This window comes from Erythranthe guttata, chromosome 11 (assembly GCF_056151865.1).
Source record: "Erythranthe guttata isolate IM_541 chromosome 11, IM_541, whole genome shotgun sequence".
NCBI classification, from domain to species: Eukaryota; Viridiplantae; Streptophyta; class Magnoliopsida; order Lamiales; family Phrymaceae; genus Erythranthe; species Erythranthe guttata.
The window spans coordinates 1169385-1441309 of NC_142543.1; the positions used below are offsets into that span (position 1 = coordinate 1169385).

A 271925-nucleotide genomic window follows, 5' to 3' on the forward strand; every position below is an offset into this window, starting at 1 on the left:
ATCACAAGGACCACGACGGGCCAAGAGCGAGAGGGCCCGAAGAATCACAAGGACCATGACGGGCCAAGAGCGAGAGGGCCCAAAGAATCACAAGGACCACGACGGGCCAAGAGCTCGCTCGGTAAAGACAGAAAGCCCACCTAGCGGGATGCCCCGTGATACGAGCGTCGTCGAGCTGATCTCAAGACCGTTGGAGGCTTGATTCCGGGATTTTCCCAATAATAAATAGACAATCTAATCAAGATCAAAAAACTTAAAAACAAATAAATAATTTCATAAAGGAAATTGAAGATCCCCAACTTTAATAATCATAATTCATAAAACTCTCCAACAAACCAAAATCTTTGCAAATTTGCAAGCAGCTACAAAGAGTATAAACTATACCAATCCCTTTTAAACACACATAAATATGTAATATCTCTCACCACTGAAAATTTTCAGACAACCTAATAACAACACATGTGGTCCTTTTGTTAAAATTAAAGAAAAAGAAAAAAAAAAGGAGGGGTGGGGCGGGTGGGGGTCGGGGGAGGGGGAGGGGGGGTGTGGGGGGTGGTGGTGGTGGTTAAGTTCTAGCCAATTACGGCCTGCCTCCACGATCATCGGATATTGTCTCTTCAGACGAGGCATCACTTGTAATAACTATCAATTCTTTCTTCTTACTAGCATTACCTATAACCAACGGTGCATTCGTAGTAGTAGCTCTTTTATTCGGATATTCGGTGGACTGAAAATTAGGTTGGTTTTGCCACCTCATCCCAGAGCTCGGTACTTGCACAGCTTCTTTCAGCCAGTGTGGCAAGTTCCCCTTCACCTGACCTGCATTACTAGACGAGCCGACGTTTGTACTTTGCTTTTCAAGTTTCTTGTTATTCGTCATAGGAGGGTGATGCAGTAACGGTCTATGGTGGGACCCGCCTGCGTAGGATTGCCGTGCATCTCCAGGCGGATTGGTGAAATGGCTTGACCAATGATCTTGTGGTGGGCCCGCGTAGTGTACCTGAGGAGCGGGATTATTGTAAGAAAAAATCCGAGCTTGCTCGTACAGCCACCTTTCAGCCAAGTCGTGGGCCGTTTTCCAAGGCGAAAAAATCAGTCTTCGGTCCATTCGTATGGAGTCCCAGTTGCCTTTGCCGTGCCTTCTTACACCAATCCAAAGACAATCCAGTTCCTCTTCCGACCAGATAGTCGGGGGTTCGAATCTATCCAAGAAGCTGCTTCGGTTTGACCCTCTAACAGCTCTTGCTCTGGTCAACGCATTATCGAGCATGGTCATCTTTTGCCTTGAAAACGACGACTCTGCTCGATTCAGATTGGGATGTTGTAAGAACTCGTGAAAGGCTTCTCGAGGTTGTTGTTGTTGCAGTTGAATATTCGGCCATGCGTATGATGAAGAATAAGCTGCGTGGCCCGAGTTGAAGTACGAGGAGTGCTGTGAGGTTGGTGGTGGACGGAGCGGGCCCATTTTTTGCGCCACGTCATCGGTTCTATTCTCCGGGAATAACTGAAACTCGTACCGCAATTTATTTTACAATCAAGTGATTTGAGATGGACGAGAAAATTTGAAAAATCGGTTTTTTTTGTTCTTACCTGAAAATAACTGTTTTTGTACGAGGTGGGCCCCGCCGATGTTGGTGGAGATTCTATTACAAGCTTTCCCTTGTCTCTAAGAGCTGTCGGTATAGTATGATTTTCGTCAGAACCGCAGTCGAGTGGTCGATTGCAGTCGATATCAAGAGCAGCTGCATTTCGTAATTACACATTTAAAAATAGAAAAAAATTGGAGCAATTCATGTGCTTCGTTAGAATCAATACCGTTACGAGAAATGGACAAATCGAGTGACAATAAGGAATCTTTCTTCCCCGAGGTGTCACTACGCACTCTTACAGTGGCCACGTCATCATTCAAAATGTTCTCCGGTTTCTTATCATTTATGTGGTGGTTATTATTTTGGGCATCCATGGAAACATTTCCTTGTAATGAAGACAAAATCTCCACCTGTGCCACGTCAGCAGGGGTGTCTGTAGCCGTTTCTTGTGGAAGAAGCGGCGATTTATCCACGTGTGCGATCCTGTGAGAATTAATTTTGTATCAAATATAGTAATTTGAAAAAAGCAACATAAAGACAAAAAAAGATAATGATCGAACGTACACTGCTGTTTCTGGAGCTGGAGCGGAAAACGAGCACGAATTAGCAATATCCACGTCAGATTGTTTCTGTCGTATAAATTAATTAAAATTTCAATTAGTGAACAAGTAACCATAGCTTGAGAAATACACGTAGAAAATATTCAATTATCGATATCGAATCACGGTGTCAATTTTTTTATATTTCAGTAATCGGACGTGATAACAAATATGGAGTAAAAAAACAACCAAAATGCCATTTGCCGATTTGCGATACGCGTATTTATTTATAAAAGACTGAAATTAAATATCAATTCCAAAAGATGACATATTTCTTTATTACCAATAAGAGGGAAATCTCAGAACTAACCTTCTCTGCATCTTTAGAGTCAATGCCGCGTGTAGCAACATTATTGCTCCGTTTGACTCGTCTACGGAATGTTATTAAATTCGAGTCTAATCTCCGCTTTGTGACTAAGTTACTGCACGAGCTGCTTCGTTGATCTTTACTAATTTTGTCCGTTTCCTCCAAATTAAGTGTTCCTAAAATAGGAGGTGACGAAATCGATTTTTTCTCCTCGCTCTTATCTCCATATTCCGAGCTCGGCTTCACAAATAGCAATTTCGACTGAGGCTCGGCTGATTTTTCTTCAGCTGCGTTATTTCCCTCCGAAAGTAAATTTGGCTGAACTGTAATTTGTTCCACATCAGAAGTTGGGGAAAATTTCATTTTCTTCGCATCTTTTTCATTTTCATCGGAAACTGAAGAATCTTGCTGTTTCGTACAAGCGGATAAAAGCCTATGCAGCTGCTCAAAAGATACGTATATATAGTCAAAGCGTAAAGATATGTATATAATCAAAAAAGATATGTATATAATCGAAGAGAGAAGGAGTGCATACCTCAGAACATTCACCATGAGAATCACAAAATTCACATTGCACCACATCTTCCACAAGATTCCCTTCGGAATATTCTTGGTGTATCTATAAATAAGTCCGGAAAGTGCATATATAAGAAAACGACAAAAAATACATAATACGGAATAAGGCCATAAATTGCTTAGTTATTACAACGAGGTCAATGTTCCGATAGTAGTACTTCTCTGGTCAACACGTATATGCCGACCCCACCTGATTAAAAAGATCGATCTTATATAGGTATGTCATTTAATATTTTCAACGTGGATAGACTCGTACACATTGATTCCACGAATTCTTGATTTCTATCGACTATTAATAGTTTATCATGCAGTCCAAAATCGAACTAGTCTTCTTTGTTTTACTTTTAAAGCATCATTTAAAATGCAATGCTCAACTTTACGCTATCAAGAAAATGTTTCGTACATCAAATAATCCATGCAAAACTACTTGCACTAAATCTCTGCTGATATTTAAGAAATATTCAAATGAATTTATAACATCTCACCCCGAATTCTGTGTCCTTCCGCAGTACATATTCAGCAGTTGTTGACTCCTCGCGATTGTTGACTTTTTTTAGGGTTTTCGACTCTGAAGTCTCGGAAGGAGCATCGGGATTCAAATCTGTACAGTCATTGTATCTTCTTGAAAATAGCCTCTTCCTCTTGTATGTCACAACTAGTTTACTGTCCATTATTTATGCTCGGTTGAAACAGAATTAAAACATCCGGTAAGTGCCGATAAGCTGTCACAAATCAGAAATAAAATATTAAACGGGGTTCGGGGAGAAAACATGTTTAATTTTAAGACGTGCGTCAAAAGATTAGACAACTTCACACAAGCTATTATTTACAGTTAAGCCTCGTACATGTTTGCAATAAGACAAGGTGCAGTTAAGCTATTACATGTTGCGTGTGTCGCAAGAGAAAGTTATCGGGAATTTAAACCATCGACACTTTCTCATTTGGCAACACCAAATTATTATAGAACTAGGTTTAGGCTTTTAGAACTAAAGATCATGTGATAGAGCCGACAAATCATTCGAATTCAGAACCTTCGTTTCAAAAGAAGGATGCATCAAACGAGGAAAAAGAAACAAGCTTTATCATCTCTCCTGCAAACCGATTTTATTACAACATAATCATTCCAAAAAACACTAAGAATTAAAACAGCCCATAATAACACACCATGACACCATTCATTTCAAACGAAAGACACGAAGAAACTATGAAAAAAGCAGCAACCTTTACCATCGCTACCGCGAACCCCATTTCAGAACAACATAAAAATTGTACAATTAAAAACACGACAACATTCGTTTCAAAAGATCGATGTACCAAACTAGGAAAAGCAACAAGCTTTATCCTCACCCCTACAAACCCATTTCAAGAACAACATAAACATTCCAAAAACAATAAATCAAGAACTCATAAAAAATATAAAAAATAAAAAAAATAAAAATCATTTCAGAAACAAAGTAGAGAATTAAACAACATTCATTCAATTCAAACGGAACGATGCACCAAATCAAGAAAAGCAACAAACTTTATCCTCACCCCACAAAACCCATTTCAGAAAAACACGAAAACAATCCAAACAAAAACCTTAAAGAATTCAAACCCACATCAAAAAATGTTCAAACAACGACAAAAAAAAAAAAAAAAAACACACAAAATCATAAACAAAAAAACCTCCATCAAACACAAACCCACATGCACAAACATATATATACATAGCAAACGATAAACAAAGAAATCAGCAGTAAAAAAAGAAAAAAAAAAAAAAAAAAACCAAGAAAAACATTACCGGCGCCGAGGGTTAAAAAAAGGGAGAGAGTGTATTTTCTGGTTTCTTGTTTCAAAGAGAGCAGACAGAAAAGAAAAAGGTAGACCAAGGGTGGAATTTAATTCACAGCATTAAATGTTCGGATGAAGAGAGAGAAAGTAGAGAGAGAGAGAGAGAGAGAGAGAGAGTAACAAACAAGTGTGACTCTTGACCAGTGATGGGAGAAATTGTGTCACTGTGTGTGTGTGTGTGAGTGTGTAAAAAGCGTGTGGCACATAGTATAATTTCACACTCTACAGGGTCGTCGTAATCCAAGCGGGTAGCGATTTGGGCTGTGTTCGGTGGGTCCCACCTGCACTGCTGTCACTTTCCACTTTTGCTTTTTGTGTTTTTCTTTTTTTTTTTTCTCTTTCTCGATTATCGTACACGTATGGAGCCGTGGAGTGCGCATGTGAATTCAGCAGAAACTATGAAACTGTGATTTTTCTCTGTCATCTCTTCTGCAACAAGAGTCTTCCTTTCTCTTTACTTTTGTCCTTCGTCGCTCGCACACGTTAATCTACTGGGTTTTTTTATTGCCCATTTAATTATGACTGCGTAACTTCAAAACATCTCCCGCCGTTTTTCTTTTTACATAAAAATTTAATCTTTGGGCATAAATCACTTGTTTTAGAGGGGAATTAGCTCACTGTCTTAGCCCTAATTTTATAATTAGCATAAAAAACTAATCTTTGGGCATAAATCACTTCTTTTAGAGGGCAATTAACTCACTGTCTTAGCCCTAATTTTATAATTTGCAAAAAATGTAATCTTTGGGCATAAATCACTTGTTTTAGAGGGCAATTAGCTCACTCTCTTAGCCCTAATTTTATAATTAGCAAAAATTTAATCTTTGGGCATAAATCACTTGTTTAGAGGGCAATTAGCTCACTGTCTTAGCCCTAATTTTATGATTAGCAAAATATTCAATCTTTGGGCATAAATCACTTGTTTTAGAGGGCAATTAGCTCACTCTCTTAGCCCTAATTTTATAATTAGCAATAAAGTTCCTTTTTTTTAAACTCACTCGTGAGTAAATAAATACTCGATTCTTTCACTTTTGATCTATGTAGTATGGATACGAAGACGGCGATACGTGGAAATCGACACGTGGAAACGAATTTATAATTAGCAATAAAGTTTCTTTTTTTTAAACTCCTTCGTGAGTAAATAAATACTCGATTCGTTTCCTTTTGATCTATGTAGTACGGATACGGGAATGGCGATACGTGGAAATTGACAAGGGGAAACGGCATATCCCAAAAATGAGGAAATACAGGAATTTTAGGAGAAACGTGTAAATATTAAAAATATAGGAACACATCTATAAATATGCTATATAAACATATATAGGTTTTTATTTAACTATAAATTAGTTTTTTAATTATTAACTATTAATTTGCAATTGATCATTAAATCGTGTAAATAATTAGGGAATGAACAAAAATATTTAAAAATTTGTTATTCAAACGTGTCTCTAAATTTTTAGAAATTGTAAAAATGACCTACAAGGTGTCCTCGAACGTCATACACGAAACGTGTTCGAAACAGAAAAACGTTAAGAAGTTGAAGTTTTTGGGCTACATAGCTTTTGATTGTTGTTTTTCTAACTAAAATGACGTTGTCGTATAATTTGAAGTTAAACTTCAAATAATTAAACAAAAACATTTTTTAAGGAGGGAAAAAGAAATCATAACGGGCCAAACATGGCCTATGAATTTAATGCAATGGTATGAAAGCCCCAATTGCAGCACTATAATAGTATTTGAATCCATTTGTTAATAGAACTGATTATGAGGCCTGATGCTCGGCCCATGACATGACGTTAAATTAGTTTTTTCCAATAAAAATATGTGAAAATATAAACTTTACTTTATATCAATTAACTCCGTTACACGATACCAATCCTTATTAGGAGAGTTGATACATATAATCTATTAATAGGGTAAAGATCTAGGGTTCGAGTCCCCTACGACAATGAGTTAGTGAGATAGAATAAATAATCAGTCTAACCCATGATCTAATTTAGATTTTAAGAAAGTTAATCGACGAAAATCCCCCGATTCCTAAATCAACCACAAATTTTGGAAGAAACTTAAAAAAGAATCTCTATGTACTTAAAACATGATTAGACATGAATTAATTTTAGATTTTAAGAAAGTTAAACGACGAAAATCCCCAACGAAAAATCCCCCGATTCCTAAATCAACCATAGATTTTGGAAGAAACTTAAAAAAGAATCTCTATGTACTTAAAACATGATTAGACATGAATTAATTTTAGATTTTAAGAAAGTTAAACGACGAAAATCCCCAACGAAAAATCCCCCGATTCCTAAATCAACCATAGATTTTGGAAGAAACTTAAAAAAGAATCTCTATGTACTTAAAACATGATTAGAAATGAATTAATTTTAGATTTTAAGAAAGTTAAACGACGAAAATCCCCAACGAAAATCCCCCCATTCATAAATCAACCACAAATTTTGGAAGAAACTTAAAAAAGAATCTCTATGTACTTAAAACATGATTAGAAATGAATTAACTACCTTTAATGACAATCATATTATCTAAAATACTTTGCTTAGTTCAATTATGGGCCAGGAGGCCCATAAATAAATTAACCACAACCCAAGATTTAATTCTAAATATTGGGTCTTTGCTTGTAATTGAGCCTATGTCTTTAATCCTGTGCAAGCTTGTAATATTTTTAAGACGAGAATATCCCTACTAGTCAAAGTTTCTTGTAATTCCAAAATATAATTATATATATTTTATAAATAATATTATTTGATATTGCATAATCTGCAATTGTAACCAAATTGTTTAAACCTTCCTCAAAAAAAAAAAAAAAACCAAATTGTTTAAACCATTTCATATTTCGCATTAATAAATTGACATGGGCTGTTCTGTTCCCATTATTACAAAGACGTGCGTGCATTTGTTATTTCAATGGGCATTTATATATATCTTTTATTGTAATAAATAAACTTTGATAAAGCAAGCCTATTTTCTTTCCTCTAATTAATAATATTAGTAATAATAATAAAAAATAGAAAAATAATTAGGTGGGACCCACAAACAGCTAAGCAAAGAGAGCATCTTTGCCTTTGCTAATCCGAATTAAGAAAACAAGAATCCTTTTTTCGGCGTTGTGGCCATCCATTTAATCGTGGCCGGTCACCGCCCCCCTACCACCACCACCACCCCCCCTCTCCGGCGGGCCCCACCACCCCCTCGTCCCTTGAATTTGGAAGTCAGCTCGATTTGTCAGATTAAGCCCCTTTTTTAAAATAAAATTAAATAAAATAATAAAAATAAATAAATAAATAGATATATGTATATATATATATATATATATTTTATAATTAATATTTACAATATTGCCATTCTCTTGAATTTAGTCAACAAAGACCACTCCAAAAGGTTGCTGTAATATTTTTACCAACAAAAAAGGGCATTAAAATTAAATTTTAAATATTTTTTTTAATATTTTTGTAATAATAATTTGGTTGATTAATCGTATTAATTAGTTTAAAAATGGTTAAATAAAATCTTTACAGTTCATTTGATTACTGTTAGTGATAGGCACGCCTGTCAGGCAACTCAGCATCATTCCCTCCATCTTCTCTCTCTCTCTCTCTCTCTCTCTCTCTCTCTAGAACATTGGGGATTTTTTCGTCTATTTGAATTATTTTTTTTTCCGGAATTTTTTCATCTCTTTCTCGAGAAACCCACCTTCTGTTTTTTGGATATCTGGGCAGCTGTTTTTTTTGGTTGTTGATTAAGATCAGTTGAGTTATTAGATTGGATCTGTTTGTTTTTTTGGTTTTTTGTTTTTTGAATTTCCAGTGGGGCTTTAAGGATTATTACATCCGACAGATATCAAGAGGTGAGTAATTATTCTCTGTTTGTTGTTCTTCTTCTTAACTTTATTTGTTAATTTATACTGTTGTTACTTTGATTATGTAATTTGGTTTCTGGAATGTGGCTCAATTTGTGTGTTTAATTGTGAAAAATGAACCTCAATGATGATTAGGGAAGCACTCATTTTCATCTAAATGAGTGTAATATGCTTTGGGAACTGTGATTTTCGAGGTTTTGTTATGTCGGAATGTTTGGAAAGAGGTAGTTCAGAAAAAGGCTTTTAAGTTTCGATAAATATTACTAGGCAATTCAGTTGTTCCTACCGATAAAATTTGGATTACGAAAAGTCGATCGAATTGGAGTTTGGTACACAAATGTGCTAGCGTGGACATTGTCGTGTCTTTTAGAAGTTGTAAGATTTGGATTCGACATTGCTTATTCGTGAAAGATATAACCGGTCATTAGTCACGAAGAGAAATTCACAATTTACCGACTTACTCGTTGCAGTATTCCTGGTTTCTTGCAGCGCCTGTATACATGCTCGATATTTTTGCCCCTACTTGTTTGCTTTTTACTGCCCATTCATTTACGGGGAAGGAGTTAGTTCACTTTTATACGAGCGACATCGCACTTTTAGATCACGTTTAAATCATGCTCCAGTTTCTTTGATGGAACAATTTGTAAAGAATTTTACTCGTCCCACAACGTTATCTTATCTTTTAGTTGTTATATACTCAATGACTACAACAGCTTTCGTTTCGTCTTTTCAGAATTTTGTACAAGTTGCGACAACACTATGGCTGTTTCAATGAAGAATTTGGATCCAGCTTTCCAAGGGGCTGGACAGAAGGCGTATCCTCATTTGAAATTATCAATTATATATTATATCATTATAATGTTTTATTTAAGCAATTTGTATCGATCTATGCTCAATCGTCTTGCTAAATGAGTTTTACGAGCATTGAGATTATAATTAATGTTGCACACAAGACGTAAAAATCAAAAGAGTTATTGTTTATGTATGCCCTTTGTTACATTTCTTCTTGCTAATATTAATACCGCAGTTACTGATATATCAGTCATTAGTCTGCATATATTTGATTCCTTGACTTGGTCAAGTGGCACTGAGATATGGCGAATTGAAAATTTCCAGCCTGTCGCAATCTCAAAATCGTCCCATGGAAAATTTTTCGCAGGAGATTCGTACGTAATTTTAAAGGTAATATTTGGTTTATTTCTACACCAGATCCCAATGCATTTTAAATTTCATGTCCTGGTCCCAATGTTTGTATGCATAATTGCATCTGATTTGATTATCATGTATTCGTTGCAATTTTATAAGTCTTGACCCTTAGTCTTCTTTATGCAGACCACTGCCTTGAAAAACGGAGCACTACGCCACGATATTCATTATTGGCTGGGTAAAGATACCAGTCAGGTAATTTTTATATCATATATATATATATATATATTTTTTTTTCGAACAATATCGGTTAATGTGTGAACTTTTCCTAATTCTGTATTTATTACCGTATGTAGGATGAAGCTGGCGCTGCAGCCATCAAATGTGTTGAATTAGACGCAGCGCTGGGTGGGCGCGCTGTTCAATACCGTGAAGTACAAGGTCACGAAACAGAGAAGTTTCTTTCTTATTTTAAGCCATGTATAATACCTCAAGAAGGCGGAATAGCCTCAGGGTTCAAGCATGTCGAGGCCGAAGAGCACCAGATTCGTTTGTTCGTATGTAAAGGAAAACATGTTGTTCATGTGACAGAGGTAATTCTCCTTCATACACCGTAGGGTGATTGTTCTTCTCAGTACAGATTTTATCTAACTGTCTTCTTTTTTTGTATGACCTGACAGGTGGCTTTTGCTCGGTCCTCTCTCAATCACGACGACATCTTTATCCTCGACACGAAGTCTAAAATTTTTCAATTCAATGGCTCCAACTCATGTATTCAAGAGAGGGCTAAAGCTCTGGAAGTTGTTCAGTACATTAAGGATACTTATCATGACGGGAAATGTGAAATAGCCGCTGTTGGTAATTACACCACAAATTGTGTGTCTGTGTGTGTGTTTTTTTTAATAGTTGACTGATGGATGCCTTTTCTTTTGACTGCAGAGGATGGAAGATTAATGGCTGATGCCGAGACTGGAGAATTTTGGGGTTTCTTTGGCGGCTTTGCTCCACTTCCAAAGAAAGCAGCCACCAATGAACAGAAGAGTATCGATCTTCCTTCGAAGCTTTTCTGGTATTTACGTTCCTCCTTTAGCACATTGCTTCCTCGGGTTTCTTTCTTGTCTGTACGTTGTATTAGTTTGTTATGATATATCATAGAGTTTGGATATGTTTGTTCTGACAATTGTTTCTAATCTTTCAAGTGTCGACAAGGGAGAAGCAGTACCAATTGGTGCAGATTCTTGGACGAGGGAGTTATTAGAAACGAACAAATGCTACATTCTTGACTGTGGGAAAGAAGTCTTTGTTTGGATGGGGAGAAGTACTTCTCTGGATGGTAGGAAATCTGCAAGCAACGTTGTTGATGTAAGTCTAGCTGCTCATCGTGTTTTTTTCTTCATCTGATTTTTATAGTCCTAAACTTACTTCCACTTCTAGGAATTACTGCGTGGCCTTGATAGACCTAAATCTCACGTTATCCGTGTAATTGAGGGGTTTGAGACTGTAGCATTTCGCTCAAAGTTTGAATCGTGGCCACAATCAACAAATGTGACCGTGACTGAGGATGGCAGAGGCAAAGTTGCAGGTCAGTTATAATTTATGAGTACGATTTCAAGACGTAGGTTCATTAAAATACAAATTCGCCCCTTCCCGTGTTTGCTGCTCGTTTTCGTGATCAACAAGAGCGTTCGCTTTAATCGATTGTTAAGTTCTTACGGTGCCTTCATTTGATGCTTCCAGCACTTCTAAAGCGGCAAGGGATTAACGTGAAGGGTCTTCTCAAAGCCGAAACTCCCAAGGAAGAACCCCATATATATATAGATTGCACGGGAGATTTACAGGTGGCGTGTTATAGTTCCGAACGTCGTTGTTCTATGTATAGCGTGTCGGATATGCAGCTTCTTATTTGTTTACTACTTCCACTGATTTTTCAGTGTACTGCTTACAATTGGCAGGTATGGCGCGTGGATGGTCAAAAGAAGACTCTTCTTTCGTCTTCTGACCAGTCTAAGTTTTACAGTGGAGATTGCTATATCTTTCAATATTCTTATCCTGGAGACGAAAAAGACGAACATCTAGTCGGAACATGGTTGGGCAAGCAGAGTGTTGAGGTGAAGCCTTCATTTATCTTTTTTGCAATTTTATAAATATTCCCACTGCATTCTGTGTAATATTTGTACCTGAACTTGGAACACAGTTAAAACTTACTAAGAAATTCGTTGAAGAAATTTGTGATAGAGAAACAGATTTATTGACGGAATTATTGATCATGCTAATCATGCTCTATAGGAAGATCGGGTAGCGGCATCTTCACAGGCAAGCAAGATGGTCGAGTCTCTGAAGTTCTTACCCACTCAGGCACGTCACCTTCCTCGATCACTTTACCATGATTTTACTGTGTATTGATGATTTTAATTGCTGCCATTACTAGGCTTGCTTCTACGAAGGAAACGAACCACTCCAGTTCTTTGCAATTTTTCAGAGCTTCATTGTATTTAAGGTGCGCGGTATTACTATGTAAAAATATTATAAATTTCTTGTGTTCGTATTAGTTTATATTCTCTTAGTATGTAATTGGCCATGGAATAATTTTTTCTGTCTGCAGGGCGGTGTTAGTAAGGGCTACAAAAAATACATAGCCGAGAAGGAACTTTCGGACGATACATATTCAGAGGACGGGCTTGCATTATTTCGAGTTCAAGGAAGTGGGCCCGATAATATGCAAGCAATTCAAGTTGAACCAGTAAGTCGTGTGCTCTATTTCTTTTCGTTTCTGTCTTATAGGATTAGTAGCTTGCAATTTGCTCTTAGCATCTTCGGTACGGCTTTTGTTCTCTTGTGATTCATGGTATTTGTGCAGCTGGCGGAACATAATTATTTTCTATTAACTATTTTAGGTGGCTTCATCATTGAATTCCTCGTACTGTTACATACTACACAGTGGTTCCTCTCTCTTTACCTGGTCAGGAAATCTTACATCGTCTGACTCCCAAGAAATTGTTGAAAGGCAGCTGGATCTTATAAAGGTCTCGATCTTGTACATGGATATTTTCCTTTACATTACGACTTCAGCATAAAGTTTTTTTAGTCCATTTTTTGTTTAGTCTACATCACATTTTCTTTACGCGTCACACTTCGTGCTCGCAGCCAAACATGCAGTCGAAACTGCAAAAGGAAGGGGCTGAATCTGAGCAGTTTTGGGATTTGTTAGGTGGAAAATCAGAGTACCCGAGCCTGAAAATTTCAAGAGAAGCAGAAGCCGATCCTCATTTATTCTCGTGCACCTTCACAAAGGGTATGTTATCTTCATTTTTTTTTTACTGATTTTACAATTTGCCAAAGATTATATATGTTGATTTGACTAATTTGTTTCCGTCATTCTTTTGTTGCGTTCGTTACGGCTGACCTTCACACTCGTTACAGGAGATCTCAAGGTGTGTATATCTCTTTACTATGATAAAATGAATGCAGTTTGATTATTACTCTCAACTTTTCGGTTATGTTTATTTCACAATTCCTTCAACGAGGAAAACGACCTGATATTCCTTACAACTATCTCTGTTTTTCCGATCATTTATTTTAAGGGACAGCATGAAATCGAGTAATATAATAATATTAATTACAGGTAACGGAGGTGTACAATTTCAGCCAGGACGATCTAATGACTGAAGATATATTCATTCTCGACTGCCACTCGGACATTTATGTTTGGGTCGGGCAACAGGTGGAATCTAAGAATAAGATGAATGCTTTAACTATTGGACAGGTCAGCTTTCACACCGTTTTTTTGTTATAGTCGTACATATATACCAGCTGCTATAGTGGACTTGTGCTATGGAATCTTTAAGATTCTTTCTGAGTTTTTTTGACATGTGATATAAATGTTATTGTTTTCAAACAGAAATTTCTGGAGCGTGATTTTCTTCACGAAAAATTATCTCTCCAAGCTCCAATATATATTGTCATGGAAGGGAGCGAACCGATTTATTTTACTCGTTTTTTCTCTTGGGACTCGGCAAAGTCGGCAGTAAGTGCTATTGCTATACGTCTGTCGTCCTTATTTTGAACTCGATTGCTTTATATCATACTTAGTAGATTCTATGGTCACAGATGCACGGTAATTCTTTCCAAAGAAAATTGGCTATTCTTAAAGGCGACACTCCCGTGTTAGACGTAAGTTTCTCTTCCCTCTCAATTTATCTTTCCTTCAATTATTTGTTCTTCTAACATACGATTGATTTCTTTATTTTTGTCGATTATCATTTTATGTAATGCCTCTTGACTGAACCCGCCTGTGCAATTTCTGATCGAATTAATCTACTATTTTTAGAATAGTAGATTATTATGAACATAATCGAGTTAATTTAATTTCAGTTTTATATTAAGAAATTAGCCTTCGAAAATCAGTAGAATGTAAAAATCCAGATGAACGAGTTAGTTATTTATTTATGTTTGATTTTCTTTTTCTTAACACATGATAGAAACCCAAAAGGCGAACACCTGTCTCGTATACCGGAAGGTCTGCAGCGCCTGAAAAATCGAATCGTTCTAGAAGCATGTCTTTCAGTCCCGACAGAGTTCGTGTAAGAGGCAGATCTCCAGCATTCAATGCCTTAGCTGCCACTTTCGAGAATTCCAATGCAAGAAACTTGTCAACTCCTCCTCCAATGGTCAGAAAGATCTTCCCTAAATCCGTAACACCCGATTCCGCAAAACTTGCCTCGAGATCCGCAGCTATAGCAGCCCTTACTTCTAGTTTCGAACAACCTCCACCTGCTCGACAATTCATTATACCACGCTCCCCTAAACGTAATTCCTTTTATTACATTCAAAATCAAGAACTCATTTATTTTTTTTAATTTTTTTTGAAATGGTCTCTTTACGCGTTACAGTGGGACCCGAAACATCAAAACCTACACCCGAGACAATATCGAGGCAAAACTCGGTAGAAGAGTCGAAGCCAAAGCCAGAGACTATACAAGAAGATGTGAAGGAGAATGAAGCTGAAGACGACGAAGGACTTCCAGTTCACCCATACGAGCGTCTAAAGACAACCTCGACCGATCCAGCTGAAGATATTGACGTGACAAAACGAGAGGTATGTCCGAGACATTTTAAATGATGTATTCAGACAAACTTATGTCGATGTTTTTCTTGTCTGATATTTATACACACGTGTACTTTTGGCTGCAGACTTATTTGTCGAGGGACGAATTCAAAGAGAAGTTTGGAATAACCAAGGATGTTTTCTACAAGATGCCCAAATGGAAACAGAACAAGCTCAAAATGGCTCTTCAATTATTCTGAATTATTTGGAGAGGCGTCTTAATTTATCTCGTTCATCCTCCGAAAAAAAGGTCCATTTTTAGCTGCTTCTGCTCAGGGGATGCTCTTTTTTTTTTTTCCTTCTTTCCCCGATACCCAGATGAACTAATCGCAGATAAAAACTGCAAGCATCTTCGATACATTTAGATTTTTGGACGCCGTAGGAATTTTCTTTGATTTTTTGTTTTTTTTTCGTTTTTCGTGAGTTAGTTGCTCCGATATTCTTTTTTGGTCCCTGGTTTGCTGTGAGCTTGCATTTTTTTATTTGGTTTTTCTTTTATTGTGGTTTGGTTTGTTTTGGGCAATTGATTTTTTTGCAGAGTGGTTGCAAAATGCAGAGGTTTTCTTTTTTTTGTAGGGTAAATAGACACGTAGTAAACAATTCTTGGGAGTGTATACATGAATGTAAAACTAGTCCACTCATTGTTTGACTAGCAAATAAAAATGTGTGTTTCTTATTTTCTTCTTTCTTGTGTGTATACTTGGGATTAATTTATTAAGGTTTTGTGACATTATGTCTTAATCTTCTTGGACTTGATTTTCCTTTCTACGTAGTTACGCTTGTATTGTATGTGTTACGCATAAAAAATCTACACGTAATCACGCACAAAACATGTGGAAGTGTGCAAAATAGGTAATCGTTTATACACATTGATACGGGCTCAATTGCCGTAAACGTCCGAATATCAACATCTCATGCGAAGCCCAAAGGCCCCATGTGGGTTAGACATAGACGTGACATCTCTCTCTCTTCGATATTTCTAATAAATACATTCTTATTATATTTCTCTAAATACACTTACATTGTTTCTCCACGATTTCGATTAACTTGACCTTCAGAGTGATAACGCCTAAAACCCCTTCTCCGACAATCTTTTTTGCAGGTCTCTCGGAGCGCGCGAGTTTCTTCTTATTTGGGCTTTTTTCTTATATCTATTCCACATCTTCAAATTGAACCATTTACGCTACATTACACATGTATGTGGGATCTTCTTAATCGATTAAGTTCACTCCACCTAACAAACTTATCTGCATAAGTCCCCCATTTGAGAAACCATGATTTCGGAAATTGATATGAAAAAAAAAAAAAAATGTTTGTTTCAAGATCGAAAGCGGCATATTTTGGTAAAAATGTAAGCGCAATTTAAAAAAAAATGTAATTCTTAGGCATATTCTAGGAAATTACAATCAAAATGTAATACTTATTCCAAATCTATTCAAAAAAATTATTATGATCGAAATTGGCGTAATTCGGAAAATTCCGCCGTAACAGGCTAATGCACAACACATACCTCCTAAAAAATAATAATAATAAATAAATAAATAAATAAAAAATTCGAGTAATTTATTAGCAAGATTTAACTAGTTTCCCCAAATCAAAACGATTGATTTTGCTTTGAGAAGCTCTGATAAAATCCATCAATCGGAATATCAAAAAGTTTTGAACTGAATCCAGGCTACAGTAATATTAGTCCATACACGAAAATGGCTGCCGCAATTACAGTCTCATCATTCCGATTCGCCGCCGTAATCGCATTCCTATTTGTCGGCATTTTATTGGCGTCGACCGTCGGTGCGAAGCCCAAGTCGCCGTCTGCGTTCGTGAAGAAGACAATCTCATCTCATTCCATCGTTATTTTCTCCAAATCTTACTGCCCGTACGTACGATCCCCTTTTCGCATTTTCAGTATTTATTTATTTCAGTATTTTCGTTGCCTGTTTGTTTGCTTTTGGTGATTGTTCTTTGGATTGTTGTTTAATCAGCTAGGGTTCTACGATTTCCAAACCCCAATTTTTTTTTTTTTTTTTTTTTTTTTTTAATCCTGGAACTTTGATAAGAGATATGATCAATCTGATTTTAGCATTTAGAGGTTTGGGAAGTAAATCTTGGGCTATTTGATTCTTAAAAATTCAGGTAGAATTTTCTGGATCATATATTAATATGCCATGTCATGCTTGGAGGTAGCAATTTTGTATGAGCAACCATAGGATTTTGTGATACCTGTTTTCCCCAATATTCTTAGGCCTCGTTTGGTTGGGGTGATTAGCCATTATTAACTAAATAATTATACTTTGTTTGATGTTTGGTATCCCTAATAACTTGTCGGGTCGACCCGTAAATACTATGTTATCATGTCTTATCTTGTCATTAGATTGTTTAATTTTATCTTGGCTAATCTTATCTTAACAACCAAACGAGGCCTTACTTTTCTTGGTCAATTGTTCTACTCCTCCTATTGAAAACCCAAGTTTACAAAGAAATGGCTGAATTATCAGCGAACGTTTTTAAGTTTGTTCCTAAAATTAGTTCGTGTAGTAATAATGGCAGAGATGTTTTCTAAATTGTTGCTTTTTGTTGTTGTATTTGATATATGTAGATACTGTAGAAGGGCAAAAGGTGTCTTCAAAGAGCTGAATCAAGTGCCATATGTTGTAGAACTCGACGAGAGAGGTTTGTCTTTCAATAAGCTCTCCGTTTATCCTTGACTTCTTGTTGGAAGTATTGCTCGGATATTGGAGTGTAAGCAAATGAATGTTGTATGGTGATAAATTAGAAGATGAAATAATAATCAAATCTCAAAGCTGCAAACTCAAGAATTACCTATTTATGAGATCTTGATTAAAATAAATATATACAGATATTGATTACCGTTGATGTTTCTTATGTGTTTAGAGGATGGAGGGGAAATTCAAGATGCCCTGAGCAAGATTGTTGGGAGGCGAACTGTACCGCAGGTTTTCATAAACGGAAAGCATCTTGGAGGTTCTGATGGTATGTGGGTATATATATGTTCTATTTATTCAAAATTCTATTTTTACGATATCTCTGAAGTTCAATTTTTTTTCGGCGTTTTCTCGTGTAACGAACGAATTGCTCGGTTTGCAGATACTGTGGAAGCATACGAGAGTGGAGCACTGGCAAAACTTTTAGGTCTTGCTACTGAGGAGGAAGAAGAACTTTGAGCCATTGATCTTTTTTAACTATATTTGCAGTAAAACTTATACAAAAACATTGTTGTACCTTATGCTTTCTTGATTTATTCTAAATTATAGCCCACCATTTTCATGAGACCTCTTGTCCTAATATTTGTTCTCTCGTACTAATTTTTTACATCCCATTGGATTGAATTCTTCACTGAAAATTCAAAGCCGGGCTGAAATTCAACATAATCTTCTATATTTTGTGAAATGTTCTCTAGTTTGTATTTATTTTGTACAAAAGAAGAAGATACATCTTATGATCATCTTGTTTTAAAATATGGAGCTCGAATGGAATGAAATGGATACAAACTAGAGAATTCTAAACGTATTCTAGAAGATTCCACTAAATTTGACACTGCAATGGTGTACATGTAAAAATTCACAGGGTTTCAAATTTGATTTTGTTATGTTAATAAATCGATCTTTTAATGAACGAAATAAAATCGAGTATCGAATGATTTAGTTTAATTTTTAGTCATTTAGCTTGATTTTGGGTCTCAATTTCTACAAAATATATTGGTTAAAATATTAGGGCGTGATTAGATAAATCGAATAAATTTTCAGCAAATAATAATAACGAGAGCAATTGAGGCCCATTTGAGTCTTTTCACATATCTCCTTTTTAGCTGAAAAGGCTGAGGAAGAACTGTAATGGAAGCGCAGCTGCAGAAGATTATGAAGAGGAAACGAAGAAGCATCACGAAGAAGAAGAAGAAGAGAAACACAATCCACCGCGATAACATTTTTCCTTTACTTTTGGCAGCCGTTTGTTCGAAATCAGATGTAGCAATTCCCCTCATCGAAAAATGCTTGAACGATCTGTTTCTGAACCTTCCCCATCTCCAATTGTCGCCAATCCTCTCCTTGCTTCCATCACTTCTCAGATTCAAGTAATTATAATCTCAATTTTCCCTAAATTTTACTTTTTTTTTGTTTTTTTTACGACCTGATTTTTTGTTTAATGTGTTGATTAATGATTATGCCTTTTTTTTTTTTTTTTTTCTGAGATCGTTGATTCTTCTAAATTTATGGGCTGTTTGTATGTTTAATGTTTGTGGAAAGTGATTGCTGTAGAATTTCATGAATTAGGGTTTTGTTTGAGTGTGTAGTTGTTGGCAGTATGTTTTAGTAACTACTGTAATATTTTTTTATTTTATTTAATTCTTTCCATTTGTTTCATCAGTTATGCCGAAATTGCGTGCAAGAGTGCGGAGATTGTAGGTGCTGCGTCTCTATCGTCGTTGGAGATGAATGAAATGATTGCCGAGGAAGATGAAACAGTGAAGGGTTTAATCTCATTGCTAACAAGTCCCAAAAGGGAGATTTCAATGGCAGCTTGCAATGCTGTATTGGACTTAGCCACCACATCTGTTGGACGGCAGCAGCTGCTTGAATTCGCCGCAATCGAGAATATTATGTGAGCATTTTCTTCGAATTTAATTTATGGGAAGAATAGAATATTTAGACGATGCAAAACCTGAAGTCACATGCTGATTGATTGTTCATTTTTAGTTGTTAGTCCATCTTGATATACGGCAAATGCATGGGTAAAGCCCAAAAACTCTTGTAGTTTCTTTAATTGGTTATTGCTTGCGGTAAAAATGGTTGCTGAATTATCACATGACCCTAATAGTACTGGTGGAGTTCTTTTTTCTGCTTCCTAGTTTCGATGTTTTGAAGATACTATGTATAATTATGACACGTAAAGTGTTTAACAATGTACGGCCTGGAAGAAATAAAAATTCGATGAAACTCAATAGTTGTGGCCGTTCTTTTTTAGTTTGTTTAGTACCTTATATGAGTCGACTTTTGGGTGAAAGCATTTTTCTCTGTGACTGAACTATTATTAGTCTTTGCTTCGTAAAGGAATCAGAATCTCCAGCTGCAAAAGTTTGTCTCCTTACTGACATGACGTTGTTGGAAGAAGATGAGTATCCGATATTGCTTCTCCAGTGTGCCATTTCTCTAATAAACTACTGCACGGTTGAGCAGCTGCAGCATATACCAACGGAACTTTCTGGAAAATTTTCGTTGCTCTTAAAAAGACTGTGGGGGCAAGCATATAGAAGGAGGTTATGCAGCTCCTCTTCAAGATTCGATCAGAAAAACGAGTTCTGCATAAGTAACATCAGAACAAATAATTTGGTCGAATGTATATTCAGGTTATCTATTAATGGTGGTCTGCACCAACAAACCCTAGATTCCGAACATGTTAAGAGAAGCATTTTTGACTCAGGGGAAGTTGATATCGAACGATTTTTATTGCATATTTGGGAGACATCTCCCATGCTTATAAGGAATCCACCCAAGGCTTCATTAAAGCATGACGGTATCTTCGGACCTTTCATTCAGTATCTTGGTTCGAAAGAGGCAGTACCTTCCTTTCTTACTTCCATATTAAAAAACACTATTTCTTGCCCATCCATTTCCTCAGACGAAATAGATATTTCTCATGTCATAAACGAGATAAAGAATCATATTGGTCACCCTATAATCTACCATCAGGATATTCGGGTCGTGAAAACACGGGGCATAGAAAGAGAGTTGCACTATTTTCAGGAGCAATGCGATCTCAGCATTGACGAAATCTTGAAATGCGAAGAAGCATTTAACGAGGGCTACTCCATTGCTCTACGTGGTTTGGAATTTCGTTATCAAAGTATTGCTGCTATTGCAGATGGATTAGCTTCTCTCTTTGGGCAGCCTTCAGCTGGTGTTAATATGTACTTAACACCAGCTAATTCACAGGGCTTAGCTCGTCACAGTGATGACCACTGCGTCTTTGTATGCCAAATTATTGGTGTAAAGAGATGGAAAGTATTTCCTCGGCCGGATTTTCAGTTACCTCGTTTATACGAACCTTGTGACAGCTGGCATGATTTGGAGAATAAAAGTAGAAAATCTGATGGTGGTGAATGTCAAGAGTTTCTGCTGGAAGAAGGCGATGTTTTGTACATTCCAAGAGGTTCTCCACACGAGGCAGTAACAGATGTTAATGCTGGATTTGCCTTGCATTTGACTCTGGCTGTTGAGATTGAACCTCCATTTGAGTGAGTACTTTGATTTAATACATCATCAAAGAAAATACTATCCAAGGTAATTTAGACTTGTCATTTGACTATTTATTTCATTTTGATGGTTCATGTGATAGGTGGGAAGGTTTTATGCAAATTGCGCTCTATTGTTGGGGTACTAAACAGAAAGATATACAGGACACATCTGGTGATTCTGTTCTATATAACCTTCGTTTATTATCTGTGAGGCTACTGCATATTGCAATAAAGTTAATCGGCAATACAAATCCCGAATTTCGGAAGGCTTCCTTGGTTGGATCAAAGCTACTGTGTTCAGATGCTGGAGATCGGTTTTACGAAAACCAGAAGACAACTTTTCACTGTTTGTTCAATAAGATCACCAATGAGTCAAAGTTTTCAGATGCAGTTGAATATTTAGAAGCAGCTCTTCAGAAAAACGAAGATCCTCTTGAACATATTAGATGGATGAAGCATCTCAATGTAGAAGAAGAAAAGGAAAGAGAAAAATCATCAAGTTCGAATATTTCGTTAGCAGATCCATTCATTCAGCACAGGGATATAGCAGAAGCTACTTTCATGGAGGTTAAGTCGAAGTTTTGCAGTGAAGTAGAGTTTCAGAATGTGGAACGATATTACCAAGTGATGCTGGAAAAGTACAAGAAGGTGAGAAAGCAGTATACTAACGGTATGCTTTCACTCCATTCTGCTCTTCACAATTAACATGAACTTACTTCTTCCTATAATACATGACTCTTTTTTCACTCGTTCTTACATCTTGGTTTGTGGATTTCTATATGCGTGTGTCTCTCTTTATTTGTTGCTTGATATGGTTATATTAAGTCAATTTTTTTTGTCCTCGATTAGCTTTTTTCATCGCAAGTCATAACAAACACGAAATTCATCGTTGAAGTTAGCAAAAATGTAGATGAAACGAAAAACTGCTTCAAATGATGAAACACACTGTGATCATATCATTTGGTTTTCAAGAAGAAGAAGGGTTTGTCATTAAAGTTCAGTATTGCATGTTTACCGTTAGCTAACTGTCAGTTCAAACTATTTTAGTCAACTTTCTTCCCCTCAATCAATGGTTTAATGCTACTAAATTTATTCTTTAGTCTATTGCCTTCTTTCATGGTTGGGGTTACAAGTTCAATTTACAGTTATTAACCATTTTGACTAACTTCATACTTATTAACTTCACAGTTTCAACTTTCTTGAGTATTAATACATAATAAGGCACAAAATCACGTGTTCTAGAAGAGTAGACACTACAGAGGCAGGCAGGCAAACTCCTATTAATTACCAACTTGTTTTTTTTGGGTGACAAAAGAGTCGAAAAGTTCTTTATTTGTTGTTGTGGAATTTGGTTTCCTCAAAGGAATCATAATCATAACATTGTTTTTTAAATCTTTTGATATTCTAAATTAACTACTCTAGACATAGTAATTAACAATACATCCACTCTCATTCCCACTCTTATCTCTTGATCAACCATGGATGAACATGATGATCAATACTGCAACACTACTCTTGGGCTCGGACTAAATCCGTACGAGCCCAAAAGGGAAGATCAAAAGAAAGTTAAGCCCATGTTGTTTCTCGATCTTTCTATCTCACGTCACCCTGACGATCTTAGAATTATCGATTCGAGCTTGAGCTTGAATTTGTTTGAAAATTACGAGAAAGAAAGCGAAAATAAGGAATATGACAGCAATAGTTACAAGAATTGTAGCAGAAAGAAAATGAGGCTCACTAGAGATCAGACAACCTTGCTTGAAGACAGTTTCAGGCAGCACTCCACCCTTACTACGGTACACACTAAAACATCTTAGTGTATATATAATAAATATATTTTATATATATATATTTGTTTAAATAAACAAGAAAATAGAAGGTATTTTTTTTACAATGGTGGCAGGCTCAGAAACAGGCGCTGGCAGAAAAATTGAATGTCAAAACCAGACAAGTTGAAGTTTGGTTTCAAAACCGGAGAGCATGGTTAATTATTATTTCTTCCTTTTTTTCTTCAATATTTTGATTTGAATTTTCATCTTTTTTTTTTCTTTTCTTTTTTAGTAGTTATTTACTGTATTTTTTTCTTTAATACGATTTAATGTAGGACAAAACTAAAGCAAACGGAGGCTGATTTCCAGTTCTTGAAGAAAACTTGGGAGCGATTAATGGAGGAGAATTGCAGGTTGAAGAAAGAGTTGATAGAGCTAAGATCGTATATCAAGATAGAAACGCCACCACCACCACCACCACCGTGCTTCTTTCGACTTCCATATTGCGAAGGTCCCGAAGCTTGAAACATGATTATTAAGATTGGGGGAGATCGGGCCCACGGTATTTCTTCTTCTAATTTATTATTAAGGAATGTTCTTTTTATGGTTTCCTTTCTTTCTTGACGTGTGGATGTTGATTGAATTGCTAAAATTAATTCGACTGAGCATGGTTAGACTATTTTACAAGAGCCCCCGTTATATGCTCGATTAAAATCCAAGCTCGTTTTTTATCATCACAAGCTCTATATCTAATTAATCTCGAGACCAAATTAATTCTTTGATGCTGAAAAACTGCAGGTATGCTTACGAGGGTTACAAAGGTTTCTCCTTTTCCAAGATACGCTCTCTCTAGAAATTCGTGTAACTAAATAGCAAACAAGTTAATGTACATGTTAAGCAACACTAGAACTATGTAAACAACGAATCTCCAGTCGATCTTGTTCCGTTTTATCTGGTTATCGAATCAAATTGCAAAATATACGCAGACATTTTCTTTTAATTTCAGTGTAAATATTAAAAATAATACAACAATATGTAGCTGCTATCTAAGGTTTAGTGAACTATCTTACCTGATCATAAGCATTTGTCTGAATCATACAATCTCTACTTTGCCTTCTTTAATCTTTGGTTTATCATCTCTCTTATTCTGGATAAATAATAATAAAAACAATAAACAAATAAATAATAATAATAATAATAATAATAATAATAATAAAAAATAATAATCAAAGAAGAAAACCTCACCTTCTCATTGTTTTGGTAGTAATCATCTAATGCCCACTGATATTTTGACTGGTTCAATCCAAACCAATGTGCCACGTGTTCATCCAAATTCTCATGTGCTGAAAAAATTATTTCAAATTTTATTTCCGTCACAAAAATAGAAAATAAACAGATTAACCGAAACGGTACCGTTTTGAAATTTGGCAACGGCGTCCGAGAAGAAAGCATACGAAGAAGGGGTTTCCTTGTAGAATTGAGCCGGAGGAGCCATAACCGGCGGAGGAGTAAGCGGCTGAACCGGTTTCTGTACTGAGGTAAATTCCGGTTTGGGCGTCGCCGGAGGAGTGACAAACACGGTGTACGGCCCGATCTTGCCGATACTCGGCGGCGGTGTGGAAGGTTCACTCTTAATTGGCATTTTTATTTAAATAATTAAATCAAAAATTGAAATTGAAGCAAATATTATCTTCTTCTTCTTCTTCCCCGTTGTTCTGTTTCAGTACAAACTGCAAGTGGGAAGAAAAAAGGTGGTACCTTGCGTGGATTGGAAGTGCACTGTAATTTTGTGTGGTGTATATGTAAATTAATGGGATGAATACGCGTACACCACTTGATTCACTAGGTACAAATCGATTAAGCGTGTCATCCTTTTCCTCCGATCGTACATATAAAGCATTTCACCATCTCCCACACCAACCAATTAGAATTCACTTCTTTCCAATTTTACCATTTTGCCCCTCTGTTTTCCTTCGCTAAGAAAAAAAAAATCAGCCCCAAAAACCGAACACCTCGTCCATTCATTTTCCCACTTCCTTACCTAAACCCAAATTGAATCCCAATTATTATTGATTCTCTTTGTCCGATTTTTTCTGTTGTCGATTCGTTGTTGTATGAGCTGAAGGAAGCTTGGTTTTGTGAGCTGTTGAGGTATGATGGAGTGGGATAGTAATTCGGAGTCTGATCTGAGCAGCGGCGAGGAAGAGGAGGAGGAGGAGGAGGAGATTGGTGGAGGATTAGGGTTTATGTTGAAGAAGAGTGGCGGAGGAGAACTGCCGTTCCCAATCGACAAGCTTCTGCAACCCGCGCCGTGTGGGTTTGTTGTTACGGATGCTTTGGAGCCGGACCATCCCATTATTTATGTCAATTCCGTATTCGAGACGATGACTGGGTATCGAGCAGAGGAAGTTCTTGGACGCAATTGGTTAGTATTTTTTATTTATTTTTGTTGTTTAATTTTAATTTTTTTTTCTTTTTTATAATTATGTTGTGGCATGTGGTGTGTAGATAATGGGATTTCGTGGTTAAAGTTCCTTTTTTGTGGATGATTTTTTGTGTTTATGGCAATTTGATTGGAATAATGTTGTTTCAGCAGTGATTTTTTTCGTGTTTATGGCAATTTTTCCTCTGAGGTTTGTGCTATTTGCCTTCTTCACTTCTGAAAATTTTCCGTTCTCGCTCATTCTGTCTTGTGCAGCTGTCATAGTTTCGGTCCTCGTTTTTCTTTTATCTCATCTACATCTACTACCAATTTTTGCTGCTCTACCTTACCCTGCTGCTCAGCCATTAGTTACTTCTTTACCACCACATTAATGCTCACGCAATAACCGGAATTAATTGGGTTTGGATGTAGTGATTGGGTAGAACTGGTCAACATCTTTCCGGTAGACCCTCAGTGAATGAAGAAAAATCTTCATGTTGATGTAAACTGCAAATACGAGAAGTTTTATGTTATCTCTTTCCCAACAGTAGTTTTATGTAATGATTGGGTAGAACTGGTTAACATCTTTCCGGGTAGACCCTCAGTGAATGAAGAAAAATCTTCATGTTGATGTAAACTGTAAATACGAGAAGTTTTATGTTGTCTCTTTCCCAACAGTAGTTTGTTATAGGCCGACATAAAACTTTGAGTGAGAATTGAAAGTGCGTCTTTCTCTTCAGTTTTCCTACTTTTGTTGTGCACGTCTAAGTTGCTAACTTTATTTGGAGGTAAGTTATAGCTTGTGGACATCTTTAGAAAGTGATGGAGTAATTCAATTGAGAACAAGGGCACTAATCATTTTGTTTCTTCTCTGGGTACAGTATAAACTTTTGCAAGTTCCACATTTTGATGTGTGGAATCACTTAACTAACTGTTATAATTGTTACTTTATTTTCCTTATATGCCACTAAAATGTAAAGAATGATACTAGATAATTAGAAAACTGAATCTTTTTGATGCTGTACTCCTACTGATGTGATAGTGGGGTAGTAGTTTGTGCACCGCGCGTGAATGATAATTCTAGAAGCTCGTCCCTAGTTACGTTGTGATCAAGTTTGGCAGCTCTCTGTGATGAAATTTTTCTGTTAGCAGGTCATTCGGTTTTGGTTACTGCTTATTGGAGATTTTATTGAAACTGAACCTTTCACATGTCAACTTCTAGTTATTGGTGACGGATCATGTGCTATTTTGCCTGATATTATTTTTTACTACATCTTTGGCCTTTTGCAGCTGTCCGAAAAGAATTTCAAATGATGAATTTCGTTCCCTTTTTTGTCTCTTTTACAAGTCATTACCGATTTACCGGACAAATATTTTTGTGCTACTATATCATGTCTTGATTGTTTTGGAAATTGTGCAGCCGCTTTCTGCAGTGCAGAGGCCCATTTGCCAAGCGAAGACACCCTCTTGTCAACCCCATAAAAGTTGCTGAAATAAGAAAATGCATGACTGAAGGCACCGAGTTTCAAGGTGAGTTATTAAATTTCAGAAAAGATGGATTCCCAATGATGAACAGATTGCGCATGACCCCAATATACGGTGACGATGAAACAATAACACACATCATCGGCATACAAGTTTTCACAGAGGCAGCTCTTGATCTTGGCCCACTTCCTAAATCTTCTGCTTCATTCAAGGATTCTTCTAGAGCATCTGATAGGTTTAGATTTAAAATTTCTCCTAGCGAAGCAGTTTCAGGTGGGGTTTGTGGAATACTGGAGTTGAGCGACGAAGTACTTGCTCTCAAGATTCTCTCACGGCTAACTCCAAGAGATATTGCATCTGTCGGATCAGTTTCTAGACGGCTCTACGAGCTAACGAGGAATGAAGATCTCTGGCGAATGGTCTGTCAAAACGCATGGGGAAGCGAAACAACTCGGGTACTCGAGACTGTGCCAGGTGCAAAAAGATTAGGATGGGGCAGATTGGCAAGGGAGCTCACTACTCTCGAAGCAGCAGCATGGAGAAAGCTAACGGTTGGAGGTGCAGTGGAGCCCTCTCGATGCAACTTCAGTGCGTGCGCTGTGGGAAACCGTGTGGTTCTCTTCGGTGGCGAAGGCGTAAATATGCAGCCGATGAACGATACCTTTGTGCTGGACCTGAGCTCATCTAATCCAGAGTGGCAAAATTTCAAAGTGGGGTCACCACCCCCCGGCAGGTGGGGCCACACGCTCTCTTGCGTCAACGGTTCGAATCTTGTCCTGTTCGGAGGTTGCGGTAGACAAGGCTTGCTTAATGACGTATTTGTCCTTGACTTGGACGCCAAGCACCCTACGTGGCGTGAGATTTTCAGCATGACCCCACCTCTTCCTAGGTCTTGGCATAGCTCATGCACTCTAGACGGGTCTAAGCTAGTAGTTTCGGGTGGATGTGCTGATTCTGGAGTGCTTTTAAGTGACACTTTCTTGCTCGATCTGTCTATGGAAAAACCTGTTTGGAGAGAGATACCCGTTTCGTGGACCCCACCTTCGCGTTTAGGGCACACACTATCGGTGTACGGTGGAAGAAAAATCTTGATGTTTGGGGGTCTTGCAAAAAGTGGGCCCCTCAGGTTTCGATCGAGCGATGTTTTTACGATGGATTTGAGCGAGGAGGAGCCCTGTTGGAGATGTGTGACGGGGAGTGAGATGCCGGGGGGTGGGAATCCGGGGGGGGTGTCCCCCCCTCCAAGACTGGACCATGTGGCGGTAAGCTTACCTGGCGGTAGGATACTGGTGTTTGGCGGCTCTGTGGCAGGGCTGCACTCGGCTTCACAGCTGTATATACTCGATCCGACGGAGGAGAAGCCGACGTGGAGGATATTGAATGTGCCGGGGAGACCTCCTAGGTTTGCGTGGGGGCATAGTACGTGTATTGTTGGAGGGACTAGGGCTATTGTTCTTGGAGGGCAAACTGGGGAAGAGTGGATGCTCGGTGAGATTCATGAACTATCTTTGGCAAGTTCGATTATATAATTGCGGAAATGCTTGATCTGCACAGGTGAAGTGGTATTTAATTTTGTTGTAATGCTCTTGTGGGAATTCTGCTAATCTCTCTCTCTCTCTCTCTCTCTCTAGGATGTTAGATTTGGTAGAGGAATTGTAGGGTATTATGATTATTATATATATATACAGTTTAGTTGCATCAGGTTTGTGGTGTGTTTGTGGTTCAGGTTCTGTAAGTTGAAACTTGAGAAACACAGCAGGAAAAAAGAAAAGGAGAGAAAAGTATTGAGATGTGTGTGTGTATGGTTTATCTTTAATTTATTCTGTTTAATAATTGATGCAGTTGCTTGTTGGAATGTTTGTCTCTGTTCTTTATTTCTTACATGTAGTTTTTTATTTATAGAATTTGTGGCAAGTATTTATTAATTAAAAGTTTATTTTTTTGAATACTTAACTTTATATTGGTTTTAAATATTTGGAAGTACGATAATAACAATTGCTGTTATTATCAGCCACCAAATTATTGTACAAGTAATAAATTTGACAAGTCAAAATATCTATAGACAATAACCAATTGCAGAAATTCAAACTTGGATTATTCCAAAAATATCAAATGAATATATATATATATATATATATATATAGAGAGAGAGAGGTATTAAATCAGAAATTATTTTAAACATCTTTTTATTCAAGTTTGGTTAACTTATCGTGTAAATTTACGGCCAACCTCCTGAGGTAAGGTCAAATTATGAAAAAACCACTCATGTTTGGATAATTACAATCACACTTCTTAACTATGAATTTTCTTACACATCCATCCATGCGGTGTCAAATTTAGAGGAATCTTCTAGATAATGTTGAAAATTCTCCAGTTTTATCCCATTCCAGCTCCACGTTTTAAACAAGATAATCATAAGATGTGTCTTTTGACTTGTAAATATCAGATTGTGGTGCAGCTGAATCTGTCTTTTTTGCACATAACAAGTACAAATTAGACAACGTTGCACGGATTCTAAAAGATTCTGTTAATTTGATACTATAAGTGTAAACATTTAACAAAATTCATAGCTAAGGTGGTGGTTGTAATTATCCAAACATGAGTAATTTTTATTTTTATTTTTTTTTATACGTAATTTGACTTTACTCAAGAGAGTGGCCGTAATTTAGCCTAATTTATTTTGTGAATTATTTACTATAAAAAACAAAAACAGAAATATATATATAAAATAAAAACGACTTCAAATTCAGACAAAAATTTTGATATTCCTGAGGCAAAAGCACAAATTGAAAGCTTGTACATTCCACAGTAGAAGTAGTACCTTCAGTGAGACTGGAGAGTAGTCTCTGTGGCACCATGTGATTCGTTGTTTTCACACATAGGTTTAACTCCAGGCAGAGTTGCACACTGTTCACCAACCTGCTCTCTCTCTCTCTCTCTCTCATCCCTCTTTCTTCTCTTAGAGAGAGAAACTTTCATTCATTTGTGAAAAGCATCGGAGTATCCGTACATCTTACTTACTGTTTGATCCAAATGGAGTCTCTTCTAGTTGGATCTTTCCAGAAATCTTCTTCGCCCCTTTCTTTTCCGTTAACCGCTGATTTGTGCTCACTCCCCACTGGTATGTATCTCTCATTACTGGGAAAAAAAAAAAAACAGCTAATTATTATTATTTTTTTAATTCTGGATTTTGGTTCTTCTAATTTGTTCATCTTCAACACAAATAATTCAGTAATCGATTTACATTTTCTATCTCCTGATTTAAAACAGATGCATGTATATGTTTGTTTGTTTGTTTTAATTTTTTTTTTTTTTGATATGGATTGTTGAGTAAATTTGTTCTGAAATTACTAGGGTTTGATGTTGCAGGACATGTTCTAAAATGCAAAGCATTTGGGAATTTAAAAAGGCATTGCGCCGTGCCGACGATATTACGGGTGCAAAAGCTGAATTCGATACACCAGCATTGTAAAAGTATTGGGCAAAGGAGTATTAAATTAAATCAAAGGAAAGATTTGAAGTTCATAGTGAGGTCAGCTTCTGAACATTCTATCGAATCCGAACCTTCTAGAAGCCCTTCGAATGCCCTAGATGCTTTCTACAGGTTTTCTCGGCCTCATACGGTTATAGGAACAGTTAGGTTCATAATTCTTGTTATATCTTTCGATCGTTGCATTTCTGTATAGCTTTTTGTTGCAGTAAAAGAAATCTTACACTCTGTTTCTCTTGAGCAGACATTGAGCATAATCTCGGTTTCTCTGCTTGCGGTTCAGAAATCATCGGATCTTTCTCCGTTATTCTTCACTGGTGTACTAGAGGTATGCCGTAGTTTTTTTTCATCCGTTAGAATCTTGAAATTGGGAAATTCGAATATTTGGTTGATGCTTTAAACTTATGAACTTGTCCTGTTTTTTTTTTTTTTTTTTTTTTTTTTTTTTTTTTTTTTGCAGGCGATTGTTGCTGCTCTATTCATGAACATATACATTGTTGGATTAAATCAAATTTCGGACATCGAAATAGACAAGGTTTGCTTGCAACTGTATTCTCGAGCTAAAACTATGTTATATGAGAACTAGAAATGTTTTGCTTCGTCAAAGGAGCAATCCAAGATTTTGATATCTGTTTTGAATTACATTTTGCTATTTGTAGAATAAAAATGTGACACCGTTTCTTTAATCAGGTAAACAAACCATATCTCCCGTTGGCATCTGGGGAATATTCCGTCACAACAGGTGTAATGATTGTCACATCATTTGCCATCTTGGTGCGTAAAAAGATTTCATTTAATTTGCCTACAAGTCCCAAAATTAGTGTTATCTTAAATGAAACTTCCGGTTTCTTTTTTCCGATTTGTAGAGTTTTTGGCTTGGATGGATTGTTGGTTCGTGGCCGTTATTTTGGGCTCTTTTCATCAGTTTTATACTTGGAACTGCATATTCCATTAATGTAAGTTTATTTTGTTTTTATGCATCAAATTATTTCTCATAATAATTTTCTTTTATATTAAAGCATCAAAATGTTTCTCGATCAACAATATGCAGTTGCCGTTTTTTAGATGGAAGAGATTTGCTGTAGTTGCAGCGATGTGCATTTTTGCTGTTCGAGCAGTCATTGTCCAAGTTGCATTCTATTTGCATGTCCAGGTGTTATTTTCTTACTACAACCATTTCTATCATTGTAATTTTTATTTATATATATATATATATATATATATATATATATATATATATATATATATATATATATTTTTTTACGTTTTTTGCTATTTTCAGATGTATGTATATGGACGGCCAGCTGTCCTCACAAAGCCCGTGATTTTTGCAACTGCATTCATGAGCTTCTTCTCCGTCGTCATTGCATTGTTTAAGGTGAATTATTTAAATTGAAGCATGGCCGTTTAGTTGCATAATTATTTAATTATATATTTAGACCATGCAATAAAATTATTGCAATTTTGAAACAGCATGCAATAAAATTATATTTTCTTGCTTAAAAGAAACCCGAGTTAGTGAGAACTGAAAAATATTTCTTTTAATGAAAAATGTTTTTAGGATATACCTGATATTGTCGGGGACAAGATATACGGGATCCAATCTTTTACTGTCCGGTTGGGCCAAGAGAAGGTTAGTTAGTTGAACGTCGACTCATAACAACAGTTATTTACAATTTTAAACTGTTTAAATTTTCTTGATTTATTTTTATCGAAACTATTGCGACAGGTCTTCTGGATCTGCATTGCACTTCTTGAAATGGCATATGCTGTCGCTTTATTCGTCGGAGCCAAATCTACTTGCACTTGGAGCAAGTGGACAACGGTAAAAACCAAATATTCCTCTAAAACAATTTGAGCTTATTCTTATTAGTCCTCGTTCGAGAATCATGATAAACAATATAATCAAGAATTTTCAAGCCCATGATAAGAAACGGGCCATGGGCCCACACCTTAATTCGTGTTATGGTCGATTCATTGCTTTCGTTTTGCAATAACTTTAGGTCATCGGTCATACATTGTTGGGATTATTGCTATGGAATCGAGCAAAATCAATTGATTTGAAGAACAAAGCTTCGATAACAGCATTTTACATGTTCATATGGAAGGTATTTGCACTATAAATATATATATTTAAAAGAATTACTATGCGTAAAATTCGATGACTTATTTTGATAGTTTGTCGTGCGTGTGCAGCTTTTTTATGCCGAGTACCTGCTCATTCCTCTTGTGAGATAAATATATTACCGCACCGGCAGAAAATAGTATTCATTTTTACAGATGGATAATTGTTTCTCAATCATCGGAACTTTTTCGTTTTTGGTCGAACATATGTATGTAATTTTGCCCTGAACCTATTTCATTTTGTGTATTTGCTTTGTGTATGGTTGGATTGGAAACTAAGATAAACTGGTTAGTCAAACTAGGATGATATCACAGCCTCTTAATAATTTAAAAGGCACGTTTTTAAATATTTTCAACTCAGCCGTTAATTTCTGGTTTTGTGAATTTCACTATATTAGTTTAATATTTTGAAGTCATCGATGATGTAATTGGAAATCTATTACATTTTTTATTAGTATACTTTTTATTCATAACTAATGAAAATAATATTTATATTAAAACATAATAAATATGAAGATAAGTATGAATTTATTTCATGGTACGAACTTGGAAGTCTAAAACTTGAATTACATAGCCACATTGTACACTTGTTCCAAATTGACTTTAATCTAAATTCAAGTGTACACACACACTGTATTAGCACATATATAAAAATAATTGGTAAACTAGGGCCTACCGCCTGAGGTATGGTCAAATTATGAAAAAATCCCTTAAGTTTGAGTAATTACAACAGCTTCATTAACTATGAATCTTCTTGCACGTCTATCATTGTGGTGGAATATTCTTCAGTTTGTATCCGTTTTATCCCATTTGAGCTCCACATTTTGAGACAAGATGATCATAAAATGTATTTCTTTTGCTTGTAAGTATCGAATGCTGGTGCATCATGAACTGCATTTTTGCACAAAACGAGTACGAACTAGAGAACATCCCACAAAATCTAGAAGATTATGTTGAATTTGACACCATAAAGATGTATGTGTAAGAAGATTCATAGTTGAGGGGACCGTTTGTAATTACCCAAACATCAATTTTTTTCGTAATTTGACTTTATCTCAGAGAGTGACCGTAATTTACCCAAAGTTAACAATAAAGTTAACACATGAGACATGATGATTTTTAAATATACAATAATATACATAGGGAATATTCAGAAGAAAAAAGGTTCAAGGTTGCGCAGTTGCACACCCTTAGATCACACTACATTCGCCGTCACATATATAAATATATGTATGTATAGTTATATATATATCCTAAAAAAAATAGAATATCTAGAGACGTAAGCAAAAAGATGAGACTTTCAAATAGAAGCATGGCTGTTTTGTTAGGTGTTTGGACTTTGAACTAAGATAAATACTTACGTACGAATATCGAATACTCAATTTATAGAGTAGACTTAAGCAAAAAAAAAAAAAAAAAAAAAAAGAATTAAAAGTAAACCAAGAAGAAGAGGCAGTTATACATGTAATTGATTAAATTGTGCAATTAATTAGGACAATAATGTAATGTATCCATTTTTTTCTGATTAAAATATGTACAATAATGTAAGCACACGTGTGTGTGCGCGGCTGACTTATGCAACGTTGAAAATTTAGTAAATAGATACACTGTATATATATATATATATATACACACAAATTATTAATTCTCAAATTAAAATGTTGTTCACATATAAATTTGATCAGGATACAACCTGAATAAATTAGGTGTTCATGGCATGTTTTTCGAGGCATTAAATCACCACTTGCTATTTTGGTAATTATTTTAAATGTGAATATAAAAATTAAATTTAGAGTATAAGGACAAATTAGGGATAAGAAAAATTAAAAAATGCAAATTATTGTTGTATCCACCTGTAATTAGATTTGATTTAAGGGGTCAAATTGTTATAAGTGTACCAAACCAAATTGTATTAAATATCCATATTAGTACAGCAGCCAGCATCAGGTCAACTCGTTTGTGATAGAGATGAATTTTTTTAACTTGTGTTATTAATTTAAATTAATCCTGCCATTAATTCGGTTTTTTTTTTCTTTCAAATTAATTTTTGACAGGGTGGAATATGTGTCTATAAATTATTCTCTTCATATGTTTATAGACACTCTTCATACAATATTAACATATACATTTATTGCCTAATTAAAGAAAAAATACACTCAAAACTTTAGTAATTTGTCATCTTGGTATATTATAATTGAATGTTACTTTTTTATAAATAAAAGAAACTGAATTTGTGTCAATCGATTCAAGTTCGAATCTCCTTACCAACTGTAGTTTACTTCTCTCGTATGATATGCAAACTATTATACGAGACTGTAGATTTACTCAATGCATCTATACAGTTGACTATTGATTTCTTGGTTGAAACAAACTATGTCAAAATAACCTAAATTGAGGTAGGAAATTGAAAAACACTATATAAATATTGTCAACTTTTTTGCACCTTTTAATACAAGGGTGGAGACAAAACTGAATTTTTGTATATATAGAAAGGTCCATGCAATTTCTTAAGGTCATAATTAATTAATTAATTAAAAAGATATATTAATTTGTGAAATTGTCAAAGGGGTCCAATTTCATTAAAGGCATTTTGTCTCCCTATTAAGCATCCTTTACCCTATGGTACAATTCAAACATCCTATGTACTTATGTTGGGATTTTTTATTTTCATTTTTTTAATTTTAGATTTTTTTAATAATGCTGTTTTTCACCCTTCAAATGCTCTTTAGATAAATCAATTAATTTATGGAGTGTAGTGAAATAAAAATCAAATTGAATGATGTACAAAAAAAAGTAATAAAAATAAATAAATAGATTAATTAAATGCTAATTACAGAACCTGAATATTCACAATTTTTAGGTTCCAACTTTTGAAGGGCCAATAATAAAATAAAATAAAATAACTAATACATAACTGCCATGAATATCTGCATGTAGTTCCAATAATGGCAGCCATGTTGTCAACAAAAGGGCAAAAAGAACATATATACAGATTTCGATTTTGATTTCCAAAAATTATGTTTTTATAAAAATATACTGTCATAATATCGATATTATTATCTATTTCAATAATTAAAGGTGAATAAAAAAAAGTGATTGTTTTTAATTATGTCGATTTTGATCCGAAAAATTTCAATTCTAGAAGAATTGTTTTAATTCCAATTTCAAAAAATCCGTTTTTTTTTTTTCAAAATTGAAGGAACAAAATTAGAATTAGATGCACTTTTGGAATAATTTGTTTTTTTTTTTCCCCTTCCTAAATTGCTAATTTTAACCAGACCAATCGATTATCACCCCTAATCATCTAAACACAAACTTAAATGCCTGTGAATAATCTATTATGATATTATGATATAGTTGATGTATTTTACCAGGTGTAGTATATAATAAACCCCTAAATAAAAAATAATAATAAATTGTTGGTGGTATGAAGGGAGGTCTCATCTTGTGGAGAGGTATAAAAGAGGGCATATGCAGCCATCTTTTCTCTCACAACAATCTCTCTCTCTCTCTCTCTCTCTCTCTCTCTCTCTCTCTCTCTCTCTCTTCAATATAAAGATTCTTGAAGCTAGAGTGACAGGGCTGTGACCAAACATGGATAAGGCTCTTAGCCTTGAAGGGATCAAGAATGAGACTGTTGATTTGGTATTTCATTTCTTCTCTACTGCTTTTTTTTTTATTTTTTTGCCAATTTTATTTCAATTAAATTAATTAACAAAATTACTATCTTATATTATTGCTTGCACATTATATAGTTATCATGATAATTACAATATGAGAGTTTATTTACCAGAAAATATAATATATGATCAGAATTAGGACAAACAACAGTCCAGAAACACATGCATAAATTAAGTTTGTCTTCACATGGTGGTGTTGTACAAGTTGGTCAATTTTATTTTTCAACTACACATTTATTAATTTAATTTAATTGTATTTAATTTTTAGAATAATTGTCAACTAGTCAATTTATTAATTAAGAAGGGATCAGCCTGATTTCTTACTTCAACAACCCTTTTAATTTTAATTAATTAAATCGACTTATCAAAATTAATTTTTACTCTAGGTGGATAATTATATTTGAGTGGCCCACTGAGCTTGTCGTATAGGATAACTTTTTTCCTTTCTATATTGGGCCTTTGGCCCACGGGATTGGGGTGAGTGGGACCCAGTAACAAATAATTTGAAATTATTAATTATTTTTACATTAATAATTATACTATAAATAATTTTTAATTCAAATCTCATTAAAGAAATTAAACAATTCCGCTTTTACCCCTACCTGCAACACTCCGTTTTCGATCGGAGTTCGGACTTTCCGGTAAGCATCTCGCAGAGTTCCGATTGCTGCCAAACTATTTGCGTTGGAATTATTGTTCATATTTTGTACTATTTTGTTCTGATGCGGATTTCAATTTTTTTTTTTTTTTTTTTTTACGAAAATGTGAATTGAGATACACTGAATATGATCGCAGTTTAGATTGCAAAATATCTGCTAAAATTCTCGAAATTAACAGGAAAAAGTTCCGATCGAGGAAGTGTTCGAGCAGTTGAAATGCAACCGCGAGGGTTTGAGTTCCGACGAAGGAGCCAACAGGCTCGAACTCTTCGGACCCAACAAATTGGAAGAGAAGAAGGTATGTATCTCTTTCTCTTCTTCATAATCAGTTTTTTTCTATTCTTCAATCCATTAGAACAGCAATTAAAAAAAAAAAACAAATTAATGTTTTCGATGATTTGCAGGAAAGCAAAGTACTGAAGTTTCTAGGGTTTATGTGGAATCCTCTGTCATGGGTCATGGAAGCTGCAGCTATAATGGCAATTGCCCTAGCCAACGGAGGGGGAAAGCCACCGGATTGGCAAGATTTTGTCGGTATAGTTTGTTTGCTGGTCATCAACTCCACCATCAGTTTCATCGAAGAAAACAATGCCGGAAATGCCGCCGCCGCCCTTATGGCTGGCCTTGCTCCTAAAACTAAGGTATATATAATATATATACATACTTTTAAACATCGCAATTTGTTAATGCAAAATTGGGTTCTTATCTCCAAACATTTCTTTGAAAAAAAAAAAGGTGCTCAGAGATGGAAAATGGAGTGAGCAAGAAGCTGCAATTTTGGTCCCTGGAGACATTATAAGCATCAAACTCGGTGACATCATCCCAGCCGATGCTCGTCTTCTAGAAGGAGATCCTTTAAAGGTGGATCAGTCCGCCCTCACTGGAGAGTCACTTCCGGTGACAAAACACCCTTACAATGAGGTCTTCTCCGGTTCGACATGCAAGCAAGGCGAGATAGAAGCGGTGGTCATTGCAACTGGGGTCCACACTTTCTTCGGTAAGGCTGCACATCTCGTGGACAGCACTAACCAGGTCGGACACTTCCAGAAAGTTCTAACCGCAATCGGAAACTTCTGCATCTGCTCCATAGCAGTCGGTATGCTGGCCGAGATTATTGTGATGTACCCTATTCAGCGAAGGAAGTACAGGCAAGGGATTGATAATCTCCTTGTACTGTTGATCGGAGGGATTCCAATTGCCATGCCTACTGTTTTATCTGTCACTATGGCTATTGGGTCCCATAGGCTGTCTCAGCAAGGGGCCATCACTAAGAGAATGACTGCCATTGAGGAAATGGCTGGCATGGATGTCTTGTGCAGTGATAAAACGGGCACCCTCACGCTGAATAAGCTGTCGGTTGATAAGAGTTTGATTGAGGTCTTTGCGAGTGGTGTTGACTCGGAGCATGTGCTGCTTCTTGCTGCGAGGGCTTCGAGAGTTGAAAATCAAGATGCGATTGATGGTGCCATTGTTGGTACACTTTCTGATCCAAAGGAGGTATGTTTCGTTTATTGTATCAAGATTATTATATTAGTTGTAAAAAGGGGTGAATAAGTGTTTTAATTGTGCATGCGTTTGGATTCTTAGGCGAGAGCTGGTCTAAGAGAGGTGCATTTCTTGCCATTTAATCCTGTGGATAAGAGGACTGCTTTGACTTACGTTGATTCCGATGGGAAGTGGCACCGAGCTAGCAAGGGTGCCCCTGAACAGGTATTATTTCCAATCCCTCATTTTCCTTTGTGGTTCATATGAATGGTAATTTAGAAATTTTATTATGTACTTGATCCTTTTTCTCTGAATCAGATCTTAACCCTCTGCAACTGCAAAGAAGACTTAAAGAAAAAGGTTCATGCTGTGATTGATAAATTTGCCGAGCGTGGGCTGCGATCATTGGCTGTTGCTAGACAGGTTTTCCCTGAGATAATTTGAATAAATTTTGATACTTCCTAGTTCCTCGTGTAAATTTTAACCGTACCAAAATCTTTTTTTTTTTTTTGCATTTTCAGGAAGTTCCGGAGAAATCCAAGGAAAGCCCTGGTTCTCCATGGCAATTTGTTGGGCTCTTATCACTCTTTGATCCTCCTAGACATGACAGTGCAGAGACCATCCGCAGGGCACTGAATCTTGGCGTCAATGTCAAAATGATCACCGGTGAGTACAACGGTTTATCAATCTGGATATGCAATATACTAAAATTGATGATTTCCCATCCAAACTGAACTCAAATTGTTATTTTTTTTAACTGGATATTTTAGGCGATCAACTTGCCATTGCTAAGGAAACCGGGCGTAGGCTCGGAATGGGAGTAAATATGTACCCTTCCGCCTCTTTACTTGGGCAGCACAAAGACGAATCCATAGCTGGCCTTCCTGTTGAAGAATTGATTGAGAAGGCAGACGGTTTTGCTGGAGTCTTTCCAGGTGAGTTTTTTTTTTCTTCATGTTTTGGCATCCTTATATCATATTTAGCTCTCGACTAATTTTTTTTCAACATTTTTCTTTCCAATTACAGAGCACAAATATGAAATAGTGAAGAAGTTGCAAGAGAGTAAGCACATTGTTGGAATGACTGGAGATGGTGTGAATGATGCCCCTGCTCTAAAGAAGGCTGATATTGGTATTGCCGTTGCTGATGCTACAGATGCCGCAAGAGGTGCCTCTGATATTGTGCTCACTGAACCTGGGCTTAGTGTTATCATTAGTGCAGTGTTGACGAGTAGAGCTATTTTCCAAAGAATGAAGAATTACACCGTTAGTTTCTCTATCTTTCTTTCTTTAATTTTAATCTAATGTCTTTTTTTTTTTGGCTGAAGCAAGTATTAATACTCTTTGAGTTACTATTTGGCAGATATATGCAGTCTCCATCACCATTCGTATTGTGGTAAGTTGATTATGGCATTTGCATAAATTTGATAGTTCTATTCCTCTTTTGTACTTCTTTTTTAGTAAGTTGAAATGCAATTTGTGTTTGCAGTTTGGTTTCATGTTTATTGCATTGATTTGGAAGTTCGATTTCTCTCCCTTCATGGTTTTGATCATTGCAATTCTGAATGACGGTAATTATAACAAATTAACAATACATCTTTGTTCTGCTTTGATTCCTGTAAACTACGATAACATATTAATGAATCCATCGTTCCGATTTATATAGGTACTATTATGACCATTTCTAAGGATAGAGTGAAGCCATCTCCCTTGCCTGATAGCTGGAAGTTGAATGAAATTTTTGCCACTGGTGTAGCACTTGGAAGTTATCTTGCACTAATGACCGTTATATTCTTCTGGCTGATGCATAAAACTGACTTCTTTCCGGTAAGGATACTTTTGCTTCTCGTCTTTAATGCTTTTAAGAGGAAGAAAATCAAGAAACAATTTAAAAATTTACCGTTCTGCTGATAAAAAAAAAACAGGAAAAATTTGGAGTTAGAAACATTAGAGACAGTGAGGAGGAAATGATGGCTGCTCTATACTTGCAAGTGAGTATTGTTAGCCAGGCCCTTATCTTCGTGACCAGATCTCGTAGTTGGTCATACGTCGAACGCCCTGGAGCCCTGCTAATGATTGCCTTTTGCATTGCACAACTGGTAAAAAAAACCTCTGTTCCTTCGTAAAGTTTCCTTAAAAAAACTTGCCTGAACAAAAATATTTAAAACTGATCTAATTTTGTAGATTGCAACTCTTATTGCTGTCTATGCTAACTGGGGATTTGCAAGAATCAGTGGATGTGGATGGGGATGGGCCGGCGTAATCTGGTTATACAGCCTCGTTTTCTACGTGCCACTTGATCTAATGAAGTTCGCCACTCGTTACATCTTAAGTGGAAAGGCGTGGCAGAATTTGTATGACAACAAGGTACTTATTATTCTAAATGTAATTTTCTTTTTCTTTTTTTCATTCGCTTCTTAAGATTCGTTCCTAATTCCACGTCGTCTTTTCCCGGAAAAGATTGCTTTTACCGCAAAGAACGATTACGGAAAAGAGGAGAGAGAAGCTCAGTGGGCTCTTGCTCAGAGGACCTTACATGGGCTCCAAACATCAGAAGCAAGTAACGTCTTCCATGACAAGAGCAGTTACAGAGAACTCTCTGAAATTGCAGAACAGGCAAAGAGAAGAGCTGAAATTGCAAGGTACACCTTTTTTTTTCATTTTATTTATTTTGTTTCGTTTTTTTCTTTTTTTTAATTTATACCTTATGAAGTTTCTTTTTTCATCTTGTTTGTTCGGATCAGGCTGCGTGAGCTGCATACACTAAAGGGTCACGTTGAGTCAGTTATGAAACTCAAGGGCCTTGACATTGAAACGATCCCGCAGCATTACACCGTTTGATTGAAGCGAATCGAATCGAATCCCAAAAAACGAACTTGTCGTAAAAACATGATGTGTAGATTGCAGAAACAATAATGGCTTACTTATCTAGATAAAATACAGCATTACACCATGTAACTTTCTTGTTTTTTTTTTTTTTTTTTTTTTTCTTTTCTGATGTATCTAATTTATCTCCAAGTGTAATGGTTTCTGTATAATATATAATGCACAACAATATTGATAATTTTAATTTCATTTGGAAAAATATAGAACTTCGAGAATTATTTTCTGAAATTATAATCGATTGAAATAATTGTATATGTATGTTCATCCAATATTTTTCTTTGATACGTACTCCGACAATGGTTTATCCATCCAATATTTTTCTTTGTCGTCTTTGGTTAATATTTTCTCACCTGAATTCGTCGAACTTTGATCCTGTGTTCGTTTCTTGACCATAGTGAATGGAAAACCTTGACTACAAACCTTGTGCTGCAAGTTTCTCGATCCAATGTTGGAGGGTTTACGGAGTTTTGACGATGCATGGAGATTTTGATGGATTATTTTCTCCGAGTAGAAAAGAGGTGTTATGGTTTTTGATGGATGATCGGATATATTTTGGATTAACAACCTTAGATTTTTGGATGCAGCCCTAGATTTATGGTTTCTTGGTTTTTATACATGCAATACTTCTGTAAAGGATTAACCGTCACTAGGAGAGTTGGTACCTAGCATTTATAAATAGAGTAAAGGTCTAGGGTTCGAGTCCCCCCTTCCCATACTTCACCTTGTAATGGACTTGAATTTACTCAAAAAAAAAAAAAAAAAAAAACACAGGGGTGATGAAGGCAAATTATCTGACAAGAGGGGGTAAATTGTAATATGGCTAAAGGTTGAGGGAGGTGATGGCAATTTGCCCTAATACAAAAGAAATCAATTTACAATCAGCAAAAAATAAGAACAAAATGGAGAATACGGGGGTATTGTGGTAATTCGGTGCCGGAAAGTGCTGTATCTATCGATTTCAGTTAGAGTGAGAACTAACTACATTCTGTTGCTATAAATTGAAACCGCCAGTACTCCCAGTCAAAAAAGTGTGGAGAAGGCAGCACTTACAGTTAAACACGCACACACACACACACACACACACACACACACACACACACACACACACACACACACACACACATTATGTGTGATTTTGTCGATATGTCATCGTCTTCATCTTCGTCGTCGTCGGAGCCGGCGCCGTTCGGGCCGGCGGATGTGGATAAGCCTTGGGTGGGATTTGGCACCGGATGTAATGGCCTACGCTCTGTCTATCTCCGTCAACCTGGTGGCTACTCCGCCGAGGTATATATATATATATATTTCCAATTTCAGTTCAAGTTTCTCCGTTTTGCTACTGTATTCTGGTTTAATTTTGTTTTCTCTGGTTTAATTTTGTTTTCTATAAGTACGTAATTATGAATTTTTTGATTCGACAGTAGTGTATATTCTTATGGATTGTTTGAATGATTCGTAAACTGGAAACAATAAATTGGATTAGAACATAGAATTAGAGAAGATCTCGGAAGAGAGAGAGCAAGGGAGAAAGAGGTTTTTCTAAATTTCTAATTTTCCTTTCAATTATCTAAAACGGTGTCGTTTATTCAATTTGTAGATTTATGTTTATGGAGGTCAAGTAATGTCATGGAAGAAAGGGGCAGAAGAGTTGCTTTATCTCAGTAGAAAGGTACTACTTCAATTTCGATTCTGATTTACCAATATTTTACTTTCCTAATTGCTTCAACCGTCGATTGCTAATTGTTTAATCAGGCCGTTTTCGAACATCCATTTCCGATTCGTGGAGGCATCCCAATTTGCTTTCCTAGGGTATTTATGTTCTTTTCCTTTAAACTCCATTTCCGATTTTAGTTGTAATAAAATGTTTCTTCTAAAGCGATTTGCATGATCAGTTTTTCAATGATAAAAACATGGAGCATCATGGATTTGCTAGAGTCAGATTATGGAGTATCGACGCTTCCCCAAATGCCGCTACCTCCCCCGATCGGGCTTCTACTGACTTAATTCTCATGCCAAGTAAAACCGACAGGCCTAATAAGTAGGGTATTTAATTAATTACTGCTTCGTAATTCTTGGTTCGTATGATTGTGGTATTAAATTGCAATGTATCGTTCGTTTTGTTGCAGATTTGATTACCGTATACGGATTATCCTGGAAAGTAACGGAGATCTAACGATGATATCTCGTATACAAAATCGCAAGGGTAGTGGGAAGCTTCTCACATTCCACTTTTCCTATCACACCTACTTCTCCGTCTCCGATATCAGGTGTATACTAATTGATGCTCTTGTAATTTACTTTTATTTTAAATTGCAACAATTTAACTTAATAATCTCTTCCCGATGTTCAGTGAAGTTCGGATTGAAGGACTGGAGAATGTCGATTATCTGGACTATCTGCAGAACAAAAACCGATTTACTGAAAAAGCCGAAGCAATCACTTTCGACTCTGAAGTGAGTATAGTATAGTATAGTATATATATGTATGTATAAATTCTCTGCTGATTTTGTATAGCTATAACTTGTTGACCTCGCGTTTTCACTTTTAGGTGGACAAGGTATATCTCAGCACACCGCATATGATCTCCGTTATAGACCGTCAATTAAACCGAACTTTTACCATTCATAAAGATGGTGCTCTTCCCGACATTGGTAAGGTTTGTATATACATACTTAAAACAAGATTATTTAATAAAACGTGTGTTTATCTATTTGTTTATTGGTAGTTGTGTGGAATCCGTGGCGTACGAAGGCGAAGGAAATGTTTGATTTGGGAAATAAAGAGTATAGAAATTTTGTGTGCGTTGAGGCGGCTGCTGTGGAGAATGCAATCACGTTGGATCCCGGTGAGGTGTGGACCGGGACACAGCGTCTTTCTGTTCACCACTGGACCGATTCCAATGTACTTCCAGATCCCGGGAATATTCTTTAGAAAGTATAAGAATCTGATTTGTTACTTACTATACATATACTTAGTGATTGAAAATATTATTCAATCTTGCATTGAAGCTTCTGATTGAACATATATACAAATGTTGATTTTTGCTCTTTGGTTAAGAAATGCTTTGCTAGTTTCTGATTCTTTACTGTTTTTATTTATTTATCCACCTATTATAAGTAATACACAATAATATTGATATTAGGCTATTATCTATTGGACAAATACAAAAAAATTAGATTAATTTTCAGAAATTATAATTGATTGACATGATTTCATACATATATCAAATTCAAGATAAGCTATATTTCCCTCTTTTTTATTTCTAAATAGAAATGATAAATTTGAAGGCCATCACAGTTAACTAAAACAAATAAGAACAAAACAGAGAAGACGGGGGTATTGTGGTAATTTCGGTTCTGGAAAATGCTGTACATGCCTGTATCTATCGATTCTGTTACTATAAATTGACATAAGTTACAATTTGTTACAATTTGCTGAATCATTTTCTGAACCTTGGTTTTTTACTAAATAAAATAAATACAACTAAAAAAGTTATGCCACTGTTACCGAAAAAAGAGGTCCGAAAATATTATAGAATAAATAAATTTACAATTAAATAAAAAAAAATACTAATAAGAACAAATCAGAGAATACGGGGGTATTGTGGTAATTTCGCTCCCAAAAAGTGGTGTGTGTAATGCCTGTAGGCTGTATGTATCGATTTCAGTTAGAGAGCGGAAACTAGATTCTGTTAGTATAAATTGACACAGCTGTGAAGAAGGCGGAAAAAACACCATTTTCAATTTTCTGATCTGCAGCGGTTACATAATCACCCGAGTGCTTCTGCAGCAGTTCAATTAAACACACACACACACGCACGCGCTGTGTGAAATTCTTCGCTGGTAGTAGACATGTCATCATCATCTTCATCGGCGGCGGCGGCGCCGCCTGTGGAGAAGCCTTCTGCGGTATTTTCCATCGGAATCAACGGCCTAACTTCAGTCGTTCTCAGTCAACCTGGTGGCTACTCCGCCGAGGTATATATTATATTTTCAGTCTAGCTCAGTCGTTCAAGTTTCTCCGGTCGATCCAGCCCATCTTCAATCACTGGGCTTTAATTCCCCAATTTTCCAATTTTCTGGCCCAATTCCACATACAAACCTTCAACCTTAATCTAAAACGACGTCGTTGAGAACAGATCCAACGTCTAATTTCCTTTTTTTTCAATTCCAAAGCTGCTAACTAAAACAGAATCCCCAATCCAATTCCGGCGCCGGTGATACTTGCATTGATTCGATTCATTTGTAGGTTCTTCTGTATGGAGGTCAAGTAATATCATGGAAGAATAAGCGTGGAGACGAGTTGCTTTTCATCAGTAAAAAGGTACTTCAATTTCCCTCCGACGAGTTGGTTTAACTTCAATTATATGTAATTTTCCATATAATTTTTTTTTTCAGGCTGTTTTCGAACCTTATAATCCGATTCGTGGAGGCATCCCAATTTGCTTTCCAACGGTATTTTTTTTAATTTCCTTTTTCGCCCCCCTGCAATTGCATGCGTTTTGAGTAATCAGAAGAAAATGTTGTTATAAATCATCATCGATCAGTTTATCAACAATGGAGGCACGGAGCAACATGGATTTGCTAGGCTCAGATACTGGGAAGTCGACACCTCCATTGATTTAACTACCTCCTCTGATAAGGCATCTATTGATTTGATTCTGAGGCCAACTAATGATGACTTGTTAAAATGCCCTAATCAGTGAAGATTTCTTCTCTTTTTCTTCTTTTTTTCTTACTTAATTTAATTTAATTACTGCATAATTCTGGTTTAATTTTGTTGCAGATTTGAGTTCCGTTTACGGGTTATCCTGGAACCAAACGGAGATCTAAAGATGAATTCTCACATAAGTAATCTCAATTCTGATGGCAAGCCTTTCACATTCCTATTTTCCTATCACACCTACTTCTATGTTTCCGAGATCAGGTATATATTAATTAGATAATTGCAACGAAGAACTTTATAATCTCGATCTTCTACGTATGAATGCATATCTTCCCTTGTTCAGGGAAGTTGGGGTTGAAGGATTGGAGAAAGTGGATTATCTAGACTATCTGCAGAACAAAAAGCGATGTACTGAACAAGCCGAAGCAATCACTTTCGACTCTGAAGTGAGTATATATGTATATGTATAAAGAGATCAATTAATGCTGATTTTTACTGGTTTAATTTACTAATTATGTTTGTGTAAATTACCTCATTTTCCGTTTTAGGTGGACAGGGTATATCTGAACACTCCTGATATAATCTCAATTACGGACCGTGAGCTTAAAAGAACTTTTACCATTCGTAAAAGTTCTAGTCTTCCTGACATTGGTAATTAAGGTTTTTTTTTTTTTATGTATGTACTATATAGTATTTTCATATGCAGCAACGAATTAATTTAATAAAACGTGCGTTTTATATATTATTAGTTGTGTGGAATCCATGGGAAGAGAAGGCAAGGGAAATGACTGATTTGGACACTATCGAATATCGGGAGATGGTGTGTGTTGAGGCAGCTGCTGTGGGGAGTGAAATTACTTTGAAGGCCGGGGATGAATGGACCGGGACCCACCATCTTTCCGTTTGCCCGTGGACTTTAATTTAGGGAAGGGCTGCTAAATTTGCTGAATCGCCCGTGTAGTAACTCATCGTAGATACATGTAGTATTCTGCTCACCGGTTTATTCTCTATGATACGAGTAATTAGCACATGTGAAATGTGTGTTCGATGTGTTGTACGTGTATCTATGGTGAGTTACTACACGATATAATTCATCCGGTCGTCAACTCGTCAATTGTAAAATGACTTTTTTTTTTTGGTAAATGTATAATAATTAGGCCTTTTTTTCAGCTATCAATATAGTTACATGATTGAAAAACTTGTTACAAATTAAATTGGAAAATTTGTATCAAAATCGACGGACGCCATTTGTTTATGCAACTATAATACATAACACACGGAAAAAATGATTTTATAAAATACCCAAAAAAAAAAAAAGAACCCGCAAATTTTGAAATTATTTTCAAAAAAATATTATCGATCTAAAATTAGAATTGCACATGTAGTAATATTCCAATTTCAATGATGATAAAAAAAAAAAATCAAAATTGGAATGAAAATTCCAATTAGAATAGAAGGGTATTCTGGTAATTTTGGCGCCGGAAAGTGGTGTATGCCTGTATCTATTGATTTCAGTTAGAGAGCGGGAAACTAGATTCTGTGACCATAAATTGAAACAAACAGTGCTGCTCCCTCCTCCCCCAACAGGAGTAAGAAGTGGGAATAAAGAATAAAATAAAATAATAAAATAGAGAACACGGGGGTATTATAGTAATTTCTCCACCTGCAAGTGGGTGTATGTATCGGATTTCAGTTAGAGAGAGAAAACTAGATTCTGTTGGTATAAGCTGGAACCGCCACTCACTTAACACCATTTTCAATTTTCCTCTTCAGCATTTACATACATATTATCATCAGAGTTCTTCTTCAATTCTGTACGTGATTTAGCAACAGCTGGTACAGTACTGGAAATGGCATCGTCGTCGTCATCTTCGTCGGCGCCGGAGCCGGAGCATGAGCATGAGCTGGCGCCACGTGTGGATTGGGCTTCGAGGGTATTTGTTCACATACACGGAGTCATGCGTTCGATCATTCTCCGTCAACCTTGTGGCTACTCCGCCGAGGTACGTACGTATTTTCAGTCGCCGTCAAGTAGTAGATCTTTTCCCTTCCGTTAATCAGATTTAACGGCGTTCTGTAGGTTCTGTTATATGGAGGCCAAGTAGTATCGTGGGTTAATGAACGCGGAGATCAGTTGCTTTTTCTCAGTGAGAAGGTCTGTACGTACCTGCATGCATTTTATTTATTTTTAATCTGCATGAAACTTTACAAAATCACTTAATCATTAAATTATTTATATATTTATGGCCAATTTGCTTCTGTGGAATCTAGCAATCTTGTGGAAATAATGCATGTTATCGTACGTGTTTCGTGTCGAAAATACAGAGTACTCGTGCATTATGAGTTTTTCTTGTATGCATTTTTAGTTTTATAATTACGAAATTATGTCTCGTACGTTGATCTTCGATTACAGGTTTAACAATAATTCAATCGAAAACTAATTTTTCAGGAATTCGAAGCTAATAAACCGATTTGTGGAGGCATCCCGATTTGCTTCCCGAAGGTAAGGTTAATTAATTTCCTTCCAACTCAATATATTTATTTTATTAGAATTAAAGAAATTCATGCATGGTCAGTTTTCCAACGATGGAAACATAGAGCAACATGGATTTGCCTGTACCCGATTCTGGACTATCGACGCTTCCATAGATTCAGTCAACGAATTCGATAAGGCATCTGTCGATTTGATTCTTACTCCAACCGAAGACGACTTGCTAGTATGGCCTCACAGGTACACATTTTTTTTTTTTTTTTTACTACAGATCGTATATATATAAAATATAACTTCCCGTTTTAATTTGTTGCAGATTCGAGTTCCGTTTAGAGGTTAAATTGGAAGCCAACGGCGAACTAAAGATGAAATCTCGTATAAGAAATGTCAACGACAATGGGATGCCCTTCAAATTCCCATTTTCCTATCACAACTACTTCTCCGTCTCCGATGTCAGGTATATACATACGTATACACGTACATTTTCTTGATTTTATTATTTCAACGTAACATTATATATCTTAATGTATATGTATCTTCGGTTATTCAGTGACGTTCGGATTGAAGGATTGGAGGTACTTGACTACGTGGACTATATGAAGAACAACGAGCGATGTAATCAAGGCTCTGATGTAGTCATTTTCGAATCTCAAGTGAGTATATACATATATATATATATATATATATATATAGCGACATATAAATATAAGTTTAATTTTATTATGTTTGTATAATTAATTAAATTTCCGGTTATAAATAATATATAGGTGAACAGGGCATATTTCAACACTATTGGTATGATTGCTGTTATGGACCATTTAGCACTGCGAACTTATACCATCCGTAAAAGTCGAGGCCTTCCCGATATTGGTACGTAATTAGCTAATATAAAACGTGTCGTGTCGTGTACGTATTGTATGTATGTATGTATGTATATATATATATATATTATATATATATTATTTAATTGAAATTGTTGTTTTTTGTAGTTGTGTGGAATCCATGGGAGAAGGAACTGAGTCAATGGGACTGGAAAATGGAAGATTTGGCAAAGGGAAATTACAGAAAGTTTGTGTGTGTCGAAGCAGCTAACGTCGAGAACGAAATTACGTTAAAGCCCTTCGAGGAGTGGATCGGGATTCAGCATCTTTCTGCTCATCCTGGGAGTTATGATGATCATCTCCCAAACCCTGGGAGTATTCTTTAGGGGCAATCCTGGAAATTATCTTTTTTTTTTTTTTTTTTCTTTTCCCTTTTTGATTAGCATTCTTGAATTGATGAATAAGACCTAATGCAGCTTTCTATTGCACATTGAAATCATGTTGATGAATGTGTGATATTTTACTCTTTTGTTACTGGATTTTGAATGTGTTTTGTGGTGGGACATTTCTTGATTTTAGCACTTTTACTAAATCTCTGCTTTTACTAAGATTAATTTTAGTTCCAACTTTTAATCGAGCATTAGGGGTGGAAATTTGACCGATCGAAACTACCACTTTAGAAATTCCAACTCTTTTTCGGAAGTGAAAACAAAAAATCCAACTCGGATTCCGCTAAAGAATATTTGGAATCGGAATTAATTTTCAATTTCGAGACGCACATGTAGAGAGAGGAATTAGGTAGAGAGAAGAATTGCGCGAAAAAAAAGAAAAAAAAAAAACTTAGGGTTTTCTTTTTTAAATTTTCAATTTTTATATTGGGGCAATTATGTCCGAAAAATCTCATTGCCTTGATTGCTAATAAACTTGTAAGTATTGGAATTTAGCCTATCACAATTTTGGGAAAATTAGAAAATTGTATACTAAATAAAAGAAATAAAAATAAATAAATTTACAATAAACTAAAATAAATAAGAACAAAATAGAGAAGACGGGGGTATTGTGGTAATTTCGGCGCCGGAAAATGCTGTACATGCCGTCACTATAAATTGACACAGCTATGAAGAAGGCGGAAAACACCACCATTTTCAATTTTCTGATCTGCAGAAGTTACGCAATAATCCGAGTGCTTCTGCAGCCGTTCAATTGAACGCGCACACACACACACACTGTGTGTGTGAATTTTGTTTTCACTGGTAGTCGATATGGCGGCGCCTTCAGCGGAATATAACATCCGATTCCTTAAAGGCGGCACTTACTACCATCTCCGTCAACCAGCTGGTGGCTACTCCCCCAAGGTATATATTTTGTTCAATTTTTTTTTTTTTTACAATTACGCAATTATGGAACTGATGCGCTTATGTTTTCACTGTTTTGATCCTCAATTGATGAATAATAACTGTGTGTTCTTTGTTACGGAGGTCAAGTACTATCATGGAAGAATCAACGTGGAGAAGAGTTGCTCTTTATCAGCGAGAAGGTACTTTCTAGATCTCTGACTTAATTACCCCTGCTTTTCTGTTTAATTATGTTCTTAATTTGTGCGTCTTTTCTCTAATCACCTAATTAGAATCTGTGAATCTGTGACGACTGTTAATTAAGTTGGTGAATATAATGGTGTTTTTGAACTGTTCTGTAGTTTGAATAATGAAGTTTTAATTTTCAGGCCATGACCAATTTGCTTCCCAAAGGTTATTTTGCTTCTTTATTCCTTTCGAATTTCGACTCCGTATTTGCCCAACTGCGTTTATTTGGACTCGTGTGTTGATTAAATTAGAAGAAATTAAAATGGTGTTTTACGACTATGGATTCGCTAGAACCGGAATGTGGAATGCCGATAATTTGATGGATGTTACAGATTTCCCCTATCCCACCCCTGATAATGCCTGACGCCTTCCCCAACTGGACTAAGCATAGGTACTTGACAATTAATCTTTAATTAATTTAATTTTCTAATGGTGCTATACTGCTATATATACATAACGATATATTTCGTGTTTTAATTAATGTTGCAGATTTGAGCTCCGTTTACGTGTTATCCTGGGACCCACCGGAGATCTGACTATGAAATCTCGTGTAAAAGACATCCACACTAATGGGAAGCCTTTCCTATCACACCTACTTCTCCCGTCTCAAATATCAGGTCATATATACTAACGAGATTATATTACTGCTTTCTTTCTTTATATAATTGCAATAGTGAACTTAATTAATCCATTTTCCGGTGCAACTCGGATTGATGGATTGGAGAGGATGGAGTATCTGAACTATTGTCGGGGCCACACGCGCGTTACTGAAGGGCCTAATCCAATCACTTTCGAAAAGGAAGTAGAAGTGTATAACTATATATACGTACATAAAGACATAAATTCTGCTGATTGATTTTTTATTAATTATTTTTGTGTAATTGATTAGCTATAATCTGTTGATGACCTCACTTTTTTAATCTCCGTTTTAGGTTGACAGGGCGTATCTGAACACTCCGAATGAGATCTCTGTTACGGATATTGAGCTTCGAAGAACTTTTACCATTCATAAAGATGCTGGTCTTCCTGACATTGCTAAGGCTTATACATATATGCATATGCAACGAAGTATTTAATTAAACGTGTGTTATAATTTATTTATATTTTGCATATTTGTAGTTGTGGTATAATCCATGGAAGGAGTCAAGGAGGCAAGGGATATTGTTAATTTAGGAGACGAAGAGTATAGAAAAATGGTTTGTGTTGAAGCAGCCGCTGTGGGGAGTGAAGTTACGTTGAATCCCGGTGAAGAGTGGACAGCGACACAGCGTCTTTCCGTCAAGGATTTAGTTTGATTATTTGATGAATCATCTTATATCAAATATTAACTGCTGTTCTCTCTGATTCAGTTTCTAAACTCTGTTTCTACCTATTTCATACATGTAATTACTAAATACTTGTGATTGATGTTCTTTAATCTTGCATTGAAGAATAAGACCTAATATACATTATTGTTAATTGACTATTCATTACTAATAATTTGTTACAATTTGCTGAATCATTTTCTGAACATTGGTTTTTTACTGAATAAAATAAATACAACAAAAAAAGTTGGAGGTAAAATAAAATTATGCCACTGTTACCAAAAACAGGTCCGAAAATATTATAGAATAAATAAATTTACAATTAACTAAAGAAATAATAATAAGAAGAAAAAATCAGAGAATACGGGGGTATTGTGGTAATTTCGCTACCGAAAAGTGGTGTATGTAATGCCTGTAGGCTGTATCTATCGATTTCAGTTAGAGAGCGGAAACTAGATTCTGTTACTATAAATTGACACAGCTGTGAAGAAGGCGGAAAACACCATTTTCAATTTTCTGATCTGCAGCAGTTACATAATCTCCCCAGAGCTTCTGCTGCAGTTCAATTAAACACACACACACACACACACACACACACACACGCACACATACACACGCACACGCACACACTCTGTGTGATTTTGCAATTGGCAGTGGAAATGTCAGTGCCACCAGTACTGCGGTGGCCTTATAGGTATTACAACTTACGATACCCCGGCGGCGGCCCTTCCATCCTTCTCCGTCATCCTCGTGGCTACACCGCCGAGGTATATATATATGTTTTCAGTTTTACCGTTTTGCTCTGGCGTAATTAATTAATTAAAGCAGTATATTTTGGGGTTTTTTTAAAAAATAATTACGGAAATGGCGCGCGCTTAGGTTTTCACTGTTCTGATCGTGATTTTGATGAATAAAATGTTTTCGATCCATTTGTAGATTCTGTTTTATGGAGCTCAGGTAATTTCATGGAAGAATCAACACGGAGAAGAGTTGCTTTTTCTCAGTACAGAGGTACTTTAATTTTCTCTGATCTTCTATATTCCGTAATCGCCTAACACGAACAATCTGGTTTTATATTTTTAAATTTGTTTACGACTCCGATAAATATATTTAAGTTACGGAATTTATGGTTTTTTTTAATTATTCTATAGTTTGATGTTAAAGTGTGGCTGAATTTATTTCATTGTTGAATAATCGAAGTAGTTAAATTCGTTAGCAAGAAGTTGTTGTATCGATTCGAAAATACGGTATTTAAAGTCAATTATCTTGAATTGCTAGCAATAAATCGATTTGGTATACTGTCGTAACAGATAACACATTTTAATTTTCAGGCCATTTACGAACGTCCACATCCAATTCGTGGAGGCATCCCAATTTGCTTCCCAAAGGTTTGCTTCTTTCATTCGTTTCGACTCCATTTGGCTAATTGCGTTTATTCGGTCTCGTATTGATTTATTAGAAGTAAAATAAATTGTTGTATAATATAATTAATCATGACCAGTTTTCCAACAATGCAAACATTGAGGATAATGGATTTGCTAGAACCAGATTCTGGAGAACCGAGGGTTTGACGTATGATTACGATCCAAATTTTCCCCCTCCGAGCCGCGATAATGCATTTGTTGATTTCATTCTCGATGATATGCCTGACGACTTCCCAGACTGGCCTAACCATAGGTACTTGACAATTTTTAACTATATATCAAATTCGCACTAATATTTTTCGTGTTTTAAAAATTACAGCTTCGAGCTCCGTTTACGTGTTATCCTGGGTCCCACCGGAGATCTGACTATGATATCTCGTGTAAAAAACATCAACGCTAATGGGGAGCCTTTCTCATTCAAATTTGCCTACCAAACCTACTTCTCCGTCTCAAATATCAGGTTATTAATACTAATAAGATTTTATTACTGATTTTCTTTTTTTTTTTCTTTTATTATTATAATTGCAACACTGAACTTAATTACGAATCCCTTTGCCAGAGCAACTCAGATTGAAGGATTGGAGACGATGAAGTATCGGGACTACTTGCAGGACGGCGGGCGATTTACTGAAGGAGCTAATCCAATCAGTTTCCAAAATGAAGTAGAAATATATATACATACATAAAGAGATAAAAATCTGCTGATATTTAATTAATTAGCTATATAATCTGTTGATGAACTCACTTTTTAATCTCCATTTTAGGTGGACAGGGCGTATCTCGACACTCGTGATGATATCTCTGTTGCGGATCTTGACCGTCTAAGAACTTTTACCATTCATAAAAATGCTAGTCTTACTGACATCGGTAAGGTCTTTATATATATATATACTTCACAGTGTCGTATTTATACGCAACGAAGTATTTATTTTTGTAGGTGTGTGGAATCCATGGGAAGATGGGGCAATCCATGCGGCTGATTTAGGAGATGAAGAGTACAGGCAGATGGTTGTTGTTGGAGCAGCTGCTGTCCGGAAGGAAATTACGTTGATGCCCTCTCGGGAGTGGACCGGGACCCAGCGTCTTTCTGTCGTGGAACTCGATTAAATTTTGATGATCTTATCAAATATTAGCTGCAGCATCATACATACATGTAATATCCATATGCACTACTTCTGATATTGACAATATTCTTGCATTCAAGTGTAAATCATAATATCTAGTAGCTTTTCTATTGAACAATCAAGTGTTGATGAACTGATCAAAAAAAAAAAAAAAAAATCAAGTGTTGATGAAAATAGTTTCTCATTTCTCAATGTTTTTTTTAATTATTACTTTTTAATAATTTGGTGCATTTGTGATTTTAGTGGGATATGTTGAGTTTTACCTAGGGTTAATATTAAGATTAATCATATGAAATATGTGTGGATCTTGATTTAACTTTGTTGATAGTTCAATAGTTTATTTTTAATTAAACTATATTTCATTATTAATTGAGTTGATTACTGTTTCCACTGTTTAAATGTTTCAAATTGTATTTTATAAAATTGTTTTTGAATAAATAAGTTCATATAATAATAATAAGCCCTTAAAAAAAAAGGGTCGAGTCGGGTCTCAATTGTAGATAGTCAAATATTATTTTTTATAAAAAAAAATTAAAAAATTGAATTTACAAAATCATATATAAATAAAGATTTAATATTTGGACAAAACCAAACCCTCATCTTAACTCCGGTGCACCGCAACGCTGATTGGTAAGCCCTAGTCATTCATTAACCCTCAAAAACCCTAAATCGGCCTCTGCCAATTCACATTCTTCGTCTCTCACCGCCACCACCACCACCACCTCCGCCGCAACTACCACCTCCGCCGCAACCTCTCGATGAAGAAGAGAGCACGAGAGCCTAAACCCATACTTCCCGCTCTCGCATCCGCCACGGGACCTGGTTTAATCAAACACTTGGCATCATGTAATACCACAGTCAGATCTCAATCCCTCCGCCTTCTCCAGTCCTGGCTCCTCTCGGAAACTCAGCAGCTCTCCGATTCCGACATCAAAAAGCTTTGGAAAGGTCTTTTCTACTGCCTCTGGCACGCTGACAAGAGCCCCAATCAGCTAGCCCTAATTAATCGGCTCACTTCTCTTTTTTTGTCTCTCCAACCCGCGCTTTCTTTGGAGTTTTTTCGTGGATTTATAGTTACCCTGCGGAGGGAATGGTCTGGGATTGACCGTTTGAGGTTAGATAAGTTCTACTTGCTGATACGCTGTTTTATGAAGTCGCTGTTTGAGCTAATGAGGTTGAAGAAATGGGATGTTGACGTTTTGGGGGAATATTTTGGGGTTTTGGAGAAGGATGCTTTCTTGGCAGAGGATAAACTGCAGGGGAATGGGGTGAACTATCATGTGGTGTCTGTTTTTCTCGATGAGTTGAAGGGGGTCGGTTTTCCCGTGAGGAAGGAGGTGCTCGACGTGATTTTCAAACCATTTTTTAATGTTATGATGAGGGGCACTGATAGGATTTTGTTGGGGAAGGTGAAGAGTTGCTTGTTCGACGAGTTAGTGAAGATGGGGAAGGAAATTTTGGCGAAGAAGAGTTCAGGAGTGGATTGTGATGAGAAGGATGGAGATGTGTTGTTAGGGGTGGTTGCGTTGAAGATGGGGTTAGCGGAGAAATTGTACCAGGTTGGTTCTTCGGAAGAATGTGTTCAAGGGAATAGAAAGGTTTTATTAGGGTTGCACGAGCAGTTTCTGAAGTTGGAAAAGGAAGTGGAAACATCTGGATTTGAAATAGCTATACCCGAATACAGTGATAGTGGTGACTATGACGAGGTGCCTCAGTTGATCCCCATTGATTTCGATGCTCTTAAGGCTAGTGTCGAAATTGGGGCAGAGGATAATGACGTAATCTTGAAGAAGAAGAAGAAGAATAAGAAGGCGAAAACAGAGGTGGATGGAGATGATAAGAAGAAGAGGAAGAAGAAGAAGTTAAAAGGTGACAATGTGCTCCCGGAAATTAACTCTGCGGCCGCAGAAAATGGTGATTTGGTCACGCTTAATGAAACTGAGAATTTAGGGTCCCAGAATGATTCCGAGAGTAATCCAAGTGTTGACCTTGAAAGCGACGGAGCTGCAGTGAATTTGGATGAAAATGTGATATTGAATCTTCAAAAGCAATTTGAGAAAGTTGCTGCTGAAATGGGTTCAGATTGTGATCAAGATTCCGACACTCCTATAATTTCTGTGAAACGTAGTAAGAGAAAGAGATCAAAAATTGCAGAAGGGGAGAAACGTGGGACAATTATAGATGGTGGAGTTGACGGTGCTGCAAGTGTGGAGAAAAGTGGGAAGAAGGTTAGGTTTTCGATGAAGAATAACTTGGTTTGGAAACCACAGACTCCTTTGCCGCCTGAAAGTTTGAGATTGCCACCATCTGTTACCCCGAGAGGTAGTGCGTTGAAGAAGGGAGTACTTCCAGGGCCTATTGTGGAGATGCCATCTCTCCGGAAAAAGGCGAAGCTGAAGAAGAAAGGTCAGAAAAGAGTGCAGACTGCCACACCCATGACCAAACGAAGGAAAAACATGCAAACACGATCTGCGTGATTGTGTTTTCAGGTTGGAGGATTTTATACTCATCTGCGTTAGTTGTTTGTTTGTTTCTTTTATGTTTTTCGTTTTAGACGGTTTGAGTATTCGCATGCATTCAATGGTTTTGTTAGAGGAGTAATCGTCAAAGTTGTACTCTTAAAATTCTTAGTAACGTGTATTTTGTTCTTCTTTTGCTTTACTTTGGTAATGTATTGGTGTTATGCACTAACGTACATTGATCTTATAAGAACTTGAGAGCTTGCCTTACAGCAGTTTTTCGGTAATTCATTTTGTTGGTTCTTTTGTTATGTTGCTAATCTTAGATTTAGTTTGATGATTCTCGTTTTCTTGATTTGCGCTTGCTGAGATCACATGTTTACTCAAATTATTGGAAGCATAATTTGCTCTTTTTACTTGTTTATATTGACTTGTATATATGTATTATCTGAAGCAGTTGCACATTGGTTTATACTCTTGAAAAACGTCGTACAGCATAAGTTTTGCTCGTCTCGCTTAGCGTAACGTATAGTGTTTAGCATTCTTGATATTAGGGCCGTTTGTCTGGGGTTTCGTTATGGCATACCATTGCTTGTTGAATCCAGGCATGAAATATCAGATGCAAATTGCTTCGACGAGATTTGAATTCAATCTCGTCTTATCACACTTTTCAGCTTACCTTCATACAGTGTGCTGTTGAACTATTTAAAACAAAGTTTTCTTTTGTTTTTCTTTTTAAGTTTGTTAATTTATGAATTCCTTGCTTATTAAAAGACTAACAACTTTGAATATTCTGTGGAATATAAATGTATGTATACATGTATGTATTGGAGCATATACAATAGTACAAACTTCTTTTGTCAGGCCAAACGGGGTAACATTGTAATTACACATTTTAGTGGTCAAGTGGGATTATGAGCTGATAAACTATCAACTATTTCGTGGGGGCCATTTATCATTGGTGGGCAAAACTCAATAATAATAATAAATTATCACATAAAATAATAATTTATTAGTGATTGGTCAAGAAAATAAAGGTTTCTCTTCTTTTGATTGGTCAATGATTTACGAAGTCTAATTCCCAACAGGCCCTTCTTCTCAGATCTTCCATTTCTGCAAGAACAATAACAGCTACAACTAATCACCAATTTCCATAACACAAAACAGTGTTCCAATATTACCCATACCCTAACTATCCAACTTTAAACAAATGCTAATTTCAATGAAAAAATAAACCACCAAATTCCTAAAAATTTAAAAAAAAATTGAAAAAAAGAAGAAAAGAAACCCCCTCTCAAATCCTCAAATCTTGAATCAATTTAAATCCCACTACTCAATTTTCCATTTTCCACCACCATCTCAATGCCAAAGCTTCATGCAAAATCCAGCTGGCACCGCCGAACATCTCTTGTCCGAAACAACGACGTCGGAGAAAGCATCCACAAGTTGTCCTGCAAGAGACTCCGAATCTTCAACAAACGTATCGATGAAAACCTTAACAACTCTCACCTCTCGACTATTCGCTCTCAAACCAAACCAAGTCAAGAATTTACGCCTAAAACTCGTCTCTATATGACCCTCACACTCCAACCGTCGAACCATCTTCACATAGTACTCGAAATCCTTATCTCCAATCCCACCATTACTAACGCCACACCCCTCCTCTTCTCCACTCCTCTTCTTCGACGAGCTCCCATCTCTACGCTCTTCTTCTTCTTCCTCGTCTTTACTATTTCCGCCGCACTTCGGTCTATTTTTGCTCTTCCCACAACCGTCCTTGCTTGGAGTGATGATGGGCGACACATAGGGAACGCATTCCAACCCCGTCGGAGAATCCTCGACCGTCCGATCGTTCGATGATTCTTTGATATCGGGATTCAAGAAATCATCACCGTTGGATATGGTCAAAATTGCAGTAGTGGTTTTATCAGCATCACTTAAAGGAAGATAATTATCCGCTCGATTTTCTTCCTCCTTTGTCTCGTCTTCGACCGAAGAAGGATTGGAGAGAGTGCTGCAGTTAGTTGCTGGACTTATATCTTCAAATCTCACAAGTTTCGAAGCCAGTGCAACGCAGTCTGCAGAACATACATATTAATATATGCAAGTTAACAGAGAAAGAGATTATATATATATATATATATATATATATATATATATATATAGATAGAGAGAGAGAGAGAGAGAGAGTGAGAGAGTGAGAGAGAGAGAGAGAGAGAGAGAGAGAGAGAGAGAGAGAGAGAGAGAGAGAGAGAGAGAGAGAGAGAGAGAGAGAGAGAGAGAGAGAGAGAGAGAGAGAGAGAGAGAGAGAGAGAGAGAGAACCAGAAGAAGGCATATCAGAAACTCGATTAGCGAGCATCAAATCGAGAGATTCAACAGCAGAAGCACAAAGCCTCTGGATTTCTGGGCCAGACGAGAGTCGGTTAACAATCCCACGAGCCTTCTTTACAGGTAAACCGGTTAGAGGGCCAAAATCTTGTTCGAGTTTTTTCACTGCTTCATCAATAATTCTGTATAGATTCTGGTAATGCTTAGTGCCCGTAAGAATCTTTTGAGCTAACGAGAGCCTATAGCACAATATGTCAACCCTCCTCGTATCCCTCGCAACTACTAGTTGCTTTCTCCAAAAGCTGCATTATTTCCTTACATCATTAACCATATATATATATATATATATATATATATATATATATATATATATATATATATATACCAAGAAAACCAGGTAAAGAAACAAGAATCAAGAATATTTTACCTGAGCAAATCATTCACTTTTCCACAAGAAACGCAACAGAAGCTTCCATCGAGACCTTTATCTTGCCTATCCTGTGAGATACCAGAATTTTCATGCCTTAAGGCACACTCAAGGTGGCAAGACATACCACACGAAACTCCATGAAACGGAGGGTCCGAATTGCAAATCAACCAAAGACTAGGGTCCTTATTGTCATCATAGTTTCGACAGATACAGCACGAGCACCTCTTGCAGAACAAATCCTGGACGTTCAGTTTCGCCTTGCAAGCCGAATTCTTGCAATAAACGGGATTATCCAAATCTACATCAGGAGCATCATCAACACACTCGGCGGCAATCGGGCGATTTGATTGGTCGGATTTTCTTTGCCTTTTGGGAGTCCTCTCACCGTTCTCCAGTGAGGGCTGCAATTCGGAAACGTCTTCGTTCGACTTCTTTTCGTTCACGATTTTAAGAAGATTCTCTATGATTTTCGACTTTGTTAGCCCGGTGTACTTCCTTTCTTTACCGAGCTCTGCACAGAGAAGCTGCAGTATCTCCGTGCGGGTCCACGCTTGTAGCATTTCAGCGGCACTGTCTGGCCATTTGCACACTTCGTAGACTAGTTCTCTCTTTTGCTCCATACTCAACTTACCGCACTTTGACGGATCAAAACCCGACGCTGGATTCAGAAAAAAAAAAATCAACAATCAAGACACGAATTGATCAAGGACAATGGATTTAGACACTTTGTAATATTATTCAGAAGTAATAAAAATTTGATCTTTGACTTGCACAATGCCACTCCCACGTTGAATTTTCTGCGAGAGTTGACAAACTAAACAATTAAACTTGGGTGTACCAACTTATTACATGTGGGAATTTCTTATGATGTTAGGTGACAATATATCTCTGCTGTATATTTGAGGAGGAGAGGAGAGAATAATAATAATAAAAAAAAAAAAAAAAAAGACAGCTGGAAATTCATTGGCATCTTCCATAATCGATCACAAATTTTCTTAATTAAAGCCATACAGAGTAGGTAACTCATAAACAAGGATACATTATCTGACAATAAAAAATGTAAACTATAAATAATAAAAAAAAGGGCAATAATGGAGTGTGTGTGTGTGAGCATGTATGTATAATGTATCTATATGTGGATTTCATCTACAAAGAGGAAAATCCAATAAAAATCAATTCACGAAACAGTAATTCGGCTGTGTAATCAGACTATCAAACAGATCAACCATAAATTCAAGCACCCATTATCAACAAATTATTTTTTCGAAAAAAAAATCATTTTTTTTTTTTTTGCATAAGAAGTATCGAAAATACTTGATTGAAAGAAACACGAAAATGGAGAGAGAAAGAGAGAGAGAATATTTAGTTTACCAGGCGCATCCATGGGTGGTTGGTGTATCGTAGATTGAAAAGAAGGGAAATAGTGGAGTCACATTACCACCAGAAAGCCCATTTCATTTGTTTCTGAAACTCGAAACACCAAAAAAAATAAAATATATGTCAACCCCACATACAAAAAACATAAAGAAAATAAAACTCATGTGCTTCTGTGATTGTATGAATACGTGCGATAATATATATACATATATGATATATATATACATACACATGTATTGATGATGTATAGTCGTCGTGGGAGAGAGAGAGAGAGAGAAGGAAAATACGATTACCAAGAAGAGGGAGATAAAAACCATGAGAAGGAGAGATGGGTCCTAAAGTGGGCTTTTCAGCACCCCGAGCACCATTTATTGTATATACATATATATCCTTTTCATGCGTCTGTATACAGAGAGAGAGAGAGAGAGAGAGAGAGAGAGAGAGAGTATCACAGAACTGTGTGTGTGTGTGTGTGTGTGTGAGAGAGAGAGATGGGGGTAAAAGAAAACCGGAATAAGCATATGTGGCTAAGCTAAGCAACGGGGAGAAAAAGCGGCTGAATGTATGTGTGTGCCCTTTTTCATAAATTACAATTTCTCAATATTATTATATTTATTTATATATTGACCGGTCAATGTGCTTTGTATATACATATAGATAATTCAATTTTATTTATTTATTTTTGCCACGCGCACATAGAGCAAAAAAAAGATTGTTCGAAATTATTTGATAGAGTCGAAAACTATGTTCCAATTTCCATGCTACAAGAATTTATTTGATTATTTTGAAAAACATCGCTCTTTTTACGTTCTTGTATCAAATACTTGTCGAGACGAGAGATTTTGCCTTTTTAGTACATGATTTAGATGATTAATTTTAATCACTACATTTCATTTTGTAAACAACTATTTTTTATTGGCTAACTAATAGAATATATTTATATATATTTTTCTTTTTTTTTTTTAATAGTTTTGTCTTATTTTGAGTCCCGGTGGAAGAGGATATTTTAATGTAGTCCAGAAATCATTGGCGTTAGTTGTACACATTATTATTATTTAAAATACACTTGCATGATAATTGCCTGACCTCACCCATTAAATCGCTGCACAACATTTTATCAGAAAATATATATATAAAAAAAAAAAAAAAGTGATCCCAGCACAGTATATTTAATATACAATAATTTATAATTTAAACTTAAAGATGCGGCAATTAAATATGATAATAATACAGTTGGCTTAGAAGGATAGCTAGCAACTAACCATGGAGGCTGAATGAAGAAGGGTGAAGAGGGTATAATGGTCTTTTCAACACTCTCAAGGCAAAGAACACCATCATTATGTTATTATATGAATCATCAGAGACAAGTTCATTGATTTACAAACCCTACACCAGGAAAAGAAATAATATGTTAGTAATAGTAAAAGTAGTTTGTGCCATGAAAACAAAACATGCTAAAAGATGCACAACTAACTCAGAGTGTACCTCTGACTGTGACAACATTATCGAATCCCTGTCGGAACTCATATGGCCACTCAATCTCCTACAAAAAAAAGAAAAAGAAAAAAGAAAATCATTCTTCGGTTTTTATATTGGGTGCTTTTTCGATTTTCTGCTATCTCCTTCACTCCATTTCATTATAAGATCAGAAGATGTGTACGTATATTACATGCGTGTATGTATATGCACACTTGCGAATGTGTACATTACCTTGAGGGCCTCTCAGATTTTGCAAGATGTTTCGACATTACCGATGCCTGCATTAAAGGATATTGATTCTTATTTAAAGATGCCAGATAATCGCAAGGTAAATAAATCGGCAAAACTGCTTTGCACAAAATACGATGATACCTGCTCTTGGATTATACTCCTTGCCTCGACAAGCTGAGCTTCGAGCTCAAGTTCTCTCTCCGTCACCTCAGAAGTGAGTTCTGAGCCCTTTTGTGCATCTTGAAGCTGAACCATCCGCTCCTACAAGATCGAGATAACATAATATTAATTGCTATGAACATTATGTAAAACTGTTGTATATCAGTGTCATTTTGCAAGAATTACAATTTTCGATCTACCTTTATAGAAGCCATTTTTGTGCGGAGACTTTCTTCAATTTGATCTCTACCCATATGGAGAGGCAGATCAAACATATCCTACAATGCAATAGTCATTTTATTAATCTATTTACCATTTAAAGAAACAATATAATCGATTTTCCAAGTATTGTGACATACCGTCTTCCCGCCCAATGGGGACTGTGATGGATCTGCGCCTGGCCTATCATTAGTAGGACAAGACATCTTGCCATTTGGAGCATTTAAAAACTCTCGCATATCAAACTGAACCCAAGATTAATTCAGGAAAAAAAACATGTTTACTGAGGTTGAAGCTTCCCGTCAACGAAAACTATGTCGTTAAACTAAAAGAACGAATAAAAATATCTTGGCAACTTGGCCATGGTTCCTTTAAATGTCAAAATGCACTATTTTAGTGATTCAGAAACATTGCATTTTACCCCCTTAACGCAAAAATCTATGAGGATTATGAGGTAACCCATAATTGTAATCATGTCAAATTGCAGAGTTACATGATCTACTACCTATTCAATTTTAGATGTGATTTCTTGAATGTTTTCCTCTAAGGGAGTAAACATAAATGAAACTACGTGGAGAAAATAAAAGTTTGAGAACTTGAGAGAAGCGTAGATATCAGAAGAAAAAGATGAAGGTCAAAAAAAAATTGTTACTCAATATTGATGTAATTCAGTTTATTGTTTATACGAATTGTGAAGGTACCTGCATCGAACGTAGTAATGCCCGCAAATCAGCATTCTCTGCCACAAGTTCTTGATTTTTTGCCTCATAAGCATCCACCTACAAGCAGGATAGGCATGCTAAAGATGAGGGTGAATTGAGATACATAAACAAGACGAGAACATAACATAACATACAATCTTTTTGTGAAAATCATTATCAGTCTTCTTCCCATTCCATGTTCCACGCTGTCTGCCTTCTTTCTGTTGCCACAAGAAAGATCCATTAGACAGAAATCATATGCTGTCACAAAGCTAAAGCAAGATATTCACCTGTAGTAAATTCATAATTTCAATGCCTGATTTAGATTCCTTCTTTTTCTCTATTAATACTTGATTAAGACGCTCCTGCAACAGATACCAAGTTAATTACCCACCATACTTCTTCAAACCTTAGACTGTGTATTTTCAGGCTAATAGGACCAAAAACCACAAATAAAAAAAAATTAAAAAAAAAGGCATAATACCTGCAACTTTATATAGTCCTTTTCTTTTTTCTTCATCTCATGTATCTGCTGGTTTCTCACTTGCTGTTTACCAAGGCATTTTTTATATAATTATTAATACAACAAAAATGAGTGGCTTACTGGAACAAAATAAGAAGGTGAAGTGTAAACCTGATTACCCAGAACCATCTTTTGAAATTCATCTCGTTCCTGCTGCAACTTCTCAATTTGGGCCTTGAAAGCTGCTGTAGCTTTAGCTTCCTATTCACATATTTCTTTGCAAGTTAATGGAAGTACTATTGTTAAGAAAATCTTGGACGATGAAACTATTTTTCTGACCGTTCTAGTCAATGTAGCTATATCTCTATCTTTGCCCGATAACTGTGCTTCTAGCCTCTCCACTTTGGCTTCCAATCGTGAAATGTCCGATAAGAGTCTTTCAAAGAAGTAACAAATCTTCAGTCATTTTCTTCAACGAGGATCAGAAGACTCACCAAACACTTAAACATGAATTGTGTAGCACATCACGGAAGCAGAATTTTGAGAGTTCTCGCATATGTACTTCGGTTAAATGTTGGTAGAAGATCAAACTTGTTGGTTCTTATGATAATGCACCAATTGTGTGATTGCATAATTATATAAGTTCTTAACTCTCTACAGGTATAAGGACATAATAACATGTTACAAGAAAAAGAAACTAGAAAATCATCGACTCAATAATAAGAAGACATGGATATGAATTTACCAAGCTCTACTATAGCAAACATTTAAGAAACACGTTTTCTGCTTGCCCATGCAATTATGAACGATTATAGTGAAACGTATGTTGACTGCAATTACACTCGTTTAAACTAAAGAATACTCTCAATCTTTGTTTAAGATGAAACACCAATTCGAAATACAGGATCAAACTGAAAGATATAACTCAATTATTTTCCAACTATTATCCTTATAACATGATCATTTCCATTTTTTCATCAGAGAAATCGTACCAGTACAGATATGAACAATCACAAAAATCAGGTATATAATTCAGTATAAAATTGAGTAAATAAGTAAACGGATAATACCGCTGCCTCTGCTCATTTGCAGACTCCCTGAATTCAATGTCCCTATGCCTCTGCTGCAACAGTGTGTACATACAGTTGCAAGTTCTAGCCACTGAAACCTATCTCCAACAGTTATTAACATAAACAAGTAAAATAAGACCTCTACAAAAATCTCATCGCACAAAAATTAACTAAAAGAACAAATAGAAAAGAAACTCACATGATCATTAGAAAATAGATCGAGGGAAGCGGGAAAGCCATAGGTAACGAGGGTTTGGTTCAAATACTTGGCGCAGTGATCCAAATTGTTGATATCCGCAAAAGCATTTTCGCTGAAAAATCAAAATTCACAAACCCCACACAGACTTACATTTCTTCTTTCCCATATTTCTTCAGTAACTACGGTACAGTAAAACCGAAAAGATCGACAAAAAAATCCAGAATTGCGTAATGCTTCTTAATTTCTTACCTCATGCCTAGAGTCGCTACATTAGCTGATGATCTCTGTATAAAAAAGAAATTAATAATAAACACGCAACAAAGCCGGCATTGTAAATTGAAAGCATCGTATCAAATTATGAAGTGAATTACAAACTAGTGAGAGAAAAAAATGAGAATTTACCCCGAGATCCGCGTCGATTTCAGTTGGAGGCATCACTGATAGGTCTGCGTGTGTGTGTGAGTGTGTGTGGACTGAGGAAGAAGACGAAGAGCAGATCCAAATGGTGGGGAAATTTGAAATTGAAAATTACGATAACAGAATTGGATAAAGATTTTGGGACTGGGGAATAATTTCGAAAACTTTTTTTCTTTTTTGGAATTAAAAAATAATATTTTTGGCTATATTTCGGTGATTATTTTAATGATTTAATCTTAAGCTATGTCAATTATCAAAAAAAATCTTAAGCTATGTCAAAGTCAACATAATACCATACGCAAAATGAGGATGAACTTAAGTTGAGTGAAGATGATCAAACTTGGACTACATCAATTCTATAAAGGCCCGCAGACCACAAGGTAATGTCAAATTACGAAAAACTCCTTCTTATTGGAGTAATTACGATCATTTCATTGAACTATATATTGTCTTATACGTCCACTCTGACAGTGTCAAATTTACTAACCGAATTGAAGGGTTTCTCGTAAGAAAATGCATAGTTGAAGAGGGTAGTTTGTAATTACCAAAATATTTAAGGGATTTTTGTAATTTGACCTTGCATCAGGAGGTTGGCCGTAATTTGCCCATAACTGAAATGCTATTTACAATGATTTTTTACTGATCTACATTGTGAATTTGTTTTATTTGTAACTTTTCAATAAATAACTTTTCAATTCTCTCAAACAATTCTCAAAACATGGGAATTTCGTGCTACAAGACACGAAATGAGTTAAAGAATTTCGTATAAGAAAGCACGAAATAGTAGGGTTTCAGAGTTTACCAAACGAAGCACGAAATCGTGTGTTTCAATTTTCTATTGAGTTGCATGTAGTTACACACACAAACACAAACTTGTGTTTTTGTGTAGTTGTGTTTCGTGTAAAAGTACACGAAACGTCGAAACCACTAATGTTTTATTTTTTTATTTTTTTGACAAGGCCAAAGCGACGATAAGAAAAGAAAGTCTTGAATAGAGCGCGTCGTTTTGAGAAAATAAAATTTATCTTCACTTAGTGCATAATTGTTCCCAATTATTGTGGTTTTGTAGTCCCAAAATAATAGGTAAAACTATATTCTAGTCCTAAAACCATTCCAAATTATAATACTAGGTAAAGCTACTTCCTTTCTAGTCCTAAAATAATTTTAAATTTCAATTTTAGCCCCTCAAATAGTGTTTTCATTAGATGTGAACGGTCACATGAAGGGGGTTGACAAAATCTATTTAAAATCGAACTTTTGATGTGTATTTTTGTCAACTTTAGAACAATGAGAACCAAAAGTATAATTAGATAAAACATGAGGGGCGAAAAATGTAATTCTTGTATTAAAAGGGATTTAGGAGCTACAACTCCGGTAATTAATTAGGAATTATATATATAGCGTTAGGTGGGGTTAACGAGTCTGGTTTGGTAGGCGTTTTGTGTTACTGCCGCTCTCTCTCTCTCTCTCTCCTCTGTTTCTCTCTCTACTTTCGATTTAAACTCCATTTACCAACTCTCCACCCTGTGAATCTCTCCAAACCTACCTACATTCTCTCTCTCTCTCTCTCTCTCTCATCAAAATTACTTACAATTCACAGCCGATTCCCCGACGTCAAAACTCGGACAGCGTGAGAGACTCGGAATTGGACTCCGATTCGTCGTTCGTTGGTCGATATAGATGTGATCAGTGACCTATTTTTCAGCAGGAGAATTCGGATTTCTTTTGCTATTTAATTGGGAATCTATCGAATTGGACTCAATTCGACTCCAATTCATACAGGCGCGGCACGCATCCCCAGTTCATAGCTCTAATGGAGCCCACTCCGGAAAAGTTATCGGCGCTGGATGTGGTGGCGGCGATCTTCAAGGGCGTGAAACTTGATAGCTCCAACGGGTCGTCGGAGTCGGCTTCGTCGGCTTCGTCGGCGGTGGTTGCGATGCTGATGGAGAATAGGAACCTTGTGATGGTGCTCACTACATCCTTCGCGGTGCTCGTAGGCTGCGCGGTGGTGCTGGCGTGGCGGCGAACCGGCGGATCGGCGAAGAAGAAGCAGGTGGAGCCGTCGAAGCTGCAGGTGGAGAAGGCTGCGGCGGAAGCGGCGGAAATCGATGATGGAAAGAAGAAAGTTTCTGTCTTTTTCGGTACGCAGACTGGTACTGCTGAGGGCTTTGCCAAGGTATAAAGAGTTTTTATATTTTTACTGAACATTAATGGCAAATAAGAAAATTAAAATAAAAAATAAAGTCAGGTATCTCCATTAAAGAAGGATAATCATTGGAATTTTTCAAACAGACGAGGAGAATTTGTTGATGTATAAGATCCATGGTGGTGGTTGTTGAATCTAACATTTGAATAGTGAGTAGAATGGGTTTATAATAACTGGACACAATTTGAAGGGCATGAAATCTTTATTATAATCAGGAATGTAATGTTGTCGTTCTGTTGCATGATGTATTAGTTTTGGTTGTTTGATTTGTTTTCTGAAGTCGATTACTGTATATAGGCATTTGCAGAGGAAGCTAAAGCTAGATATCAGGAGGCTAACTTTAAAGTAATTGACCTGGTAAAATTTTTCCCCTCTCGTTTCTGTTTATTAATTGCTTAAGATTTACTTGTGTGGAGTTTTAACATTGATGTTTTGAATGGTGATAGGATGATTACGCTGAAGACGATGAACAATATGAGGAGAAGTTGAAGAAGGAGACGTTGGCATTCTTCTTCCTAGCCTCGTAAGTATCACATCTTATTTAAACAATCTCTTATTTGTGCCCGTTTAACTTATTGAGGATCATTGGTTGTAGATATGGAGACGGTGAGCCTACTGACAATGCAGCGAGGTTCTACAAATGGTTTACGGAGGTGGGCCATCTTAAAGATTACTTATTTTCTTCAATTTTTCATTATAGGGTGATAATTGGGGTTAATTTTACCAAGTCTTGTGGTGCAGGGTAACGAGAGGGGGGACTGGCTTAAGAATCTTCAGTATGGTATGTTTGGTCTTGGGAACAGGCAGTACGAGCATTTCAACAAGGTATTTATTTACCTTTGTGATACTTACGTGCAGATGCTTGTATGGAGCATTGCTTGTATTTATTCTGATTTTTTCTTTTTTCTTTTGGATAATAGATTGCAAAGGTGGCAGATGACATTGCTGCTGAGCAAGGTATATTGATTTTGAGAATGTTCTTCTGTTTGAATAGTCACAAACATATCATGATACGTTCAATCTTTCATGGGCTTGCTCTCTGTCTTTTCCCATTTCTTACCCTCAATTCATGTATAATTTTAGGAGGAAAACGGCTTGTCCCGGTTGGCCTTGGAGATGATGATCAATGCATCGAAGATGACTTCACTGCATGGTAACTAAATCACAAGACATTGTCAATATGATTGGTTCTTTCATATCATATATGTCTGTATGTGGATCAGATAATAGCTTTATTTCCTTTTCGATACAGGCGTGAGCTAGTGTGGACCGAGTTAGATAAATTGCTTCGTAAAGAGGATGATACAACTGTTGCTACTCCGTACACTGCTGCAGTCTTGGAGTATCGCGTTGTGTTCCATGACCAATCGGATGAATCCATTCTGGAGAATAGCTCAGCCAATGGTCATGCTAATGGCAACACTGTTTATGATGCTCAGCATCCGTGCAGGTATGATTTTGTCTCTCTTTTTCCTTTCAGCTTACTCGTGAATTTAAAAAAAAACCTCTTACATAATATCTTCACATTTCTTCCTTGAAGAGCAAATGTTGCTGTAAAGAAAGAGCTTCACACTCTTGCATCTGATCGTTCTTGCACACATCTTGAGTTCGACATATCTGGCACTGGACTTGCGTAAGTTTATACGACACATAATCTGAACTTAGTGCAGAAGGATGAATCTTAAGTTTATTCTTCTTTGTCCCACAGATACGAAACAGGGGATCATGTTGGTGTTTACTGCGAGAACCTGCTCGAAACTGTGGAGGAAGCAGAAAAATTACTGAATGTGCCTCCACAAACATTTTTCTCGATTCATTCCGACAAAGAGGACGGCACCCCACTAAGTGGAAGCTCCTTACCGCCTATCTTCCCTCCTTGCACTTTGAGAACTGCACTAACACGATATGCAGATCTTTTGAGCGCTCCCAAAAAGGTAATGTTTATTATTCCATTCCCTGTAACACAATATCTTCTGTTGGCTTTTTCTTGAGCATAACTGGGAATTGAAGGTCGGTTTTTTCAGTCTGCTTTAAATGCACTAGCTGCTTATGCTTCTGATCCAAGTGAAGCTGACCGGTTAAGATATCTCGCATCCCCTAGTGGAAAGGTATTGACTAATGATATATTCACTTAGTTTATGGATTTAAGTTTTATGATTTTATCTTCCTTTTTTATTTATAAATGTATAATTATGTATTGTCAGGAGGAATATTCAAAGTATATAGTTGCAAGTCAGAGAAGCCTACTCGAGGTCATGACAGAATTCCCGTCCACAAAGCCTCCAGTAGGTGTTTTCTTTGCAGCAATTGCTCCTCGTCTGCAGCCAAGATTTTATTCTATCTCATCCTCCCCGAAGTGAGTTTTTTTTTTGCTGTTTGTTACGTTTGATGTTTTCTCAAGATAAAATTATTGGAGCTATGATGAAATATTTTGGCCCATCTCATTGTCTTTAAATGATTCTTTTAGGATTGCACCATCTAGAATCCACGTGACATGTGCTTTGGTTTACGAGAAAACACCAACAGGGCGGGTCCACAAGGGCATCTGCTCAACATGGATGAAGGTATTTTCATTCTCCTTTTCAAGTTAAATAAACTACTTGTTGAAGCTGTTTCTTGATTGGCTCAGATGAACGCCGATTAATGTTTTATCGGGTTTTTGTATTGGTTTGCTGTAAAATTAATGAGGGGAGAATCATCCATTTTAAGTAGAGATTAGCACCAATTACTGTAACTTGATCACTCAAATCTTGTGCCTGTTATCAGAATGCTGTCCCCTTGGAGGAAAGCCGGGATTGCAGCTCTGCCCCAGTTTTCGTTAGGACATCTAATTTCAAATTACCTACTGATCCTAAAGTACCAGTATTGATGATTGGCCCTGGTACTGGCTTGGCCCCATTCAGGGGTTTTCTTCAGGTTTGTGTTCAAAGCGATTTGAGTTTAAACTTTAAATCTTATTCTCGTTTCTATAGCTCACAAATTTACTCATTTATATATTTCAGGAAAGATTAGCTCTAAAGGATTCTGGAGCTGAACTTGGTCCTGCCGTTTTATTTTTTGGGTGCAGGAACAGTCAAATGGTTAGTGAATATTCCGACCGAGCATTTATAAATGCCCTGATGGTTGATATTTATCGAATTTTATGTTGATTGTAAAGTTTTTTTTTTATTTAATTTTAATAATCTGCAGGACTTTATTTATCAAGATGAGTTGAACAAGTTTGTCGAGGCTGGAGTAATTTCCGAGCTTGTCCTTGCATTCTCACGTGAGGGTCCCACTAAGGAGTATGTGCAGCACAAGATGGCACAAAAGGTACCCAAAAAGCATCTTTCCTTCGAATTTTTATTTGGCCGGTTTTAGAATCTTCTAGAAAGATCTAAAATAACATTTGTTGAAAAACAGGCTTCAGATGTCTGGAACATGATTTCCGATGGAGGCTATGTGTACGTATGTGGTGATGCTAAGGGAATGGCACGTGATGTACACCGAACTCTCCACACCATTGTGCAAGAGCAGGTTTGTATCTATATATGTATATATATCATTCTTTGTTTTTCTTTCTTTTTTTGGTATATACAGGGCCCACATGCATCGGATTTTTTTAGAACACGTGTATTATTTGAAGGGTTTAGATTAATAATTAGCGGCTAAACTGATAGCTGCTTAAAATTCAGGGATCTCTGAGTAGCTCCGAAGCCGAGGGAATGGTGAAGAATCTGCAAACCACAGGAAGGTATTTACGAGACGTATGGTGATAAAACGAGGGTCGTTTCGGTAATACACCACCAAGGTGATGCATAACATGTTCATACTAATTTACAACAATATTGAAGGGAGACAATGTGAAGAGACCGCCACTCCCTGTCTGATTCGATTGCTGTCCGACAAAGTGTTGTTATAATCTGAGTTCTTTTGTGATTCTTTTTAACGATTTTATCTAGTCATTTTTTGGTTCGTATGATTAATTTATACGTAAGAGGAAATAATTTCTGAGGCGATATTTTAGGAATAGTTACTGCGAGATATTCTTTAATCCGAGCCAGAAAAGATGGTTCTGAATGATCATGTTTTGGATGTAAAATTTTTAATATTTTTGCTTGTCATTAATTATTATTTTTTATGAAGTTTTTTCTTCATTACATGCATGAACTACTGAGTAATGCAAAATTGCAGCAAAAAATAAACATCATATATATATATATATATGAGAGAGAGAGAGAGAGAGAGAGAGAGAGAGAGAGAGTTGTATCTATACTTGTATATACAGCTCTGTAAACAAATTAATTAGCATGCATTTGCCCTTCATGTTTGGGTGAAGAAGGCCCAATATGAATAAATTGAAATCCCCAATAAAAAAATTAGTTGGGGCCCAATTATTATTATTTATTTATTTTAAAACCCTACTAGTATGTGATGGCGCCTATATATATACACAAATGTGTGTTCATATATATAACTTGCTCAATATCTTTATCTATTTATTTATTTATTCTTGAAATGGATAAAAAAATAAAGACGAAATTTGAAGATGAGAAAACACAAAAAGAAGAAGAAGAAGACGAGGCACTCTCACTGTGTGATTTACCTCTGAACTCCGGCGAACCGCCGGCCGACAGAATAGACTCCACCAATTTCAAGACCCAAGATTACAAACGGCGATCTTCCTCCGAGCCATCGGAATTCTTCGAGTTCTTCCACGGTTTCGTCTCCGACGAGATCTCCGATGCAGATGACATCATTTTCCGAGGCAAAATCCTACCCTACTACTGCAAAAGCAAAAACCGACAACCTCGTACCCACAATAACCACCACGGCGGCGGCCATATCCACCGCCACCAAATCCTGATCAAATCCCTGTCTGCAGACGACGCTAATTACACAAACGACGACGATCGTTTACCAAGAAGATACTTCGAGCTGACGACGACGCCAAACACCCACCGCCGCCGTGAAGCGACGTCGGATACCCACCGGAGTTCTTCGAAAATTAGTTCGGCGGCGAAATCGGAGGGGTGGAAGGTAATTTCGAAGAGTAAGTGGATTGGTTTGATGATGTTTGGTCCGGTGAAAATTCAGCAGGAAATGGATCTCCGGGATATGAAAAACCGGCAGATTCGCCGGCCGAATACAGGGAGCATGTTCGCCGGAGGTAAAGTTCCGGCGAGAGGAAACGAACGCCGGAGAAATTCTTGGGGGCATGATCTGATAAGGGTATTGAGTTGCAAAAATCATGCAAGTATCGCTGTCTCTTCATCTATCGCTCACGTGCCTTCGCAAAATTAAAATATTCATATTTTATATTTAATTATTTATTACTATCATGTGATATTTAATTTTGAATGTTAAATAATTTATTTAATTTCTTGTACCAGAATTTAGTTTCGACAATAAAGTTGATGTTACACTAAGCTAATGTTAATTAGATGGTGACAAAAATTATTAAACTTATTTGTTAAATAAAAAGCAATATAATGTATTTTCATGACATTCAACATGTATCAATGGCATATATAAAAAAGTTTTAAAAAAAATATGACAGCTGTTTCGCATAAAATTGGAAGCATAGATGTTAAATGTCAGTTTTAATTTTACTAATACCAATTTTGAAATCGAGACGGTATTATTAAAGCTCGAATAATATTTATCTCATTCGGTCGGAAGCCGAAATGCGTGTTAGACATAATATAGCGTGTAGATGATGAAATTTGACAGTTATAATAAAAAGAAGCGCACGTTAGCTTTGCGTGGAAGATAGCGTAGTGTAGCAATGAGGTTTGAGCACACATTTTTTTTTTTTTTAATTTTTTTTTTGAGTAAGTTTTGGCACAATTTGATGATAACGTTGTTGTGTGTGTATAGTTTGATTATGATGTTGTCTATACATGAGACGTTTTGAATGAGAAAAAAAAAAAGATAATATTAATTTTGTCGCGTGGGCCCACTCACATAATCAAATAAATGTAATTCACAAGCCTCATGTTGCTCACATTAATTACACCAATTTTATGATTTTTTTTTTATTATTTTTTTATTTTTAGTAATAATTAACATTTTCTTTTTTCTTCTGACTTTCAAATTCGATTTAATTCAAACTCATAAAAAAAAGTTCGATACATGTAACTTATATGAAGAAGAAAAAACATTGTGTTTATGATAATATCGAATCATTTAATTTATTTACGGGTCGAATACAAATATCTGCAATTGATTTCAGCCGCACCAATCCTTGTTACACACGATGGACCTCATCGAGTTATATGTGTGATTGTGTGTAAATCAAAAGTGAAAAAAAAATACACTAAAATAATAATTATATATATTATATACATGTTAAAATAAATCATTATCTTAATTGAGTACTCGTAAATAAATATACCAACTCTAATCTTGCTATGAGATCTATGAAGAGAGAACACATTTTACATACATACACATCTCGAATGAGAATGCTAACGATAATGAGTACACAACACCTTTTCTTCTTCTTTTCTTTATAAGTTACTTCTACATTCTACGCAGTCGATATTCTTGAAAATATTTCGATGAATCTAGCTTAATGAATTTGCAAATTTATTTTGATAACGGAAATTAGCTTTACGAGCACGTACAGAGGTCATTCAAATAGAAACAATATATCCACATTTGAATTGAAGAAGCCCCTCCCTTTATACGAGCTTCTGTTACAAAAGCGAACCAACAAAGAGAATAAGTTACCAGCAAATGCTGAATATACATATACATACATATATGTATATATATATATATATATATAGATACACACATACCTGTTTTGAGCTCATAATCAATGGCGCTTTCCACATGGCTCAAGTCGAGTAGACTAAAAAAGGCACTGCAGAAATTCAAGAATGAAACTTAGCACTATTTCCACGGTTATCTTGCTAGGCATACACAAACATTGAACTATTTAAACAAATTCCCGAACGAGACTTTATACTAATTCAGTACAAAACTGTTGATGTAATTTCCAAAGATGCGGATATAATTGAAATAAGATGGTAGAATTACTCTAGGCAAAACGGTAAAAGCTTAATCAAAAGTAGATCACAAAAACACAAATCAACTATTGGCAATTTAAATTTCAAGAAAGGCATATATATGTTAATAACATCCGGAAAAAAAGGCATATATTTCGATTTTCTAAACAGCTAAGAAAGTAATTTGTCTCATGCAAATGTCAATAAAAAGTTATTAGAGAAAGAGAAATACCAACTAAAAAAACGGTTAGCATCAACACTAATATGAAACGTATAGATTTGATCGGCATCACTTGCGACACATGCTGTTGTCTTTGACTTCTATAACCTCCTCCCAAATGCTGCAAACCAGGCACAAAATACATCATTATGCATAATCACAAGAAAGAAATAAAAAATTAACAACTAATTAATTGGTACAAACTATTATTCGCAGTTACCCGATTCATCCAATTTATCAATCTCATATGAGTACAGTTTCCGCCCCTCGACCTCCAAAAGAAAGGTTTGAAACCCTTCTCTTTCGGTGTTACTTCAACCAATGCATTACTCTGTCTATTGTCACTATCAACAACAATTTCGAGAGCAACCCTTTCTTGACAGCTAGTTTCGGGAATTTTTTTCTCTTGTAGCTCTACATAGCAGTTGATCTCCTTACTACTTTCCGACTGATTTTGTGTTTTCACTTTGGAACTATCAGAACCGAAAATGCAAGAGCTAGTTTCTGCTGCTGCTGCTCCTCCCATATTTATATCTTCGTCTTTGATCCTCCTTTGTGGGGCCCCGGAAATAAAAAGAGCCAGGTCATCACATTCTTCTTCATCCAAGTTTACCCACCGAAATGGTTTCTTTCCTTCCACATTCAGTGCTTCCTTCAATGCAATTTCGACATGGGAAATTTGGTCTTCTATAACAGAAAGGAATTGCCTATGCCGGGTGATTGTGATGTCATCACCGCTATTTCTGTAGCTTAGACGAACAGCCTTTTCGAACTCTTCCAACTGTAAAATACAACAATCCAATTTTGGAAAAAAGAAATGAAAAAAAAAACTTCTATAAACAACTAAAGACTATTTCCACTATGACATGATAACATCGTACAAGAGCAGTGATTTTTTAACGTGAAAAATGAATCCCGCATAGTTAAAATGAAAAAATACGAAACATATGATGTAAAATCAAGTATGTGACCTGCCATTTTGCAGTGCCTAAAGCCATTTGAAGCTCTCTGCCAAGTTCATCTAAATGCAGAGGCATCGAACCTTCTTTCCTCGCTCTGAGCCATGTCCTATAAGCCGATTCCATTCTGCCGAAAGCATAGCATATACATAATATCAGGGAAATTAAATCCTATTTCAGCAAAAATATCAGCATTCTATGTCCCAATAATCGTTTCGTTTCTTCTTGATTACCAAATACATACATAAATGAGATACACAGCTCACCAAACTAATCAACAATAATCTCCCAAAAATAAGCAATTAATGGAAAAAAAAATTAAAAAAAAGCCATAAATGTCAAAAGGTGGATAATTAGGTTAAAGAGCAATTGAAGCAAAGAAACTCAGAACCTCCTCAAAACCATCTTAAAACCCCAAAATCAAAACCTAATATATCAAAAAAATTGGACAAGCAGATTAACCGCATATGAATTAAACAGAGAGGATCCATATGAATTTACACGAAATAGAAGAAAATTGAAATAAAATCAAATGAATAAAATTGTAGAGAGAGAGAAGGTAATTTGGGGGTTTACACAGAAAAAAAACTCACATATCGGCGGATTGCTGAACCTCCTCGGCGGCGGGAAAGAAGGTGTCCTTTTGCCATAAATCAAAACTATTTGCCACCAACATATCTTTCCCCCCCTCTAATTTCCTTCTTCTCAACAAATCAAACAACAAACGATTTCAAAATTAAAAAAAATATATATATATACATGTATATAATTGTTGGATTATGTTTGTCTCTTTGTCATGAATGTCAGAGATTGTCTCTTCTCTTCTCTGCTACGGGGAAGCAAAGAAGGGAAGAGGGATTACGAAAGCAGACAACAGAAGGAAAGAGAGAGAGAAAGTAGAGAGAGAGAGAGATAGAAAGGAGAGTTTGCTTTTGTTTTCTTCTTTAATTCCTCTAATAATTCACTCTGCGAATGTTTGGCTAATTGTCTCTTTCTGTCTTTCTAATTACTACTAATTATTATCTAAATATTTACTTCTCTTTTCCCTTTTAAAGTTTTTTCTATTTATATAAATATAAATATATATTTATTTATTATTTTATTTTTCTTTTCTCGTTGTTAATTAATTAGTTTTGTGTAGGCAGGTGCATGGGTCAACCACTAATTTTAAGGAGCCAAATGATTAATGTGAGTAATGTTTTTTTCAAGCATGACATAATTCGTAAAAAAATAATATATTTATATACAAAAAAAGATTATTTTTTTTTTAAATTTGATTAGAATATTTTTAGCTGTGGTTTGATATGTGTCATTAATTAACTGGTTATGTGGAGTCGTGGTGGTGGTGGTGGTGGTGGTGGCTGGTGGCCTACGTTCAATCGTCGGCGGCGATCACCCGATTTTTGTGCGGTGGCCCCCCACCGTAATGCAAGTGGGGATGCTCTTTTTAATATTTTTATATATTATTTATTAAAGAATAATAAATATGCTCCTCTTAGAAAAAAAGGAATCATTATATTCTTTTGTGGTGGTGTGTTCAATAAAATTTAGTCGAAATAAATAATTTAAAAAAAAAATAGTAGCATATTAAACAAATTATAAATGATATGCTGTTTGGATTTCGTGATCATTTTTATCATAGTTTATTATTTTTATGTTGGTGTTGGATGGTGAGTCAACGTCAGTACAATCCGAGTCACAAGTCAATAACAATTAACAATTAATTCATTAATTCATACAAAAAAAAAAAATTCATGTCACATTATTGACATTATTATTATAAATTTCGAACACCCAACAATTAAATTCTATATGTATTGAATATTGAACAAAATCAAGTCAAAAATTGAAGCATATGTCACACATAATAATTTATTACTACAATTCCATGATCAAACTTTAAAAATAAAATTAACATATATATATATATATATATATATATATATATATATATATATATATATATATATATATATATTTCGAATAAAAACTAAAAAAAACTATGGTGCTAGTTTGAGCAATTCAGACTGTAACAACTCACAGCCAGCACTACATGAAGTTAAGATTGATGAAACAATCCTCCTCTGCAAAATTTTGAACTCCATTGCAAGCTTTACATCCCAACTTTCGTTTTCTCTACAAAAAACACGACGTTTCATCAAGATATAATGTTTTTTTTTCACCCTAAAAGTTCGTCTAGTTACGAGTAAACACCCTCAATTTTGAAAAACTACACAAATCATTCTTGATGCTTGATTCCGATCAACACTTGATCTCATACAGTCCTTGACTTTATGAAATTGAGACGATGATGGTCGGAACCAAACACGAAGGGGAGGTTCGTGTAACTTCCAAACTTAGAGGGGTCCAAGTCTAATTAGACATAACTTCAAGGGTCCGAATGCAACATATTAAACATAGACTAAACGATACCTCTCTTCAAGTTCTTCATCACCGAGGGCTTCCATCATTCCTTCGAAAGTAGAACTCAAATCTCCAAGTACATCAAATTCGCTTTCCAAGATTTCCCGTGTCTGAAAAAAAACATTTATAAAAAAAATGACTTGAGTACAATCGAAGATTTTATTAAATAATTCCCGAGTAAGCAAATAGTCAACTAACGAGGTCGTTTGACCGCCAGGCTGGATTTCTAGCTCTTCGAAGATGATCCAACAATGGAGGTGGCAATCCATAATAAAATATCTCGTGGTTTTTCGATAGCCAAGTCCCACGAACCATGTGAGAGCTCCATTCACACGCAGATGCACCGCATTCGGATTCTTCATCTTGAGCAATATCGAAATCTGATATACACAATGATGATTAAAAAAAAAAAAAGAGATTGTAATTCCATATTTATAGAAAATTTACGTATTGAACTCATACTGTTTATTATATGTTGAAATATAAGAACTAAGTTACCGAGTGGAATAACATCAAACGGATTTTCGCCTTTCGGTAAGAAGCCATAGAAAGTCAATAGATGAGAACTGGACAAGTTTCCATAACTAAGAAAGCATTGTTCCCCTAAACCGCATTTTCTTGATAAAGGGAATTTTAACGAATTTGTCTTTGCATCAATTCTGCCATAGTTCATTATGTGTGGGCATATCTGTTTAAGACAAAAAAAAAATGTAAGAAAACGAGGGCAAAAAGGGCTACTTGCAAAACAATACACGTATATTATTACCGAGTGATTGAGAAAGCCAGCAATAGGAATTAAACATGTTCTTAGTTTTCCGTCGGTGAAGATAACTTTCATGCTATTTGAGTACCAAAGTTCACAAGCCCATAAGAATTTTTCCCATGTATACAGCTCCGGTGGAAATATATTAGGATTATGATTTGACAATGCTGGAAATAACTCGTCGTATTGGGTGCGTAGGTGCTGAAAAAAAATGGAAATAGTGAAAACTAACGAAGAGAAAATAGTGGTGATAAATACTAAGAAAAACTAGGGTGGTAAGTAAATTTGGAGTTTTGTATCGAGATTTTTCTTGCATAGTCACTTACCTCTTTGGCTTGCATAATCTCTTCAAATAGCAAAGATCCATCTAAAGCCATGACAGCATTAATCCCAAAGCTCAATCCTGATTTTATAGAAAATAATCGAGCGGCGACGTTTATATGTTTGGACATTCTTAAAAAGATTCATTGGAAATCAACAACAAGAATAACTCGATTTTTACCGGTCTGAAAATCATCGGGCAGAGTGTCGAAATACAATTTGAACTTGGAGTTTTTGTTGTACTTCTCCTTCATGCTCCACAAGAGCAGCATTGTCTCCTCAGAAATCCCGTCAACTTTTTCCAAAATCGGAAACTACCTTCAAGATAATATTATTTATAATATGCAAGTTAGTGAAAAACTGCAAAGCAAACAATTAGTTTAATGATGTCTGAGCAGTGTAAAATTACCATTTCGGACTCATACAAAAGCTCCTCAGATATGATAATAGATACAGGAATCTCCATAGCAATATCTCCAACTTGTAAGTCCTCTTTAGCTATCGCCCCTCTACCCACTCCTTCAACACCTAAATCAAACAAGAATCGAGAAAACGAGAAAAAAAATCATATTAGCCCTTTTCCTTTTTCTCGTCAAAGAATGGCTAAACAGTAAATACAACACATTGTTAAAATGTACTCACAAGCTATATCCAGTTTTGTCTTTACACCATTTTCGACACCCCAATCAAGTAGACCCTTTTCTTTGTCACAGCTGAAGTGTCCAATTATTATGGTCTCCTCCTCAAATTTTTTTCCGACATTATCAATCCTCAAAATAATTTCCTCTCGTAAACACTGCTGTATATTTTTCGTTGCGTAATTTTCAGCGGAGGGCGATTTATCAATGGCTTCAAGAATCGAATGGAGGGCTTCCATTTCATTCCTTGGGCTATTACAATCTTTGAGATTAACTACATCTCCACCGAAATATAGTTCTATCTGAAACATAAGCCATCACGAGGCGTTTCAGCTACTCATTAGAGATAAATAACTTGCATCCTACGAAGATAAACGTTACGGAGAATAATATTACCTCGTTGAAGTTCACGAGTCTTGCCCGTCGAACCAATGCATCTAAGAAATCATTCAGCTGATCGGGAGTAGATGAGATTTTAACGCACGGCGAAATGTTGGGGTCGAAACCCATAGCCACTAGTAATTTCTATTATAAGAAAACATAGCAAATCTTGTAAGGCAACGATTGCATTTTCATTTCATAAAGTAAAAAACAAGACGTAATTAATTGCTCCAAATAAATAAAAAAAATCCCCACACCTGCTTCTTTTCGAAAAAGGGATCAGTTTCAGAAAGCTTGAGAAACAATGTAAATTCATCATCAATCCCATCCTGAATTTGCACAAGGAGTTAGATAAACACGACTCATCTTTGTTGCCTTAATAAGTAATAAATAAGTAAATAAATAAATAAAACCTAGAGAAAATCAGTCCGAACAAAATTGCATTTCCATAACTAAAATTTGCAGAATATGATGATTCATTAGGGGGGAAAACAAATAGCTCAGTTTTGGAAATACGCCGGCATAAAGATACACACAATAAAATGTGTTGGTTCGTGTAAGATTAGGGTTTACCTTAACAATGTCCATGGTAAGAACGAAAGATGTATGCAGTGCAGTCAGTCTGAAGCGGCTGAGAAGCAGAGAACCAAAAGGTTTTTGCTCTGAAGCTATAACTAAAGTTGTTAATTTGGCTCTGATTTTTGTTTAAGCGTTTTTAAAAGCGAAGGGTTTAATTGTAAAGTCGCATTAGGTCTCTATTCTTTCCTTTTCTCTGCACTTCTTCAAGTATCAACTATCACTTATAAAAATTTGCATTTATCCAACTTTATAAATTAACACAGTCGAGACCACCCAAATTTTTATTAATTTAGTGAAATATTAGTTTAACGATATTTTTATTTTCTTTAACACGTTATCCTCAAGTTGGGATCGGGAAAGCATATTAATTAGACAAGATTATTAATTTATCGAGATTATACTATATGAAGGGTTTTATTTATTTATTTTAATCATCATACAATTAATATCAAATTATATATGGCAAATTACGGCCACCCCTGAGGTATGACCAAATTACGAAAAAAAAACCCCCTCTTGTTTGGGTAATTATAGTCATCCCCTTCCTTTTAAATATTTTTACATAAAATTTATGTAATTCAGTTATTTACCGAACCAAATCGTAAATTCAGTTCGGTAAGCGGTATAAAATGTTGGCGTACCAAAATTTCGGTTCGGTTTTACCGATTTAACATACCTAAATTTACCTCTGGAGGGGCAGTTTCGTAAGATAATACATAGTTGAGGGGGGTGTAATTACCCAAACAGGAGGGAGATTTTCGTAATTAAACCATAACTAAAGGGGTGGAGAGGTATTTTCGTAAGATAATACATAGTTGAGGGAGGTGGGTTTAATTACCCAAACAAGAGGGGGTTTTCGTAATTAAACCATAAATCAAGGGGTGGCCGTAATTTGCCCAATTATATAAGAAATGAACAAAAAAATATACCTAATGTGAAAAATGATTGTCAAAAATCACAAGATAATTAATCACAAATCCCAAACACGAGATCCTTACATATTCGGCAGAATGACAAATTCAAGAAGCCACCAATTTCCTTTTCTTTTTAACAAGAAATGTTTACTTACTACATTACATATATATGACATAAACCCCAACAAATCCAAACTGAGAGAGAGAGAAAAAAAAAAGAATATTACAAGCAATTTCTCAGAAAGCCCAAAATCATGGCAAAAATTTATATTGCAATCAAAATGGTCAACTTCCACACAAGTAACTTGATCAGCTAATTAATCAGCCATTGTTATAATAAGCCAACATCTATATATAGTATTATTTTCAGTCGATGGCGATAATGAGGAAACCGACAGATACATACATAAGTAGAACGGGGTAAAGGGCAAGAGCTTTCCTCCTAGGGTTGACAGCTGTACTCATGAACGGATACGCAGCCCACGAGCTCCAAGCCAATGTGAAAGCAACCACAACCACTTTGATTATTACGTTGCCTTTTAACATGCAAATTAAGGCACCGATGTCCAGAGGGAATAGACAGTAACCTAGGAGACTCAGGCTTTGGAAGAAGATAATGTGGCCTCCCTAAGAGATTAGCATAACATAAATCATTAGCATTGAAAAAGGTTTCCACGTCGTTTTTGGAAAAGTTTCACGTTGTAATAGAATGCTGAATCTACATCAGAAAGAGAATTATACATTTCATATGTGTAGGTTTATGAAGATGAGAATAGAAAAAGCCCATCATAAATGTGTGTGTGTGCGTGCGCGTGTCAGAGAGAGAGAGAGATAGATATTACCAGCAGCAAGACATTCAAGGTAAGAATTACAGCTCCTGCTGCAAGAAGTGCAAATGCGACAGCGAAAACTTCAGACTGTAAAACAATTCAAAGGTGTGAAATAAGGGTGTTAGCGAAAAAGTATACAAAATTCTGCAGCAAGCAACATGCAAGAGAAGCAAATATTGATGTGTGTCGTGAGCTTGAAAAGAAAACCACAAACTATGTTTGCAACTGGTTCTAACATTTGATATTTGCATGATTGAACACCTATAACTTTCAAGACTATCCATCAGTTGCTTCCCTTCAAACAGGAAAAAGAAAATGCAGAAAATATTTTTAAGCAATCACAAATTTCTTTTTCTAGGACAAGTGGACACAACTTCTAGCTGGTCATTGACTCTAAAAACTAAACCCGATATCTAATTTTGTTACTCAAAAGAGTGTCAAATAGTAGAATGGCCAACATCGTCAAACATCACCTATAAATGCGTAAGAAAAAACGGAGATTGCAATATAAAGAGCACTTGAGCCTTACCACAATCAGATGGAATATATAGCCAATACACTAACCACAAAAACCGATGATGCCATACAATCCAAAAAAAAAAATTAAATAAAAATGCAGACAAAACAGGTCAAAATAACCTTCATGCTACAATTACAATTCTCCAATTATCACCATGGGGCCAAGCTAGGCTCGGTTTAAAAGTCGGAAGTATTTTGAACTGAGTTCTTGAAATGATTTCCAAATCCCCCCCACCAAGGATTTCAATACATAATAACTACACTCAATCATGCCAAAATGACGAATATAAGAATTCAAGAGATCCAATTGATACTTAACGAGACATATAACCACCTCTACTTCGACACGGCATCAATTTATAAGTCCACTAGTTAATGAAAACGATCCCGAACTAACAAACAGAGCTCACATAATTCTCAGGAAACGATAAGCACAACGCGCACACGATAATTAGAGAATTCCCTCATGCTTACACTCATTAACATGATTCATAGATAAACTGTATGTTGAACACAAAATAAAATTATATCCACGCATACCTTCTTGACGGAGGCAGACCACGAGAGAATGAGGCCGAGAAAAACAATGAAGAAGAAGGGTCCCCATAGATCCCAATCCCTCAACGCCTTCCCCGGGTCCTCCCTAAACGGATTGGGAAAAACAACCAGCTTCAAATTGCTTACGATTCTCGATAAATCACGCTTAACGGTATCCCAAACGGGCTCCGTCAGAGTATTTGGGGCCGACCCGAATCCAGATCCCGCAATTCCGCTGGTGCTGGTGGATCCACGCGGCGGGGGAACAGGCGGCTTGGGAGGGGCGGCGGAGGTGACCGAAGGAGCGGCGGAGAGAAGAGGCGTAGGTTTGGGGATGGAGGAAGGGGGCAGATTGGAGGGGATGAATGAAGGAGGCGGTGGGGGGTTGGAGGAGATGGGGATGAAGGCGCGTGGAGGAGACGGAGGGCGCGCGGGGAGGACGGAGGAGGGGTAGGAGTTGATGAGATTCTCAATTTCGTCGATGTCCGATTGCGAGCTCGGGTGCAGCGGGATCGTGTCGCTGTGGGACATTGTGTATGTATAAGTTGATCGGAAATTGACGATGCGCGTTGAATTTAGGTCAGGGAGCGGCGGTGTATTGGCGGCGGGAAGCGGTGGTGATCAGGTCCGGTGGGGGGAGGGGGAGAGAGAGAATTGCTACGACTGATTTATTGTATACAAAGTTGCTTTTTCCATTTTCTTCTTCGAAATTCAGTTGAAAATTAGTATTATTATTTACTCGGTCTACACTACACTAATTGAGCTCGATTTACTTTATATATTTGAATTAAGCTTATGGGCAAATTACCGGCCACTTTACGGTCAAATTACGAAAAAAACTCCTTTTGTTTCATTTTAAATATTTTTATATAAAATTTATGTAATTCGGTTATTCAGTTCGGTAAACGGTATGAAATGTTGGCGTACCGAAATTTCGGTACGGTTTTACCGATTTAAAATCCTTAATTTACCTCTGGAGGGGTATTTTCGTAAGATAATACATAATTGAGGGGTGGCTGTAATTGCCCAAACATGAGGACGGCTTCCGTAATTTGACCATAACTCGGGGTGGCCGTAATTTGCCCTAAACTTATCTTATATATAAAAGAAAGAAACGCTAGGGCAACCCTAAAAAACCCTAATTTCATATTTGTAATTTTTTTTTTAATTTTTATCACATTTTTATCTCCTTAATATTATTTTAAATATTATTTTCGAATTTTATCATATTTGTATCCCCTAAATATTATTTTAAATATTATTTTTTATTTTTATCAGATTTTTGTCACCTAAATATTATTTTTTATTTTTATCAAATTTTTATCTCCTAAATATTATTATAAATAATACTTTTTAATTTTATCAAATTTATATCTCCTAACTATAATTTTAAATATAATTTTCAGCTTTTAGCAGATTTTTATCTCCTAAATATTATTTTCGAATTTTATCATATTTATATCTCCTAAATAATATTTTAAATATTTTTTTCGAGTTTTATCATGTTTTTATTAGTTTTTTATCTCCTAAATATTATTTTCGTTTTTTATCAGATTATTGTCTCCTAAATATTATTTTCGATTTTTATCAATTTTTTATCTCCTAAATATTATTTTAAATAATAATTTTGATTTTAATCGTATTTTATCTCCTAAATATTATTCTAATTATTATTTTCATATTTTATCAACTTTTATCTCATTAACATTATTTGAAATATTATTTTCGATTTTTTATCAAATTTTTATCTCCTAACTATTATTTTAAATTTTATTTTCGATTTTTATCAGATTTTTATCTCCTAAATATTATTTTTTGATTTTTTATCAAATTTTTATCTCCTAAATATTATTTTAAATATTATAATCGATTTTCATCAAATTCTCCTAGATATTATTTATAAGGCAAATGGCAAAAAGGCCCATCACATGGGACTTAAATGCATTTTGGTCCACAAAAAAAACAGTCTCTCAATTAAGCCCATCCCCATGTCTTTAGTCGAAAATACCCTCAATAATATAATTCTTATTAATTCCACCCATTATACTCTATCTTCCTTAATATTACACATTGACCCCGAATTTAAACAAATATATCACATTAACCCCCAAAACTTTTTTTTTTCAGAAAATAATTTTTTTTCTGAAATGTTTTTTTTCCGGCCAGATTCCGGCGTTGACTTTTTTTATTTTATTTTTTTGAATTGTTTTTCTTAGAAAATAAATATTTTAATTAATATTACTGTCTTGGCTACTAAATTACTGTCTCATACAGTAATATTACTGTTTGGGACAGTAATATTATGAATATTATTTTTCCGAACAGTAATATTATTAATATATATTATTGTCTAAGACAGTTAAAATACTGTTGGAAACAGTAATTTAACATCCAAGGCGGTAATATTAAAATAATTTTTTTAAGGAAAAAAAAAAGTCAATTAACAGTTAAATTACTGTCTCCGACAGTTAAATAACTGCCGGAGACAGTAATTTAGCAACGATACAGTAATATTAATTAAAAATATTATTTTTAAGAATAAAAAAGTCAATTAACAGTTAAATTACTGTCTCCGACAGTTAAATAACTGCTGGAGACAGTAATTTAGCAACGAATACAGTAATATTAATTAAAATATTTTTGAAGAAAAAAAAAAACAAAAGAGTCAGTTAACAGTTAAATTACTGTCTCCGACAGTTAAATAACTGTCGGAGACAGTAATTTAGCAGCCAAGACAGTAATATTAATTAAAATATTTTTTTTAAGAAAAAACAAAATTATAAAAAAAAAAAAAAAAAAGTCAACGCCGGAGACCCGGCGGTCAACGGCAGTTGACCGGCCGGAAAAAAATTTCAGGAAAAAAAAATTTCAAAAAAAAAAAAAAGTCAACGTCGGTAAACGGCGGCGACCGGCGGTCTCCGGTGGTGGCGGGTCAAAATTGAGGTCAAAATTGAAATTATGGTTAAAATTGGTTAATTGGTGAAATTGGGCTAAATTGGGGTGTAAATCATGAAATTGAAGTTAAATTGGGTTTCAATGAATTGGGGGTAATTTTGGTATATATAAAAGAATTTTCCTTATTTGCAAATAAGTTTGAATGGGTTGGATTTATTTGAAAGACAAAAAAGTTGGATGACCCTCTTTTAATTAAGACCCTTGTCATGGGCCTATTTGCCATTACCCCTATTTATAATAATCTGATTTTCGATTTTTACAGAAAAGGGTAAATAAATCTGATTTTCAGCCCTAGCGGATTTTGTAACATCGTTTTGCAGAATGTCTGCAACATTTGAATTTTATTTCTTCCCTACCTAAGGCTTCTTCTTTTGGTAACCTGACTTTAGATTTTGGTTCTTATATTCTTCTTCATCCTATTGACTGTGTGGCAATTAGTTTACATTTTTTTCCATCATGACTTATAGGTAATTTCATTTTATTAAATTATGTGTTTTATTAATTTATACCAAAGTTTTCAAATTTTATGTATAACAATTATTTCATTTTATATGTTATTGGACATGTTATTGAAAGGGATGATTTGAGAAAATTAACCAAAAATGGGCGGAGCCACAAGCTATTGGAAGTCGACTTTCAAGACTTATTGTTTGTATGCGATATTTAATTTATTGTTTATATTTATTTTTGTTTCTTAATTTTCCAATTGTTAATTCCAGTCGCAAAACAGCCTTAAAATGAGGCAGTGGAGAAGGGCTTAGTTCCGATGCAAGATGTATAGATGGCCTTTTACGATGGTATGTTGTCGATAGTTTAGTTTTGATTATGTTAATTTACTTATTAAATCTAATTACTTTTAAGCTCAACATGAAATACATAACTCGGCTTCCGTAATTTGACCATAACTCGGGGTGGCCGTAATTTGCCCTAAACTTATTTATTTAAAAAGATAATTAAACACAAATAAAAAGATGAAAATAATCAGAACTGATTCAAAAAATAATATAGTTTCAACATTAAAGCATTTCTTAAATGTAAAAAAAATAAGCAACATCTTAATTGGTGGAATAATATTGGATTAATAACAATAAGTTTTTGACAGGTTTAATGCCTTCATTAATTTTTTTTTTTTTTATGGAAAAGAGAAACCCCTACAACCATACGAATAAATTACATCCTCGTACGTAAAATTGCAAATACCTTGCAAACCACACGAGATATTTAAAATATTAAAACTAGACGTTGTTTATGTTTATTAGACTTGTAGACCAGGGCGTTAATTAGTACCTCCTCGCAAGTTATATGGGTAGCGTAGCGGTTATAAAACGTTTCATGAAGCTTCGTAAGTAGAGAACTAGAGTGGCGGCGGGGTCGGAGTGTACCAGATTGGGTAATAGCACGGCGAGAAAGACCGATCCTTGTAGCTGAAAATGCCGATGTCATGCCCACCATAATCGAGCTGGTCATTATCAAAGTCATTCCTAAGAACATCAGTGAAGTAAATCGAATCGGGCTTCACAAATCCCTCCGGGTAGTCTTTGGCCGAGATGGCAAAGCTGTGGTTTGTACCTATGAATAAGGCCAGACCGTCGTCGTCCCCCCGCAACGAACAACCATGATCCACGTACATAAATGCTCTGCTCTCCGGATCGTATTTATGAACATCAAAATCGATAGTCTTGTAAGGTAAACTTTCATCATACGACAGGTTCACGGAATCGTAGCAGAGATCGGGCGAGACAAAGGAGCCATTAGAGTCCACGTCATTAGCTACGAACCTAATCACCAGAAAAAGCTGACCGGATTTCTCGTCCACCACGAGGGATCTCACCCTCCTGCACATGTATTTCATGACCAACTCTTCACGGGAACGGTGGGCGACGGGGTACATCTCCGGGTCCGCGGACACGTCGTCCATCGGAATCATCACCGGAGAGTGCGGGTCACGCAGATCCCAAGCCTCGAAATCGCTGTTCTCGGTGACGCAGAAGAACAACTCTCGTGCGGCGGAGTAGACAAAGGACTCGTAGACTCTAACCCCCTCGGAGCCATTAAAGCCGTCGTTGGTAAGACGAGAGCCAATCGGAGTCCACTCGGTGCTGCGGCCGGGGCAGCAAAATGCTAGTTCATATCGGTAAATCATCATTGCGCGGCAGTTTTCTTCTTCTTCGTTGGGAGAGAATGAGGTGATGAGACCGTATACACACCCGAATATGTTGTCAGGGTTGAATGGGCCGGGGACGGTCGGAAGCTTAAGGTGGCGTTGGGAGACGGGATTCGTGAGGAACAGATCGTTGCTGGTCTTATCCAGCAAAGCTAGCCAACCCTTTGAAGATCCCACGAATTTAGTGTCGTAGATGCTAAAACCTAATTTTAAACCGTCGCCGCCTCTGAGGCTCAATACTCTGCTCTCGCCGAGGCTGTAGAAGTTGTGAGTACTTGGCCGCCTTCGACGGCTGGCGGTAGCATCAGCCAAGGTAGCAAGACCTTTGTCGACCGATAAGATCCATCTGAGATGCTCAACGTGCTCATCCGCCGACGGCATATCCAATATGAAACTCCGGCCGCCCCTTTTCGGGAAAACAGAAGAGACACCAAGCTCCTAGGAGCCATTGTCAATCAATACTTTAGACGATGTAATAAACTCGATCAGCGTGCGAACGCCGCCAACCACTTTGAACGTTCCAGGTTTATAAACTAGATCGCCGGCCCTACAACTCACTCACCAACTCACTCACTCTTTCTTTTTCCCCAAGTTTCCCCAAATATCCAAATCACTTTATTTTATTTTATTTATTTATGTTCGAGGGTGAGTCAATGTCAGTATCAACAGAGTCAATAAATAAAATTTCCAATATTTAAAAAAAACAATGACCATTGATTGCCTCGCAGGCAAAATTTACAACAAATATCCATTTTCTTGTAACAAATTCTTTCGACATTATCATCATTATTTCAATACGGTCAAAAAACGGGTATGATTCTCCCGCACGGATCTCAATGAAATATTAAACCCCACCTGGGCAGTTGAAAAAAAATTGTACGAAATTCGAAATAAAACCCTCATGAAATTAGAGCCCCCCAAATAGAGTTGTCAGCAAATTCAGGGCTTGAGAGCAATCGAGAGGCCGAGTTTCGGTGCTACATTGATGGACTTAGTGTCGTACTCTGCTGAAAGTGTTGCAACTGATTTAGGCCTCCATTCACGTTGGCTCAATATAGCAACTTTTCCATTGTCGGAGAATCTGGTCTTGACCAAGGTCAGAGGGTCAACTCTATGGACACTTCCGATGCTGAAACTGTTACCGAAATCCGATAATCTATGGGTCATTTCAGCAGCAACCTCTGTTCCAGTCAATGGGTTGACCAAGTGAGCGTATGACGCCTTCACCGTTTGTCCCTTGTCAGTCCTACAGGAGCAAAAATATATATTCTAAGTTCTTTTTTGCAAAATAAATGCAGAAGGAGCTAAAATTAGCTGAAGATAGTCTTTCAAGATTAAATTTGCAGCTAAATTTGTTCATTTCAGAAGATAATTTGCTCAAAGATTGTTTTGAGCAAATTTCACAAAGATTCACAACTATTTATAATTTCATCGATTCTTTCTATGTAAGTTGAACTTGAACCCACCCCTTGTAAACCAAATTATATAATCTGGTCCCATTTTTCGAAATTAGTGTTCAGGGGATTGTTAATATATATGTGGTGTATATGCATTTATATCTTTATGGTTAAGTATGTTTTAATGTGCAATACATTGAAAGGTAATTAGAGAAACCAAAGAAAAATTAAATGGAAATATGGAGAAATAGAGAGTGTTACATACAGTATAACAGCTGCAGAAAAGTCGGGATTGTTGAAGCTTATTCCAACATTGCACTTTGTAACGGATGAAGATGAGGTGTCGAATCCTACTTCACCACCAATAGCTATATCCTTGGAGCCAATCGCTGCAGCAACTTCCAGAAGAGGACTTGGGTTCAGGCCAATACTGGCATCGATAGCAGCATGGTGATGAAGGTAACGTACATCAAGCTGAAAATAAAAAAACCCATGATATTTATATTGTTTCTAAACCATAATTCAATAAAAACCATGTATACGACACTACATTATCTTTTAACTGATATATCAAGCAGAATCTTTAGAGAGTTTCTGTGTCGAGAAGGAAAATAATTATGATGTCAATGGCAAAATAATCAGGTTCATGCATTGTGGCAGCATCTGCTCCCCGATTGTGGGAACGTATAGAAGGTCAACAAGGCTTTGCAAACAATTTTTTTACCAACATTGCAGGATGTTCAAAGTCAAATCGTTGAAAGTTCTTCATATAATGAATTTCGTAACAAAGAAAGGAACAATTATGCAATTCACTGCAGTCCATATGGAAGACTAACATTGTATAGCACAAGAAATCGTCTCTCACAAAATATTTAACCACTGGGGGTAGAGGGTACACAATCATCACTATATTGAAACGACATGAGAAAGGTTGAGACCCTTTGTACATCACTATGCCACCTATGACCAACTCCAGGAGTTAAAAATTATAAAAAAATGTAATTAGAAAAACAGGCTTAGAAGTCATTCAGCAATGCAATTTAAAAAAGCTCTCTACTCCATAGTAGAGATCATTAAATTACTGAGTGAATGGTGTCAGTTTTCCTTCGTCTCGACCAAAATAAACTTAATACGGAGATTCAAAATTTTCAAAAACACAAAAAAAAAAATAAAAAAAAAAATCGAAACTCATGCACAACAAAAACATCTGTAAGTTTTAAAAGTGCACATTGCAAATTGAGTACCTTCCCGGACTTGTTATCAGGAACATTAAAGCTGATTGCTGCTTTTGTTCCAGGCACCACATCATAAGTCACCTTTGTAGAAACCTGTAAATGGATGACACCATAAGGATAGATAAACAAAAATACGCGGATGGTCTACTGAGAATTAGAGGATAAATCTCTGAATAGAAATTACTCAACCATACAAACAATTCTATATAGCTACTCCAACTCAATCAGCTGTATTTGCAAGGATATTCTTCTTACTTTCGAATAGGTGTCAACTTTAACATCAACAGTAGTTTTTCCACTTCTGTACTGTGTACTTAGGTCGCCAACAAATATTTGATCCTTCTTTATCCCAGTAGCTGTAAGTGCCTATCAAAAGAACAAACTACAGTTAGTATTGTGGAGCAGTTTCATAGAATTTTGCATTTCCAGGTATAGTTTTGTGTGATTGTATATGCAACTAACTAGTTACATTCCAGATTATCAAATTTAAGTAAAGCAGAAAAATGGCCACCTACAACCGAATCTTTTAAAAGTGATGAAACATCTTGGCAAATAGTTTTCCATGTTTATCGTGAAGCGTATGAATGCAATCAAAAAGCAGATCTATCATTCTAGCTTTGAGTCCAGTTGGTTATTACTTTAATTAAAAAAATGGAACAAAATCTTTCGTTTATCCAACTGAGATCAGTGAAAAATACAGCAGAAACTAAAGCTTGATCCATACTCAACTTGTTGTTATATGTCATGTCTAAATAAATTGCTTTGACATCCCATGTAGATCATAATAAGAAAATTAAAGCTTCGACAGGCAAGTTGGATCATAAAGCTAATGCAAGTACAAGATATCGGTGTACCATTCCAGTGGAACTTGGAACTGAGAGGGAGAATTTCTGATCATAATTGTAGTCTTTCGTCAAAAGATCTGCGTACAATATAAGCATATTAAACTAAAGATGTAAGGCACCGATCTTTGACAATGTGTACAGAAAACAAAATAAATAACCACAATAAAAATATTGCAATAATATTACGACAAAATTTCAAATAATGATGAATCAGGAGACGGTGCTTGAGTGAATGAATACGTATGCTACCAGCAGACCATCTACTTAAGCCTTATCCTTTTTATTTGTCAAAAAAGATCTACTATAAATACATAGTTCAGAAATTTTTCCCAAGAAGTTTTCGTCTAGTTTCCTCGTAGGAGGTGAATTTATAAATCAGCTACAACCCCGAAACACTAAAATGATAGAACTTTTCCTCACCATACAACTTATTTCAGATAGGACCTCAGTTGCTTTATCGATGAACTACACTGAAGAATACAAAACAGATGAAGAGAGCTACGCTTGACAACTACCAGCACAGTTCGTGTAGCATGTGATTTCAAATAATACTAAAACAAGAACTTATAATACTCAATACTACAAATTTATAATTAGGCTTTAGCAGCAGAACGATGGAAATTAACCATCATGGAAACTTAGGGAAAATTGGTGAAAGAATAGTACGGGATTAAACTCAGAGTAGTCTGTATGGACTATGGTGTTCAGTTGCACATAAATTAAAGTTAAACAAGTATTAAAAGGAACTGGCACAAAGAAGGTTATACATCTAATGCCTTCAGATATAACTGATAACACAGCATAATACGTGGTGCATATCCGAAATACCATTTCACTGTAATTAGCTCTCTTCCTTATCCAATTACGATTATGCGAATTACGGAAGTGGTACCAGAATTAAACATGTGGAGATTATTGATATCCCAAATAAAATTTCACATACAAATATTCTAGCCACGTATGTTACAATAAAGACATCATATATTCTCGACCTACTAAATACCAAATACGTAACATTACAGAAAATCAGCTAATCAGAGTAATCCACATTAAACATATCGCATTGACAAATGAAGCATCACGAAGATAAACATTTGATACAACATAACACTATATAAACCAAATTTTTGAAATTACCGCTAGAATATGAGTGCATGTGAAACTTTGGGAATTAAAACTAACATATAATACCCTTTCAAAAGTTTACCTCTAGCGCGCTTGCCGATTTCAGAATATGGAGCCGGACCGTTGCCCATTATTGCCTTTTTTCTTCTTTAACGAAAGTTCTGCCAAAAAGAAATCATACAATACTACACAGTTAGTCTCTTCCGAAAACACCCATACACTCATACGCCCAATTTCCCTACTGGAAACAAAAAGCAAAATACTCATACATGAAATCACGTGCTAGCAAAAAAATCGACATAATCAAAAAATCGGCAGCTATACACCTAAAATTGCATTTGATTTACCTAAAAAAAAAGACTAATCTCTAGAAGCAATAAACCATATTAGTCAAACGGAGACAAACGAGGATTAATGTTTCATATAATCATCTTTGTAAATGGGAAAAAACAGAGTGCATTAGCGCCAATTAACATAATAAACAACCAGTATATACCGGGTGCTCACACACGCATATATATATGTGTGTGTAAATGTGTATGTATATATATATATATATATATATATATATATAAAAATTGAGTCTGTGCACAATGTAAGAGAGGCAGAATGAAGAGTTCTTACAGATGAAAGCTATGATCGCCGGCTAGCAGCGACCACCGGAGGCAACGACGCCGTTTGCTGTTGAAATGTAAGCAAAATTTAGAGCGGAGACAAACAGTCAGAAACGAGGGTTTTGAGTTGAAGAAACCAAAGATGAGAGAGCTGAAGGGGAGGGGAGAAATGATACAGTCACGCACCTGTGTGATTTGACGTGGATCAATTCTGCGTGCTCATTGGTCGGTCACGGTGTGGTATATCACAAGCTTGTTTTTACTTGTGGGGAAAAATGTGGGCTGTGTTTGGGCCGTACGTGGGTTCGAATGTGGGCCCATAATTAAGACGTGTTTAGCACCAAGGGCTTAGCGGAAAAATTAGACTCCCCGTTTGGAAATATTATTTAGGGTAAATTACATATACCTCCCCAAAGTTAGATGAAATTACACCTACACTCCTTTAGGTTTGAAAATTACATATACATGCCTTGAAGTTTGGTTAAAGTCAACAATTTACCCCCATCCGACCATGGACTAACTGAAACCTCGGGGAGTTATGTGTAATTTATCCTATCTTTTATACGGAAAAGCGAAATATGTTTTTTTCTCGTGTCGCTCGACTCTAGTGGGCTTTTTAGCGACATTTGTCGGTTTGCTTAAAGTCTCGGAAGATTAATTTATTACATATGCATTCATATGTATGTGTACTATATAATTGTATATAAGTAAAACGTAAGAAGTTATCTGATTTATTTCACCATGTGTATAATACTGTATGAGATATTTCTCTCCCGTCTAAACTTAACTAGTAAGTTTTGATCACGTGTACGTAAAATGACCAATCATGCATAAAAATCATGCAATTAATAAAGTCAAATTAATAGTCAGAAGTCGTAGGTTAATTATAAGATAGAACTTGCATAGCAAGTCATGCTGTCATCACACAAGTAAAATAAAAGTCGTCATTAGTGATGTTGAGCACGCGTTTCTTGATTAGGTTAAATCTTTTACTAAGTCGAAATGTTATTTTAATTTGCTTTTAAGCAAAATTATTCATAATTGCTACGATTGACTATTGTTGTTTATTGACATAATATATAGAGATGACTATACCTCATAATTTAAAATAATTCAATTTTTGTGAACTAATCCAAGATAATTTTTATTATTTAAAATTCAATAGCGAATGTGCTGATTTAGGTGGTGTTTGCAAAGTATTTAGAAAATAAATCCATGCTTTTTTGGTTCATAATCACTTTTTAAATAATTTTTATTATTTAAAATTCCATAGCTACATTGCAGTTATAGGTAGTGTTTGCAAAAACTAATCATTTTTGAAGTGTCTGAAATAATCACTTTTGCTTTTAATTTTCTTAAAATAAGCTGTTTTAAGCTGAAATATAAAAAAATTAACATCCATGAACCAACTTCTCCTAGAATAAGTTGTGGAAATTGATTTTTCGTGAAATCTACTTTTTAAAAGTTTGTTTTGCAAACACCACCTTAATATTAATATTGTTATCTTTATGAATTTTGAGGAAAACAACTAATTAACGGCATTACCTAACCACCTTAATTATGACCTTAATCATAATTAATTAATAATTGATCAAACATTTGAAAATAAAGTCTTCCCTAATGTAGCCCCAGCCTGTTAGCTTTCATCGTTAACTTAACACGGTTCTCCTTTTCTCCACGTTTTCTCCATCAACCTGCCCAGCAATTTCTTGGTCAATCACATACAAAAAAACACACAATATTCTCACACACACACACACACATATATATATATATATATATATATATATATATATACACGTTGTATGTATATAAATATATATACCTAGTAAGACCCCATTTTATCCATCTACATCCAATCAAATAATTATTAATTATATATATATATATATATATATATATATATATATATATATATATATATATATATATATAATTAACATATTTATTAATATATCATTCACCGTTTAATAATTCGTAAACATGGCGACGGAGCGGTGGTTGTTGCTAGGGAAGTTGAGAAGGGCTGTCAACAAGATCAAGCTTTTGCTCGATTTCAATGTTAATAGATGGAAATTCGATCTCGCTTCCCTTGTAGGGGTAATATCGTCAAATAATAGAAGGTTGAGCTTCAACGATAGGCCCGGATTGATGGCGTTTGTTGAAGATTCGGGCCCGGAAAACAGCCCGGGATTGTCTAAAGGGCTTCAAAGAACAACGAGTCATCAATCGGAAAATAATCAAGAAGATTATAATAATATCGACGAAAAAGCGGATGCGTTTATTGCAAACTTTTACAAGCAACTTCAACTTGAGAGGCAAATATCTTTGGAGTTGAGGTACTATAGGGGCAATAGCTTTGATTCATCAAAATTATCTCCTTGATGAGGGGTGTTTTGTTGAGGTAAATTATTTTTTAGGGGGGATAATGATATTTTCAGCATTTTAAGGGGTTGAGTAGACATTATGCTGGAAGTTTTTGGGGGTGGTTTTGAAGTAATTGGTTTATGAAAGGATTTAATTTATCCATCACCGAATTCATTTTATCATTTCTGAAATTATTCATTTGATTCTTTATTTTCTTGGTTAGGTCATTTTGTTGATAATTGTTTTATTGTTCTATTTTTTTTTTTTTGGAATAATGTAATTATTGAGGGCATAAATAATATTCAAAGATTACATAAGTGTAGAATTATGAATAGTGAGCCTTGCAATATATTGTGGTGTAAATAGAAATTAAATAATATTTAGAAATTAAATAATACTCGACATCTTCAATGTGACAAATCAATTTGGGCCCAAAACAATTGTCGGGCTTTAAAGTGGGTCGATTTTTGGGCTCTACTTTTGAACCTTCGGGCTTTGACGACGCGCTGAGTGGTGCGATAACATAGTCTCGTTTGGTTTATAAGATAAGATTAGTCAAAATAAAATTAAATAATTTTATTAAAACTAATTGTATTAGTAGATCATGGAAAGTAAAAAAAATTATCTCTAATATGCAATACAAGGAAAGATAAGTCACGCATGATGAGATAATATTTTCAGATCGATTTGAAAAATTATTTTATTTAACAAACATCTAACGACATGAGTTCGATATCTGATCTTGCCAATATTTTATAGGTGGAGTTCGTCTTAGATGGCTTACCCAATACGCTTTACACCTCTTGTGTTATCGAGGGTGAAGTTTATCGATAGAAACATATAATTATGGGTTCTTTTTGTAAAAGGAAATAAAGAAATGATATAGTAAGTTCATAAATCTTAGCCCCTAGCTATATGTTACTACATCTAGTTTATGCATGTCTTTATCACAAAATATAAGCCAACCTTACCTCACTCAAATGAAAAATCGAATAATATGTCGTCTATGGAATGACTGACGACTAGCGGTTGGAGCAAGTGAATTTGTCTTAATTGATCCAAGTTCAAATTTCTTTACCGATGGCTGTTATATTTCGAGCTTGTCACACATTGTTAACCTAGTGTAATTTACGTCTCTCGTATAACTTGCAAACTATTATACATAAATGCAGGTTTATCCGGTGCACCACGTGCTTTTATTCATTGTCATATTGATAGTTAGATTGTTAGCATTTCCACAAATTCAATAAGATAATAGGCCTATTAAAATTTCGCCCTCCTTGTAAGTATTCCAAGTGGAGACACGTAGGATCCCAATAGGGGTGTCGACGTGTCAATTCACAAGGTCAACCTATATGCTGGTTTTCTTGCCTGCCACCTCCCACAGGATTTATTTCTTTTCAAATATACCCCCATAATCCATATTATATAGTATTAAAATAGCAATAAAGCCTTCGTAATTCAATTAATTTAGTGGAATATTAAATTATTAATCTAATAATTTAGCATATACCGAGTCAGACCAGAAAAAAATTTTATTTAAACAAAATAATTCATTTATGAAATATTAATTTATCGAGGTTCTACCGCACATGTTTTAACACATTATAGTTTGTCCAAATACAACGAGAGACAATATAACATTAGTATGTATAATCTGAAAAATATGATGTTTGTGTCTGTAAATCACAGACATTAGTCACCGCAATTATAGCCGACAGCCAAGATCATTGTGGTTTTCCAAATTAATTATTTAATTTAAATTCCTATTTAATTAGATAGTAGTTAATTATTCCAATAATTAAAAAGAATAATCATTTTTGCTTTCACCAAGACCAAAACCCAAAACCCTAACGGGTGTTTGCAAGTGCTTTTTCAAAGTGATTATGAGTTTTTTTTTTGTTAAAAATCAGTTATTTTAAACATTAAAAAGGTTATAATCACTTTGGAAAATCGTTTGCAAACACCACCTTAGATTTGAGCTTAATTTCAGAAATTGAATTTAATTGGGATCGAATTAAATAAATAATTAATTACATATAAACCCATATTGCAAAACTTATTTTTTTTCAGAAAAACAAATATGCAGTAGAACATCGATAAATTAATAACATCGTTTAAATAATAGCTTCTTCTAATCCCCACTCCCCACTCAGTACAAATGAACTAAATTATTAGTCCCGAATGTACTAATTTATAGAGATTTAACTGAAATCGCTTTTGCTTATATATCATCAATTTTTTTTCTTAATAGTTTAATTAATTGAAAAGGAGTCTATTATTGGTTTACGTAATCGATCAAGTCAAGAAGGCTTATCGTAATTAAATCCATAAATCTTCTACTTTTATTTGGAAACGATTGCAACATTTCCACCCCTACCCCTCTGCCCTAGCTCATAATAATAAAGAACCCCATTAATTAAAAAAACAACCTTTGATTATGACTCCATGATAAGATTACATAATTAAAGGTAATTTCCCCATTCTTGATCATGCATACATACATACATACATACATACATACATACATACATACATACATACATACATACATACAATTTTTCACGGACCGACAAAGTGCTGAACTACAGTGTTGCCGTTACTGGAGGCCCGACACCCCCTTCGATTCTTTACCGATCATACCTGAAAATTCTCTCTCTCTCTCTCTCTCTCTCTCTCTCTCTCTCTCTCTCTCTCTCTCTCTCTCTCTCTCTCTCTCTCTCTCTCTCTCTCTCTCTCTCTCTCTAAGTATAATGACATGAATCTAACTCTCCTTTTAACATAACTCTCAACCGTAGATATGCCTTGCATGGTTAGTTTGTAATATTGTAATAATGTGTGGGTATATATATATACACACACACATTTACACACATATATAAACACACACGAGAGAAGATAAAATTACTAAAAAAGGGTGCTTGAGAAAGACAAAGGTTTGGGCAGACAAACTAATCCCACTTCCCATTTTCGCATAACTAAACTCCCCACTCTTGTTCTTCTTTCTCTTTCATTCTTTTCTTTTATTAATTTAAACACCCACCCACCCCCAATCATCTCATCTCTTTCTCTGTGTGTTTCAATGTGTGTTTTCTACGTGTATGTATATATATATATATATATATATATCTATGCATATGTTGTAAACCTAAGTTGTCTTCTGTAATAAACTTCTTTCGTGCAGAAACCAAATAGTTTTAATTTTCGTCTCGAAAATATATATATTAGCCACGGCCGCCATGAATTACAATTATAATAATAATAATTACGAGCCAAACACTTGTCTGAACCTGAGTTTATCATCACCGAATCACAATATTCATCCTTTTGTTAACCTAACCCTAGTCGAAGGCAGCCCATCGTCGCCACCGCCGTCGAATCAGATGGAGACACGTGTCTTCTCGTGCAACTACTGCAAAAGGAAGTTTTACAGCTCACAAGCACTTGGTGGCCACCAAAACGCTCACAAGCTGGAGCGAACCCTAGCCAAGAAGAGCAGGGAAGCGGGTTCAAATCCGGGTCAGGGTTCTGTTCCGGGTCGGGTCAACGGGCCGGATCACCATGCAGGTAGGTTTGGGAGAAGAGATCACATAGCTGATGTTCATCAAGATGAGCTTGCCAAGCTTGACCTATCTTTAAGGCTTTAATTTTTGTATTTATTAATTAATTATTTATTTTATTATTATTATTATATACGTGTGTCTAATATTAATGGATTTTAAGTGGGATTATTTAAAATTAATGTTGAGATATTTAATTATGAAATTATTTGCCTGTTGTATTTTTCGAATCAATTAATTAATTAAAAGCTAAGGTATTGGATTAATTTGTGTTCACTGTTGATCACTAACTGCAGCTAGCTAATTAAACTAGGGTTCATCACATGGAAAAGATTAGTCAATTAATTAATATTTATTTCATAATATAATAATCCAAGTTCACTAATGATATTAATTAATCATAAAATAAGAATTATATTTTGTAGTTTAACTACCAAGTAATGCGACTTTAATTTCTATTTTAATTTCCGGAGTTCTATCGATATAAATTAATTAAATTTCACTAATCGATATATCACAATTTAATTTAATTAATTTAATTTAATTTTCAGGTTGAAAGTTAGGTTTCATGAGAAAGTGACGATACAAAATAAAACATGTGATTAATAACATGGTCACGGATATATACTAAAGAATATTAATAAAATTAATTAATCTGTATTTTTGTACCAAATTCACATAATTTGAGCAACCATATACTTACAATTCAATAGTCTAAAATTGGATGCTGTAATTAAATAATCAATCAATCAACAACCTTATTTAGGCAAATCATGCCCGTGGCTCTCTTAAGATAATGTCTCACTTACGCACGTTCCATTATATACTAATCACCTTTTTTAAGCATAAAATTACAATCACCCCCCTAAGTTATGTCATAATAACTTTAAGATCCCTATGGTATTCATAATTACGAACACCCTCCTAAAAATCAACGGAATGTTCGAAAGGTTAACTTCTGGCCTGGAGCGGTTGTAATTATGAATACATAGTGGTAATTATAATGACAAAAAATGCTCCAATTTTTACTTCAATTATTGTAGCTTATCTAATTTAGGGTTTTTAATTTTCAGATTTCAAGCTTCCCATTTTTTTACTATTTTTGGGTTTTCAGATTGAGGGATTCTAGTTTTTGCAATATTAAATAAAAATTGGACCAATTTCTTTTGTTCATTCATTACAATTACCCATTGGGCACCAATGTCGACTATAAAAAATGGTCAAAAAATTAGAATTTTTAATTATTTATTATATTCAAAGTATTACATTAACCCAATGGGGTATGATATAGTAACTTTAAAGTCCTTGTAGTATTTGTAATTACAACCAGCCCTTAACATCAGGGTTTATAATGTTAAATTCGTGAGTTTTAGGGGGTTGGTTGTAATTTTCAATTCCACAGGTATCTTAAAATTATTATAGCAAACCTTACGGAATTGGTTGTAATTTATCCTTTTTTATTATTATTATTATTAATACGTAACAAAGGCCTTTTCTTTTATTTATACCCTGATTAAGTCTATTTTGATAATATATTTTAAAATTTAAGAAAAATATATCTTTAATATATGAGGTATACTATGGTTATGTTTCAAATTTGCATCATAATTTTATTTTATTTTGAGCAATTATGTTTTGGTAAAAAAATTATTATTATATTTTGCACTTGATATGCATATGAGATACAAATTAAATGAATTACCAAATCAAATAACTTGATTTAGATCGTGTGTGTGGTGTATTTATAGTAATTATGCATGAGGTCCAAATCACCTGGACTAATAACAGTTAGGTAATCACGATTACATTTCATTTCACACTTTATTTAATTTAAGTACCAAAGAAATATTTTTTATTTTTTATTTAAAAACCTAAATCCTTTTTAATTGTCAATTGATTTAGTACTTAAAGGAGTTTAATTAATTAATTAGTTTGTCAGTCTTATTTTATTTCACATCAGTTCACCATACATTGAAACTGATGATCATGTGATTCAAGTAACGTTAGTTGTCGATGGTGACGTGGCATGTCATTGTTCTCGTTATTGTCCGAACAAGTTTTATCTCGAAATATGTATATATTAAATAATATTTTTTTTTCAATTAATCAATAAGTGCAATTAATATTATATTTCATGTGAGGTGTTTGGTTGATAATGTTTCAAATAATGTTTCTTATTTGGTAGCAAAGATAATTATTAATTACTACTCAAATGGACTTAAGTACGATCAAATAACTTACACATCTATATGGTATTGATAATTACAAATACACCCCTCAACTATTGTTTCGTCTTATCATTACACAACTACGAAATTACGACTAACGTAATCTTGAAGATTTCATAGAATGTTCAATACGAATTTCATATATAACTCATATTGTGTTTGTTTGATTTCATCGTAAGGGTCTATAATGAACTGTTCGTCTTAGGGGTAATTGCAATTACCAATACTATAAGGGCTTATAAGTAATTATTTAGTCTTATTTGAGGGGCTATCCGTAATTTACCAAAAAAAAAAAAAAATCATAGCAATATTTTGTTGGTTACAAAATTGGACACGAAACAACTACAAATGATAGGGCCAACACGAATTGAACCAATAATGAATTCAATGCACAAAATGCAAAGAATTAATTATTCGAATTAATTAATCAAGGTTATTTGTTCTTCGTGTGTTGTCTTGTTCACTTTGGTACGAGTGAAGTTAATTAAGGTTCACAATGAATGTAATTAGTTAAATCAAAGTCTTAATCAGAGATAATCTTTGAAAGACACACTATTATAGCTTTTGACAACTAATTTTATATCATGTCCGTTGTGTTTATGAGTTTTGTGTTTGGGGAAACCATGATTAGATGTGAGCATTATCTTGGTTTTCAATTTTCACATGTCACAATTAATATACATACACACACACTATAGTATTCATGAAAATAAAAGTTGTCGGCATAATAATCTGATTTACGAGATCCTACATCTGGTGAAATACACCATGTTGTCCGTTAATTTCCACATACACGTGAGTCTATGTGTGTGGATCATGGTGTAAAATAATATACTGTATCTCACTAAATGTAGGTTCTATAAAACCGACTTTCGTCGATGCAAATAAAAATAAAATCCCAATAGGCAATAACTAAACTTGACTTGAAAGCGATGGCAATCTTGTAATTTCGTTGAATTCTATATTGGGTCAACTTCTTTTTTGGGCCTTGACCAGTAAAATAGCACTGGACCAACCAATGGTGTGACTCGCAGCTTAGCCCAATTAAGAATAACAACTCAGCCCAGCCTGGAAATTAAAAGTTTTAGGGTAAATTACAGCCAACCCCTAAGATGAAATAAAATTACAAAAAGGTCCTTCATGTTTGGCTAATTACAAACAATTTTTCAACTATGATTCTTCTTACATGTCCAGCCCTACAATGTTAAATTTAGTAGAATCTTGTAAATTATGTAGAATATTCTTCAATTTGTACCCGTTTTACCCCATTCGAGCTCCACATTCTGAAACAAGATGATCGATCATGAGATGTGTCTCATCATGGTGCATCAAAAACTGTATTTTTAACACAAAACGAGTACGAACTAGAAAACATTCCGCATAATCGAAAAGTTTATGTTGAATTCGACACTATAAGAGTGAACGTGTAAAAAAAATCACAATTGAGGGGATAATTGTAATTATCCAAATATGAAAGTTTTTTTTTATATTAATTAAACATTATCTTAGGGAGTGATCGTAATTTACTCAAAATTTTAAACGTCCCACTGTTTTTTTTTTTTTTTACTTTTTTTTTCGGAAAAAAAAAAAATCGAACCAAAACCAAATTTATTTAGTAGTGAACCATATTTGGAAAATGTACATTAAAAAAAACACTAATTATGCAGCGTTGCATTCAGGAGGAAACCCTAGAGGAAATCGCTTAGCATCGGTGCAGTAGTTATAAATCATGTAATTCTTCTGCACCCATTTCAGTTTCTCCTCAGCCGTCGGATCCAGAATCTCCGACATCCACGGCCTGTTTTCGTCGGCGGAAGAAGCACACGACGATCCACCGCCAACTGTACAAGCATTCGCAGTGAAGTTTGTGTAGGTGGCGGTGAACGGAGCTTGGGTCCAGTCGGTCTTGATAAGCCCGCCTCTTGTCGCCCATTGGTCCGCATTCCATATGCTGGAATATAGCTTCATTCCCTGGTTTTTTGGGAATTTCACCATCTTCGTTTCCATGTTCTTGAATTCTCTTATTGGCGTGTTGTCCACCGAAAACCTATTTTAGAGAGAGATACAAACAATAAAATTTACCCCTGAAAAATCACGTGTGATTGGCATACTCGCATGTCCGGTGAAGTTTTGCCCGGAAATGACCGATTTCGTGATCGGTGCTCCAAATAATAGAGTTTGGTGGGCATTGTACAATTTTTTTAGTCTAGGGACAATGTGGAAAACATGTCAAAGTTCGAGGGGCAAAATGCCATTAACTCTAAAATAAAAAATAATGTTCGCCAAAAAACCCCATTTAGTATTCTTGTCGTTTTTCAGCAATGCAGAAGTATTAATTATCATTTTAGAAAAAAAAAACACATTAAAAAGATTTAAATAACCTTGATCATTTAATGATATAATAAGAGAGAGTTCATACTTAGAGTTGAATTAATAAAGTTAAAACTGGAAAAAATGCATTAAATGCGACATTGAAAATCTAAAACGACAGATAAATATAGAACAAAAATATTTTTTAAAAGAAAGTTCTTATATAACATATGGAGTAATGAATAATAATTAAGAAAAATCATGTGTTATTTCGAGCGGATAGAATACTCGATTTAGGACACAAACCCTTAAACGTTGTATTCGGGGTAAATTTACATTTTATTTCGGGATAACGACTATTTTGAGTATGAAAGTATTATTTGCTAAACAATAATATGTAAAGTTGGCTAGCAAATACAATAAACATAAAGATAAGGGTGTTGAATGCAATAAAACCAAAAAGAAAAGGACCCGGAAATAAATTCAGAATGGGGGTTAAGAAGCTATAAAAACAATTATAAGTGGGTTAAAATATAGAACTTACACAATAGTTTGGGGATTCCACAAAATAGAGAAAGTGTGAAAATCAGAAGTTGGATCAAACCACAAGTGAAACTGCTGCTCTCTCCCCCCTTTCCCCTCAGTGTACAAATTCGTATGCACGGTGTACGGCTCTCCGGTCGTATTCCCCAAGAACTCGAAATCGATTTCGTCGTGATTCGCCCCTTGCGACGACAACTATACGCACATTAATTTAACACAAAAAAATTCACTAATTTAATTTCATGCAAGAATTTTATATATAAATGGAAGAAAATATTTAATTTATTACATAATAAGCGGTGACGGTTCCGGCGGAGTTTCCGGGGACGAGCTTGATCTGCATGTCGATTTTGCCGAATAAATATTCGTTCTTGGATTCGAAGCCCGACCCGGAATCTTTGTCGAGGGATAGGGTTAGAAGCTCGCCATTGTTGAGAATCTTTCCTCTTTCTCCGCCCCATGTGATTTCGAAATCTTGGAAGTAGTTGTTGCCGGAAACCGCCATTGATGACGTCATTACAAGATGGAAGGTGATCAAGAAAGGGAATAGTCCGTTTCTTGAATACACAGAGGAGACCATTTTTTGTTTTGTTTTGTTTGTTGTGTAACTGATCAGCTGAGGGTGTAAGAATTATTTAAATACATATTTATGTTTTGCATTTATGTATGCATGAAAAGATGGTAGACACATTATAAAATAAATTAAATATTAAAAAATATATAATAAATAATAAAATGTGGCGTTTTTGTTTGGGGAGAAACTGACATCTGGAAATCATGGGACAATTGGTAGAAGAAGCAAAGTTGCGAACAGCTATATAGCCATATGCATGGAATAGATAAGCATTATATATATATATATATATATATATATATATATATATATATATATATATATATATATATATATATATATATAATGCTATATATATTACACCTGATAGACAAGAATATATAAAGGGCCTCGGAATTGGAAAATGTTGCATGCATGCATGTTTCTGCCGACTGGATTTTTCAATTTGGATCTATATTATATTCACTTCAATTAAAAAAAAATGATGAAATATATATACGGAAAATCCAGCTGTTCGAGCTCAAGTTTGAGCTCGATTTGTGTTCGATTTATTTTAAGTTCATTCGAACTCGACTCTATTATTTATTGGGTAAATTGCGGCCACTCCCTGAAGTGGGGTCAAATTATCAAACCCCCTTCTCATGTTTGGGTAATTGCAACCACCCCTCAACTATAAATTTTATTACATGCCCATCGGCCTTGTGTTGTCAAATTTAGAGAAATCTGCTAAATTATATGAAATATTTTTCAATTTGTACCCGTTTTACCCTATTCGAGATCCATTTTTTAAACAAGATGATTATAAGATGTGCCTCTTGAATTGTAAATATCAGATTGTGGTGAATCAGAAACTGTATTTTTGCACAAAACATGTACAAACTAGAGAACATTTTACGGAATCTAGAAAATTATGCTGAATTTGACACCATTTGAGTGGGAGTGTATATGAAAATTCATTGTTGAGGGGGTTGGCTGTAATTACCCAAACAAGATGGGTTTTTTTTCGCAATTTGACTTTACCTCAAGGGTGGCCCTAATTTACCCTTATTTATTAAACTAAGTTCAAACACATCATTAGAAGTTTGATCACAAATTTAAATGACATAGCAGAAATAATCAAACAACAAATTAAATTTTGCAAAAATAATTCATTCATCTGATTTCAAGCAAATTAAAAACTTACAGAAAATTTCCAACTAAGTAAAAAATATATATATACACAAAAATCAAAATTCAATGACTAATTAATTAATTAATCTTGCATTCAGGACCAGGTCCCTTAGGAAACCTCCATTTGTCCGTACAATAATCATACACCATATGATCCTTCTGCACCTTCTTCATCCTAGCCCTACTCCTCCTATCCAACTCCATTTTCAGCACGTTTTTCGTCGTGAAATCGGAATCACTACAAGACGAACTCCTCGTAAATCTCGACCAAAAACACGCGTCCACCGAATAATTTCTATACGAAGCCACAAAAGGTGCTAACGTCCAATTCGTTTTCACTCTGCCATGCTGAGTAGCCCACGCATCGGCGTTCCACAAACTCGAGAATATTCTCATCGGCTGGTTTTTCGGAAACGGTACGCCTAATCTCTCCGCATTCTTGTATTCCCTTATTGGTACATTGTCCACGTACCAACTAAGTAGTGACGAAAAAAGAAATCGTAACTTTTTTAAAGGGTACTTATTAGGGTTTATTGCAACTAGTAACCCTGTGTTATATCGAATTGTTAAAATACCATCATGTGTTATTTAATTGGCAAAAACCCCTATAAATTATAGGGGAATTTTGACAAGAAAATAGCATGTTGGGTAGTTTTTTTAATAATTCGATATAACAGAGGAGTACTAACTGCAATAAAATGTGTACTTATAAATGTAGAAGAAGTTATATGAATACTTACACAATGGATTTAGGGTTCCAAAGAATGGAGTAAGTATGGAAATCTTGAGTTGGATCAAACCATAGGAAGAATTGTTGCTCTCTATCACCCTTTCCTTGGGCGAAAACATTTGTGTGGACGGTGTACGGATTTCCACTCGAGTTCCCGAGAAACTCGAAATCTACCTCGTCGTGTTGGTCGCCGTGTGACGATAGCTGCCACGTCATCGTACATACATCGAAAGAATTAGCCCTAAATACTACAAAAAAAAACCTTGTATATATATTGGACAAAGTTTAATTGTATTGAGGAATTATTTTTCTTACGTAATAAGTTGTGATTGTGCCTGCGGAGTTTCCAGGAACGAGCTTGATTTGCATGTCGATTTTACCGAAAAGTAATTCTTTTCTGGATTGGAAACCGGATCCGGATATTTTAGAGAGGGAGAGTGTGAGGAGTTCGCCCCGTTCGAGAATACTGGCTTGTGGCTCGCCCCATGCTATTATGAATTGCTTGTAGAATGTTCCGTTTTCGTCCTCTGGTTTTGGGCGGGTGGTTATGTTTGGATTGCTGTTAAGAGTGATTGTCACGCAATTAAATTACAATTTGCAACACTCTATATATATTGAAATGGTTTCTTATGTTTGAAGTTTTGTTGAAATCTCCTATATAGTTTTCATTATTCATATATAATCTTTCTAGCAGTAACGAAGCAAGGATTTTATGTTCGCATAGGCCATAAAATATACAGATTGGTCATAAAATAACAAAAATTATAGATAAAATACTAGAAGTGGAGGGGGGGCCATGGCCCCCGTTACCCCTATGCTGGCTCGTACCTTATTATGGTTTCTTGAGTACGCCGAGCCGTGGAGATTGTTTGTGAAATGAGGACGTCCAACTGCAATATATCATTCAATCAAACACGTGTAGTTGCGAAATATGTATTATCGTACATGTACGAGATATATACGTATGCATGTATTTATACACGTATAGTTGCGAAAGAAGGTAATAGAGAAAAAGGGAGGGAAACCTTGAAGACAAAGATGGCAGAAAAGACGATGAAACCCAAGTAGGGGACGAACTTGCTCGATCGAGGTTGGTGGGAGTTCCGAATTGGTGGCATAATACCGACTGATCTTCGTCCGAAATTAATACGCAGAGCATTATAATTTTCTTTAATTTGTTTCAATCTTCATTACCATGATTTCTTATGTTCGTTAATTTTCTTGTTTGTAAACTCGTATGTTTGTTTCTAATTTTGTTTGTTTGTTTCTTGTCTGAATGGTAACCGGTGGTCATCCACAAGTCTTGGATTGTTCAATGCTTTGTTACAAAATGGATGGCAGTAAAAATATGTGGTTAGATACTTACAAATTTAGGATTAACTCCTTAATTAATTAATTAGTTATTAATCATAAATAGGAAAGTTTTATATGACTTGAACTCAATTACAGAATTACTAAGCTAATAATGTATTGATTGGAAAGCAAGTCTTTAAATTTACTACATAAATCACACTAATTTGATGTCAATGTGCACCGATAAACCTACACTCTTGTATAATATCGAATTTTGATCAATTGATATAAATTCACTTACTCCAACCACCGCTAGGTCATTCCTTGCGGGACTAAACTAACTATATCATAGTGTTAACAATGTAAATGGTATCAAATTTGATTTTTTTTTTTTTTTTTGAAGTATCAAAATTGATTTTCAATAATCTAACAATTATCATAATTTAATATTATAACAAGTTCGTCTCTTTTCTTTTTTTAGTGACTACCTACAAAATATTTAGCCCCCCTTTAGAGAGTGTTGTTCTTTTTTTTCTTTTTTACCTTGAGATAAAATCTCAATTTTTGTATCAATAACCTAAATTATATAAATAAATAAATAAATAATAAAATGAGTGACAGCTTGGAATTATCGAATAAACGCGGTAAGAGAAGAACAAAATTCCCTCCATTTATGAACACTATTAGTTACTTAGTAACAGAAAAAAATTCCTATAATCCAGACAAGAACCTTTCAAAACCGCGTGTACGTTATATATAGTTATATATATATATATATATTTCTCCACCTATAAAAAAGATTATCTCACACACTTCTTACACTCACTCAGTAATCACCATTTTCACTACCAAAGGAAAAGAAAAGAAATTCCAAAATGGCATCAAATAATTATTCCCTAATAATAGCATCACTAATACCAATTCTTATGACCAGTTTCGTTTCCGCCTCGAATAATTTCTACCAAGATTTCGACCTAACATGGGGAGAAGGCCGTTCGAAAATCCTCAACAATGGAGATTCTCTCACACTCTCCCTCGACAAAGCCTCAGGCTCCGGTTTCCAATCCAAGAATCAGTACCTTTTCGGTAAAATCGACATGCAGATCAAATTAGTCCCCGGTAATTCGGCTGGCACAGTCACCGCCTACTACGTAAGTCGACATTTTTCCTGGATTTTTGTTATGAATAATATAAATTAAATTTCTCGACATTTTTCTTTTGGTTGCAGTTATCGTCACAGGGGGTAACGCACGATGAGATAGATTTCGAGTTCTTGGGGAATCTAAGTGGTGACCCTTATATTGTACACACTAATGTTTTCAGCCAAGGGAAGGGTAATCGAGAACAGCAATTTTACCTTTGGTTTGATCCAACGGCAGATTTCCACACCTATTCCATCCTTTGGAATCCCCACAGAATCATGTTAGTACTATTTTTTTTTATGTTTTTTTTTGTATAACAAAATGCACATCGCCCCCTATAAATTCCCAGATTCGCACTTTACACCCCTTTAAAATATTGCTCAGGTTGAAATTTGCCCCGAAATCCAATTTCCGGTGGGCAACGTGCAACTAAATAACATTTTATAGGGGCATCGTCCAACAAAAATAACATTTTATAGGGGCATCGTCCAACGAAAATAACATTTTAAAGGGGCAACATGCAAAAGAAAAAACATTCTAAAGGGGCAACGTGCAATGAAGATAATATTTAGAGGGGCAAAATGAAAAAAAAAACACATTTTAAAGCTCAGTTCCGGTGAATAACTATCAAAATTCACAAAATAGCATTTTGAAGGGGGGCGCTCAGTTGTTTTGATTTTCGAGGGGGGAAAGTGCGAAAATTGAAAATTTATAGGGGGTGAAGTGCAATTTGTCCATTTTCGTATATTATTCGAGAAATTTTCAAGATTTTTTCAGTAGCTGATATATGTATATATATGCAGATTTTCAGTAGATGGAACACCAATAAGAGAATTCAAGAATGCAGAGTCAGTAGGAGTACCGTACCCGAAAAGCCAGCCAATGAGAATATACTCGAGCCTGTGGAATGCCGATGACTGGGCGACGAGAGGTGGACTCATCAAGACAGACTGGGCCCAGGCTCCGTTCACCGCTTCTTACAGAAACTTCGAAGCAGTTGCATGTGTTTGGTCCCCATTCGACGGCTTTTCTACCTGCAATTCTAAGTCTAGTCCAAACAGTATCGATGCATGGCTAAACGAAGAATTAGATTCCACAAATCAAGAAAGATTAAAATGGGTTCAGCATCATTACATGATTTATAATTACTGCACCGATGCGAAGAGGTTTCCGCTAGGTTTCCCTCCAGAATGCGCTGTCAACACTACATAATCATGAACAGATTACAGAAGAAACTAGCAATTCGAGTCAAATAATTCTTAGGCATATTCTTTCATGACGAGTTTATACAATTCATTGATTTATTTCTCTACTTTTTCATGCATTCGTTCGACATATTTAGGTCACGAGTACCAATAATCAAGAAAAATCGAAAGATTTAGACATGATATATAGAATTGTTTCCAAAAACTCTATCAGTTTCTGGAAAATTCCGAAAGCTTAGCAGCAAATCAGAAGAATGAATCTCAGCAAAAAAGTTGAAATAAAAAATAAAAATAAAACAGAGGGGAAAATCATTACAATAGAAGATCAAATTAAGAATACAAGTGTCAGAAGAATTCATTTTCTCCACAAGTCAACATCGATAAATCCTAAACGAATGGAAAAATACTTACCAAACATGTTCAGACATACATACATACACACGGAAGTAAAGCAACAAATCAAGCTGATCACGAGCGTTAATAATAACCAAACAAACTTACTGTACAGGCAGCAACTGTACATAAAATCATCGAATTTCGACAGAATACATAAATATATTCTCGCACAAGCCGAGTTGTTATTCATCGTCGAGCTCCACAATACGAGCCCTCCTTTCAGCAGCTTTCTTCCTGATAAAGATTCCCCACCTCATAGCAGCCTTGATCTTCAGCCAACCAGCCACAGCCTTACCTGAACGAGCTCTATCCTCACCAAAACTGAAACCAGGAGAAGGTGAAGGCATGTACGAAGGAAAGCTAAATCCATCTTCGGGCCCACTAACCGAGGCATTATTGCCTCCCATGCTGAAAAGCCGAAGCAAGTGCTGCATGTCTTCGTTCTCGAGCATTTCGTGACTTCTCATGCGAATCTCGTCTTCAGACAAAAAGTCGTCGATGCCCTTGTTGTTGTGGTTGGTTGACCAGTCTTCGAGGGGACTGAGGGCAAGTCCGACCTTGTTGTCATATGTTGTAGGATCTTGGATTTGGTTGGTATGGTCGATCGGCTGGTTGTTATGGGTGAAAGAGGATAGTTCGAAATGGTTGCGAGAATTGGAGTTTATAAGCTGAGATTGGGTGGAATATCTTGCTGTTAAATCGTCGTTGTAGCCCAAACCTGGTTCAAGAACGAGGTGTAAAGTTATACAGAAGCTGGGAAATAAAGCCATGTTCATGAACATAAAACTAAAACCTCGTTTGGGAATTATGATAGGACTTGATAGACAATATAAGACTAAAAAGAATGAAAAAAAGGGTTCGATTTTAAATAAGCATATGAAGGATATTTAGTCCAAATTTTATCCCAGTTATTACACAATCCTATGAAGGATACTACCCATGCAAGGATTGTCAAATCGCTAATACTAAACATAAGATAATCAATCAGATATTCCATTATCCTGGACAATGTAAGCTAATTCAACCAATCTACTTAATCCCATCAACATTCCCAAACGAGGCATAAGGGGTCGGCAACGGCTACACATTTAACAGCTGAAAGTCCAGTTACTTAGCAGAGTCGTGAAGGAAAAATGAAAAAGAAAAAACTGAAAATAAATTGATACGCGAAAAGGAGAACGAAGAGGAAGAATGCAGGGAACAATTGTTTATAAACAAGACTAAAATTAAAGTGAAACTATACCATTAGATATGCAGATTTTTTTACCCGTTTTTAGGAATAAAAAATGATTATATGATGCTCACCTCCAATTAGCAAGCTCTGATCAACTGGTGAAGGTTCAGAGGGAACTGACAGTGGCAATCTCTGTGGTAGAAGATGGTTATCTACTGAGTGAGGAGAATAATCAACCTGCCCTAAAATAAAATCGCTTCTTGATGTGCTGGAATTCGAAATTTGCTTCAAATTTAAGAGTGATTTTCCGTCGTACTCCACAACTTGACTCCAGTTTTCATATGCTTTCTTCACCCAGCTATCCACATAACCCTACACATATAATTGATTTAATGCATCCATTATGTACTAGCAAGCAAGTCAAACGTTCATCTGAAGAAAATGTGATTTTGTTTTCAGCAATTGACACAGCCTAAAGAGAAATCATTCGCTAATTACGCAAGTAAATTAGATACATATGCAAGGAGATAAATTCCACCACCGGGACTTAAAAAAGTAACAGAGAGGTCAATGCTGATAAGACATGTCTACAAAAAAAAAATCAAGAATTATTTAATACCATCAACAGAGGATTTTTTTAAGCCACAAACAGAACCTGCTTTTGTTGTTTAATTAACGAAAAATCCAACTCAACCCATATTTAACCAATATTAACGAAAATGATGCATATAAAAGCGTATCTAGAAGTCCCTCAAATTGCAACAAAGAACCAAAATTTTTAAACCATGGATAAGTACTGGCCTACCTTCTGGCTGTCAGAAAGTGAATCTGCTGGATAATATTGATCATTAGCTATGAGGCCACTCAGCTCGTATATATTATTAAAAACAACACCCACATTTCGAGCGTCATCGGGGTAATATACATAAAGCTTCCCGCTCAAGACACAAGTCTTCGCATGCTCTATGAGAGCCTCCCACATCTTATTCGACATACCACTTCCGAGAATCTGCCAAAACCAGACATCAAAGTCAGATTATTAAAAAGTCAAAAAGAACTTCAAAAAATAGAAACAATTCGCAAAAACTTACAGTCCTCAATTTCTGAGAGTCCCTGACCACAAGCCGAAGGAAGTCCTCCACACTATATATGCCTGCATTATTAAGCCTCTTATGAAATGATCCATCTTTCCCAATCTTCTCCAATCTCCATACTTCATCATTGAGAGCGGGTGGATAATGTTTCTTGTACACTGTCGGAAGTAAATACACTTCAATAAATAATTCAAGAAGGTAAGGACGTGCAGTGCCGTACACACATTGGACAGACACACGGGCTAGTGTGGCATGAACACACAACGACAGGGTTTAACCAGTATACTTGAAAGATTTGTATTAACAAAAAGTGCATCAAGTTAGCTTCAATTTCATAGTTTGAAATTATTGGTGATTGCCACTTGTAATATATCATATTTTTCACACATATTAATTCATTTACATCAGTTATTCATCTCTGTACTTCATCAGTTTCCAGATTGACATGTTCAAACTTGTTCATCCAAATTTATCCAAATATTTTCTAACGCAATCTCAGTTACCACCATATATAAATTAGTCATGCATTATAGACGAGGACCAAGAAATATAAACATAAGTCATAAAGTTGCATACATTCCCCACGGTGATCTTTCACAACAAACGCTTCCGTCTTCCCTTCACGGATGCGTACACCCTCACAGTATCCCGATGCAACTTTCAGACCAAGTCTGAACTTTCTGCTTCTTATCCAACTCGAATTATCTGTAAAGGTGAGATCTCCAACAGTTCCAACACCTTCCTTGAGGGTGACTATTAAATCCCCAGTCAAAAGAGGTCGCTTTCCCTCACGTTCTTTCACGAGATGGCTATCAAACTCTTCTTGACTCCACCCTTCTTCGTCTTCATTGTTGAAGTCACCTTCCAGAACAACTACATCCAGCTTCACAGAAGATTCTGGTCCAGATGTTACAGCACGGCCTGTGTTTGCATCTATTAATACAACATGAATAGCGGCACCCTGTTCTCCCTCTACTTTCCCTCCGGTGAAAAGTGGAAAGGAGAGCCTTGACTTGAAGTGAAGCTGCAAGTTTCTGCCACCTGGCCCATCGATACGTTTAGGAGATGACCTGGAATTTTAGAGTCTTAGGAACAAGCGCAGATTAAATAAATAAATAAATAAATAAAAGTTGTGCAAACTACTAATATATGTTGTTTGTGGTTTTTTTTTCTAAAATCTATTCAATTTCTAGATATATGGCCAAATCAACCTGTCGAGAGTTCTACACAGCCCTTATAACAATAGAACTAAATGATCCCATCAGAGATTTAAAATATATATCAACTTGAAGGATCAACATAATAAAATGAGCTTTTAAACATTACAAATCCATTCAATTTCAGGTGTTAGTTATGAAATAAAGTATCAAACCTTCCTTCAAGTCTGGCAGGGCCCAACTTAGCCAAAGCTCGTTCAACTTCTTCACTAACCTATTCAAGAAAAAAGTTATAAATAAGACAGTGTTCGCATATAAGTTCATAATTAGTATGTGCATGACAGAACAAGCAAATACTACAACATAATTGACAAGGAATTTATCGTTACCACTCTTCGGAGAATTGGTTCCAAGGATGAGCAAAGCTTTTGGAGGCTATCCACCTTAAGAGCTTCCACAATAACGCTGCATAAAACACAATAATTCATCACATAATCAGAATCTTTAATCCTTTTAGCATCATACAAGTATAAATCTATATCATTGAGGAGTGTGGACGGACAAGACGGAAGTTCAAATTTACACGAAACAGCACATAAGTTTTTATACATCTTGAAAATGAAATCCAATGCCCGTGAAAAACACTAAATACGTAACATCTTGATACAGCCACCGTTTCCTTCTGCATTACTTTTCACTCTTTGCAAATTTCAAAAGAATTCAACTAAGTGACAGAGACCCAACTGCAATAATTCACCGCAAATTAAGCGGACAAATATTCGCTCGTGGCTTGTCATTTCTAAGTACCCAAAACTCAAGCATCTTCTTTTCAAAAAATATACAAATTTCATTCAAACTCAGCAAAGAAAACTGACGAAACTTGGTGATTCAGTTACCTAGCTAGAGCCGGTCTTTTTCTCTCCGACTCCTGCTTCTCTTCATCATCCCCACCTTCCAAACTCCTTTTCCCTCTACCTTTCATTGAGTTTGTCCTTTCCATGTACCTTGTCTGCATTTTATATCTTCCAAAACACCAAAGAAACACAAAAATAAGCCAATAAACCATAAACCCATCAAAACAGAAGAACCCCCATAACAAAAGGACAACAGATATCTAAATTAAGTCAAAACAGATCTCAATCAAAAAAAAAACCCTCTCTTTTTACCTAGATCCTACAAAATACACCAACCAACACAAAACGAAAACCCAAAACCCATCTCCCCCTAATCAAATTACACTTAAAACTAAAATTACCTGATGAGCAGCTGAGCTGCGGCGGAGCAGAAAGTGTACGGCGGCTGCTAACACGATTTTATTTAAGGGTTTCTTTCGTGGGTATGTGCGAGAGATACAAGGAGTTGGTGACTTTGGACGGCGATTGTGACTAAATCGCCGGCGGCAAAGAACTGCGATTTTGCTGTACAGGATAAAGAAGGAGAGTTGCAGATCTTTTTGGGTTTCGGCGATTGCTTTTTTACTGATGAAAACTGAAAAGTATATTTAATAAACAGCGATTGTATTGTTGCTGCTGATTTTTTTATATATAGTTTATCACTCTCTAAATCCTCGGCAGCTATTCGGATGGGGTTTCCACTTTGAGGGGTGGGGTAGGGGGGTGGGGGTGGGGGTGGTGGGGGTGCAGTAGGGAAGACAAGAGCCGTACGATTTGCAGAATGTGACGCCCAATCAGCTTACCTCAATGACGTCAGCTTTTGTCAAAACATGATACGACGTCGTTGTATGCAAACGTCGTCGCTTTTGAATGAAAAAATAAGTCAATTATATTGCTCATGTATTCTTTACTAATTAGGTTGGAATTATTATAATAGGTTAAATTACTACTACACCCCTGAGATATGGTCAAATTACAAAAAAACCCTCATGTTTGGGTAATTACAACCACACAGCTCAACTATAAATCTTCTTACACATCCACATTTGCGGTTTCAAATTTAGTGGAATATTCTAGATTATATGAAATATTCTCAATTTTGTACCCGTTTTATTTCATTCGAACTTCACATTTTGAAGCAAGATGATCATAAGATATATTTTTTAGCTTGTATATATGTGATTGTGGCGCATCAAAAACTATATTTTTGCACAAAACAAAACTAGAGAACATTCCACAAAATCTAGATGATTATGTTGAATTTGACACCATAAGGGTGAAAATGTAAGAAGATTCATAGTTGAGGGATAGATGTAATTATTCAAACATGAGGGATTTTTTCGCAATATTTTGAACATACTTCAGGGAAGTGGTTATAATTTACCCTATCTAACAATTGCAAATAAATTGGAAAATCCGAAGTAATCCAACACTACGTTTACTCGAAAAGCTTTGCTCGAACGACAGGCACAAGTACAAACAAAACAAAAAGGTCAATTTTTTCGAGAAGAAATGCAAAAAACAACCATTTCCGGTTATCGAATGCATCCTTAAACAGCAGCTGTCAAAAATGCTCTCCCTGGTTGTCTCCGTGCCAAAGGTCCATGACATCCGAGAAGCTGTGCAATATTACAATACCGATATTAATATACGTAACCGACATACTGTATTACATACATAATCAACAAGTGATATACAAACCTTTGCATTAACACCATCAGAAAGAATCCTATTCTCACTCTTCCATCTCACGTAATCACTGCGACTGTATTTAGTGAATCCCCTGAAAAATCGAGAAAATTGCATATCAGCCGCTATCGAACTCAATATTAAACTTATGTACGCATTGCCGGATAAAAAATAAAAAATAAATTACCATTTCCTGCTGATAATGATTTTCTGACGACCGGAAAACTTGAACTTTGCACGCCTCAAAGCCTCTTGAGCATGATGGCTATTTCCATCCTTGCATCGAACGGACAACAGAACCTGTCCGATTTGCCACACGAGCACAAACGCCCTGCGGTTTACCAAACGCACCACGCATACCTGTCTGGAGCCTATCGGCACCAGCACAGGACAGCATCTTGTTGATTCGTAGGACGTGGAAAGGGTGCACCCTGACTCTCAAGTGGAATGCGTCTTTGCCGGCAAACTTGGTCATGTACATGTTGCACGCGATATGAGCAGCTTCCAGTGCTTCGCTCGAGACATTCTCCTTCTCCCAACTGACCAAATGCACGCAGAACAGGAATTCGTCGACGCCCTTTTTCTTCATCCCTACATCGTAGATCCTGATTTTGGGGTCTGGTACACCACGGCAGTACCGTGACTTTGGGTACGGCTTGTTCTTGATCTGACGGTAACACCTTGCGGGTCCTGAAAGATGGCAATAGATACATAATCACTATACTTACAACAATATTTAAAAATCTTAAAACCGCGTACATGTACAAAAATACATTTATCAAGGTAAATCACATTCATCACCACACAGAATACTCCTTACAATCACAAGATAGGCTCAAAATCTCTTCAAATCATTGTCAGTGGTTACTCGTTAGCTTTCTGCTTTGCATCATATTTGATTCAACGACTTTCCGGGCAAAAGAACTATTGATAAGAGAAATGAAAACAAATTCTGAGAAACTTAAATTTCACGATTGTTGAATGTAGAGGGGAAAAAATAAGGTGCACAAAGTATGTAACAGCTTCGGAGGCATAGAAAGAAGTGGGTATTAATTTCCAATAACATTATATTTTCCCTTGGAGTTATATTTCCCTTAGCATTAGTCTGAAAACCGAACGTTCAGAATAAGTTTTTCTTCAAATGTAAGATGGGATAAAGTTCATTTGCCTAATTAACTCATAGCTTACAACAGAATCACATCAACAAGTATCGATAAAGTTCATTTGCCTAATTGACTCATAGCTTACGACAGAATCGCATCAACAAGTTTCGATAAAGTTCATTTGCCTAATTGACTCATAGCTTACGACAGAATCACATCAACAAGTTTCGATAAAGTTCATTTGCCTAATTGACTCATAGCTTACGACAGAATCACATCAACAAGTTTCGATAAAGTTCATTTGCCTAATTAACTCATAGCTTATGACAGAATCACATCAACCAGTTTCAATGCAAGGAGAAAATACAGAGCCATAAATTACCATCCGTACTCGTAATCAGACCTACAGACATGTTTTTACCTTTTCTCTAGCATAAGCATTTCTCCTAACTAGTAGATTCATACGATTCAGTTGAATGTTACATATAAATTCAGGAAAAAAGAAAAAAAGTTAAAAACTCACATTTGATTTTGATAACCCCAAACAGTCAAAAAATAGTTTCACTAGTGCATTGCATTTCATTAACACTAAACAATTGCACATAAATTAATACTTATTCGTTCAGAGAACGACCGAATGGAATTTAGAAAAAATTACCCCGTAAGTTTTTTTGACTCTTTTCAACAAACTCAGTTGTTTTCACAGTCATGTTCAAATCCAATAACTCATAATATCGGTTCTTCTGTCTTTATTCAACAAATTTTCACCAAAGTAGATCACTCATGAGAAATGAGATTCAACAAGGCAATTGAACTAATTTCCCTAATTTTTTTCACTCTACATATTATTCATATATACAAAAATATAGTCAGAGATGATTGAAGAGAGAGATAAAGAGGCGGTGGAGAACGTTATGGTTGCCAGAGGTTTCGAAAAGTGAGCTATGCTTTTTATTAAATTATTTTATTATTTTATAATTAAAAAGATGATTTTTCGGTGAGAGATTAGAATTATGTTAAAAATTAATAAAAACATTTATATATTATTGATAATTTTGTTTATGAATAAATATATATTCAACAATATGGGGCTAATACATTAAAATTACACTATTCATATACAATATTATTGATAATTTTGTTTATGAATAAAAATATATATTCAACAATATGGGGCTAGTGTAGTACAATTACATTATTCAGAAACAATAGGTTTTTAGTAATTAGAAAAGCTTAAACGTTCAGCATGAACCATTCAGTTATGTATTAAGCATTAAGTGTTTAATTCTATCAAATGGAGCATTATTTAGAAGGGTTTGTCTAGGGTGAGATACCCCATGTTCTAAACTTTTATGAGATATGCATTAATCACCATTAATTTTTTAAGATTAAATCTGGACCCTAGGAAAATAACATGGCTTATGTTCTAAAAAATGAAGTACTTTACCAAATTATCCTTCGATTATTTTTTTTATTAAATTAATATAAAATTGATTAACATTGAATTGTCTAATTTACCCCCTACTATATTTAAATTAAATAATTAATTTAAATTCATTGTGACCGAGATTTATTTGATAAATAATCGAAAAAATGCATTCATTAGAAATAGAACTTGTGACCTCTTAATACATTTATCACTCCTAACCATCCAAGCACATTAACTTATTATGATATATTTAACAATAATTGTATAAATACTGTTAATTCAAATATTAATTGCAACATTCATTATTATTAAATGATATTAAATAAATTATTAACAAATTTAATAAAATAAAGTTTTAAAAATATAAAGAATTGCAGTTCAATACGCCAAACATCTATCATTAATTATATAATATTAGAAGTATTAATAAACTTCACCATTTAAAAATGTAAAGAATGCTCAATTAAATATAAAAAAATGCATAACTTAATTCAAACTCACTTATGTTATTTAATCGATAGTGTGACAAATCCAAATAAAAAATAAAATAATATGTTTGTTTAGAAGAAGAAAAAATTATAACTCGTTCCAATTAGTAGTTTTCTTACTTTAAAATAAAATTATATACTACAAATACTATATTGTGAATTTCTTTTAATATTTAATTTAATCAACTAGTAAGATTTGAATCGATGAAGTACAAATCCTTTCAATTAGTAAACATTATTCAAATATTTTAATCGGTTGCTTAACTATTGACATAACATGTTACATAATTGATTTAACTATTTATAAGTAATGTCTAATATTTTTTTAATTCAATTTTGTCATAAAGAATAGTAAATTTAATTCCTAACACATGTAAGAACCTAATCGTAAATCATAATATTTTATCAAAGCGTAATATTTGAACCAATTAAGCTCAAGTGCTTTCAATTCGTAAAAATTATTCAAATATTTGAATCGATTCATTAGCGCACTCAACTATTGACAAGAACGTCTTAATCAAATTAACTATTATTAATTAAAGTGTAATACATTTTTAATTCAATTTTATCATAAAAAAATAATTCCTAAATTACGCAAGAATCAAATCATAAGATTAATTAAAGCGTATGATTTGAATCAATTAAGCGCAAATCCTTTTAATTTGTAAATATTATTCAAAAATTTGAATCGATTAAGTTCAACCACTGACAAGAACGTATTAATCGAGTTAACTATTTATAATTAAAGTCTACTATCCTTTTAATTCAATTTTAACAACAAAATAATAATTTAATTCGTAAAATCGTAAAAATCATATCGTAAATCGTAAGATTTAATCTAACCATTAACCGATTAAATCTTACGATTTTTACGAATTAAATTTTATTATTTTTTATGATAAAATTCAATAAAAAAAAAGGTTACTAAACTTTAATTATACACAGATTGATTAATACGCTATTGTAAATTATTGAGTTTAACCGATTCAAATATTTGAATATTGTATACGAATTGAAATGAGTTGAGCTTAATCGATCAAATCTTTGAATATTGTTTTTGAATTAAAAACACATGAGTTTAATTGATTCAAATATTACGATTTAATTAAATCTTCCAACTTACGATTCAATTCAAACTTCAAATTCTTTCGAAACTCATTTTTAAATTACCCGAGTTGAACAACATTTCCTTAGATTTTTAAATTATATTATATAAAGATTTGTTAGTATGGGATATTTTTAATATATAATAATAATAATTATATGAGAATTAATAATTTATTTAACATTATTTATATAAGTTTTATAACCATTATAAATTGTAGCTTTGTGATATATATCCGTATTGTTAGTTTATTGTCAATTATGTGTTGTGTCTTAATGGTAAGTATTCTTGTGTGTTTTCATATGGTCACGAGTTCGAATTCAGGATGATGCAATTTTGGATGGGTGGTTTTTACGAATAATGATATAATTGACATTATAAATTTTAATTCAGCAATAAATATATATTTAAAATTGCATTAAAAATATAGAGGGTAAAATTGACATTACATTAATAATATATAATGGCCGATTTTTTGAAAATATTAATTATACGAAGGGTATTTACGACAATACGTAAATGAGGAAAAAATGGATTTTTTGGCAGGGACACGTGGCGCAATATAAAGGGGGTATCTCATAAAAGTTTAGAACATGGAATCTCACCCTAGAAAGACCCTATTTAGAATACTAAAGAGATGATAAATGGGTGGAGTAGAACTAAAAAAAATGACATGTATTTACTAAAAATCGTCATGTATTTATCATTCTAGTTTTTTTATTATATTTAAGATATTTTTTACTTTATTTATTATAAAATAAATAAAATTTATAGGATGATTTTTTTATTTTTCTTATCAATAATAAAAGAGAAAATATAAAAAATTGGATAATACTTTAATTCTAAAATTGGACTTTATATCTGAATTAATGTTTAGGGCCCAATCTGTGTAAAGTTAACCAGACCTCTACCTAGCCCAAATCAAATTGGAGATATTTTAAATACATTTCTTATATTATATTTAATTTTTTTGGCCTTATTTATTAAAAAATAAATAAATAAAAAAGTTTTTTTTTTCATAGAAACAGAAAAACAAAAAGTAATGGATTAAACAGTGGAGTTAAGAATCATAGCTGCAAAAAGACACAATACTTTTGATTAGATCTTTCCTAGAAAGAAGGAACCGAAATAGCATTGAACTCCCACTTCTCATGGTGCGAGTTGTAGAGAGAGAAAGTGAGAGAGAGAGAGATGGGAGAATATGCCGTTACAGCAGATAAAATGATGCCTATATTCCAATTGAATCAGAAAGCTGACACGTGTCGCGCTACCTGGCAACTCCGCCATTACCCTCTCTCTCTCCTCCACAACATACTTCTTCTCCCAATTCAATCATACATCATGTATATACAACACTGATATATATTTATTATAGATACAAATCATTTTCCCTTTCTATTTGGTTTTTTTGGTTTTTATATCATATATAGATATTATATAGCCCTAATGTTTTAGCTATTATTAGTTTCTTCGATTTGGGGAAAATAAGGGTTATCAGAGATCTATGAGGTTGCGGGATTTTCTGGAATTTTCTTAAATCAGGGCAGTGGTGTTGTCGGAATCCCCTTTTCTCAGGTAATTCGGAATTTTTATTTGATTTATTACTATCGAATCGGATTCCGTTGGACTCGATTTGTTTGTTAGTTAATCTTCATCCCGAAAGTTTTTGGTGAATCTGCGGTCCAAAGTTTTGAATGTTGCTGTTGCATTTCGGATATCGATCCAAATAAGAAGAATTCCAATTTTTTGAAATATTGTTAGCTTAGAATATCCAGTTTCGTTTTTATTAAATTTTGATTCGAAATGTTTTGATCTTTTTGTTTCTAGTGTATAAAGCTGGTGTGCCTTGAAATTTCCGGCTGAGGAATTGGGGAATAGAATTGGGAGCAAGCGATTATTTTTTTACGAAAGCGATGGGAACGTTTAATGTGTGAAAACAGCAAAGCAGAACCATCTTATTGATAGTCGATCGACAACAGCAAACGCTGTACTCCGATGGATAGCCCTAGAGTGACTCCATTGTCTGTCCTGAGCTCAAGCGACGAAAATCTACGTGTCAAATTCCTATGTAGTTTCTCTGGCAGTATACTGCCCCGCCCGCAAGATGGTAAACTCAGATACGTTGGAGGAGAAACTCGTATTGTGAGTGTGCCGCGCGATATTACTTACGAAGACCTAATGGGGAAGATGAGGGAGCTTTACGAAGGTGTAACCGTGTTGAAGTACCAGCAGCCGGATGAGGATCTCGATGCTCTTGTATCTATCGTGAACGATGATGATGTCACTAACATGATGGAGGAGTACGATAAATTGGGATCGGGAGATGGTTTCACTCGGTTAAGGATATTTTTGTTCGCCAATCTTGATCAAGATGGTTCTTTACATTTCGGTGAGGTGGACGAGAGGGACCATGAGAGAAGGTATGTGGATGCTCTTAATAGCCTTAACGAGTCTCCCGACTTTAGAAAGCAGAATAATGGTGAGTCTTTGGTAATGGTGGGTTCGTTGGAAGATGTAAATGCAGCTGAGCAGTACTTTAGCCAGATGAATTTAGAGAGCAGCGTCCATGGACAGAGAAACATGGAATTGCCCATGGCTCAGATGAATTTGAGGAACTTGACAATACCTCATCTTGGTTCGGGGCAGCTTCAACAAGCGGTTACTCAGAGGTACAATGAAATGGAAGCACCGTGGAGCCCAGCTTACTATTCGCCAAGACAACAACAACAACCACCGGATCAGAGACCGGTTTCCGAATTTCCGACTTCGCCTTCTTCTTCTCGGTACCGAACTCCGTACGGTGAATTTCAAGAGAAAGTGTTCGATAGAATGCCTGAGGATTACAATCGACCACAGATTCCCAATCCCTCTTTGTATGAGCAGCAGCTGCAGTTCACAGACAATGTTGTCTTGATTCCAGCAGGGGCTGTAGTGAACGAAAAAGCTGGTTTTCCTGGTAATATACTCCAAAGTTCGTCTAATGCTTATGAAGCGAGCAATGTCTGCGAGCATTGCCGGATGTCGTTTCAGAGAAATCAGGTTTATCCGGAATCTTCTTGGAAGGGTGGTGAACATTCGCATCTCGAGCCGCCGAATATGGGTAATGGATATCTTCAGGTGCCTAATTCATGTGCTGATTGCCCACCAAACAGGGAAGTGTACCCTCCGTACTACTGCAGGGAGCACACTGATCATCGGGCAATGTATTCTGAGACGCATGGTCATGAAAGAGGATGGGTTTCGCCACATCACACGAATCCTTGGGCAGAGGAACCGAGGCCACACTTGTCTTTATCGGGGAGGTTGGGTGATTCTTACATTGTGGAGAATGGTATGACTGTTCCACTTGGACATGGTAATAATGTATGTGATGGGCACCATTTGCAGTCACACTATATACATCATGAAGACCAACGGTATGCTCGTTCTGGGGTTGATTACGGCGGTCAAGTGTTTCAAGAGCAAGTAGTGGCAAACGGATCGCAGGTTCATCTTCCTTCTTTGGAAGAGCGTGGTGGTGTTCATTATGGAACTCCTCCATATAATACGTATGGAGCAGAGAATCTTTATCAGGTGCCTCATGGTCATAATCCTCCTCAACCGACGTGGAGAAATGTTCATGGCCCATTGCAGGGTGGTCACCCCTACGAAACATCTGTTTCTTCTCAGATAGTTAATGGTTCTGTTCCTATGGGCTTCATCCGAGGTACGGTGGAGGGTAGTCCGAGGGTGAGAGCTGGTTTTGAGAATCAAAATCCTTGGGCAGAGTCTTCGCAGAAAGTTATGGGCTTTGAGGGCTCTCTCATGCCAGACTATTTGCATGTTCAGGCTGTAAAACATACTCCGAACACTTACGCTTTTGAAAATCAACATCCGTGTACGCATGAAACCATCCGACCAGCATCTTTGTTGGTTAATCCCATCACTTCTAAAGATAGTTTTATTAAGTCTGATCCGGTGTCACTAATTGATGGTATATCAGTGACTGTTGCTGCTTCTGGATTGGACTCTCGGTATGACTGTGAAACACATAAATCAGACAGGGTGAATGAGAGCAATGTGTATGAAGGGAGCAAAGAGAAAAACAATGGAGGGGAGGTCAAAGATTCTGGTGTTTGTGGTGCAATTGACAATAATTCAGATGTTTTAGCTCCTATTTTCATCAGTTTAGAAGCTCCCAAACCTGTTGTTGAAATAGGCGAAACTAATGCGAGCATTTCCGTGGAGAAACAGGATGACCGATTGGAGTTCTTGCCCGAATTAATGGCCTCCGTGAAGGAGGCAGCTTTGCAGAACTTGATGGATGTGAAAGCTAAAGTTCAAGAAGACATTGACATGGGCAGTGGACATGACATTACTGCAAAAGAGAATACTCAAAATCATAAAGACGGGGTGGTAAGAATTAATCAATGTTAAAAGTACATGTTTTTTTCTTTTCTTCTTTTCTTCTTTTTGCTTTTTTCATTTTGATCTTTCTTAAAGTAGCTCTCTTGTTACATAGGATGGAAATGTGGACCTGGAGGTAGATTCTGATAATGACAATATTAACCACTCCAAGATAGAGCTGACAAAAGCCGAGGCAGAAGCAGTCGATAGAGGATTACAGGTTCTCATCAATATTCTTGAATTTTTATACCTGCCGTTTACACTGTCTCGATATTTCTCATGATCTTTATGCCATGAGAGACGGGTTTTTCAGGAAGAAGTGATCTTTCTCTTCTGCTACCATTTGACTATTCCTATATTTTTCTATCCTTGTAGACAATAAAAAATGAAGATCTGGAGGAGATTCGGGAGTTAGGTTCTGGGACATATGGTTCTGTATTCCATGGCAAGTGGAAGGGGTCAGATGTAGCAATAAAAAGAATAAAAGCTAGCTGCTTTGCTGGAAGACCATCCGAGAGGGAACGTCTGGTATTATGCCTTCATAAACTTAATTGCATTGAATTTTCAACAAGAATTCCTTCACATCTTAACTTTATTTCTAAGCAAATGTCCTTGGAAAATATTTACTTTTCCTATTTTTCTGGATAATTGACTTGTTGTATTTTAACTGCATATTATGTATGTAGATCGCCGATTTCTGGAAGGAGGCTTTGATATTAAGTTCATTGCACCATCCAAACGTTGTCTCCTTTTATGGAGTAGTTCGTGATGGCCCTGATGGATCTTTAGCAACGGTGACAGAGTTCATGGTTAATGGATCCTTGAAACAATTTCTGCAGAAAAAAGACAGGTATTTATTATTATTATTATTATTATTTTTACTTTCTCTGTGATTGTCTGGCATATTCTTAATACTGATTATCGACGTACCATGTTTATCATTTTTAAACAGAACAATCGATAGACGTAAGAGACTGATAATTGCGATGGATGCTGCATTTGGTATGGAGTACTTGCATGGGAAAAACATTGTTCATTTTGACCTAAAATGTGAAAATCTGCTTGTCAATATGAGAGATCCACATCGTCCAGTGTGCAAGGTAGCTTCGTAGTTACAAATTTCAGCTTTCGCATAGTAATTTTAAAAAAACCCAAGAAGTTTAAAGTTCTACTGTCAATCTGTCATTGCAGCTTCGCTCATTTATGCTGATATTTTTTTTTGAGTTTAGATTGGTGATCTAGGATTATCGAAGGTAAAACATCATACTTTAGTTTCGGGAGGTGTTCGTGGGACATTACCGTGGATGGCACCTGAACTTCTAAGTGGCAAGAGTAACATGGTTACAGAAAAGGTCATAATTTGTCAATACCATCCTGCCCCCCCCCCCCCCCCCCCCCCACTCTCTCTCTCTCTCTCTCTCTTGTATATATCTACTATCTATCTCTATCTCTAACAGTGGTGTCTCAATTGCACACCAGATTGATGTTTATTCATTTGGGATTGTCATGTGGGAATTGCTTACTGGTGACGAGCCTTACAAAGATATGCATTGTGCTTCCATAATCGGTAAGTGTAATTTAATCACTTCATTCACTCTCACTGTCTCAAAGAGAAGAAACAGTGAATGGGCTTGTTATTAAATCGTCACATGAAGCTGTCATTTGCTCTTTGAAATATATTCTAAGAACTTCATCAGGGTTTTTTCAAGAGTGCGAAGCTTTTTGAAATCTTGATTTTCCAATCCTTCAATTTTCGAAGTAATTTTTCACAATGACACATGTGTAGGAGGAATAGTGAACAGCACACTGCGGCCACAAATTCCGACATGGTGTGACCCCGAATGGAAATCATTGATGGAAAGTAGTTGGGACTCTGATCCAGCAGTTCGGCCCTCGTTTCCGGAAATTGCACAGAAATTGAGAAATATGGCTGCCGCTATGAATCTGAAATGATTCTTTTTACTAAGACGGGTTTTCGCTTTTGTGTGGGAGTATAATAATAATAATATAATCCATATTAAGAGTTTTATCTTCATCCAGGAGCTCTAAACATATATATTTATTATTTTCTTGATTTCATGGATTACAATAATATATGCCTTCAGAAATGATATTACTATGGCGAAGTTACTCTCTTAACATTATGCGAAGACCAACAAATTTGCATTGCCAAATTGTAAGTTCGACTGATATTTCTCAATCTTGATTTATATATATATGTATATTTCTGATTATTAATCTTTTTTATTATGGTCGAATAACGCAGGCCATTGGCTATTATTACAAGTCCAGGTGGACGTTCTCCCGTTTCTGGTAGGGCCGATATATATATACATATCGAAAAAAGCAGTGATAGGACAAGTGGCGGTGCCATATGCAGTTAAATAATGTCCACGCTTAATTATTCTATATTCTTGTACATTTTTCCGAAGTTATGTGTACTTGACTCTATTTTCATCTCGCACCCTAAACCTTCTCGATTTTTGGGATGTAGAAGGTAATGTGTTGTGGTGGTCCAACGAGGGAGAGACTTTAGATAATATGATTCTGGTTTTAATAAAACATTATAGGAAGTTTTTTCTTCTTCAAAATTCGTCATTTGGTAATCTTGCTTTATTGATTCCTTTTGAACGAAGTCGAATAGATATGAGAATATACTAATGGATCTTTGTCCTTGTGCGAGAAAAAAAAAACCTCCGCGTGTGTGGTTTGTGATGTTGTGATCGGAAAAACTTCGTACTCGTGGTAATTCTTGAAATTGTGACTAATATTTCTGGCGAAAATCGAATGAGTTTGTATACGAAATATTTGTGCCTTGTGTAATGTGAGTACAAAGTAAGCATCATAGTTTTATGCTAATACTACTAATAAATCTCACCAATATTATGTCTCGAAGGGAAGAAAAGAAAAGTGTAAATTACAACCACCTCCCTAATGTAAGGGCTATTTATGAAAAAACTCCTCATGTTCCCCTAATTACATCCAACTCCTGTAATTTGTATATTTCTTACTTTAACACTCTTTTGTAGGGGGTATGGATGTATGGAAGTTGAAACTAAGGGGTTGGATATAATTTCAAAAAAATGAGGGGTTTTCTTGTTAATAAATTTTACGTCAGGGAGGTGGTTGTAATTTAACCAAAAGAAATTTAATTGGTTCAATTTGAAGGGGATAAGGGGCAAGTAAATTTCTTGGATGCCAACAAAGAGATGTGTGGGGGGGGGGGGGGGGGGGGGGGGGGGGGGGATGGGGATTTGTTAAAAGAAAGGGGGTTGACATTAATTGTAGATTAAGGAATTAATTAATTATGAGTCTATTTTGGTCTCAGCTACTGCGTCTGTTTGTAGCGTCTTTTAGTGAATCACTTTACATAAAGTGAGATTCAAGATAACAACAGCAGGATTAAGATATTAATTATTGGATTAATATATTAATTACTTTATTAAGGAAATGAAGAAAAAGTCATTAGCGAAGAATATTGATGTAAACATTTTTCTTAGGACAAATAATTGTCTTGTGGTTATCTTTGTCAACCCTCTCTTCTTACAAGGTCTCCTACCCCTTTTGGGATTTCAATGTTGTGATTACGACATTTTTTAAATATAATTCACCAAGAAATTATAGTCCAAATCAGCATTAGCGGAGCCAAGATTTTAAGTTCGAGTACTAAACAAATTCTGAAGATTTTTAAATATTTTTATATAAATTAATAGAGGAGGGGCCATGGCCCCTCTGCCCTATGCTGGTGCCACTAAATTTCAAGCCTAGATCAATTCACGTCGATGTTTTATAGATATTACTAGGGGTGCAAGTTGGAACGGAAATTCCGATTTCCGCCGGTTCCGATCCGAAAAGTTCCGATTTTGGAACAACTTTTTTCATTCCGATTTCCGAAATTCCGATTTCCGATTTTTTCCGATTTTTTTGGAATGGAATTGGAATTATATAAAAAAAAATTGGAATTTCCGATTTCCGATCCGATTATTTCCGAAATTAATTCCGAAAAAATTCTGATTTTTTTTCGAAAAAATACATCTTTGAGTAATATATATATATATATATATATATATATATATATATATATATATATATATATATATATTATATTATACTTATTTTACATTATTTAGTTGTATTTATTCTTTATGGGCCATGTCACCTAAAAAAACCCTAGTTTATTTTATGTAAAACCCTAGTTTTACGTTTATTATTTCTTGTGCAAAACCGAGGAGTTTATTTAATTTTTTGAATTGAAATTTAGTAGTTATTTTTATCGACGTGGATGTTTTTATTTTTAGCAAATTATGAAATTTTCAGCGAAGTTTCGAAATTTTAATACTTATGTCATTTCCGAAAAATTTCCGAAATTCCGAAATTTCCGGGCCTTTTGGAATTGGAATGAATTTTTAGATTCCGAAAATTTTGGAATTGGAATTGGAATTGATTTTGTACTTCCGAAATTTTTTGGAAATATTCCGAAAAGGCTAATTCCGATCCGATCCTTCCGACTTTCAGCCCTAGATATTACGTACGATGAAATGAAATACACTAAATAGTTTACCACCACAAAAATATATATATATTCACGTACACTACATCCGGGTGTAGTAAAGTGAGAAGTTATCTATATACGTATATGATGAGAATTTTTAATTTTTTTTATGCAAGTATATGACGAGATATTACCCGATAAAATTCACTTATATCTTATATTTTAAGAATGTTATTTATAGTGAATTATATTGCATGAGAGGCCATGTATATGTTCAAATTAATATGTAATTGAGCATTATTTAAAAAAACATCATTTTTTAGCCCTATATTGAGTGACTTTTGGTCTTTACAAAGAAAAAAAATCAACTAATTCTCAATATTAATATAAAGTACTATAAATTTTGGTTTGAAAAGCGCTATTAATTAAGAAAAGAATTAAGTCGCATTTTGCATTTTTTTTCAGTACTTGAAAAGACGTACGGTAAGTCTGAATGTCAAAATGGAGGGCCATAGCTCAACAACTAAGTCAAATTATTTGTGTGTGAATATTATTTGAATTCAGTAGTAATTATTATATTTTTATTTTCCTAATAATGATTAACTGAGTTACAAATTTGGCTTCAATTTGTCAAAAGCTAGTTGAAATTGTTACATGCACTACTACTACTACATGCTATACTTACTACTTACAACGTAAAATTTCAAGATTCTTTTTTTATATATTTATTTTTGTCATAAACATATTGAAAATTGGGTCTATTAGCCATAACCCCCTCTAGTGTTTTTTTAATAAGGAGGGATCCAGCCATATTTTCAATATTAGTAGAAAACCCACTATTTTAATGATTCCCGAAAATAGCCTTCTGAAGACACACATCACAAAATCCGGAAATTTGATTATATCCCAAAAAAAGATCCCTACAATCGTGTGTGATTGATTATATCCCAAAAAAATCGTTTTCCAAATCTTTCCATAAACTGCCATCTGCAAACTATAATTTTTTTTATATAATTTAAATAAATTTAAATTTTCGTTTTTTTTATTATTTTATTTAAAAACTAACAATAATAGCTTTAAAAAAATATTTTTCTTTTAATTTGTTATTTAAAAAATATTTTAATTTTTTTTAATTTTTTTAATTTCAGTTTTTTTGTTAATCAACTATAAAGATTCCTAAACCAACTATAATATTTCCGAAATCGACTATAATTTTGATTTTTTTTCTTTCATTTTTCTTAATTTTAATTTTTAGTTATTTTTGAAATTAGAAAACAACTATTTCTTTTCCATTTTTTAATAAAAAACATATATTAATTGTAAAACAACTATTCGAAAAACTACAAAAACCTATCGAAAACAACTAAAAATAGCAGAATAACGAAAACAACTAAAACAAATAGTCGAATAAGGAAATCAACTATAAAAATAGCAGAATAGCGAAAACAGCTATAAATATAGAAGAATAGCGAAAACAACTATTTTCTGGGAAAGATAATCATCATCAAAAGCATCACAAAAAAATAAAAATTAAAAAAAAAAGACGGCTGCGGGGTGGAAGGGGCAAGATGCGGCGGCGGCTGGGTCACCAGATCCGGTGGCGAAGACGATGGGTAGAGATAGATAGGGATTTATACGTTTTTGTTCTTGTCTTATACCACTGTATCGAAAATTATAGCAACGATGGCAACGACAACAACACCGAGATCTCCAGATCCGGCGGTGAAGACGAGATTTTTTTGAGAATGTTTCGTCATCGGAGTGCTGGGTAGATTGAGTGAATTTTTCACCATCACGGCGTTGAGAAGCGGTTTTTTGCGGCGTCGGTCGGAGATGGCGACAATGAAATTTCTCATCCGCTCATTGCACTTATTTTGGACAGTCTGATTAGTTCCTCGGCGGAGCGGCTCAACGACTTCGTCAGTAAAGAGGCGCCGGCGAGCAGTGGGAGAAGGGAGAACTTGGCGGCATCAGATTTGAGGTGGAAGGGGGAGATCTCGGCGACGGGGCTGAGATGAAAGGGGAGAGAAGACGGCGTAGAGAGAAAAAGGGAGAGAAGAAGAAGAAATAGAATTGAACGTGATAGGGTTTGGCAATTTGAATCACGTGTTTAACACGATGATTGAGAGATGAGGCGGTTATGGAATATGCCGATATATCGTGATCTCAAATATTTTCTTCAAATCACGTGTTTAAAATAAATTAATTACACAAGGGTGAAAATGTAAATGTCAATTATGAAATTATTCATAAAAATTCGAATTTAATACATGGGGGGGTTTTGACTAATTATGAAAAGGGGGTTATATCCATCCTAATATATGTAAATGATATGGGGGGTTTTCACTAATTATCCCTTGAAAATTACCTGCACATTATAAATAATTAAATAAATAAATCAGACTTTAATTTTTAAATTAAGCCAATGGGTGTGACCCGTGCTTATCTTTTTATCAAGAAAAATAATTCTCTTTCACCAGCTCTCCTAATTTAAAAAAAGAAAAAAGAAAAAAGTCATAAGATTGGTCTTCTTTGCTGATGTATGCATATTTAGTGTCAATGGAGAGAGAGAGAGAGAGAGAGAGAGAGAGAGAGAGAGAGAGAGAGAGAGAGAGAGAGAATCTTGGCTAGAGAGAAGGACAAGCAGAAGAATGTTTACTTCTTCCTAAAGATGTGAGTCAATTAATTTGGTCATTAATTTATTACAAACTTTTTGAAAATTTGATGGTTTTCTCCTTGTTAATTTCTATCAAAGTGCGGTTCTTTGCCATCTTTTCTTTTCATATTAAATTAAAATTAAAATATATTCTACTAGCTAGGGAACCAAGGTCAATCAATGGGGCTCCCTCCTTTTTAATTACTTTTGATTTTTTTTAGGGTTTTCTGAATTGTTTATCCATAACTTTTCTTCATTTTTTTTATTTGTTATTTAATTAATTGCAAATTATTGATTAAATATTTAGAACCCTAGCCAATTAAGTTGTTAGCTTTTAGGGTGTCTTCTTAAAGTAGCAACCACAAATTTGTGCCAACATGACTTACTAAATTGTTTTATGCCGTAATCAACGATATTTCAAACAAGTTGGCGAGAAATTTTTACTCGAAGATTAAACGAAATTTCAACACACATATATAATAAGATTCACATGACACTATTTTTTTTTATAAATAAAAGCAACTGTATATCAAGGGGTTATTTAATTAAAATTTTATTATATATGTAATTAATTTTTGTTGTTACTAGAACATGAAGACAGTAAGTTAACATTTTAACTTTTTGCATTTACTTTTTTTCAGATTTTAATTAATTTAATATATTTTTGCTTGTAATTTTAACTTCTTGATCAAATGTGACATCAGAAAACGTGTTTTCTAAGATATTTTTGTTGTCTTTGAGATTAAATAGCTGGCAGCAAGTAATACGAAACCCGAAATTATAATAATCGCGATTTTTTGGCCTAATTATGATTAACAAATGTGTTAATAATTTTTTTTTGCTTAAATTCATGCAGGTTAATCTCCACTTGCATGTGAGCTTTTTACAGTCTTTTTTTTTTGTACATTGTAAATTATAAAGCTGATAGTTAAAAGTGATTGTCTTGCTTAAAAAAAGACGTAAATGCCCCTTCAAAAAATCGAACATTTCGGAGAAGCTGACGACAAAACGAAGGGATGGATTCTTCTTTCTTGATTTTTGCTGTGGCATAATTAAATATTCTTATAACCCTAATAAAAAAAAAAGAAAAAGCTAATAATTATTTTAATATTCCATCAGAGAGAAATTCTGTCAACTTCTTTGTCATGTTATGAAAGTTCAATAATCACAACATTACTCAATTAAAATAACATATATCACTGAACTAATCCAAATGTGTGTGTGTGTGTGTGTGTGTGTGTGTGAGAGAGAGAGAGAGAGAGAGAGAGAGAGAGAGAGAGAGAGAGAGAGAGAGAGAGAGAGAGAGAGAGAGAGAGAGAGAGAGAGAGACCCTAGAAGGGGCCGGGGGGAAGGTAAGACTTTTTTAGTTGTTCAAATAAGTATCACAATCATCATTTTTTCCCTACCTATAAATTGAAGTCTTCCCTTCTGACATTTTTCCTCAGCAAATATAATCATTAATCAAGAAAAATAAAAAATAAAGATTTGGTAACTAATTACAGAAGAAAGAAGAAAAGAAAAGATGGGGAGAGCACCATGCTGTGACAAAGCAAACGTGAAGAAGGGGCCATGGTCAACTGAAGAAGATGCTAAACTCAAATCTTATATTGACACTTATGGAACTGGTGGCAACTGGATTGCTCTTCCCCAGAAAATAGGTATACATACATATATCTGTATATATACATATTTTACATACACATATACGTATGTATATGTTATTGATGATTGAAATGATTAAATGCACAGGGCTGAAGAGATGTGGGAAGAGTTGCAGGCTGAGATGGCTGAATTACTTGAGGCCTAATCTCAAACATGGTGGATTTACTGATGAAGAAGACAACATTATTTGCAGCCTCTACATTAGTATAGGCAGCAGGTCTATTTCCTTCTCTCTCTCTCTCTCTCTCTCTCTCTCTCTCTCTCTCTCTCTCTCTCTCTCTCTCTCTCTCTCTCTCTCTCTCTCTCTCTCTCTCTCTCTCTCTCTCTCTCTCAAAACACAGACAAAAAAACATAAGCACAGAAAACTTCTTGTCCTTTTGCTTTTGTTTGAAAACTGATCATCATGCACATGGAATTTCTGATCAAGGACTAATCAAATTTTATCTTTTTTCTTTTCTTTTTTTTTTTTATAATTATTTTTTCAATTTTGAGGAATTATTCATTCATCAATTTATAACATAAAGACTGATATATATAAAATCAATTTACAGGTGGTCGATAATCGCGGCGCAGCTTCCGGGAAGAACGGACAACGACATCAAGAACTACTGGAACACTAGGCTGAAGAAGAAACTCCTCGGCAGGCGAAAACAATCCAACAACAACAACACAATCAACAATAATCGAGCGTCGAACATTAACAATAACTCGATCCACGACCAGCCGAAAGACAACAACGACCACGCGAATTACAACGATCGTAGTTTGCCAAATTATCTCATGAGCAGCTCAGCAATTGAAAGATTACAGCTCCACATGCACCTCCAAAACGACAACGACCCGTTCTCGTCGTACAATAACCGATCCCTCTGGCCCAAACTCAGTCCCCTCCAACAGCGAATGATCAACGAAACCCTAAATTCCATCAATCACAATCAAAACAACATTCTCATGCAGCAACAAATCAACAGCTTAATCTTTCCTCTGAATAAAGAAACGACTACTATCGGTGTTAATACTCAAGAATCGGGTACCGTGGGCCCCGCGGACGGTGGAATAGTTCATCGGGGTTTCGGTGAAAGTGATCGAGTTGACGATGATTTGATCATCAACAACAACAACAAATCAACTTCTGGATTTTTTCAGACAGGGAATTATTATTATAATAATAATAATAATAATAATAATATCCAGGTGGCGGCTGATCATCAGTTTGATTGTTTTAAGGATGAAATGGATGGGTTGATCAAGGGAGAGAATGCTGTTGCGTGGACGTGGCCGAGTGAGTTTGATGTGAACTCGACATCGTCGAATTCGTGGGAAGATTCGTCGTCTGCGGCAACGATGATTCGTCATCAGTCTGAAGGAATTTATGATCAGGATTTTGGTATGGGATATATATAGCAGTTTATGCTGTACTATCTTTAATTAGGGTTTCAAATGTGTTATTAGTTAATTCATAAAAGAGGGATATATATATTTGTGGAGAAGAGAATAATGGTGTTTGTAAATTGTGTGAATAATGTTTATGTACTTTACTTTTTTAATTATCTTGTAAGAAAATTTTTAGCTGCATGAATTAAATTTTAACTAAATGCTTTTTATTTATTTATTATAAATTGGAGTATGTAATTAATGTTGCAGTTCTGATCAATGAAATTTGGCCATGCATATTGTTTGTTGGGAATCGATGCACGCATACGCAGTGAAAACATTTTTTTGATAACATAGAATTCGATAATTTATGTAATGAACATACGAGCGAGCACATATGAATTAATCGATCGTAATATTGTCTTCTGAAGAGACTCTAAAAAACAACCTGACTAAAGTTAGTGCAAATAAAATTGAAAATTCGTTATAACTTGGTATATGCCATTTAAATTAGAAATTATATACTCCAAGAATATTTAATCTAGAAAACAAATATACTTTTTTTAGTTAATTTCATTCAATAAAAAAAAAAGAAAAAAAAAATGAAAATCCTCTGTTCTTTTCTTCTCTTTACAGCCACGGGCCCATAGGTTATCTAATGGGAGTGTCAGCTTGTCTTAAAGTCCATAAGTTAACGGGCTGGGCTTTTAATTGTCCATCTAAATAATCCAGCCAATTTAATTATTTTTAATATGAATAAATTCTCATTCAAAATTAAATCATCCATATAAACATATCATATTGATTAAAAATTCTCCATATGATTGAAATGTGTGTGACAAATTCATGCAAATTAAAACATCAAATTTTACAATTGAAACTCAATTACACCTATTAATTGAAAATAATAATAGTAATAATGGATTAAATTAAATATACTAATCTTGATCATAAGATGTCACTAGACCAACCAAGGACTTGAAATTTTGAGTTGAAGTTCCATTTTCTTCAATAGCAATGTTAGCACATTCCCTAAGTTTTCCAATATTACCCCTTACTTCTTTCCCCTTTTCTCCAAACATAACAACTTCGAAAGCATTCGCCAAACCCGATGCACTAAAAGAGCCGCTCTCAACACCGACCCCGATCCGCCACACATCCTCCACGAGCCGCCTGTTTATCATCTGATCGCCGAAAAACGGGCGGCAGATCATCGGCACGCCGCCCGTGATGCTCTCCACGACCGAGTTCCACCCGCAGTGCGTCACGAACACCCCCACCGAAGAATGAGCCAGGACTTCCACTTGTGGGGCCCACTCCACTACTTTTCCCACCGAGCTAGTTCTTTCGAAAAATCCTTCCAATAGATGCCTTTTCGAGTTATCCCTAAAGGACCATAGATAAGGAATCTTTTTCTCTTCCAGCACCTCCGCCAGAGCGAAAAGCTCTGGCGGCGGTGGCGTCAGCATTGTGCCGAAGCTAATGTATGCCACGGTGGCGACGGGGTGGCTGCTTAACCACGAGAGACAGTCGCCGCCGCCTCGTTCCTCCTCATTGGGCGGCGGATGGGGTGAGGGGCCCACGTTGAGGATTTTTCGGAGCTTCGATTTGAGATCGTTTTCCACGGCGGCATCGACTATTCCGTCGAAGGAGTTGAGCACTACAGCGGCGGCGCGTGGGAGCGCGAGTGACATGCTGTAAAGAAGGCGGGAAAATGGGGTGTCTAGGTGGAGGATTTCTTGGGGTAAATCAGCCACGTGTACGGCTGACATTCCTGGGATAAAATCAAGTGTCTGGTCCTGATTTTGTTTGTCATCTGTGCAATTATAACAGATAATAATATAAAAAAATATATTAATTAATCAATTTTTGAAATTAAAAGAATTGGAAGTTAATTAGGGAAAAATGAAAATTATTGACTCACCATTTTGACCTAATTTAGCGAGGATGACGTCAGTGTTCAGATGAAGAGATATCGGAGTGGGGCCCGCCGTCCAGAACGCCACCCAAGGTATCCCGATTTCCTCCGCCATCTCCGCCGCGAACCACAAAAACGCATCGGTAAGGAGACACGTGGCCTTCGATCCGGTTTCTTCGACGACCTCTTCCAATCGTTTTTTGAAATTCTGAGGAGTGGCTCCGATGAATAACCCGATGGGCTCGAGTGGGTTGCCGGAGAAGACGTGCCCCTCCGGTACACCATCTTCCACGTCGTATGCTTTTATGTTGTCGTGTCCGGGAAGCAGATTCGCCGCCGGGAAAAGCTTCCGGTTGGACCCGGCGGTGTTGAAGTACGAAAAGCGTACGGCGGGGGAAGCGGCGGCGGCGAGGCGCTGCACGAGGTGGAGGAGCGGCGTTGGGTGGGAGCCGAACGGGAACGCAAAGGCGGCCACGTGGACGTTTTTCTCTGCAGACATTTTTTCTTAGGCGCCGGAGTTTGTGTGAACGGAGTTTGTTACTACCTGTGAAAAATAATATGGTCATCGTTTTGTTTGTTCCTAAGATCCTAAGACCTCGGCAACAGATTCGAGAGTGTTGGAAACTCTGTATCTAAAATTATATTGGAATATATTTTCATGATATTTAAATTTGATCATATTCATATATAATGAGGTGTCAAATTACAAAAAAAAATCTTCTTTTTTTTGGTAATTATGCCACCCCTCATTGTAAATATTTTTACATAAAATTTATGTATTTTGGTTATTACCGAACCAAATCGTATATTCAGTTCGGTAAATGGTATGAAATGTTGGCGTATCAAAATTTCGATTCGATTTTTTACCGATTCAACATTCTTAAATTTACGTGTGCAGGGGTATTTTCGTAATATAATACATAGTTGAGAGAGATGATTGTAATTACCCAAATGAAATGGATGCTTTCGTAATTTTATCGTAACTCAGGGGTGGCCGTAATTTGCCCTATAATAATATAATTCATTAAACTCATACATAGATGGCCCCATTGAGGCATAAAATCAAACACATAACGAGCAACATATTCCGACCGGCGGAGATTAGTACGGCCGTTCGCCAACATAATTCCCCGGCGGATAATAATTACAAGTGATAAACACATCACCGCCGTCGCAAACAACACGAGCGCAGCCGACTTTCCGCGTACTCCTCCACACAATCTGCGTGTAATGGCCACACATCTCCCCATCAACGCAGCTATTACTCCTGTAAGAATAGTACTTCTCCTCGTCCGCCCAAGCACTGACAGCATCCATGGCGGTCCACGTGGATCCGCTGCCCCAGTATATATTCTCACCCAGCTTGAAATCGCCTTCCGGGAACGAGTGTGCCAGCTGGCAGTCCTCCTGCCTCTGCCCGGCCCACCACCGGGCGTAGCTAGCCAGCTGAGAATCCCAGACGAGCGGCAGCTCCATTTTTCTTGCCCGGACCAAGTTGTGGCCGTACAAGAATTGCACCGCCTCTCCCATGCAGTGCCAGCATAGCTGCTTCGATATCTTGTATATCGTTTCGTTGTCCGGCGGTTTCACGGCGGCGGCAGCTGAGCCGTGGTTGAGTTGGATAATTGTGGTGAGTATTATGAAGAAAATAAGCATGGTGGGCTTCATTGTTTTTTTTTTTTTTTCCTATAGACTATATATATTGTTTCTTGTATATATATATATATATATTGCAATTGAAATTTTTGTTAGGCAAAGTAAGATAATATAGTTCAAGAAAGTTGGAATTTCATTTGATAAAATATGAGCTCAACTTGCGTTATTTATAAATTAATAAAATATGTCGAGAAACTCAAGATGCTTGATTTGTATTCGAATCGGTTAAAGCTGCTCGACTCAGTTACTTATCAAAATAAGTTCAATCACAGCCTTAAAGTGGCGACAATCCAAGTGGATAAATTTTCGGACCATGCGTTCGCATGTTACGTGGTGCAGAACAGCCAATCACACGTTCGGTTTCGTTGTTTTGTTGTACGAAAATGGGATTTTCGTAGATGTTATACTCAATGAAATATATCGAATAATTATGCACCGCTGATCTACACATAATAATATACTATCGTGTGTATGTGTGTTTATTCAGTAGTTATTTATGGTGTAAAACCATGCTATGATTTTCACCAGATGTAGCACATCATAGACCGGAAAACGGATGGTATTGGATAAGCAACATAGTTTATTTATTTATGTCAATAATTATTATGGGACAAAAACAAATTATTAGAATTATAAGGTCTCGTGACAAAACCGGGCCCAGTGTGAGAGGCCCGTGAGCTGCTTTCCTTTTCTATATACGGTCGCCACGTGGCAGGCAATGGTTGAAGCCCATATATTTTACAATTTAAGCAAAGCCCATTCAATTAGCAATACTATTATTGGAAAAAAGAATTGATGGGCCTCAAATATACTAAAAGCCCAATAAATGTTCAACCATCCTAATCCTACGAATCTTATTGGTCTATGTCAATTTATTGGAACCTAATTTTTGAATTATGTCAATTTTTCGATTCTAAAACAGCAATTTCCAATTCGAATTTCAAAATAACTAGAATATTGAAAAGCTCGTCTAGATAGGCTCCGTAAGAAGCATTAGTCACCTAGTCGAGCTTGAGACCTTTGATAGTTTCTCAGCAATCGCCTTAAAAAATAACTGCCATCCATCCTTTTGAAACCGAAAATTTCATCGCCGCAAAGACTGCTCGAGCTTTGTACTCTGTCGGTGATGGGACGCCTGGACATTTCTGAAATTTTTTGGCACTTTGCATCCCTGAATTACACCATTTTGACACTTTGCACCCTTAAATTACAAAAGTGGCAGATTGCACCCTTTAAACATAATTTTTTTGGCACTTTGCATCCCAAATCACTTTTGGCTTAGAAAAATTACCTGCAACTTGTTGAAAACCTGAAAGATGGGCAAATTCGCAATTCTCTAATTATCTATCATCTTCCCCCAATTCTTAATCATCGTTCCACCATTTTTATATTCCGTCCTATTAATCAAAAAATCATAAATTCTTCTTACCCATTTCTATTTGCCATGATATGTAAATTCAGTATTAAAACTCAAGAATGGTCGGAATATATAGACAATAGTCCAATAACACACCTTCAAAAAATCAAGTTTTATTCCATGGTAACGCTATTTTTTTTAATAATTTTGCAGATCCAAACTATTCAATGGGAGCACAAAAATCTTTCCATCATGAAATTAATAAGCACCATCTTCCTACCACCAAATAAACTTCTCAGTAGCCTTATTTTGTCATTTGACTATTAAAAAAAGAAAAATTGAGGGCTCGGCCTAAAATTTTCAATTACATTATTTTTCATACTCAAAAGAAAAAAAAAAGTGATTTACTATTATTGTTTAGTGTTTATACCGATTTTACCATTGAAAGAAATGGCTAAAAAGATTTTAGGATATTTTGATTGAAGGGACGAAAGATAAAAATGGTGGAACAGTGATTAAGAATTGAGGGAAGAGGATAGATAATAAGAAAATTATGAATTTGCCCATCTTCCAGGTTTCCAGCAAGTTGCAGGTAAGTTTTCTAAGCCAAAAGTGATTTGGGGTGCAAAGTGCCAAAAAAATTATGTTTAAAGGGTGCAATCTGCCAATTTTACAATTTAAGGGGGCAAAATGCCAAGAGAGTGTAATTTAAGGGTACAAACTGCCAAAAATCCTAAAAACTACTAAAAATTTACCATAAATTACTTACCTTTTTAAAAGGCTTTGATTATCCATCAATCATTTGCAAATTAAATCTACTTTACCTTCTAAAAAATAAAAAATAAAAAATAAAAAATAAAAATCTATTTTACATATAAATATATTATTATAAAATCTACTGTAAAAGTGACCAACTGGCCATCACACATTTTTTTTTATTTCTGTGCACATAAACTAAAATAAAATAAAATGTCACATACATTTGTATCTATCTATTTTTTTTTTAAATATGTATAACTATTATTTGCATATAAAAATATTAAAAATAAAATATAAACTAGTATATTAATAATAAATTGTTTTCAATAAGGCCTCTCTCCGACGAAATTCCCCGGCGGATCATAGTTGCAGGTCATGAAAACTCCGGTGCCGTCGTCGCAGACGACACGAGCGCAGCCGATTCTCCGGGTGTCCCTCCACACGATCTGAGTGTAATGCCCGCACTGCTGTCCGCCGGAGCACGAGTTCGACCGGTAGTTGTACCCCCTCCGCTCCGACACCCACGCCGCCGCCGCCTGCGACGGCGACCACCCGTCGCCGCTCCCCCAGAAAATGTTCTCCCCGTACGGCCCGTTCGAGTGCCGCAGCGCGCAGTCGGCCCGTCTCTGGTTCGCGTAGGCCGACGCGTACTGGGCTAGCTTCTGGTCCCACACCAGCGGCGGCAGCCTCAGCGCCGATCGGGCCCTGTTCTGCATGCGCATGAACTGCTGCACGGCGTCGCCGCCGCCGTTGCCCTGTGCGGCGGCATTGGTTGCCGAGCTAATCAAGAAGACAAGCAAAACGAGGATGAAATTACCATAACGGAGCTTCATAATTACTTACAAGAATTCGCAAAAGTAATATTCAAAAGGAACAATTAATTAAATGGTTTATGTTTTCATTGTGATTGTGTGTATATATATATATATATATATATATATATATATATATATATATATATATATATATATATATATATATATATATATATATATAAGGGGCAATTATGGGTAGTTGAAATAGATAAAGAGTTGATTACAGTTATAAAGTGGAAGCTTGTGTGTGTAAGTGAGTGTGTGGTAGTGTGTGTTTTGATGGGGTGGCAACCATGTTCGATAATGATTGCCACATCTTATGGAGGCTCATGATTCTCTGCAGTCTCATTACACTTTTATTTTATTTTTTATTTAAAATAATAATATTTTTCTAATATATATGACCAAGAAAATTGTACAATTGGCATTATTTGTAATATTAATATAATTACTAGTATGAATTATGATAAAAGTTTATTCTTAGACTAAAGTCAAATACTTTATAACATGAATAACTTGGCCATGTGACTACCAGAACTAGTTGAAGACATTTTTATCTCTTTAATTTCTTCCGTTACACAATATCTCTTTAATTTTTAGAATTTTTTTTACAATGCTGAATTAATTACATATTTTTAATTATACTTTTATTAATTCTCCAATACTTTTTCTGCGTTAATCAGCAAACAAGGGTATTTTAGTCTATCAATAACTATTTTTCTAAAATCGAAAAGAGTATATATATATATATATGACATATAATAATTAATATGTGTGTATATGTTACATTAATTGCATATACAATTAAATTCACAAGAAAATTGTGTAGTTCAAAACATGACCCATAATTTGGCGGTAGATATGTGTATATACAACTGGAGTGAGAAGGAGCTCCACTAAAGTCTCTCTCACTCTTTAGCCCACATCACATGGGACTGCAGGATAACATGCCCAACCAATTACTAGTTCGATTCTCTCTCGTTTGGTTTTCGAGCTATTGTATAAAAATCAAATTTATCATTACATTTCGAATAAATTCTCTTTTATCGATAAAAAAAATCAAGGTAAATCATTGTCATCTTATGAGGTAAGGTTAAATTACGAAAAAAACAATCATGTTTGAGTAATTACAACCAACTCCTTAAAATCTTCTTATACGTTCATTCTTATGGTGTCAAATTCAATAAAATCTTCTAGATTGCGTGGAATATTCTCTAGTTTGTACTCGTTTTGTGCAAAAATACAGTTTCTGATGTACCACAATCTGATGTTTACAAGCCAAGAGACACATCTTATGATCATCTTATTTCAAAATGTGGAGCTCAAATGGGGTAAAACGGGTACAAAATGGAGAATATTCGACATAATTTAGAAGATTTTATTGAATTTGAGATCGCAAGGGTGGACGTGTAAGAAGATTCATAATTGTAGGACGTGGTTGTAATTACCCAAACATAATGGTTATTTTTCTTTTTTTTTTTTTTTTTTTTTTTTACTTTTCACCTTACCTCAAGTTAGCCTTAATTTACTCAAAAAAATTAAGGTTTTTATGTAATTGAATTTTATAATTAAATATCTTAGCTTCGAATTTTATTAGATTTATGTGTATAATACTCTCCTAATTCCTAAATGACAGTCAAATTGAGATTATGCAAAAAAAAAAATTGATTATTTTTTTGCAACGTCAACACTAAAAAAAGGTTTTACTTTCGATTAATCACACACAAAGCTATGATTAACAAACAATAATCGGATCCACTAAGCAACTTTGGCACGTGAGTATCAATCATCACTTAGATGAATCTTTATTTATAACCAATCACTTTGTTTCACTTATCTAAGTCTACACTTTAGAGCATGTTAGCCGAAATCCTCGGACGATTAACCTTAAATAAAAAAAGATTAAAAAAATTGAAAAGATAAAAAATAAAAAATAATTAAAAAATGAGTTTTGAGTGTTTGACCCAGAAATATTTCACCAGCTCTCAAAAACTAACGCCTCAATTAGCGGTTTAAAGCAGTTTGACTAATACCGTTGACTTTTATCATTTTTCATAAAAATGTGATAATTAATAGTAATTGAGTGATTAGCTAATTAATTAGGGTACTAAGTTGTTGGGCTGTCTTTCTTGTTAGGCAAAAAATATGGGCTTCATATTGAGGCTTAATTGGGCTTGGGCCGGCGTCAATTCTATAACCCGTCATACGTGTATATACGTAAAATCGAAATTATATTATGCGTACGGGTTTTAAATACTTACAGTGCGATTTCATTTCATTTTTTTATTTAAGAAAAAAAAAATATCTCAGAAATTCTCTTCGAAAACAAAGACCCTTCACGAACTCTCGAACATTAAACAACTACAATCTGTTGTAAATAATTACTTGTACATTATATTTAACGTCGTATTGTTGTTTATAGTTAACAAATTAAATGGATTATATTTAAGTTTATTGGTTGGATCGGTTGAATTGGTAAAAAACAAAGAAAAAAACTGATTTTTTTTTTCCACAAAATAGAACCTTCTTTTTGCGTTTTGTATTGTGTAAGCATTTCATGTAACCAACACGAAATGAATAAAAAAAGATTAAAATTCAATAAAAAAAAAACGTGTATATTTTTTTAGCTCATAATTGGAATCAATTTCGAGTATTTATTAACAAATTTGGCCTTTTATGTCAACAAATCAAATCAAAGAATTAAATAATTAATCTAAAATAAAAATATTAAACAATTTGATTATTTTATCTTGTGAGAATATCTGATAATAGCATTTTTATAAGTCTCGAGATCCACCATTTTTTCTGCATTTATTAAGTGATTTCATGCTATTCTCGAGCCTTGTTTGAAGTGTAAATTAAATTAAAAATTAAATAAATAATAAATAAATAAAAATAAAATAAAGAACAGATAAAGAAATATTCAAACTCAGGTGTACATATTTTTCTGGACTCTTATTATATATAAAACCAATTTTCTTGGGAGTGTTCTTACATTGAGAAGTGTGTGTGTGTGTGTTCTTTCTGCTGACAGTGCATCTCAAAAATCCAATCTTTATCTGTAAGCTCCCTTCTCACTGTTTTTTTTCTCCTGTTAATCCAATACCTATTTTTCTTGCTATTGTTGGTCTACGATTCAACTGTCAGTGAGTGTTTCTTGATATTTTTTTTTTTTTTTTTTAACTTTTTGCAATATCTATGATTAAAAATTGATAATAAATAAAATAAATCAAAACCCACTCGTATTTGATTGATGCCGGAAATAAAAATTGATTCTTGATTGCCGATTTCACCTAATCTAGGTCAAATGAATGCCACAATTTTAGCAATTTTTTGTATTCTTAAAAAAAGAAGAAGTAAATTGATGGGTTTTATGTGTGTGTGTGTGTGTATTTTGAGGATGATGTAATATTTATCGATTTGTAATTTGAAATGTATCATTTCATATTTATATCTCCAATAGTGTGTGTGTGTGTGTGTGTGTGTGTGATTATTCTGAGGATGATGTGATATGTATTGATTTGTAATTTGAAATGTATCATTTAATATTTATATCTTCAATAGTGTGTGTGTGTGTGTGATTATTCTGAGGATGATGTAATATGTATTGATTTGTAATTTGAAATGTATCATTTAATATTTATATCTTCAATAGTGTGTGTGTGTGTGTGTGTGTGTGTGATTATTCTGAGGATGATGTAATATGTATTGATTTGTAATTTGAAATGTATCATTTAATATTTATATCTCCAATAGAGAGAGTGTGTGTGTGTGTGTGTGTGTGTGTGTGTGTGTGTGTGTGTGTGTGTGTGTGTGTGTGTGTGTGTGTGTGTGTGTGCGTGTGTGTGTGTGTGTGTTTATTTATTCTGAGGACGATGTAATATGTATCAATTTGTAATTTGTGATTGCAGAAATTCTATTTGTATGAGACAGTAGGAAAATGAAGAGTGCCAATTTCGTGATATTGCTTCTCACTCTAAACGTGGTCTACAATACAGTGGTAAATGTGCTATCTTTAGCTCAAATTATTGCAAAAAAAAATCTTACGTAATCCAATTTCTGCAACACTTGTTTTTTTTCCCGGAAATTTCTTACTGTCAAAAAATATTGACAACAAAATCAATATATGTATGCTCATAGTAACATCATATATGCGTAATTCTTGAAATAAATTAAAACGAATGTAGACCGCCGTTGGGCCGCCAACATGTCCCGCCACTGTCGGAAGTGATTGTTCAGCTAGTTCCGGTGAATGGGAAGGAGAGTTTTTCCCGGGTGTTCCAAAGATTAAGTACGAGGTGTGCATTTTCTCCCTCTCTTTTTTCCTCACGATTATTTTGTTTTTTTTAATTCGATAGATACTAGTATTACAGTTACTGTTTGATCTTTTTACAAGCTTTAATTTTGATTGATAATGTAGGGTCCGTCTAGCAAGAATCATCTCGCCTTTAAATGGTACAATGCCGAGGAAGAGATTCTCGGGAAAACAATGAAGGTGAGAACTTTGTTTCGTTTACGAAGTATTTTAGTGGTTAGTAGGAATGTGACCTATATAAATTATATATATATATATTCTCGGTTTTTACGTAGGATTGGATGAGGTTTAGTGTTGCCTTTTGGCACACGTTTCGTGGGACAGGTGGCGACCCTTTCGGTGCACCGACAAAGGTTTGGCCTTGGGAAGACGGCACCAATTCATTGGCAATGGCCAAGAGAAGAAGTTCGTTTTCTCCGTACTTTTTTCGCAATTCTTGTTTTTTATTACAAGGCATTTCGCGATTCTCGTTTCTAAAAATTTTCTTGATTGATGAATTTCAGTGAGGGCGAATTTCGAGTTCATTGAAAAGCTCGGAGTCGATAAGTGGTGCTTCCACGACAGAGACATTGCTCCAGATGGCAAAACAATCGAGGTTAGTAAAGTGCCGTAAATACGATGCTTCTCAAAATTATTAGCCCATAACTTTTCTTATATTAATTATTTATTTTGGTAGGAATCAAATGCTAATTTGGATGAAGTGGTGGCTCTGGCGAAAGAGCTTCAGGTAACTGATTTTTATTTTTATTTTTATTTTTTGCATGAAAAAGACGAAGAAAGTCTTAACTCTGTAAAATGTTTTAATTATATTGTATATATGCGATTAATATGTATTTCTTCGTGTGAATCATTAGGGGACAAAGATTCGTCCTTTATGGGGTACAGCGCAATTATTCCACCACCCTCGATTCATGCATGGAGGTGCAACTAGGTAATAATTTTTTTTTTTTGTTTTTTTTGTGTTAGTCTGAATGTTATATTTCTTGAAATTTAATTCGTTGACTGATAATCTGCACTAATTGTGTAATATACAGCCCCGAACTGGGAGTGTATGCGTATTCTGCAGCACAGGTTAAGAAAACGATGGAGGTTCGTTGCTGACTGTACTTTTCGTATTCACTTTCTAGAAACAAATAAATAAATATATTTTACATTACAGTGTGTGTATGTTACGTATGTGCCTACAGGTTACACATTATCTAGGTGGTGAAAATTACGTTTTTTGGGGTGGTCGAGAGGGTTACCAGACTCTTTTGAACACCGATATGGAACGGGAGCTCAATCACATGGTAACATTTATTAATTCATTTTGATATCGATTTTCTAATTATTATTTTTTTTTTTGAAATATATTATTTTATCTGCTCGTAGGCAAGGTTTTTTGAAGCGGCCGTTGCCTACAAGAAGAAAATTGGTTTCAATGGTATTTGCATTTTATATGTCTATTCCGTTAATTTTTATTTGTTTTTTTATTTTCAATATAATCTCTCGACATTCGTTGATTATTATCTTATTATCCATATAAACGTTGATATTTATTTAAGGTACACTGCTCATTGAGCCGAAGCCACAGGAGCCTACAAAGCATCAGTAAGTATTCCGACTAATTAAAAATTTATTTTCGGAATTATTTTATTATAAATATTCACCCCATAACTCATTTTAATCATGCCAGGTATGATTGGGACGCTGCTACAGCAGCCAACTTTCTTCGTAAATACGGATTGATAGGTAATTGTGGCTTTTATAATTTAATTTCTGAAATTTTATATTAAATTCTTAAATAAATAATTAAGTTGGCTTTTTTCTGTGCAGATGAATTCAAACTGAACATCGAGTGCAACCATGCAACTTTGTCTGGTCACAGGTTAGCTTAATTTGTTTTATTTTTTTTCCGAAAACTAATACATAATTCATTATCACTGCTCACTCACCTCGTTTAGACATTCGTGAATTTATCTGCGAATTTTTTTTTATATATATATATTTTTTTATAATACAGCTGTCATCATGAGCTTGAGACTGCAAGAATTAACGGTTTATTGGGCAACATTGATGCAAACACAGGCGATCCACAAATCGGTATTTTAATTTTAAATTTTAAATTTTAAATAAAACTCTCGAGATTTCATAGGACAGCTGTACATGTACCAACATTTTCATGACTCGAAAGAGCAATTTTATAACACGAGACTGTTTCACGTGTGGCAGGTTGGGATACAGACCAGTTTATGATGGATGTAGGAGAAGCAACCTTAGTTATGCTCACCGTCGTTAAAAACGTAAATATAACCGTTTAACTCCTCATTAATTAATAATGCGAAAAATTAGAGTTAAATTAGCTTAGTTTCGATTTTTTATTTTTTTAATTGCAGGGTGGAATTGCACCGGGAGGTTTCAATTTTGATGCCAAATTGTAAGTTTTTCATATTATTTATATGCTTTTCTTAAATTAGGTAATTTTACCAAATTTTTACTTGGAAAGTCGTGTGACGTGGCGAAAATCTTACAGCACTAATGCGAATTCTTGCAATTTTTGAAATGAAATGTTATAGATTTTGATGCAATTTTGTATCTAACAGGAGGAGAGAGAGTACCGACGTTGAAGATATTTTCATAGCTCATATTGCTGGTATGGATACTCTAGCCCGTGGGCTTCGTAACGCAGCCAAGCTCATTGAGGTTATAAATTTTTTTTGTCTTTTTCTCGTATATCTTTTCCTTCGATAAACAAAAACTCGTGTTTCTTTTTGGGTACTAAAAGTCGGCGTTTTTACAGGATGGTTCATTGAGTGAGCTTGTTCGCAAGAGGTACCAAAGTTTTGATTCGGAATTGGGGGCTCTAATAGAGGTCAAATTTTTCAACCAACTTGTATATATATATATATATATATATATATATATATATATATATATATATATATATATATATATATATATATATATGTATATATATAATTTTTTTTTTTTTTTTTTGTATGTTTTGTTTCGATATTTGACTGTGTAATTGTGCGTGACAGGCTGGAAAGGCTGATTTTGAGATGTTGGAGAAGAAGGCGAAGGAATGGGGAGAGCCTAAAGTTGCTTCCGCTAAGCAGGTAAAAACGACGAACTTCCTAGTTAATCTGTGTTTAGAGTCCTTAATCACGATTATTATTTGGCTATAAAGGTTTGTAGCATCTTTGGCAATGATTTATTTGTTTCAAAACGGTGCAGGAGTTGGCGGAGATGATTTTCCAATCTGCGCTATAGACGAGTGGAGGGGAATGTTTTTTTTTTTTTTTTTTTTTTTCTATTTTCATTTGGAAATAAGGCATTTTGCCGTTTTAGCAAGAACGGGGTTTTTATAAACTAGGGCCTTGAGACGCACGATGTTTTCGGTGTGCCATTTCTAGTTAGGTAGGGTAGTCGAAGGAATAGGGTTTTGTATGAATTGAGTTTGCTGAATCTCTCTGTTTCTCTTGTGTTGTGTGCGCACACGCGTGTTTGCGGGTTGTTTTTTTGGGTTGGCAAATGAATTCGTTCACACAAAAATGCACAGACTAAACCTTGTTCTCGTGCAATAATTTGCAAAACACACGAGTTGGTGTGTTTACGAGTTTTAGTTATAAGACGCATGGTGCACATTCGGTTGAAAAACCAAATGTAATAAAATTGGGAGGGATGATAAGGGGTGACATCTTAATTTTATTCTACTAACGACTTTTATTTAATCTCAAAGGGGCTCAGTTCGGTTAACTATATCAGATTAGGTGGATTAGATGAGATTGAATTAATTTTCTACTAACGAATTAATGATTTAATTAGTAAGATGTTCGATTAGTTAGTTAATTTTTAGTAAGTTTCAATATCAAATGCATCTTTGCCATTGTAAGTACGATGCTCATCACCAATACATACAAATTTTCATGCGGGGCTAGGTATTGAAGAACCAACAAATTAGGATATATAGCTCTACAGTTTTCTGACACAATATCGAGAATCTCTTTCAGAGTCTCATTATTCTTGATTGCAATGTCAAAGAGCTGATGATTTGGGTGACGACAACATTCTAACACATAAGAATTGACCATAAACCGAAGCATATGTATTTTGTGTACATACTTACGAGAAAACGAAAAATTACCTAATTACATTCAGCTGAAATTTGTAAGTTTCTACTCTCAACGGAAAAGACGAAGAAGAGAGAGAGAGAGAGAGAGAGAGAGAGAGAGAGAGAGAGAGAGAGTAGAAGCTTCCAAGAATCTTGAACACTACAATATGGAAAGAAGTCGGTTTCTTCTACGGTAATCTCACTCATAAGTCAAGATTCTCCTAAAATAAGAAATTCACCACCATTACTCCTCATATTCCCAAAATCAGCCCATTGATTCCACCGGTTTCCTCTCAGGCGGGCCGCCCCCTTCACTTTTCCGACGGTAGTCAGTCAATCAACAATTCCCCTAATTTTGCCCTAGTTTTGATGGTAATTTGGGTTTCATTCATCCGCAGGGAAGATAAGAGGGAGTTGCTTCTCTGCTCCGATCCGATCTAGGGTTTTTTGGAATTTGTTCTTTGACGGAGAAAGAAGGGGAGAATGGGAATTGTTTTCACGCGCCTGTTTTCGTCGATGTTTGGGAACAAGGAAGCTCGGATCCTAGTCCTCGGCCTTGACAATGCCGGAAAAACCACCATTCTCTGTGTGAATCTTCCCCTTTCACTTTCCTTCATCTCTCTGATCGTTTAAATCTGTTTTTTCAATTTATTCTTCATTGTTTTCGCAGATCGACTTCAGATGGGTGAAGTAGTATCCACTATTCCAAGTAAGATCGGTGCATTATCCCATTATATATTTGTACATTTGATCATGTTACTTTGTCATATGCTGCCATTGTTAATTAAATAGTTCATGTGTTAGCTGTAACTTTATGATCTCAAACTCACTGGATAATTGTTGTGGTTTCTTGATAAGTTGATGAATTACGATACATGTTATGCGAAAATTTGTTTAAATCTCCACGGAACAGAGAATGAAATTCGTCTTTTTATTGCAGCAATTGGGTTCAATGTGGAAACAGTGCAGTATAACAACATAAAGTTTCAAGTCTGGGATCTAGGTAACTTCTTCTGCACTTAACGGATTGCCTTTTCTTTCGTTACTCGTTTCCATCATGAATTTGTGTTGTTTGACATGGATATGTAAAATTTATAAACAATCATAGGAAACGGTAGTCACTATTCGTATTGAATTTGAAGCTCGTTGGAATAAACCTAACAAGGATTAGGCGGAGACTATTGCTCAATGTTCACTCCTAACAATTCCGTCTATTGCTTAAGTTTATGACGAAAAGCTTTTGTATCATCCTAAGTATCCTTGTTTATGCCGATCGCTTTCATTTGACATCTGATTGAAATTATAGGCATGTCTTGATTAGGATCTCTCCTGATATAGTCTATTTCAAAGAACTTAAGGGAACTGCAGGTTCTAGATAACTTCTTCCGTGAGTTTAATGTATATTCTAAAAAAATCGAGTTTCGAATTTACCATTTCTGGCAGTACTAGCATGCTTCTCTAGTAAATGTTAAATATTACTTTTAGGCCTCGTTTGGTTGGGGAGATTAGCCATGATTAACTAAATAATTGGACTTTGTTTGATGTTTGGTATCCCCAACAACTTGCCGGGTCGACCCGCAAATATTATGTTATCATGGCTTATCTTGCCTTTTAGGAAGTGTTTTTGTTGGATGCTACGGGATCCGATAAATAATTGGGTTTTCATTAGATTATTTAATCTTATCTTAGCCAATTTATCTTGGCAACCGGACGAGGCCTTACTATGGTGGTTTTGATGAGTGTTGAAGTGATTAGGTGTGTGTGTCCTTTCACAAGGGAAACCGACACTTTTTTTTCTCCAACTAATTTTTCAATATGGTAAAAATGTATTAAATCAGTTTAGTTTTTATTATACGTCTGTCGACTGTGGTTGTTCTGCAAGTTAACTTTTTTTGCTTTACCATGATGTCTTATTTACACTGGCACCCATTCCCCACCCCCATCAATGATTCACATCTTAAGTTCATATCTAACTGTGTATTTTTTTGTTTTTTCTTTGTTGCTCATGGCAGGTGGGCAGACTAGTATCAGGTACCTATTTGACTCTTTCCTTTTAGTTGTCTTGATTGTTTTATCTAGTCTGTTTAGGCCATTTGAACTGCTCAAATAGTCAAATATCCAATTAGAGATAAACGTGAGGCAAAAAACAAAGGTGCAGTGGTTTCCTTTTGCCAAATTCACAAAGGAAACAGAAATCTCGAAATTCTATTACGATATTTAGAATCTTTTGAAGCGGTTCTAGTTAGAGAAATAGATTTGCTGCAGGAAATTAATCTTTTAATTTTGATTGATTGGGCCCACTCATGGAATATGCTTTTGTTTATTTTTTGGTGCTATTTTAGGCCATATTGGAGGTGCTACTTTCCTAATACTCAAGCCATAATATATGTTGTCGATTCAAGTGATACGGATAGGCTGATGGTTGCCAAAGAAGAATTTCACGCAATACTTGAGGTGCTCGTTTCTTTCTTACTCTATTAAACCCCATATTTTAATCTTTTTTTTTTCCCGTAAGAGAAATGGTTACAAGCTTCGCTTATATACACTCTATAACATATGATTTTCCATATGCTAACCATTTGTTTGCAATAATATTATGGCCTATTGTCAGGAGGAAGAGCTTAAAGGTGCTGTTGTCCTCTTATATGCAAATAAACAGGTTTGTGTGTCTTTAATATGCTCGTATATACATACATGTATTGGGACACCAAGAAACAAGGACAAAAACCGATTTTCTTTTTCTCTCTCTTTTTTTTTGTGTCGATGAATGTTTTAAAGGATATTCCGGGTGCATTGGATGATGCTGCAATAACGGAGTCATTGGAACTGCACAAGATTAAGAACCGGCAATGGTCTATTTTTAAAACTTCTGCCATTAAAGGCGAAGGCATCTTTGAGGGCTTAGACTGGTAAGCAAAGCAGAGCCCTATTAACTACTTCTAATCTCTTCCCATATCATTTTTTTTGTTAAATTACGCATCTGCCCTTTATAATCCACCTTCTGGAGGAAATAATAAGTCGCTTTTGCTCGATTAAATTTGATGATTTAAATGTCGAATGTTCTTCTCTTCTGCCTCCATCTATGGCAGAAAATCAAGAAGGCTAATTTTCTTCTCTGTGTGTTTGTGTGAATTGAATAGGTTGAGTAATACACTCAAAACTGGAGGTGGCTAATTTTTTTCGACGAGAATGGGATTGATTTGTTTTCATAGAAGAAGATCAAGAAAATTCCGATAACTGCTACGGTTTGCGGTGAGATTTCATTAGGGCTTTGTCTGGGGAGAAACATAGAACTATATTTTCGGTTTTTACCAATATATATATATATATATATATATATGAATGCGTAGATCAAGTTTCTAACCCCTTCGTTTACTTCCTTTCTTGTCTTTTCAAGACTATTATTTCTGAAATATCTAAATATCATTTTTTTTAATGTATTCATTTTTCCATAATAACTAAATTAGGGTTATTTTATTTAATATTATTTAGTTATTTATAAATATAAATAACGAAGTAGTAGTAGCAGCAGGCAGTTGCATGAGAGTTGCTGCATGTCCTATTCAGCTTGTCAGCATTGTTTGCCCAAAAATGTAACCAACCACGTGAACATTATCTCTACTCTGCCTCATATCAAAGATGCATTGTGGGACCCACCTTACCCAAAATGCCCTTTCTATATGTATGGGTCAATTACATATATGGCGTAGAAGCCAATTTGATTTACACAAATGGTATACTTTTTTTCTTGTTTATAAAATTGGAGTAAATCACATTTGATAGAGGCGATTTCTGACTTCTTGGTAATTGTGCAGCAATCGTCAGCCTACCTTATTAGTTATTACTTATCATATGTTTATTTATTCATTTTCTGAAAATGGGGCTACTTTGGTAATTTGGAATAGTTTTTTTCTCTTATTTTTTTTTTCTGAAACACCATTTTTTTTTTTTTTTTTTAATTTGAAAAAAAAAATCAAATGCATAAAATATTTTTAACGAAAATTTTGTTTGAATTAAAATATTTTTTAGTTATTATATTTTAGTTCTTTTAAGTTATTTAAAAATAATTTAAACTGACATATATAATTAGGGGTGGAAATTGCAACGGAATTTTCGAATTCCGCCAATTTTGATCCGAAAATATCCGAATTTGGAACACTTTGTTTTTCTATTCGTGTTTTGCAAGAACTATGTTTGCTTATTGTATTGTTTTTACAAGAGTTTACATTTCATCTTATTGACCTTTGTTTTGGATTCTTGCCTTTTGCCGGAAAAGTACGAAAATATTGAAAAAAAATTCTAAAAATTAAGAATCAATGCAATTTCCAAAAATTCTGAAATTCCGCCGATTACGAGGTATTCCGAAATCGGAATGAATTTTGAAATTCCAATTTTTTTGGAACGAAAATTGGAACCTATTTTTAACTTCCGAAAAAAATTGAAAAATTTCCGAAAAAGGCATTTCCGATCCATTCCGTCCGATTTCCACCCCTTATATAATAGATATAAAATCCAACATACATTTAATTTAACAAAAATATATAATAAAAACTAAACAAGCAGTGTATTGATGATGCTAGAGATGATGCTAGAGTTAGATCACCTTAGAGTGTTTAAGTAGGATGAGTTAGAAGAGCAGAGTTGATCACTGGCTCACGAGCTTGAAGCGTTGCCTCTTGGAGGTGAATGTGGGTGTTGTTGCCCAGTTCGTATTTCTCGGCGATGAGTGATTTGTTGCATTCGGAATTGAGGGTTCGAAGTAGATGCCCATGACACACTCGCTTGGTGGTCGTTACCTTATAGCGGTGGTTGTGCTACAGGTGGAGCCGCAAGAGGGGCGTTGACTCCTGCTTTAGCGATGTATGGTGCTACTGCTTCAGTGGCAGCATGAGTTGAATCTTCCGCGATCATACACTGAAGGTCCTCATCGGTTATCTGAACCGTTCGATGAGCAAGTAGAAGTTGATCTTGTTGAAACTTCTGCGATCATACGCTGAATGTCCTCATCGGTTATCTGAACCGTTCGAGGAGCAAGTAGAAGTTGATCTTGTTGAAACTTCTGCGATCATATGCTGAAGGTCCTCATCGGTTATCTGAACTGTTCGAGGAGCAAGTAGAAGTTGATCTTGTTGAAGCTTCCGCGATCATATGCTGAAGGTCCTCATCGGTTATCTGAACCGTTCGAGGAGCAAGTAGAAGTTGATCTTGTTGAAGTTGCCGCGATTATACGCTGAAGGTCCTCATCGGCTATCTGAACCTTACGAGAGGCGGGAAGAAGTGGACCCTGTTGATGATCTAGTGGGACATCACGAGGAGGGTCTCGTGGTGGATCTCGAGCACGAGGAGGAGGAGGAAGTGGCAAGCCAGAGCCTCAACGAGGTGGGAGGTTGTTAGCAGTGTCACGCTTCTCCTGAGCAAATGTCTCAAGACCATCATGCGCGCTACGTGATTATGTCTGCCTTCCCACAGACGACACCATTATGATGATGCTAGAGTAAGATCACCTTAGAGTGTTGAAGTAGGATGAGTTAGAAGAGTAGAGTGGATCATTGGCTCACGAGCTTGATGACCTTGAGATACCTGCGATCATAGAACACGTAAACTAAGACGGGGGTTGATCCGGCGGAAACTCCTCCGACGCTCAAGTTAGACGTGCGGATAGTGAAAATAGTCCAGAGAATACAGTTGGTAGTATTGCTCAGATAATAGGGCTTACCTTAAGGAATGAGTTCAAACATTTATTTATAACTCATTGATTGGGCTGAAGTTTAATTAGTTGAGAATGTCGGGCCAAAACCTTATTTGAAGGTGATTGGGCTTCGGTGGCAGTGTTGTTCAACATTGAGCTCATGGCCGAGTAGGTAAAAGAATTGTATGCCCATTGGATTGACCCAATTAGGCATATTATGTATTTAAACTAAGTCGGGGGTTGATCTGGCGGAAACTCCTCCGACGCTCAAGTCAGACGTGCGGATAGTGAGAATAGTCCAGAGAATACAGTTAGTAGTATTGCTCAGATAATAGGACGTAGCTTAAGGAACGAGTTCAAACTTTTATTTATAACTCATTGATTGGGCTGAAGTTTAATTAGTTGAGATTGTTGGGCCAAAACCTTATTTGAAGGTGATTGGGCTTCGGTGACAGTGTTCTTCAACATTGAGCTCGTGACTCAGTAGGTAAAAGAATTGTATATCCATTGGGTTGGCCCAATTAGACATATCATGTATTTAACCCTAAAACTAAAAATGTCTCACATAGTCGTCTATTTGTACGAATCAAATTTAGTTGTATGTAATTGAATATTATGAAATTTGTTTATTTTGTGTTTATTTTTTGTTAAATTAAATGTACGTTAAAATTTATATTTATTGTGTAATTTTAATTCGTTATTATATAAATATTATAAATAAATTAAAGCAAAAAACTAAATGGAGTTCTGAAAATTTAAGAAACGAAAAGAAATTACAAACCATGAAATTTTAAAAAAAATAATGAAGTGGGTACCACTAATGTACACTTTATTTAAAAAAATAAGTTGAATTGTTGTACAATTGGAAAATGTATTTAATAAAATCTTGAAATCGCCTCTAGCATAAACGATTTGTGTTGCAGATTACTTTTAAATGTCAGAATTTTGTCAGAAGTCGCCTGTGGTAAATGTGATTTACACCATTCTTGTAAACTATGTAAAAAATACACCATTCATGTAAAACAATTCTACTATTACACCATTTATGTAATTGACCCATATGTATAGTTATTAGGGTTGTGTAGTGGTCATTAACCAGCGGGTTCTAGTAAAATTCATGCTCAATCGAACCACGGTTCTTGATTTTAAAAGAACCGAGCTAGTGAGTTATCAACGAGTTTTGGATGGACGCATTTGTAGTAGGACCCTCAATCCACACACGTCGAAACTCTTGAAAAGGATAATTATATATAATGTAATGAAATATAATATATATATATATATATATATATATATATATATATATATATATATATATATATATATATATATATATATATATATATATATATATTACACAGAAAACATACACACACTATATTGAAAAAACACACTAAAAAAAAAACTGTATATTATAGTTTACACACTACAAAAATCACAAAAAACTGGATACTACACAAATTTTGGATAAATTTGGTGAAACGTTCAAAAAACTATTTCACGATTAAAATCATCAAAAACTGTATACCATAGTACATAGATTTTGGGTAAAATTAGTGGATCGTCGAAAAAAAAAATTCACGATCAAAATCACTAAAACTGTATACTATATAGTACACTTATTTTAGTTAAAATTGGTGCAACGTCCAAAAAACTATTTCACGATCAAATCAAATCACAAAAGCCTGTATACTATAGTACATAAAGTTTAGTTTAAATTGGTGGAACGTCCAAAAAACTATTTCACGATCAAAATCACAAAAAACGATGTACTATAAATAAACATATTTTGGGTAAATTTGGCGGAATGTCCAAAAAACTTTTTCACGACCAAAATCACCAAAAAACTGTATGCTATATAGTACACATATTTTGGGTAAAATTGGTGGATCGTCCCAAAAACTTTTTACGATAAAAATCACCAAAAACTGTACGCTATAGTACACATATTTTGGGTAAAATTGGTGGAACGTCCAATAACTATTTCACGATCAAAATCACAAAAAACTGTATACTATATAGTACACAGATTTTGGGTAAAATTGGTGGAACGTCCCAAAAAAAAATTCACGATCAAAATCACAAAAAACTGTATGCTATATAGTACACAAATTTTTGATAAAATTGGTGGATTGTAAAAAAAAAAATCATGATCAAAATCACCGAAAACTATATATTATGTACACATATTTTGGGTAAAATTGGTGGAACGTCCCAAAAATTTTTTCACGATCAAAATCACAAAAACCTATATACTATATAGTACACATATTTTTGGTAAAATTGGTGGAATGTCCAAAGAACTATTTGACGATCAAAATCACAAAAAACTGTAGTACACAGATTTTGGGTAAAAGTGGTGGAACGTCCAAAAAAAAAATCAAAATCACCAAAAACTGTATACTTTAGTACAAATTTTTTTGATAAAATTGGTGGATTGTCAAAAAAAATTCAAGATCAAAATCACTGAAAACTATATATTATGCACACATATTTTGGGTAAAATTGGTGGAACGTCCCAAAAACTTTTTCACTATCAAAATCACCAAAAATTGTACGCTATAGTACACGGATTTTGGATAAAATTGGTGGAACGTCCAAAAAACTTTTTCACGATCAAAATCACCTAAAACTCTACGCTATAGTACACATATTTTTGATAAAATTGGTGAAGCTTGCAAAAAACGTTTTACCGATGAAAATCACCTAAAACTGTATGCTATAGTACACAAATTTTGGGTAAAATTTGTGGAACGTCCAAATAACCTTTTCACGATCAAAATCACCAAAAAACTGTATACGATATACACAAATTTTGGGTGAAATGGGTGGAACGTCCAAAAAACTATTTCACGATCAAAATCACAAAAAACTGTATACTATTATAGTACATTGATTTTGGGTAAAATTGGTGGAACGTCCAAAAAACTTTTTCACAGTTAAAATCACCAAAAACTAATTCCAATTTTATAAAAAAATTGTGCACTATAGTATACTGTTTTTTTGTGATTTTTGATCATGAAATAGTTTTTTGGACGTTGCATCAATTTTAACTAAAATATGTGTACTATAGTATACAGTTTTTGATGATTTTGATCGTGAAAAAGTTTTTACACACACTACACCGAAAACACACACTAAAAAAATTTACACAAACTATACCGAAAACACACACTAAAACATTTACGCTCAGTACAACGAAAACACACACTAAAAAATATACAGTCACCAAAAACTCATACTAAAAAAAAACGCACACCGAAAACACAGATGAGAAAGTTAGTTCTTTTAGTGGGTGGAAAGTGAATAAGAAGAATGCATTTCTTGTGAATCACAACTTAAAAGGTGTAATCTAGTTGTCTTTGTCTATTAACATTTTGAATAATTGAATTGTTATTACTAAATTTTAGTTTGGTGGAAATATAAAAATATAGCTAGATATTGTAAATTAGAAACCTCATTCAATCTATTTTTCCATACGTACAAACTTGTAGGCAATCGTAAGATATATCGGTAAATCGAAATTTTTAAAATTAGAATGAAAAATTTTGTTCTTCAGAAATTCCGAATTGTATTAATTATTATCACCATAATTTTAAGAAAAAATGCAAAATGGTGGGCCCTAACATAACCACGAAAAATCGTCACTCTGGTTGTCAGCAAGCTATTTTGTGGCTTAAATTTATCCACGTGGCAATGTGCTACTTGCCAGCAACTAGATTGCCTGACAAATCTCTCTCCTCCATGAATTTGATAGACAAAGATATAAAGTTATACTTGATGAAGCCCATACCACTATTTCCGCCAACTCATCAATCAATATTGTTTAGAGAGAGAAAGGTTTTAGAGAGAGAAAGAAGCAAATCTAACGGAATTAGGAATGACGCAATTAGACGGCGGTGGAGGCAAGTGTTTTCCGGCGGGTTGGAACGTGGCGGCGGCGAAGCCTTGCGACTACTGCAACTCCGCGGCGGCGCTGCTCTTCTGCCGCCCCGAGTCCGCTTTCATGTGCATGTCTTGCGATGCCAAGCTGCACGGCGCCGACGACGAGCCGGCGGCGGCGCGTAGGCACGAACGCGTCTGGATGTGCGATGTATGCCAGCAGGCCCCCGCCGCGGTCACCTGCAAGGCGGACGCCGCCGCCCTCTGCGTCGCCTGCGATCGAGACATCCACTCCGCCAACCCCCTCGCCCGCCGCCACGAGCGCGCCGCGGTTGTTCCTTTCTACGACACCGCCGAATCCATGGTACTGATGAAGTCATCAACCCCTTCCACCACCGCCGCCGCCCTCGCAGGCGGCGATTCTCACCGGAAATTAGACACTTCCATCACCCTGAATGACTATTTCCCAGATTCGTGGATTTCCTCCGGTGAACCATTTATTACAACCAAACTTCCGGCGGATTATCCGGCCATGGATTTCTTCTTCTCCGACTCCGACCAGCTCCTGAATTTCGATAACTACCAAATTTTCTCATCAAATCCTTTCAACGACAGCGTCGTACCCGTGCAGACAACCGCCAAACCGCCGGTTCAGGCTCAGCTAATTCACAAACACTCGCCGGAAAATCGATTCGAGATCGACTTCACAAGATCAAACATCACTTCCTACACAAACCAAAAATTCCAGGATACGTCATCGTCAACGGACGTAGGAATCGTGCCTGACGTAAGCAGCGGCGGCGTCTCTGAAACGACGTCGTATCCTTTCACAACAACATCCGCGAAATCGGAAAATTACGATCCGATCAGATCCATTAATCATGTTACAGAGGCTGCCGGAATTGACAGAAAAGCTAGGGTTTTGAGGTACAAGGAGAAGAGGAAGAACCGGAAATTCGAGAAGACGATTCGTTATGCTTCGCGGAAGGCCTACGCCGAAACGCGGCCGAGAATCAAAGGGCGGTTCGCGAAAAGAACGGAATACGATTCAGATGCCGACGAAATATTCAGCTCCGGCGCCGGTAATTTCTATGCCGATGCAGGATACGGCGTCGTTCCGTCGTTCTGAATCTCTTATGTATGAATAGTAACAATAAATTATCTATTAATTAATGCTTTTTTCTAATTTAATTATTTATTATTAATTTTATAAAAGTCAAATGTACATGTGGCAAAGTGGATCAGAAGCTGAACTCTGATTGGTTGAGGGGGTCTTTTCTCTTTCCTAATCACAATTTAGAAGAAATATTAAAAAACCCTTAAAATATTGCTTGATCATGTCGTTATATAATAAATTGGTAAAAGAATCAAAATAGCTTAATTGTTTTCTATGTACATAATGTTGTGATTTATTGGAAAATTTAAAAATACTTTTCATGTAAATTGACTATTTAATTTTTTTTATTTGAGATAAGAAATAGGCAAGCAATAATAACTCCAAGTGGATTTTAATTAAATGAAAAGAAAAATAGTGGGCCTTGTCAAAAGTGGTCCAAACCGCATGAAGTTCACGTGTCTCCTGGGCCCATACGGGTGGTGGGCCGGGCCGTAGGGGCAGCATTGTCTTTGGACCACTTCCACGTAACTTTCACTATAACTCCTCGAAGATTTACGCGTATATATATTAATGAGAAAAACTTTCTTCATGTCTCATCTCACAATTATCTCTGTACGGATACATTGTTGTTCATTTGTATTTTTTATTTGTATATCTCGATTCGTTATTTACATTGTTGTGCATCCCTTGTTTCAACAATTACCAAATTAAAGAGTTAAATTAAATAGGTCATTTTACAACAAATTTTACATTATGAATAATTAATTGCCTGATCATAGCACTGCGAATCCTTTTCTATTTTCGTAATCATCCATAAATCTACGTAACGTAAAATAAAACCAACTTCATCATCTCTATAATGATGAGCTAAAGAAAATTAAAGTATACTCACTCGAAAATCATCATATTTTACCGAAAAATAGTAGTATATATATATGAATAAAAAATAATAAAATTCCTAATTGTACTTGAATCAAAATTCAAATGTCATCCAAAGCAAAATCAGATGGAAGTTGGTACCCAAAAACCATGGAGTAATCATCCATTTCATCGCTTGTAAATTTTGGTATTCTTCTATTCATTCCTCTTCCCCCCTCCGCCGCCGTATCTTCACCGTATGTTACCATCTTTAACACCTAATTAAAATTTAAATAAAAAAAATTAGAAACGAATAATATATTCACATATATTAGGGTAATTACAACTACCCACTCAGCTATGAATTTTCTTACGAAAAAACCCCTCATTTAGTAGATAAATTTGATACAGTAATACTGAATGCGTAAGTAATACTGAACGTGTAAGACAATGCATAATTGAGGAGGTGGTTACATTTATCGAAACAGGAGGGGGTTTTCGTAATTTGATCTTACTGTAGGGGGTTCACCGTAATTTGCATAAAATAATGTTATGTTCTAATTGATTGAGATTATTACCTCAGTCATAGAGGGTCGCCAAATTGAAGACTGCCTCACACAATACGACGCCGTTAGCACCACTCTATACAATTGGTCCACGTCATACCTACCTCCCAATCTTGGATCAACCAATTCACTTAAATTCCCAGATTCCATTAAAGGCCTCGCCTAAATCAATTAATAAAATACGTTACAAATATTTATTTAAAAAAAATAACAATTTAATTACTAGAAAAATATATTTAAAAAAAAATAAAAAATCAAATTGAACAAAATTACGAAATTACCCATAGAAGAAGATTTTGCCTTAAAGGGTCAATAGGCCTTCGTCCAGTTATAATTTCAAGAAGAAGTATTCCAAATGCAAAAACATCTGTTTTCTCATCAACAATTCCATGCATAAAATACTCGGGAGCTAAATACCCGAAAGTACCCTCGATCGAAACCACCGCATGGTGACTCCATTTGCTCGGCAGCCATTTCGCTAGACCGAAATCCGATATCTGTCATAATTTATTTAATTACCACTTACATATAACTATATAGAAACTATTTTTATTTTACCAAAAAAAAAAAAAAAATCACCTGCGGCTCGTAATCCGGACCGAGAAGAACGTTGGACGCTTTAATATCGCGATGAATTATCCGATGTTTGCAGCATTTGTGAAGGTAATGTAGACCCTTAGCAATCCCCAGTATTATTCGGTATCGGATTGGCCAATCTAGTGACTTGTTTGTTTGGCCTTTAATTCACAACACGAATATTCGTGTCATTTTTTATTTTTTTTTATGGCGCGGTAATAGAAATTAAAAAGTTTGGCCAAACAGGACTTTACCATGCAATGCAGAAGAGAGAGTTCCATTAGGGTAGAATTTGAAGATGAGATACAACCCATTCTCGAAGCAACATCCGATCAATTGGGCTGTGTTTGGATGATTCACATGTCCGATTATTCCCAGCTCGATTAGAAACTCTTTTTCCTTGTTTGCGGCACTTTTATTGTCCTTAGCCAAACGCTTCACTGCTACGATTCTTCCGTTACTAAGTTCACCTCTGTAAACCTCTGAATAACCCCCTTTTCCCACCAAATTCTCTGAAAAAATAAACGAAATAAAATCGAGTTTCTTTTTCTTTTTTTCTTTTTTTTTTTTTCGGGATTATTGAAAAAATAGTAATGAAAATCGAAGAATAATGAATAGTTACCGATGTGGAAATTCTTTGTGGCGGTAGCGATTTCTTGGTAGCTAAAGCAACTGAGCAAAGGCTGCTGCTTTTGTTTATTAGCAAACGAGGCATTGTCGTGCTTTCGTGTGCTCCGATTATACGAGAGGCGGAAAATTGACGAAATTGCCCTAAATGAAGACTTTTTTGATTCCCCTGAATTTGAACTTTCTTCGTCAGTATTGCTTTGTGAATCTTTATCTCCCTCGCAAATATCGAGCACAGTTCTTGGTGATGAGAATGCATTTTCGTCGTCGAATTCTAATATTCATCGAAAATCAGCACAAAATTATAAAAGTTACACGCAACGAGTAGCGAAATAATACATTTTAGAATTAAAAAAACAAAAAAAAAAAACCTTAAGGCCTTGATTTCTTCGTCGGACCAGGGCTAACGAGCAACCTTCTGGAGCATTCTGGAAGCAGTAATTCGAGACCGAGGATCGTTTTCTAGTCGATAGAAAAGGGTAAGTTGTGCGATTCTTGAATTTTTCTTCGACAAACTTTTTACGAATGAATTTCTTTCTGACCTGTTTGTTTGGTTCGTTTTGCCACCGATGATAAGATAATCCGCTAACGTGGTTTTCGCTTCCTCAATCAATCCTATACCTGCATTCGAACTTATTCCAACTCTCGCCTCCAAATTCACCTGATAAATTGCAAAAAAATTAAAATTAATTTACTAAAATAATAATATTCCAAAAAAAAATTAACCGCCAAAAATTTCTCGCCTCGTTAGACTGGCAAGTCTTGAAAAGTTCTCCGACGATCGATATAACGAACGATTTCGCATGACGGATTTGCTTTTGATGCTTTGCAGCATCAATTCGTTTCTTTTTCGGCATGGCCCCTGTTACATTAAACAAACATCAAACGAAACACGATTCATTTGTATTTAGTTTCTTATCGAAGAGTAAAAAATGCGATTAAAGAGAATTAAAATTACCAATTACATGCAACGCGACAACCGTGTCGCCCGGACGGCTCAAAACTCCGATCGCCCAAGAAAGAAGCTCGTTACTTTCGTCAGCATCTAAAGGGATTCCTACAAGAATTCTTGCAGGCAATGAAGGAACCATTATATATATATTTATTTATTTATTTTCTAGTAGATATTTTTTTCAATTGGTTTCTAGATATTTGTTTATATTCACAGTGACGAACATGAACCCTACAATATATATACGTATAGGACAACGTTCGAGTAATCGAATTATTCTTATTCGACAAGCAAAACACGAAAAAGCTAATATAAAAGTGCTTTTGGAGTATAATCTAAAAGTGATTTTTGTGTGGGGGGATGATTTGAGAGATAAGCAAAGGTGAGTGACACACATTTGATTTGTCTTGTTACATAAGCTCTTTTGAGTTGAGTTTGGTGGTAAATACGTGAACTTAATATTTGCCTCTCAAAAGGGTCCCCTCATTTTATCATCAAACAAAACTTTGAAAGGACACTATGCCACGTGTCCTTTTTTCCTTTTCTATTTAATTTATTTATTATTAATATCCCTTGGGGACATAATTTTTAGGATAAATTACTGTCACCACATGAGGTAAGGTCACCCTTCAACTATAAATCTTCTTACACGTCCATATTTGCGGTGTCAAATCTAGTGTTATCTTCCAAATTATGTGGAATATTCTCCAGTTCGTACCCGTTTTACCATATTCGAGCTCCGCATTTGGAAACAAGATGATCATAATATGTGTTTCTTGACTTGTAAATATCAGATTGTGCTGCATCATAAACCGCATTTTTCAATCAAAACGAGTACAAACTAGAGAACATTTCACGAAATCTAAAAAATTTAGTTGAATTTGACAATATAAGGGTGGACGTGTAAGAAAATTCATACGTGAGGGGCTGATTGTAATTACTCAAACATGAAGATTTTTTAGTAATTTGGCCTTATCTCAGAAGTGGCCGTGATTTACCCTAATTTTAAAAGGAATCAAAGTGATGATGGGGAGTGATTATGCTTATGAGTCTGAAAAAATCTTTCATAAACCAAACTGCATTCAATCATAATTCAGCCAACATCTAGGGTACAGACCTTATCATCCAATTGTACACCCCTCGAGCTCGAGAAATAATCGGCTACAGTCAAGAACACGTGTTTCCCCGAAACCACATCGACCGAAGGTACACCTTCGATGCAATCGACGTTGATCTCTCATCAATAAATACTTCTCTAATCCACCATTTGCATTGCTGGTCTAGCCAAAGTGATTGTGTAAGATAGATTCCCAATCCCATGCACGAAACTTTCTTGAGCAAGAACCACTGCATGATTCGGAATCAGATCAAACGGAATCAATAAAGATCCTCCGAACGCTTCTCTAATACACACTTCGTTCGATTCCAAAACATCTTGAATCTTGATTTCATCCCCATCCAATAATTTAAAATAAACCCTGCTTTCTTCTGCATTTTCTGAACCCGGTTCACAACCCCACGCGCAATTCCGGCCTCGTACAAAGACTCGTCCGAAGGTAAATCCAACACCACCATCTCCTCTAGCATCCATTTCTTGTGCATTCACGTTGTTACCAATGGGCTTGAATTCTCGAATAATATCGATGTCGCCGATTTTCAAGACATGCATGCATTCCGATTGCGATTTCTCCCACTCTCTCAAAAGTCAAGATTTCTTTCGTCAACACTTTTTTCGCTATATCTCCCATTGACTTTCCGACCCTTTTCCCCAAGACGCTGAAATCGGGCTCCGCAAAGAATATCGTTGCATGTAATCAGAGACTTTACGTTAAGCTCCTCAAGCACATACTCCCTTAGCTTACCAGAAATATCTTCCAAGAAATTCGAATCGGGATGCACAATCACCATCTCTTTGAGAGGCGATTTAAGGGGTTTGTTGTGAATCTCTCGAATTTTGCGTGCAAGGTCAATAACCGTCATCATCCTATCGACACTTTCTTCGATATGAATATTCCCCCCTTCTCCTTCAAGTGTAGGGAAACTGCAGTAATGGATGCTTTCTTCCGATTCATTATTAGTAGCAACTTTCCTCAGATTCTGGTAAAGAACGGTGTGAATTAATGGAGCCATTGATATGCATGCCGTTACAAGCACGCGATAAAGAGTTGAAAAGGCAGTTCTGGCATCCTCTTCACCCTTACGACCCTTCAATCTTTTTCGATTGAACCGAACATATACGTTTGTTAAGTTGTCTAGAAACTTCAATAGACGAGGAACCACCGTATAGAGCCCTATAAGCATCCATTTCTTGCCTGACAAAACGGACTAGACTTCGAGCGGCAGAATTAATTGATTGGTCGAGCACAATTCGAGGACTTTTCAAGAACGGATCGATCGATCGGTGTAAACGGTGAAAGCCCCTCAACTTCGATCCGATTTTCTTAGCGTTTTGCACGAGGGATCGAACCAGCAATCGAACACATCCTCCACCCGTCTAAGAACACCGAATTCGGGACCTCGGCTCGAAGGGATTGTGATGTGATCGATTTTATGACGATGCAAATCAGTCATCTTTTCACATAGTTGTACGCAACAACTCTAAAGGCCACATCGGAAAAGTCTTTAAAGTAGTCAAACAGAGGGACATACTTCTTTCTGAAAAGTGAAGCGCCGCTCCACTTATCCAAAATCTCGTTTTCTTACCCTTTTCGATAGGAAGCTCCGACAGACGTGCTTCGGCAGCCACGTAAACTTTCCCATCGAACTTACTACGGAATTTCACATAAACGACATCAGCATTCACGCAGAGTGCAAGATTACAAGGTAACGTCCAAGGCGTCGCGGTCCACGCAACAAAGCACGCACAATCAGGAAAAGCTACCATGATTTCAGGGTCGGAAACTTCTTTGTAGTTGTCGGTGGCTTCGAAATTCGATAATGGAGTCTTGCACCCTGTGCTATATGGCATAACTTGCAAAAGCAGACATAACAGTGTGATCAGTCTAGTGGCGGAACCAGCATAGGGCCAACGGACGGGGGCCATGGCCCCCTCCCTCATTTCTTAAATCCCTATTAGTTTATATAGAAATACGAAATTTTCGTGTATAACAAATAGCATTAACGGCCCCTCCTCGGAATTTTTTTAATGCATTCGGCCCTCCGGTTATACCTTGAAACTTTTGTAGACAAGGCCCTTTTGACAACGGTCTTCTCCCACTCGCTCACGCGCCTCTGCACGCGTCGTTGTAATTCGGAATCCCCAACTTAAATGGGCCGAGCCCGTTAACCCGATACAGGATACTAATTATTAGGCTTTATTAATATTTAAGTCCCATTCATAACAAAATATTGCAAATCGGGCCTGAATATGCTGTCCCACGTGCATTATTATAATTTGATCCATCATAAGAAAATAAAAAAAATAAAAAGAAAATGGAAGACTTGTTATTTTCAAACATTTTGGAGCAACAATAATGGCAACTTTTCGTATTATCTTTTTTCTAACGATGAATGAATCATTTCATTTCATTTATGACGTCATAAACAATAGTAGGGCTATCGTTAATGCTATTATCTGAGGATCGAATCATCAGTTAATATTTTGCGATGAGCTTTGTAACATATCAAATGAATATATTGAACTTTAATTCAATGATAATTAACATGCATGTATATATACAGACAGATGATATATTTTATGCTACATTGAAAACACTATTAGATGTGTGATAAAATATAATCCGATGAAGTTACCCAAGGCATCATAGAAGAAACCTCATATATAGAGTATAAGATCTCCTTTATTAATTAAAATATGCTCACAAAATTACTAAAAAGAAATGGACAAAATTACGGCTACCCTATGCATTTAAAGTTAATTTACGAAGAAAAAAAAAACACTTATTTTTTAAAATTGCTAAATTTACTTACTGAAAGAGAAAATTTTTTGTAATATAATACACAGTTGATGAGCGGTTACGTTGTAAATTCTAATTACCCAAACAAAATAGATTCCTTCCGTTCGTAATTTAACATTAATTCAGAAGGGTGACTGTAATTTTCCAAAAAAAAATATAACGGAACAATTTCAATATATGTAATCTTCCTCCGACGACGAAAGAGTATTTTCAGTAAGAGCAAAGCTCTTACTACCAAAAGAAGAAGCCCTGCTCGACATCGGAGTTGCCAAGAAAGTTGGCTTTTCTTGACCGGCCATGATCACTAAATACTTCTCTTCAAGTTCCACCGGTGGTGGATTAGCGGCGGCGCCGCCTGCCTCCCCTCCTTCAAGATCCCTTTCGACGGTGGCGTCATCCCTGTTTTCAACTTCTCCGGCGGCGGAGAGCTTCCAGTAGGAGCATGCCAAGACCAGAAGAGCAAAAGCAATGAGACCCAGCATGGCCGACAGTCCTCCGAACAGGTACGGCACCGGCGACTGCCATGGTGACCGCCGCACCAAAGGAGACGGTGGCGCCGCCGCCGCCGCTGATGAGTACTCCCCCGGTGTACCCATTTCTTTATTATCCATTCTAATTCTATATATGAAATATAATTAATAGTCCTTCGATTTTATATATTTATATAGGCGTAACTTTTTTTATTGAGAAATATGAAGTGGAATTGGAGTGGTTGAATAGATGAGCTAAGTGTGGGGCTTTTTATTTTATAGAAGCATAAATAACTTTGTTTTATGTTACACTCGATAAATTAATGGCCGCGGCTATATACAAGACTAAAAACACTAGTGCAAGATCAAATTAAAATTTTCAATGTATAAATACTATAATACCCTTACTTGTTAAAAAAAATAGAAAATTCAAAATGTGCAAGACCAAAAATTCAAAAACACAAAAAACCCTATGACAAGACCACAAAACCACAAGATCAACTCTCATCTTCTCTATCTTCAAAAAACCACAAGACGTTTCTCCTTCCTCCTCCATAAACCCACAAAACCTAAACATTCAAAATCATCAAAACTCAACAAATCTTACAAAAATGGCAAGTATGGTGTCAAAAGACATCAGAATAGAAGATTCTAAGATGGAATAACCCAAGAAGGTAGGCGTAGATGGAGAAGGTGGGCGTAGGTAGGGTTTGAGGAGGGGGGACTGTTTGTTTTTTTAATTCACGCTTCTATTTTTTTTTTTTCTCATTATTTGTATTTGGTCTTGCATGAGAAAAAAAACCAATTTAATTTATGGGTATATTTGTCATTTCATCTTAATAAAATATAATCTTTTGGAATATTTCTTTAACTTGGTCTTGCACAAGTGGAATTAATATTGCATATAGCCGCAACCTAAATTAATTTCACTCGCACGTCAGATTATAATATATATATATATATATATATATATATATATATATATATATATATATATATATATATGATAAATTACAACTAACCCCTGAAGTATGGTAAAATTTCGAAAAAACCCTTCGTATTTGGATAATTATAATCACCTGTCAACTATGAATCTTCTTACACGTTCACTCTAATGGTGTCAAATTCAACATAATCTTCTAGATTTCGTGGAATATTCTTTAGTTTGTACTCGTTTTGTGCAAAAATGTTGTTTCTGATACACCACAATCTGATATATATATACAAGCCAAAAAACACATTTTATGATTATCTTGCTTCGAAATGTAGAGCTCGAATGGGATAAAAGATGTACAAAATTGAGAATATTTCATATGATTTAGAAGATTCCACTAAATTTGACACCGCAATAGTTGACGTGTAAAAAGTTTCATAGCTGATGGGTGATTGTAATTACCCAAACATGAGAATTTTTTTGTAATTTGATCATAAGTAATTGTAATTTACTCTATATATAAATTCCTATATAATACATACACATCTAAATGTCGATTTTTTTAGTATATATTTTATCGGACGAAGCATTTACAAGAGTGAGAAAAAACAAAAATAAAAGTAATAGTGATTAGATATTGTTTTAATTAAAATGTGATGACACCAACCTTTTGATTTAAAATTGTTATATTCAAAAAAGCAAAGTGAAAAAGTATATGCAATTTCGCACATTCACGTAATATGTTTGATAACTTTAGTTGAAAGATAATACGTACGTGTATATAAAATATATAAGCGGTCGAATAATTCACAATAAAAAGCCACAAATAAAAAGGCAAAATTAAAGTTGGATTTTGCATAGCGTAGCACGTAACACTTGGTTGCATAAAAACGACAGCTGCAAATAGCTCGAAAAAGCTTGTATTATTTGATTATATATGCAAAAACTTTTACCAAATTCAATCTCTTCTTTATATTCATATCGTCTCGTCTTTTCATTTCGTTTTCGATTGTCTCTTTCTCTATATCGGTGATACTATTTTGACTGGTCCGGTTATCATCGTTGGGAACTAAGAATTGGGCACGTGGCCCCCCACTGTCACAAATTATAACGCAAACTCGACCACTTTGGCTAACCTTAGGGGCCAAATTATCAAAAAAAAAAAAAAATCCAAATTAGGCCGTTTTATTCGTTGAAACACGAACTCTTGACAATGCAATCTAAGACAAACAAGATAGCTTCCGATTTAAAAAAAAAAAAAAATCGACATAATATACAAGGTTAGTAGACGAAACGAGGAGGATGGATCTGTACAACAATGAGTTGATATCAATCAGCCTTGAGCATCGTTAATTTAGTAAATCAAGAATAAATAATTATCGGAAAGAAGCTCCAGCAAACGGGGTGATCTAGATAAAAATAAAATAAAAAATAAAAAACGGGGTTCGTAGTTATTCGCCCTTGACCATAAGAGAGTGATGTGGCACACGTTTAATTTCGACAAACGTTGAGAACTCTTTGTTCATCGGTTGTTTCCATGGTTCACCGTCGACTTGCATGTATGCCTCTGTCCATTCTCCTCCTCTTAGCTCGAACCGAATCGCTGAAGCCTATATATTATATATACCAAATGAAACAAAGAGAGATAAAATCGTCAGTGATTATTTATTCAGCGGTTTCGTGAAAGCGAAATAGAGCAAATTGGATAAAGTTTTACGGGACCTGAGTTATGTGTTTTGCAGAGATCAATTCGACCATAACCATCGAAGCGTGCCATCCTTGTTTGAATCCAAAAACTTCTAGTAAACCATCGTCTGCATGCGCCTCCACAAATCCTCTCTGTATACACAAATACGTTCAGAGAGAGAGAGAGAGAGAGAGAGAGAGAGAGAGAGAATATTATTACCTTCTCCAAGTAATCGGGCTTCAAATTGCCCCATGGATTTCTACCACTTCCATAGCTAGGAAGATTGAGAGCAACGATAGACCTAACACTGGGAAAATCCATACGTATCAGATCGATACGAATAATCGTATTATAAATTAAGATACTAAAAATATTTATAGCGAATGAATCTATACCTTGAAGGGACGGGTACTTGTTCCCACTCGGAAGAATTGACCTTCTTTGCGTATATCCTCAAAATATTCTTCAAACTCCTGCAATAAAACGAGCGGATATATATTAAGTATGTCTGCCATTGTAAGATTTTCGTTAATGTTAATTACTCCCGAAAAATCCGACCTTAAACCAGGATCACTACTGCATGGTGTAAAGAACCATCCTTGTTTGCAACTGTACCCTGAATAGATTAACTGCACTTGAAAACACGCAATTTAGAGCCCGCACAAATCGAGACAATCATAATAGACGAACACATCAAAATCTATACACACACACACACACACACACTAACGAACTCAATACATAACCCGATCGCAAAATTCCGAAGAAGAAGCTTTTAGAAGGTTCAAGAAAATGAACATTTCTATACATAACTAATGCTAATTAAATCGAGAAAAAGTTTAAGAAGTAATTTTTGATTAGGGGAAGGACGATTCGCACCTTGTTCGAGATAGGACCTTGAGCAAGGTAAGGTTTCTCGTTACGTAAGCTGTGGAAACCGTAAGCAACTTGGGCGTCCATTCCTGCATCCGCGTAGCGTATAAACATTTTTTTTTCAAGGACAATACAACGCACGTAGCCCAAGAGAGAATTAAATATTAAAAATTCGGACCTATGCTGAAATAATTATAGAACACTCCTTGATAGCAGGAAACCTTCTCCGGCAACTCTCCTTCAACTTCCAGTTCCTGCCAGAATGGTGATAAAAATAATTACAAAACCTCGTTGTTAAGAATCGGTCGAACATACTAAATGTCGAACCTCGTCGAGTGGAACTGCTTCTGTTTCCTTGAGGGAATACGGTATCTCCAACTCCTCGCCAGCTGGCGTTGATATCAAAAGATGCCAACTGCGCATTGAAGGTGTTGTTAGGTAAAGCAGACGAGGCATTTCATTGTAAAATAGAAATACGATGACTATCTAGACGAGACGATTTCATGTCAAATAAAATGTTCTCCAGTTACAGTTCTGATCAATGAATATATATATATATACATACACTTATTATATATATATATATAACAAATATCAGTGGAAAAGTTGAAACGAGGTAAAAAAGAGTAGAGAACTAACCTGTCCAGGAGAGTAATAGGGCCACGTGCAACTTTGTCGAGAGTTCTTTTAATGGCTGATTTCCAATTGAAAGGGAACGAACCTCCCTGTAAAAAAAAACACATTTAGGAGATCAAATAAATAAATAAATAAAGGGCTAAAAAGTAAAAACCGAGGGGAGATACAAAGTTGATGCAGATGAAAAAATTACCCAACCAAAACTCCTGGACAAATCGTTTCCTGTACCGAGTGGAATAATTCCAGTCGGTGGAACTGGAAGCCTGTCCTGTCTGTTAAGCTCTCCGAGACAACCTAGGACCCAACCAACTGTACCATCACCTCCTGCCACCTGTCATACACTAGCCTCGTTCAACGTTTCCACGCAAATTATACATACAAGTGGGATTGTGAAGGTTGTAATACATAGGAATTTTACCACGACTCGAAGTTTCTCACGAGTCTCTTTTGCACAGGTGTCTCCAAGACTAGCAAACTTTTCCAGGCAACTCAATCCGTATTGAACAAATTCGTGAGGCTTCACAGCTAAAAGATCGAAAACCTGGCAATTTAAAAGGGATAAGAGGACGACAATTTATAACACCAGTTTTCTTACAACGAACTTCGACTTCGTACACTATGTATTATACACTCAGGGAACTATATGCTAAACAAATAACGCATTTATATTCATTGATCCGAGTACGAAGGCAGACAATCCGACTTCTTACCAATTACTATAATGATTCTTTTAAACCCCGCAAAAGAAAAATCATTAGTCCCTTATGGGGAAATCGAAATTTAGGATCGAAGTTCGAACTTAGTTCTTCGTTAATCGGGAGAAAAAAAAGAGACTGGCATTTGCTTATCCTTTTACAATAGTTCAGAATACAAGTCATTAATGCTGGAGAAAGATTTCATAAATTAAGAGAGGAATTAAACTGAAAGAGTTCATATTTCTGTACCATGTTGTTTTCCCCTGTTCAGACAATAAAAAAACAAAAATTACTACAAACACATACATGTATGTAACCACATTTCCGACACGTGAAAAACACAGTGATGCGCATCAATGGCATAAGGAATATATATATGTTTCTGTAGTTTGAAATACCTGTTCTTCGCCCATGAGGTCCTGGAGGCGGGCCTTGAGTTCTGGGCCGTGGCGGCCACCGCTCTTGGAATTGATGAAAACAATCAACGGAAACTCAGGCGGCTCGGCCGGCTCGGCTCCTTGGGCGTGAGCCGCCTCGTAGAACTGAGCCACGGCGGCGGCGTCGACGTCCTGGGCACGGATCGCCTCCCTCATGGCGAGCCTGATATACTCCGGAAAGGTGATCTTCTTCTTCAGATCCTCCCTCGGGATTCGCACGCCGGAAAGCGTGCACCCGCGTATCGAATCGATCACTGACGATCGCCCCGACGCGGCGGCGGCCCTGGTCGGCGTGCCCGGGGAGTCCATCCGTGAAGAAAATAATTCACGATTGAGCCCTCCTTCGGAGATTGGGGGAAAGTGGATTTCCGGCAGCGGCGGCGGTGGTGGTGGTGGCGGCGACGGAGACCGGAGAACAGTTTCGTGCGGTGAAGAACATACGTTGTTGTGGTTGCGTTTTGGTTGGGGTGGGGTTTGGGTTATAACTTTGGGTTTGGGATTGGGTATAATTACGAAAATGCTTGCGCGTGATCAACTGTTTAACCGGTCGATTCTATTTTCTCTTTATTTTAATTTTCCCCCTTTTCTTTTCCTCTTCATTAATAAATAATAATATTTATTTATTTTTTGCCCTTCTTTTTCTACTTTTTAATACTCTACATTATATTACTAGATTTTTTTTTTTTTTTGCAATGCACGGGACCGTATTTTAAAAGTGAAAGAAAATAATCAATTTAATACAAAATAAAAAAAAATATAATACTTTTAACATAGTAAAATTAAATAAAGTAGTACTATTCATATTTTATATAACATTTGTTTTTTTTACATAGTAAGAATTATAATCCAAACAAATAAGTTAAGATTCTACAAATCGAATTTCTATCTTTATCTCTTAAGATTTGAGCTATTGACGAAAAATAGGAAACTGAAGCCCGGTAGAATTCTTCACGGTTCAGTGTCAATTTTGATAATTGTTGAAAAATATATTTAAAAAATTAGTACATAAAAATTAATAATTACAAAAATACCATTAGGGTTTCTTAGGGTTGCCCTAGCGTTTCTTTCTTTTATGTATAAGATTTTTTGAATAAAATATCAATGTATATCATTATTACAGTTTGGGTAAATTACAATCAACCCCCGAGGTAAGATCTATTTACAAAAAGAATCCCTTATTTTTTCATAACTACATTAACCCCCTCGTAATTTGTAGATTTCTTACACTAACACCCTTTTGTAGGGGGAGGATGTAAGAAATTTATAAATTATAGGGGCTAAATGTAATTTATAAAAAAAGGGGGTTTTCGTAATTAAACTTTATCTAAGGGAGGGAGGTGATTGTAATTTACATATTAAAGTTTAGTGGTCGAATTTATGTTGTATCTTTAATTTCAAATAATATTATATCATTTTCTTTATTAAAATAAATAAATCCTGTGCTGTAATGTAATCTGGCAGGTCTGTTTGTCTGTTTGTTTGTATACGACACCGTTGTACAGACTACAGAGATTCCTTTGACATAATTACAAGAAAGCCCTCTCTTTTTCCCTGATATTCTTTGCCTTTCTTTTATAATTTTTCTTTTTAATAAGTTTATTATAAATTTAAAGAAAATAATTTTATTCAGGTTTTCAGGATAGATGGACCCCACTGGGAAAGGAATAAGACAACGCATGTCAATTGTCACATGCCCTGGATCCTGTCTTTTTATACGTGGCTCCCTTATTTAATTTCAAAAATATTAATACATGTTAAGCACAAATAAAATAATATTAATTAACTATATATTCATGTTGGTTAGTTCTTGATTAAACACTACAAAAGAAATGGAAATGCTAGTGCTAGTAGCCAAATAACTATAAACTAGTATTATTGACTTATTGACATTTTCTTTTTTCTTGGGCTAACAAAGGAACTCGTAGCTAATCATATAGGTATACTCAATAAACATACACTCTCGTATAATAGTTTGCAAATCAGACGAAAGGCTGTTGAAATTTTATGAGTTGATATCAAATGGCACACATTAGAATTAATAAACTCATACCCAATTCATGATATCTTCTACTATATGAAAAAAAATGGAAATAATTTGGAGAATAATTCATGGAAAATGAAATATATATTTATATATTGAGATTGAGAATATACAATTTACATTATACAAGTCAAATCATGCGTACATGTGTTGGATGAAAAGTATTTCATTTTTTATTAAATAAACCGATTCATTGTTTTTTTTTATTTATATATTTATTAATGTAGAGGCCAAGTGATATTTCGAAAAAAAATAAAGCGACAGTAAATAAATTTATTATTTTACAACTATTCTTTTTTTCATTTATGACAAAAATTAGGATTTTAAAAAAAAAAATGGGCCGAAATAAAGCCCATAATCAATCTCAAAATTAGTAAGTTGGGCTAGCCCAAAATTTCCAAAATTCAAAACACAACAAATTACATGAAAACTATTCAACAACTATAGATTTCAAATCGACCCCCCGCCCCCGACCCCGCCTAAAAAAGTGGTGCTAAAAATTTAAAATCCGTTTAATGTAAAACAGAGTCAAAACCATTTAACCGTAACTTGTGAAACTGACAGACGGAAGGGAAACTTTCTCGACAAGAACATCGGCATTGGAATCAATTCTATACGAAACGTCGAGACCTTCCAGAAAAAGGTGGTAAAGAACACTGCTAGTTGGAGAAGAATCACCGCCTCCGTTTTCAATAGCTTCTTCTTCTTCTTCTTCTTCTTGACTATTTTCTGCCGTTAAAGCATCTTCGGTTAAATTTGCAGATCCAGTATAACCTATGGGTTGATGGGGTCGGTTTCGTTGAGCCAGTGATCTAATATCCCACGAGAGCACTTGCTTTATCAAGTCTCGATATTCTTCTGGTGAAGAATAAAGTGACTTCTCTCCCTTAAGTAAATAAAAAAACGTGTTTATCGTCGAGTAAAAAAGAAACTAAGAAATGTGAAATGCGAGAAGAAAAAAAATTGCGTGACAAAGACTTACGACTAATAACCAGCAATCTGCAAGACTGGATGGGAAGTCGTCTGAGAAGTTAACGGAAGCTACACCTAGCAAATTTTCGTCCACCTGTTCGAGAAATTTGGTCGTGAATTTGTAGAAGAAAATCGAATAAATTTGGTCATAAATTGTGATTTACGAAAAATAAAGTACCTTCAACCAGTCGGGAGTTTTTGCTCCTTGAACGCTGTCGCAGTACGGCAAATAAGGCTTGATATCTAGGACAGGCTGTAATAGAATTTCAAGTACTAGGTTGTATTACATATGCCGTCGCATGTAAATCATTAGTATAAACTAGTTACATAATCTAAAAGTGAAATGATTACGGTCTTACCGATCCATCGACCAGATCAACACCAGAGAGATGCACCGTACGCCCATGTACCGCCTCCACCTAAAATTAAATAAAAATTTAATCCTTAGTACTTTGGTTTCCTAAAACTGATCTAAATAGTGTTTCTTCTAACAAAATACGTAAATGTGGCAAGTGAGCCACTACGTATAAATTATCTAAAAGGTGTTTTCGAAAATTCGAAATGTTGAATATTTCCTCCTACATAGTGTTGAACGAATTGCTTTCGTTTATAAAGTAATTACCGTCAACTGGTTGGTCTATAATTAGCTAGCTGCAAATCGTACCTTTGCGACAGTCAATCCAATAGGACATGCACGGTGAGGAGATCTTGTAGCAAAGACTCCGACTTTTTCGCCTTCGAGTCTTGGTACCCTTACCTATTGAACAAATTGTGCTACGAAAATATTAAAAAAATTAAAAAATTAACAAACAAACCAATTTGGATTTTGTAAAGCACGGACCTTTGCTTTGAATGTTGAATGAGATGGGCGCTTTCGTAACTTATCAAGATTCGTATTAAGATGAAAAACGTAGAGTATCCAACAGTGAGAATACCCTTCAAGCCCCTCGAGAGATGCTTGAGGAATCCGGGTCGAATCGAATACCAAAGTCGCCCTTGCAAGAGGTACAAGTAAAGGCTGTCTTGGAGTTCCGTTACTGCACGAGTTAATCCAATACATATATATATTTTCAAATAACTATTGATATGAATTCGTCATCAATTTTCATACATTTAGCCTAATGTTCGACTAGAATAAAAAATACCGTGTGGAAAAGCACGAGTGGACTATTGCAATGGGTGCCATTGGATATGATATAGATTCGAGCTTTTCGGCGTTACTACCGCTCAATGGTTCCCTCAAAGCCTGACAAAAATACATCCAAAATATATATTTTCTCAAAACGTACGAAAGTCGGTACTATCGTATAAATATGGATCGGCGAACTTTCAAAACGTATGAAAGTCGGTACTATTGAATAAATATGGATCGACGAACACTTCGCCAAACGCAACTACACGATTATTCGGGCAACATTTTGAATTCCAAAAATGCATTAATACTATCTCGATTCCAACAATGTAAACAGGGAATTTAGCAATGTATGACAAATATTTCGATTTCTTTTCTCAGCATAAATAAAATAAATTTAAAAAAAAAGGGGGAAAAAGGAACAACCTTTTGAGCCCTAATTCGGCCTTGTCTTTCGGCGGCGCATTTTTTCAGGGCATTCTTTAAAGAGGTTTCAAGCTGTTGTATTTTCTTAGCCGCTTCCTCATTTGATAAATTCGACTTCGATTTCCGAAAGTAAACTGAAAACGCAGCAAATACGAAACATAGTTCAGACAATCGATACAGATTTATTACTGCGTGTTCAATCCAAAATACCGCGTGTAATTATTAGGGAACTTACGAGAGATGGCGGCGGAAGCGGAGAGCGAAGCCACTGCCAAAGCGGCGGCGAGCGCCAGCCACCCTGATTTGGGGCCGCCCATCAATTTTTCACTCCCTCTGTGGAGGCAGAAAACTATTCAATATTTAAATATGTATTTATATTTATACCCCTTTTATTGTAAAAGGCCAAATGTCCGAAATTTCAATTTAGGCCCCAAGCTTTGGGCTTAATAGATTCTAGGCCCCATCATTTGGGCTTAATAGATTTAGGCCCCATAATTTGGGCTTGGAAGTTAGACCCAAATAACAAGATTTAAAATTGCAATTTCCAAGTTCATTTTAACTATCTAAATCCTAGTTACCTAAAATAACCTTAATGTATGTCCAAATTAATCATAACTCAATCCCATTATCTTACTATGTGTTCGAACAATTAAATGATTCGAGCTCGAATGTTCTGTGAACACTTTTTAAGTCGAATTTATCGTACATTGCTTGTATTTATTGTGATTTACATATGTTGTGTGATTTGCAAGCTATTGAATTAGAGTGGAAGTTTACAGAGTCTGATATTTGTTCACTCGAACTTCTTCTTAATTAAAAAAAGAAAAAAGAAAATTAATACAATCAAATAAAATTGAGATTTTTGTCAAACTAGTAGTAGCATTTAAATTTTCATTTATACTTCAAAGAAGCCATAAATCTCATCGACCCACAAACATTGACTAAAAAAGTCAACCGTTGAGTATTTACATCGCATTCATTAGGCAGGCATGATTATACTTTTTGCAATTAATGACACGCGTTTTACGATGATAAACTCAAATTACAAAAAAATCCCTTATTTAGTAGGTAAATTTTACACTGTAAATTAAATGTGTAAGACAATAAACAGTTGAGAAAAATAATTGTAATTTATAATTATCCAAAAACAAGGATTTGTTTCGTAATATGAGCATACTTTAGAAGTTGTCCGTAATTTGCCCATAAAAAAATTTAGGCCGGTGGGTGATGGATCTACATGAATGAATAATGATGATGAATGTACATATATTGTACAATAAGACTGAAATTCGAATAAACTTGATTATTTTTTGAATTATTATAATTATTTCAATTCTTGAAATTTTGATTTTACAGAACTAACATATCAAAATTAATTTATTAAGATTATACATTGTCCGTTTGTATTTATTTAAAATTTATTTTTGCATGTTTTGAGGGTTAAAATAATAAAATAAATTCAATTTAGCATTTGACATGGCTTTTGTCCCCTTGTAAAGTAACATCCTTAACAACTTTGCAATCTTCTTCTCTCTAAGCTGTAAAGCCAAACATTTTTGCCAAAGGGATCGAAAACTTTGATGCAAAGTTTACATTGGCAAAAAGGTAATTTAATGTGTTCGCTCTCAAAAGTACCTTTTTCGCACACCCAGTCAAATCAAACCATTCGATCAGTATCAGAACTCGATACTCGATTTGAGATCGTTCGACAAAACTTCATTTGAGTTTCATTTGTTAACATAAGGAGCGGCCGAATTTGACCACATAAAATATATGTAAATCAAAGCAAGCTGGTTTCGAGCTCCATTCATATTCGAATCGATTACTGCTCGTTCAAATCACGTTCAAACACAATTTTTAAAGTTTGATTAAAAAATCAAACAAACTTGAAGGGACACATAAAAAAATATATACTATGTTTAAGGTTTGGCAAGATCATGGTACGAAATAAAAAATAAGAAAATACCCATGCATTATTACAAAAGGTGGCACATATAATATCAATCAATCTATAAATCTTAAAAACGATTCCTCAATGATATGGTTCATAGATAATAAAGTAGGGAACTAATCAAATCAAGAATATTAATAAATAAAATAATAGATAATTAATGAAACTGCAATCCACTAAGATAAAAGAGAACATTTCTTATTTTATTTATTTATGCATTAGGAAAACTTCACTTTCATGCGAAAATCGAAAACCACACGACGGCTGTAAAATAGACATTGGACAAGTCATTTACGACAAACTCGACCTAAATAATATAGTATAGGGTAAATTAAAACCACCCCCTAATGTATTGTCAAATTACGAAAACCTTACTCCTGTTTGGGTAATTACAATCACCCATCAACTATAAATCTTCTTACACGTCCACCTTTGCGGTTTCAAATTTAGTGGAATCTTCTAGATTATATGGAATATTCTCAATTTTGGACTCGTTTTATCCCATTCGAGTTCCACATTTTGAAGCTAAATATCATAAGATGTGTTTTTTGGCTTGTATATATCAGATTGTGGTGCATTAGAAACTGTGATTTTGCACCAAACGAGTACAAACTAGAGAATATTCAACGGAATCTAGATATGATTATGTTGAATTGGACAACATAAGAGTAGAGATGCAAGAAAATTTATAATTAAACGTAGATGTAGTTATCCAAACAGGAGGAGTTTTTTTCGTAATTTAACCATACATAAAAGGTGGTTGTAAGTTACCCTATAATATAATATGAGTATATATAATATGATCCACCACTATATATTACTTTTAAGTACCACTAACTAAATCAATCTTGTTTGTTTTTCAAAGAAGCAATGTCCCCACAAAAGATTTGTCTTAACTTTTAAAAACAAAATTTAAGTACCTTTTTAGATAAATGCTAATCAATTTGCACAACAAATAAAGTGTGTCTTAATTAATTGTCTAATCTCAAAAAGATAGTTCATCCAAAGGAGTAAGTAGTACTCATGAAGCTTTTCTTGTTTCCTATGTCAACTAAAGTTGGATGCTTGTGTGTAAAGTATATTGGACTAGTGCTTAATAATTTACCAAATAGCACGCCATTAGTGGAGAAAATAATCACCTTTTTATTTAGTAATAAAATTTTATTTTTTGAATTTATTTGTTTCATTTTTTTCAAAGGAACTTAAAAAGTTGAAGTGGATATCAAATTGTTGCTAACTAATGTTTTGGCATCTATTATTTGACTCCAAACTTTATGTGTGTGCGTGTGAGTGTGTGTTTTGGGTGGATGGTTCTTGAATTATTACATATGATAGATATTACATGTATAAAGGTTGTGATCAATAACTTATAAATTCATGTGGTATTTGTAATTACAAATACCCCTAAAACTAATAGCCCGTTATAAACTGTTATAACAGAATGAACGAATTGACTAAATTACCATTTTATTAAACAAACAAGCTACGGGTAAATTGTTATCCCCACCAAACATGTGAGTAAATTGTTATTATGTGTTTGCTTGAAGTATTGATTTCCATGGCATGATTAAGTAGATATTGGTACATGCATAAAAGTGATTATTTGAGAGAAGCTTTTTATTGGGTCATGAAACCATTGATCACAAATTTGAATTTGAATTGTGATTTTTTTTTAATTGAAATGTTTTTCTTTCCAATAGTGGTTTTATTTTGCAATCTTTGCTTCAAGCTAAAGGGCACACTTTTAATCATTTATATATCTATTATTAGAGGGGCATAAGAATTTAGTGGAGGGAAAAATTTCCCTCGAGCATGTAGGAACCACCTCTTTATAAATTGATACTATTGCATCTTTGGAAAAAAAATAGTGCATTTAATTGATTATGTTTTTTTTAATAAATAATTTTAAAATGAAATTTTACTTGAAAGAAAATAAAAGTTCATAATTTATAACACGGCACATCACGGTCAACCCCCGATGTAAGATCAAATTACGAAAAAACCCCTCATGTTAGGTAATTACAATCACCCCTTACCAATGTATTGCTTTACATGTCCACATTTATGGGATTTTTTTCGTAGGGTAATGCATTACTAATAGATGATTGTGACTACCCAAACAAAAAGGGTATTTTCGTAATTTAATCATATTTCAAGAAGGTTGCGTAATTTAGCCTAATTATTATAGTAAAACAAACTAAACCAAACACACTAACCCATAAAGAAAAAGAATCCACCTGAGTCCAAGAAAAGTTTTTTCCTCTGTTTCTTGTTTTCTTTTTTGTCATTATTTATCTATTAAATAAATTAAATAAAAAGTTATTTAAATCTATTTAGGTGTAAGAAATTCAATTAAATAGAGGGGTGGTGAAAAGTTAGGAAAAAAGTAGGCTTGAAAAAACGCGTAAAAGGCAAGTGAAAGCGTGCGTCTGCTAAAAGCTAAAAAGGAGAAAACATTTTTATGATGATGAATTTCTTTTGCCATTAATTAAAAAAAATATATTAATAATAAAATTAAAAATTAAAAGTATCCTAAAAAAAGCCACCACTTTCCCTAATTTCGTGCAATTATGAAAGACTATGTAAATGTTGGGGCCCATTTAAACTTTTCCAATAGAAGCCCAAATTTTGTTCTAATCCTTTTTCTTGACCATGTTAGAAGAACCTTCTAATTAAGTTTGAATATTTGGCCCAATTTTATTCATTAGGGATGACAATTTAACCCGTCCCACCTGTTACGAGTCATTTCGTTCTGAATTTATCGGGTAATTCCTGCTACGTTAGTTAATGAGACGGGTGCGGATTTAAAAAATGCACCCGGAGCAAGTTCATGGCGAATATCCAACCCATTTATATATTTTTTATATTACAAAATATTAATTTCTAAATATAAAAAAGAAATTATATAGGTGAAGGGGGTGGATAAGGGGGCGGGGTTGGTTTAATAAAATCACTCCCGGAACGGGTGCGGAAAATCAACTTCGTACCCACCCATGGCCATCCCTGATTGCTCGGAACATTAGCCTCGGTTATATTGAAAGGATGAAAATATACAAAATATGCATAATTATATCAGCCTCAATTTTATTAAATGAAAAAATATAAATATTATATAAAAATTCAAATTAATATCACCCCTATATTAATTGTCAAACACTTGACTGACCAACTCATGATTCTCCTCATCTGGTTTATAAAGGTTCATTTATCTTTCTTTTTTTCTCTTTCTGTTATTATTTATTTAAGAAAAAGGGGAAACTACAGATAAATCCCTAATCCAAAACTCAAAACACAGATCAGTCCCTAGGTAGTTTCTCTAAGCAATTCAGTCCCTATTCACGCGTCTGACATGCAGATCAGTCCCTAATGTGAATTTTATATATTTTATTATATTCTCTCTCTTCTTTTTCACTCTCACCCTTTTCTCTCTCCTCATTTTCTCTCTCTTCATTTTCTCTCTCTTCATCTTCTCTTTCTTTCTTCTCTTTCTTCATTTCTATCTGCTCTCTTTCTTCTCTATTTCTTCTCTCTTTCTCTCCTCTGGTTTCCTCTTTTTCCAAAGAAAATATCATTGTAAAACCCACCCACCCCACAATGGCTACAAATGATGTATCTAATGATGTACCCACTGTGATTCTTGGAAGTTGTCGATATAAGCATCTGATAATGAAGATGAGTGTGGTCGACATTGTCGTGATCCGCAAAGATGAAGCTAATTCGCGTGGAAAGAGGGTTCGCACCGATGGCTGGTAGGTCTCCATATTTTTCTGTACTGCTGAAATGCATTTCTTTATGGTCGTTAATTATTGTGATACATAGTATAAAATATGGCACGTAATAGTATCATGCTAATATAAATATGGTATGGACGTATGGTACTTACAGTACGTAATCGTTGTTCGTATAGTATGCGTGATTGGTAAATTTGGTACTGTTGGTGGGAAAACATAGTATCATATAATGGGGAAGATAGTACGTAACCTTCATCTGAATAGTATGGGTGATAGGTAAATTTGGTACTGTTGGTGGGAAAACATAGTATAATATAATGGGGAAGACAGTACGTAACCATTATTCGGATACGTACAAGCAGGTATATCAATTCACGATTAACCCAATTCCCTCGTTTGATGAGGACTTTGACTTGTACGATGCGTGTAATGCTCCGCCCGATGTCTTTGTTAATGCAGCTGATTGAGAACTCGACCAGGACGTAGAAAGACAAAAAGAATTCATTCACAAGTGCAGTTCGGGTTTTACTGTTGCCCACACCATGGTTACTCCCATTGGTGTGAACCATTTGAAGTTGGGCAAACTTTTTCCAACTCAAATCGTGAAGAAAATGAAGCTACAAGTGCGTCGATGCACCAAGTCCATCGAGAAAGTGAAGTGAAGAATTGCAATTCTGAAGGTGGAGTAGTTCATAGTTTGATAGTGTTGAATCTAGTAATATTTGCAGTCTACATGCTATGTAAAACCTATGTACTGTTGTTTAATTAGTGAACATAAGAGTACAATGTATAAGCTGGTAAAGTTAGGGTTATTCGTGAATATAGTACGCTTTGTACACATGTGAAGTACAAGTGATTCGTGACTATAGTACGCTTTGTTCACTGATAAAGTATATGTTTGTCATTCATATAGTATTGTTACACTCTATATATTATTGTCGGGCCAATGCATCCATATGATCGCATTTGAAGACACAACTCTTCAGTTTAAGACTATTAAGAATGAATGGAGACAATGTGGGAGTTGATCAATATCGATTATGGTAACAATTGAGGAAAATATTAGTTTTACACTTGAGCATTGTAGGCTTGTATGAATATATTGTATAGTATATGAGTATCATGTATGAAATTCAACATATTTATGGGATCTTGTATTCCAAACGCAACAATAATGCTCACCTCCCTTAAAATAATCATCTAAAACATAATTTATGCATCTCCCGTACTTATTGATCATTAAAGCGTCAATGAAATTGGTACAATTCAATTCATCAAAAAATATGGTACCCTTTGTTCATCAAGTAAGTACAATGAATGCACATGTGAAGTACAAGTGATTCGTGACTATAGTACGCTTTGTTCACTGATAAAGTATATGTTTGTCATTCATATAGTATTGTTACACTCTATATATTATTTCCGGGCCAATGCATCCATATGATCGCATTTTAAGACACAACTCTTCAGTTTAAGACTATTAAGAATGAATGGAGACAGTGTGGGAGTTGATCAATATCGATTATGGTAACAATTGAGGAAAATATTAGTTTTATACTTGAGCATTATAGACTTGTATGAATATATTGTATAGTATATGAGTATCATGTATGAAATTCAACATATTTATGGGATCTTGTATTCCAAACGCAACAATAATGCTCACCTCCCTTAAAATAATCATCTAAAACATAATTTATGCATCTCCCGTACTTATTGATCATTAAAGCGCCAATGAAATTGGTACAATTCAATTCATCAAAAAATATGGTACGCTTTGTTCATCAAGTAAGTACAATGAATACACATGTGAAGTACAAGTGATTCGTGACTATAGTACGCTTTGTTCACTGATAAAGTATATGTTTGCCATTCATATAGTATTGTTACACTCTATATATTATTGTTGGGCCAATGCATCCATATGATCGCATTTTAAGACACAACTCTTCAGTTTAAGACTATTAAGAATGAATAGGAACAATGTGGGAGTCGATCAACATCAATTATGGTAAGTTTTTCGTGAATACACATGTGAAGTACGCTTTGTTCATCAAGTAAGTACAAGTCTAGTGTTGACAAAGTATCTTCGAATAGACTAGAAAGTATTTGTTGCTCATTTTTATGGTACGCTTATATTCTTTATACAAACTAATTAATCGCAAAATAAAGTACCATGTGTTCAAAAGGTAAGTACATTTCATCGAAACATATAGTACAATGTATACAATGGAAAAGTACGAGTAGAGCTAATCAATAGTATTATTAGCTCTACAACAAAAGGACAGATTGTTTATGGCACAAAAAACACATTCATCTATTTGAAAAGCGATCGGTGAGCACCTGCAGCCTATTGATAGCTTACTGCAATCTTCTTTTACATCAATTCCTGCAATTACATACACATAAAACTACAATTATAACAAATACAACGTACTATAAAGTTCAACTACTAGTACTTCCAGTAATTTCGTTCAATACCATCCAAATGCACTAGCAATACCATTGTTGCATATGACACATACTACACTACAATCAAACATTATACTATTCGAATGCACTAGCAATATCACTCAACAGCACTAGCAATACCATTGTGGCATATGACTTATACTACAGAACCACCAAACATTATACTTCAAGTACCCTGTGTCAATACCATCTAAATGCACTATTAATACCATTACTGCGCATGACACATACTATAGAACCAGTACGAAAAATACAATAAGCCTCTTTCCCATATCATAAGAATAATACCCAAGAGAAAACTATTACAAAATCATGAAATTCGACAACGAATAAATGATCTTTGCAAACCCAAACAACAGAACAACAGATATTGGAACCGATTTAATGATTAGGGGAAACACCGAATAAAGTCGAGGCATAATACCCATGAGTGGATATGTTCAAAATCATGCAATTCTATAACAAATTAACCTTTTGCAAGCTCAAGCAACACCCAAATGGGTCTGTTTCCAATAAAATGAAAAAAAAAAAAAAAAATCAAACCTTGTTGTTTACCATGCTTCACCATTGTCTATAAATGGGTTTGTTTATTTTTATTTTTCCTTTCGCTTTATTATTTTTCTGCGTTTTGTTGATTCTTCGTGCTTCGTAATTTCTTCGTTCTTTGTTGTTTCTTTGTTCTTCGTTTCTTTGTTCTTCGTTTCTTCTCTGTTTCTTCTTGGTCTGAAAATTGGTATAAACTCGCAAAGAGCGTGTAATACAAACGGCGCGTTGGAAGTTGAAAAGAAGTTATGTAAAATTAATATAAAGTAAAGGGTATTTTAGTATTTGCACATTTTATTAGGGACTGATCTGCATGTTAGGCGCGTGAGTAGGGACTGAATTGCTTGGGGAAACTACCTAGGGACTGATCTGTGTTTTGAGTTTTGAATTAGGGATTTATCTGTAGTTTCCCCTAAGAAAAATCAATACCCTATTCTCTTGATAAAAAAATAAAATAAAATAAAATAATAATAATAATAATAATAATAATAATAATAATAATAATAATAATAATAATAATAATAATAATAATAATAATAATAATAATTAGCAAAGCCCTAATAAAAAAACAGGTGAAGTACGGTTTAGTTAGTGTACCAATAAAGAATGAATATTTCTCTCCAGAAATTCTTGCACCTGAAAATACTTTCATGTCCCTATTTTCAATAAATTCCTCCTCCTTCTTCATCCTCTCTCTCTCTCCTTTTCTCTCTCCTCTCTCTCTCTCTCTCTCTACCAAATACATAAATAAATAAAAAATAATAAAGGAATTCCCCCAAACACTGCATGCTGTCTGTCTCTGCCTGTGTTCTACTTTTAACACCTTTTGGCTTTTACATGCATTTTATTATCATTTTCTTCTCTACAATTTAATTTGGTACCTCCATTTTCATCTTTTTTTTTTTATTTAAATAAAAATTACAAAGTAAAAAGTTTTATCGTCATCACCAAATTCCTACCTTTTTCGTCTTTATGAGGGTACAGGGGTGGGTGCGCAGGGTGGAAGTTTAGAGAGAGAGAGAGAGAGTAATGGGAGAAGGGGTATGTGTGTAAGATCCCTATCAAGAATCAATAATCAGTGTTTGGTTTGATTTCAGAATTACTGGGTCTGCTTTTTAATTTTAATTTGGAATAAATTTTATAAAAAATAAAATAAAAATCCAATCTTTAGATTCAGACATACATAAACTTCTGGAATTAGGATTCAATTGTTTGTTGTAATAAAAGAGAGAGCAGAAGAAAATGAGAGCAGGACTCAGCACTATCCAGCAAACCCTCACACCAGAGGCCGCCGCCGTTCTCAACCAGTCAATATCCGAGGCCAGCCGCCGCAACCACGGCCAAACGACGCCGCTCCACGTGGCGGCGACCCTCCTCTCCTCCCCGTCGGGTTACCTGAGGCAGGTCTGCATCCGGTCCCACCCCAATTCCAGCCACCCGCTCCAGTGCCGCGCCTTGGAGCTATGCTTCAGCGTGGCTCTCGAACGGCTCCCCACCGCCCAGAACACCGCGCCGCCGCCGATGGAGCCGCCAATTTCCAACGCCCTCATGGCGGCTCTGAAACGGGCTCAGGCCCACCAACGGCGCGGCTGCCCCGAGCAGCAACAGCAGCCGCTGCTCGCCGTCAAAGTGGAGCTCGACCAGCTGATTATATCCATACTCGACGATCCGAGCGTGAGCCGCGTAATGAGAGAAGCCAGCTTCTCCAGCCCAGCCGTCAAAGCCGCCATCGAGCAATCGCTGAACAACACCACCTCCACCCCTCACGCGAGCCCGAACTTTCGCGGGTTCGGGCCGAAATTGCTCTCCGGTCCGGGCCAAATAACCCGCCCGTTGGGACCCGCTCCGTTAACCAATAACCGTAATCTGTATCAGAATCCACGGCTGCATAACAGAGGTGATGAAGTGAACAAGGTGATAGAGATTATGTCGAGACGAACCAAGAAACGGAACCCCGTTTTGGTGGGCGATACCGAACCGGAGGCTGTAGTGAAAGAATTGCTGAGAAAAATCGAGAACAGGGAATTCGGAAGTGATGGGATTTTCAAGAATGCTCAAGTTATTTCGATGGAGAGATTAGGGCTTCTATCATCGAACGAGATCGTATCGAAGATCGACGAATTGGGAGGTGTGGTTGAAAGTATGATTGGGAGTGGTGGGGTGATTCTTGATTTGGGTGATTTGAAGTGGCTCGTGGAACAAAGGCAGCCGTTGGATTCGGAGATGGGGAGGGCGGCGGCAGTGGTGGAGATGGCTAAGTTATTGGCTAGATTCACCGGAGATGGTGGCGGCGGTGGTGGTGGAGAGAATAAACTATGGTGCATTGGAACCGCAACATGTGAGACTTATTTGAGGTGTCAGGTTTATCATTCTACAATGGAAAACGATTGGGATTTGCAGGCCGTGCCTATGGCTTCTAGATCGCCACTTCCCGGAATGTTCCCGAGGTATATTTTTGCATCGGTTTTTGTGAAAAATTATATGCGTTGGATAAATTAAACGACTGTTTGAGCTTCATATTTTTTTCGTATACTGTATTTTAGATTCTTGAATTTTGCAGGCTTGGAAATGAGAGATTTTCTTCGAACAATCTAGTGGAGCCATTAAATCCACTTGCGGCTTTTCCGACTCCTCTGCCTGCTCTAACAAGCCGTGTGTCGGAAAATCGGGATCATGTTCAAAGAACCGTCTTCTGCAATCAATGTTCCCAGAATTACGATAACGACCTGACAAAACTCACAGCTACCGAAGCTCAACAAGAAACATCTCTGCCGCTATGGTTGCAAAATGCTAAAATAGCAGATCAATCACAAGTATGCATCGTTCGACTTCCTAATTAGTCGCAACCAAATTTAATTTAAAAAAAAAAAAGGAATAATTCGTGATGTTTCGTTGCTTTTCTTTTTTCGTTCTTTTACAGGTGAAGAAAGATCAGGGACTTCTCTCTAAGCACAAGGCTCAAGAATTAGAAAAGAAATGGAGGGATACATGCTTGCATCTTCATCAGAATATCCGTATCGAATATCCAAACTTGCTTAAAAATCCAATCTTTCACCATAAGTTGCAAACAGATAAGCCCTTAGGAGAATCTCCGCAGCTCAAAACCAACAAAATTACCAATACGCCCCCCGGGAGTCCCGTGAGGACCGATCTAGTTCTCGGAAGAAACGAAACTGATGATGTGGCTAAAGATTTCTTAGACGTCGATACATACAAGAAACTCCTCAAGGGCCTCATGGAGAAAGCGTGGTGGCAATCCGAAGCAGCCTCTGCAGTTGCTTCGGCCATCACACGGTGCAGATTAGGTAACGGGAAACAACGAAGAGAATCGAGGGCTGATATATGGCTTTTATTCGCGGGACCCGATAGAGTAGGGAAGAAGAAGATGGCTTCGGTGCTGGCGGAGCAAATATGTGGGGCCCACCCGATAACTATATGTCTTGGTGACCGAAGAGACGAAGAAGAATTTGATTTGGGCTTTAGGGGTAAAACGGGAATCGACCGAATTACAGAGGCCGTTCGAAGGAATCCATTTTCGGTTATTGTGCTCGAAGATGTGGATGAAGCGGATGTGGTGGTGCGTGGTAACATAAAACGGGCGATCGAGAAAGGGAGGCTCGAAGATTCTCACGGTAGGGAAGTGAATCTTGGAAATGCCATCTTTATCCTCTCCGGAGATTGGTCGGGGAATGCCCCGGAAGCTTCTAGAGAAAGTACGACTGGGAATTGGCAACTGGGAGTGGTAGTGAGAGAGAAGAGCGCGAAACGCCGTAAAGAAATGGATTATTACGGCCTTTCATTGGACCTCAATCTCTCTGTAGATGACGGGTCCCACGAGTCGAGTGATGTCACTGTCGATCGTGATGACGTCATCGGTGGCCCTATAACTTGTCTACCGCGCGATTTGGTCGACAGTGTGGACGAGTCGATAGTTTTTAAGCCAGTGGACCCCATCTTTGTTAGGCGAGAGATCAAGAAGGCAGTCACGTTGAAATTCTCGACGATGGTGGACGATGACGTTGCAGTTGAGGTGGACGATGATGTCATCGAGAAGATTCTCGGTGGGTTGTGGCACGATCGGGTTGGATTAGGGGAATGGGTAGAAAAGTCATTTGGTCCGAGCTTTGATCAGCTGAAGCAACGATTGCCGGTTCGATCGAGTGATCGGAATAGTTCGGTTGTTCGGATTGTGGTTGAGTCCGATTCGGAGAAGAGTAAAGGGAGTGGTGATTGGTTGCCTAGTAGTATCTTAGTGTGAGTTCTGATGATGCCTGAGGGTATAAAATGGATGTTTTTTGTTTTTGTTGGCTTAGGTGTAAATATGAAAACTATTTGGGTATAGATGGAAATTGATTTTTTTGGATGGGTGTGGGTGTAAAAAGTGAACCGTTGGGAGTGAGATGTTGACAGTTTAACGAATCTTCAACAGCTCCCACTTCATATTTGTTTTTGTTTTCTTTATAAGTTTATAGTATAATTAATAATTAATTACATTATAGTATAATAATTAATAAATAATCAAATGAAATAAAGAGTTATGGCGATTTTTTCCATTTTTGACCCTGTTCTCTCAAATCAAATACGTCATTTGTATTTGTCATTTGTTGTCCTTTTTTTCTGAGTGAGGTGAGGGTAGTATAGTCAATTCGTGTTGTTGAATGTTTCTTGATTCGGTGTGTGACACGACAGTGGGATGATGGTGGAGGTGCAGAGATGGTCGTACTAAATGCCGGTCAAAAATGAACTTTTTCTTTTATTTTTTATTTTTATTTTGTATATTATAATATATAAATAATATTATTATATTAGGATGAATAAAGACAAGCATAAAATCTAAGATATTAGTTGAGGTTAAAGTGTTGTTTTAACCTAATTTAGTTCTCCGAAAGGACACATCAAAACAAAGCCATTGTCTTGTAAGGAATATTCAATTCATTAAAAAAAGAGAAAAAAAAGGTGCGAAATGACCTTTTTACCCTTCAAAAAGTAGAGGCTGCCATGTGATTGATTCTTTTTTTCTTTTCTTACACATTTTAAATTTTATGCAAAGTAAGATAAGAATGTATCTCAACACTTGTCATTTTGTCATTGCTCTTTTACTAGGAATATATTTTTTTTTTTAATTTTTTAAAAATAAGTTATTGAATTGTTTTGGAGTTGATGTGGCCTATTTTGATTGGTTCCAACCGGTTCCCTCCTTTTACACTCTCAACACGATTTGAATGTTTGAGAAGATGATCTTCGCGGAATTCTTTATTTTAATCGCCGGTTTTATTTAATTGAGGGTAGTATAGTACTTTCACGTCCTCAGGAATATCCATAATATAAAATGAGTTGAAAAAAAACCAAATGTATCTTTCTGTACAATAGCTGATACTAATATACTTCAAATTTCTCTCTAAAAAAAAGGAGAAAAAAAGAAAGTTCCATTATTGCCCCTAATCAAAGTAAAATTAAAATCCGTCAAACCGCAACCGATTTCGAAAGCACTTGAAGCAATTTAATGACCTGAGAAGTATCGTCGACATAATATTTGGCCATACTCGGTTTCTGACCAACCGTGCATGCAAACACTTCCGCATTTTCAGGCAGCCACTTGTTGGAAACCGAACTCGCAATAGCCTCAAACATGTCTTCATCGGACCTGTCGTCTCCTATGCACAGAACAAAATCCGCCGGCTTCCCTTTGTTTTTCATCTTTTCCATTAGATTCTTCACCACCACCCCTTTGCTCACACCCTACAAAATTAACGAAAAAGAACGTTCTCGATAAAATCAACAAAAAAAATAAAGAAATTGATTGGATATCTCCAAGAATCTTGATTTTTTTTTCTCCCTTGCAGTGGCTAGGGGTGGAAATCGGACGGCGAGTCGGAATTAGCACTTCTGGAAAAATTACGATTTTTTTGGGAACCGAAAAACTAATTCCAATTACATGCCGAAAAAAATTCGGAAAAATCAAAAATCAAAATCTTGGAAATTGGAGTGAAGAGACTTGTTCCAAAATCGAAAATTTTCAGATCAGAATCAGCAGAATTCGGTAGAAATCCAAATTTTCAGTCACGTAAAATACAATATTACGTAATTATTTCAATATTATAAGTGTAAATTCCGGGGCAACAAAATCGGAATTTTCGCAATTATTTTCAGAAATTGAAATCGGATCGAAACTCGAAAACAAAATTGGAATCTCCCATTATTTCCAATTCCAATAAAAAAAATACCCGAAAAAATTCAGAAACCGGAATTTGAAATGAAAGATATTGTTCACAAATCGAAAATTTTTGGATAGGAATCGCCAGAAATCGAAAATTCCATTCCAATTTCCACCACATCCCAAGCAGTAACAGAACCTGCACAGGGGGCCATGGCCCCCTAGTACTTCTGGAAAAAAATACAGTATCTCATACAGAAATTTGTTAATTTTACCTGCGGTTTAACCTCGACGATTTGCTGACCACTTTTGACTAAAACGGGGTCGTTAGCAAGCACACTCTCCAAATGATCAAGAAGCTCCTTCGCCTGCCACAATCCAAAATCGGGGTCCGCTTCTTGATGATGCCAAACTACAGCACTCTCCTTTTCCTCTATACAAGAACCATCCGTCGCCTCTGTGTAATGCTCCATTACCGGAATCGCAATCTTTTTCCACCCTAAATCCACCGCCAAATCGCAAGATTCCCATTCCGAATCTTCAGACCACCTAGTACAAAACAAATATCATAGTACATCCCATTTTAGTTCCAAATAATCATCAAAAAAGAAAAAGATTTAATTTTTTTTACCTAGTGAAGTAACCATGTTCTGCAGAAAGCCCGAGTTTTTCGCACTGAGAAAACCATTTACTCAGCGAAACTTTTCCTCTACCGCTAACAATAAACACTATATTCTTCGGATCACTGCACAAACTGTTCAAGACCGAAATAACTTGTGGGCCCGGTGATTTATCCACCCTATCCTGTGGGGTCATGGTGCCGTCGTAGTCCAGTAGTATAAGCCTGCTGTTTGTGCAGTTATACGCAGAAACGACGTTCTGCATCGAAAGCTTCCTAAAATTCGGACCCAACGCAATAACCCTCGAATTCAATCCGAACCCAATCCCCCAAAACCTCTTCCTACAATGCTCTGCACAAGCCCTCTCGAGATCTTGATCGAAACTTCTCGACCAATAGGAAACATCATGCGACGCAATGTACTTGTAGTGCTTCTCGTGCCTCAATTCTTTCTCGGAATCCTTCATAGTGATCCCCAGAATCATCGCGTCGGCCACACTATTGATATTCCACGGGTTCACTCGGATGGCCCCACTTAAAGACGGAGAACAACCGATGAATTCCGACACTATAATGACACTTTTCTTCGGTTTTGGTGTAGGGTTAGCAATTTCGTCAAGACAACCCTGTCTCGAAACGGTGTACTTGTAAGGAACTAAATTCATCCCGTCTCGAACGGGTGTCACCACAGCACATTCGGAAATCGAGTAGTACGCAACTTTTTCTTGAAACGAAATCGGACCCTTTACGCACACAATCGGCTGATATTCTTTACTACCGTATTTCCGATTCGTCTCGCTAGCAACTCTGTTAATCTCATCCTCAACTTCTTGAATATCTTTCCCTCGACTCCTCGGCGAATTGATGATCTGTACTAAAACAACTTTCCCCCTGTAAACCGGGTTTTCAGCTAAAAGCAAATCGAACGCCATAAACTTCAAACCAATCCCTTTAAACATATCCAAATCATCAACACCCAACAACACGATTCTCCCATCATATTCGTTCTTCAACTGCCTAACCTTCTCTATAGTATCGGGTAACGACATAACGGCTTCGATTCGGCCCATGTGGATACCAACGGGGAGGATTTTAATACCGACGGTTCTTCCGTAATAGTCCAATCCAATGTACCCTCTCTTGGATTGATAATCCAATCCAAGCATTCGACTACAGCACGACAAGAAATGCCGAGCGTAATCGAATGTATGGAAACCGATCAGATCGCAATTCAAAAGAGCCCTCAAAATCTCCTCTCTTACTTGCAGAGTTCGATAAATCTCCGACGAAGGAAACGGGCTGTGGAGGAAAAACCCGAGCTTTATCCGATGGAATCTCTTCCGCAAGAAAGTCGGGAGAATCATGAGGTGGTAATCGTGAACCCAGACATAATCTTCGTCCGGGTTGATCACCTCCATCACTCTGTCTGCGAAAACCTTGTTGGCAGACACGTAGGCCTGCCACGTGTCCTTATCGAACAGGGCCCCATGGTTGGGCGCCAATGGCAGCATGTAGTGGAAAATTGGCCAGAGGAAATGCTTGCAGAAGCCATGGTAGTACCTGTTCATTAAATCGGGCGGCAAGAAAGTTGGGACGCATTTGAATTTTTCCAGGAGGAATTGGGCCACGTCATCTTGCTCATGTGGATCCACGTCGACAGACAGACAGCCCACGTGGATGACCTCCACGTCAGCGGGAAACCCATCCCTCAATTGCAAAACTAGGGCTTCTTTATCCCAATCGAAGCACCATTTTTCCACATCCGACGATGAATCTCTGTACGCCTTCAGCGGGAGCTGGTTGGCCACGATTATCCTCCTCTCTGAACTGACGGACGAAACGGCGCCGTTTTCCGGCGAAACGGCGCCGTTTGTCGCGTCGTCGAAATCGGATATGATCCCGGGTACGGAAATCACTCTAGGGATTCGAGTCCAATCAGTCGAATAGTCGTCGAGGTTCAACAGATTGAAGCAAGATCTCGACAGCATAATTACAATAAAAAAAAATCTCAGCTTTTTTTAATTTTTTTTTTTGGGGGGGTGAATGAAACGAAACGAAACGGAAAAGCAGAGCTCAATACGCCGGCGGCCGGAATATTCTGTGATCTTGTATATTCACCGGCGGGTGTTGAAGACTGAAAGGGCGGTGTTGTTTGCAGGAAAATGGAAAATGGAGAACTGGGATTATCATTTATGCGGCGATGGAAGGAAGATTTAAATGGTAAAAAAGAAGATTTAGAAATGTGGAAGAAGATTATGGTATTATAATTATGTTTCTTGAATGAAAGGTGGTATTTTGTATATAAGGATAAGAACAGAGGACCGACTTACCAATTATGTTATTATGGGACTCCACCCACCCCCACCCCCACCACACTCTAGAAGAAATTTGATTTTTTTTTTATTAATTTATTAAATAAATAATATTCATAATTTTTTTGGTTCAAAATCAAAAGTAGATAAGGTGGAATTAGAAGTATTTATTATTTCACAATTATAGCCAGACCTTTATAAATTAACACAGTTCGCAATAGCAAATTCTATTAATTTAGGGAAATATTAAATTATCGAACTAATAATTTAATATTTTTTTACCGAATTACTCTGAATTATTATTTAATTAATCAAGTATTAATTTATTGCGATTCTAATATATATATATATATATATATATATATATATATATATATATATATATATATATATATATATATATATATATATATTAATAATAAATTAATTGTTTATCTTAGGTAGGCTATGTGGTATATAGGGGTGTAAACGAGCCGAGCTCGAGCCGAGCTCGCCTCTTTTGGCTGGCTCGAGCTCGAGCTCGAGTATATTTTGTCGAGCTCGAGCTCGCGAGCTCCTCTTTTTTTGGCTCGAGCTCGAGCTCGAGCTCGAGCTCGAGCCCATTGTCTTTTTTTTTTTTTTTTTTTTTTAAATATTTTTTTAATTATTATTTTATTATTAAAAATTATTTAAAAAAATAAAAAATAAAAACTAAATTGTAATTATATATATTTTTAATATTTGTATTTATTTCTATAATATTTTACATTATTATACATTATTTAAATAAAAATAACATATAAAAAATAAAAAAAAATAATAATAAATCCGGCTCGCGAGCCGGCTCGCGAGCTCATGAACAACTGAAAACCGGCTCGAGCTCGGCTCATCAGAAAGCTCGAGCTCGCGAGCTCGAGCTCGAGCTCGAAAATCTCGAGTTCGAGTTCGAGCTTTTTACGAGCCGGCTCTTCGAGCTCACGAGTCGGCTCGGCTCGTTTACACCCCTAGTGGTATATATCGTATGAATAAGAGAGTAAGTTATTTTTTGACAAATAATAAAAGAAGTGAATATCTTATCCAAATTATGCAAATCTTAACGGATTGTGTAATAAATGTAATATGATCCTCCTATAATAAACAAGAGCGTTATACGTAATTTTCTTAATAATATATAAATAGGAATCATTTATTTTGTATAACAAAAATAATAATTACTTTCACTTTGCAGTTTACATCCTCAAAAAAAAATATTTAATAGAAGCACAATAAATCGTGCATAATGCGCTTCGAATGAATTTTAGAAGTCGGTAATTTAATATTTTTAGTGATATTTTATGATGTCAAATGTTAAATCAATTTTTTTGCACTCATCAACTACAAAGTGAAAAACATTAAAATGCATTTTTGCTTCATTAACATATTTAAAAATTATGTTTGTTATCACATAAAAATATTTAAAGTACAAAATTAAAACATTCTAAATAAGTGTACATTAAGATAAACCGTTTTAGCGAGTTTGGTATTAACGAGTTTTTTTTCGAACGAACTTCTAAAGAGGTCTTATATTTGATTCGTACTGGCCAGTGAACTTATAAATCTCTTTCGGACTTTCAGTCCATACATAAAACTCTCGTTTTTCTTCTGAATGCTTCGTGTTTGAATAATTAAATAAAACTTAGGAAAACCCACTAATTTATTGAAATATATTAAATTGTTTTATATTTTTCAAGGAATATTCAGATTAAAAATACCTAGGATATTAACTTTTTTGTGAATCAAAATCTCACTTCAAGAATTGTAGTGATATCGTTTAAATGGTAGGGGGAGGGGGCCATATGTGGCACAAAAGAATAGAGTCCCTTCTGCCGTATCAAACGGCGCCGTTTTAAGCTTTTGACTACTGTGCCACGCTCCAGGTGGCGCCCCCACAGTGACCGACATCTCACCCAACACTAGTTCTATGTTGATGAGTTGAATCCAATGAAATGCTGCCACGTTTGCGTGATCGCGCGCGTGCAGTTGACCGCCGTAGTATGCGAAGCTGCTGCTGGTTGGTTTGATAAATGGATTGGATTGGGGGGTGCATGTGGGCCCTTTGTTGAGCGGATCCAGTCTTGAGTAAAAATCGCAAATGGGCCCCACTTTATCTGTTTCTTCGAGTAACCCAGAATATTCTGTTATTTTTTCATTATTCACATGCGGCCCATTCTTCTATAATATTATATATGTTGCGTGCTAAATCCTACATTAAAATTTACTAAATCCCACACATAAATTAAAAAAATATTCTCTCTCTACTTAAATTTTCTCTAACTTCTCTCTAAAATGATTTTATCCAAGTCACCCAAAATTTATTATTTTTTTACGTGAATAATCATAAAAAATGAGTTCCGTTTTATTTAATATTTATTCAATTTCACTAAGCATTTTTAATTATTCATATGAATTCGATTTTTTTCCTCAAATTCCAATTTTATTTTAGTTTGAACATGTGAAGATTTTTGTCAAATTCGAACTTGGAACGCTAAGGATGTTTTTAGTGTGTGATTTTGTGAAAAAAATAGAGAAAAAGAAGGATGGGGAAGGGGAAAAGAAGATTTTAGAGAGAGAAATATTTTTAATTATGTGCATGATTTGGTAAAATTAGTGTGAGATTTAGCATTTCAGATTATATATTTATATTATGTTTATCGTATATTATTCTTAACAAAATTAAAGTATAGTTTTAAGGATTTTTTTTTTCTTAGTCAATAAAATTAAAGGACCCTACTAATTTAATGAAAAGATAATATTTAACTAAGGGACTTCAAATTTCAAAGTTAATTTGGGGTAATTACGAATTTTATAACCAACCAAACATCTTACTAACCACTGCTATATATTTAAGTATTGTAATTTAATTATAATGTGGGGTCGAATCATATATTTTCCACCCCTCTATTTCTCTTCGGCTCTTAATGTTAAATTTTAAATACGAATTTTGCGAAAGTGAACATTTCATTTGATTTATAAAAAAAATTAATATTATTTGATAATATCTAAGATACAAATTTATACATACAGATTGGACCAATTCAATTTTGGACTGACTACAACAAATATAATTAAACCTCTGCAAATTAATGTAGTTCAACTAACAAAATTTTATTAATTCAACAAAATATTAATTATCACATTAATAATTTTGTACATTTTCACTGAAAAAGTCGGCACCGAAAGAAATTATTATTTAAAACGAAATTATTAATTTTTAGAGATTATACGAAATATCACAATCAGTTTCACTTTATAAGGATAACGAAATATTGTCGTTTAATGGTCGCACAAGCAAACGTGGTTGGACTAACTGGATTGGTCATAAATCGTGATCACTAAATAGCGACTTTTGTCCCCACAAAGATGGAGTATCTTTTTGTAAATTGCGATATAAGAAAGGACACGCTTTCAATTCTGTGGGAAATACTTCACATATTGCTAGTGCCCCCAAGATATTTTATAGTTCATTAGAAACCCTTTAATTTTATATATTTGTGTGTTTGGGCCCTCTTGTAAAAGAATAATGCATATTTTGTAATTAAAATCTATAAAAATTGTGTTATTATATTAATTAAAAGTTGAAACTGTTTATGTTCTTTTAATTAGATGTATAAATATTTATTTATTTGAATTTTTTTAGGAATAATTGTTGAATTGTTTTTTGAAGATTAATAAAGAGATCATGGGTCCGGCCTAATATTGTTATACGAAATAAACCTAAAGTTCATTTGGTTAAATTTATTTTAAACAATTGATAATGATAAGTTATTTTAGGAGCTGATGAATTATTAAGCTTTATTTTTTGAAATTAATTTTTAAAGTGTTTGGAGAATGTGCTTATAGATTAGTTTTACTCATTATAAAATTTTAAATTAAGATTTTTTTTTTTTAAAAAGTACCAAATACTTCGAAAGAACTTATAAATTTTTAAAAATCGTATAAACTATTTTTAACAGGTTATAAGCTTAGCCGAACACCCTTCTAGTTTTATCAAGTAGACCAAAAAGTCTATTCTTTTGAAAGATTTTTCAGATGTATAGATTATGTGAATTATTCCTTTTTGGAGGCATAAATAATTAACTTTTATGAGAGAGGAAGGGACAATGTCAAAATTGGTCAATGTTGTAATTGAAATTGGAATTGGAACAAATAAAGCAAACAACTTCTATAGTTTATTAATGGAAGCAAAACGGATATACTCTAGTTAGTAGTGCCGTACCATACATGCAATTTTAAGAAATCAGAATCTTATTTTAATCTTGAAATGGATAAGTTACGTGACAAGATTTTATCCAATTTGGTGAGATAAGATTAAGAATATGGTACGAATTCTTCATTCTATAATATATAATATTGATTTTAATATATATTAGGAAAAACAATCAAATAGTTGTTATTTCTGAAGATTAATTTAAAAAATTGGAACATGCTACATCAATTTTAATTTGAATCAAACAAATCTCAGAAATCAATAAGAGACTAATCCAAAATTAAAATTGCGGATCAGAATCTACGGAATTAGAAAAACTCAATTTCAATTTCCACCCTTGATAGTTAATAATGTTAAGAACTAGGCCTAGTAAGTTGTTTTTTTCACATTCTGATAAATAAAGTTAACCCCGATTCCCACGTAATGTATCTCGTTTCGTCAAGGATAAAAGTAGTGCCGAAAGAACCGAAAAGAAAAGTTGTAATGGATCAAAAGAAGAAAGCAAAGATGATAACATCCTTTTAACAGACCAACAAAATGTTCTGCTTTAGTATTTTATCCGTTTTACGAAACAAAAAATCACTATCGAAAAACCCACAAATTACTCGATTCCAAGAAACGTAAGAATCGCATTACACATGTGATTCAGAGCAAAATGATGGAACATCGAATAATTCCAATAATCGTCATTCGTCGGGCTAATGTACGAGCCCGTTTATAATCTCGAAATGCCTATCTCACAAAGAAACCAAGGAAAGCAGCCGCATACCCAGCCAACTGTAAATCGAAAATAATTATAAAAAAAGAAACATTATACCGAAAAATATTAAATATTTTTTACCCAGAAAAATACCTGAGCTAAAATGCTGTCTCCTGTTTGACCTTCAATGACTAATCCTGCTGTAAGACCAATCATGGCCCATGCACCGTTGATTGCTTCAATTTGACGTCGTTTCTTGGAATTTAAAAAAAAATAATTAAAAAAAATTAGATTGCTCAATAAGCATCGTTCAAAAAATTACGAGGTTTTAATATTGATGGTAACTTACTATGAATTTTTCTTTAGCTTTAATTAATTCCATCTGTTTTGCTGCTAATCTCTTAGCTTCCACGGGATCAACCATAACTACTTCTTTCTTCGGCTTTCGTTTTTCCGGAGATGGAGAAGATGCCTGTATGTATAATTTAACACCCGAATAAAAAGATGCCTTTACTTCATCTGAAAAGTGCAACGATTAAACATACTTGCATAGACTTAACCCGAGATGTGAGTTATTCTGCTCCTTAAGTAACTAAAAAGCCCAGCCGTTAATTTCATGCACATAACCGAAAAAGACAATAATAACCCTCAAATAGTGGCAACACTATCAGTCAATCAGACCTTCATTGGATAATTTCTTAATATTTAGTGGAATAATTAAACAATTGACACCAAAACAAAAAACAACAGGCAACGTTGAATAATGCTCGAGAAAATTAAAAATAATACCAGAAACGAGCATTATGTCCACACGAAATATAAGGGAAAACAATTGTCATAGAGAGATTATAAAAATGAAAATGGGCTCAGAAAGAGCTTTAAATCGTACAAACGAGACTATGAATTAGCCAACCATTTCCGAGCTTTGTGACAGTGAGTCGTTTATGTCAATTGACCTACTACAATATACAGGCATATTAATCTAAGATGCGTTAATATATTTATAACACCATATAATTAGTAAGATCACAAGGACGTTGTGCAAGGAATTAGGTCCAACATATCATCACCGAATCTCGAACGATCGAAGATTGTGGGGTTGAAGAGGTGTGGGCAAAATGGAGAAGAAAGATGAGGGACTGATATGGAAATAAGTTGCAACTTCGAGGACTCGTTCGTAAATGAAAAGTCGTTAAGTTTGGTAAACAATAGCAATTTATAGCCTATATTCAAGAAATCGAGCCTAATTGTGAGACGAACACTCTTGTTTGCATCGCAACTAATCACATATAGGAGAAAAATGAGGGAGAGATGTGGTAATATATTGCAACTTCAGGGACTCGTTTGTAAATGAAAAGTCGTTAGGTTTGGTCTACGATAGCAAATAGCCTATAATCAAGAAATCGAGCCTAATAGTGAGACGAACACATACGCTTGTTTGCATCACTACTAATCACATACTTAAAAAAACAGGTTCAAACCAATATATACATGCCTTGTGTGGTGCATACATTTGGATTTGCCAATACTCTGATTTCTTGATTCCTTGTTCTTCGAGGAAATAATCTCGATTCTCGCTCTCGTTGCAATCCCCACCTGGAAAATTGAGGTAGCCGCTAAATACTGTGAGAAATATATTTCGGATAAATAAACGAAAAAAGAAAGAAAGATAAATTTCAAGCCTAATTAGTGATTAATATCTTCAGCACAATGCAATTTGGAAACTAAAATTCACATGTCAATTAATCATCATAAACATGAATAAAGAGGAATTGAACACTAATTTGGCTAAAATTACAACATCATATACTGCCATATGCTACAACGGTCAATTTCGGACATATATAAAATTTCCCCAATCTGAAAAATGAAAACCTAATTTCCCAATTCAAGCAAAAAAGAACAAATTCAGAACAAAGCTAATTAGGGCTTTCGAGAACTTACTTGAATCCGGCAGGAGAATTGAAATTAGAGGAGTGCGATTGTCGTGAAGGCAAAAGGGCGCCCCCATTCACAATGGGCAGTGTCAAAGAAGACAACATTTTTCTTCACTATTTTTCAAGATCTTCTCTCTCTCCTCTCTCTCTCTATCTCTCTCTGTGTCAGTGTGTGTGTGTGTGAAGAGTTTATAGTGGTTCTTCAATGGCGGAAAGGATTTGCGATGATGGAGTTTTCTCGTCCACTAAACAGTTGGGTGTCCTGCGCCATTGATTTTGGGTTTAAGTTTATTGCATTCCGCACCCCTTTATTTTCCTTAATTACTAAAAAAACTCTCCATGATGTTTTATTAACAAAAACCCCACTGTGATTTTTTTTTTTGGCGTAAATTACACCTACACCCCTGATTTATATTAAAATAACTTTAATGTCCTTGTGGTGTTGGTAATTACAACCACACGCCTAAAACAATTACTGGAGCCAAGAGTTAATATCCTGGGGACCGATATGCAGTTTATTTGTTTCTCGCGGGAACATTAATGCTACCATAGACGAAAATTTATAAATCTTATATAAAATGATAAGGATTTAAGAAATGTTAGGAGAACCATGTCATCTCCTAGCTCTATGTTCTCTCCACCACTGTCTGCAACTAATAGTTCGTCAGAACCCTAACGGATAACTTATCCAATGCATTATTCTGTTATGATTTTTAACAATATTTCAGGGATTGATTGTAATTATTGATACCATAGGGACCTAAAAGTTATTTTAGCATAAATTAGGGGTGTATATATAATTTACATTTACCCTTTGTTTTAGCAAACTACCTCTAAAAGTAAAAACGCACTCCACTAAGGAGTTGTGTGGCAAACAAACATTATAAAGGGAAATTTTGCTAATACTCATAACACGAAGGGTTTTTGTTAGTAATTTAATATAACATGAGGGTACTAAATGCAATAAATCCTTTTGTGATTCTATCCTGTAGACTCACCATGAAACTGGATGGCAGCTCTTTGTACCCTTTGATCATAACCGTTGGTTGTTTCTGTTGAGTACTTTGATTTGATTTGAAGATTCATTTGGTTGACCCAAAAAATACTTTGATAAAAATTATTCCGGCAACCAATTACTCATCCTACAAACCAAACGAGACCTTACACTATGCGCAGAAGCAAGAACAAACCAAACACAAAAACACACTTCAAATCTAAGCCATCTCATTGCCCAACTGTGCATTAGTCGGCAGTTTACTGTAATCAACACCCCGACGCAACTCGATCTCCTCACCATTCTCGACTCTACACCGCAAGTACAAAACCGTATACACGACATCCGTTAAAATCTTCCCCAAACAAGAAACACCCACCACAAAAACCATCTTATTACAACCCAAAAAAACAATCGAACACACAACATTAAAACCAACATTAATCAAGAAACCATCCAACTTCTTCCCACTAACCAATTTTTCACCTCTCCCCAAAGCCTCCAAACCAATGCAACCCTCTTCCAAAACCGAAACCACGATCGCCATTGCCCAAGAAACAAACAAGTACGAGTACAAAAATAACGCAAAAACCGCGACCAAAGTTGCCAAACAATAGGTTATAATACTAGGATACAATAATAGAGGGGCGGCCCACGTAAAAACAAATAAAGCGTAGTCCGTTGCAAGAGCCGATACGTATAGAACAGTTACCATAGGCCCTTTCCATATACTCAAGATTATCGAGAAAACTTCGTTTAGAGACGATTTCTTGGAGCTATACGAAATGGAAGATACTAGAATGGTTGAGATGGAAGAGAAGAAGAAGATTATGAAAAGGACGAAAAGAAAAGGAATTTGAACTGCGAATATAAGAGCGGAATATTCCACTACTAGAAAATCGCCTATTAGCTACGGCACCATCCATCGCTAAACAATATAAATCCGTCGCTAATTTGTGATTAGCGACAGATGCCATGCGTTGCCAATTCTGTAGAAAAAAGCCGCGTCGCTAAATTTTAGCTGCGACTTGATGAAATGCCGTCGCTACACGTGGCAACAGATAATGATCGTTGCTACACTCCGTCGCTACGGTTGTCTCGGACTAGTCCGTCGCTAATACAAAACATGTATGTTGCTAATGGCTGTGGCTAAAGTTATCGCTAATTATCGTTGCTATGGTAGAAATGAATATCGTTCGTCGCCAAAATATGTCGCTATACTAGCAACGAACACATCCATCACTAATGTTAAATTTGTCCGTTTCTAATATCCGTAGCTAATTATGTTGCTAAGTGCGTCGAAAATGTGTTGTTGCCAAATCCGTAGCTACGGACGTTGCAAATAATCCGTCGTTAATCTATAGCTAAGTCCATTGCAATATTCTATCACGAAATACATAAAATCCGTCACAAATTTCATTTCTAATTTCATCGCCAAAAGTGACTTTACACAACCATTATTAGAAATTTTCGCTGCTAAAGCTGTAGCCAAATCATTTTACCAATTATTAAAACCTGTGCAGATATTTAATTTACCAAAAACAAAACATCCAAATATGTTCATAAAATAAACATTTGATACAATACTAAAGTGAAAGACTGAAAACTATAGTTATCAAAAAATATTTTAAAACCAAAAACAAAACATCCAAATATGCTCATAAAATGAACATTTGATACAATACTAAAGTGCAAGACTGAAAACTAGTCATCAAAAAATATTTTAAGCTAAACAATATCAATATAATGTGCAACATCAGGTTCTAGAAAAAAATAACTTTCTCTAAAAATATTAATTTTAATCTTATCCTATAACTATGTTGCTGACCGTGTATCTCTAGTAGATCCTCTTGGTTCACTTTGGTGCACGGCCTGAATGGCAGCTTGGATACCGGCTTGTAGTTGCTCTTCAAAAGATGCACGCATATCTGCAATCTTTTGTTCCACCAATCGATTAACAACTTCTTCGAAAGTAGGACTGTCAACCATGTTTTGAGAAGACGCTGGTGGTGTTGATGAAGAACTCGTTGAAGCATTAGAAATAAAGTTAACATTATGTAAAACATTAGCAGACTCTGATCCGAGACCATAAACTCTTCCTTTAATTGGTCCTCCAGTTGCCTCGAGCCAAGCATTATCAACAACTTCTTTAGGTAGAGAATGCACCATTTCCATGAAGGCCTCATCTCCATTAGCATCTTCTTCTTCCTCGTCATCGTTTATTGTTGTATCCTCATTTCCTTCTCCATCGGCATCGTTATCTAAACGCCTTCGCTTGATGATTGTCGAGAATTTATCCTGATACGATAAAATTGATAATAAATAAATCCAAAAAATAGAGTAATAGAAAATTAGCAACATCAAATGTATTTCAATTAGAAGAATCATATATATTTCGCTAAAAATCAATACCTCAAAAGAACATATTCAAGCAGTTCATTACTGCATTATCATTCATTACTGCATTATCAGTACAGTTCAAAGGAGCATATTCAAGCAACTAAAGAAGAATACTAAACACCAGTCCTTCTAAATGTAAAACGGATTTTAACAGCAGTCGTTAAACATTATGTGATTGAAATAAAATATAAAATAAGAATCATACCCATACACACTTTGATTTACGATCAACCCAATCATTGTTTCCTTTTGTCTTATGAGTCATCAAAAATAACTCTGAGGCAGTAGGCTCTCTCCCTTTCTCTTTAACCTAAAGAAACGAGCAAATAGTAAATTGGAGATTAAACAATTCAATTATCAAGAATAAAGTACAAAATTAATACTTACATATCTTCTTTTATATTCCGAAATAGGAATTGATCCTCCTGTGTGCAAAGATGTGCCTTGATCATTTATACTTGATTTTCTATTATTGGAATTAATTTCAGATTTATTTATAAATTTGTCGGTATTCCAATAAGCCATCAGTTCCTGCCAATGATTCCGATTGATCCAGTTGGGTATTATTTTTGTCTCGTTATATCGCTTTTTAGCTTTGTTCAAAGAATTGCTCAAGCTGGTACTTCCTTTACGTTCAAAATGTCTTCTTACTGTCAAACGATCATCCTCTGCCCAATTATACATCTTCTGTAAATATTCAATAAAAATAATACTTTAGCAAACCATACAAATTAAAAAATGAGCTAAATAATTGAGAAAGTAACTTAATCAATCCATGCGAGTGCAGATTAATAAAGTTGAAAACATTTTTCTACCAGACTCTAAATTTCTACCAGCTTACGTATAGCAAAAAAGTAAACAAAAGACATCAAATAATTAATTATACTATTCATAGAAGAAACAAACAGGAGATTGCATTAATCCATTACAAAGAAATAAAGAAATAAATAAATAAATAATTATTAGTTATTCAAAATATAATACCTGAAATTCTCCAAACCAACGATCTCTGACATGATTTGGAACACTGCTCCATGTAGGCCAGGGACCGCTAAATGATTTCTTGAATATTGTAACCAAATTTCTCGAAGCATTCGAAGGATTAAAACTGTTCAATAAACTATAATTAATATTCTTACACAATAATATATGTTTCAAATATTTAAATAAATTTACCCGTCTCTATCCACTTTCAGCAATATTCGGTTGCTCGAGATTCTTTGTTGTGATGCAAGACTTGATTGTGAATCTCCAACTTCCCCTTGCTCTGATAGAGGTGTTTGTGGTTGTGCTTGTGATGAACTCTCACGGCTCGCTCGTCTAACACCTCCTCCTCGTGGAATTTTTCTAAAAAAACAAACAAACAAACAAACAAACAAATAAAAGGAAAAACATAAAGTGTTCAGGCATATGGATTTGTGAAACATGTCATAATCTAAGCTCATAAAATAATAAAGTACTAAATAAAAAACATATCAAATATTTAGGCCAAACTCAATAAATAAAATCAATTCATAAGCGTCTACAGGTAATCAAAAGCAGAAAATATAATATAAGAAAAACAAATCTCATTCATTCATCTTCAGTGTCGTCATCTTCTGCACAATCTTCATTTTCTTCACTATCCTCAGTTTGAGATTCAAATTCTGACTCATATAGCTCATCAGTGTTGTCCCTATCCATTTCATGATTTAAAATTACATGCTCTTCTCCTTCAGCGCCAACACTAAGTGAATGAGGATCATCATTTATTGTTGGTTCAATTGGCATACATATTTCATCTTCTTGGTAAGGCAAGTCCGGCAAATCAATAACGCTTCTAGATTTTATTTTACATATAGCTCTCCAATCTACTCTATCCCTTCGCTTACTAGGGTATTCTGCAAAGTAGACTTGTTGAGCTTGAGAAGCCAAGATAAATGGTTCATATTTTATGAACTTCCGTTTAAAGTTAATATCAACTAGGCCATATCGATTATGTATTCTCCAGCCTCGTTCTATAGTCGGATCAAACCAGTCGCACTTGAACAATACTACCCTCGTTCTTTTGATTGTAGAATTAGAATATTCTAATTCTATGACCTCGATCAGTGTGCCATAATAGTCACTTTCAAGCTCTGCATAACTTGTACCCTTTATGCAAACACCACTGTTCATGGTTCTCTTATTAGAACCATATGTTGTCGTGTGGAACTTGTAGCCATTTACATTGTATTGAGGCCATGTGTGAACTTCTCTAGAGGGACCAAGAGCCAAATCTTTTACTCGACTGTCAATTGACTCATTACAATCACGAAAAACCTATTTAAATACCATAAAATAAAATTTGAATATAATTGATTATCAAGTACTATACACAAGATATGATCACTTAATTTTAAAGTTATAAGAGACATTACGTATGAGTTCAGCCATGTTGAAAACTCATTGTTAATTTGATCCTCTATTTCTTTTGCCGACAAATGAGGCGATCTAACAGTCAATTCATCTTCGAAGATACTGTCGGGAAGAAATTTTAATTAGAATACCCTCAATGTAATTTATTTAATTAATCAATTAGACTTACTCCAAGAAAGGTTGAATCTCGGCACAATTCAATAGAACATAAATTGTGGCAGCATTCAATTCTTCATCTGTCAAGTATCGTATAACCTCCAACCCAGACGGACGACCCGGGTGAGTGAAGATAGACAAACATCCATCAGGAACATCAACCTCACCTCCATCATCATGACGACTGACAGTGGTTAGTTTCGTTTGAATATGAGGCTCAAAATAATGAGAACAAAAGGAAGAGGTTTCTTCAATAAGATACGATTCACATATGGAACCCTCCACGGAAGCTTTATTGTTTACTTTCTTCTTTAGATGGTGCAAATACCTATAATAATTAATATTATATATTGGTGTACAAAATATAAATTTTATAAAATTTAATAGTTAAATTATTACCGTTCAAATGGATACATCCAACGGTACTGCACGGGACCACCAACTCTAGCTTCGTAAGGCAGATGGATGGGTAAATGTTCCATCGAGTCAAAGAAACCAGGAGGGAATATTTTTTCTAACTTGCATATTGTCAACACTATGCTCTCTTCTAGTGTTCGTATATTCTGAACTTTCAACACGGTTGAGCACAATCCTTTGAAAAATAGACTCAACTCTGTTAGCGCATTCCACACAGACTCAGGCAATAAATCTCTAAATGCAATTGGCAGTAATCTCTCCATCCAAACATGACAATCGTGACTTTTCAATCCAGATATTTTGTAATCTTTCATGTCCACACATTTCGCTAGATTTGAGGCATATCCATCGGGTAGTCTAATATTTTTAACCCATTCACATACCAGCTTTTTTTGATCCTTTGACAATGAGTAAACTGCTTTGGGTACAAAAAGTTTCCCATTTTGTTCCCTCAGTTCTAGATCCGGACGATTACATAAGATTTTCAAGTCCTTTCTAGCTTTCAAGTTGTCCTTGGTCTTGTCCTTGAAATCCATCACAGTATTAAAGACATTATCAAAGACATTCTTTTCAATATGCATCACATCGAGATTGTGTCTAATGAGATGCGTACGCCAATAAGGCAATTCCCAAAATATAGAACGTTTTGTCCAATTATGGTGCTCGCCAAACCCTGAGATCTTACTATTTCCAACATTCTCCATAATCGATGGTAAATTACATACCTTTGCCAATACTTCTTCACTGGACAACCTTGCCGGTGCCGTAGACTTCTCGATCATTCCTTTACGGAAAGATTTTTTATCCCTTCGAAAAGAATGATTCTCGGGTAGAAATTGACGATGGCAATCAAAATATGTTGGTTTTTTGCCTTCTTTTAAATAAAAAGCTTTGCTACGACCCATACATATAGGACACGACAAAACACCATGTGTACTCCATCCCGATAACATTCCATATGCTGGAAAATCACTAATAGTCCACATAAGTGCAACCCTCATTTGAAAATTTTGTTTTCTATATGCATCATAAGTTTCTATACCCACACTCCACAAATCATTCAACTCATTTATGAGAGGCTGCAAATATAGATCTATTTTCTTACCGGGACTCTTCGGACCAGGAATAACAAGAGTTAAGAACATATAAGGGGTTGTCATACACATTCCAGGAGGTAGATTATATGGTGTTATAATTACCGGCCAACAAGAATATGGATGGCTTTTTTGTCCATATGGACTAAACCCATCAGATGAAAGAGCTAATCGAACATTACGAGGCTCAATAGCGAAGGATGGATAAGATTTATCAAAATGTTTCCATGCCTCCCCATCGCATGGATGGCTCATGGTCTCGTTTTCTCGACGACTTTCTTTATGCCATGTCATATGTTCTGATGTTTTTGAGGACATGAATAATCTTTGAAGCCTTGATGTGAGAGGAAAGTATCGTAATACCTTATGAGGAATGTCTTTTTGCTTTGCTTCTCCCTTTCTTTTCGGTTTATACCGGGAGTGACCACAAATAGGACAAACCTTCAAATCTTGGTTTTCTTCATAATATAGAACACATTCATTTGGACACACGTCTATCTTCTGATACCCTAAACCAAGTTTTCTAACCATTTGTTTAGTCTTGTAAAAGTCGTTAGGTAACTTAGTGTTGTCAGGTAAAAGCTCTTTCACCAATTGTAATATTCGATTAAAGCATGACTCGCTCATATTAAACTCAGATTTAATGTTCAACAACCTAGACATCACCGATAGCGGAGTATGTGATTTACACCCCTCATACAGTGGCTCTTCTGTAGCCTTGAGCAATTCATAAAATTGGTTAGCGTCACTATTAGGAAGCTCTGCCTCATCTCTTTCATAATTATTTCCATCGAACTCAAAATTGTAGTTAGGCCCAGCTGCTTCTAGAATCATTGTGCGATATGGATTTGGTGGTGTATTGTGAACATTTGCCTCATTTTCATTCTCAGTATAAAACTGCGGGGAAACAACATTTGCGTATGGCTCCCCGTGTGATATCCAATTATAATAGTTAGGGATGAAACCATGCTTATATAGATGAATTTTTACGTCTTCTATATCAAGAAATTTCATATTGTCACACCTTGAACATGGGCATCTTATCTTGCCACATGATACAAAATCATCGTGCGAGAGTGCAAAAGCAATAAATTCATCAACACCCCTAATAAACTCCTCGGTCAAGCCTTTTCGACTTGATACAAGTCTATTATACATCCAAATACGGTCATCTCTAAATGAACTCATGTTCAGCTACATCCAAAATATGGATTGAATTAATTAATAAGGAAAATAACAACAAAAAAAAAATGAATTGTTTTAATGTATTTCCCATTTTTGGGTAATTGGCATTTTGCACCCTCGAATTACATGCATTTAGCATTTTGCACCCTTAAATTGAAACAATAGCAGTTTACACATACACAATCTCAAATTCGTACAATCAATAGGTAAAAGAATTAATTGAACCATATATTTCACATACACAAAATTTCAGTTCATCAAAAAATCGTAATTTCAGTTCATCAAAAAATCATAGAAAGTAGTTTCTAATCAATATTGTTCCAATACAAACAAAAATTGAAAGGGGGGAGTCAGACTTACCCAAGAGAGGCGTCGTTCGTGGCGGTGGCTTCTCGTGGTGGCTGGTCGTGGTACCGTGCGCGGTGGCGGCTAGTTGCGGGCCGGCCGTGGGGATTCGCTCGTCGCGTAGGTGGTGGTGGCTTTCGTGGCGCTGCGGTGGTGGTCAGTCGTGGCGCCGCGGTGGTGGCAATTGCGAGACGTGCAGTTGAACCGTCCCTGCCCTCTCAATTTCTCAAAGTAATTCTCACAAATTGTTTAGAAAGGGTTTTATGTTTCTTTTAATTGGGATTACTTTTTCCTATTAGGACAATAATTTATTAATGGCAGAAAAGTAAATAAAAGTGATTCATACATACACGCATGTATCACTTTTAATATATTAATAATAATAATAATAATAATAATAATAATAATAATAATAATAATAATAATAATAATAATAATAATAATAATAATAATAATAATAATAATAATAATAATAATAATAATAATAATAATAATAATAATAATAATAATAATAATAATAATAATAATAATAATAATAATAATAATAATAATAATAATAATAATAATAATAATAATAATAATAATAATAATAATAATAATAATAATAATAATAATAATAATAATAATAATAATAATAATAATAATAATAATAATAATAATAATAATAATAATAATAATAATAATAATAATAATAATAATAATAATAATAATAATAATAATAATAATAATAATAATAATAATAATAATAATAATAATAATAATAATAATAATAATAATAATAATAATAATAATAATAATAATAATAATAATAATAATAATAATAATAATAATAATAATAATAATAATAATAATAATAATAATAATAATAATAATAATAATAATAATAATAATAATAATAATAATAATAATAATAATAATAATAATAATAATAATAATAATAATAATAATAATAATAATAATAATAATAATAATAATAATAATAATAATAATAATAATAATAATAATAATAATAATAATAATAATAATAATTATAATAATAATAATAATAATTATAATAATAATAATAATAATAATAATAATAATAATAATAATAATAATAATAATAATAATAATAATAATAATAATAATAATAATAATAATAATAATAATAATAATAATAATAATAATAATAATAATAATAATAATAATAATAATAATAATAATAATAATAATAATAATAATAATAATAATAATAATAATAATAATAATAATAATAATAATAATGTATTTTTGAAATGGATTTGTTAGTCATTGCTAATATCCGTCACTACAGTTTTGCAAATTATTTATCTTAGACACGGATATAGTTTTCGTTGCTAATATCTGTAGCACTAACTGGTTTTTCTAAACCCAAGTGACGATTATAGTAGTCGTCACTAAATTTGTCGCTAAAATTAGAAACAAATTTGTTATTCCTTGCTCGGATCCGTCGCCACACAATTTTCCTAGCAACAAATATATAGTCGTCGCAACATATGTTGCTACAAATTTATTTTAGAAATAGACTTAATATTCGTCGCTAGGGTTCGTTGCTACTTACCTACACTTGCGACGACTCTATTTTCTATCGCTATATTTGTTGCTGGAAAATTACTTTTGAAACAAACTTATCAGTTGTCGCAAACATTCGTCGCTAAAATCAGAGTAACACCACCAAAGGGACGATTTCATCTTCCGGCACTAATGCTATTGCTAAATCGTTATTGTAGCAACGAATCAGTTATACGTTGCCAATGTCCGTCGCTAATCGGCGATTTTCTAGTAGTGTTCTCTCACAAGGCTAATAATTTTGTAGGCAAGGAAGGCTGCAGTTTCGGGTGTAAAATTGTTCGGATCAGCCGTGTTGAAAGAAGTGAGATCGGACATGAACTTTTTCAGGATCTTATTAGCATTATCATTAATCACAAATTCCATCGAGTAATTGAATAACAAGAATATAGTAGAAGAAAGAGCTAGTGAATATAGAGCTATGAAGGCCATGAGTTTCCCGTTTTTCGGGAGGAGTTTGATCGATTCATTTAGGATCGACAGTAAACTAGTAAATGATTTGAAGAATTCTTCCATTGCACTGACGATTTAAAAAATGTGTGCTTAATAGTGACGAAAGGGAGTGATCTATTTATAATACTTGGTTCGAATATATCTTTCGGTTTGAAATGGTTCGTATGTATGTCTATATCGATCATTAAAGCGTAGGCGTGGACTTCAAAAGATAAGTACACTTTGCTTGTAATAGTATCTAGTAAGTTTTATGGTGTTAATACATATATTAGATTCGGCCGGGCTACATCCTATTGTACAGGTGTGTAGGCCTATACATATTTTACACACATGCATCCATGTGTATATGTGTGTGATTGTGTGTATTTTTCGAGGTGTAGCATCTACAAGACCTTACGGAACTAACTGTATATATGTGTGTGTGTGTATATATATATGAAGTCTATGAAAGCTTTGGGGATGTTTGTTTCTATTTCCAAAATGGATTTCCAGTTTTATACTATTCATAAAACCGAGATTATGTTTGTTTGACAATTTTATCCAGAAAATCCCATTTTTCATTCTCAAATTTCTATTGGAAATTCACTATTCATATTTTTTTCAATTTTCAAAGCTATTAAAACCTACTAAGTAACCTATATATTTTATTCCACCAACACATTTCTCTCTCCTTCTATTCATCACTCATTAATATTTACACTATCTCTCCTCAAATTTCTCTCTCCTTATTAATATCTACACTCTCTCTCCTCCTAATTTTTCTTTCTTCTTCTTCTTCTTCTTCTAATAATAATAATAATAATAATAATAATAACAACAACAACAACAATAATAATAATAATAATAATAATAATAATAATAATAATAATAATAATAATAATAATGATAATAATAATAATGATAATAATAATAATAATAATAATAATAATAATAATAATAATAATAATAATAATTATTATTATTATTATTATTATTATTATTATTATTTATTGTAGAAGTAGTAATAATAGTAATAATGGTAATAGTAATAATAATACTAATAAATAATAAAATAATAATAATTATAATAATATAAGAATATAAACAATAATAATAATAATAACAAAAATAATAATACTGAAAAAAATTTAAATATAATAATAATAATAATAATAATAATAATAATAATAATAATAATAATAAAATTAATAATAATAATAATAATAATCATAATAATATTGTTATTAAAAATAATATTCATTGTAGAAGTAGTAATAATAATACTAATAAATAATAAAATAATAATACTTATAATAATATAAGAATATAAACAATAATAATCATAATAATAGAAAAAACTAATAATAATAATAATAATAATAATAATAATAATAATAATAATAATAATAATAATAATAATAATAATAATAATAATAATAATAATAATCATCATCACTATCATCATCCTCAATCATTATATTCTACTTTTTCACGTACTTTCGTAGAGAAAATTCAACACAACCAAACATATTCTCATTTCTACACCTACATAGAACTAAAAATACCCCTTCATCCAAACATATTCCCATTTTCTACACAAAAACCAATAAACTATTTTTTCCATTAGAAATTTTGAAAACTATAAATTGTCATTGAAAACATAACCAAACATCCCCTTTGACTCCATAAACAAGTTGAATATGCCATGAATTAATGATGCAGTTTATTCAACTTTTAAGACCATTGAAATGCCAATAAATAAAGACCAAACTACAATTAATAAAATGATTCCACCCCATTTTAAGGGGAAAGAAACAGTAGCTACCGGATATTTCTGAGAAGACCATCAAACTGGACTGCTTCATCGTGGCCGTTGGTTTTTTTCAGTTGAATACTTTGATTTGATTTCAAGCTTCATTTCGTTGACCGGTCAAATTACTTATTTCTGAGTATAACATTTGAGGGTCCTTACTACAATCATCCTTATTATGTCAAATTCAACATAAAAATGATCGTAGTCATTCAAAAATGAGTATTTTTTCGTAATGTGATGTAGGCATAATTCCCATCCCCCCCCCCCGCCCCCCCACACTTTTTTAATATTTATTTATCAAGATATATTATTGCAATCAAAATAGATGAAATCTCAAAACTGCAGCAAAATAAGATCAAAAAAGAAAAGATATAATGATTTTCTTAAGGGAAAAATACAGTTTTCATCTCTAAAAAAGTTGCACCAATTTCATATTTGGTCCTTCATGTTCACAAAAAATAAATTTGATCCCTCATATTTCAAAAAAATCAATACTTCAGTCATTTCCGTCACTTTTCATTAAAACTAACGGAATCAAACGTGTATCCATCATTACCGTAGCTGATGAACTAAGGGTAAATTGACTGACATGACCAAAAATGTCAAATTATTGAAACCCGAGGGACCAAATATATTTTATTTTAACATGAAGAAACCAAATGTGATATTAATGCAAATTTGAGGCATGAAAACTGTAAATTTCCCTTTTCTTAATTATAGCCAAACCCCAAAAGTTCATTACAATAACTAAATATCAAACAAGACCCATTATTGGATTAATCACAACCAAAAGTTCATTACAAAACACACACACACACACACACACATCAAAGCTAAGCCATCTCCTTATCCAACTGCACAGTCGGCAGTTTACTGTAATGAACACTCCGACGCAACTCGATCTCCTCACCGTTCTGCACCTTACACTGCAAATACAAAACCGTATACGCCACATCGACAAATATCTTCCCCAAACACGAAACACCCACCGAAACAACACCGTACAACATCATCCTCGGAAACCCTTTATTATCACCTAAGAACACCATCTTCTTACAACCCCAAAACACAATCAAACCCACAACGTTAAAACAAACATTAATCAATAAACCACAAAACTTCTTCCCCTTGACCAAATTCTCACCTCTAACCAAAGCCTCGAAACCGTAACAACCCTCTTCCAGAACCGAAGCCACAACCGCCATGAACCACGAAACGAGCAAGTACAAGTACAAAAACACCGCAAGAATCGCAACCGAAATCGCCAGCCAATAGGTTATAACACTAGGGTACACAAATAGAAGGGCGGCCAACGTAATAACGAATAAACAATAGCCCACTGCAAGAGCCGATACGTATAGAACAGTTACCATAGGCCCTCTCCATATATTCAAGACTATCGAGAAAACCTCGTTTAGAGACGATTTCTTCGAGGTGTACGACGCGGAAGATACTAGAATAGCTGAAATTGAAGTGAAGGATGAGACTACGACGAGGGCAAAGAGAAAAGGGATTTGAATTGCGAGAAGACGAGCGAAGTATTCTCTCATAAGCTTATCCATTTTGTCGGCGAGTAAGAGTGCATCTTCGGGTTTAATCGAGATTGGATCGGTCGCATTGAAAGAAGCGAGATCGGGCATGAACATTTTCGTGATATTATTAGTATAATCTATTATCACATATTGCGTCGAGTAACTGAGTAACACGATGATACTAGACGAGAGAGCTAGTGAAGAGAGAGCTACGAATGCAAAGAGTTTCCCGTTTCTCGGGATGAGTTTGATGGATTCATTTAGAATCGTCAAGAAACTAGAAAATGATTTCAAGAACTCCATTGCACCTTCAAAATACAGAGCAATAGACAAATATCAAAAATGGGTAATTAGTAATGAATTGGAGTAATCTACTTATAATATCTAATCGGTTTGAAATGGTCCGTGTGTCTACATCGATCATTCAAGCAAAGACTTTTCCTTCGACGGAAAAGTACTCATACTACGACTAGTATATATAAATAGTACAAAACATTATTTATGGGCCCCTAATTTGTTTCTAAAAGTCGGGGGCCCGAGCCCACCGCCTCTCTCGCTGCCTATAATCAGAACCGACCCTGATAATAGCTAACCATGTTCAGATAGATCCATATATATCTACGTATACGTGTGATTCGAAAGTGGAAAACTACTTATATATTTCACTAGGTGTAGCATCTACGGGACCGTATATATTGACATTTATAATCATATAAAACGAGTTGAATATGTCATGAATTAATGGGACAAATTCAAAATTAAGACCATTGAAATTGTATCTGTCAATTAATAAATATACATGTCTGCAAGTTGATCTTATCCACAAGGAATTTCCGAAAATACCCTTAAAACAAAAGGAGAAAAAATATCTCTAACATCATCTTCAGATACATGACGATCATCTCAAAACGACGAGGATATATTTACATACATTAAAATAAAAAGAAAAAGAAAAAGAAAAATAGAAGAATACAAATATTCAAGACTTAAAAAAATTATTCCATCTGAATAAACGGAATATTCTTCAAATTAACGGTCAATAAGAAGTGCCCTGCTCGAAATTGACAACCCAGAGCCTCTTCCATTGATCGTCACCGTTGATTCTCGAACCGGGTGAACCGGCAGGATCCGGGTCGACCCGGGTTCGACAAACGGGGCAAGTGGGCTTCTTCCTAATCCATCTATCAACGCACTTCGCGTGGAACACGTGCTTGCAAACCGGAATATTCCTACACGCGTCTCCTTCCCGGAAGGAATCCAAGCAGATCGCACAGTCCGATGTCCTCGGGAAAGCCGCGGCGCTGTACGCCACGTCGGGGAGAAGGGGGTGGACGGGCGGCGGCGGCGATTCGGCGGGGTTGGTGGTGGGTTGGAGGAGGCGGGTGCAGCGGCGGTGGAAGGTGTTGGACATGAAGAGGAAGTGGAGGAGGACGACGGCGGCGAAGCCAAGGAAGAAGAGGAAGAGGGACATCACCACAAGCATTATCACGCATTTGAGAAAGAAGAGGAGGAGATTCCTCTGGCTTCGGCTGAGGTTCTGCGGCGTAGCACGGCGGTGGATTTCTTCGGCGAAAGTTGGCATGTGGGGATTCTTTTTTTTTCCCTTTATTTTTTTTCTTTTTTTTCTTTTTTGGGTGAATGAATTAATTCGGGTTGGGACAAAAGATAAGCTGAGGCGGAGGTTTTTGTCGGTTTGAGAGTGGGGAGAGGTGGCGTTGCCACCTTAAACAGCACACAGATTTTTGCCCAAATTACACCGAATTTTCCGGATTTTTGTTTGGACTAAATAAATAAATAAGTTAATGTTAAATTAGGAAAACAAGTTCTTTATATTTGACTAATTACAATTACCTCCCTAAACTATGTACTGTCTTGTACGTCCACCCTTAAGAGTGTCAAATTTACCAATGAATGAAAAGTGTTTTCGGTGAAAAAATACATAGTTAAGAGGGCGTAGGTGTAATTATTCAAACATTAGGGATTTTTTCATAATTTAACATTATCTCAGGAGTTGGCCGTAAATTTTCCTAAAGGGATTGGGCTTGGGCTTGGGCTTGGGCTTATCAATGGTTTAGGAAAATTATCCAGCTACAAATGCAATGTGGGCCACTCTAGTTTTATGACAATTGGGTTCTTTGAATCGGATTGGTTAAGGGCCTAATTCTATATACTTTTACTTTTGGATAAATTAAAATCATACCTGAGATGAGGTTTATTTACGAAAAGTCCTTCATATCTCCATAATTTCATTCATTCCCCTGCAATTTATAAATTCCTTATATTAAAACCATATTGTAGTGGTGGGTACAAGAAATTTACAAATTACAGGGACTGGATGTAATTTCTCAAGAAAATGAGTTCTTTTTTTATAACTACACTTTACTTCAGGGTGGTCGTTGTAATTTACTCTTATTTTTTTATATTTGCAGTTTGTAAGAAGTTTTGGCCCTTAGAAAAAACCCATCTTACACTGAAAAGTCGTACAAATTGCAAGCGAGTGACACGCCACGCCATACATAAGGGGTCCGTTTGACTTCGATTTTAATCATTGGGGGCATTTATAGTAATTAAAAAAAACAAGAGCGTCTCTTTAACAATTACACTAAACAAAAGAGTGATGAATGCAATATTTTGATTATAACTACATAAAAATTTTGACTGTCCAATAAAATGACATGTCACAAATCCTCTCACAAAAAAATTTAATAATTTTAAACAAAATAAAAGAATAAAACAATTTAAACATTGCTTGTAAAAGATGATTCAACAACTTTGTCTTGCCTTCCTATAAGCCATTGAAGCGTTCTCCTCCCAAAAGATTGAGTATTCGCTTCACAATCCGAATCCAATCGATTTTCTCCGTTCGACTCACTTTGATCAGCCGTCGGATTCCGTTGCATCGGGAATCGGGACGAAAACGCCCTTCTCGACAACTCCACTAACCCCGCGTTTGGCTTATCCCTTTTCCCCCTCAACCAAATTTTCGACACCGAGAAACTTTCCCTCTTACATCTCGTAACGAACTTGCCACCACCGTCATCATCATCGCGACTACGGATTTCAAGAATCTTAAACGCTTCGACGCCGTTGAACTCCCTCCTCGAATCGGACCCACACTCGGACAATGCGGTCCTGTGATTCGATCCCAGTGGCAAACGCGGTAATTTCCTCTTCTTCATAGGGGTTGTTCTAATCGGAACTTTCAAACACGAGTTATCCTCCATTACGTAAGCGAAAGACCCCATTGAAAAACACCTTCTTTCAGCAGAAACACTACTTTCAGTACCGCCGCCGCCGCCATTGCCGCCGCCATCATCAACAACAACACTCCTGTATTTCCCAAGCTTCACCGCCACAATTTCTCTCTCTCTAACTTCAATTTCAGTTTCGCCGGATCTTTCGGAAGCATCATCACCGTCGTCTCTGAAACTTCCGTTGCCGGATTCGAGAACCCTAACCACCGGACAAAAATTCGTGGCGTGCGAGAAATCAGGGGCTAAAATTGCTCTGCAAATTGGGCAGGTGGAGTGGGAAAGCAGCCACGTGTCGATGCAGTTCACGTGAAAGGCGTGGCTGCAATTGGGCAGCAGCCTGAGTTCGTCTTCCGGTTCGAATTCGGAGAGACAAACTGCGCAATCGAAGGGGTTTTTGGGGCCGATTAGGGCTTTGTAATTGAACAGTGGGAGTGTGTCGATGAATGATTGGTCGACGCCGGAGTCGTGGAGGTGGAAGAGGTGCTGCAATTGGCCTTGTAGGGCGGTGAATTCGTCGGTTTCCGCCGGAACCCTAATTTGAGGTCTGAGTAGGAATCTGACGAGGAGGTGGAGTAGGCCGGAGATGAAGAAGATGATTGCGAGTATTATTATGATTAGGAGTATGCTTGGGTTTACGCCGTGGTTCGAATTTAAAGTGTGGGATTGTGAATGCGGCGCCGGAGGTGGTGGCGACGGCGGCGGCGGCCGCGGTGGTGGTGGTGGTGGAGGTGACTGAGGAAAGCTTCTATCTTTGATTTTGAGAAGAACCCAATCCATTTTTTTTTTTGTTTTGTTTCTATTTGGGAAAAAGTTGGGGGAAAAGGAGTGATCAAGATTGGATATTTATACTAAAGATCACATTTTTACCAAAGGGGGGGAAATGTGGTCTCAAGTAAGTGAGATTTAAAAATGTCTTTTGATGAAGCTAGGTCAAGAAGTAGTAATTGAAATGCTAAATATCGTTTTAATTTTAGGGTAAATTACAACCACATCAAGGTATCAAATTACGAAAAAGTCTTTCTTGTTTGGACACATTTACCCCTCAATTATGAATCTTCTTACATCTCCACTCTTATAGTGTCAAATTCAACATAATCATCTAGATTTCATGGAATGTTCTCTAGTTTGTACTTGTTTTGTGGAAAAATGCAGTTTATGATGCACCACAATCTGATATTTACAAGCTAAAAAATACATTTTATGATCATCTAGCTTCAAATGTGGAGCTCGAATGGGATAAAACGGTTCTAAAATTGAGAATATTCCATATAATCTAGAATATTTCACTAAATTTGAAACCGCGAGATGGACGTGTACGAAGATTTATGGTTGATGGATAATTGTAATTGCCCAAACAAGAGGATAGTTTTCGTAATTTGACAATATATCAAGGGTGATTGTAATTTACCCTTAATTTTATAAATAACGTTTCCGATAATCGTTGAAAAATGGCTATTTTGAGTTGACTTTTTAATTCAACTTAAATCAACTGGATCGAATATCTGGTGGAAGAATTATGTTTAAACGGTTAGAACTTAGAACTATATCGATAACATTGAAATGTTTAACAACTCGGGTTTTGAATTTGGTGCAATAAATCTTGCAATTAAAGTACAATTACTATTGGACCTAATTTGCCTAGAAAATGGCACTAAAAAGTAATGCAATACTATAACAAAATGGTGAACTTTATGATTCATCAAAAAAAAATGCTGCCTTTTTGGGTTGACTTAAAAGGAGCTCCATTATATTTCATCAAACCCAATGCACATTTAATTCTCACAATTTCATTAAAAAGGGAGAAGAAAAAAGTAATCTTGAGCCGTAAATACTACTTAAATAATTGATCTTTGAGCAGTAAATAATTGAATTATCCTTTTTCTCAAAAATAAAAATTATAATTATCCTTGTGAACTCAAACAGCTCACTTCCGTGCATACGTGTCTCTCATCCTCTGTCCCGACAGATTTTTGATGGGGAAATATATAAATTTCAATACTCGATTCTAGAATTATGCATTAGTATCAATACTCGATTCTAGTCGTAAACCACAAAACTGCCCCCTAAATAGTGGGACCCACATGCCACATCATCAATTTATTCACTTCCTAAAACTAGGGTCGACTTTCATCATCCGAAGGCCGAAACAGTTGAGTTATACTTATGCCGGTGTTTTTACGATTTTGAGATTCTACAAGACCCACTTGTGGGAAAGAAGGATTAATTTTATAAGCTGAAAGTCAATACTTTTGGTGGTTGAAATCTTGAAAAGTTGTGGTCAATGTGTGTGTTATTTTATTTCATTTTGTATTTTTATTTTGGAAAAAAATAATGCGAGTGTCATTGGCTGGAAACCAAAGTCTTGGAAGTTGGTATTAGGACACCTAAAATCAATTAAGATTTGAAAAAAAATAAAGAATTGACTTCCCTGAAAATATTATTATTAAATTATTGATTGTTGTGATAAAAACCCCTAATTCATGTGAAATTGAAGATCCAAATGTAGTGAACATTTTTGCTGAAAACACGAAATATAAATGTACTAATGTTTATGTAAATAGGACAAAGAAATGTTCGTGTGTGCACAATGCTCAAGTGAATAGAACTCTCCAATTTCATTTCTATATCCTATAATTGCAGCCTAGCTATAATTTTATGCAATCCCAATACAATTTTTTTATTTTTTTTTTGTCTTTACATGGATAATTGTATTTCATAAGTCAAACTCAAGATATATGCATCTAGAATTGAATTATGAATAAATAATAAGAATAAATTTGAAATTTCCTAATTACGCCGATTTCGATCCGAGATTTTTTTAATTTTGAATAATATTTTTCAATCTGAATTTTTAAAATCCGACTTCTGATTTTTTTCGAAATTATTGGATCAGAATTATAATATATATTAGATTTCGATTTTCGATCAGATTTCTTCTTTGTACACCTTTAACAAATTCAAAACTATACATTTTTATTCATTATTTATTTATTTATAATTTTATATTATGCTCCAATATATTTTGTGTGTCCCAATTCTTAAATTTGATTGTTGAAGAGTATTTGTCAAATTAAATCCCTAACACGCTAAAACCTAAAACCTTAACTTTAAAATCTTCCCTATGTGGGGTTTATTTCATTTAAGTAATTTTTTTAAGAATTTTTTTGTTGCATCTCACCATAAAGAGATGGATTAATTTTCAAGAAACTTCAAGTTAAGATTTTAACATTTAAGGAAAATCTTGATTTGTACTTGTTCTAAAAAACAAATGGGTAATTTACCACCACCCACGGTAAGGCTTAATTACAAAAAAATGGAAAATTACAACCACCCATCGACTATGAATCTTCTTACATGTCCACCATTACAACGTCAAATTTAGTTGAATTTTCTAAGTTAAGTGGAATATTCTTCAGTTTGTACCCGTTTTACCCCATTCCAACCCCACATTTTGAAACAAGATGATCATAAAAAATGTCTCTTCGCTTGTAAATATCAGATTGTGGTGCATCAGAAACTGCATTTTTTGACAAAACAAGTACAAACTACAGAATCTAGCAAATTCTGTTGAATTTAACGTCATAAGGTTGAACATATGAGAAGATTCACAATTTAGAGGGGTAATTGTAATTATTCAAACACAATGGATTTTTTCATAAACGACCTACCTTAGAAGGTGGCCGTAATGTACCCAAAGCCCAAAGGGAAAAGAAACAAAAAATCTTGATTTGTAAGTCTGCTAAAATTGGGTGAGGAATATACTCAAGTAGATCCGGCCCATAAATATGGATCAAATTGGCCCATAAACTAGGATCATAAAATTGTCGAATTGGGTTAGGAATAAACTCGAGTCGATCCGGCCCATATAATTGGATCATAAAATAACTTGTTTCCACTTTGCATCCTTAAAATGTAGCATTTAGCATTTTGTACCCTTAAAAATAATTTAATAGCATTATACACCCTCAAAACATAGTAAATCATTTATATTTATAATACACCATGAATAGAATATTTAAAACGTAATGAGTGTAATTTCAAATTTTATTGGTTTTTAAATTTCTACCCCGACATAGATTCGGGCGTGCAAAATGCATAAAAAAAAAGAAGTTAGTTGAAGGAAATATTTCCATTGTAGTTAGTGAAAATATTTGGTAGAAAACATTGGAAGAAAATATAATTTTCAAATAATTTGATTGGTGAGATATATTTTTATTTTTACACTTTCTAATTTCAAAAGGATTGATGAATAAAAAAATATGATTTGACATCCTTAAAAAACACCAATAAAAATGTTAAATTAACTCGGAATGCATTATGCATGATTTATTACGTTTCAGGGGGATAATGTGCTATTAATATTTTTCGAGGGTGCAAAATACCAAAAAAAATAAATTTTCAAGGGTCCAAAGTGGAATTAACCCATCATAAAATCATAAAACTGTAATATTTACACTTTCCTTGCAGGCAATTGTTCTGTTCGTTTAAGGTTGTCGCAAAACTCGCTGTCACCTGCCTAATTATCTGCTTGCTTTTATTTAAAAAATTTACTGGACAGAGTAAAAAATATATGATAAAAAATAACCAAACAAAACCAATTAATTAACAGATAAATACATTTATTAGTGTGTATTGTTTTAGCCGAATATTAAGCAGTGCAGCTCATTTTAAAGAGTAATAAAGATATTTTACGTAGAGAGAGAGAGAGAGAGAGAGAGAGAGAGAGATTTTTGGGAGGATTATCTGTCATTAATTTTTTTTTGGGGTCGGTAACAGAATTTAAAAGAAAAAGGTAAAAAAGAAAAAAGAAAAAGAAAATACCTTTTTTTTTGTGCTGAGTTTCTCGGGGTGGTGGAATTGTTCTGGATTTCCCGGGAAAATTCGAAAACCGGGGGCCCGTATTCTTGATTTTCCGGCGAAGCCCGGACGTGGGATTTTCAATTCTATCATCATTTCCCCCCCTCCGAATTTCAATTTAAAAAAAAGGGCTTCGCCGATTCTCGATTTTGAGAGCGATTTATTTATTTATTGTTTTACCTGTAAATATATATATATCCCTAATTCATCATTCTTGAATTATGTCAATGTTCATCAAATCCTTCTCTCCTCTACGCAAGTTTTGTTTTTTCTGACAATCAAGAAATTCCGACACTCACAAATTAAAGATCGTGTTTTTTTTTTCTTTTTTTTTTTTTTGTATATATATACATGTAAATGCAGAGGATTTGACATTGCAATTTTTTAGGGTTTCTAACACGATAAAAAAATGTGTGTGTGGGTGGGGTAAAAAAATTTGATGAATTAGTGATGCTCTTATCATCCGACAAACAAGAATCAAGACCCTCTAATTATTATTATTATTCATCAATATTTGTGGGATTGTGTATTATAATGACTGCTATGAGATTTTTGAGCCTCGTCGGAAATTCTTTCGGTTGTTCCGCATCGGGTGAGCGTTTGCTTTCTGCAGCAAGAGATGGTGATTTTCAAGAAGCAAAGGCTTTATTGGAATATAATCCTCGTCTTGCTCGATACTCCACTTTCGGTGTTCGTAATTCTCCCCTGCATTTTTCTGCAGCTCAAGGCCATCACGAGGTTTTAATTACGCTGCATTTTTCGATCTTCGATTTTAAAGTCATACGTAATAGGAGCAATCTTGAACTTTTGAGTTGAGTTGCAGAAGTTGGTGATTATGAGTTATGTTAGTGATAAGTGCTTATTTCTAAAAGTTGAGGTGTTTGCAAACTCGATAGAAAATCAAATTTAAGCAACTTATTTGAAGAGAAGTAGAAGCAAAAACTGGTATTGAAAACACTTCAAAAGTGATTTTGATCCCAAAAAAGCTCAAAATCTCTTTTCAAAAGCTTTTTCAAACACCACCTTAGTAGTATAGTACTTATTACATTGTTTTTTTTTTTGTCTCCGTGTTTTTAGATTGTTTCGCTCTTGCTCGAGTTGGGAGTTGATGTTAACCTCAGGAACTATCGCGGGCAGGTTCGAATATTTTAATTCTTGTTTTTATATTTTTCGATATTTTCCTTCATCGATTGCTCGTGTATAAGTATCTAAATTTGTAAGTAGAATTATAATCTTGAGTAGTTTATTGCATTTAGTACGCCCGTGATGTAGTTCTTTTTAGCACACAACCCCCTAAACGGTGAGTTTTTAGGGGGTCATTTGCTAAAGTAATTGCATCATTGGGTCTTTTTTGCTAATATTTATAAGATGTGGGGTCTTTTTAGTAATTATAGTAAAAACAGTTTTGCTAATATTTTTCAACAGACTCCTTTGATGCAAGCTTGCCAATATGGACACTGGGAGGTTGTTCAGACACTGATTCTTTATAAAGCCAATGTACGATAATTTATAGTCTCGCCTCGTCTTTTTAACGCGGGAAGAAAACCGCATAATTTTTTATATAAATATATTATTATTATTTTTTTTCCGATTTAGATTCACAGAGCAGATTATCTGAACGGAGGAACCGCACTTCACTTGGCTGCTCTAAGCGGCTTTTTCCAATGCATTCGTCTTCTTCTCGCCGATCACATTCCCAGCACTCCTAATTCTTACCGAAGTTTGAGGAAACGATCGAGAAACGACGATTCGGTTTCCGAGTTCGACGAACGGTACTTTCTTTTTTCAAACTTAATTATTTTTTTTTCTTCGATAAATTAAGTACGATTTGTATTTGTATTTTTTTTTTTTGTAGTGCACTTCATGCAATAATCAATAGACCGGCCGATGGCGGCATAACGGCAATTCATATGGCTGCACTAAACGGGCACGTTGAAACGGTTCATTTACTTCTTGATTTAGGTGCATCGGTTTCTAAGACAACCGTGCAAGATGGAGCTACTATTGATCTAATCGGTCAGCTATTTTTTTTAATTATATGATATTATTTATTTTTTTAATTAAAAAAATCTTATTTTCAAGTATATATATTAACTGATTGATTAATTAATACAGGTGCCGGTAGCACTCCGCTCCATTACGCCGCATGCGGTGGTAACGCACAGTGTTGCCAGGTCGTTATATTTCGTGCCTCGAAAATATTTATTTTCTTCATTTAAATACTAAAATTATTTACTTTTTTTTTTTGGTTTATATTCAGCTTTTGATAGCCAGGGGTGCAAGTTTGAGCAAAGAAAATGCAAACGGGTATTTACGTTTCTCGTCCTTTATTTATTTAATTTTTTTTTTCGAGTAATATATTTATATCTTATTACACTACGTGTGTGTGTGTGTGTGAAGATGGACGCCGTTGATGGTTGCTCGATCATGGCATAGAGATTGGCTCGAAGATATTCTTAGTCAACAATCGGGACCCAAACGAAGACTTAGCCCTTCGCCGTATTTATGCCTTCCTCTTATGAGCATTGTTGGTATTGCTAGGTGGGGGGTAAAAAAGTCATACTATTTTGCGCCCGGCTTTAAATTCCTTATATAACGAGGATTTTTATTTTTATTTAATTTTGAAAATTTATTATTATCCTTCTCTTTAATATGTTTTCAGAGAATGCGGATGGAGAAACGACGACGCACAATCGACATGCGTAGACCCGTGCGTCGTTTGCTTGGAGAGGAAGTGCACTGTTGCTGCAGAAGGTATCTATATTTCTTTAATTGCTAATAAACTCCCCTGTGTTTTCTCTAATTACTTACAAACTCCCCGTACTATTTTATTAGCAAAATCCCCCCCTAAGATTCAGTTTTGTTTAGCATTCTGCTTCTGCCCCCTAAAAACTCACAACGTAGGGGGTAATGTGCTTAAAAAAATGCAATAGAAGGGGCTCTTTTTGCTAATATTGATAACGCCACGAGGTTTTTTTAGCAATTTATAATAACATAGGGGTACTAAATGCAATAAACTCACATAAATAGATACATCATCGTCTATTTCTGGATAAATTGCATTCAACACCCCTGTGTTTACTTTAATTGTTAAAAGACATCCTGTGATACAAATATTAACAAAACCCTCCCTACGATTCGAATTTATTAGCATACTAAAAACGTATCATTTAGGGGGTTTGTGTGCTGAAAAAATACATGTAGGGTTTTTTTGCTAATATTTATAAAATGAGGAGTTTTTTAGCAATTCGATAGACTCTAAATGCAATAAACTCTTTTATCCTACAGTTCAAATATGTAGAAATGAATACCTTAAAGCAAAAACAAAACATAAAAAATCTGCATTTTTTTTTTTACAAATCATCAATTTGCATTCACGAAAAACTCAGATACTCGATTATATTTTTTTCTCGTTAAGACAAGGCTCGTTCTTACGTAGGTTGTCTCCACGAGTTCTGCACCAACTGCGCTCTCTATCTATGCTCCACTAGTAGCACCTCCACTGTAAGCCCCGGTCCACCTGGCTCCATTGCCTGCCCGCTATGCCGCCAAGGGATCATCTCCTTCGTCAAACTCGCCGGAACAAAACCAATCGCCGCCAAAGAAATCACGAGGACAAAATCGCTTCCGGAACCTTCCCGAACGGAAACGGCACTCTGCGGGCCGGATATCCAGTGCGCACGCCTTCCACTCCTCGGTGCACCTCTCCAGTCGGTGAACTGCCATAACTTTGGGTCCGGTAAATTGAGCCACGGGCTCTGCATGGGGGCCCGTGAAACAAGCCCGAAAAATGCGGGGCCCACATTGGGGAACGGGCTGGTTAGGTGTTCGAAATCGGGGCTTAAGCGATCGGATTCGCAGAGTGAGGGCAGGAAATGGTTGTGTTCTCTGATGCAATCTGTGGCACCTGCTGAAGAATAATTATACGAAAAAAAAAAAACGGGTTTTTGTTGCGTGTTTGTAAATATATGATTAATCAGAATCGAGAATCGTTCTTTTTTCTTTGTTCGTTGGAAATTCGTGTTCGGGACTTGTTACGATAGGCGCATCTTCGTTGTAACTATGATTTGAAGAAGTGCCAGTTTTTACGTAAAAGAGTGTATTTCCTGATTTATTTATTTAAAAATGAATAATGAAATGTTTTTGTTTGGACCATGTAATTCGAGCTTCATCCAAGTGTATTTGAGAACACAAAATTATTTTATGTTAATCTCCTCTTTGTTTTAAATTAAAATCTAGATTTATAAATTTTATTGTCTTATATATTTATATCTCATTTTTAGAATTTCAGTGATACATAGATTACTATTTTTTTTTTCGGTTTTTGCATTTTGTGTAATTTCACACGAAATGGAACAGGAAAAATGATTTTTGGACCGTTTCATATAGATTTACACGAAAACTTAAGCTTAGATGAAATCTACTATTTGAAAACCAAAAATTTGAAAATTCTACTATTTCATATGACGAAGCACGAAATGAAGAAGTCCATTTCATGCTTCGTAGCACGAAACATATGCGATCTTCTTTTCCGATTAAATCATAAACTTATTCTAATCGATGCAATTTGTCAACTAAATAAAAATAAAATGTTAAATTTACGTGTTTTTTTTTTAAAAAATCCGATTTAATCATAAACTTATACTAATCGATGCAATTAGTTAACTAAATAAAAATAAAACGTTAAATTTACGTATTACAATCAAAAAATTAATCATAAAATTAAGATGTAACAGTTTATCAGCTCTAAAAACAACATCTTATCAGAGGTAAGAGTTTATCAGCTGTTTAAAATAAGCTTACTCAAACACACTCTTATTCTAATAGAAAATTCCTCTGTATGACCCGATTCATTCAGACCGGATCCAATTACAATCCGGTTTGGCCAATTTGAAAATCACGGCAACTCAGGCGAATTTCACCACACCGATCAGCTTCCCCATCTCGCCGATCGCCACCGCTAAACAAATCCAGTTATTCAGTAGCATAATTAGGGGAAAAAACAAAACAATGAAACAAAGGAAACCCCCCGTACTCATATCGCCGGCCGATGATGACGACAGCAACAAAAATTCCACATCCAAAAACCCTAGCCCCAATAATTCTTCACACAAAATATTTCTTCTTTGTTTGGTTACTCGGATAATCAATTCGTTGTTCGTGCAGACGTATTTCAACCCGGACGAACACTGGCAATCTCTCGAAGTAGCCCATCGAATCGCGTTTGGGTAAATCGAATCTGTCAATTCAATTCAATTTTTTTTTTAATAAATTGGAAATTACTGTATTTAATTGCTGGATTAAAAAAATTAGGTATGGGCATTTGACGTGGGAATGGAAAAAGGGGATAAGGAGTTACTTGCATCCGGTTCTGTTTGCTGCTCTTTATAAAGTTCTCTCCTTTCTCCATCTCGATACCCCTTGGTTCATGGTAGTTATCTTTCTTCTTGTCTTTGTTTCGATTATTAATTTTTTGCATAATTTTTATATATCAATTCCCCACGTGAAATGTGTGCGAAATTATTGCCATATTGAAACAGATTAGGGCTCCTCGTTTGCTTCAATCCGTATCCGCTGCTATCGGCGATCACTACTTGTACGAATTATCTCGAGTCTTGTTTGGCAACAATGTAGCCAGCTGGGCTGTATCCTTTCGTTCATATGGAAACTGTATTTTCGGTTCGGTGGATTTGAATTTAGATATTTGTAGTACTTAACTTTTTTATGGCAACAGCTCTTTGCGCAGCTAACAAACTGGTTCGTGTTTTTCTCCATAACGAGAACTTTGTCTAATAGTTTAGAGACAGTTCTCACGGTTGTGAGTTTATACTACTGGCCCTGCTTGAGAGCCTCTCCCGCTGCAGTTCCGCCTCGTTCGAGAAAGCTTGCCTTGGCAGTGGCGGCATTAGCATGTGCCGTTCGACCGACAAGTGCAATCACTTGGATATATATTGGCTTTCTCGAGTTGTTTATTACACGCGATAAGCTGAAGTTTGTCCTTCTTGAAGTGGTTCCAATAGGGTTAGTATGTGTCAATAAACGCTTTATATGTTCTCTCCGTTGTTTCTTGTGCTTTTTGAGCTCTTATTAAGTTTGTTTATCTTGCTTTCAACTCAAGTTTTCACTTCAATAAGATACATCGGATTATGATTAAAAGTCAGCTTTTCAAGAATTATCTAGAATGAAATTACCATGTAAGAAGATCTAATACTGAGACTATAAACTATTTTTGCACTTTGAATGCTTAAACCAGGGGGCTCGTGCTAGGTGTCACGTTTTTATTGGATCGACAGTTTTACGGGTCGTGGGTTATAGTTCCTCTTAACTTCCTAAAGTTCAATTTTTTTTCTTCCGGCGGAGACTACTACGGAACTCATCCATGGCACTGGTATATAACTCAAGGATTTACCGTCATGCTATTTACGTATTTACCCTTTTCGGTAGCTGGTGGTATTAAATCGAAAGAATGGAAACTTCCTGTACTCGTAGTATGGGTTTTGGGAATTTATAGCCTTCTTGGCCACAAAGAATTCAGGTACTCTCTCCTTTGAATTTACACTATATACAAATACGATTATTTAGAGCCTATTAGTACTTTAATTATTAATGCTTCTCATTATATTCAGACTCCAAATATCAGGTTCGTTCTTCCAGTGCTTCCAATAGCACTGATGTTGTCTGGATATGCATTAGCAAACCTAGGACAATCCAAAATGTCCGAGAGGAAAGTGAGAGAGAGTTTAAATTCTCGCGTAAGGCGTTTATCGAAGATGCAAATATTGTCAGCATTATTTCTGCTTGTAACTAATATACCGATGGCTTTGTATATGAGTGTAATTCATCAGGTAATATTGGTCTCTCTTTTTTTTTTTAGCAGGAATTGTTCGATTTTTTATTTTTTTAATTTTTTTCGTTCACTCGTTTTTTTGAAGATTTTTAACTGTTGCTCTGCTTCACAGAGAGGTACTGAGGATGTAATGAACTTTCTTTCGAAGGAGGCGAAAGAGAATAAAATCGAAAGTATTCTCTTTCTCACACCTTGCCATGCTACACCTTACTACTCAACTCTCCATCAGAATATTCCTATGCGTTTCTTGGATTGTACACCGAGGTGATATATATATATATATATATATATATATATATATATATATATATATATATATATATATATATATATATATATATATATATATATATGAATCGATGTGTTTTAATAGAATTAAATTTTGTATGATTTGGACAACATGGGACTCAAATTTTTTGTCGTAATTTGTTTAAACAGCGAAGAAAATGGAATATTGGATGAGTCGGACCGATTTTTGGAGGACCCGTTTGGTTTTACGACGAAGTTTGTGAGAAACTGGACTGCACCGAGCCACATTGTACTGTTTGATTCTCAAGAAAAGTTGTTGAAGGAGTTCCTAGTCTCGAATAATTTTTATGAGGTGATTATGATTTATATATTGTCGGTTCTATTTAACTCGTCTTTGACTGTGTTTGTCTGACCAAATAAACGAAAAACGTGCAGATAAGAAGATTCTTTCATGCCCACTTCAAAGTGGATCGAGAACTGCAAGCATCTGTTGTTGTGTATGCTTTTCAAGCCCAATGAGTTTTGATTTTAGACGAATTGAAATGTTTTTTCCTTTCTTTCAGTAAGTTTTGATGTTATTTTTTTTGTAATGATACAGTAATGTAAAAAAAAAAAGTACTAATTTGACTATGTATCCCATTATTATTGCCCTAATTCTCTTTTTAAGTGGAATGCCAAACTCAGATCAAGGTATCCTCTATCACATACACGGAAAAGGCGATACGGGGAAACGGGAAAACGGACACGGGGAAACGGAAAGTGTAAATGTTTAAAGTATAGGGGTATATTTATAAATATGCTAGATAATCATACACAAGATTTATTTATGTATAAGTTCTTTTATAGATTTCCATACAAATATATTCAAAATATATATTATTATCAACTATCAATTTGCAATTGAAAATTAAATCATGTAAATAATTAGGGAACAAATTTTTTTTGAAATTTGGCCATTTCGAACATGTTTCTTTAACTTTTTAGAAATTCTAAAATTGCCCAGAGTAAACAAAATGTAATACATCACCATCTCTCCTAATGCATGTTGGCTTCTGCAACTATTTGGTGATCTCTCCTAATGCAACACATCACCATCACTCTTACAACTTCTTTCTGATTTAATATGTTTTCCCCACATAAACTAATTTAAAATTTTGCTTTTCGTGACTTTCTTTTTAAATTCATAACATGTTCTTGCATTATCAGAATCTTTCAACCAAACGATTTCTTTTTCTATTTTTTTTTTCGTAAATTTAGAGTTCGTCTTCGATGATCGATAAACATAAATTGGCTATCTGAATGACTTAGAATTCTCACCAATATAATTCATCTCACCTAAGATTTACTATATAGTAGTTTGCATAAAATTCACTTAAATTGGATACATATATCCAAAAAGTGCCACACAACGAAAACACGAAAAAAATCAAAGTGCCGAAATATATTTAATGCTACTGCACTTGATTCATCAACATGATGAGTAAGTAGTACTCTTCATCTGTACATATTATAGAGTTACAACATGCTACTATAACAGCATAAATCTACCTCCTTTAATTCTCCGTAATCTAAAATCGAAAAAGAAAAAAAAACCCGAAATAAAAAAAATATATAATAGATAAAGAAAATGATATATATTATTCAAAACGACAATCTTTCCGTACGGCCCAAAATCTCAGCAGCAGCAGCAATATTTCTCATAACATCAACTTGAACTTGAAGAGAAGCAATGTAATCTAGGGTTTCTTTAATCAAAGAAACCTCATCCATTTGTTCTCCACCCGGTACAAGTCTTTTAAGCACACGTGTCCTCTTCTTCACCATCTTCTTCGCAATAATCGAACCATCTTCAACAACGCTACTAATCGAACGCAAAACTCTCGCCTTTTTCCGATGAGCGTTAACAATGCTTCGTCTCACAATCTTCTTGCTGCATGTGATTATCGACCGGCCTTTGCTTTTATCGACTAATAGTACTTTTCGGCCTAGTATTTTTTCGACAACGGTTTCGTTCTTCGACGCAATGCGGGCCATTACGGCCCGGCTCCACTGAGTTTCGGCATTTCTTGTTGAAGCTATGGCCACGTCAGCAGACTGTTTTATCGCGTTTTTTCTATCGAGGATCGTCATTTTATTGCTGGTTTTGCTGTATATTTGGAGACCCTTTATCCATTTCTTGAGGAATTCTTGTTTCATCGACTCCGATCTATTCTCCGGCATTCTGCATTAAAAAAAAAAAAAAAAAAAAAAAAAAAAAAACCACTAACTTGTTAGTTATTACATGAAAGGGGAAAAAAAGATTGAACAAATATTTAGGACAATAGAAATGAAAAAATACCTTGATTTCATCAAAGAATTCCAGGTGTAAATTAATATTCAGACAGAAAAATTAAATAAAAATAAAAATAAAAAATAAAATAAAATTGGTGGGATGGAACAAATTAAATTAAAGTAGCAGAAACCAAAGAAATGTGAAGATGGGAGAAAGTGAATAAAAGCCCATTTATTTGGTGAAAGAAAGGGTTAATGGTGGGCCAATCAGAGAAAGACACACCACATGCCGGCACATGGAAATTGCTGGCCCACATGTCAATAAATTAAATTAAAATTAAATAAAACCCTAAAAGAGAATATATTTGAATTTTTAATTAAATATGGTTTGTTTATTAATTAACGAAGACAAAAAAAAAAGATTATAATTAAGTCTTAATCCATTGATGCAATGTAAACCTAAAAATTGTTATAAGAGAATATTTTTCATGTACATATGTATACAAGAAAACAAAAAAATATTATAATCAAGACTCTTAATTAAACATATATCATGAATAGGTTGTATAGGGGTTGAAAAATTAAAAAGTGCCGATGGCAACCAAAATTAGTTTCGATCTCGAACGTGATTAGATCGAATCAAATTCGCTTTAAATTGTTCTGCAAGGTTTAATTTTTACCAAAGTTTGAATTCGTTTTGACAACTGTCCCTAGATCGATCGAGTTTGTCACATATAGTTAGTTTAGTGTGTTTTACGTCTCTCGCTGGGGACATATCATATATTTATATATGGTTAACTATGAGACTGCATGGTGCAGGCATTCTACTAATTATAGAAAGAATGATGAAAACATTATTTCTAATTGGATTATATATATTTTTTTAATAAACATTGTCAGTTGTTACTTAGGATAATCCAAATGATAATTAAGGATTGGCGATATAATTGTAGAAGAAAGATGAATAATAAAAAAATAAAAAAAAAATAAAAAAAATATTGGCATGATCCGTAAAACATGGGGAAGAAGAGAAGGGGAGAAAATGGATCCCACATCGGAAAAATATATATTCTGATGGAAAGAAAGAGAAGGTGGTCACATGCTCACCACATGCAAATTCTTATACACTATATATATATATATATACTCATTACATTATATTATACTCTATCAGTTCCACAATAACTGTCTCTTTTTTAAAATATTTTTGTTCCGTATTATCTGTCACTTTAGATTTTCAATACTGTATTAAATGCATTTTTTCCTGTTTTAACCTTATTAATTCAACTATAAGTATGAACTCTCTCTTATCACATCATTAAATAATCAAGGTTATTTTAGTCTTTCTAATATATTTTACCTAAAATCAAGACACGTTTATTGAGCTTCTTAATCCTTGTGCAAAGCCAAAAACAACACTTAATAGGGAACGGAGGGAATATTATATTTCTCAGCTATGTGGCTCAGTGAATTAATTAATATCTACTAACACAAACTACTAATAATAATATGTTCTTTCAAATTTAAATATGAGATATTTATATATATGATCTCGTGCCTCCTTTTGGCTTATATGCGCCACTTCTCTATTTTACCTACCTAGTAATTGAACTCGGTTTATACATACATTAATACATATCTAGATACACACAATTGAGTACATTTTTTATTTTATTTTTATATACATATGTTAATTTTTCCATTATATGAAAGTCAATGATGTTAGATCTAAGTCTGATATACCTTATTGGGTTGACCCGACCCGGTAAGCTAATGAGTATTTGGGCTACTTAAAAGGTCCGATTGATTATCCACTTACATGATCATTAAGGACTGGTCCGGTTCCATTAATAAGATAGGAATTGGGTTCGATTGGATCGGATCGGGAGAGAAAACGGACAAGATCTTTGGGCATATTTGTAATATTCTGTCAACTCAAGGGCATTTTAGTCATTTTAGCTTTTCCTTTTTAATTTGTAACATGAATCAAGAAGTACATTTACTCAAAAAAAAAAAAAAAAAAAAAAAAATCAAGAAGTACATAAGTAAACGGGGAAAAAAAATCAAAAATCATAGGTAATTTACTAATTAGGTGCCCACAAATTATATATAGTTAGGGACTAATAATTAAATGGCGTGGGTCGAAAACCATAGTGGGCATAAGGCGTTTGAAAGTACGTATTTGCCCTTGGAACAATGGGTGAACCCCCGAGATTTACGGTGACCCTCATTTTTTATTAGATATTCTATAGCTAAACAGTTCATTAATTGTACGGAGATTGTGACAATTTTTCATCAGAATTTTGAATTTCACACACACACACACACGCATATATATATATATATATATATGCATCATGCATGTGCATGTAGAGACTTACATTTGTAAATGTACACATACTTACAAGTATAAATTTGTTAATTTATATATAATTTATAATTATATATTCTTCTAAATGTTCATATTCTTGTATTTAACAAAATTCATATTAAACTATTATTTAATTTATGTGGTGGAATCAACTCATCATTTTAGTATTATTTAATTTTCTTAGGTGACGGAATGCCATACGTCGAATTTCAAATATTCATTTTTATTTTATATATATGGAATATTTTACATATATATCTTCTTAATAGAGTTACAAATATATATATATATATATATATATATATATATATATAGATGCACACAGTAACATGTGTGTGTGCGTGTTATGGTGTGAGAGAAGCACGCATGCAGTGATATATAAAAGAGAGATAGATACATAAATGATACAGAGATATTATATAGAGGCCGCATGCATGTGCACACATGGATGGGCCATCCTATTGTCCTAACAAAGCTAAACACTGTTCTCTAACTTCCCATCATTTGCTTCCCCTATTCTTTTCACATTCTCTCTTAATTCATATACTACTTATATATATATATATATATATATATATATATATATATATATATATATACACACACACACATATGTATGCACTGGGATAATGAGATGTTACATCAGCTGGTTGTTTACATTAGATAGATTTCAACCGTAAATCTACACATAAGTACACACGTATGCTTGTGTGCTTAGAGAGTAATTATTTAATCAGATCTACGGTTAATAATTAACCTAAGATATTATAGTATTAAAATAAAAATATTGTACCAAAATCAAGAATAATAGAATTTCTTTTATAGAAGTATAAAAAATCATGCACGTGTGCCTCATTAATATTCATGAACCCCATTTATCGGAGATGACATTTCACTATCCACACCCCCACGATTGATTCAGCAGCTCTATATATATATATATATATACATCTGTCATCTATATATTTGATTTGAATTTACTACTATTATTTTCGCTATATTGTGAATCCACATAGAAACCAGAGTGTGACATTTAACAATTTAGATTTTATTTTATTTATGTGGTAATAATTTTTTGATCGAATTCATCACACGTGGTTCGTCCATCTGCAATTTACATTTCCGGTGTGATTTTTGCGGACTATTGCACGAGAACGAAGTTTAGGTCATTTGTTAAAAAAAATAATAAATAGATGAATAAAGACATCATAGGTACTCACATGCATGCATTGAAATTTAGCTATATTACCGACATACAGCTGTTTGAATGATCCTATGATTCTTGTTTGGGTATGAAATTAGGACCTTGTTTGGTTACATTTGTAAAATTAAATGAGTTCGGATTATTATTCTTGATTATAATTCAACAATTCAATAGTTAGAATTTGAAGGCTAGAGCCTAGATATTTTTTTTCTCCACCTCGTACTATTGAAAACTTAAATGTATCTTCATCATCCAACTAATTATTATAAAAAAAAAAGGGGTCATTAGCAATAAACCCCTCATATAGTTAATAAATGGTGATATGTTCATCCCTTAAATCTTTCTTTGTGATAAACCCCTAGATATTGTATTTCCAATTCTACCCTTATATCAACTAGCATAATTTCACCCAATTATTCCTTTTTTTCTCTCTTTCCATAATAATAATTTAATTCCTAAAAATATGTTTCCAAATTCCTAAAAATTGCTACCACATTAAAAAAAATGATTTTTTTTTTATTATTTATTATTTTCGGATTTTATTTAGTCATTTTTTATTTTTTTTTTATTATTTTTTATTTTTTTAATATTTTTTTAATAAAAATATTTTCTTAAACAAAAAATTGAATTTTTTTTGGACAGTTTACAACGCCGAATATGACTATATGTGACTATATCAATTGTAGTCATATTATTTCTTTATATTGCACTTTTTTTACATTTTTAGCTTCAAAATCCCGATTATATAGTGTTGTACAGTCATGTTTACCAAATTATATAAAACAACTAAAATTCCCTATTGTTTAGGGAAACAATACAATCAACATCCACAAAAAATATCACAAAAGAATCACAATTTGAATCTTGTTATTTCAAGTCAACTTGAAACGAGAAGATAGAACATATTCGAATATGACTACAATCATATTCAACAATAGTCGTATTCAAAAATGACTACAGCCATATTCGAAAAAAATACATAAATATGACTACAGTCATATTTGAATATGACTATAGTCATGTTGCTGCTACTGTACAGATCTGAAATTATATTTTCAGATCTGGAGGAAAAAAAAAGAGAGGGAGAAATCGAAAGTACATTAAAAAAAGGGAGAAATTTAACGAACAAGATGGAGGGGGAGTACGCTTCAATTCATCTAACTAAATACATAAATATGACTATAGTCATATTTGAATATGACTATAGTCATGTTGCTGCTACTGTGCAGATCTAAAATTATATTTTCAGATCTGGAGGAAAAAAAAAAGAGAGAGAGAGAGAGAGAAATCGAAAGTACATAAATAAAGGGAGAAAATTAACGAACAAGATGGAGGGGGAGTACGCATCAATTCATCTAACTAAATACATAAATATGACTATAGTCATATTTGAATATGACTATAGTCATGTTGCTGCTACTGTACAGATCTGAAATTATATTTTCAGATCTGGAGGAAAAAAAAAAAAAAAAGAGAGAAATCGAAAGTACATAAATAAAGGGAGAAAACTAACGAACAAGATGGAGGGGGAGTGCGCTTCATTTCATCTAACTAAATACATAAATATGACTATAGTCATATTTGAATATGACTATAGTCATGTTGCTGCTACTGTTGCTGCTACAGTACATATCTGAAATTGTATTTCCAGATCTGTAGAAAAAAAACAAAAAAAAATAGAGAGAGAGAGAGAGAGAGAGAGAGAGAGAGAGAGAGAGATAGAGAGAGAGGGGAGAGAGAGAAATCGAAAAATACATAAATAAAGGTAGAAATTAACGAAAGAGAGGGAGGGGGAGTCGACGACAACGGCGATGGTGGCGGCGCGGCGTGAGAGAGGCGGCGGTGGCGGCGGCGTCGACGATGAGCGGCGGTGGCGGTGGCGGCGGACGATGAGCGGCGGTGGCGGCGGACGATGAGCGACGGTGGCGGCGCGGCGGCGGCAACGGCGGTGTATGAAGCTTGAAATTTTAGGAGTGTTTGAGGGTCTAGGTGGAGAGGTGGAGAAGAAGATGAAAGTGGTAGGTGAGCAGATAATTAAGGTTATAGTAGTTGATGGTAGGTTTGTCTTCTCACACTAGTCTAGGGGGTCTCACTAATTAAGAATGAAATTTGGATGTAGGGAAAAGTCTTTCCAAGTCAATTGCGTTAGTTCAAAATATTTTCCATTTGAGGGGTGTATTGCATATTTCCCCAAAAAAAAAAACCAATAATTGCAATTTTTACTGCCAAATTTGGGGGAAAAAATAATTAAAAAAATAAAAAAATAAAAAATAAAAAATAAAATCTCATACTTTACCACATGGGTTTAGCCCATCAGAAAAGTCTCTTCCAAAATCCATTTAATTATGTAACCATTAAGAGGCCCCCAATACTTGCCACTACATTTTTTCGAATTTCACCGGTTTCGATCCGAAAATTCTGATTTTGAGGTTTTTCATAACGAATTCTGAAAACTTTAATTTTTTAAATACTGGAACAAATTTTTTCGTTCCGTCTTCTGAAACCCTGATTCCCTATTTCCCCAAATTCTTCTCGAACGGAATTAGAATTAATTTTTATTTCCAAAAAAAAAATATAAAATTATTTCAAAAGTACAATTTTCAATTCGATCCATCCGATTTCAACCTGGTTCTCACCAACATAAAATCAGAATATAACCGGAATATTAATTATATAGTATTAACCAATATTGCAATAATATTCGGAAATTTGAAATAAAAATGGAGGGGTACAAAGTATAATTTAATACATAATTTTAAATAGATAAAACATATTTCTAAATATTTGATGATGTGATAGAAGAGACAGGCTTGAAACCATGTTTCAAAGCAGATTTCCAGACAAAGTCAATACGGTCAACGTCAATAGCACCAACTTCATGGTGACTCCATTCTTCCAATGCATGTACAACTCCACCTGCATGGCATGCATGTACTACTCCCCTCCCCATTGTATACTACATCAACCAAAATAAATTATAAATAATAAATAATTAAATAAAAATTAACAAATCATAAAAACATTAGCAATAATTAAATCAAAGGTTTCCTAACTTTAATTTAGTGTTTTATTGAAAACGAAGATTAAGCTATGATGCACCCGGTGAAGGGTACATCAGGTACGTATATTTACCGTTCGTCCACACACACCAACATGGATGTGTGTATAGATGAATGGTGCACATATTAGAGGTGGAAATTGGACTGATCGCACTTTCGGGAAGAAAAAAAAACACGATTTTTTTCGGGAGTACTGAAAAACTAATTCCAATTCCGTTCCAAAAAGATCGAAAAAATTAGAAATCCGAATTTCAAAAATTGGAATTTCCGGATCGGAATTGGTTGAATTTGAAAATTTGGAATTTTTTTCAATCGCCTAAAATACAAAATGAATAAGAATATGGCTATTATATGTGTACATTTCTGGGAAAAAAAAAATCGGAATTTCGGAAATTGAAACCGGCCAATTTGAAATCAGAATCTCATTTTATTCCAATTCAAATCCAAAAAACGAAAAAAAAAAAAAAAAATCGGAATTTCGAAATTTGCAATGAAAAGTACTATTTCAAAATCGGAAAAAAAAATCGGTTCAGAATCATCGGAAATCGAAAATTTCGTCCCGATTTAAAATTCCACTCCTAGTAAAGATGTATATGTTGTATTTCACCCGATATAGGACGAATTAAATAATCGACAACGAATAAATAGTGAGATGGGGTTTAGAATATATTACTTCACAAGATCCAAGGCCTTGAACATCTTGAGGCAATTTCATGGCAGCAAGATCACCATAAGTGCAGTCTCGTCTGAACTGAAGTATCGGCGGCACCACAAACTGATGAAAATGGCATCCACTCGGTGCATAGTTTTGCTCCCTCGACGTTATCCACTTCCCCACTATCCATGCCTGCAATTTAATTTAATTATTTAAACAATTTCAAGAATCACACAAATCGAAAAAAAAAAATCGAGAAAATTTTGCGAACGAACAAGCGTTACGTTATCGATTTACCTTACAATTCTGCGCTGCTTGGTACTTAGTCACCTGGACTAGATACTTTTGACAATCGGGCGGCGCTTCTTTCTGAATTTTTCGGAATCTTTCGGTTGATAGAGTTAGCATCTGCATTAATTAATTAATTAATGTGATTAGTGATTATTTACTATTTTTTCAAGAATGTAATATAGTTTAATCTATATCTATATATAGTACTTACGAGAACTCGGACATTTTTCTTGCAAAGATAAAGAGCGATAGCTCGTCCAAGTTTAGAAGTGGCTCCGGACAAGAAAACCTCCGTCACGTGATTAGGGATCTCGTTAAGGATAACAGCTGCCGTTAACGTATTCCCATGCACCACTCTTACTTTAAGATTCGGATGTTTTTCGACGAAAAGTGTGCCCCCTCCATTCAAAGCCTCATTCTACATTAATTCATTGACATATTATCAAACAAGATTGCATATACATATATATATATACTGTGTGTGAATTTGTGTGTATGAGTGTGTGAGAGAAACCTTGTTCAAAGCAGCAAGGCTAATGACTTTAACTCCCATTCTATCAGCCCTAAGAATAGCTTCTTCGATGTGCTTATTAATCCCTTCTGCAGCAAACGGCAAGAAATACTGCCGAAAATTTTACAAATTAGTGCAAATTAATTCAAGATTATCTAAGTTGTCTATATTAAGACAAAACTTAATCACACTTAAGAAAATAAAAAAATAAAAATAAAAACCTGAAAACCGAAACGAGGAACGGCCCACGTTTCATGCAAACGGTTCCTAATAGTGTAGGCCGAAATCAAGAAAGCCTTCGACTTAACCCACATCAATAGCATCACCGTAAACGAAAAGGGCAAAAAGGGCAACATGTAAATTCTTGTGTAGTAAGGCAAAGACGCCATTGATCGGTTCACGAAAGGGGCGTGGAGCGCCGACGACATGTCTACTATATGTGCAAGGAAAACGAAATCGGGTACTCTTTCTTTGTAATCTGCATGCATTTTCAACATGATGTAATTACGAGAAGTCCAAATTATCGACATTTAACGGGGAATAATTTTTTTGAGGCCGACCTGAAATCGAGTAGTTTTTCTTATGCAATTGCCATGATTTTTTGTTCAGTGTGTTCCCTAATGCATCAAAAAGAGGCATAAAAAGGCAATAATTGGTGTCCATTTCAGCATGATGGAGGCTGTGGTACCTGCAAATTTTCGATACAACATACCCGGAAAAAAAATAGTTAGAATTATTAATTTAATATATCACAACGAAGATTTTTTTTTTTTTTAAATTGTTCGAAAACAGAGTTAATTTTTTTTTTTTAATTTAGATGATTAAGTGCAACATTTCAAGAAACATGTAACAAGTTCTAAACGAAAATCGATTGTTTCCGTAAAATATACATAGTCACAATTTAAATTATCGACTTACGTTGGAGTATAGATCATATACTTGAGAAATGGGATCAAATCAAATATACGGTGGGGAATTATCTCCACATTTAAATGGCCTAAGCATCTCAAAAAATCGAAGATCAAAACGTAGCCGTAGATTAAGATCAACGATCCATGACCGATCAAGAACGAACCAACTATCGGTACCCCAATCACAATAGTCAACAAAAGATGCTCCAAGAATGTGGCATGTCCACCTGAATAAAGTGACCATATTAAAATCTTTAATTAAAACGAAAAAAACCCGAATTATTCAAATATTTAAAAAAAATTAAATTAAAAATTATGGTACCTGTGTAGGCTTGGGGTACAGGTGAAGAGTGGTGGAGAGAATGGTAATTTGTGAAAAGATAGTTTCCATGGAAGAATTTATGAATAGTGTAGAAAAGTGGCTCTGAAATTGCAATGTGAAGTACTAATGCTTCTGTAATTCCATTTTTATTCAATAATTCAATTTTTCCAGAGGTGGGAAAAATGTACAGCATCACAGATGCCACAATTGCTTGCAGTAATATGAAATTATCCCTGATTAAAAAGAAAATTAAAAAAATTATGAGTGTATGAACAAGAAAATTAAAAATTAAAAATTAAAAAATAAAAATCCAATCTTTATTATTATTATTTATTTTTTTAATTATTAATAATAATTACCAATGCCATTCTTTGTCAATCTGGTGAAAACCAACGCCCTTGTTAACGATTCGGCGGTTTCGTGTAAGAAAGAGCATATTGCTGTAAGAAGTACATGCTTGGTACAAACAAAGCCTCACCATAGATATTATGAATATATGAATACCCCATGATTCTTCTTCTTCTTGATATTTTGAATACAACCCTTTTGCAACCAATATCCCATATATAGCATACTGTAATTAAAATTAAAAAAAAAAAAAAAAAAACCCATGATCAAGAAAATGCAGGTGAAAAAAAATTTCAAAAAAAAAATATGTTGATTAATGTACCTTGTAACTAGCTAAGAATTCCCAAGGCCAAGCATACAGAGGTGGAGACATTGTAGAGAGAGAAAGAAAGATTGGATTTTTATTTTATTTTTTTGGGTTTTTTGAATTTTTGATTATGGGGAAGAAGAGAAAAAAAGTACAGTTTTGTTTTTGAGCTACACTAATGGAGAAAAGGCTGCATTTTTGTATACCTCTTTTGTGTGCTAGCTGGAAATAAATAGACTTATTTAAGCACAGGTGTGGTGAGGCTACTACTACTTATACAATTTCTCATATATATATATATTTATATATATATACAAAATATAGTTTTTTTGATGATTAAATACAAAATATAATAGTTAGTTTTAAGTAAAGATGCCTTTATAATTAGTCATGCATCAGTCATTATTATCATTACCGATATTAACAGGGAAATTAATTTCAACACGGCAAGAAAATATAGTTTTTAGATATATGTACTTTTTGCATGGGGGGTGGGGGGTGGGGGTGGGGGTGGGGGGAGGTTTGCAGAATTTAATGTTGTAATAGTGAAATTGTCAGTGAGTTGATGGGTGATGGGTAGGCAAAGTTAGGGTCCTTCGACCCTACACCCGGTGAAAAACATCGGGTGGATCTTCTGCTGGCACGTGTTCATTTTTTTATTTTTCTAAAACCCCTAAAGGTAAACCCTAGCGGGGAATTTATTATAAAATACAAAAAAAGACACGCGGCAGCAGAAGACCCACCCGGTGTTTTTCACCGGGTGTAGGGTCGAACAAATCACAAAGTTAGTTTTTTTTTTTTTTTTTTTGGTTTTAAACCAATCATGTGACGCCACTTCTGCAGACTAATGCTTCTAGCAAGTCTGACTAATTTGGGACAAAATTTCACTTTGCACCCTTTTATTATAAGTATTTAGCAAAATGCCGTCCTTGAAATAAGAAAATGGCATTTTGCACCCTAAGTTGTTCTACTCTATACTTTTTACTATTTGTATAATTTACCCTAATATGAAAATTGGGTTGGAATAGACGGTTCGAGATTAACAAAATTATATTAATTTAGCAAAATATGTACGTTTTTATCGAGTCGGGGCAGAAAAAAATTGTTAATGAAGCCCGATAAATTAGATCGAGAAAAAAAAGAAAAAAAGTGAGTGGGGGGGACAAGAATTGAAGTGTACCACCACTCTTTAATATGCTTGGGCTTAAATGAATATATTGATCTACTTAGCCAATAAATATGGTGTAAACATTGCTAACTATGGCAATTTGCTAATATATACACATGCCTTCTTTTGACTTTTTTTCTATGATTAGTGATAATCACACCACTATTGCTTAATTTCGTTTTAATCGAGTATGAATGTATTGTGCCTTTTTTTCCGAGGTATAGGGTATGCATTAATTTTATCAATCACTAGGGAGGTGATTTAATTCACGTATTAAAATTAGTATTTATTGAACAAAAAATTAAAAAAGTAGCACTTTATTCATGATATAATATATATATATATATATATATATATTGGACCGACCCAGTAAGCTAATGAGTATTTGGGCCATGTAAAAGAGTCGATCTCTTATCCACCGACATGATCATTAACACATGACCCGATTTCATTAATAAGATCTTATAAGCCCATTAGAGTTTACTAATCATATTTAGAGCTCTCTAACCAAATAATGACTCTACTAATAACACTATAATTAAAAACCTCAGCTCATTGGAAAATGTACGTTCCGACAAATCTTCTGACTCCTATTGATCTCGTATTCTCGACCCTACCTTTCGTCCAAGCATCTGACTTGTGTGTCCCGTTTAATCCATCAATGTGTGTGAAAACACGTTGTATATATATATAAAAGATTATATTGTGATTTGAGGTCTCGAATTGCGTGCAAAATTATCCAAATTGAAATATGCATGTCACATGTTTCTTGGTCACATTTGGGCAAAATTGTAGTGGGTATGAACTAAGGAAGAATGGATTTTGACGTGAAAAAATTCAATTTTCCATATATAAGCCAACATTCATCACTTATTATCACCTCCAAAATGTTTTTTTATTCAAAATTGGGCACAATAATTAATATTTTGGCTCTACCTAAAGTTCAGTGTATCAGAAATTTCATTTGTCTCTTCTTTATTCATATTGCAATAATTTGCTTCAAACATGTAATAAAAATTTGTATTTTGTACCTATTTTCGGTGCTTTTCGTTATGGCCCGTGTTCACTCGGCTGATACACCGATCGAACCGAGAATTCGATAGTGTCGAAAATTTAGTTTGGTATTCGAAAATATATTTTAGAATTTTAGTATTCGGTACGGTATATGTTATAAAATTATAATTCTAAAATTGTAAAAAATATTCTAATTTTATTTACAATCTGCCAATTTCTAAAATTTTCAAAAGTTTTTGCATACATTACCCATATTTTATTAAAATTGAAAAATTGTTGGAATAAAACAAAAATGAACCGTGTTCGTTGGGTGTACGTACCATATCACACGTGGAACATACCTAGTTGATGACACGTGTTGCAATCGCAACGGTCCCAGAAAAAGGGGAGAGGTCCTGAGGATCCTTCACCAATCACCAAATCATTTTAAAGGGTGAATAGGACGAAATTGTCCCTTTAAGTATGTTTGTAGGTCGCATTCATCCCTGAATCTGACGGTTCCTTCGACCCTACACCCGGTGAAAAACACTGGGTGGGTCTTCTGCTGCCACGTGTTTTTTTTTTATTTTTCTAAAACTCCTAGAGGTAAACCCTAGCGGGGAATCTATTATAAAATACAAAAAATAGACACGTGGCAGCAGAAGACCCACCCGGTGTTTTTAACCGGGTGTAGGGTCGAACAAATCGAATCTGACTGCATAACAAAACTCTCTCAATATCCTTCATTTTCAATAATTAATTACATACACATCCTGCAATTTGTAATTTTTTTACATTTATGTCCTTTTGTAAAGGAGTAGATATAAAAGATTTACAAACTGAAGGGGTTGGATTAATTTCCTAAAAAGAATGAGCTATTTCGTAATTTCCTTGCAATTTATTTGATTATTAGTAAGAATTTACATAATTTTCGGAAAAATAACATTTTTCATTCAACGTAAAATTTAAAATAAATAAATCATTCAAGAAGCATAGAGTAATCCACATGTCCGACTGCAACGGCCCATCCAAATCGGGCCGGTTCCAAAGCCCATTAGCCCGAAGTGTAATATTTTGTTATATTATTTATAATAAGAATTCCTTTAAGCCCATTATTAAATCTTAACTACAATTTGATACGATGCTAATTAAATGGAAAATCAAGTTTTAGGTGGTGTTTGCAAAAGCTTATTCAAAAGATTGTAAGTTAATTTTGATATTAAGTGCTTAATTCTAAACTTTTGCATAAAATCTGGAAAATTAACTAAAATAGAGAAAGCATGCATATACATGAAATTATAGTTTAAAACAACTTATTTTAAGAGAAGTAAAAGCAAAAATTAGTTTTGCAAACACCTAAAAACAGATTATATGAGAAAATAAGCTCATAATTTATTTTTAAAAGTTTTTGCAAACACCATCTTAATCTTAAGAGTAATCTTCTGACGTGGCAATGGATTAGAATGCTAATTAAGTAGAAGATTAAGTTTAAATAAACGTGTTTAGCAAACTAGCCTCCCCTAGTAGTTTACATAAAAAAGAATATTCTTTTTCTCAAATGACAAGTTGTCCATAAGAAAATTACATGATATGTTTGTTCTATTTAAATAAATAAACAAAATAAAATAATAATAATAACAAAAACAAAGATGTTGCATTTATTTCAGCAAACGAACATGACTACATAAAATCATTTGTCGTTTGGCAAATTTTTCGATTAAGATTCGGAGTTTATTAATGACTTTCGCACGTAAATTTGACCATCATTTCGAAATTATATAGAACTACAATCAAGTAGATTACACCCTAAGAGAAATCTCTCTCATTTCAAAATTTTTTTGACATACCCCCCTAAGCTACCCTAAAGTACCTATAATACCCTTTTAAATTCAGTTTTAAATCCTAGCCACACACATTTTGGTGTTTCTCTTCTTCTCCCAGATTTAAAATCCCGCCTCCACAAACCTCCCACCGGCGAAATTGCTTCCCGAATTCATAACTCTCTCTCCGGTGGTCTGAATTCGATGGTTTAACTACCTTTGGATTCCGCTCGTCGAGCTACTTCTTTTGGTGGTGATTTTCATTCAGTTTGGAGCGCAGATCTGTTTCTGCAATTTTTTTTCATTCGACGACGGTGGTCTTTCCGGAGGTGTATTTGTGTTCCACTAGTCGAAATTTGACGGACTACCCACCGTTGGATTCCTCTCGTCAAGATCTATATTTTGATGGTAATTTCGTTGTTTTTATGTTTTCAAATTTATTTTTATAATTTTTTGCATTTGTGGGCGAGCGGACCGGGGGTGGTTATTAGCGGCGCCTAGGGTTTTAGTAGGAGGCGAGGGGGGTAAGGAGTCACTGTTTGTTTGATTTAAAATATGTAGCCTTTCCCAGCAATAACCTCTCTCTCTATCTCTCGATCTCTTAGTGTTTATTGATTTTTGAGTGTTTTGATGTTTCTTCAAATTTTGTTGATTTGCACTAAAGTAATCTTTTTTGTGTTTTGATTTTGCAATTGCAGCTTAATGAAAGGCATTGATCCTCACCTTGAATGTGTCAAAAATTTGGTTGAATTTGCATGTGAAGCAGTGTTCAACAAACAACAAACTGTATACATTACTATACATTACTATACATATAGTCACATGTAGTTACATATGCATATATTTGTGTATTTTCGATTTGTATTTTATTAGTTATGAGGTGATTTATAATAAAAATATTGATATTTGTAATTTTTTGTTGGGGTTTATGAATTTCTTTTGTATAAGCCAGTACTCGTGTGTGTTTACAATTGATCGACTAAAAATATGGGGAAAAAAAAAACGAACATAACTACGAATTACTATAGGTATTATAGTTACATGTAGTTATTTTCAGTACAGTAAACATATTGTTTTGAAAATAAAAAAAATTAAAAAAATTAAAATATATATATATATATATATATATATATATATATATATATATATATATATATATATATAAATAAATTTAACAAACATGTTTATTATTATTAAAAAAAATATATAATAATAAATAAATCAGCAAAAATGATAAGTGTAGCACCAGAAGTGTTGAATGCAGTTTGGTCAAAAAAATTGCATATAAGGATAGTATAGTACTTTCGTTTCTCAGGAGGTATATCAAATGATGATTTGGACTTTGGTTTTTTCCTAGTTAATTTGGTGGCTAGGGGTTTATGTAAAATAACCCCATAATATAAACATGAAATCCATGACACGGTAAATAACAAACTGTTGTAATTGTTGGGTAACAGTTTGAACGCATGCATACAATAAATTAAATGGAATACATTCTATACTATAACAAGGTATAATAACATAAGCCTGCATGGGTGTAGCTCAACTGGTTCCGGAGGTCGTAAGTTGGTGCAATGTCCTAGGAATGAATCCTGGCAGCCTCAGTGTGGGAATTTCAACTCCAATGAGGGTTGGTTCCTTGTGGGCACCAGGTCCGAGTTCGCTACATTAACGGGCCGTTGAGTTACCATGATTTACATTCCTCCATCAATCCTTGTCGAGCCAAGGGATGGGGGCTCTGGGGGCGAGGGATTTCGCCTTTTGGTGCAAGGTATAATAACACAATACAATACCACAAATTTAAAGGAGTTTTTTCAAGAACCACCCCTATATAATCTCTTATTGTTGAAAAAATCCTCGTGTTAAAATTATTACGAGAAACCCCCATTATAAAAGTTAGTCAAGGCAAATAAGGCCCCTACAAGTTGAATGTGTGTTGCACGTGCGGATTTCGAGACTTGAGGTATGTTTTTTGATGTAAAAAGACAAAATACCCATTTAAAACATAAATTTAGAAAATTATAAATTTACCCATAATTTTTGTAAGACCTAAAATAAAAGTTTCATAATTTTCTCTCATATTTAATATAAAATAATAATTTTTTTTAATTGAAATATTTTTAAAAAATATTAGGAGTAATTTTGTCATTTCATTTAAGTCAAGAACCAGTTTTAACATAAGAAACTGTGTACTTTGTAAAACATAACATAGGGATGTTATTGTTAAATATTTTTAATATATGGACTTTTTCGACAAGTAGAGATTACAGAGTGGGGTCTGTGCTAATAAATCTAAATTTAAAGACATCAATCAACATTTGACCACTAAGTTTTGATATCATCCTTATCACTACCCATTTGTTTTCTTCTTTAAGGTACAATCCTATCCTTTAACGAGCAACCATGGATGTTTCGAGTACAACTCAAGCTAAATTATTATTTATCTTTTTATTTATTATTTATTATTTATTATTAAAATAAATATGATTTTGATTATAAAAAAACAAATTAAATTAAATGTATGTCAAAATAATCGGCCGCTGGCAAACATAATGGAGAGGAAGAGTACGATAAAAAACCTGACATTGAATTATTATCTCTCCACATGAAATCCAGTCACCCCCCTCTCATGCATGAACACTAACACACACATATTTTGTCTTCATTTAATTAATTCTTTATTTTATTGTTATTATATATTTAAATTAAGATCTGATGAATCAATGCTGCATTGGGAGTAATATTTTGTTAATATACATTTTTTTTTAATATTTATAATTAGCCAATGGCAATTACGTCATTTCGTCAGCATATTCCGCGACTCGACCCGTTTTTATTAAATTAATTATATATATTACTTTACATTAGTAATTTAGTACAGTACCAAAATTCCATTTCTCTTTCTATGAACGCCGTCATCTTTATAAATATAATATTACTCCAATCAATCATGGGTAGATTACAAAAACTCCCCTAAACTTAGGTTAAATATCAAAAGACACCACCACTGGCCTATTTATAATAGCCAAAATTCCCCTCTGATTAACTGTTAATCGAGTTTTTTAACAGAAAATATTTATGTTAAATAGGTGAGAAATAGAAGAAAATATCTAAAATTGTGTATAAAGTCAATATCCTGGACTCAAAAAATACCCGTGAGATCGATTCACACTGTACTTTTGATAATTACAAATAGATGGAGGTGGTTTTTGTAATTTAATGTAAGTTTATGAGGAATTTCGTAATTTATTCATCAATAATTCATTGATATGGGGATTATAAATAAGAAAGTTAGAACAACAGTGAGAGAGAGAGAGTTATTTCTAGAGAGAGAGAGAGAGAGAGAGAGAAAGAATGGGTATAGAAGAATACAAGCCGATAATAGTGATGGTAGTATGTCAGTTCATATACTCAGGAGTGACACTAACTGGAAGAGCTGCTCTTCTTGAAGATATGAGCTCAAGGGTTTTTGTTGTCTACAGGCAATCCATTGCTTTCTTCATTATTGCTCCCATTGCTATTTTCTCTAGGTATTTTTTATTTATTAATATTTTATTCATTTTCATTTATGATTTCATAATTAATTAACATTTCATTATATTGATCAGTTCGAGTGATGAATTACGTATATATATATATATATATATATATATATATATATATATATATATATATATATATATATATATACACTGTGTGTGCATGCAGGAGAGGAACAAAGGGATGTTTTATGGGATGGAAGACCTTCGGTTTGATATCTTTGCTTTCTTTCGTCGGGTAATTCATTCATTCATTCATTACTTACTAATTCGTACAAATTTGTTTTTTTATTGTGGATAAATTAAACTCAAATAAAAATTGAGGGGATTAATCCAGGTTAATTATATTAATATTCGCTAGATATTTATATTTAGGGTACATTACGGCCACCTCCCTAATGTATGGTCAAATTACGAAAAAAATCCTCATGTTTGGATAATTACAATTATGCCCATCAACTATAAATCTTCTTACACGTCCACCACTATAGCGTCAAAGTCAATATAATCTTCTAGATTACGTGGTATATTCTCTAGTTTGTTTCGGTTTTGTACAAATATACAGCTTATGATGCACCATAATCTGATATATACAAGTCAAAAACCACATCATAAGATCATCTTACTTCAAAATGTGGAGCTCGAATGGTATAAAACGGGTACGAAGTTGAGAATATTCCATATAATCCAGATGTATCCACTAAATTTGACACCACAAGAGTACTGGGCGTTTAAGAAGATTTATAGTTGAGGGGTGGTTGTAATTATCCAATCATTAAGAATTTTTTTTTATAATTTAATCATACCATAGGGGTGTGGTTGTAATTTACCTATTTAATTTTTACAAATTCATCTTTTTTTTTTTTTCTTCTTTTGGCAGTGTGACAGTTAACCAGAACGTATATTTCGAGGGTTTGTACTTATCCTCGTCATCAGCTGCAAGTGCACTCGCCAATTTGGTGCCTGCTATTACATTTATCATGGCTTATATCTTGGGGTAACAATTTAATTTATTTATATACATTCATTCAAAATCATTGAAAAAAATTAATCTCATTTTTCGCAATTGTAAATATTAGATTAGAAAAAGTCGAGCTGCGAAGCATGAGAAGTGTCGCAAAAATAATCGGAACAATTTGCTGTGTAAGTGGTGCAGCTGCAATGGCATTATTGAAAGGTCCTAAATTACTAAACACAATTGGATTTCATAATAATCAGCCAACAAAAGACACTTGGTTCCTAGGTTGTTTGTTTCTCCTAGGTAGCTCTTTCTGCTGGTCTATTTGGCTAATTCTCCAGGTATTATTATATTATTTATCTCAACATTTTTTTTTTCGACAAAAAATACGTAAACTATATTATATAAATTCTAATTAATTGAAATGTATATGTCACATTTTTTTTTTAATTAACAGGTGCATGTAACTGCTTGCTACCCAGATCATCTTTCACTAACAGCATGGATGTGCTTAATAGCAGCAATCCAATCTGGAATATTGACACTAATCGTCGAGCCGAATACGAATTCGTGGAAATTAACTTCACCCCTTCAACTATTTTGCTGCTTTTATGCTGTGAGTTCAAAAAACTAAAAAAAAAATTGTTATGTTTAGTAAATTTATTTTTAAAATTTTCAAGAACATTTAATTAATTATTAAATAAAATCAAAAATTATTAGGGTTTGGGATCAGCAGTTACATTCTTTGCACAAGCATGGTGCATTGCAAGGAGAGGGCCACTCTTCTCTGCTATGTTCAATCCTCTGTGCACAGTTATTGTCACGGTTTTTGCGTGTGTTTTTGTGCACGAAGAGTTGTACACTGGAAGGTACAACTCTTTAAAGCATCACCTAATTAATTGGGGAAATATGGATTATCTTATTAATTAATTGATTGTTTGTTTTTCCTGATAATAGCTTGTTAGGAGGATTGGCTGTGATTATTGGACTTTACGTTGTGCTGTGGGGTAAAGCAAAAGACCATGAAGATGTAATTAGTGAAGATCAGAGCAGCCAATTAGCTTCAGATAATAGTACAATTAGCTGCATAATTGATTTGGGAGTGCCACTTTTGCCTGATAAAACATCAATTAATTAAGGGATTATCATGTAATTAACCTTGGATTAGTACTCTGGTTAATCAGTCTTGGAATATCACAGCCATTCAATTAAATTAGCTTCCGTTAATATTATTATTCAGTTTTTTTTTTAATTACTATTTCTTTAACAATATTTCTAGATAATTATACTAAATATTTAAAGAATGTTGCAACTAATTTAATTACTACTATACATTAAATAATAAAAATATTTCCAATTTCAATTTGTATATTAATTCATTCCTACCTCCTGGTCGAACTGAGCCGACAACGAATCATATATACACACACGAAGGAAAAAAAAAACGATTGTATTTACGCAACGGAACCGATAAAAATACGCAAAAAAAAAAACATGGAAAATTCAACATGATTATTAATTAGATAAAACATTTGATGTACAAGACTAAATTTAAAAAAATTAGACTAAGGCCAGCACACAAAGGAGGCAACTGAAAGAGGATAAGGAAAAGTATTAGAATACTGAAATTCAATGGCGTGGCCACCGGGGATTGGCCTACCCCCGTAAACGAGACAATTATCGTAATCAATCCGCTTAAAATTGTTAGGGTCAACGACGTTAGCCGAAGCGAACCAACCGCAGTGAAGGTGAACCCTAGCAACCCAACAATCCATACACAAGTTTACGATCATTACACTAAACCTCGGTATCCCCACTGAAGACTCGTCGCCTTGGCTAACTTGGATTTGCACGTGTGGGCACGAAGTTCTCCACTCCCCTCTCTTTTCCGACGAGTAATTGAACACTTGTGATTTTGATTGAATCGTGTTCGAAAATAGCGCTAAGCTTATTAAGAGTAGAGGTATTGAAATTATGTTAGTTTGGTGACAAGAAATGTTGTTCATCTTTGACGAATTTACGAGATGTACGCGCGTAGTGTACGGATAGTCCACATAGAAAAAATATGTGCTAGAGATATATATCTATATAAGAATTTTTTGGCCTCGGAATATTGAAACAAAATCGATTCGTATTGAGGTCTTGGATTTTTTTCTATGTTATTATTATCAGGAAATTTGCGACAATTGAATTACTTACCATATTCAGCCGATAGATTTTAATATCACATCCAAGTATATAGTAAGTATCATGTATGAATAGGGAGGTAAAAAATGAAAAAATAAAGTATAAATACATTTAAAGTGGAGATGCGGGGTATCGATCCCCGTACCTCTCGCATGCTAAGCGAGCGCTCTACCATCTGAGCTACATCCCCAATTGAGATAAAGTTATTTATAATATATATAGTAATGATAAACAAAATAAATGTTTTTGTCCGCCCATAAGGCCCGGCCCAATTTCGAGTGTTCGGCCCAAAGATTCAAACTCCATGGGCGGGAAGCGAGTCGGAGCTGATACGAGTTTGCAACCCAAGGAAAAAGGTGATTGATCTTTCGTCAAAGCTTCAGCCTTTTTTATCTGCAAAAAATCCTTATTTAATTTACTTACTGTACATGATTATCCCAATATTTGAGTAATTTCTTCTTGTTGGCGATGATGATGATGATGATGATGATGATGATGATGATGATGATCGGTTAAGTCAATTACCGGACGCACTAGTGTTCTTTCGTCTCGTTCGATTAACTTGTGGAAACACACCCCGTCTCTGAGTTTCGATTAATCGTTTCACATTTTCCAAACAAGTTGAGAGCCTGGAATTGGACCTTCGATTTCATGGAAATTCTTCTGAATAAATATTATTCTTTCCCCGAAAAGTTACTTACGTACTAAGTAGTTGCAAAGATCGAACCTAAATTGCAAACCTCTTCCGACAGCTTTATAGCATATATTTTTCTAGTCACCATCTATAAAATGAATCGTAATAATAAGATGACTACTGCTAACATTAATGACAAAATATGTAATCGAGTACGAATATTATCAATCGAGCAACTAGTAACTCTTACTATTTAGTCAAACTGTACATAATAACGACAAGTCGACAACTAAACGAACATAAGCTGAACTCAATATATTTTCACCAACATTTGTATATATGTTCAATAGGAAGCTGCAATATTAGCAGGTCTTATTCTTCAATGCAAGATTGAAGAATATTTTCAATCACCAAGTATATAGTAACTAATAGTTCTAGTGCATAGCAAAAAAAGAAAACTGAAAAAAAAACAAGGTTTAGAAACTGATTCAGCAAAGTAACAAAATGTAGTTTGATATTTTGTCAGCAGTAGCTCCTAAAGAATATTCCCGGGATCTGGCAGTACATCGGAATCAGTCCAGTCGTGAACGGAAAGACGCTGTGTCCCGGTCCACTTCTCACCGGGATACAACGTAATTTCACTCCCCACAACAGCTGCCTCAACACAAACAAACTTCCTATACTCTTCATCTCCCATATCGGTCGTATCCCTCGCCTCAAGAGCCCACGGATTCCACACAACTACCAATCAAAATAAATTTTATCAACCCACGTTTTCTTTTAAAAAAAAAAAAAATCTGTTGCATATAAATACGACACTATGAAGCATGTATATATATAAAAAACTTACCAATGTCAGGAAGACGATCATCTTTATGAATGGTAAAAGTTCTTCGAATCTCATGGTCCACAACAAAGATCTCATTAGTAGTGTTCAGATATCCCCTGTCGAACTAAAAACGGTTATTGAAAGTCAGATCATCGACATATTATAACTAATTAATTACACAAACATAATATCTATATATGTATATACCTCATTTTCGATAGTGATTGGATAATCCCCTTCAATACAACGTCTGTGGTTCCGCGTCATATAGTCCAGATACACCAACGACTGCAATCCGTCAACCTGAGTTGCACTGGAAAAGGGATTAATTAAGTTAGCTGCTGCAATTATAATAATAAAAGAAAAAAATAATCTGCAGTAATAATATAATGTTTCATTAGTATTAATTACTTGATATTTGAGACAGAGAAGTAGGTGTGAAAGGAAAAATTGAATGAGAAAGGCCTCCCGTTAGTGTTGACGTTTTTCACACGAGATATCATAGTCAGATCTCCGGTGGGTCCCAGAATAACACGTAAACGGAGCTCAAATCTGCCACAAAACAGGAAAACATATAATTGCGATTTTTGATATACGAAACGTGGAAAAATTAAATAAAGATCGGTTGTCGAGTACCGATGTCTACGCCAGTTTGGGAAGTTGTCAGGCATATTATTGAGGATTAAATCAATAAATGCATTATCAGTTGTTAGAAGGGGAAGATCCGAATCTTCCAGCTCAGCATCGATTACCCAGTCTCTGGTTCTAGCAAATCCATTACCCTCCACGCATCCATAGTCGAAAAACTGATCATGACAATTAATTTTGTACACCATTTTAATTTATACACGACGAGGCCGAATAAATGCAGTTAGGAAAATACGGAGTCGAAAGGAATAAACGAAGCAAAATAACCTTTGGGAAGCAAATTGGGATGCCTCCACGAAGAGGATGTGGATGTTCGTAATCGGCCTGCAAAATTGAAATATGTTAATTAAATTATTATTTATGACACCATGCTCAACACTTGAAGAGCAACTTGATTATTCAAACTACAGAACAATTCAAAACACAGATTCACAGGATACACAAATTAATAAAATAATTAAATCAGAAAATCAGAGAAATAGAAATTACATTCTCGCTGACAAAAAGCAACTCTTCTCCACTCGCATTCTTCCATGATATTACTTGACCTCCGTAAAGAAGAATCTATATATATATGGATCGGAGATTTATTATTCATCAAATCAATTTCAAAACAGTGAAAATATAAACAAATTAAATAAATAAATATCCAGAATCCGGTAACGAAATATACAGAGTTCCGTTCGAAGCAAAACGGAAAAAAACTTGAACGACTGAGACTGAAAGTATATACCTCGGCGGAGTAGCCAGCAGATTGATTGAGAGTGAAGGAAGGGCCGCCGAGTTCTCGGTGGTTAAACTGCGGAGGAGGCACTACCACCACCATATCGACTGCCGGCGGAGAAAAATCACACAGTGTGTGTGTGTGTGTGTGTGTGTGTGTGTGTGTGTGTGTGTGTGTGTGTGTGTGTGTGTGTGTGTGTGTGTGTGTGTGTGTGTGTGTGTGTGTGTGTGTGTGTGTGTGTGTGTGTGATTGAACTGCTGCAGAAGCTCTCGGGAGATTATGTAACTGTGCTGCAGATCGGAAAATTGAAAGTGGTGCTTTCCGCCCTTCTTCACAGTTGTGTCAATTTATAGTAACAGAATCTAGTTTCTGCTCTCTAACTGTAATCGATAGATACAGGCGGCATGTACAGCATTTGCCGGCCCCGAAATTACCTAAATACCCCCCGTCTTCTCTATTTTGTTCTTACCCAAAATTGTGATTGGCTAAATTTTTATCATTTATATTGTTTAAAAAGGGGAAAATATAGATTATCTTGAATGAATATATATATATATATATATATATATATATATATATATATATATATATATATATATATATATATATATATATATATATATATATATCTCATTGTACATGTCACACATATTTACATATCTAAATATAAAACTATGCACTAAGATGCATTCTCGACGTTACTCGACGACCTACGTTAACGGTGGAAGATGGAATCATGAGATTTTCGATGTCCGCCAATTCCGAGCTACAATTTCAAATATTCGAACACGTTTTCGTTTTAATTTTCAAAACCCCCGATTTCCATTTTTTTCTAACTGAATTGTGATTAATTTTTCACTTTTGAAAAGAGTCGAAATTTCGAAAAAGTGATGTTTTCTAAATATTATTCTCATGACCAAACTATATGTTCAATATAGAAGCTGCAATAGGTCTTATTCTTCAATGCAATAATACTTTCAATCACAAGTATATAGCCAAAAAAAAAAAAAAACAAGATTTAGAAACTGAATCAACAAAGTAACGAAAACCGATGAAATCGAATAAAAATCAGTAGTCCCGGACAGAAAGACGCTGATACCCGGACCGCTCGTAAGAGTGTTGCACAGTGATTTGTGTGTGTGTGTGTGTGTGTGTGTGTTTAATTGAACTGCTGCAGAAGAAGAGGGGATGATTGTATAAATGGTGCAGATCAGAAAATTGAAAATGGTGTTTTCCCGCCTTCTTCACAATTATGTCGATTTATAGTAACAGAATCTAGTTTCCGCTCTCTAACTGAAATCGATTGATACAACAGGCATGTCCAGTATTTTCCGTTGCAGAAATTACCACAATACCCCCGCTATTTTTTTCTTTTTTTTTTTTTAATTTTTTTTATAATAATTTCATATTCAGCTCATATCCCTTTTAAGAGTACTAGATTTTAATATTACGTCACGGAAACTTCAACTTGTTCACGTATATACGTTTTGGATACGTTTCGTATCCGACACTCGATGACATATGACGGACACCTTATGGGCTATTTTATAATTATGAAAAATTAGAAATATATTTAAACAATAAATTTCCAAATATTTTTGTTATTTCCCTAATTATTTAGATGATTTAACATAACAATCAATTGCAAATTAATAATTTATAATAATATTGGTTTTGAATATATTTGTACGGACTATATATAAGTATTTATATATAAATAAAAACTTATATATATTTATATAACATATTCATAAATATATTCCTATACTTTTAATATTTATATTATATTTCTCCCAAGATCACGTATATATCCCCATTTCCGGGGCATGCCATTTCCTCAAGTCAATTTCCTCGTTTCTCCGTATTATCATTTCCGTGCAGATTATTTTGTGTAGATTTTTGACATATTATTTCAAATCAACTTACCCAACAATTTACAAACTTCAATTTTATCGCGAACGGGTTAATTATTGATTTTATATTATTCTTAACCGAAATTCGATACAAAATTAATAGGTGAAATAATCAGAAAAACAATAAAATGGCAACAAACAAGAAATCAAAAATAAAATATTTTGTTTGCCAAATAAAAACTAATTACTTAAATATTTTTTTTATTTTTGCTAATCATACGAGCACACAAAGGAGGCGAGTGAAAGAGGGTACGGACGAGTATTGGAGTACTGAAATTCAATGACGTGTCCACTTCTGATTGGCCTTCCACCATAGACAAGGCAATCATCGTAATTAACCCTCTTGAAATCATTCGGGTTGACTAAGTTGACCGACGCAAACCAGCCACAGTGGAGATGTACTTTGGCCACCGAACAATCCGTACACAAATTTGTAATCATTACAAGAAACCTCGGAACCCCGTTATAGGAAACCGTGCCTTGACTTATTTGAATCGGCGCGTGTGGGCACTGCGTTGTCCAGTTCTTACCTTGAAACGACGCCGTTTCGTTTAGCAACGTGGGAACTATTATCGGCTGATTAAATAGTAATTTTTTAGACTCGACTGTGTATGAAAATATTGCTAAATTAATTAACAGGAGAAATCCCAAAACGACTATAGTAATATTATAAGACATTTTTTTCATCATATTTAATTTTGAAGCAAAATCGCTTCATACATACATATATATATATATACACACCAAGGCGTGTATCTATATATTTCTATGATTATGAAGAATATTTTTGGAAATTAAGAGGGTAGATTTTGCATTAATATTTTATATTAATGGCCTTTTTTTTATATTATTTAGCTGTTAATATTTTATATTAATGGCCCATTAATTTGCTTGGATATTTCTATGCTGCGCTCGGTGAAAGTTACACCGAGTAAATTTTTAACTTTGATTTGCACACACCAATGTGGATGTATGGGTGTTTATATGTTTCTGACTTGTAAAGATATATCCGATGTATTTCATCGGATGTAGCATAGTACATATTGTTCATGCATGTAATTGTAATCTACACACCAAAAGATAAAACAAACACGTGCTGAAATTAACAAACAAACAGTAGGGCATGCAACAGAAAAAGCAGCCTTTAAGAAACATCATTAAAATTACGAGTTACGACTGTTGAATAAATGAATTAATTAATTAAACACTTGATCTAAACTAGAAACATTTAAAAAAAAATTATATTTTGCTAATTATTAATACGAGCACACATAGGATGCGACGGAAAGAGGATAAGAAAAAGTACTGGAGTAGTGAAACTCAATGACGTGGCCACTAGGGATTGGCCGACCGCCGTAGACGAGGCAGTCGTCGTAACTTAATCTCTTGAAATCTTCTGGATTAACAACGTCGGCAGATGCAAACCAGCCGCAGTGGAGGTGAACTTTCGCGATCAAACAATCGGAGCACAAGTTCGTAATCATTACAACATACCTCGGTATCCCCACCGCCGATTGTTCCCCTTGACTGATTTGGATCTGCGCGTGATCGCACTCCGACTTCCACCTAATCGCGTCTAGTTTCGTCTCGTTGTGAACGGAGTTGGACTCGTTGAATACTTTCCTGGACTCAACCATGTGTGAAAGTAGTGCTAAATTTAAGAGCATGATTGTTGTCAAAACCATAGTATTGTTCATCTTTGCTATGTGTGTGTGTATATTGAATTGTAAGATTGAGAAGAGAGATATTTGATGAGAGAGAAAATTATGTGTTGGATATATATATTTATAATAGAAATGTTTCCAATTGTAATTTTGGACGAAAATCATTTCATATCTTGTGTGGCTTCTCTTTCTATGATGAAAATGAATTTTTGGGAAATAATTGAAATGGTAGATTTCTCATAAGATTTTGAATTATTTACTTACCATTTTCACCCACGTTGAAGAGTTTCTAGATTTTACTTCCCGTATAAATTTTTACCACTCATACACACACCTATATTAGTGTGCATTGATCAACAGTAAAAAATCACCCGATATAACCTTCACTGGGTGTAGCATAGAAATTTGTAAGGTATATGATCAAATTTTGGCGCCTTATTTCATCAACGAGTTCTAAATGATATTATATCTCCCACACAATTTGCTATTGTTCTGAAACATCTTAATATTACTGATAATTTTCTAGTTGACTATGAAGTGAATTATTTCATTACAACGAATGCTAGCTATTAAATTGAGATTAGCTAGGCATACGATCGAATTGAATGAGTGTTTTTTTTTAGAAATGCCTTCGTTTTGGCTTCTTGCCTGATTACTGAAAAATCACATATTCAATACTAGACCAATTTTATAGTTCGTTTTGATATAATTAAGGAATCGAACGTCTTATTAAATAAATAAATAATTGATTATTCAGTATTGAGTTAGTATAATCCAATCCAATTCAAATAAATTCAACCCAAGTAACCGAACAAAACCTTAATCGGTGTCAGGCAAGTTAATCTGTGTAGTAAAACCTTTATTTACTGCAAAATATGAGCTAGTAAAACGGAATTCTGTTTTTCGAGATATTCAAACAACTCAAGCACGATACTCTAGTAAAAATGGTATCAACCTAATCGGACTCGAAATTGGAGTACTTAGTCCCTCATTCGATATTAACTGAACAAATAAAACAGGTGTAGCATAGAAATAATCGTTACTTTGTGCATATCAAGTAACAAACGAACAAAAATATGATTCCCAAGAAAATACCAAAACCTATTTCGATACGAAGAACAAGGTATATTACCAATGACCTTTCAGAAAGCATCAATTAACGGGAGAGAATAAGAATTAGAGAGGGCCAGGGAATGTTCCACTCTCCCTCTGCTCGTTCCACTTTTCAACCTGAAAAAAAAAAAAAAAAGCGATCCACAGAAACGAGAGCAGTCAAAGATAAATTGAATCACTTTGTTTTGAACGCAATATTCACGATTATAAATCAATATCATGCTATCAATCAATGTGAAGGTTGTATATGCGAAAAAGTAGGGATAGCATCTTCGACAGTATTTTTTACGGAAAAAAAAAAATCCTAATATTCACAATGTTCGATATCATTATAGCAAAGGTAGTGATTAGACACGATAGATCATAAGACTACACTATTCGACTTTACATTATAGTATAATGATGAAATAATAAACCCCGAGTATCAACTCACCCATTCGCCTGGGCAAAGGGATCGATAGTACTTGGCGAATTTATCGCAATCGCCAGAATCTTCACCCTTAGCAGTCACGCACCTAACACCGTAAAAATTAAATTATTTCACTGCTCGAGGTAAATAGAAAATGTATATCAATGTCGTACGGTTTCGTGATATTCTATCGACTCTGTCTAGCAAATGCACATCTCGATTAGTATATGCTTTCTTCGAACAATCAAAATGGTGGCATTAAATTCCAACTAAAGTACTAAACCGAGCTAAAAAATTATATAATAAAAAACATTCGTGATTGAGCAAAATATAAGGACCGAAACAAAAACAAGCACACAAATTGAATTCTCTCTCATCAGATATGCAAGGTTATTTCTCTAAATAAATAGCAAAAAAAAAAATCAATAATCATCCGAAATTATTCAAACAATTTTATGCAAGGTTATTTCTGTAAATAATTTAATCAAACCGGTGAAACTCAATGTAGCGGGTGAAACAATGCCGCGTTTGGTTGGTGGTCGGAAAACGGAAATCAGCCGGCGCAGTTTTTAGCTCAACCTGAAAAAGGGCAAACGCGCGCAGATTTATACAAAACGAGAAACAGTTACAAATTGTTTATTCGACCAGATCATGTAATCTCATTTACGAAATGTAAAAAAATAATAAAATAGTAATAATTAATAAAAAAAAAATTATTATGGATTTACCTCGCCCGCCATTGAAGATGCGATTATTGAGAGAGAGAGTTAAGAATTTTGAATTGCAGAGAGAGAGAGTGAAAATTGCTGGGTGTTTATTATTGGGCGGGTCACTCGATCATAAAAATTACAGTGAAATTTTGAACAGTGATTTGTATGCGGTTCGTGCAGTGGGCCTATGAGAAAGGCCCAAGTGGTTATTTGATTATTAATATTTAATTATACTTTCTTAATTCATTGTTTTTTCCTTTTTTTTATTTTTATCTAAAATGAAAATTAGATCAATAATAAAATTGGAAAACCAAGGTGGGGAACAAGGGTCCCCTCCCATTACCAAATAGGTGAATCGAGAAGTTTCTAACAATTGGGGAAGTTAATGTAGGGTCGGAGGGGTCATGACCCCCTCAAATTTTAATTTTTTTATTACTATATATGTATATAATTTTTAATTTTTTGTATTGTGCTCCTATAATTTTGATAAATTAGTTTTATATGAAAAACATAAAATTAATTTTTTTTAATTGAAGAAAATAAAGAAAAATAACAGGCGAGTCTAACAAGTATAATAAAGAAGTTACGAATTTATTAAATCCAACTAATTTATTATTCGGTCCATCCAAAATATAAATTAATGCCAAAAAGTCGAAGTTTTTCTTTTGATATCTTATGATTATAAAAGATAAAAAAAACAAATGTTTTAAAAAAAAAAAATCAGAGGCGCTATCCTCGAACCCAAAAAATTTAAGTCTATTATGTAAGAATATGCTAGACTCGTCACTGTTTGAACGATTATTGTTGTCAACAATTTATTTACGTTCTTTTCTATTTAAACTTTCTAATGAATATTATACTGGCTTCGCAACTGTTTCTAAAATTCCATTGCAATAATATTAGTGGAATTGTGAGTGGACAAAATATGATAAACTTATATATATAATGATAAAATTGATGACTACGCATCACACGTTAGAACATCCAAAGCACGTTTTCCACTGCATGCGTTAAATAGCTTTTTTCTTTTTTTCATGCTACATTGCTTCAATTTGACTTCACCTTAATTTTTCCCAATAGTAACAAGCCAAAATGCAATTCCCACTTGTGAATTATTTATTCTTTTTTGGCAATATAATATGTTCGCATTGCAAATTACCAACCCTAGCACATATATAACATCTATAAATAGGTCACCATTCCAACATTCTCATTGCTCACAAACAACTCCAAAACCACATAGTAACCAAATCAAAAACTAAGGAATTCTTGGTTTAATTTAAGCTTTAAAAGAAAGTAGCTAGCTAGCTATAAGCTATGGCAAAGTTGAACTCATATGTTCTTCTTGCTTTGCTTGTTATACCTACACTCGCCTCGATTTCCGAGGGCCGGATTGCAAGGAAGGATCTTGGCTTGGACTTGGGCGGCTTAGGCGGCTTAGGAGTCGGCATAGGAGCCGGAATTGGCATTGGCTTGGGAGGAGGTGGCAGTGGCTCAGGAGCCGGAGCTGGAGCTGGCTCCGGCTCTGGTGGTGGTGGGTCCAGCTCGAGTTCGAGTTCCAGCTCGAGCTCGAGTTCCACTTCGAGTGGCGGTGGTGGTGGTAGTGGTGCGAGCTCAGGAGCCGGCTCGTCTGCTGGTTCACGAGCTGGATCCGGTTCGGGTGGTGCAGGTTCGGAAGCGGGCTCAGAAGCAGGGTCTAGTGCTGGATCACGGGCCGGGTCGGGTGGCAACCGTGGATAAAGGGTTTTTAGCCATGGGGGAATTATAAATATATTGGATGTGTTATATTATGTGTCATATTTATGTTTGTAGCTTGAAAATAATAAGGACGTGTGGTAATACTTAATATGTACTTGTTGCTATATATATGATTGTTGCTATGGGTTCGATATTGTAATGGAATAATTTTCTTATTTACAATCACGATTTTCGAGTGTTTTAAGTCGTTCGGTTTCATTTTAAACTTCTCGCAAACAGAATCGAGATGAAATCAGAAATTCAACAAAGGAGAGTTAATTATTTAAATTTAATTACCCGAAAAATAATGTTATTAAGATCAAGACACTGAAATACAAATTATTCAAATTGAGAATGAAGGAATTTAATTGATTATACTGTTATAAAAATTTATTATGACGAATTTTTTTTTCTCGAAACTGTTCCATTTAGATGCAAACTTATATTTGCACCAAAGACGAAATCTCTCGTTTCCAGACCCTCATCCTTTGACCCGACAGATTTTTGATGGATTCGATCACGGATATACTTCGAACTTATTGTTACAATTAGGTTTTCGTAACGAGTTCTACAAGATTGGTAAGCCTAAAAAGAAGGTGAAGTGTGAATTTGTGACAAATATTAATTATTAAATAAAAATATGATAAATGAGTGGTAATAAAATTTGGACCAGCTAAAAGGATTATAGGCTTTATCATTCAACAAACTTCACATGCTAAAAGGAAAAGTGTATATAATATGTAATCATTATAACAATATTCAACTCCATCTCGTCCACAATGCATGCATGAAAATATATATAAAAATATAAAAAGATAATAATAAAAATTATAATACTAATAATAATAGGGTAAACTTCAATTTACCTACCTGAACTATACCCAAGGTGTAAAATACCCCCTTCAACTTCAAAACGTACCAAAATGGCCCTTGTGGATTTCGGGTCAACGTTAAAAAACTGTAGAAAAGTAACACCGTTAGTTTTTAAGTGTTTTTACATTTTTGTCCTCCAACCTTTTATTCTTCTGTTTTTTTATTCATCTGCTTCCGTTTCTTTCTTTTCTGTTCCTGCTCTGAATTTTTCTTAGACAAACCCAGAAATTTCTTCATCAAATTAAAAATCTCAGAACCTTCAAATTTTTCTTCTTCAAATTAAGAATCCCATAATTTTCTTTTCTTCCAATTGCTAGCAAGTTCATACTACATCCAAGAAGAAACCAAGAATCTCAAACCTTCAATTCTACCCACAGTCCCATACAATCCACCAATTCAATGCTTCCTGGTCTGCTCCTCCACCACTCGAATTTTGCTTCGAAAGTCCATAGAGTAACCACAAGTGACTAGGCGGTGGAAAGAGTCGATGGCGGCCTTGGCTGTGAAAGGGGGCGGCGAAGACGATGTCGGAGACGGTGGTGGTGGCTGAGCAGGAAAAGAGGCGGCGACGACGACGCGATGGAGTTTCTTCCGATCAGCATCATCGGGCCGCAGCCGCACACACGACGGAGTTTCCTCTTCTTCTTTAATTTTCTCTGTGAAAATCGATTTTCTCTAGGTTTAAACTTTGTCAAAATAGATTTAAAATTGATGATGGGGAGGATTGAGGAAAGCATTTAGGTGGCCTATTCAATGAAATGAGGCCTCTTTTTTTCAACCGGCGAGGAAGAGGTGTAGAGGTGGCGGAGCCGCGGAGGTAGTGCAGGAGTTCCTTTTGGGGAAATTGCAATGAAGTCCTTATTTAATTTCAGAAATTTAATATAAATTATAACTTGGCCTTTATTGAGTTTTTGCAATTATTTACTCATAAACATATATATTCAAGAGAGGGTAAATTAGTCAGAAAAATAGAACAGCTGGAATCAAGGTGGTAATTCAAAAAAGTCAACACGCCACATCAGCAATGGTGGACGGATATTTAATGGAGGGGTTGTTTTGGTTCATTTTGAAGTTGAAGGGGGTATTTTACACCTTGGGTATAGTTCAGGTAGGTAAATTGAAGTTTACCCATAATAATATAATATAATTATGTATCGTGGTGGAATTAAGTGGCAAAATCTCAATCACTTATAAGTTATAATGGCCAGTGCATAATTTATTAGAGGAGTCCAACAAACTTTCCACTGCTTATGCCTAAAGCTTTTTTCGTCCACATAAATATTTGCTTAATTTCAATCCATACAGAAGCTGATGCAGAAAAAAGTGCTTTTGGAACGTAATTATTATCTCTAACTAGTAATTGTAACCGTGCGATGCACGGGACAACAAATTGCATGTTTTGATGTTGTAAGTATATACACAAACATTTGATGTATTCGTATGATAAAATTTTTATTACAATCATTCATTAATAATTCATCAGTGGAACATAGTAAACTAAGTCTACTTACTACACAAAACAAAAAATAAAAAATAAGCAAATTTTATCGACAACATATCATTGGAAAAGGATATCTCTGCATCTTGCATCGTAACTAAGCCCTTCTCCTAACCTTCCATATATTTGTGTCAAGATCAACTTCATGCTTCCCCGACATATCGACTGCATCGACGCTTAAAACTGAAATGATTCACACATAGTAAATTAAGACGTGGAAAATGTGATTACACTAAGAAGATAAGAGTTTCACGAAAGCAACTCCTATTTGCCACTATAATACATTATTCATATGTTTTTTATATTAATTATTGAAAAAACTCCTGCCAGTTTACGAAACTTTCGAAAATTGCATCATACCCACAACGGGGGTCAAACTGTAATTCTTAATTTTACGAAGCTTCTCACCCTGTTTCATTTATTATTTGTGAATCCACCGATTGAAGCATTATGAAAAGGAAAGCATGTGCTGAATTGGGTATTAAGTCTTTCGATATCTACCTTCCGGAGGACCAAAGTCCACGAATTGATAAAAAAGATGAAAGGGTGCAATACAAATACATGAGAAAAATACAGATGCAAATAAAATGTACAGAGGGAGTGAAAAAAAAAGGTGAAAAGGGAGAATCCTTACCGTATCTTCTGGTTTCACTTTGCAAAATAGCTAAATATGAATGGGTTGAGAAGTTGAGAGGTCGGATATAAATATGAAGAGAAAACATTAACGTTTTCAAGTGGGAGAGAGAAGTTGAAAGTGTTGGGAATCCGAAAAATCGGAACAATAAAGATTGAGATGGAAAATAAATAAAAAAATTACAAAAAATATGCTGGAGATAAAATAATATTAAAAATGTAATAAAATTCGAAAATAAATAAAAATTGAAAAAATATGCAGGAGATAAAATTAGGAGTGAAAGTAAAAAAAAAAACGAAAAAGATATTTTAATAATTAGAAGATTTACTTAATTACAAATATGCCATTACGGTTTTTCTAGGGATGCCCAACGTTTTTTTCCTTCATATATAAGAATAATACAAAAAATATACTGGAAATAAAATAAAATTAAAATTAAAAAAAAAAAACAAAAAAAGAGATTTTAATATTTATAATATTTAATTAGTTGTGCATTAGAGATTTTAGGGCTGAAAATTAGGAGCGAAAGTTACAAAAAACGAAAAAGAGATTTTCATAATTAGAAATATGCGATTAGGGTTTTTTCTAGGGTTGTCCAGCGTTTCTTTCTTTTATATATAAGATAAGATTGGCATCTTATTTTAAGACAAATTAAAATACTAAAAAAATAGATTATAGATGTATAAAACAAAATTCACTACACGGCCCAGTATTCTTTTTTGTATTTAATTCAAATGGGTTAATATATTTGCATAATAACAATAAAATGTAGCCCAAAAGATGTGTACATAGTTTAGAGCTAAAAGTTGGCCCAATAACCTCTTAAATGAAGTTTTGTTCTAGGTATTCAACTTGCAACAAATCTTCAAATTTTAAAAACGTTAAATTACGTCCACCCCTGAGGTAATGTCAAATTACGAAAGATACCATCACATTTTCTTACAAAAAGCCCCCATTC

At 34.9% G+C, this 271925-nt stretch overlaps 57 protein-coding genes, 2 long non-coding RNA genes, 1 other non-coding gene and 3 pseudogenes across 74 annotated transcripts; 28 read left to right on the forward strand and 35 right to left on the reverse strand.

The window, feature by feature from the left end:
* Window positions 1–300: 300 nt before the first annotated feature.
* Window positions 301–5108, reverse strand: LOC105976635 (uncharacterized). 3 transcript variants are annotated; one of them, XM_088825168.1, is made up of 8 exons: window positions 4855–5108; window positions 3557–3793; window positions 3031–3114; window positions 2499–2936; window positions 2154–2218; window positions 1816–2072; window positions 1591–1742; window positions 301–1504 (listed from the first exon to the last, which is right to left on the reverse strand). In XM_088825168.1, the coding sequence occupies exons 2-8, from the start codon at window positions 3740–3742 to the stop codon at window positions 581–583; spliced, it is 2106 nt and encodes a 701-aa protein (XP_088681294.1). In that variant the 5' UTR covers window positions 3743–3793; window positions 4855–5108; the 3' UTR covers window positions 301–580. The 3 variants fall into 3 exon arrangements, with proteins under 3 accessions (XP_088681294.1, XP_088681293.1, XP_088681295.1); XM_088825167.1 differs by having other exon boundaries at window positions 2154–2220; window positions 2486–2936; window positions 4855–5090; XM_088825169.1 differs by lacking the exon at window positions 4855–5108 and adding an exon at window positions 4103–4836.
* A 3322-nt stretch (window positions 5109–8430) lies between these two features.
* LOC105976650 (villin-4) lies at window positions 8431–15766 on the forward strand. 2 transcript variants are annotated; one of them, XM_088825457.1, is made up of 23 exons: window positions 8431–8763; window positions 9509–9590; window positions 9858–9957; window positions 10108–10176; window positions 10278–10514; window positions 10602–10779; window positions 10861–10990; window positions 11121–11283; window positions 11356–11503; window positions 11659–11759; window positions 11853–12029; window positions 12208–12276; window positions 12350–12418; window positions 12524–12661; window positions 12816–12944; window positions 13066–13213; window positions 13342–13352; window positions 13544–13684; window positions 13820–13945; window positions 14029–14091; window positions 14400–14727; window positions 14811–15016; window positions 15112–15766. In XM_088825457.1, exons 2-23 carry the CDS (start codon window positions 9535–9537, stop codon window positions 15223–15225), a joined length of 2901 nt encoding a protein of 966 aa, XP_088681583.1. In that variant the 5' UTR covers window positions 8431–8763; window positions 9509–9534; the 3' UTR covers window positions 15226–15766. The 2 variants fall into 2 exon arrangements, with proteins under 2 accessions (XP_088681583.1, XP_012857358.1); XM_013001904.2 differs by having other exon boundaries at window positions 11874–12029.
* A 708-nt stretch (window positions 15767–16474) lies between these two features.
* Window positions 16475–18313, forward strand: LOC105976532 (Glutaredoxin family protein). Of its 2 annotated transcripts, XM_088825458.1 has the most exons (5): window positions 16599–16901; window positions 17622–17695; window positions 17918–18016; window positions 18131–18228; window positions 18263–18313. In XM_088825458.1, exons 1-4 carry the CDS (start codon window positions 16729–16731, stop codon window positions 18205–18207), a joined length of 423 nt encoding a protein of 140 aa, XP_088681584.1. In that variant the 5' UTR covers window positions 16599–16728; the 3' UTR covers window positions 18208–18228; window positions 18263–18313. The 2 variants fall into 2 exon arrangements, with proteins under 2 accessions (XP_012857222.1, XP_088681584.1); XM_013001768.2 differs by having other exon boundaries at window positions 16475–16901; window positions 18131–18313.
* A 357-nt stretch (window positions 18314–18670) lies between these two features.
* On the forward strand, window positions 18671–22031 carry LOC105976577 (uncharacterized). The gene is made up of 4 exons (XM_088825159.1): window positions 18671–19115; window positions 19409–19642; window positions 20076–21275; window positions 21377–22031. Exons 1-4 carry the CDS (start codon window positions 18877–18879, stop codon window positions 21978–21980), a joined length of 2277 nt encoding a protein of 758 aa, XP_088681285.1. The 5' UTR covers window positions 18671–18876; the 3' UTR covers window positions 21981–22031.
* LOC105976580 (homeobox-leucine zipper protein HAT14) lies at window positions 21377–24021 on the forward strand. The gene is made up of 4 exons (XM_013001820.2): window positions 21377–23071; window positions 23179–23258; window positions 23380–23606; window positions 23843–24021. Exons 1-3 carry the CDS (start codon window positions 22754–22756, stop codon window positions 23567–23569), a joined length of 588 nt encoding a protein of 195 aa, XP_012857274.1. The 5' UTR covers window positions 21377–22753; the 3' UTR covers window positions 23570–23606; window positions 23843–24021.
* On the reverse strand, window positions 23955–24773 carry LOC105976581 (hypothetical protein). Of its 2 annotated transcripts, XM_088825160.1 has the most exons (4): window positions 24458–24773; window positions 24290–24387; window positions 24115–24191; window positions 23955–23996 (listed from the first exon to the last, which is right to left on the reverse strand). In XM_088825160.1, the coding sequence occupies exons 1-3, from the start codon at window positions 24684–24686 to the stop codon at window positions 24138–24140; spliced, it is 381 nt and encodes a 126-aa protein (XP_088681286.1). In that variant the 5' UTR covers window positions 24687–24773; the 3' UTR covers window positions 23955–23996; window positions 24115–24137. The 2 variants fall into 2 exon arrangements, with proteins under 2 accessions (XP_088681286.1, XP_012857275.1); XM_013001821.2 differs by having other exon boundaries at window positions 23955–24191.
* Window positions 24774–25197: 424 nt separating this feature from the next.
* Window positions 25198–28806, forward strand: LOC105976578 (adagio protein 1). Its single transcript, XM_013001819.2, has 2 exons — window positions 25198–25469; window positions 26887–28806. The coding sequence occupies exons 1-2, from the start codon at window positions 25198–25200 to the stop codon at window positions 28478–28480; spliced, it is 1866 nt and encodes a 621-aa protein (XP_012857273.2). The 3' UTR covers window positions 28481–28806.
* Window positions 28807–29721: 915 nt separating this feature from the next.
* HPT1 (homogentisate phytyltransferase 1) lies at window positions 29722–32819 on the forward strand. Its single transcript, XM_013001828.2, has 12 exons — window positions 29722–30072; window positions 30321–30586; window positions 30686–30769; window positions 30902–30976; window positions 31132–31215; window positions 31308–31397; window positions 31493–31594; window positions 31724–31819; window positions 32003–32074; window positions 32171–32266; window positions 32445–32549; window positions 32638–32819. Exons 1-12 carry the CDS (start codon window positions 29985–29987, stop codon window positions 32677–32679), a joined length of 1200 nt encoding a protein of 399 aa, XP_012857282.2. The 5' UTR covers window positions 29722–29984; the 3' UTR covers window positions 32680–32819.
* Window positions 32820–35978: 3159 nt separating this feature from the next.
* On the forward strand, window positions 35979–41473 carry LOC105976585 (plasma membrane ATPase 4). 2 transcript variants are annotated; one of them, XM_013001826.2, is made up of 16 exons: window positions 35979–36210; window positions 37083–37202; window positions 37309–37545; window positions 37640–38401; window positions 38492–38614; window positions 38708–38812; window positions 38911–39055; window positions 39160–39324; window positions 39416–39654; window positions 39752–39784; window positions 39878–39959; window positions 40055–40215; window positions 40314–40487; window positions 40573–40755; window positions 40849–41030; window positions 41133–41473. In XM_013001826.2, exons 1-16 carry the CDS (start codon window positions 36160–36162, stop codon window positions 41227–41229), a joined length of 2859 nt encoding a protein of 952 aa, XP_012857280.1. In that variant the 5' UTR covers window positions 35979–36159; the 3' UTR covers window positions 41230–41473. The 2 variants fall into 2 exon arrangements, with proteins under 2 accessions (XP_012857280.1, XP_012857281.1); XM_013001827.2 differs by lacking the exon at window positions 35979–36210 and adding an exon at window positions 36830–36886.
* Window positions 41474–42164: 691 nt separating this feature from the next.
* On the forward strand, window positions 42165–44334 carry LOC105976588 (putative glucose-6-phosphate 1-epimerase). Its single transcript, XM_088825677.1, has 8 exons — window positions 42165–42561; window positions 42872–42943; window positions 43027–43083; window positions 43167–43312; window positions 43401–43541; window positions 43625–43727; window positions 43823–43925; window positions 44000–44334. The coding sequence occupies exons 1-8, from the start codon at window positions 42400–42402 to the stop codon at window positions 44203–44205; spliced, it is 990 nt and encodes a 329-aa protein (XP_088681803.1). The 5' UTR covers window positions 42165–42399; the 3' UTR covers window positions 44206–44334.
* Window positions 44335–44986: 652 nt separating this feature from the next.
* Window positions 44987–47112, forward strand: LOC105976590 (putative glucose-6-phosphate 1-epimerase). Its single transcript, XM_013001831.2, has 8 exons — window positions 44987–45251; window positions 45523–45597; window positions 45672–45728; window positions 45821–45975; window positions 46060–46200; window positions 46283–46385; window positions 46488–46590; window positions 46689–47112. Exons 1-8 carry the CDS (start codon window positions 45126–45128, stop codon window positions 46862–46864), a joined length of 936 nt encoding a protein of 311 aa, XP_012857285.2. The 5' UTR covers window positions 44987–45125; the 3' UTR covers window positions 46865–47112.
* A 396-nt stretch (window positions 47113–47508) lies between these two features.
* LOC105976587 (putative glucose-6-phosphate 1-epimerase) lies at window positions 47509–49816 on the forward strand. Its single transcript, XM_013001829.2, has 8 exons — window positions 47509–47942; window positions 48020–48094; window positions 48389–48442; window positions 48516–48670; window positions 48747–48887; window positions 48981–49083; window positions 49198–49300; window positions 49420–49816. Exons 1-8 carry the CDS (start codon window positions 47790–47792, stop codon window positions 49635–49637), a joined length of 1002 nt encoding a protein of 333 aa, XP_012857283.2. The 5' UTR covers window positions 47509–47789; the 3' UTR covers window positions 49638–49816.
* Window positions 49817–50289: 473 nt separating this feature from the next.
* LOC148766748 (uncharacterized) lies at window positions 50290–52313 on the forward strand. The gene is made up of 4 exons (XR_016034476.1): window positions 50290–50606; window positions 50730–50788; window positions 51126–51225; window positions 51324–52313. It is a non-coding gene; the product is annotated as an uncharacterized LOC148766748 (long non-coding RNA).
* Window positions 52314–52626: 313 nt separating this feature from the next.
* Window positions 52627–54870, forward strand: LOC105976762 (putative glucose-6-phosphate 1-epimerase). The gene is made up of 8 exons (XM_013002027.2): window positions 52627–52905; window positions 53075–53149; window positions 53470–53526; window positions 53640–53815; window positions 53882–54022; window positions 54122–54224; window positions 54327–54429; window positions 54500–54870. Exons 1-8 carry the CDS (start codon window positions 52798–52800, stop codon window positions 54667–54669), a joined length of 933 nt encoding a protein of 310 aa, XP_012857481.2. The 5' UTR covers window positions 52627–52797; the 3' UTR covers window positions 54670–54870.
* Window positions 54871–55272: 402 nt separating this feature from the next.
* Window positions 55273–57440, forward strand: LOC105976683 (ribosomal RNA processing-like protein). The gene has a single exon (XM_013001940.2). It carries the CDS (start codon window positions 55445–55447, stop codon window positions 57161–57163), a length of 1719 nt encoding a protein of 572 aa, XP_012857394.2. The 5' UTR covers window positions 55273–55444; the 3' UTR covers window positions 57164–57440.
* An 837-nt stretch (window positions 57441–58277) lies between these two features.
* On the reverse strand, window positions 58278–61901 carry LOC105976646 (VIN3-like protein 2). 4 transcript variants are annotated; one of them, XM_013001900.2, is made up of 5 exons: window positions 61575–61901; window positions 61276–61368; window positions 59902–60562; window positions 59469–59776; window positions 58278–59223 (listed from the first exon to the last, which is right to left on the reverse strand). In XM_013001900.2, exons 2-5 carry the CDS (start codon window positions 61286–61288, stop codon window positions 58505–58507), a joined length of 1701 nt encoding a protein of 566 aa, XP_012857354.2. In that variant the 5' UTR covers window positions 61289–61368; window positions 61575–61901; the 3' UTR covers window positions 58278–58504. The 4 variants fall into 4 exon arrangements, with proteins under 4 accessions (XP_012857354.2, XP_012857355.2, XP_088681287.1 ...); XM_013001901.2 differs by having other exon boundaries at window positions 61276–61374; window positions 61575–61802; XM_088825161.1 differs by having other exon boundaries at window positions 61511–61755.
* Window positions 61902–62393: 492 nt separating this feature from the next.
* LOC105976647 (uncharacterized) lies at window positions 62394–66362 on the reverse strand. The gene is made up of 16 exons (XM_013001902.2): window positions 66205–66362; window positions 66052–66086; window positions 65803–65914; window positions 65604–65701; window positions 64873–64969; window positions 64705–64794; window positions 64555–64617; window positions 64361–64435; window positions 64226–64291; window positions 64071–64148; window positions 63510–63614; window positions 63351–63428; window positions 63133–63252; window positions 62992–63038; window positions 62767–62824; window positions 62394–62667 (listed from the first exon to the last, which is right to left on the reverse strand). The coding sequence occupies exons 1-16, from the start codon at window positions 66235–66237 to the stop codon at window positions 62659–62661; spliced, it is 1164 nt and encodes a 387-aa protein (XP_012857356.2). The 5' UTR covers window positions 66238–66362; the 3' UTR covers window positions 62394–62658.
* A 1204-nt stretch (window positions 66363–67566) lies between these two features.
* LOC105976651 (NADPH--cytochrome P450 reductase) lies at window positions 67567–72549 on the forward strand. Its single transcript, XM_013001905.2, has 18 exons — window positions 67567–68398; window positions 68726–68785; window positions 68875–68951; window positions 69024–69081; window positions 69170–69253; window positions 69349–69385; window positions 69512–69581; window positions 69681–69878; window positions 69969–70061; window positions 70137–70362; window positions 70453–70536; window positions 70633–70784; window positions 70896–70992; window positions 71195–71344; window positions 71431–71508; window positions 71618–71740; window positions 71831–71944; window positions 72103–72549. Exons 1-18 carry the CDS (start codon window positions 68033–68035, stop codon window positions 72181–72183), a joined length of 2148 nt encoding a protein of 715 aa, XP_012857359.2. The 5' UTR covers window positions 67567–68032; the 3' UTR covers window positions 72184–72549.
* A 192-nt stretch (window positions 72550–72741) lies between these two features.
* Window positions 72742–73911, forward strand: LOC105976523 (uncharacterized). The gene has a single exon (XM_088825666.1). It carries the CDS (start codon window positions 72842–72844, stop codon window positions 73709–73711), a length of 870 nt encoding a protein of 289 aa, XP_088681792.1. The 5' UTR covers window positions 72742–72841; the 3' UTR covers window positions 73712–73911.
* An 802-nt stretch (window positions 73912–74713) lies between these two features.
* LOC105976754 (uncharacterized) lies at window positions 74714–77626 on the reverse strand. Its single transcript, XM_013002018.2, has 6 exons — window positions 77196–77626; window positions 76615–76729; window positions 75864–76424; window positions 75656–75764; window positions 75214–75278; window positions 74714–75102 (listed from the first exon to the last, which is right to left on the reverse strand). The coding sequence occupies exons 1-5, from the start codon at window positions 77276–77278 to the stop codon at window positions 75253–75255; spliced, it is 894 nt and encodes a 297-aa protein (XP_012857472.2). The 5' UTR covers window positions 77279–77626; the 3' UTR covers window positions 74714–75102; window positions 75214–75252.
* Window positions 77627–78593: 967 nt separating this feature from the next.
* LOC105976769 (SET domain-containing protein) lies at window positions 78594–81830 on the reverse strand. The gene is made up of 12 exons (XM_013002035.2): window positions 81703–81830; window positions 81387–81458; window positions 81145–81273; window positions 80753–81050; window positions 80520–80638; window positions 80292–80424; window positions 80116–80192; window positions 79793–79990; window positions 79525–79714; window positions 79225–79406; window positions 79036–79136; window positions 78594–78738 (listed from the first exon to the last, which is right to left on the reverse strand). Exons 1-12 carry the CDS (start codon window positions 81715–81717, stop codon window positions 78603–78605), a joined length of 1650 nt encoding a protein of 549 aa, XP_012857489.2. The 5' UTR covers window positions 81718–81830; the 3' UTR covers window positions 78594–78602.
* A 1025-nt stretch (window positions 81831–82855) lies between these two features.
* Window positions 82856–85274, reverse strand: LOC105976761 (protein YIP4b). The gene is made up of 3 exons (XM_013002026.2): window positions 84512–85274; window positions 83465–83539; window positions 82856–83249 (listed from the first exon to the last, which is right to left on the reverse strand). The coding sequence occupies exons 1-3, from the start codon at window positions 85037–85039 to the stop codon at window positions 82989–82991; spliced, it is 864 nt and encodes a 287-aa protein (XP_012857480.2). The 5' UTR covers window positions 85040–85274; the 3' UTR covers window positions 82856–82988.
* Window positions 85275–88817: 3543 nt separating this feature from the next.
* On the reverse strand, window positions 88818–90070 carry LOC105976524 (uncharacterized). Its single transcript, XM_013001759.2, has one exon. The coding sequence runs from the start codon at window positions 90006–90008 to the stop codon at window positions 88818–88820; it is 1191 nt and encodes a 396-aa protein (XP_012857213.2). The 5' UTR covers window positions 90009–90070.
* Window positions 90071–90320: 250 nt separating this feature from the next.
* VDAC4 (voltage dependent anion channel 4) lies at window positions 90321–95075 on the reverse strand. Its single transcript, XM_013001983.2, has 7 exons — window positions 94854–95075; window positions 94312–94390; window positions 93114–93181; window positions 92515–92625; window positions 92269–92352; window positions 91290–91498; window positions 90321–90873 (listed from the first exon to the last, which is right to left on the reverse strand). The coding sequence occupies exons 2-7, from the start codon at window positions 94358–94360 to the stop codon at window positions 90567–90569; spliced, it is 828 nt and encodes a 275-aa protein (XP_012857437.2). The 5' UTR covers window positions 94361–94390; window positions 94854–95075; the 3' UTR covers window positions 90321–90566.
* A 1745-nt stretch (window positions 95076–96820) lies between these two features.
* On the forward strand, window positions 96821–97537 carry LOC105976525 (uncharacterized). The gene has a single exon (XM_013001760.2). The coding sequence runs from the start codon at window positions 96827–96829 to the stop codon at window positions 97226–97228; it is 402 nt and encodes a 133-aa protein (XP_012857214.2). The 5' UTR covers window positions 96821–96826; the 3' UTR covers window positions 97229–97537.
* Window positions 97538–100449: 2912 nt separating this feature from the next.
* ZFP2 (zinc finger protein 2) lies at window positions 100450–100857 on the forward strand. Its single transcript, XM_013001762.2, has one exon. The coding sequence runs from the start codon at window positions 100450–100452 to the stop codon at window positions 100855–100857; it is 408 nt and encodes a 135-aa protein (XP_012857216.2).
* Window positions 100858–104589: 3732 nt separating this feature from the next.
* On the reverse strand, window positions 104590–106495 carry LOC105976527 (putative xyloglucan endotransglucosylase/hydrolase protein 23). The gene is made up of 3 exons (XM_013001763.2): window positions 106141–106495; window positions 105853–106046; window positions 104590–105045 (listed from the first exon to the last, which is right to left on the reverse strand). The coding sequence occupies exons 1-3, from the start codon at window positions 106429–106431 to the stop codon at window positions 104658–104660; spliced, it is 873 nt and encodes a 290-aa protein (XP_012857217.2). The 5' UTR covers window positions 106432–106495; the 3' UTR covers window positions 104590–104657.
* A 1058-nt stretch (window positions 106496–107553) lies between these two features.
* LOC105976528 (xyloglucan endotransglucosylase protein 7) lies at window positions 107554–109643 on the reverse strand. Its single transcript, XM_013001764.2, has 5 exons — window positions 109351–109643; window positions 109154–109215; window positions 108641–108884; window positions 108336–108529; window positions 107554–108070 (listed from the first exon to the last, which is right to left on the reverse strand). Exons 1-5 carry the CDS (start codon window positions 109441–109443, stop codon window positions 107674–107676), a joined length of 990 nt encoding a protein of 329 aa, XP_012857218.2. The 5' UTR covers window positions 109444–109643; the 3' UTR covers window positions 107554–107673.
* A 779-nt stretch (window positions 109644–110422) lies between these two features.
* LOC105976626 (putative xyloglucan endotransglucosylase/hydrolase protein 23) lies at window positions 110423–112148 on the forward strand. The gene is made up of 3 exons (XM_013001877.2): window positions 110423–110769; window positions 110847–111040; window positions 111564–112148. The coding sequence occupies exons 1-3, from the start codon at window positions 110494–110496 to the stop codon at window positions 111970–111972; spliced, it is 879 nt and encodes a 292-aa protein (XP_012857331.2). The 5' UTR covers window positions 110423–110493; the 3' UTR covers window positions 111973–112148.
* Window positions 112149–112257: 109 nt separating this feature from the next.
* Window positions 112258–117519, reverse strand: LOC105976625 (calmodulin-binding protein 60 B). Its single transcript, XM_013001876.2, has 9 exons — window positions 117042–117519; window positions 116683–116808; window positions 116176–116251; window positions 116002–116060; window positions 115206–115699; window positions 114627–114787; window positions 114341–114544; window positions 113667–113907; window positions 112258–113079 (listed from the first exon to the last, which is right to left on the reverse strand). The coding sequence occupies exons 2-9, from the start codon at window positions 116799–116801 to the stop codon at window positions 112544–112546; spliced, it is 1890 nt and encodes a 629-aa protein (XP_012857330.2). The 5' UTR covers window positions 116802–116808; window positions 117042–117519; the 3' UTR covers window positions 112258–112543.
* Window positions 117520–118152: 633 nt separating this feature from the next.
* Window positions 118153–119077, reverse strand: LOC148766749 (large ribosomal subunit protein uL16-like; annotated as a pseudogene). The gene is made up of 3 exons (XR_016034351.1): window positions 118556–119077; window positions 118381–118462; window positions 118153–118298 (listed from the first exon to the last, which is right to left on the reverse strand). The product of XR_016034351.1 is annotated as a large ribosomal subunit protein uL16-like (transcript).
* Window positions 119078–123511: 4434 nt separating this feature from the next.
* Window positions 123512–129470, forward strand: LOC105976637 (kinase superfamily with octicosapeptide/Phox/Bem1p domain-containing protein). Its single transcript, XM_088825728.1, has 10 exons — window positions 123512–124068; window positions 124321–126888; window positions 126995–127099; window positions 127255–127407; window positions 127566–127729; window positions 127832–127979; window positions 128109–128231; window positions 128359–128446; window positions 128666–129055; window positions 129146–129470. Exons 2-9 carry the CDS (start codon window positions 124489–124491, stop codon window positions 128830–128832), a joined length of 3348 nt encoding a protein of 1115 aa, XP_088681854.1. The 5' UTR covers window positions 123512–124068; window positions 124321–124488; the 3' UTR covers window positions 128833–129055; window positions 129146–129470.
* Window positions 129471–135445: 5975 nt separating this feature from the next.
* LOC105961369 (transcription factor MYB36) lies at window positions 135446–137212 on the forward strand. The gene is made up of 3 exons (XM_012985595.2): window positions 135446–135685; window positions 135777–135906; window positions 136241–137212. The coding sequence occupies exons 1-3, from the start codon at window positions 135550–135552 to the stop codon at window positions 137091–137093; spliced, it is 1119 nt and encodes a 372-aa protein (XP_012841049.2). The 5' UTR covers window positions 135446–135549; the 3' UTR covers window positions 137094–137212.
* A 647-nt stretch (window positions 137213–137859) lies between these two features.
* On the reverse strand, window positions 137860–139600 carry LOC105961370 (flavonol 3-O-glucosyltransferase F3GT2). Its single transcript, XM_012985596.2, has 2 exons — window positions 138988–139600; window positions 137860–138879 (listed from the first exon to the last, which is right to left on the reverse strand). The coding sequence occupies exons 1-2, from the start codon at window positions 139478–139480 to the stop codon at window positions 138002–138004; spliced, it is 1371 nt and encodes a 456-aa protein (XP_012841050.2). The 5' UTR covers window positions 139481–139600; the 3' UTR covers window positions 137860–138001.
* A 345-nt stretch (window positions 139601–139945) lies between these two features.
* On the reverse strand, window positions 139946–140978 carry LOC105961371 (pathogenesis-related protein PR-1 pseudogene; annotated as a pseudogene). Its single transcript, XR_016034376.1, has one exon. The product of XR_016034376.1 is annotated as a pathogenesis-related protein PR-1 pseudogene (transcript).
* A 1905-nt stretch (window positions 140979–142883) lies between these two features.
* Window positions 142884–143670, reverse strand: LOC105961356 (pathogenesis-related protein PR-1). The gene has a single exon (XM_012985584.2). It carries the CDS (start codon window positions 143584–143586, stop codon window positions 143077–143079), a length of 510 nt encoding a protein of 169 aa, XP_012841038.2. The 5' UTR covers window positions 143587–143670; the 3' UTR covers window positions 142884–143076.
* Window positions 143671–146396: 2726 nt separating this feature from the next.
* On the forward strand, window positions 146397–151417 carry LOC105961385 (xylose isomerase). The gene is made up of 21 exons (XM_012985607.2): window positions 146397–146629; window positions 147480–147568; window positions 147756–147866; window positions 147989–148063; window positions 148159–148288; window positions 148387–148478; window positions 148560–148610; window positions 148738–148814; window positions 148918–148972; window positions 149071–149172; window positions 149255–149306; window positions 149428–149473; window positions 149559–149614; window positions 149699–149750; window positions 149886–149965; window positions 150095–150165; window positions 150259–150299; window positions 150466–150565; window positions 150663–150734; window positions 150904–150981; window positions 151100–151417. The coding sequence occupies exons 2-21, from the start codon at window positions 147509–147511 to the stop codon at window positions 151133–151135; spliced, it is 1437 nt and encodes a 478-aa protein (XP_012841061.2). The 5' UTR covers window positions 146397–146629; window positions 147480–147508; the 3' UTR covers window positions 151136–151417.
* A 467-nt stretch (window positions 151418–151884) lies between these two features.
* On the forward strand, window positions 151885–155409 carry LOC105961386 (ADP-ribosylation factor 1). 2 transcript variants are annotated; one of them, XM_012985608.2, is made up of 9 exons: window positions 151935–152301; window positions 152375–152562; window positions 152647–152685; window positions 152917–152979; window positions 153989–154007; window positions 154319–154430; window positions 154588–154635; window positions 154755–154885; window positions 155117–155409. In XM_012985608.2, the coding sequence occupies exons 2-9, from the start codon at window positions 152460–152462 to the stop codon at window positions 155148–155150; spliced, it is 549 nt and encodes a 182-aa protein (XP_012841062.2). In that variant the 5' UTR covers window positions 151935–152301; window positions 152375–152459; the 3' UTR covers window positions 155151–155409. The 2 variants fall into 2 exon arrangements, with proteins under 2 accessions (XP_012841063.2, XP_012841062.2); XM_012985609.2 differs by having other exon boundaries at window positions 151885–152562.
* A 5861-nt stretch (window positions 155410–161270) lies between these two features.
* Window positions 161271–162738, forward strand: LOC105961388 (zinc finger protein CONSTANS-LIKE 3). Its single transcript, XM_012985612.2, has one exon. The coding sequence runs from the start codon at window positions 161546–161548 to the stop codon at window positions 162674–162676; it is 1131 nt and encodes a 376-aa protein (XP_012841066.2). The 5' UTR covers window positions 161271–161545; the 3' UTR covers window positions 162677–162738.
* Window positions 162739–163532: 794 nt separating this feature from the next.
* Window positions 163533–166452, reverse strand: LOC105961387 (Protein kinase superfamily protein). Its single transcript, XM_088825303.1, is given in 9 exon segments — window positions 163533–163800; window positions 164101–164250; window positions 164370–164585; window positions 164668–164825; window positions 164919–165176; window positions 165287–165753; window positions 165834–165952; window positions 166035–166153; window positions 166250–166452. Coding segments are annotated over 9 exon segments (1776 nt in total). The 5' UTR covers window positions 166383–166452; the 3' UTR covers window positions 163533–163644.
* Window positions 166453–167263: 811 nt separating this feature from the next.
* On the reverse strand, window positions 167264–169301 carry LOC105961357 (isoleucine--tRNA ligase, cytoplasmic pseudogene; annotated as a pseudogene).
* Window positions 169302–170002: 701 nt separating this feature from the next.
* On the reverse strand, window positions 170003–170898 carry LOC105961389 (protein GLUTAMINE DUMPER 5). Its single transcript, XM_088825056.1, has 2 exons — window positions 170241–170898; window positions 170003–170172 (listed from the first exon to the last, which is right to left on the reverse strand). Exon 1 carries the CDS (start codon window positions 170769–170771, stop codon window positions 170331–170333), a length of 441 nt encoding a protein of 146 aa, XP_088681182.1. The 5' UTR covers window positions 170772–170898; the 3' UTR covers window positions 170003–170172; window positions 170241–170330.
* A 1887-nt stretch (window positions 170899–172785) lies between these two features.
* Window positions 172786–176523, reverse strand: LOC105961372 (diacylglycerol kinase 4). The gene is made up of 12 exons (XM_088825055.1): window positions 175854–176523; window positions 175179–175301; window positions 174954–175091; window positions 174764–174849; window positions 174452–174539; window positions 174303–174378; window positions 174131–174213; window positions 173810–173880; window positions 173647–173724; window positions 173471–173558; window positions 173287–173403; window positions 172786–173174 (listed from the first exon to the last, which is right to left on the reverse strand). Exons 1-12 carry the CDS (start codon window positions 176199–176201, stop codon window positions 173016–173018), a joined length of 1455 nt encoding a protein of 484 aa, XP_088681181.1. The 5' UTR covers window positions 176202–176523; the 3' UTR covers window positions 172786–173015.
* A 1770-nt stretch (window positions 176524–178293) lies between these two features.
* On the reverse strand, window positions 178294–180827 carry LOC105961374 (tRNA-thr(GGU) m(6)t(6)A37 methyltransferase). Its single transcript, XM_012985600.2, has 9 exons — window positions 180699–180827; window positions 180464–180597; window positions 180051–180151; window positions 179747–179942; window positions 179570–179662; window positions 179265–179324; window positions 179084–179158; window positions 178916–178999; window positions 178294–178819 (listed from the first exon to the last, which is right to left on the reverse strand). The coding sequence occupies exons 1-9, from the start codon at window positions 180778–180780 to the stop codon at window positions 178472–178474; spliced, it is 1173 nt and encodes a 390-aa protein (XP_012841054.2). The 5' UTR covers window positions 180781–180827; the 3' UTR covers window positions 178294–178471.
* A 7437-nt stretch (window positions 180828–188264) lies between these two features.
* LOC148766750 (uncharacterized) lies at window positions 188265–189358 on the reverse strand. The gene is made up of 2 exons (XR_016034350.1): window positions 189161–189358; window positions 188265–188534 (listed from the first exon to the last, which is right to left on the reverse strand). It is a non-coding gene; the product is annotated as an uncharacterized LOC148766750 (long non-coding RNA).
* A 397-nt stretch (window positions 189359–189755) lies between these two features.
* On the forward strand, window positions 189756–193579 carry LOC105961358 (protein SUPPRESSOR OF MAX2 1). Its single transcript, XM_088825044.1, has 3 exons — window positions 189756–191607; window positions 191721–191973; window positions 192081–193579. Exons 1-3 carry the CDS (start codon window positions 190403–190405, stop codon window positions 193416–193418), a joined length of 2796 nt encoding a protein of 931 aa, XP_088681170.1. The 5' UTR covers window positions 189756–190402; the 3' UTR covers window positions 193419–193579.
* Window positions 193580–194464: 885 nt separating this feature from the next.
* LOC105961359 (putative alpha,alpha-trehalose-phosphate synthase [UDP-forming] 11) lies at window positions 194465–198278 on the reverse strand. The gene is made up of 3 exons (XM_088825045.1): window positions 195946–198278; window positions 195590–195863; window positions 194465–194899 (listed from the first exon to the last, which is right to left on the reverse strand). Exons 1-3 carry the CDS (start codon window positions 197919–197921, stop codon window positions 194624–194626), a joined length of 2526 nt encoding a protein of 841 aa, XP_088681171.1. The 5' UTR covers window positions 197922–198278; the 3' UTR covers window positions 194465–194623.
* A 4690-nt stretch (window positions 198279–202968) lies between these two features.
* On the reverse strand, window positions 202969–205386 carry LOC105961390 (uncharacterized). 2 transcript variants are annotated; one of them, XM_012985614.2, is made up of 5 exons: window positions 205115–205386; window positions 204682–204766; window positions 203520–203642; window positions 203324–203425; window positions 202969–203247 (listed from the first exon to the last, which is right to left on the reverse strand). In XM_012985614.2, exons 1-5 carry the CDS (start codon window positions 205210–205212, stop codon window positions 203203–203205), a joined length of 453 nt encoding a protein of 150 aa, XP_012841068.2. In that variant the 5' UTR covers window positions 205213–205386; the 3' UTR covers window positions 202969–203202. The 2 variants fall into 2 exon arrangements, with proteins under 2 accessions (XP_012841068.2, XP_012841069.2); XM_012985615.2 differs by having other exon boundaries at window positions 204666–204766.
* Window positions 205387–206321: 935 nt separating this feature from the next.
* On the reverse strand, window positions 206322–206648 carry LOC105961360 (uncharacterized). Its single transcript, XM_012985587.2, has one exon. The coding sequence runs from the start codon at window positions 206646–206648 to the stop codon at window positions 206322–206324; it is 327 nt and encodes a 108-aa protein (XP_012841041.2).
* A 1065-nt stretch (window positions 206649–207713) lies between these two features.
* Window positions 207714–216198, reverse strand: LOC105960384 (uncharacterized). Its single transcript, XM_088825518.1, has 7 exons — window positions 215911–216198; window positions 214111–214310; window positions 209678–209848; window positions 209486–209609; window positions 208889–209188; window positions 208707–208811; window positions 207714–208399 (listed from the first exon to the last, which is right to left on the reverse strand). Exons 1-7 carry the CDS (start codon window positions 216196–216198, stop codon window positions 207917–207919), a joined length of 1671 nt encoding a protein of 556 aa, XP_088681644.1. The 3' UTR covers window positions 207714–207916.
* Window positions 210074–213753, reverse strand: LOC148766751 (uncharacterized). The gene is made up of 4 exons (XM_088825499.1): window positions 211454–213753; window positions 211068–211382; window positions 210901–211000; window positions 210074–210802 (listed from the first exon to the last, which is right to left on the reverse strand). Exons 1-4 carry the CDS (start codon window positions 213751–213753, stop codon window positions 210074–210076), a joined length of 3444 nt encoding a protein of 1147 aa, XP_088681625.1.
* A 2406-nt stretch (window positions 216199–218604) lies between the features above and the next one.
* Window positions 218605–219859, reverse strand: LOC148766752 (uncharacterized). The gene has a single exon (XM_088825359.1). It carries the CDS (start codon window positions 219760–219762, stop codon window positions 218761–218763), a length of 1002 nt encoding a protein of 333 aa, XP_088681485.1. The 5' UTR covers window positions 219763–219859; the 3' UTR covers window positions 218605–218760.
* Window positions 219860–220275: 416 nt separating this feature from the next.
* Window positions 220276–221219, reverse strand: LOC105961392 (uncharacterized). Its single transcript, XM_012985617.2, has one exon. It carries the CDS (start codon window positions 221039–221041, stop codon window positions 220496–220498), a length of 546 nt encoding a protein of 181 aa, XP_012841071.2. The 5' UTR covers window positions 221042–221219; the 3' UTR covers window positions 220276–220495.
* An 855-nt stretch (window positions 221220–222074) lies between these two features.
* Window positions 222075–223613, reverse strand: LOC105961391 (RING-H2 finger protein ATL13). Its single transcript, XM_012985616.2, has one exon. It carries the CDS (start codon window positions 223488–223490, stop codon window positions 222198–222200), a length of 1293 nt encoding a protein of 430 aa, XP_012841070.2. The 5' UTR covers window positions 223491–223613; the 3' UTR covers window positions 222075–222197.
* Window positions 223614–227342: 3729 nt separating this feature from the next.
* On the forward strand, window positions 227343–231798 carry LOC105961393 (putative E3 ubiquitin-protein ligase XBOS32). The gene is made up of 10 exons (XM_012985618.2): window positions 227343–228308; window positions 228648–228707; window positions 228996–229067; window positions 229167–229342; window positions 229426–229586; window positions 229686–229744; window positions 229831–229877; window positions 229971–230111; window positions 230233–230324; window positions 231010–231798. Exons 1-10 carry the CDS (start codon window positions 228021–228023, stop codon window positions 231489–231491), a joined length of 1578 nt encoding a protein of 525 aa, XP_012841072.2. The 5' UTR covers window positions 227343–228020; the 3' UTR covers window positions 231492–231798.
* Window positions 231799–232387: 589 nt separating this feature from the next.
* LOC105961396 (Alg9-like mannosyltransferase family) lies at window positions 232388–235320 on the forward strand. 2 transcript variants are annotated; one of them, XM_012985619.2, is made up of 9 exons: window positions 232388–232798; window positions 232884–233001; window positions 233111–233215; window positions 233305–233591; window positions 233824–234105; window positions 234211–234415; window positions 234530–234681; window positions 234856–235018; window positions 235102–235320. In XM_012985619.2, exons 1-9 carry the CDS (start codon window positions 232581–232583, stop codon window positions 235183–235185), a joined length of 1614 nt encoding a protein of 537 aa, XP_012841073.2. In that variant the 5' UTR covers window positions 232388–232580; the 3' UTR covers window positions 235186–235320. The 2 variants fall into 2 exon arrangements, with proteins under 2 accessions (XP_012841073.2, XP_088681483.1); XM_088825357.1 differs by having other exon boundaries at window positions 232414–232798; window positions 233281–233591.
* A 765-nt stretch (window positions 235321–236085) lies between these two features.
* LOC105961375 (sequence-specific DNA binding transcription factor) lies at window positions 236086–237141 on the reverse strand. The gene is made up of 2 exons (XM_012985601.2): window positions 237005–237141; window positions 236086–236887 (listed from the first exon to the last, which is right to left on the reverse strand). The coding sequence occupies exons 1-2, from the start codon at window positions 237013–237015 to the stop codon at window positions 236308–236310; spliced, it is 591 nt and encodes a 196-aa protein (XP_012841055.2). The 5' UTR covers window positions 237016–237141; the 3' UTR covers window positions 236086–236307.
* Window positions 237142–243166: 6025 nt separating this feature from the next.
* Window positions 243167–247223, reverse strand: LOC105961361 (very-long-chain aldehyde decarbonylase CER3-like). Its single transcript, XM_088825093.1, has 11 exons — window positions 246932–247223; window positions 246621–246835; window positions 246262–246494; window positions 245947–246166; window positions 245589–245716; window positions 245250–245506; window positions 245032–245139; window positions 244729–244935; window positions 244524–244634; window positions 244245–244418; window positions 243167–243468 (listed from the first exon to the last, which is right to left on the reverse strand). Exons 1-11 carry the CDS (start codon window positions 246980–246982, stop codon window positions 243289–243291), a joined length of 1884 nt encoding a protein of 627 aa, XP_088681219.1. The 5' UTR covers window positions 246983–247223; the 3' UTR covers window positions 243167–243288.
* Window positions 247224–254201: 6978 nt separating this feature from the next.
* On the forward strand, window positions 254202–256633 carry UMAMIT34 (nodulin MtN21 /EamA-like transporter family protein). Its single transcript, XM_088825680.1, has 7 exons — window positions 254202–254427; window positions 254606–254674; window positions 255317–255433; window positions 255516–255735; window positions 255852–256010; window positions 256115–256263; window positions 256352–256633. The coding sequence occupies exons 1-7, from the start codon at window positions 254252–254254 to the stop codon at window positions 256530–256532; spliced, it is 1071 nt and encodes a 356-aa protein (XP_088681806.1). The 5' UTR covers window positions 254202–254251; the 3' UTR covers window positions 256533–256633.
* Window positions 256634–257698: 1065 nt separating this feature from the next.
* Window positions 257699–257771, reverse strand: TRNAA-AGC (transfer RNA alanine (anticodon AGC)). Its single transcript has one exon. It is a non-coding gene; the product is annotated as a tRNA-Ala (tRNA).
* An 828-nt stretch (window positions 257772–258599) lies between these two features.
* Window positions 258600–260747, reverse strand: LOC105961376 (putative glucose-6-phosphate 1-epimerase). The gene is made up of 8 exons (XM_012985602.2): window positions 260426–260747; window positions 260182–260256; window positions 259960–260016; window positions 259681–259850; window positions 259456–259596; window positions 259252–259357; window positions 259066–259168; window positions 258600–258956 (listed from the first exon to the last, which is right to left on the reverse strand). Exons 1-8 carry the CDS (start codon window positions 260516–260518, stop codon window positions 258751–258753), a joined length of 951 nt encoding a protein of 316 aa, XP_012841056.2. The 5' UTR covers window positions 260519–260747; the 3' UTR covers window positions 258600–258750.
* A 4090-nt stretch (window positions 260748–264837) lies between these two features.
* On the reverse strand, window positions 264838–266332 carry LOC105961377 (cytochrome c oxidase subunit 6b-2). Its single transcript, XM_012985603.2, has 4 exons — window positions 266244–266332; window positions 266006–266094; window positions 265540–265621; window positions 264838–265223 (listed from the first exon to the last, which is right to left on the reverse strand). The coding sequence occupies exons 1-4, from the start codon at window positions 266253–266255 to the stop codon at window positions 265170–265172; spliced, it is 237 nt and encodes a 78-aa protein (XP_012841057.2). The 5' UTR covers window positions 266256–266332; the 3' UTR covers window positions 264838–265169.
* A 1005-nt stretch (window positions 266333–267337) lies between these two features.
* Window positions 267338–268145, forward strand: LOC105961397 (glycine-rich protein). The gene has a single exon (XM_012985620.2). The coding sequence runs from the start codon at window positions 267543–267545 to the stop codon at window positions 267963–267965; it is 423 nt and encodes a 140-aa protein (XP_012841074.1). The 5' UTR covers window positions 267338–267542; the 3' UTR covers window positions 267966–268145.
* Window positions 268146–271925: the final 3780 nt, after the last annotated feature.

Bases quoted from the DNA above. Each gene is read 5' to 3' on its own strand.
- LOC105976635 (XM_088825167.1), bottom strand. From the start codon at position 3,742: ATGGACAGTAAACTAGTTGTGACATACAAGAGGAAGAGGCTATTTTCA. The intron at 1,743-1,815 runs GTATTGATTCTA...TACGAAATGCAG, and splicing joins TTTGTCCATTTCTCGTAACG to CTGCTCTTGATATCGACTGC. The intron at 1,505-1,590 runs GTAAGAACAAAA...TACGAGTTTCAG, and splicing joins ACAAAAACAGTTATTTTCAG to TTATTCCCGGAGAATAGAAC.
- LOC105976650 (XM_088825457.1), top strand. From the start codon at position 9,535: ATGGCTGTTTCAATGAAGAATTTGGATCCAGCTTTCCAAGGGGCTGGA. The intron at 10,177-10,277 runs GTAATTTTTATA...TACCGTATGTAG, and splicing joins TGGGTAAAGATACCAGTCAG to GATGAAGCTGGCGCTGCAGC. The intron at 12,030-12,207 runs GTGAAGCCTTCA...CATGCTCTATAG, and splicing joins TGGGCAAGCAGAGTGTTGAG to GAAGATCGGGTAGCGGCATC.
- LOC105976532 (XM_013001768.2), top strand. From the start codon at position 16,729: ATGGCTGCCGCAATTACAGTCTCATCATTCCGATTCGCCGCCGTAATC. The intron at 16,902-17,621 runs GTACGTACGATC...TGATATATGTAG, and splicing joins TTCTCCAAATCTTACTGCCC to ATACTGTAGAAGGGCAAAAG. The intron at 18,017-18,130 runs GTATGTGGGTAT...CTCGGTTTGCAG, and splicing joins GCATCTTGGAGGTTCTGATG to ATACTGTGGAAGCATACGAG.
- LOC105976577 (XM_088825159.1), top strand. From the start codon at position 18,877: ATGGAAGCGCAGCTGCAGAAGATTATGAAGAGGAAACGAAGAAGCATC. The intron at 19,643-20,075 runs GTGAGCATTTTC...AACTATTATTAG, and splicing joins GCCGCAATCGAGAATATTAT to TCTTTGCTTCGTAAAGGAAT. The intron at 21,276-21,376 runs GTGAGTACTTTG...TTCATGTGATAG, and splicing joins GAGATTGAACCTCCATTTGA to GTGGGAAGGTTTTATGCAAA.
- LOC105976580 (XM_013001820.2), top strand. From the start codon at position 22,754: ATGGATGAACATGATGATCAATACTGCAACACTACTCTTGGGCTCGGA. The intron at 23,072-23,178 runs GTACACACTAAA...CAATGGTGGCAG, and splicing joins AGCACTCCACCCTTACTACG to GCTCAGAAACAGGCGCTGGC. The intron at 23,259-23,379 runs GTTAATTATTAT...GATTTAATGTAG, and splicing joins TTTCAAAACCGGAGAGCATG to GACAAAACTAAAGCAAACGG.
- LOC105976581 (XM_088825160.1), bottom strand. From the start codon at position 24,686: ATGCCAATTAAGAGTGAACCTTCCACACCGCCGCCGAGTATCGGCAAG. The intron at 24,388-24,457 runs GTACCGTTTCGG...TAATTTTTTCAG, and splicing joins CGTTGCCAAATTTCAAAACG to CACATGAGAATTTGGATGAA. The intron at 24,192-24,289 runs GTGAGGTTTTCT...TTATTTATCCAG, and splicing joins ACTACCAAAACAATGAGAAG to AATAAGAGAGATGATAAACC.
- LOC105976578 (XM_013001819.2), top strand. From the start codon at position 25,198: ATGATGGAGTGGGATAGTAATTCGGAGTCTGATCTGAGCAGCGGCGAG. The intron at 25,470-26,886 runs GTTAGTATTTTT...GAAATTGTGCAG, and splicing joins GAAGTTCTTGGACGCAATTG to CCGCTTTCTGCAGTGCAGAG.
- HPT1 (XM_013001828.2), top strand. From the start codon at position 29,985: ATGGAGTCTCTTCTAGTTGGATCTTTCCAGAAATCTTCTTCGCCCCTT. The intron at 30,977-31,131 runs GTTTGCTTGCAA...TTCTTTAATCAG, and splicing joins CGGACATCGAAATAGACAAG to GTAAACAAACCATATCTCCC. The intron at 31,595-31,723 runs GTGTTATTTTCT...TGCTATTTTCAG, and splicing joins CATTCTATTTGCATGTCCAG to ATGTATGTATATGGACGGCC.
- LOC105976585 (XM_013001826.2), top strand. From the start codon at position 36,160: ATGGATAAGGCTCTTAGCCTTGAAGGGATCAAGAATGAGACTGTTGAT. The intron at 37,203-37,308 runs GTATGTATCTCT...GATGATTTGCAG, and splicing joins ACAAATTGGAAGAGAAGAAG to GAAAGCAAAGTACTGAAGTT. The intron at 39,785-39,877 runs GTAAGTTGATTA...TTGTGTTTGCAG, and splicing joins CCATCACCATTCGTATTGTG to TTTGGTTTCATGTTTATTGC.
- LOC105976588 (XM_088825677.1), top strand. From the start codon at position 42,400: ATGTGTGATTTTGTCGATATGTCATCGTCTTCATCTTCGTCGTCGTCG. The intron at 42,562-42,871 runs GTATATATATAT...TTCAATTTGTAG, and splicing joins CTGGTGGCTACTCCGCCGAG to ATTTATGTTTATGGAGGTCA. The intron at 43,728-43,822 runs GTGAGTATAGTA...TTTCACTTTTAG, and splicing joins CAATCACTTTCGACTCTGAA to GTGGACAAGGTATATCTCAG.
- LOC105976590 (XM_013001831.2), top strand. From the start codon at position 45,126: ATGTCATCATCATCTTCATCGGCGGCGGCGGCGCCGCCTGTGGAGAAG. The intron at 45,598-45,671 runs GTACTTCAATTT...TTTTTTTTTCAG, and splicing joins TGCTTTTCATCAGTAAAAAG to GCTGTTTTCGAACCTTATAA. The intron at 46,201-46,282 runs GTATATATTAAT...TCCCTTGTTCAG, and splicing joins TTCTATGTTTCCGAGATCAG to GGAAGTTGGGGTTGAAGGAT.
- LOC105976587 (XM_013001829.2), top strand. From the start codon at position 47,790: ATGGCATCGTCGTCGTCATCTTCGTCGGCGCCGGAGCCGGAGCATGAG. The intron at 48,095-48,388 runs GTCTGTACGTAC...CTAATTTTTCAG, and splicing joins TGCTTTTTCTCAGTGAGAAG to GAATTCGAAGCTAATAAACC. The intron at 48,443-48,515 runs GTAAGGTTAATT...ATGCATGGTCAG, and splicing joins TCCCGATTTGCTTCCCGAAG to TTTTCCAACGATGGAAACAT.
- LOC105976762 (XM_013002027.2), top strand. From the start codon at position 52,798: ATGTCAGTGCCACCAGTACTGCGGTGGCCTTATAGGTATTACAACTTA. The intron at 53,150-53,469 runs GTACTTTAATTT...TTTAATTTTCAG, and splicing joins TGCTTTTTCTCAGTACAGAG to GCCATTTACGAACGTCCACA. The intron at 53,527-53,639 runs GTTTGCTTCTTT...AATCATGACCAG, and splicing joins TCCCAATTTGCTTCCCAAAG to TTTTCCAACAATGCAAACAT.
- LOC105976683 (XM_013001940.2), top strand. From the start codon at position 55,445: ATGAAGAAGAGAGCACGAGAGCCTAAACCCATACTTCCCGCTCTCGCA.
- LOC105976646 (XM_013001900.2), bottom strand. The intron at 59,777-59,901 runs GTAAAATATTCT...GAAATAATGCAG, and splicing joins AAAGTGAATGATTTGCTCAG to CTTTTGGAGAAAGCAACTAG. The intron at 59,224-59,468 runs GTTCTCTCTCTC...TATGTTCTGCAG, and splicing joins TTCTGATATGCCTTCTTCTG to ACTGCGTTGCACTGGCTTCG.
- LOC105976647 (XM_013001902.2), bottom strand. From the start codon at position 66,237: ATGCCTCCAACTGAAATCGACGCGGATCTCGGG. The intron at 66,087-66,204 runs GTAAATTCTCAT...TTTTTTATACAG, and splicing joins AAATCGACGCGGATCTCGGG to AGATCATCAGCTAATGTAGC. The intron at 63,615-64,070 runs GTACCTTCACAA...TCTTGGGTTCAG, and splicing joins CATTACTACGTTCGATGCAG to TTTGATATGCGAGAGTTTTT.
- LOC105976651 (XM_013001905.2), top strand. From the start codon at position 68,033: ATGGAGCCCACTCCGGAAAAGTTATCGGCGCTGGATGTGGTGGCGGCG. The intron at 69,254-69,348 runs GTATTTATTTAC...TTTGGATAATAG, and splicing joins AGTACGAGCATTTCAACAAG to ATTGCAAAGGTGGCAGATGA. The intron at 70,363-70,452 runs GTAATGTTTATT...CGGTTTTTTCAG, and splicing joins TTTTGAGCGCTCCCAAAAAG to TCTGCTTTAAATGCACTAGC.
- LOC105976523 (XM_088825666.1), top strand. From the start codon at position 72,842: ATGGCGCCTATATATATACACAAATGTGTGTTCATATATATAACTTGC.
- LOC105976754 (XM_013002018.2), bottom strand. From the start codon at position 77,278: ATGTTGGTGGCAAATAGTTTTGATTTATGGCAAAAGGACACCTTCTTT. The intron at 76,730-77,195 runs GTGAGTTTTTTT...TGCTTTCGGCAG, and splicing joins GTTCAGCAATCCGCCGATAT to AATGGAATCGGCTTATAGGA. The intron at 75,765-75,863 runs GTAACTGCGAAT...CCTGGTTTGCAG, and splicing joins TGATAAATTGGATGAATCGG to CATTTGGGAGGAGGTTATAG.
- LOC105976769 (XM_013002035.2), bottom strand. The intron at 80,425-80,519 runs GTAATTTTACAC...TCTTGAAGGTAG, and splicing joins TTTTGTATGAGTCCGAAATG to TTTCCGATTTTGGAAAAAGT. The intron at 79,991-80,115 runs GTAAGTGACTAT...ATTTTTTTTCAG, and splicing joins AGATTATGCAAGCCAAAGAG to CACCTACGCACCCAATACGA.
- LOC105976761 (XM_013002026.2), bottom strand. From the start codon at position 85,039: ATGTCCCACAGCGACACGATCCCGCTGCACCCGAGCTCGCAATCGGAC. The intron at 83,540-84,511 runs GTATGCGTGGAT...ATTGTTTTACAG, and splicing joins GGTCTGCCTCCGTCAAGAAG to TCTGAAGTTTTCGCTGTCGC. The intron at 83,250-83,464 runs GTAATATCTATC...CTAATCTCTTAG, and splicing joins CCTTGAATGTCTTGCTGCTG to GGAGGCCACATTATCTTCTT.
- LOC105976524 (XM_013001759.2), bottom strand. From the start codon at position 90,008: ATGCCGTCGGCGGATGAGCACGTTGAGCATCTCAGATGGATCTTATCG.
- VDAC4 (XM_013001983.2), bottom strand. From the start codon at position 94,360: ATGGGCAACGGTCCGGCTCCATATTCTGAAATCGGCAAGCGCGCTAGA. The intron at 92,353-92,514 runs GTAAGAAGAATA...ATCCATTTACAG, and splicing joins AAGTTGACACCTATTCGAAA to GTTTCTACAAAGGTGACTTA. The intron at 91,499-92,268 runs GTACTCAATTTG...TTTTATTTTCAG, and splicing joins CTGATAACAAGTCCGGGAAG to CTTGATGTACGTTACCTTCA.
- LOC105976525 (XM_013001760.2), top strand. From the start codon at position 96,827: ATGGCGACGGAGCGGTGGTTGTTGCTAGGGAAGTTGAGAAGGGCTGTC.
- ZFP2 (XM_013001762.2), top strand. From the start codon at position 100,450: ATGAATTACAATTATAATAATAATAATTACGAGCCAAACACTTGTCTG.
- LOC105976527 (XM_013001763.2), bottom strand. From the start codon at position 106,431: ATGGTCTCCTCTGTGTATTCAAGAAACGGACTATTCCCTTTCTTGATC. The intron at 106,047-106,140 runs GTAATAAATTAA...ATGTGCGTATAG, and splicing joins GAACCGTCACCGCTTATTAT to TTGTCGTCGCAAGGGGCGAA. The intron at 105,046-105,852 runs GTAAGTTCTATA...TCTCTAAAATAG, and splicing joins TGGAATCCCCAAACTATTGT to GTTTTCGGTGGACAACACGC.
- LOC105976528 (XM_013001764.2), bottom strand. From the start codon at position 109,443: ATGCCACCAATTCGGAACTCCCACCAACCTCGATCGAGCAAGTTCGTC. The intron at 108,885-109,153 runs GTACGAGCCAGC...CACTCTTAACAG, and splicing joins ACTCAAGAAACCATAATAAG to CAATCCAAACATAACCACCC. The intron at 108,530-108,640 runs GTAAGAAAAATA...ATGACGTGGCAG, and splicing joins GCACAATCACAACTTATTAC to CTATCGTCACACGGCGACCA.
- LOC105976626 (XM_013001877.2), top strand. From the start codon at position 110,494: ATGGCATCAAATAATTATTCCCTAATAATAGCATCACTAATACCAATT. The intron at 110,770-110,846 runs GTAAGTCGACAT...TTTTGGTTGCAG, and splicing joins GCACAGTCACCGCCTACTAC to TTATCGTCACAGGGGGTAAC. The intron at 111,041-111,563 runs GTTAGTACTATT...ATATATATGCAG, and splicing joins TGGAATCCCCACAGAATCAT to ATTTTCAGTAGATGGAACAC.
- LOC105976625 (XM_013001876.2), bottom strand. From the start codon at position 116,801: ATGCAGACAAGGTACATGGAAAGGACAAACTCAATGAAAGGTAGAGGG. The intron at 114,788-115,205 runs GTATGCAACTTT...TACTTCCGACAG, and splicing joins GAAAGATCACCGTGGGGAAT to TGTACAAGAAACATTATCCA. The intron at 113,080-113,666 runs GTGAGCATCATA...TTCTTGAACCAG, and splicing joins TCAGAGCTTGCTAATTGGAG to GTTTGGGCTACAACGACGAT.
- LOC105976637 (XM_088825728.1), top strand. From the start codon at position 124,489: ATGGATAGCCCTAGAGTGACTCCATTGTCTGTCCTGAGCTCAAGCGAC. The intron at 127,100-127,254 runs GTTCTCATCAAT...CTATCCTTGTAG, and splicing joins CAGTCGATAGAGGATTACAG to ACAATAAAAAATGAAGATCT. The intron at 127,980-128,108 runs GTAGCTTCGTAG...TTTTGAGTTTAG, and splicing joins CACATCGTCCAGTGTGCAAG to ATTGGTGATCTAGGATTATC.
- LOC105961369 (XM_012985595.2), top strand. From the start codon at position 135,550: ATGGGGAGAGCACCATGCTGTGACAAAGCAAACGTGAAGAAGGGGCCA. The intron at 135,686-135,776 runs GTATACATACAT...TTAAATGCACAG, and splicing joins TGCTCTTCCCCAGAAAATAG to GGCTGAAGAGATGTGGGAAG. The intron at 135,907-136,240 runs GTCTATTTCCTT...ATCAATTTACAG, and splicing joins TACATTAGTATAGGCAGCAG to GTGGTCGATAATCGCGGCGC.
- LOC105961370 (XM_012985596.2), bottom strand. From the start codon at position 139,480: ATGTCTGCAGAGAAAAACGTCCACGTGGCCGCCTTTGCGTTCCCGTTC. The intron at 138,880-138,987 runs GTGAGTCAATAA...ATAATTGCACAG, and splicing joins CGCTAAATTAGGTCAAAATG to ATGACAAACAAAATCAGGAC.
- LOC105961356 (XM_012985584.2), bottom strand. From the start codon at position 143,586: ATGAAGCTCCGTTATGGTAATTTCATCCTCGTTTTGCTTGTCTTCTTG.
- LOC105961385 (XM_012985607.2), top strand. From the start codon at position 147,509: ATGAAGAGTGCCAATTTCGTGATATTGCTTCTCACTCTAAACGTGGTC. The intron at 148,064-148,158 runs GTGAGAACTTTG...GTTTTTACGTAG, and splicing joins TTCTCGGGAAAACAATGAAG to GATTGGATGAGGTTTAGTGT. The intron at 149,966-150,094 runs GTATTTTAATTT...CACGTGTGGCAG, and splicing joins CACAGGCGATCCACAAATCG to GTTGGGATACAGACCAGTTT.
- LOC105961386 (XM_012985609.2), top strand. From the start codon at position 152,460: ATGGGAATTGTTTTCACGCGCCTGTTTTCGTCGATGTTTGGGAACAAG. The intron at 152,686-152,916 runs GTAAGATCGGTG...TTTTTATTGCAG, and splicing joins AGTAGTATCCACTATTCCAA to CAATTGGGTTCAATGTGGAA. The intron at 154,636-154,754 runs GTTTGTGTGTCT...AATGTTTTAAAG, and splicing joins TCTTATATGCAAATAAACAG to GATATTCCGGGTGCATTGGA.
- LOC105961388 (XM_012985612.2), top strand. From the start codon at position 161,546: ATGACGCAATTAGACGGCGGTGGAGGCAAGTGTTTTCCGGCGGGTTGG.
- LOC105961389 (XM_088825056.1), bottom strand. From the start codon at position 170,771: ATGGATAATAAAGAAATGGGTACACCGGGGGAGTACTCATCAGCGGCG.
- LOC105961372 (XM_088825055.1), bottom strand. From the start codon at position 176,201: ATGGACTCCCCGGGCACGCCGACCAGGGCCGCCGCCGCGTCGGGGCGA. The intron at 174,379-174,451 runs GTTCGACATTTA...CCATTCTGGCAG, and splicing joins AAGCAGTTCCACTCGACGAG to GAACTGGAAGTTGAAGGAGA. The intron at 173,881-174,130 runs GTGCGAATCGTC...TTTCAAGTGCAG, and splicing joins AAGGTCCTATCTCGAACAAG to TTAATCTATTCAGGGTACAG.
- LOC105961374 (XM_012985600.2), bottom strand. From the start codon at position 180,780: ATGGGCGGCCCCAAATCAGGGTGGCTGGCGCTCGCCGCCGCTTTGGCA. The intron at 180,152-180,463 runs GTTGTTCCTTTT...TATTTTTGTCAG, and splicing joins GCCGAATTAGGGCTCAAAAG to GCTTTGAGGGAACCATTGAG. The intron at 179,159-179,264 runs GTAAGACCGTAA...ATTCTATTACAG, and splicing joins TTGATCTGGTCGATGGATCG to CCTGTCCTAGATATCAAGCC.
- LOC105961358 (XM_088825044.1), top strand. From the start codon at position 190,403: ATGAGAGCAGGACTCAGCACTATCCAGCAAACCCTCACACCAGAGGCC. The intron at 191,608-191,720 runs GTATATTTTTGC...TGAATTTTGCAG, and splicing joins CTTCCCGGAATGTTCCCGAG to GCTTGGAAATGAGAGATTTT. The intron at 191,974-192,080 runs GTATGCATCGTT...GTTCTTTTACAG, and splicing joins AAATAGCAGATCAATCACAA to GTGAAGAAAGATCAGGGACT.
- LOC105961359 (XM_088825045.1), bottom strand. From the start codon at position 197,921: ATGCTGTCGAGATCTTGCTTCAATCTGTTGAACCTCGACGACTATTCG. The intron at 195,864-195,945 runs GTAAAAAAAATT...GTTTTGTACTAG, and splicing joins GAACATGGTTACTTCACTAG to GTGGTCTGAAGATTCGGAAT. The intron at 194,900-195,589 runs GTAAAATTAACA...TTAATTTTGTAG, and splicing joins TCGTCGAGGTTAAACCGCAG to GGTGTGAGCAAAGGGGTGGT.
- LOC105961390 (XM_012985614.2), bottom strand. From the start codon at position 205,212: ATGTTGTCTTCTTTGACACTGCCCATTGTGAATGGGGGCGCCCTTTTG. The intron at 203,426-203,519 runs GTAAGTTACCAT...TTAAATTCCAAG, and splicing joins AAGCTAAAGAAAAATTCATA to AAACGACGTCAAATTGAAGC. The intron at 203,248-203,323 runs GTATTTTTCTGG...TTCGATTTACAG, and splicing joins GAGACAGCATTTTAGCTCAG to TTGGCTGGGTATGCGGCTGC.
- LOC105961360 (XM_012985587.2), bottom strand. From the start codon at position 206,648: ATGGCGATCGTGGTTTCGGTTTTGGAAGAGGGTTGCATTGGTTTGGAG.
- LOC148766751 (XM_088825499.1), bottom strand. From the start codon at position 213,753: ATGAGTTCATTTAGAGATGACCGTATTTGGATGTATAATAGACTTGTA. The intron at 211,383-211,453 runs GTAATAATTTAA...TAATTATTATAG, and splicing joins TGGATGTATCCATTTGAACG to GTATTTGCACCATCTAAAGA. The intron at 210,803-210,900 runs GTAATGTCTCTT...GTATTTAAATAG, and splicing joins CAACATGGCTGAACTCATAC to GTTTTTCGTGATTGTAATGA.
- LOC105960384 (XM_088825518.1), bottom strand. From the start codon at position 216,198: ATGGAAGAATTCTTCAAATCATTTACTAGTTTACTGTCGATCCTAAAT. The intron at 209,849-214,110 runs GTAAGTCTGACT...TTGTTTTTTTAG, and splicing joins ACGAACGACGCCTCTCTTGG to AAAAATTCCACGAGGAGGAG. The intron at 209,189-209,485 runs GTATTATATTTT...GAATATTTACAG, and splicing joins GTTGGTTTGGAGAATTTCAG to AAGATGTATAATTGGGCAGA.
- LOC148766752 (XM_088825359.1), bottom strand. From the start codon at position 219,762: ATGGAGTTCTTGAAATCATTTTCTAGTTTCTTGACGATTCTAAATGAA.
- LOC105961392 (XM_012985617.2), bottom strand. From the start codon at position 221,041: ATGCCAACTTTCGCCGAAGAAATCCACCGCCGTGCTACGCCGCAGAAC.
- LOC105961391 (XM_012985616.2), bottom strand. From the start codon at position 223,490: ATGGATTGGGTTCTTCTCAAAATCAAAGATAGAAGCTTTCCTCAGTCA.
- LOC105961393 (XM_012985618.2), top strand. From the start codon at position 228,021: ATGCTCTTATCATCCGACAAACAAGAATCAAGACCCTCTAATTATTAT. The intron at 228,708-228,995 runs GTTCGAATATTT...ATTTTTCAACAG, and splicing joins TCAGGAACTATCGCGGGCAG to ACTCCTTTGATGCAAGCTTG. The intron at 230,325-231,009 runs GTATCTATATTT...GTTCTTACGTAG, and splicing joins GTGCACTGTTGCTGCAGAAG to GTTGTCTCCACGAGTTCTGC.
- LOC105961396 (XM_088825357.1), top strand. From the start codon at position 232,581: ATGAAACAAAGGAAACCCCCCGTACTCATATCGCCGGCCGATGATGAC. The intron at 233,002-233,110 runs GTAGTTATCTTT...ATATTGAAACAG, and splicing joins TCGATACCCCTTGGTTCATG to ATTAGGGCTCCTCGTTTGCT. The intron at 233,216-233,280 runs GTATCCTTTCGT...AGATATTTGTAG, and splicing joins ACAATGTAGCCAGCTGGGCT to TACTTAACTTTTTTATGGCA.
- LOC105961361 (XM_088825093.1), bottom strand. From the start codon at position 246,982: ATGTCTCCACCTCTGTATGCTTGGCCTTGGGAATTCTTAGCTAGTTAC. The intron at 244,635-244,728 runs GTAAGTACTATA...TAATTAATGCAG, and splicing joins AGAAAAATGTCCGAGTTCTC to ATGCTAACTCTATCAACCGA. The intron at 243,469-244,244 runs GTAATATATTCT...TGGTTGATGTAG, and splicing joins AAGGCCTTGGATCTTGTGAA to TATACAATGGGGAGGGGAGT.
- UMAMIT34 (XM_088825680.1), top strand. From the start codon at position 254,252: ATGGGTATAGAAGAATACAAGCCGATAATAGTGATGGTAGTATGTCAG. The intron at 254,428-254,605 runs GTATTTTTTATT...GTGTGCATGCAG, and splicing joins CCCATTGCTATTTTCTCTAG to GAGAGGAACAAAGGGATGTT. The intron at 254,675-255,316 runs GTAATTCATTCA...TTCTTTTGGCAG, and splicing joins TCTTTGCTTTCTTTCGTCGG to TGTGACAGTTAACCAGAACG.
- LOC105961376 (XM_012985602.2), bottom strand. From the start codon at position 260,518: ATGGTGGTGGTAGTGCCTCCTCCGCAGTTTAACCACCGAGAACTCGGC. The intron at 259,358-259,455 runs GTAATTAATACT...TCCCTTTTCCAG, and splicing joins TTCTCTGTCTCAAATATCAA to TGCAACTCAGGTTGACGGAT. The intron at 258,957-259,065 runs GTAAGTTTTTTA...TTTGATTGGTAG, and splicing joins TGATCGTCTTCCTGACATTG to TTGTGTGGAATCCGTGGGCT.
- LOC105961377 (XM_012985603.2), bottom strand. The intron at 265,622-266,005 runs GTTTGATTAAAT...TTACGGTGTTAG, and splicing joins CGCTACATTGAGTTTCACCG to GTGCGTGACTGCTAAGGGTG. The intron at 265,224-265,539 runs GTGAGTTGATAC...TTTTTTTTTCAG, and splicing joins CCCTTTGCCCAGGCGAATGG to GTTGAAAAGTGGAACGAGCA.
- LOC105961397 (XM_012985620.2), top strand. From the start codon at position 267,543: ATGGCAAAGTTGAACTCATATGTTCTTCTTGCTTTGCTTGTTATACCT.